Source organism: Phyllobates terribilis, unplaced genomic scaffold (assembly GCF_046119375.1).
Source record: "Phyllobates terribilis strain yellow unplaced genomic scaffold, ASM4611937v1 Scaffold_2__4_contigs__length_985480577, whole genome shotgun sequence".
Taxonomy (NCBI): domain Eukaryota; kingdom Metazoa; phylum Chordata; class Amphibia; order Anura; family Dendrobatidae; genus Phyllobates; species Phyllobates terribilis.
The window spans coordinates 190,094,821-190,383,178 of NW_027362762.1; the positions used below are offsets into that span (position 1 = coordinate 190,094,821).

The window sequence follows — 288,358 nt, forward strand, 5'->3', positions numbered from 1 at the left end:
AGAAGAAAAAATAATGACATGGGCCCCTTGTTCACCGGATCTGAACCCCATAGAGAACCTGTGGTCCATCATAAAATGTGAGATCTACAGGGAGGGAAAACAGTACACCTCTTGGAACAGTGTCTGGGAGGCTGTGGTGGCTGCTGCACGCAATGTTGATCGAAAACAGATCAAGCAACTGACAGAATCTATGGATGGAAGGCTGTTGAGTGTCATCATAAAGAAAGGTGGCTATATTGATCACTAATTGTTTTGGTTTTTGCTTTTGCATGTCAGAAATGTTTATTTCTAAATTTTGTGCACTGATATTGGTTTACCTGGTGAAAATAAACAAGTGAGATGAGATTATATTTGGTTTTTATTAAGTTGCCTAATAATTCGGGACAGTAATAGTTACCTGCACAAACAGATATCCTCCTAAGATAGCTAAATCTAAAAAAACTCACTCCAACTTCCAAAAATATTAAGCTTGGATATTTGAGTCTTTTGGGTTGCTTGAGAACATAGTTGTTGATCAATAATAAAAATAATCCTCTAAAATACAACTTGCCTAATAATTCGGCACACAGTGTACTCCTTACCCAATACACACACAGCTCAGCCACCTCAGTACACGGGCTGCCAGATTTTTTTATTGGATAGCACACAGACTCATATGGCCCAATTCATCAAAGCTTTCACGTCAGAATTAAGGTGTAAAAGATTGGCAGTGTCACAAAACTTAGGTGCAACTCAGACTTGTGCCTAAATTGTGTATGTAAACTTTTGACTTTGCAGTAAGTAATAAAAATACATTAAAACATTCTGTCTCTCTCTCATTATTCTGCCATTTGGTAAATATTTAAAATTCTGGTAATCCTAATTGACCTAAAACGGGAAAGGTTTATTCTGATTTCATGTCAGATATTCAAAGAAACATGCATGTGTGTCTTTTTATATAGTGTGTGTAAACTTGTGTGTGATATTTGTGTGATCCGTATGAGTGATCCATGAGTGTGATCCGTATGAGTGATCCGTATGTGTGATATTTGTGTGATCTGTATGTGTGATCTATCACACACATTAGCTATCATTGCTCTTTGTTTGCAGCACTCGCTCTTTCTCTCCACTGACTGAGGACCTAGTCATTGGGACGTGATGACGTCACTGGTCACGCTGACATGTTATTACGTCAGCCCCGGAAGTGATGTTGGGCAGAGTGTGTCTTCTCGAAGCTGCCGCTCGGAGCGACCCGGGGAAACGGGCCGGCTGTTCTCGGTGACCCGTGCAGAGTGCGGCCACCAGCGGAGCCGCCCCGCCCTAACTCCGGAGCCGCAGGGCTGGGTAAGGAGCTCCGTGCACACTATCCGGGGGGCCACCCATCCAGTCACCTCATACACCGACCTGACCCTGCTCCTCACTGTGCCCCATCGTACTTGGCTACAGCGGTGTCGCTGGGGCTGAGGTGGGACGAGTGACAGACTGCTGCTGGTCATGGCGAGCTCCAGGCAGTCACGTCCATACACATCACCTTCCCCTCACTATGCAGGGCCGCACGGGGCAGAGGCAGATAATGCCCCCCATATGGAGCTGGCTGTCAGCCTATAGGGATTGAGACCCCTATGTGTGCTCCCACATAGGGGCCATATGTCACCTCCGCAGGGGGCTGATTTTAAGGTATCTAGTGTTACCCCAAATGTGCATCAGCCCTGGTCCACAGCTGCGGTTACATGGCGTCTCCAGTCTGCAGCCGCCACGGCCAGTCACAGGTGTGTCCGATGTGGACGTCTGGTGTGAAGCTACATGCGTGTGACGGCGGTGCGGTCCTTGACACGCGTGTCACAGCGGTGCATAAAGAAAAAAACGTATGTCTCACATTACACTGCAGCTAATCGTCTGTCAGCGTACGGTCACACGGGGCAGCTACCACCAGAAACATCTGCTGTGGCAAATCTGCACCACATTGTTTTTCTCTGCGCAGATCTGTCTGTGAATTTGCTGTTGCAGATAGGATAAAGTACAAATAAACCCAAGCCGCGCTTCCATGGCTCCCCGGCCGGGTCTCCTGACAGTCTCAATATATCCCCACCTACACAACTGCCAATCAGTGGTGGGTTACACAGGGTTCATGAATATGGAGGACTACATGGCAGCAGGTTTACAAGTCCTCTAGTGATAATCTCCTGCTGATAAAACTGATTTTTATCAAAACTACAACAGGCAGCCCAGTAAGAGCATCTGGCATATCACTGTGTACAGCAGCCATCGTAGAAGCTAGATCAGAGATTACTGACAGTAACATCGTGCAAAGGTTAAAACTGGTGACCATCGCAGCATGCAAGTGGTGTAGTAATCAGATGGTGTTATTCCTCGTGTACACACGACGACGTGTTCTGAGCAGTCACCTGCAATGACGAGTACGCTTTACATCGGATGTCAGAGATTTCTGCATGTAAAATTGACTTGCTACGTCAGCTTCTGTTTATCGTTTTCTGTGCCATACACTATGTATTCCTCTAATGGTGTCTGCAGGGCATTGTGGGAAGAGAAAAAACAAAAACTTCCAGTTCTTACTATCTTTAAGGTCTCGTTTTTGCTAATAGATGGCGATGAGATTTTTTTTTTTCTTTTCTGCAAATACGCTAGCTGATTTGCAAAATCCACATTCTCAGCTGTAACATTCAGATTTTGCTTTGGATTTACCCCTGCTACATTGAAAGGTCAAAATGGGGTGAATCCTCAGCAAAACTCACATACACCTGCCGCATGTGGACCCCAACTTATTGGCAAATCGATGAGGTGAATATTAACATTTTGGCTCATGAATAGTTATTAGTAATGTCAATCCCTTTTATAATAGAGTCCTGGAGCGTTGATTTTAACTTCCCCACAATCCCTTGCAAACACCATGAGCAGAACATATACTATTTCCATTGGTGATGTCTCAGCATATCCTGACATACACAGCTATGGTTACACCATCTATCTATATGGGAAGTTGCGTGTCTAGGTCGCAGCGAGTTTATATAACATGGTATAATTAATGAAATGTCTTTGTGAATGGGGTAGGACCAATTTCATATTTCCTGGAACAGATCTTTAGTTCTGTAAGACTGTCAGTAAAGTCTCTGGGCCTGGAGGAATGCTGGTTTGGCCAGACACATCAGTGAGCTAAGGCTCTGCTTCTGGTTAGGATACTGATCCAGTATATGTCATTAGAGCTGTATGAGCTAAATGTGTCAGGATCCGGAGTAACACAGCAAAAAATAAACCCCCAGTGTAAGTTGTGTGGAAACATAAATATCCATAGTCTTAAAATCCCTGGCACAGCAACCAGGGATTGGTAGACGGTGTGAAAAACGGGTCTATTTTCATCCTGTGGGCTGTGGTGCCTGTAAGCTAAGGTTCCGATCCCACTATTTATCCACACTCCATCTCATTCAAAAAGGATCCACAAGAAAAGCCCCTCTCTATATGTGAGCTGGCTATAATATCCAGCTGGGTAACACAACTGGGGGCGGAGATGGCTCAGATCACAGCTGTTTAAGGGGAGTTTATTCAGAACAAAGTGACCAGCACAAGTGCTGTGTACACAGGGGGCCAAGCAGTTCAGAGCACCTTTCCTCCTACTTTTATTGTTTTTTTTTTATATATAGATCGGTCCTTCTGGCTCCTGTAAGCCAGAAATGTCAGTCAAAGGCAAAGGGGGCGTAAATCAATGTAAAAGGTGGGAAGGTGCACTAAACTGCTCAAGCAGGTGCTCCTTGCGTGGCTGAGTGGTCACTTTGTGATGACAGACTTCCTTTAACCCCTTTAGATGTTCTGGTCACTAGCAATTGTGGCATCTAAGTGGTTGACAGGGCAAATCATGTGCATGTTAGAGCAGTGTAATATATAGGTGAGCAAGCATGATCAAATCTCCAAGTAGGACTAAGAAAATATCTTAAGCAAACGTTAGAAAATATAAGCAAAAGTTGTAGCCTTGCACAAGCCTGGCAGGCTCCAGCTCTCTACCATTCCACCTTTACCTCATTTCTTCCATCTGTCTAACCCCCACCTTTACACCTCATGATGAGTGTGGATTCGGTGGGCTCAGTACATCTATAGTGCAAGTTTCATTAGCTAGCAGCAACCTTTATCTGCAACTTGCTTCAACTATTTCTGCCTAGATCACCTTTTCTACTGTTCAAGCACTTGGCATATTGTCATGTTAGGTTTTTGTCTACGGAAAAAAAAATCCCTTTCCCATCATAAAATTCTTTGTGTAACAAAAACAAACTATGATGGTAGGTATGAAAAATAAAAAAAATGGTATTTCTGTAATCATTCTGAATTGCAAAATAAAGTTAAAGGGGTTGTCCACTACAAGGAGAACCCCTTCTTGATCTAAATGTTTGGTCCCGATAAAATAAAAAAAGCTTATACTCCCCTTCCGTGCTGGCGCCTTCCCAGCACCTTATTTTATCAGGGCCAAGTTTGGGGTATGACAAGGAATTGTCCAAGTAGTGGTTATAATGTTATTTCTGATACATAGTGAACACCATGAAAACAATGCGCCAGTAGAATGACTAACAAAATCTATCTGATTCTTGTTTGTCCTGCAGGATTAAGGGAGGACAATGAATGCAGTAACCTAGCATCTACAGTGCCCCATTGGTGGGGCAGAAGATGGAGAAGCAAATTAGTACAGAGAGTGGTAGACTGGCCACTCCAGTACACTCTTATTGCAATAACTCCCATGAAAGGAATGGCACACACCAATCTGGACCAGGAAACTACTGTGGCCTTTCTGCTTGCGGACATGTAAAACATGCATTTGAACACATTGGTGACGGATCGCCAGACACAGTATCAGAGATGTTCAGGAACCATCAGTCTTTTGTGCCTAAGCACAGTTGCTTCCATGATTCTGATGGAGCTCCTCAGCTTTCAGAAATGGCTAGTGAGGTGTGGACTAAGGAATTTCTCTCTGGTGAAGCATCTGGATACAATATTACGGAATTTCCTGAAGAACCAAAACATCTACAAGAAACTACAGCTTACGAAGGTCAAGAATCACCACAATTGGTCAACTCTGATTGTGACTGTTTTAGTGGTGGCACGTACTCTGATATTGGCCACCATACTTGTAGCCAGGACTGCCAGCATTTTTCTTGCTACCAGCAGCAGTCATTGAATGAGGATGGAGGTGAAGAGGAAATTTCTAGCAGATTTGCAGAGGATGATTCTTCCAAAGGAATAAGTGGTAGAAAAGGTCGTAGAGGAAAATCCCGGAATAGTTCCAGGGACGAGTCCAAAAAGGACGCTCGACAAGCTCCAGCTAGCGGCAAGCACAAACTTGGTCGCAAAAAAAATCACGGGGATGGGAGACACCAGCTGAGATCCCTTGTTCCTCAGCCATTGCTTCAGTTTTCTAATTATTGTATTCAGGTTCTTATCGATTTGGTGCTGTTGATCGGTGAATGTGTGGAGTCACTCGGCATGCTGTTGTATACGACGGTTTGGCTTCCTGCTCACGACTTGGGCAGTTTCAGAAGTCAAATATTGACCTTTGGATTATGGGTAAAACATTGTGCTAAAGATTTTTGGGTCCTCGTTTGCTATTGTGGATCATGGATTTTACGTGTTCTTAAGATGTTGTTTGCTTTGCTCTTCCTGCTGCTTATGCTTTCTGTGCGCTGCGCTCGACTTTGTTGGCAGTATATTAAGAAAACCGTGGACAGAGTTGGAGAAGATAGCAACTGGAGATCCTGGATTTCTACTAGACTGCATACAATCTGGGCCTTAGTAACACAAAACAGGACTTGTAAGCGTTTAGTCAGTCAGTTCAGAAGATGGACAGGGAAATTATGGCCTTCCAAATTAACTACACAAAAAGAATCTCCATGGACCTCAGCGGGATCTCCCAGCACGGGAGGCCGCTTCCCGCCCAGACATGAAGTGGAACGATTGCTGTCTATGGTTAATATTCCTGAGGAGGATTTAAATCCATTTCAAGTGTTGGGAGTAGAGATGGACGCTAGTGATGTAGAGCTTAAAAAAGCTTACAGACAGCTGGCCGTGTTGGTGAGTATTAATTTTTTTTTGTTAATGTATCAGTGGATGAGGATTTATTTTTTTTAAAAACATTTTGCTAAAGAGGTGTTTTTCGCTTAAAAAAATTGGTAATATAGCTAATATTATAAACTTGCCCATAGATGACCATATGACCTAGGGTATATCAGTGCGGCATATCTTAAGTGTGTGACTAAACGAAACCAAACCAATGCATCTAAACAGCTTGTCCACGGCTCCTGAGTACTGCATAAATGACAAAAAAAAAATCTATATTTGCCTCCTGGACCAACACTGCTCTTCGGCTCTTGGCCATGTTCCCCTGCCGGTCTCCTCACGTAAACTCACAGGACTGCTGCAGACAGTTGGTGATCACTGATCAGCAGCAGCCTGCTAAGTTCTGTCCAAGCAGAAGAACAGTTTTTCTTCCACTCGGGATGAAAATGTGAATACTTGATTGGATTGTATACAGAGTAGTGTCAGCTGGGAGTGTGAAGTGTCTTAAGATCCTCACGGCAGCCGCTTAAAAACTCTGCCTGCCTCTTGATTGATGTCTACTGCAATATGTCCCTGAAGATCACATGGGAGGGTTTAGTAAGAGCTGTCGCCGAAAGCTCACACTTTTCAGATAGAACACCTAGCGGACATTTAAAGGGGTTCTCCAGTAGAAAAAAAATAACTAAAAATATTTAGTAATATATTTATGACAGACCTTTCCTTTTAGTTATTTAGTCACACTTGTTTTGTGTAGGGAGGTAATCACTATAGAATTAAAAAAGCTATTGCCTTACAACACTGATAAAAGTTTCCTAGAATGCTATTAGTACAGGTGCCTGTGAGCATGTGCAGTAGGAAGCTTCAACCACCTCTTTGTGTAGGAAGACGTGCCGTCAGTGGATATTCTGAGCTATACTGGAGATACCAGGGGTGCTGAAGTAAGAGGCTGCTCACACTGCTGTCCACCCTGTCTATCTGATCTATACTGGAGATATCATGTGTACTAAGGTAAGAGGATGCTCACACTGCTGTCCACCCTGTCTCTCTGACCTAATACTGGATATACCAGATGTGCTGAGGCAAGAAGAGGCTGCTCACACTGCTATTTACCTTGTCTGTCTGCATTCACTATACATGATATAGATTATCTCCAATTCAAATCAGCGGAGCTTTCTTCTGCACATGCTCAGTCACCTATCCTAACATTTTAGGACCAATTTGTCAGTATAGCAAAGGGGTGGCTATTTTAATTCTATACTGATTACATCTATTGGCAAAACCAAGTGTGATTCACTTATTAAAAGTATTTAGGAATTTATTCATTATGATATTTCCATTATTTTTTTCTATTCCTAGAGAATTCCTTAGAGATTGTCTGGCCTTAAGCTACAAGTCTGCAGTCACTCTAAGTAACTGCAGACTTGTGAACTCTCACATCGTGTACGCTGTGAGGATTCTCAGGTGTCGGCAGTGGGTGATTGCCCACAACTATGTGATTTGCATACATGTGATCACGTGCAGAATAGATGGGCATGGCTTCGCTCAATACAAGTGTATTGCCCGAGGCCGGAAACACAGCCTAGTTGGAACGTGGCTAGAAGTATGCAAATCACATTTATGGTCACATGACCGCTTGCTCTTGGCGCCGGAGGATCTTTGCAGTGCTTCTGATGTGAGGATTCACCAGTTTGGGGTTTGACTGCACACCTGTAGTCTAGAATCTACAATCCTTTAATGAATTATTAGCGTATGGCGTGAATGAATGAAAGATAAATTTTCTCCAATATGCTTGGTCTATGATAGGTGCTGGGGAATAAAATGCATAAATCCCCCGTTTTTTTTAATTTTATTTAGTTGTGGTAAACGTTTATGGGGCTCCAGAGCATATTAGGAGCCTGACAATAAGATTTCCCAGGAATACATTTCTAGATGCATTGGCTGTGGGATTTGACCAGCCCTCTTGTGCAGTATTTCAACAGACTTGAAACTATTACAGACTACTGCTTCACTCCAGAGACCGCATAGGAGAAGAGGTAATATGAGACTAAGCTGCACTTGTAAATGGATATGACAACACATATATTCAAAAAGCGCATAAATATTCACTTTGGCTAGAGACATATTGATGTCAATCTCTCCATTAGTTTAAGAAAAAGTGAAGGGAGTGGGTTACTCAAATATTAGTACCTATATACTGTACAGACCAAAAGTTTGGACACACCTCATTTAAAGATTTTTCTGTATTTTCATTACTATGAAAATTGTACATTCACACTGAAGGCATCAAAACTATGAATTAACACATGTGGAATTATATACTTAACAAAAAAGTGTGAAACAACTGAAAATGTCTTATATTCTAGGTTCTTCAAAGTATCCACCTTTTGCTTTGATGACTGCTTTGCACACTCTTGGCATTCTCTTGATGAGCTTCAAGGGGTAGTCACCGGAAATGGTTTTCACTTCACAGGTGTGCCCTGTCAGGTTTAGTAAGTGGGATTTCTTGCCTTATAAATGGGGTTGGGACCATCAGTTGTGTTGTGCAGAAGTCTGGTGGAAACACAGCTGATAGTCCTACTGAATAGACTGTTAGAAATTGTATTATGGCAAGAAAAAAGCAGCTAAGTAAAGAAAAGCAAGTGGCCATCATTACTTTAAGAAATGAAGGTCAGTCAGTGCGAAAAATTGGGCAAACTTTGAAAGTGTCCCCAAGTGCAGTTGCAAAAACCATATCAAGCGCTACAAAGAAACTGGCTCACATGAGGACTGCCTCAGGAAAGGAAGACCAAGAGTCACCTCTGCTTCTGAGGATAAGTTTATCCGAGTCACCAGCCTCAGAAATCGCAGGTCAACAGCAGCTCAGATTAGAGACCAGGTCAATGCCACACAGAGTTCTAGCAGCAGACACATCTCTACAACAACTGTTAAGAGGAGACTTTGTGCAGCAGGCCTTCATGGTAAAATAGCTGCTAGGAAACAACTGCTAAGGACAGAAGAGACTTGTTTGGGCTAAAGAACACAAAGAATGGACATTAGACCAGTGGAAATCTGTGCTTTGGTCTGATGAGTCCAAATTTGAGATCTTTGGTTCCAACCACCGTGTCTTTGTGCGACGCAGAAAAGGTGAACGGATGGACTCTACATGCCTGGTTCCCACCGTGAAGCATGGAGGAGGAGGTGTGATGGTGCTTTGCTGGTGACACTGTTGGGGATTTATTCAAAATTGAAGGCATACTGAACCAGCATGGCTACCACAGCATCTTGCAGCGGCATGCTATTCCATCCGGTTTGCGTTTAGTTGGACCATCATTTATTTTTCAACAGGACAATGACCCCAAACACACCTCCAGGCTGTGTAAGGGCTATTTGACCAAGAAGGAGAGTGATGGGGTGCTACGCCAGATGACTTGGCCTCCACAGTCACCAGACCTGAACCCAATCGAGATGGTTTGGGGTGAACTGGACCGCAGAGTGAAGGCAAAAGGGCCAACAAGTGCTAAGCATCTCTGGGAACTCCTTCAAGATTGTTGGAAGACCATTTCCGGTGACTACCTCTTGAAGCTCATCAAGAGAATGCCAAGAGTGTGCAAAGCAGTCATCAAGGCAAAAGGTGGCTACTTCGAAGAACCTAGAATATAAGACATTTTCAGTTGTTTCACACTTTTTTGTTAAGTATATAATTCCACATGTGTTAATTCATAGTTTTGATGCCTTCAGTGTGAATGTACAATTTTCATAGTCACGAAAATACAGAAAAATCTTTAAATGAGAAGGTGTGTCCAAACTTTTGGTCTGTACTGTATAAATACAAAGGTATTCATTAAACCACTCAGATACTAAAATACATACTTAGTTGAAAATTTTTTAAACATACTACACAAACATGGGATTTAAAGAGGAAGAATCAAGTAAACAGGATGGTAGATCCAAGTAAAATGGTCAGTATTCACAGCTATAACATATTAAATATGGCTACCATTCACATAAACAGTATGACACAAGTAAGGAAAAGCAAAACCATACTTTGAATAGTGAAGTGTCACTGCTTACCTATGATGTGATATCAGGACCACCCTGACGCACGTTTTGCACAGGTGCTTTCTCAAGGGGAGTGTCTGAATAGTCGTAGGTGAGTATATAAATACTCTCCTGTGTTTCAGAGGAATCATACCTTAAGACAAGTTTGGCACAAGGAGAAAAGTCTGCTGGGCAGACCCTCTCTTTCTTGGCTTGATTGTGTGTAGAAAGCGACCAGTCAGATATATTGCATAATTGACAGTTTTTTTCATTTTATTCTGAAACATGGCAGCATTTCAGAATGAATGACATATCTCCAATGATGGAGCTTATCTGGATTTCATACCTGTAGTTTGAGCAGCATGTATCCCCTGGCAAGTTCCCCTTTATGCCCGTAGAACCTAGAATGACAGTTCGGTCCGTTTGTTTTTTCTGATATGATCCTGTTCCTTTTTGGCTTTTAAATCATGTAAATGAACTAGTAGAATTGGGTAGTTCGAGCTAATTTTTCTCTTTAAATCCTTTTATTATTTTTGCATGCTAGACCCGATCTTATTGGTTTTATATAGATCAGAACTTCCCTTTTTAAGCAAAGTGTTTAAATGCGCAGTGCATTGTGTGATGGGACAGCTCTAGTTTGTCGTGGCTCCTATGTACATTCCCTCAGCGATCCTAGCCATGACTACAGGAAGTGGTTGAGGAACATCCATTCTTTGTGGATAGCTCTTGATGAAAGTTGGGGCATTTTAGTCGTGGGTTTCATTTGAACATGGAGTATCATGAGTAGTGACGATGTTCTACTATTTAGAAATCTTTTCCTTCCCTCCTTTTTTAATGTGTTTTTTTTTTTTTTTTTTTTTTTTGTGTGACAGGTTCATCCTGACAAAAACAATCATCCTCGAGCAGAAGAAGCTTTTAAAGTTTTACGGGCTGCATGGGATACTGTCAGTAACCCAGATAAGAGAAAAGAGTATGAAATGTAAGTGCACAGAGCTGAGGATCTCTTACAAGACCTTGATGATAATGGGCTTCCTCTAGGAGACCAAGACTTCTTTTCTTAGTGACTTTGATGGAAATGCCTCTTGAGTGACAGCTGCCCTGAACTAGGCAAAGCATCAACATGAAAATTAAGTGTCACATAAGCCACAAAAGTAAAGGAAATCTTAGACTGACAGGTTTTTAAGTAGCATTGACACAGCTCTGTACATGTGCAGGCAACAAATTTCCAGTGTATTCCACAAATAGAGCGCTGGAGCCTTGTAAGTAATGGCCACTTTCCTACACTTGGGCCCCATGGACACAACAGAACCATGTGCATGGGGGGGGTATATGGCTCATTAGTATGGAGCTGCTCTGACACTTTGTGTGCCATATAGATATATTCTCTGTTAGAAGCTCCATGCATAGCTGATGGAAAAAACACCTCTGTATAAAATGAATGTCATGCTAGGGTACTAAACCTGAGTGGGTTGCCTATTACGGCTCCGTACGAAAGAGAGCTGTAATACAGTCGTCTGAATTATGCCTAAAACTATTTCTGTCCTAATGTTTTGCATGACTCTCATGATGCATGTTCTAATATTTTATCATTTAACTACTCGGCTTCACTACAACTTCACCTCCTTTTGCTTTTAGGATTAGTGAGTAATTTTAGCGATTAAAATGTTATAGCATGTCCCCAAAAATATTTTATACTTTTCAGAATGTGAAAATAGCAGTGTCGGTGGACATTCACTTATGTCAAATCTCAGCTGGAATATTAATGTAATGCATCTGATTGTTAAATGTCTTACTGTAGATTGATTAACTCATTCACAGGCCCATTGAAGGGCTTTTCTGCTTTGGAACTCTCCCCCCCCCCCCCCCCCTAAAATAAGCTTGGGTTGTTCAGCTAATAGGACTCCTAGTAATCTTTGTCAAGAACCGCCAGCAGTTTGGTGGATGCACAAGAAGAGAAATGAGGCTTTACATGTGCATGTTGGCATCCATGGGTTATCGATGGAATACACTGATTGCCTGTGTTCTCTTATCCTAGGTGGCTGTGATTTGCTCCAACTATAGATGAGACCCTGATCAGGGGCCATTCTTTAGCCGTGAATAAAAGAAAAACTTTTCAGTATCCTGTATGCATCACATATACTATAGGAATTCTTCTTTATTCCGTAGAGATATCCTGAAAAGCCGAAGCACAAAGGCAATAGGTTCTTGATGAAAGGACTTGATCTTTATTCCATATTAGTTAAAATCATGACCGGAAGATAATAAAGGTAACATTTCAGCCATAATTGGCTTTTCTCTAAAATACAGAGCTGGAGCTGTATTTTTTATTTTTTTTTAAGGCTTGACAGAGGCCAATTATGGCCGAAACGTTGCCTTTTTTGTCTTCCTTTCATTATTTTAAGTAATTTGGAATAAGAATCAAGTCTTTTATCAATAACCTATTGCCTTGGTGCCTCGGCTATTCGGGATTCTATATTGCTTTTGGACCCGGTGGGAGGTCCTGCCGAGCTAAGATCAGATTTGGTCAATAGTGCATATAAATCTACTACTGTCCTTCTTTATTCCAGCTGTGCCGATTCTTGTTCATCAGTATGGATGAGATGTGAGGAATGGCAGTGCTGGAGTGAAGAATCCATGTGATGATTTTATTGAAAATGTTTTATTTTACTGCTTTGGCAGCATAGAATGCCATTTATGTGTGACCTATATACTCAGTTTTATATGAAGTAGTTGCTGTAGTTCTAGTTAAGATACCAAGGTGAGCAGAGACTACATGAGTTGTTAGCTTGACATGTGTTTTTTTTTTTATACATGGGAGCGAAGAAACCTGCTGTGGACTAATAGATGGATCCAGTGTATTTGTGACAAGACCACCTGTATGGGGTGGTGATATAAAGACTGCTATGCATATGTATACATAACAGCTAGTCATTCACTGGACTGTGCAAGGGGGGCACTCTTCTCATGGATACACCAGACCTGTAGGGGTTAGACGTTCTCCAGAATCAAGAAAAAAATTACAAATGGCAGGGAAAGTGCTAAAATAAACAAAAAAAAAAAATTCATTGCCTTTTGTAACTTTTTCTTCCTTTGGAAGCCCCCATTAATGTACCTGCATTTACACTTTATGCTTCTTTTCCTTTCTTGTTAGATTGTTAACTATACCTGTATTGTAAGAAAGAAAGAGAGCCTATTTTGCTATGCTCCAAGCACAAAACATAATTTGAGTAATGGAAGCAGCAAATGTAAAGATTCCCACGGATACAAAATCTGATACCTTTCTAATATCTTCATCTGTTTGTTTCAAGGAAGCGAATGTCGGAAACTGAGCTGGCGAAGTCCATGAATGAATTTCTCACCAAGCTGCAGGACGATCTAAAGGAGGCAATGAACAGCATGATGTGCAGCAAGTGTCAGGGAAAGCACAGGTACAGTGCAGGCAGCATACAGGAATCTCACAGCATGGCCAATGTCACACAAGTGGAATAAGAGCATGTTTCTGCAGTTATACCGGGATTTGTCTGTAAAACAGGAGCAGAAATACGCTCATATCATGGTTGTATAAAATTAGTCAAATGATAAATTCCACTTGGAATGAGCTGTAAGGAGCGTTCTAACTAGGGGCAATCAGAGATTAAAGCCCTTTTTTTAAAAAAAAGTAAAAATAAATAAATACACATATAATATAATTAAATACATAAACACTATGTTTGGGGCTAGAAGAGGTGCCCAGATTTTAGTCAACAGGAATAATAATTTTGCACACACATTCTTGGTGATCTAAGTGAAGTGATTAAATGGGTATTCCGCTTTCAAGAAGTTATCCAAAGAATAACTCCTAGATCAGTGTGAGTCCGATCATTCAGACTTCCACTGTTCACCGAAGCGGTGTATTTTTCTCCATTGTCTGAATGGAGTGACAATTTGCAAGCTCAGCCACCACCCTGTTCATTCTCTATGGGACTGCCAGAGGAGGCCCAGTACATGCTCTGCTTTCCCTGTACACCAGGAAAGATTCTGCTCCTGTCTACTGCCAGATCCTGTTCACATCACTTTTGTGATGTACTTTTAGCTTGTATATTGGGAAGGCTTAATGGTCCTATGAGCCTGTCCGTTGCTTTCATGTATATGGACAATATATATTTGTCTCCGCTGCATACATGCGTGCTTATGTTATTTGCAGAGTACTGTTGCATAATGTTTTTGTGCGTATGTAAATTCTGGAAAGTAAAAATGCTTTTAAAAAAGTGTTAAAATGTAAAAAATATGTAAGTTTGTTCTAAAATATTCCCTTTAATTGATAAGAAGGTTTTTGCCACCTCATCTGAGATCAACATGATGTAGAGAAAGATGCCCTGAATCCAACGATGTATCACTTCTTTTACTTGATGCAGCCATTCTGACTTTGAGTTTTTAGATTTAGCGATGAAGCAGAGCTGAGAAAGCTAACCCCTCCCACACCACAGCTAACACCGCCGACACCAGGCTCTCTATGTACATAGTCTATAGACAATGAGCTGGTTATCACAGAAGAGGACAGAGTCTGACTTGCAAGCACAAGTTAGTGCTTGCAGGTCAGCAGCTTGCAAGGCTAGTTAGTCCAGCAATGTTGATCATAATGTGATTAAAGCTTCACTCTAAGGGCTCATACATGCAAGAAAAACAGACGAGTGCAATCCGATAAAAAATCGGATTGCACTCTGACCAATGTTATTCAGTGAGTTACATCTTATCTGCGTTTTTTTTTTTTTTTACGGATACATCACCACTCCGTAAATGATCCTGTAAATGATTTCAGAATAATAGTTGCAGAGAAAAAAATGCATTGCATACGGATGTCATACGGATGCTAGGGGTGAAAAATCGCATTGTCCTCTCCTGAAAATCGCATGACACTCTTCCGATTTTTCTGTCCAGATATCAGAACGTTATTTTTCACACATATGGGTATGAGCCCTAAGTATACAACCCCACACAGCTGAACATGTGACCCATCCTTGAGTTCAGTGTGTTAACTCCTATCTCACGGTGTCCTCAATTTACATAGCAAAAACCTGCTGACAGATTCCCTTTAACAAAGAATAAAGAAAAAATAAATCTAAATAAAATCAATATATGTTGTGATTGCCCTTTGCCTTCAAATCAGCATTAAAGGGGTATTCCCAGCTCAAAGATCTTATTTCAATATGTACTAGGTGTAAAATTAATATTCGTAATTACCTCCAATTAGATATTCTGTATAGTGAGTTTTTAGTTGTATCGCTTACCCCATGTGCAGGATATTGCAGTCACTCAGATATACATGGTTATGGCCTCTATGGCGTTCTTGGCCGCTTTTGCGCAGTTAGAAGGGAGTTCATCATTATCACTGGCCGAGTTCTCAGGAGCTCACATAGTTAGTCTGCTCAGTAGCTCCCTCCCTGTACAGAATATGTAATTGGAGGTAATTACTAATATTATTATTATTATTACACCTAGTACATATTAAAATAGGATCTTTGAGATGGGAATACCCCTTTTAATTCTTCTAGGTACATTTTCACAAAGTCAAGGACTTTGTGGAATTATAGTCAGGTGTATGAGTAATCAATTATACAGGTGATTAAGGATTATTTTCATATGTATGGTGAAAGTCATTAACAGAAACTGATGTGTAGGAGGCTTAAACTGGTTGAGGATCATCCAAACTCTTGCCACAAACGGGAGTTTGACAAAAAACGTTTGTCACTGGTCGTACACAGTGGCCTGACTGAGCACCGCAACAAGACACAAGGTAGTTATACTTCATCAGCAATTTTTCTCAGAGGCAAAGATTTCAAAAAGAACTGGGGTTTTAACAAGCTGCTGTTTATTTTTAGATCACCATTGATATTGTGGTGCTGTACATAAGTAGGGCTTACATACAGTATACAAATATCTAACACAGTTAACAAACTAACAATGACAGACTTGCACACATGGGAGAGTGCCCTGCCTTTGCGGGCTTACAGTCTATAGTATGATGGGGAAGGAGACCGTAGGTTGGGGGGTTCCAGCAGCTTCGGTGTTGGTGAGGTGGCAGCAAGATCATTGCAGGCTGTAAGCTTTATTAGAGAGATGGGTTTTCAAGTTCAGTCTGAAGTTTCTGATTGTGGCAGATAGTCTGATGTGTTGGGGCACAGAATTCCAGAGAATGCTGGACACTCGGGAGAAATCTTGGAGGTGATTGGGTGAGGACCGTATGAGTGTGGAGGACCGGAGGTTGCGTGTTGGAAGTTATCAGGAGATTAGTTCGGAGATATGCAGAGGAGATAGATTATGGACGGCTTTGTAGGTCAGGGTTGGCAGTTTGAACTGAATACGTAAGGGAATTGGGAGCCAATGAGGGGATTTGCAGAAGAGTAGTGAGGAGAGAGGTGGATTAGTCGGGAAGCTGGGTTAATGATGGACTTGAGAAGTGCGAGAGTGTTAGCAGGGAGGCCACACAGGAGGATATTGCAGTGGTCGAGGCAGGAGCTGATTAGGTCATGTACTAACATTTTAGTTGATTCAGGGTTGAGGAAAGGATTGGTTCTGGAAATATTTTTTGAGTTCAAGGAGACAGGAGGTGGCGAGAGCTTGGATATGCGGTTTGAAGGACACTACTACAGAGTTGAGGGTAACTCTGAGGCATTGGACTTCTGGTACTGCGGAAAGGGTGGTGTCTAGTGATGAGCGAGTATGTTTTGTTAACCGTTTTGCTGAGTATACTCGGCCGAGCACCAAGTATTTACAGCGTGCTCGGGCTTTAAGTTTTCGTCGCTCTGTGAACATGATTTGCAACTGTTTGACTGATTTAATACATGTGAGGAATGCTGGAAAAACAGGCATTCCTCACATGTATTAAATCTGTCAAATAGTTGCAAATCATGTTCACGGAGTGACGAAAACTTAAAGCCCGAGCACGCTGTAAATACTTGGTGCTCGGCTGAGTATACTCAGCAAAAGGGTTAACAAAACATACTCGCTCATCACTAGTGGTGTCATTAATTGTGATAGATGAATAGATCGGGTAGGGGGGTTAGGCAAGATGCAGGAAAGATGATGAGTTCTGTTTTGTCCACGTTGAATTTTAGGAAGTAGGAGGAGGATATACGCGATAGACACTCTGGGATTCTGGACAGCATAGAGGTGACATCTGGGCCAGGGAGGTAGATCTGAGTGTCATCAGCATATAAGCTGTAATGGAAGCCATACGACTTTGAGCTGTCCTAGGCCAAAAGAATAGATTGAGAAAAGTAGGGGTCCCAGAACAGAGCCTTGAGGGACATCAACAGAGAAAGGGCGGGGTGAGGTGGTATTATTGGAATAGGAGACACTAAATGTGCAGTTAGAAAGATATGAGGAGTTCTAGGAGAGAGCCAGGTCCGTGATGCCAAGGGAAGAGAGGATTTGTAGTAGCAGGGAGTGGTCGATTGTGTCAAAGGCAGAGGACCGGTCTAGAAGGAGGAGTATAGAGAATTGTCTGCTAGCTTTGGCTTTAAGTAAGTAGTTAGTAATTTTGGTCAGAGCAGTTTTGGTGAAGTGGTGGGGACAGAAGCCAGACTAGGTTGTCAAAGAGTGAGTTCGATGCGCAGTGGGAGGAATGTTCAGCATAGACATGCTGTTCAAGGAGTTTGGAGGTGAACAGGAGCAGCGATATTGGACGAAAGCGGGATATAGACGTCTGGTTGAGGGATGGTTTATTCAGGATAGGTGTGATTGTACAAGTGGTGAAGTGGGATTTGGAGAGGAGATGAGAAAGTTCTCCTTCAGTGATGGTGGGGAGGAAGGTTATGGGGAAGGGCAGTGGGCTATTATAGGTAGGGGTTGTGGTGGTTGTGCAGTAAAGACTTGTCTAGTTTGGTCAACCTTATTTTTGAAATGTGCGGCAAAGTCTTTTGCAGAGATGAGGGGGCGGAGGAGGGAGTTTAAGGTGTTGAATAGCTGTTTATGGTTGTGGGATAAAGCAAGGGTTGTGGGATACAAGGGTGGTGAAGTAGTCTTGTTTAGCAGAGGTGAGGGCTGACTTGAATGGGAGAGTTGCTTTTTTGAGTGCAGTGAAGTCTTCTTGCTATTGCGCTTTCTTCCAGCGCGGCTCCACAACCCTGGACACGCGCCAAAGCTTTTTAGTGAGGTTATTGTGCCAGGGTTGTCTTTTGACACTTCGTAATCTGTCATGCACGAGAGGGGCTGCCGGGTCAATAACTGATGCGGGTGTGGTGTTGTAGAAAACAGTGGCACGGTCTGTCATGGAGTGAAGATATGGAGGACAGTGGTAGAATAGAGGGAGAGTGTGTATCTAGATGTGGGCGGTTTCTTCAGGGGTGTTCTAGTTGCTGGACATGGGTGGCAGATGAGGAGGACCAGGATGAGAAGGTGAGTAGATGGTGGTCAGGTAGGGGGAGAGGTGAGGTTAGATGGGGAGCAGAGGCAGATGAAGATTAGGTCTAATGTATGTGCGTCACTGTGGGTGGCTGCAGAGGACCACTGTGTAAGGCCAAAGGATGAAGCAAGTGTCAGGCAATGTCATTAAGAACTGTCTTCAGTGTAAAAAAAAAAACAAGAAGTCCTAGAAGTGATATGGCCTCCACAGAGCCTGCATCTCGTCACCAAGTCATTCTGGGGATACATTAAGATACAGATGGATTTGCACAAGACTATGTCCACAGAAGATCTGTGCTTAGTTCTCCAAGATGTTTGGTACAACCTCCCTGCCGAGATCCTTCAAAATCTTTGTGCAAGTTTACCTAGAAGAATTAAAATGCAGTTTTCAAGACAAAGGGAAGTCGCACCAAATATTGTTTTGATTTAGATTGCTCTTTTTCTTCATTCACTCTGCATTTTGTTAATTGCTAAAAAATAAACGTAACACTTTTTTTTATTGTTTAAATATTATTACTTTGCAGCATTTTTTCCACACCTGCCTAAAATGTTTACACAGTACTGTATATCCAGCTGCTACACATATCTGTGCATGGGCCTCAAATGAACTGGACTAGTATAGACTCTAGTTATACAGTGTTCTAAATAAAAAAGTATTGGAAGCATGAGTGGGTATGGTGCATGAACACCAGAAGAAGCCACTTCCTTCAGAACACAGTGTAAAAAATATAGACATTAGCCAGCACATCTTTAGTATTAAGTGAATACATAGGTACAAATATGGTGTCTGCTTTGCAAACATATATATGCAACAGGCACCCGCACACTGATAACATTGTACACATGAATTCCACATGTGTAAGCAACATGTAATTTATCCTGGCTAACTTTTTACATTTTGGCATTGTTTGGCTGTTGGAGTTTCCAAAGAATTATGAATTACCTACCCATCTTTCCAAGATAGTTTTTAATTATAGCAAAGTTCCATATATCTTGGCTTGGCGTAATGTACAATAAAAAATTGATATTGTGGTACAGTGTTGGCCATAAAAATCTATGTAAATACTTTTATGCCCAAAAATAACAAAAGTATTCTAGGAGTGATACCTTTTTTACTTATTGGCTAACCAGAATAATTATCACTCCTAGAATACTTTTGTCATTTTTGGGCATAAAAGTATTTGCAGGGCTTGGCATAGAGAGTTGAGATTTTAGTATGGGGTCATAGTGCACAGTTTGATGTAAGTGTTTAGGCCCATGAGCCAGAGTGCCTGCATAGTATTTCTTTAAAACTATAGGTAGTTTTGGTATATGTATAATATAATATATCTATTTTTACATTACTGGCCAGATAGAGACCAAAAGGATGTACTTTCTCCTCCCTATGGTCAGTATATGACCGATTATGCTATTCCATACAACTTTATCCTTTACCATACATGGCCCGTTACACCGCTGGGGCTTTACTGGGCTGTGAAGAGATTATAGAAAAAGGAAAAAAAACTAAAAAAATAATCCAGCAGCAGTGAGGAAATGTAGGGGGGCTCCTGTGTTCCCAGCAAGTCAGAGCCCCGCAGCATTGGGGAAGTGTAGGGGGGGCTCCTGAGTTCCCAGCATTCCCTCCTTGGTTAAAATAAGACAAAAAAGTGAGGATAAATATTCCGTCTTTCCGGAGGACTGAGAAGATCCAGTTTCTCAATAAGGAAATTGAAAATGTATAAATTAATACTGATTTTAGTTCCTATTTTTTTTAATTCCATTTTTTCTTATTCTTTTCACTGGATGCAGGAGATTTGAGATGGACCGGGATCCTGCCAATGCTCGTTACTGTGCTGAATGTGGAAAGATGCATCCAGCGGAAGAGGGAGACTTCTGGGCAGAATCCAGTATGCTGGGTCTCAAGATCACCTATTTTGCAATGATGCAAGGGAAAGTGTTTGATATAACAGGTGATGAAATGCAGAGAAACCCAGGGCCATTGGGATAAATTATAGATTATTACCACTCACTTAGTTTGTGCCACTCTGATTATCACTTCTTTTTTTTTTTTTTTTTTTTTTTTTTCCCATTTTGTACGATTGTGACATGCAGTAATTGTAGTTACGTTCTGGAAATCTGTCCTTCTCCAGCTGTTAATATCGCTCCTTTTCACCTTCTTTAGAGTGGGCAGGATGCCAACGTGTGGGAATCTCCCCAGACACTCACCGGGTTCCGTATCACATTTCATTTGGCTCAAGAAATTCTACAAATGCAAGCCGGCAAAGGTTTGGACTATTTAATTGTTGTGGGAAATTGAGGTTGTCTCAAATTGGTAAAATTGAAAACTGCTTGAAAAAAAACAAGCCATTTTGTAAATTACCTCTTATTAAAAATCCTTTGTACTCAAAAACAGAATTGTTTTTAATTCTATAGTTTAATGCTTGTTGCCTAGGTTACCGGCCACCTCTGCAGTCTATCTGTGATGGCCAATTTCCTAGGTAAGGAGCACATTCTTGCCCTGAACATGGCAGACAGCTTCAGTGTAACTGTGCTACTCCACTGCTGCAGAGGCAAAGCATTAATTGCATGCTACAGAGCATAGTTCGGGGCCATGAGCACAGCCATGCCCCTTGTCAGAACAGTCATAAGGAGTGCATCGGGAGTCAGTAGGTAGGGGAGTGCTGCTCTCCTGAAGATGCAAGAGTAAAAAGCACTAAAACTGTCAGTGGCTGCTTCTTCCTAGAACACTATTGCTGTACTTGCTTTAAAATGAGTGAAACATTTATTTGAAGGGGTTGTCTACTATTTTTTACATTGATGCCCTATCCATAGGATAGGGCATTGATGTATGATCTTCCGGGGTCCCGCACGCGGCACCCCTGCTGATCAGCTGTTATCGGTGGTAGCGGCCACCGGCCGGAAGTGCTCACCTTCCGGGCTCCGCCAACAAGTGGTAGTGGCCTGCACATCCGCCTCCTATTCAATTCAATGGGAGGCAGATGTACAGTACACCACGGCGGCCACTACCACTTGACGGCGGAGCTAAGTCTTACATATTTGGAGTGTACTCCAGTTTTTTTCACAGACAGGGACAGGAGCACGTTACCAGGTATTCGTAAACGTAACGTCTCTCGTCTCACTCACTTCTTAATGCAAAATTGAGCGAAAAGGGACAAATCCTTTCATGCTAGTGTTAAAGGGGTGTCCTGGTCTAAGGTATTGATGGCCGATTCCTATAGTAGTTTTCTGACACCTGGCAGACTCACTGATCTGGTGGTATTTTTTTTTTCCCTCGTTTTGCATCATAGAGAAATGCAGATGTTAATGTGCTGATGACAGTGGGCACCTTCTTGTGTTGCAGCACAGCTTCATTTATTAACTTTTTATGTTCTCCTGCAGAGCACCATCAGAAAGCACCCCGACCTCTGTTGCCGATTTACAGAACCTCTTGAGCAGAATATTCCAAGGATCTCCTGGTCAGATGCCCAATGGGAACATGTTCACACCTCCCCCGCAGCCTCCACCACATGGAGCTCCGTCTCCTTCTGCTCCATCTAAACCTGACCCTGCATCCAAGAGTGAAACAAAGTCAAAGCGAAAGAAGAAAATGAGGCGCCCTGTGCCGAGATGAGCCCCCTCCATGCATCCAAACTCGAAATGTGAAGAAACAGGGGTAAAGACATAAGTTGCACAACTTTTGTTTAAACTCATAAGTGTTTAGTGGTTTCCAGTCAGACTGCTGTACACTGACCGGAGCCGAGCTGTCAAGGGCTTTACACCATTCAAATGAACAAGTATTCTTTTATTTTTTATTCTCGAAATTCTCTGATTGCAGTGGGGACCAGAAAGCTTTCCCTTTGCAAGTACCTTTAACAGATCAGATTCTTAATAAATAGAAACTTTATCTACTCATCATACCAAAGATCCCTGGTGTAGACATCTATGTGGAGAGAGGAAGACTTTACTGTGCATGTAGGCTATGGGCAAATGGACCCCAGTAGAATGTATGGGTGGGCGCATGCACAGGAACGCTTATCTCTCCCAGTTTTATACACAGGAGCTGCGACACTACATTTGGTTTTGCTTTGGTTACCATTTTCTCCATGTTTTTGAACTTGCTGTGAATTACATCAAACTCCATGAAGGCAAAGAAGTGGACAGATTCTTTTCTTCTTGCATTCATGGATGTTAATACAGGAGCAGACATGCTGCCAATATCTGCATTTATTTTTCCAATTTCTTTTTCAGTAGTCTGTCTGTTCTGCTTGTTACTGTGTAACCATTGCATTGGTCTGTGCATTACTTTAAAATTCACAATAATGACATATCGGTATAAAGGGGTAAAAGCTCTTGATAGTGATTTCTGACGAAAAGCTTTTATTGCCCCTTAGATCTATTCAATTAGAATAATTGCTGGATTTGAGGATTAAGATATTCTGTTCCCAGTTATTACTGGAGATGCCTGCACACCTTAATTGTAATCAGTGGGAATTCCAGATACCCTTGCAGTACATATATAACTTTTGGCGTGTATATATAGCTTCTCATGCGCCCCAATAATTGGAATAACAAGAGATGCCATATGAACACCCTGCTGTTCACCGAAGGCAGGGACTCTTGTTCTCAAGATGGCTGTGATCTTACCGGCCAGGCTGCCAGCACCATTCTTGTTAATGGGCAGCGTTTAGTATAGCCCAGCTCTATTACGTTCCATACTGAAACCGCATAATGACAGTACAAAAAAGGATCACTTTTTTAAAATCTTTTTTTTTTTTATGATATTGTACCATAAAATCTGTTTTAAAATGAGAATAATCAAGAATAACAACAAGGTCCTTTTAGGATTAACAGTAACCTAAACAGGTATTCCAGTAACTTAATTTCACGTATCCACCTGATAAGTGATGACCTCTAGATCTGTGAGGGTCTGTTGGCTGAGACCCTGTCCGATCACACAGAACCGGGCACTTTAGTCCACTTTTTGAATGAAGCAGCAGTGCACATGCTCGAGTGCTGTTTCATTCATTCTGTATGAGACTGTCTGATAAAGCCGACCTCAGTGCTCTGCTATTTCTGGTAGTCCCATAGTGAATGAATAGAACAATAGCCGATCATGAGCAAACAGTGGACTAACGTGCCCTGTTTTGGTGCAGACCCACACAGATCTAGAAGTTAGAATTCATCCCTTTAGGGGTTTCTTGACCAGACTTCAAGTGTACCTACACTTTCACGAGAAAATGATAATACTGCAGAGTCCTGCACTATATAATTTCTCTAAATCACTTTTTTAGCGATTTTTGCTGATAACCCGCAGTACAGACCCCCGAAGTCTGTTCTGCAGAATACACTAAAATATGCAGTGTCCTGCTTGTGACTTGGTTGCCTTCTTCAGTAAAATCTTAGGACGCTCTCTTCCGCGCTGAAAATGGTACCCGAGCAGCATAGTGTAGTGTCGTCTATAGCAGAGTTCAGGTGGTCTGTACTGCGAGTTATTGGCAGAAATGGCTAAAAGAGTGATTTAGAAAAAATGATTATACTTTATAGCGCAGCACTAATCAGTTTGTTGTGAAATTATCGGTACGCTTTAACTGAAAAGCCCTATTTTACGTATAATATGAAGGCGAAAGTGTTTGATTGGCGTCACTGCCATGACTTGTCTTCTCTATCGTTTTTGACGGTCACTATTTTTTTAAATTTACTTATCTGCTTTGTTCCGTTACTCGGGCAATACAAGTAAGAAAGCCGTCCCCAAGCTTCTTTGTAACAGTATTGAATATTAGGGATAAAGTTTGTGGCTGCTTTGTCTTTTTAATTTTACGCCTGGGATAGCCATTCATATACTGATCCCACTGTATAGTAAATTTCTGCAGGAACGGTTTATAGGACAATCAAATTTAACAGGTTTTGTTTCTGAATATTTTCTATTTTTTGATTTTACAAGTGTGATAACTCTCCGCCTGAAGGCTCATCTTCATACTGTAGATTGGGTTTGGTGACGGAAGTAATTTTTTATATGGAGGTATAGGTAACATGTTGTTCACTTGCTGCGGCTGATAAATGAGCTAACTCAGGATAATATTGTGTGACATCTAATACATAGAATACAGGAACAGAAAGTCTGAGGTATCTTGTGATGTGAATTCCATGCCTTAACAATTGCTGCAGGATACAGTGAAGATTTAGCAAAACCAGTGCATATATAAAGTGGATCACTTGTCCATAGCAACCCGATTTCAGCAGTACCCCATAAGAAGATCTGGAAACTTTTGGCAACTTCATCTTTATCTGCTCCAGATTTGATAAATCTCCCACCTTGAAATAACATACATGAATAACTATAGTCTATAAACCATATCCTAGCACATTTCTGTTGGCTGAAATTTTTAGGGATAGGGGGAGTGAACCCCAAAACCAATTAACTTAGAGATCAAGTCCAGTTGCACTTGACATTGCTACCCAACACGCAGTAGGGTTTTCAGCCTGACAAGCTGCTTTCACTCTTTGCTGTCAGCACGCCAGTCTTCCTAAAAGCGGAGTCTTGTCTGACAATCTAGATGTTGGGAAAACACCGCATAACAATTGTTTTTTTTTTAATTGGTTTGCTGGCAAATTGGTTTCAACATTTTGAGCTCCTCTCAGGTCTTCTGCTGAAGGCCAAGTTGCCATTCGCCCAAAGGCACGGAAAGGGGACAGAACCTTGATGGGTCTTTCTTTATCTTTGCACTAATTATATTCCTCTGCACAAAAAATAGACGGAGTACCTCTTTTTAAAAACGTCAGCTATGTGCTTTTTATGATATCTCTATTCACAGAACGCAGCTTGTTCACAAGGTGTTAACTTATAAGTCCAAACTGCATTACAATGAAGGAATAGCTGAAATGTGTGTGGTAGAATTACAGTATGGGCTGATCTTTGGGATTGAGGGGTTAAATGGTCTTGTATAATATTTTGTTAAATTAAAACTTTTATGCTTTGAATTGTGTTCTTTTGGCTTTGATTCTCGGGTGGTGTGACAGAGGCCTGGTGAGTGTGCGCTGGAGGACCATACATGTAGACTCTGGTACATTGTATTTCTGGTAAATCCTGGTATTATTTTCAGATGCTGGAGGCACAGTACTGTCATTAATAAAATGGCTGTACCTGGCGTGGTAGTCTGGGGCTAGTTCTGAACATGACAGGCTAGGTGACTGCTTCCCTAAACAATACTTTCTTCATTAACTTTTATGCTGCACTCATACAGCCAAGTTGTACATTTATAGCCATTATGTGTTATGATTTTTTTCATGATGGCATCTCATCAAGACATTTTTGGGAAACTCATCTGATTTTTGGCCCTAAATCCCCCACCCTTCATTAAAAACAACCCAGCTGTGTTAATGCAGCCAAAGGGCGTATTCCGACATCAATTTTTTTTTTTTTTAAATATCGATAAAAACAGTCCTACTTTCATCAGTGATTTTGCTCAGTGTCATCCAAATTTTATCAATTTTTCTCAGATGAGAAAAAAAAGTTTTTCTACCTTCTCCTAGCTAGCTGTTAGAAACAGACAGCACTCCGGTGGTACATTTGTGTTTGTGACAGATTGCATCCCGGTATCCATATTACGGTGGGAAAAACCAAACTTGGTGACCTTGTATCACTCTCGAACTATGGTACACCAAGGAGAGGTGGACTTAATCTTTAAATGAACGCAAGGATGCAGCCTCATTATGGCTGTACATGTGACCTAAGGCCTCATTGCCATCTGGGTGCCACTGTGTGGCTTTTACAGACAAATCGCCTTGCAATGACTAGGTGTCTTAAGCTAGGTATACATATTATATATGTGTATATCCTCCAAAGCCATTTAATTTTAGCAGAATTGGCTGACCAGCTAAGGCCTTCTTCACACATCAGGCTTTTTTTTTTTTCCGCGCTCTTACATGTAACCGACTTTCATTTTGTATTTATTATCCAAGAATAAAGTTGCTGAAGCTTTGCAAAATGTTTTTTTTTTTTTAAGATTCTAATTGGTAGATTCTCTAAGTGGGGAAAAAAGAGACAGTGTTGCGTGTGAGACCTCTAGCTGAGGTGCAGGGGGACCTCTGACATTTCTTGCTGGGGAGAGAGTTGACATCCAACTGGCTTTACCTGTCTGGTCCTTTTGTTCTTGAGAAAATGAGCTGCCGCTACAGGAGTCTTCTTACTGGGTACTGGAGAGACTTCTGTGCCCGCCCTGCTTACACTGAGCTTATACATTTTAAGTGTATATTTTTCAGTTTCCTGATATACCAAGTGATCGTAAGCAATTACTGCACATACAATAAATTGAAAGGTTTTTTTCGTTCATAAACTTACATGCTGCAGCTCGAATGGGTAACACAGATCATTTCTGGAGTGTATGGATGAGACTTACTAAAAACCTGCAAATCTTTGAGAAATCCAGTGTATCCACCCTGTATAAGCCTACCTGTAGTGTGCAGAAAATGATAGATCCATCGCACTTATTGTCGGTTTTGAATTTATTTGCATACGATGTCAGAATATTATTTCTGAAATATACATTATAAACACACACATCAAGCTTAAAGTGACAATCAATGAAAAAGTAAAACCTTTGGTCCCCAGGTCTGCCACCCACTGGATCTAAGGGTAACCTGTTATAAAGCGTTTCTCCTGACTTCACAAGCAGCTGCTCTATGAAGTATAATTACTATGTATATTGTGCTCTTCTCATTTTGTCCAAGTTTTGTTAAACTGAATTACAATATTTCTAGATTAGTGTTGAATTTTCAGTCTGTGATCTTTTTTTTTGTTGCAAGCAGTGATATCAGCTAACAATAGGTAAACCTGTCATTTTCAAGAGACTTTTCTATTGTAGAGGACTGTAAGCGCAGAATGACTGACTGTTGAAACAAAGTACAGGCACTCAATACTCCATGGCGGAGCCAATCATTTCTATACACCTTCCCACCTGCTTCCACCCTCACTCTATCTGCTCCCTTCTCTATGAAGCCAGAGCTGCCAATCAAAGAAAAGAGGTGTAGGGATAGAGGGAAAACAAGCAGGTGGTAAGGTGTATATAAATGATTTGGTTTTAATAGTCGTTCTCTGGTGACAGAGTCCCTTTAACTAACATCTGTTTTTTTGGGCAAGGAACATACAGAGAAAGGCTAGTATTACACTGCCTTAAGATAGCCATACCACTCAGACCCCACAATTCTACCCAATTGACTTCAGTTTGGTGGTGAATGTTGCTGTAAGGCAGCTGCAGTGTAAATCCAGTCTAATAGTGAAGTGTTAAACATTTCAAGCTTGCTGCAAACATAATTTACACTTGATATAGTTAAGATATTCTCTCTTTCAACAGCCACTTGGAAAATTCATTATTTTCTAAAGAAGCTGGCAAAGTCATAAAAAATATCCAGAACACTGTACAGTGATTTTGCATGGGCAGCTAAGTAAAGCCACATGTAGAATCTGTATTTTTTTTTTCCTACCAGGACCAAAGTTACAGCTGTGTGCATACTGCCGGATAGGGGTCAAATCGTGTCTGACTGGACCAGTGCTCCACACAACAGCTATGGGATTTCAGGATGCCAGGATTATACTCTAGAGCAAGGAAATTTGTGTTAGTAATCTCTGTGAGATCGAGCCTGCTTCTTTCTGAGATGTGCTATCATTTATACACTGTGTAGTGCCTTAGGAACTTTACTTCCTCACACATATCATACATTATTGTTATTTAAGGGGTTCTCTATTAAACTTGTTAAAGACAACATGCATTGTCCTCCATTTAGTAATAATTCTGCCTTAAGCATGTGAAGATCCTATAGACTCTTCAGGAAAAAGCCACCTGATCTCAGAACAGTGTGAACAAGAAACAAATCCAATCCTGGTTTTGTGTTAAGACACACATACAACCTAAAGAAACTAGAACGATTATGAACATCTACGTGAGGATCACTAGAGATGTATACTTAGTACTCTTCATGGGACAGCATTCAATATTCACTAACCCGCAGCCATACAAACGAAGAAGCCTTCACCGTAGCACTCAGGTATACGCCATTGGGAACACTACTAGTATTTGTATATGAAAAGGTACTGACTAGTGATGAGCAAGTATGTTTTAACCCTTTCGGCGAGTATGCTCGGGCCGAGCACTGAGTCGTTACAGCTGCTCAGTGTTATGTTTGGATCACTCACGTGTGCATGATTTGTGACTGTCAGTTTTATTACATGTAAGGAATGTGTAAGAAATTGACAGCTTTATTACATGGGAGGAATGTCTATTTCTTACACATTCCTTACATGTAATAAAACTGACAGTCACAAATCATGCACACGTGAGTGATCCAAACATAACACCGAGCAGCTGTAACTACTCGGTGCTCGGCCCGAGCATACTCGGCGAAAGGGTTAACAAAACATACTCACTCATCACTAGTACTGACATTAAAAAAAACATGCATACATATCCCATGGGTGACACCCAATGCAGTTCACTTACCTTCAACCCTATGTGCCCATTGCTTGGATATAGGTACGCTGCATTTATAACAGATATTGTCCAGATGACACCCTAATATCCAGCGCTACCGTAGCCAAAGTTGCAATCTGTCATCTTAGAATAAGGTCAGTAATAACTATAAGATATCATCCTGGTTATGGGAATGTATGTGTTCATTGCTCTCATTTTCCTGATTTATTTTTCTTTATTTCCATAAACTCTTTACATCACTGTGCAAAACAAAGCGGTCCAAACTAATTTTAATGAAAATTAAAAAAGAGAAAACATTTAATACTTAACATAAGGGACTGCTGATTTACACCTTCATTTACAGCAATGGTCTTTCCCCTGTGGGTATAGCACAGCCCATATACATTACTTTGAGCACAGCTGTGTGCGTCAGCAGATTACTATGCGCCCTTATTTTTAATTTAATTTAAACTAATTAAATGCCCCCTACACCCTCCCCCCCCACTCAAGTTAGGTCCAAAATGTCACTTCTTCCGTAATAAGTTGTGTGTATGATCGTTTGATTATCCTTCTATCTGAATCTTGAAGCATCACAGTATAAAACACAGGTAGGACGGGAAACTTCTCACACAATATTATACAGCCTGGTCTCTTCAGCTCCATAATGAGAATAATGTCCCCCTATTTGATCATGCAGAACATGACTCGTGACAGGCAGCATTCTCATCTGACCGCTTCAGTATTTATTAATCCCAAATATTCGTACTCCGTGGAATTGTGGGAGTTTGGGAAGAAGGACACTGAGAAGTGACAAGGTGTTGATAAAGAAATGGACAGCATCGTATTTGGTGTAGAAGCTGGCAAGGAGGTATCTGGCAGAAAGAAAACACAAGAATCCATTACTTAGACATTTTCTACTTCAATATCTCACATAAATTACATTCTACAAAATGAAAGTTGCAAAAAGCTTTCCTAGACTGGCCGTACATTCACCGCCCCATCTGTTTAGGATACGTTCAGATCTTTCTGTACATATGGTGTCAGAGCCTTTAGGCTGAAATTAAACTCTAAATGTTTGGTTGCAAGATTACAGCCTGTGTATACAGGCCAATAATATTTCAGGACAGCCCCTGTTCACTAAGGTGCCAGATGAGCCGACTATTGCAGCTGATGAGGGCCTAAAAATCATGTCACCCCCATGAAAAAAAAATGATTATTGTGGTGGAGAGCTGATAGAAAACGGCCATGTTCCCCTGCTTGTAAGTATCTGACAATAATACAAGTGAAAGCTTTATCCCCTAACTTACTAATCACTGGGGGTCTGACTGCTGGGACACCAAGAGATCCCAAGAACGGACTTTGGAACACCAAAGTCATATTCTTAATCAGCACCATAAACTTAATATAGAACGGTTCAGACATCATTGGTACCAAAATCACTGTATACCAGTGTTACCTTTGGGGATGCAGGAAAAAGCCGAGCAAAGTGCTGGGAAATTTCTGGCAGTCCTATAGAAAATGAATGGCGCAAAGTTCGAGCATGCACACCTCTGCGCCATTTAAGACTTCTGTAGCCTCCTTGTATCACAGCAAGTCTGGTGGCAGGGTTTTCAGCCTGTGTATCTTTCTTTAAAGCACCACTCCAGCGTTTTTATAGCAGTGCTGGAATGGTGCTACTACACTAAGTTCCCTGACCCTAGTCTTATGCTTACCAGACGCCGTCTTCAGATGTTCTCGGTGCTGCGCCGTTCCTGTGCCCACTGCTTCTTACTGACCAGAAATCAGAGGTAACGGTCACAAGCTCTCAATGTAAATCTATGAGAGCTGGAACCAGATTCTCATAGACTTGCATTAAAAATTGACCTCCAGCTCATCCAGCAAACACTGGAGCGATCTGGCAGGTCACACACTGCTGGAGACCGACCGAAGCGGCGCAGAGAACATCTGAAGACGGCAGCTGGTAAGTATAAGACTGGAGGCAGGGAACTCAGTTTAGTAGCGCCACTCCAGCGCTGCAATAAAAAAAATGCTGGAGTGATGCTTTAAGCAAACTTTGCTGATCTATGGCAAGTAGATATTTGATTTGGTCAAGAAACAATTCAGACGATCATGCAGATGATAAAGGTTACTACGCCTACCATCAGAACCTGCTCACTGGCAAATCAGACTGAGAACTCATTCAACTCAGCTGAAAGTGTCCACTAAAAGCTGTTAAAGACATGTTCTGCACAGTAACAATTACCATTGTAAAACCTGCAGAACCTGCTCCACGAAGGACGGGAAACCAGCTGTATAATCATGTCACATACTCCATTCAGTGCATCTCCAAAGGAGGATTACATCAATTACAATATTCAGGCAAGGTTTACAATTTTAATAGGTTTAACCAGCAACCATTAGTTGTTTGTGGGATTAAGCAAAGCACAAGTCTATATGAATCATATCCCTTAGGTCATGTTCATACACAGCAGGTTATTTCCGGAATCATGTGACACTCTAGCGGCAGTAATTCCCTGCTGTGGTCATTTGATGCAGTGACATTATGCCCAACATGTCCTGAAATCCAGATCTAAATCTGTAAAATACCAATTTTGGCTTGGCTGATATACAAAACCTAATAAAGAGCATTTAAAGAACTGTCAAGGGAGGAAAACAGTCAGAAAAAGAATGTGCTCTGAATACTTACAAAACAATTGGGGTTATAGTGAGAAACTTGCGGGAAGAAGTAAATTGGAGGCCATAGTCCATCTGCTCCCAATGAGTAAGGAGCCGAGCTTTACCCTGATCAGGGGTTTCAAATGGGGTGCCCTTCACTGTGTGCAGGAACAGGTACATGACCTGGGGTGTAAGTCACAGAAGGAGGTTATACTTGTGCCTTATACACGATTTATAACACAACGCTACTCCCTTATTATCCCACAATGTCTACAACGGAGTTTAAATAGTTCACCCTAAGGCTACATTCCCATGGTGAGTTTTTAACGCTGTGTAAATTCAAAAAAATGCAAGTAACTTATTTTGCTAAGGCCAAGTGCCCACGATGCAGAAATGCTGCATATTTTTTTCGGCTTCTCCCTGGCAGGAAAAATGCATGCAGATTTTACATGCGTTTTTCCCGCCAGGTAGAAGCGTTTGTCAAGCGTTTTTGCATGCATTTCTGCTTGCGGGTTATCAAGCGATTTTAGCATCACTTGGAAAAGTGCTTGAAACTTGGTCACACTATATAAATCCATGCAACCGGCATGGATTTATATAGTGTGACCAAGTAATAGTTAAAAAAAAAATAAATAAATAAGAATGGTAAAAAATAAAGATTATACTTACCTTCCGATGGCCCCCGGTATTTTCTCCGCTCCGTCTGGTCTGTTGTATGGGTCGCGGTGGTGTGAAGGACCTGCAGTGACGTCATGTGACAGGTCACGCGACCGCCGACATCAGCGGTCGCGTGACCTGTCACATGACTAAATGATGTCACGGCAGGTCCTTCACACCACCGCGACCCATACAACAGACCAGACGGAGCGGAGAAAATACCGGGGGCCGTCGGAAGGTAAGTATAATCTTTATTTTTTATTTTAAATTCTTTTTTTAACAGGTTCTATGGTACCTGGGTCTGGAGGAGAGTCTCCTCTTCTCCAGACCCGGGTACCATCCGCACATAGAATCGCATAATATCCGTGTGTGCAAATGTACTGACATGGATATTATGCGTTTCAATGCAAGTCAATGGCGCCAATTACGCTGCGTGTCCGCAAAATTAACGGACATGCTGCGTATTTTTCTGCAATGATAATCCGCAGCGGAAATTTCCGCAGCATGTGCACAGCACATGAGGATTATCATTGGGGACCATGGGGCACGCATTACCAAGCGTTTTCTCTGCGGAAATTCCACGGCAAAAACACTTGAAAAACGCATAGTGGGCTCGCAGCCTTAGTGGGTGGAGAAAATCTGCAACACCAAAAACTCAACAAAAGCTCATTGTGGGAACATAGCCTAAGATATATGGATTTCTCATAACAAATCTTTTTATTTGGGGAATTTTAATTTAAGGGATAAGGGAATATAAATATGATCAAATCATATTAGTAAACAATTATTCAAATCAGACAATTAAGTAAAATATTATAACCTATAGGGAAATAGGAAAGGAGGAAGGATTAAAGCAGAAAGGGGAATAGGAAGAGGAGAAGGAAAAAAAAAAAAGAGGGGAATAAAAGGGAAGAGTGGTGAAGGATGAACAAAAAAAAACAAAGATATGGATAGAAAAGATCATCCTTATTACAATAATAGTTTAAACAAAACAATTTTTTCAGTTAGTTTGAACAGATATACAGTTGTACTCGTGATTCCTGGCATAAAATAATACTTCTTATCTATAGAGTCATTCCTACTTGGATGACAGATACAAATTCCAAGGAGACCATGTGGTATAATATTTCTTTAAAGAACCACTTCTTAAAGCATATGAATTTTCAAAAGAATTATGAGAAAAAGTTCCTTTCATAATTTCTGAAATAGTAAGAACATCCATTGATTTCCACTTAGATGCTATCAGTATTTTTGTCACAGCGAATATATGATTTTTTTTGCATTTTGCAGTGAGAAATAAGTATTTGATCCCTCTGGCAAACAACACTTAATACTTGGTGGCAAAATGCCTGTTAGCAAGCACAGGAGTCAGATGTTTTTTGTAGTTGATTATGAGGGTTGTGCACATGTCAGGAGGAATTATGGTCCACTCCTCTTTGCAGATCATCTCTAAATCATTAAGATTTTGAGGCTTTCGCTTAGCAACTCGGAGCTTCAACTCCCTACATATGTTTTCTATGGGATTAAGGTCTGGAGACTGGCTAGGCCACTCCATGACTTTACTGTGCTTCTTTTTGAGCCACTCCTTTGTTGCCTTGGCTGTATGTTTTGGGTCATTGTCTTGCTGGAAGACCCAGCCACGACCCATCTTCAATGCTCTTACTGAGGGAAGGAGGTTGTTGGCCAAAATCTCGTGATTCATGACCCCATCCATTTTCCCTTCAGTACGGTCGTCATGTCCCCTTGCAGAAAAGCACCCCCAAAGTATAATGTTTTCCCCACCATGCTTCACGGTTGGGACGATGTTCTTAGGGTTGTACTCATCCTCCTTCTTCCTCCAAACACGGCGAGTTGAGTTAATGCCAAAGAGCTCAATTTTTGTCTCATCTGACCACAGCACCTTCTTCCAATAACTCACAGAATCATCCACGTGTTCATTGACCATCTTCAGACAGGCCTGCACATGTGCCTTCTTGAGCAGGGGGACCTTTTAAGATTTTAAACCTTTAAAGGCATAATGCGTTACCAATGGTTTTCTTGGTGACTGTGGTCCCAGCTGCCTTGAGATCATTAACAAGTTCCTCTCGTGTAGTTTTAGGCTGATCTCTCACCTTCCTCACGATCAAGGATACCCCACGAGGTGAGATTTTGCATGGTGCCCCAGATCGATGTCGATTGACAGTCATTTTTATTTCTTCCATTTTCTTACTATTGCACCAACAGTTGTCTCCTTCTCACCCAACATCTTACTTATGGTTTTGTAGCCCATTCCAGCTTTGTGCAGGTCTATGATCTTGTCCCTGACATCCTTAGAAAGCTCTTTGGTCTTGCCCATGTTGTAGATGTTAGAGTCTGACTGATTAATTAAGTCTGTGGACAGGAGTCTTTTATACAGGTGACTATGTAAGACAGCTGTCTTTAATGCAGGTAACGAGTTGATTAGGAGCATCTAACTGGTCTGTAGGAGCCAGAACTCATAATGGTTTGTGGGGCATCAAATACTTATTTCTCACTGCAAAATGCAAATAAATTTATCTAATTTATACAATGTGATTTCTTGATTTTTTTTTGGATATTCGCTCTCTCTCAATGTTAAAATTAACCTACCCTTAAAATTATAGAGACTGTTCATGTCTTTGTCAGTCGGCAAACTTACAAAACTCTGGTATAAAACGGTTTCAAATGTTGCACACTTTTGGTTCACCTTATAGCTGTGGCAAATTCTAACAACTTTTTAAAAAAGTGGAGCGTAGCACTTTCGGAGACAAGGCCAAACGCAGCCATCAAACTGAATTAGGACCTAACACCCCCCCCCTTCCCCATTCACCTTTGACCAAGATTGTCTGAACATGCCGATACTGATGGGTTTGGACAATCTGTTCATTGGGGACCCGGCCAACTGATCGTTGTGGAGATGTCGATAGGGTATGTCTGACTTTGGACTGCCAATTGCTTTGTTCCCCCGGAGATAAGATGTCATCATGTAAGTTGATGGCTTCGCCATACAGAACACAGGAGCGCTCTGCCGAATGAGCGCACCTGTATATAGTAGAGATGGCTGTCTAATAGACGACTGGCCAAAGCATCGCTTGGCTGACAGTCATCTAATGCAGGGTTCCCCAACTCCTGTCCTCAAAGACCACTAACAGATCATGTTTTCAGGATTTCCTTAGTATTGCTCAGGTGATAATTCTACCACCTATGCAATACTAAGGAAATCCTGAAAACATGACATGTTGGTGGGCCTTGAGGACTGGAGTTGGGGAACCCTGATCTAATGTATATGACCGGCTTATAAGTCCACATGATTGCACACCAGTGATATATGCTGAGTTTACATATGGTTAATGCATCACAAAATGTCATATTTGTATTCAAATAAAACTGCACCAAATATATTAGTACATTACTCCCAATAGGAATATGCTACGCAACTTACGAGATTGTGAATAACATTAGTCAGGGTCCAGACAACAGGAACGCTGAAGAAGGGAAAGCTCAAAAGGATGATGTGAAGAAATCCTACAAGAATGATGTAGGCCAGCCATATCCCTCGACTATTCAGCACCCGTGTATTGGGATTCACCTCACTATGCGCCACCCCAACATTCATCCTAGAAGACAAAAATACATTTTTTATATGTAAATGGAAAACGGGAGACATTCCTGTATTCAGAATCTTGCTGGCAAACCGCAGATTCCCAACTGTGTAATAACTGGAGAATAAAAAATGAATTTTTGTGCCGGCTCGCAGTGTTATCAGCAAATATTATTCTAAATGATTAATTATTAAACTAAGTGGGAATTCAAAATAGTCTGCAGACATAAAAGTACAAATCACTGAGCAAAAGCACCATATATTACATACAAAGCTTATAATCAGTGATTTGTAGTTTTATGCCTATAGGCTATTCCGAATTTCCACTTGGTATTATAAGTGACCAATTATTAAACTGTTTGCCGACAACACGGAAAGACGGCCCATACTTTTATTGTCTATACTATATTTTTACATGTCTGGCGTCCATAAAATCAAATGTAAGATAAGCAGTTCCGACAATCAGAGGCAATTCTTCAAAGCAAGGTTGTTAATTACCCATTGAAGGAGAATCATTACAGAGAAAGAAGCAAGAGGTGTTGAGCTGTGCCCATGTGGAACGTCTACATCAGAAAGGCTTCTACCATCAAAAATCACCCTTGACTGTGGAATCTTCCCCTTTGTGAGCCTATCATTGTGGTTTCTCCTGCTGGAGCCCCTGGTGGTCACCAGAGGAAGCAGCTGAGATGTGCATGTTTCCCTGTAAAGTCAATTATTGCTAAACCTCCAGTCACCCTCTTTTGTAGGTCTCATTTCTGACTACTAGACCCCCCTCACATTTTATTACATGTACTATGCAAAAAAAGAAACAAATTAATTAAAAATTGCTACCAGTCTTCACTTTAAAACTTGCATGTATTGCAATACATGGCAAACTGTCCAATACGGGTCAGTGTCAATCTCAACATCAGTCTCCCTGTCCTCACCTGAATCCAAATCAAAGTTGTATTTTGATTTGATCAGAATTGAGCTAAAATTCACATTTAGGTGAGAACTGGATAGACTGAAGTCTGAGCCAAAAGGAAGTTGGCTGTTGGGATTGACAGTGAAAGGCAATGAGCAGCTTGCAATGTATACATTACATGCAGCAGCAGAAGTAAAACATCACCAGGTATTACCACATATATGGTACAGCTGCTCTCTGGTGCAATAGTAAAGGGGCTATGGTGTTCTTGGAAGTCAGTGAGGGTCAGACCTAAGTTGAGGCCATTAATAAAGATTGCAAAATTCATAGGGAACCCCTTTAAAAAGGTTTGGCCATCAGAAGGACATATGGACATTGTAAGCACAAACCATCAATTTACATTCCAGGAATTTACTTTTTAATAGGAAACCAATGGGGCTACTAGCGTTCGGAATAAAGCTGTCTATACATGCAATACTGATATTTTGAGACGCTTGTTTCTATTTTTACTTGTGTAGCTCACAATAATAAAGTATCCAAACAGGTAAGGTAAGGTCCAAGGACCCACAGAACTGATTTTCACATACTTAAAATAATAATATAATAATAATAGTTTTTATTTTTATAGCGCCAGCATATTCCGCAGCACTTTACAAGTTTTAGCGGGGACATATACAGAGAATACAGAATAAGCATATCTCATATCGAAAGGAGTGAGGGCCCTGCTCGCAAGCTTACAGTCTATGAGGAAATGGGGGAGACACAAAAAGTAAAAAGTACATATATTGTATAATGCAGCCTTGATATACTAAATAGGATAAATAATAATACATGGACTGGTCGCCTGCCAGTATGTGTACAGTCCTGACAGAGGCTATTAAGTGCATGGTTGGTATGAACCTGAAGTTGAAGAAGACTTTAATATGGGGGAAAACTGGGACGGACAGAGTGTGTTTAGGCGATACGCCAGTCTAAAGAAATGTGTTTTTAGGGTTCGCTTGAAACTGTGGGTATTGGGAATTAATCGAACTGTCCTGGGTAGTGCATTCCAAAGAATTGGCGCAGCACGCGAGAAATCTTGGAGACGGGAGTGGTAAGTTCGGATTATGGAGGATTTTAGTTTTAAGTCATTTGCAGAACGGAGGGCCCGTGTAGGGTGGTAGACTGAGACAAGAGAGGCGATGTAGGGGGGTACTGAAGCATGGAGCGCTTTGTGGGTAAGCGTGATAAGTTTAAATTGAACTCTATATTGGATGGGCAACCAATGCAATGACTGGCACAGGGAAGAGGCATCGGTGTAGCGATTGGCGAGGAATATGATCCTGGCTGCTGCGTTAAGGACGGATTGGAGAGGGGAGAGTTTAGTAAGAGGGAGACCGATTAGTAGAGCGTTGCAATAGTCAAGGCGAGAATGAATAAGAGCAACAGTAAGAGTTTTTGCCGAATCAAAGGTGAGAAAAGTCCTGATTCTTGATATGTTTTTGAGGTGTAGATGACATGAACGAGCGAGTGATTTGATGTGAGGAGTGAAAGAAAGATCTGAATCAAAAATGACCCCAAGACAGCGGGCTTGTTGCTGGGGAGTAATGGTTGAGCCACAAACGGAAATGGCAATATCGGGCACAGGTAGGTTAGTGGAGGGAGGAAATACGAGTAGTTCAGTTTTTGACAGATTCAGTTTTAGGCAGAGGGAGGACATGATGTTAGACACAGCAGAAAGACAATCACTGGTCTTTTGTAGTAATGCAGGGGTGATGTCCGGAGCAGAGGTGTATAATTGGGTGTCATCAGCATAGAGATGGTACTGAAAACCGAATCTGCTGATTGTTTGTCCAATAGGAGCGGTGTATAAGGAGAAAAGAAGGGGGCCTAGAACTGATCCTTGGGGAACCCCGACAGTAAGGGGAAGGAGAGAGGAGGAGGAGCCGGCAAAAGACAGAGAGAAGGAGCGGTCAGAGAGATAGGAGGAGAACAGTGTCCTTGAGGACAATAGTGCAGAGTATAGTGAGGAGGAGCTGGTGATCCACAGTGTCGAATGCTGCAGAGAGATCCAGGAGAATCAGCAGGGAGTAGTGACCATTAGATTTAGCTGTTAGTAAATCATTAGAGACTTTAGTGAGGGCAGTTTCAGTAGAATGTAAAGAGCGGAAACCAGATTGTAAAGGGTCAAGAAGAGAGTTGTCTGAGAGATAGCGGATTAGGAATGGACCAGGCGTTCCAGGAGTTTAGAGATAAAGGGAAGATTGGAAACAGGTCTGTAGTTGGCCGTGCAGTTCTGGTCAAGGGATGTTTTTTTAAGTAATGGTTGTATGCTGGCGTGTTTAAAAGAAGAGGGAAAGATACCAGATGAGAGGGAAAGGTTGAAAATTTTAGTTAGGCGAGTGGTGACAGCTGGAGCAAGAGACTGAAGGAGATGTGAGGGAATAGGGTCACTGGTGCAGGTTGTAGGGCGAGAAGATGCAAGGAGCCTGATCACTTCATCTTCCATGACTGGTTCGAAGTCAGAAAGTGAGCAAGATACAATGTGGCGGGGGAGAGCATGCATAACATTTGGGGATTGGGAGAAAATTTCCTGTCGGATATGGTCAATTTTTTCTTTGAAATAATTGGCCAGATCGTCAGCGCTGAGGTTGGTGGTCAGGGCCTGTGTTGCTTGATTGAGGAGAGAATGAAACGTGTCAAAAAGTCGTTAAGGATTATTGGAAATTGAGATGATGAGATTGTTAAAGTAGGTTTGTTTGGAGAGGTGAAGGGCAGAGTTATATGATTTCAGCATAAATTTATAATGGAGGAAATCTTCGGGCAGATTTGATTTTCTCCTCAGCCGTTCAGCACACCTGGAGTACCTCTGGAGAAGACGTGTTTGAGGCGTGTGCCAGGGTTGTCGCCGTCTATGCTGAATTTTTCTTTGTGTAGGAGGTGCGGCTTCATCCAGGGCGCATAGAATTATTTTGCTATAATGCTTCAATGCAGAGTCGGGACATGAGAGGGAGGAGATTGGGGCCAATGATGATTGCAACCTCTTTATAAATTTCTGGGTGTTAATGGCGCGTAAATTTCTATAAGTGTGGACGGTGGGAGTGTCTTGAGTAGAGTCACAGTTCTTGACAGAGAATGAAAGAAGATTATGGTCAAAGAGTGGAAGGGGAGAGTTAGTAAAGTAATGTACTGAGCAAAGCCGGGAGAAGATCAGGTCCAATGTGTTCCCGTCTTCATGTGTAGGAGAATTAGCAAGCTGTGAAAGGCCAAAGGAGGAGGTTAGTGATAAAAGATGCGTGGCAGATGGGGAAAGAAAATCGCCAATTGGGATGTTAAAATCTCCCATGATTATCGTGGGGATGTCGCAGGATAGACAATTTGGAAGCCAGGCAGCAAAGTGATCCAGGAATTGACGGGGGGAGACCTGGCGGGCGATAGACAACCGCCACCCGCAGGGAAAAGGGCCGGTAGAATCTGACTGTGTGGGCCTCAAAAGACGGGAAGATAAGGGAGGGTAGGGGGGATAACCTGAAAAGTACGTTTTGTTGAAAGAAGCAGACCAACACCTCCCCCTGATCTGTTGTCAGGTCGCGGGGTATGAGTGAAATGTAGGCCACCATAGGAGAGAGCTGCAGCGGCGGTGGTGTCCGACTGCTGGATCCAGGTTTCAGTGAGAGCCAGAAAGTTGAGGGAATTAGAGAGGAAAAAGTCATGGATGTAAGAGAGTTTATTACAAGCTGAGCGCGCATTCCAAAGGGCACAGTTGAATGAGACAGAAGATATGCAGGGAATATTAATGAGATTAGCAGGGTTTCTGAATGTAACAGGGAAAGAGTTAGTGTTATTATTACTGGAGGGTCCTGGGTTGGGAGAAATATCACCTGCGACTAATAGAAGGAAGATACAGAGAGTGAGCCGATGGTTGAGTGATTTGTGAGAGCGTTTCCTGTGTTGTATGGTGGGAATGAATGGATCTGCGTGGTATAACATTGTGAAGAGATCATGACAGCTGTACATAGGAGGAGAGAGGGGTTAATATGGATGAAGTGTGCCGAATTTGTGGGAGAACGGTGAATGTGGATGATTGTAGCAGCCAGAATATAAATGGCACAGATACAAATGGTGAATACTGTTTGCCAAAAAGATGTCCTGGAAGCAAATTTGTTTAATTGTCTTGCAAGTCTTACCTGTCTCCTGCCCTGTCCAACTGCCATTTTCTAACTTAAAAGGGGTTGTTTGGTCACAAGATGTCGATGATATTATTTACTACTGTCACAACAGCCACAACACATGGATCAAAATCCAATCACATACTACTGCACTCCGCAACAAAATTATAGCTTTTTTTTTTTGAAGGGAAGGAAGTAAAAAGTCAATAAATCATATGTAAACCGATAAAAAGAACAACTTATACCATAGAAATCAAGCTCTGGTATAGCTATGTCAGAGGGGAAAAAAAAGAATTGGCTCTCGAAATGCCCTTTTCCCCCCATAAAACATTTTAAATGTCAAAAAGTAAAAAAATCCTACACATTCAGTATCACAGCATTCATACTGACCTATAAAGTAATGTTAACTTGATATTATATATTTTACGGTAAATGTGATAATATATACAAAAAACAGCAGAATTGTTTGAAAAAAACAACTTATTTCTAAAAAAAACAAGCCCTCATACCTCTATAGTGATGGGAATATTATTAAAAAAAAATTACTTAGGTCATTAATCAGACAGGGCTGGTAAAAACAGTGGACCTTTCACTGGATTGTTTTTTTATTTAAAGCGAGTACCTCCTCAGTTTCTTGAATGTTTTTTCTTTTTCTTCTGCGCCCTCTATTCCAAAGTTACACCCTCCACTGATAAATGATCCCTTCAATCAACCGGGCGTGTAGCACAGACTTTCTCTGCGGGAGCAGCCTTGTTTTGATTGATTATTCTCCTGATGCTGGCCACTCCTAAAGAGAAGATCTGCGGCCAGTAGGTTTCAGGAGAAAATATACAACTTTATTTCTGAAGGGCATAACTTTGGAATAGTGCGGACAGAAGAAAAACTGTTCCAGAATCCGTGGAGCAGCAGCAATTAAAGGTGCGCAGTTTAAATAAAAAAAAAAAGCTGCGCGAGGCCCTCTTTAAAGGGAATCCGTCACTAGGGCTTTGCCATCCAATCTGAGAGCGGTGTAACGCAGGGGCAGAGACCCTGATTCTGTGTCACGTATTGGGCTGCTTAGTGTAATTTTGATAAAATCACTATTATAAGCAGGAGATTATCATCAGCAGACTAGAGCCATGTAATCCTCCATACTAATGAGTTGTGTATAACCCCGCCCCCACACCACTGATTGGCAGTTTTCTGCCTATGCAGTGTACACAGAAAGCTGCCAATCAGTGATGTAGATGGGGTTATACAGAGCTCAGCAGAGAATTGCTAGATCTGCAGCAGATAACACAGGGATTTTATCAAAACTGCAGCAAGCAGTCCAGTAAGTAACACATAGCCGGAATCAGGGTCTCTATCCCTGCATCATGCTGCTCCCAGATGGGGTAGAAAAAAAACAGATTCCCTTTAAAGGGATGAACATCACTGGCCAGTGATCATAAGATGCATTATCCTGCTGTTATCAGTCAGTTTTCTCCCGGCAGCACCAGGAATGTGGAACGCTACGTGTGCACGATTACATACACACCAGTGTGCTATCAGCCTGATTGTGATGCGGTACCGCAGTGATCAGACACTGCTCAGGGCTCCCCATCTGCTCTACTGAGCACCACAGCCGCCACGAATGGCTGCTTCCAGAGAACAATAGAATGCCGGCTATCGCACAGCACATAACGCGGATCCTTGCGCACTCTGCTGATGGGAGCCCGTGCTGAGCTCCTACAATGGAGCAGGAAGCAGCCATATTGCTCACTCAACCCAACCGAGAAAACGCATTACTGTGAATGACGGTCATCAGTGACTGAGGCGACAGCCGCCGTCATACAAAGGCCCATGTAGCGGAGCACAGCTCACTCCCGCCCCGCATCACCGTCGGCAGCAGTCACCTGTAGCTGGGGCCTCCGCCTGTCACCGGTCTCCAGGAAACGCCACCACTTCCGGTAGGAATGTGACCGGGGCGGAGCCACCATGACGACTACAGCCTTAGAGATGGCGTCGCTCACGGATTAGTTCAGCGTAATGACGTAAATTTTCTGCGCATCACATCTGATTGGCTCATTCTGTAGGTGACGTAGAGTCTGATGATTGGTCAACATCGTAACGCAGTTGCCCTAGTGCAAGGCTTTGTTCCCGTCCCCCGTCCCCCGCTGCTGTGTTGTAATCACCGGCCGCTTTAGCGCTCCAAGGGCCGTTTTACAGTGTTGGAAACGTAACGCCGTAATCAAAACTTCCCGCTCTTTTCTGTCAACGTGACGTCAGGTGTGCGCCGAACCAATAGCAGCCGGCATTGCTCAGGGAAGCTCACCCAAGCGTGAGGTAAAAACATGGCGGACATCGTAGACATTCACAAGCTGAAGGTAAGAATGGAAGAGCGAGTGAAGGAGGCGACGGCGGAAGCGGCTTCTTCTAGGGGATAATGTCGTGTGCGCAGTCCGGGGCTGGCACAGGAGTGACTGCTGCACTGACTGCCGCACAGGCGCTGCTCTACTGCGGTAACGGACGTTATTCAATTCAGTGTGAAATGTGTCCTGTACAAAATATAAACGAAATGTCCCGAATCACGAGTTTCCCTCATTCCAACCCCACAGAGACACCAGGGGCCGCCTCCATGGGAAATTATGGTGGAAAGAGAAAGGTGTGAAAGCCACAAATAAAAATCTGGTTTATCAAAGGGTTAACCGGTCTGAGGGGCTCACAGACCAGGGGGATCTCACTGGATGGACGTGATGAATAGACGATTTGCAAATCATGTCACTTAAAAATGATGATGTCTGTGCTGGCCATTAGGGGGCGCCCTTATACCTGACTCGCTGCCTGTTGTCTGGTGAAATCCACTGGATGGACGTGATGAATAGACGATTTGCAAATCATGTCACTTAAAAATGATGATGTCTGTGCTGGCCATTAGGGGGCGCCCTTATACCTGACTCGCTGCCTGTTGTCTGGTGAAATCCATCTCTACCTGCAGTGACAATACAGGAAGTGAGGATGGGTCTCTGTTGGTCTTCTCATGTCTGTTACACTGCATACAACCATAACAGAGAGGCCATGGCATGAGCAATGCATGCTGGGAAGTACGTTCAAGCACTTGCAGTGCTGGAGGAATATTCATTAAGAGGAACCACTTAAAGATAGCTTGCCAGAACGATTTTGTAAAGACAAGGCTGTAATATTGACTAAATTGATACCTTTGGTGAAGAAATTCGCTTTCTCGTTCTTCTCTAATCACCATTTGAAGTTTTCAGCTAGTTGGGTTTCGGTGAACAGGGGCCGGACTGTACACGGGGTCTTCTCCTCCCTGTCTGTGATTCCCCGGCCTCTCCACCTGCCTCCGGTCACTGCTGAAATGTCTCACAGAGGAGGCTGATCATTCACAGACAGGGAGGAGAAGACCCCGTGTACAGTCCGGCCCCTGTGCACCAACATCTAATTAGCTGAAAACTTCAAATGGTGATTAAAGAACAACAAAGCGGATTTCTTCACCAAAGGTATCAATTTAGTCAGTATTGCAGCGCCATTACAGTCATGTCTTTACATTGCAACATGTTCACGCTGAACTTTCTTATCACCTCTCATCTAACTCTCTCTTCGACAAGCGGCAATCTGGCTTCCGTCCCCACCATTCCACCGAAACTGCCCTGACCAAAATTACTAATGACATTATAAAATCGTGCTAACGGGTTCTCTTTAATTGAGTGAGTGGATGTCAAGTAACAGAGTATGAGAATTGGAGCAGTTCCTGGGCATTGTAAACTGGTATGTGCGCCAAAAGCTGCACCCCAAGCGATCAGTCACTGATCACCTACAATGTCGAGGTTTTGATTGAAGGAGAAATCATTTAAAGGGGCTGTCTACTGGTCGGGCCACCCTGTCTCAGTCAGCATGTTTGCACCAGTAAAATAACGCTTACACTTCCAGCGGTGTCTGCTTTCGCTCTCACGGGGCTCACAAGAGATTGTCATGTGAGCGCTGGCTTCCCTCTCCCAACTTTCAGACATTAACCGGAAGTGACCATCCAGCCGCAGCTCTGACTTCCTCTTGATGTCTGATTCGTCTGAAGGCTGGGAGAGGGAAGCCAGCGCTGATTGGGACGGGGTTGTTGGAGTAATGAATATCCCCTTTAAAAGGCTTTATTCTCCACTGTTTTAAAAATAAAAAAATGATGGGACTGTTATGGCCGTTCTAAAACGTTATATAGTGTACAAGCAAAACAATTGCAATTAAAGAGTAACCAAATCTCTGCTGAGTTTTTAATATTCTAGAACCCTTATAAATACAAGCAAATAGGTGGCTGTCCTGGGTCTGAGACCTCCATCGATTGCTCAGACCACCCTCACCTTTTCCCCAAGAGGTGCGCATCTCAGTAGAGCGGAGCAGACAGCTGGCTACTGCCTTAACACTCACAGACTGGAGTGCTGTTTCAAGAGAAAAGCGTAAGCTATGAACTCTGTTTTTCATTGAATCTGTTCCCCGCTATGGGTGCGCGCTTTGCAGGCAAGAGCTATGCCCTCCTATCTGCTTAGCTGGACATCTCTCCAGTGGGTAAAAGAGGGGGTCATGAGCAAACAATGGGAGTCTGAAAAACGGATCACCACTGATTTGCAGGTATTTATATGGGCACTGTAATATGAAAAACAAAGGTTTAATTACTCTTTAATGAAACTATTACATCCCCATGAGACTGGTCAAACCATCCTAGTTTAGTAATCTAAGTAGAGTAATACTTTGTTCTCTTCTCACAGTTGTTTTTGTTCTTTTTGCAGTTAGCAGAGCTAAAGCAGGAATGCCTCGCCCGTGGTTTGGAGGTGAAGGGTAACAAGAGTGACCTGGTGAACAGACTTCAAGCGTATATAGACGAACACGGTTGGCTAAAGCTCAAGTTTTAACTTTTCACTGACCTTACTAAAGGTGTATTCCAATCTTTATAAATGGATATTGTTGGATAGTGCTTGTAAGTACAAGCAATTCACCTCTTATTTACATTTTCAGCCGTTCTTGAGATATTAACATTTCATCTGTTTATAGCTCATTGGCTTGGATGCTGCCAACTACTGCAAGACAGCAGAGCATACACAGTGCTTACAAGATATTCTCTATTAGGGTTGTAAGCACTGTTTTGAAGCAAGGTAGGATCCTTGGAGTGTGCTGTTACCAGCTTCAGTACAGTGCTTTCAAGCTAGACAGCAGTGTTCGGCCTTCTAGGCAATGAGATGTAAATTTATGAAGTGACAATCCCTTCTCAAATACCATGTTCCTCCCCTATTAAATTAATAACATCTATGCTCGTCTGTGGCACCATTGTTTTTACAAGCAGTATCCGACATTACCCATCTACGAGGGTCAGTCAATAAGTAATGCCTCCTATTTTTTTTCTCCTTTTAATTGGCAAGAAATTCAAATGAAATTACATAGGTTGAAAACCACAACATTAACGATTAATTTGTCACTTTTCAACATAATCTCCATCCATTTCCACAGTCTTGGTCCACCATTTAACAAGGGCATGTATTCCAGCATGGTAAAAAGCATTCTTGGGACCCACCGTGCACAAGCTTTTCTGTATCCCAGTTGTCCAATAATTTTCATCACACTGCCTTTACTGAGGCAGATAATGCCACACAATTCATCTGCAGTCACCCGGCGGTCACCACGAATGATGTCATCGACTCGCTGAATGTTGCTTGGAGTCACTGCGGTTACTGACCTGCCATTCCGCATTTTGTCAGTCAACGGTGATGGCCCTTCAGCTGTGTTACAGCAACGAACCCATCGTCTAACAGTACTGACATCCACTGTTGCATCACCGTACACATTTTTCAGTCTCTCATGAATTCGAATGGGCGTTTCACCTTCTGCTTGCAAGAATTCAATCACAGAACATTGTCTAATACGAACATTGATGTCAGCCATTTTGCAAATGGATACAGTCCTGCCACCTGTTGGTGCAGGAAGTTGCAATTGCTGTGGATTGGAGAAGAAGGTTTGAGGAATTGTGCCAAATTTGAATATTTAACATAACTACCTTATTTAAGGAGAAAAAAAATAGGAGGCATTACTTATTGACTGACCCTCGTATGAAGAAGGGAATAACCCTTTAATTATTTTATTAGGAAACTAGATGCAATTTTTACACAATACATTATAATTGTACATCTTTTTTAAACCATTATTTTATTACTTTTCTTGTATATCTGAAATGAAACATAATGCAACTTAACAAATAATCTTGACTTGAAAATGTTCCTTACTATAGTGCATGTTTTGTATGTAGTCTGTAACTATGGAGACACATAGATCTGCTTAGGCGATTGATACAGAAAATAGGTGTGACTAATTGCAAAGTAATGTTTTGGTTTTTTTTTTGCAATAATAACACAAAATGGTTTTCAAATGTCTGTATGTGCGTTTCCCATGGGTTTTATTCTGTTGCAACATGGAATTGTATACTCTTTGGAATAGACCTGTTTGTCCATGTGATTTTTATAACATAAGGTTACATAGTTATTAAAATGGTTTTCTGGGAATATAAATAACTAAAGGAAATGTCATTAGAAATAAACTCATAAATACCTTTTACTTATGAAATCACACCCATTTAGTGTAGAGAATTGACATGGCTACTGTCTTGTTACACTGACAGAAACTTGTCCTAGAATGTTAATAGGACTGGTGCCTATAAGCATGTGAGGTAAATGGCTCCCTGCCCTTTCTACATGTGTAGGAAGATGTGCTCCCATGGGATATTCTGATCTAATACTGGAGATACCAGGGGTGCTGGGGTAAGAAGAGGCTGTTCACACTGCTGTCTACCCTGTGTATCTGATCTAATACTGGAGATACCAGGGGTGTCGAGGTAAGAAGAGGCTGCTCACACTGCTGTCCACCCTGTCTTTCTGAATGCTGAGCAGATGCTGTGATGTAGAGATAGCTGGCAGTATGTGCTGTAAGTCAAAGCAGCGGAGCTCCTACTGCCCATGCTCACAGGCACAGGTCCTAGTATATTAGGACAGATTTCTGTCGACGATGTAAGGGCTCATGCAGTTGAGGGTATAAATTGGACGTTTGCTGTCTTTCATAGGATGGGGGATATTCGGGAGAAATCTTGGAGGCTATTGGGTGAGGAACGAATAAGTGTGGAGGAGAGAAGGAGGTCTTGGGAGGACCGGAGATTGCGTAAGGGAATGTAATGGGACATTAGTTCAGAGATGTGCGGAGGAGAGAGGTTATAGATGGCTTTGTAGGTCAGTGTTAGTAGTTTGAACTGGATACGCTGGGCAATTGGGAGTCAGTGAAGGGATTTACAAAGGGGGGTAGCAGAGGAGTAGCGAGGAGAGAGATGAACTAGTCGCGCAGCAGAGTTAAGGATGGACTGGAGGGGTGCGAGAGTGTTAGCAGGTAGGCCACAGAGGAGGATGTGTGCAGTAGTCGAGGCCGGAGATGATGAGGGCGTGCACAAGCAGTTTAGTAGATTGAGGGTTGAGGAAAGGACGGATTCTGGAAATATTTTTGAGCTGGAGGCGACAGGAGGTGGCGAGAGCTTGGACGTGGGGTTTGAAGGGCAGGGCAGAGTCAAGGGTTACTCCGAGCAGCGAATTGCCTGTACAGGGCATTTGCTGCGTTTCAATTAAAGCCAATGGGCGGTGAAACGCTGCAGGTGGTACCCGGGTCGGCAGAGGAGGAGTATTACTCATATCATCCGACCGCCACTCCTGCTGACAAAAGCAAGAGTGGCTCGGCTGAGGGGAGTAGTACTGTCCTCAGCCGAGCTGGGTACCACGCGGTGTTAAAATAAAAATTAAAAAAAAAAAAAAAAAACTTCTCACCTGTCCGGCGCCTTCGGGTGTCCTCCCGATGTGTTCAGGCTGGGGGTACACTGCGGGGAGTGTACTGTGCTACTAGGACCTGCGGTCACGTGACGGTCATTTGAGCTCTCAGCTGAAGAATGTTCCCACCAGTACTGTTGATGAGTCCACCAGAGCTGATCAGTTGATCTTCAGCTGATGAACCCCAGTGACCTCACTCCTGCAGCAGCAATGTACACTGACAGGGAGTGATTTTACATTCCTCCTGTCAGTATACATTGCTGTCTTCTACATCCGGGCGGCAATCGTGACGGAATTGTGGACAACGTAGTGACGACGGACAGGTGAGGGATATGGTTGTTTTTTATTTTACGTTTTTTTCGGGAGATTCGGGGACTGAGTATAATAAAAAAAAAAAAAAAAATTGAAAGTGTGTTTTTTATTTCATTAAAATACTTTTATTCTGGCTGTGTATTTATTGAAAAAGTGCCGACAACTTTACTACACGCTTATTAATGGGGGCGTCTTATAGACGCCCTCCATTACTAACCTGGGCTTCACGTCAGCTGCCAATACAAGGCTGACGTGAACCTCAACCCATTTACCCCACTTGCCACCGCTACAGGGCAGTGGGAAGAGCGGAGGCTAAACGCCAGATTTGGCGCATCTTATGGATGCGCCATTTCTGGGACTGCTGAAGGGTGATATTATTAGCTGCGGAGGGGGCTGGTATCCATGGCCCCTTCCCTGGCTATTAATATCAGCCCACAGATGTCTGTTTAGCCTTTTCTGGTTAGATTTTAGAGGGGGACCCTACGTCAATTTTTTTCTGGGGTCCCCATCTAATCTAGCCAGTAAAGGCTAAACAAACAGCTGTGGGCTGATATTAATAGCCAGGAAACCTTGTTGGCTAATGGCCCCTTCCCCAGCTACTAATATCAGCCCCCAGCGGTCGGCTTTCCCTCTGCTGGTGATAAAAATGACGCGGGAACCCACGCCATTTTTTTTAAAATAAATTTTGGGCTCTGTGCCCACTATCCGGACGTAGCAGTGCTTTGGACCCATATTTTTGCTGCGTCCAAAACGTTGCAATCTATTGAACGCAGGTAAATCCACATGTGTTCACTGACCCATGCGGATTTATCATATTCAATACATTCTAGTGGTCAAATTTATGTTGCGGAGACTAGCGACTCCACAAGAGAATTTGACATGCTACGGTCCTGAAAGACACGCTGCATGTCAGTGTTCGTGGGTGATTCGCAGCCTCAGATGCACACATAGCAGACATGGGATTTCTAGAGATCCCATCCACTATACTGTAAAATCTAGACGCTGCGGGTTTGATTCTGTATAAACACGCAGTGTCAAACCTGCAGCGGCTCCTGATCATGGCCACGTGTCCAAACTCACCCGCAGCATGTCAACTTCTGTAGCGGACACGCTAGTCTCCACTGCAGACTTTGACCAATTGAAGTGTCATTATATGCAGTGGATTCACATGTACTGACAACAAGAGTGCGGCAGTAGAACACCGCGTTTTGAATGCAGCAAAAATACACTGCTTCCAAAGAGCTGCTTGTAGATGTGTGTGGGGACGTAGCGGCTAACGAAACAGCTTTGAGCTGTTAATAATGACCAGGTACCATGTTTGCCTAATGGCACCTTCCTAGGCTAAAAATAGCAGCTCACAGCTGTCCCAGAAATTACATTAATGGAAATGCTAATGACATTGGGTGAATGGGATTAGCTGACACCTAGCTCTTTTGTTTGGTGATAAGGTGTTAATCAGACCCTTGCATCACCAAACCTAATTAAAGTAAATAGTTAAACACACAGAGCAAAGACTTTATTTGAAATACAACAGACACATTCTTTAATCATTTAAATTAACCAATATACTCACCCCAGTTCTCACGGTAATCCAAGGGTTAAAGCAATGTCCCACCAAATAACTTTATTTAGCTCCAAAAACATTCATTTATGTACAAAAATGCAGCAAAACAGCATGTTTTTTCCTGTGAAGGAGATGCAGAAATGCTGCGGAAATTTCTGCTTCAAATCCTGAATGTGCGCACATAGCCTAAAGGGATTTTCCTCTCTTAGATTAATTTTCAATGGGCCCAGTGAAGGGAAATTTAAAACAAGTTTCAATGCTTCTCTTCTCAACATGGTCTGATCCTTCACATTTGCTGCTGATACCTTAAGTCAACATTCTATGAGGGCAGCTTGTGACCTCTGCAGCCAGTTGTCGGCTACTGAATGGCTGCTGCCTTTGCATTTAGTCCACGTGGAAGAATCCAAGAGTGTGAAGGCTGCAGCTGATCAGCAGTCACTGATGTTGATGCCCTGAGCTCAGCCCGATGTGGAACACAAAGTGCGGAAGAGATGCCACCACATGATTTTTTTTTTTTTATTATTATTTTTCCATTTTGGTCCTATTGACAACTGATTTTAAGAGGGGGGTGTAACATTTTTAACCCCTTCCTGACTTGTGACGTACATGTACTTTACACATCGGGTGCCAGTGTATGGAGCAGGCTCCCTAGCTGAGTCCGCCCTACACATGGTAGATGACAGCTGTGTCATGCAGCCATCATCCACTTAAATGACAGCAACCGGAGCTAGCTCTGATTATTGTTGCCGTTTTACATATTAAATGCCACTGTCAGTATGATGGGCCATTTCTAGCTCCCATTTGCTCCCACACGAAATGATGGAAGCCACTGGGTTGCCGTGACAGCTGGTCCCTGCGAACGCTCCCATGGCTGCTAGCTTTATTTATTTGTTTTTTATCGGTCGACCATGACAGCACCACGAGAGAGGGGATCCGCCCACCAAGGACAGGAAACCTTCAGGCTTAAAAGAGGCGGCCCTTTCTTCTCGCCTCAGTTTTGGTTTCCTGTCCTTGATGGAGGGAACCTCTGACAGGCTTACCTGTGAAGATGTCTGGAAGAAGTGTGCTGTCGAGCTGCGCCCCTGTCTGGGATCAGCAGCTCCAGTACCGTCCTGTGCCCTGGGCTGTGGGAGCTGCGCCCCTGTCTGGGGTGGCAGCTCCAGCCAGATGGATCGTGATGACGGAGGCTGCGCCCCTATCTGGGGACGGCAGCCCCAACTTGAGGTGGGCACAGCATTGGGGGGCTGCGCCCCTGTCTGGGATTGGCAGCCCCAGACCTGCGATCAGGACGCTGGGGGAGCGGCACCCCGTCCGGGGTGGGGCCGCCCCTAGCAGCAGGTGAACGCTAGCTGGAGCAGGCAGCTGGAGGGAGAAAGCGCCGATTACGGGAGCAGCTCCTCTATGACCAGCACCGCAGGATGCGGCGCCCCCGTATTCTTCCGGTCTTTTACTAGGCTGGGGGCGGGGTCTGATGCCGGGCGGTCATATGACCAGACAGGAAGTCCGGTCCACATGCATGCAGACGCCGCGTGAGTGCTGCATTCTCCCCTCCAACCAGCAGATGGCAATGTAAAAAAAAAAAGAGGGGAAATTAAAGGGAAGTAGACGCTCCTATTTAAGCATCCAGATATCGCTGCTCTAAGCTTCCCATCTACTTCAGAACTCTATTGTTAATGGATTCTGAAGACGAGCAGCAGCAAATCCAGCGGCCGCTGCTTTCTCCATCTCCGCGGTCGCCTGGGGAGTCCCAGGAGACATGACCCCCCTCGAGTCACCAGCAATTCTCGGACTTCAGGTAGACGAACCCGGTCCAGCCATCGTGACTCTAACAAGATGGACGAATCTGCAGCCCCTAGGGGACGATCCCCTGGCTGAGAAAGGTCCTCCAGCTAAACCGGTACCGGCTATTTGAGCTCTGGGTAAGTGATCTTCGAGAAAGTTCACTTGGGTAATAAGGTGTCCATTCTTATCCGTTTAGGGGAAGAAGTGTACTTCCAAAACCAAACACAAGCAATGTGTTATACGAGGCCCTATTGGCGTACTCATATTCCAAAAGACTGTGCCAGTCCTGCATAAACCAAACTTTGGTGGATGAGACCCCTAGTTTTGCCTCAGGCTTAAAAACCCTAGTTAAATCAGAGGTGAGCAAACTCCTCTGTAAAAAGTGTAAGCGGAAGGAAGCTAACCATGAGGTCTCCCCAACTCCTGATTATTCCCTATCATCAGCTGAGGAGGTGGACTCTTCTTTATCCTCCTCATCCTCGGATAGTGGTTCAGGCCAGCACTGCTTTCCGTTAAATGAAGTTGACGAGTTGGTTAAAGCGGTCCGCTCAACCATGGGCATTATGGACCTCAGACCAGAGAAGTCAGTCCTAGATGTCATGTTCAGAGGACTGGGGCAGAGGAAGAGAAAATGTTTCCCGTTTAATGATAAACTTCAGGGTCTAATCAATAGAGAGTGGCAAAAGCCGGAAAGAAAGGGTTCTCTCCACCCATTCTTTAAAAGAAAGTACCCCTTTGAGGACTCGGCCTCCTCCTCCTGGGAGAAGGCTCCCAAACTAAATGCAGCCATAACTAAAGCTTCTAAAAAGTCATCTCTCCCCTTTTGATGATATGGGGCCCCTTAAAGATCCTCTGGACAGAAAAGCGGATATGTTTCTCAAAGGCACTTGGGAAACAACTGCTGGGGCTTTAAAACCGGCAATTGCTGCAACTTGCACAGCTAGATCTTTGATGATCTGGCTAGATCATCTGTAATCGCATTTAGAAAACAACACATCCAGGAAAGAGATCTGGTCTAGTATCCCACTCATGCAGGGGGCAGCAGCCTTCCTAGCGGATGCTTCCACGGACTCTGTTAAGTTAGCTGCTAGATCGGCCGCCAAGTCTAATGCAGCCCGCAGGGCCCTGTGGCTCAAGTGTTGGCCGGGTGACATCCAGGCTAGAACTAGACTCTGTGCTATACCTTGCGAAGGGGAACATCTCTTCGGTCCAGTCCTGGATGAAATCCTAGACGAAGCAAACGACAGGAAGAAAGGTTTCCCTAGCCTGTCCATGCCTGCCTATAAGCGGTCTTTTCGCAGGAGAAGATTTGTGCGTAAAAAGCCACAGAAAGGCCAGGATAAATGGGAAGACCGTAAACCAAAAGGTAGAGGTCTTCTGTTCAGTACGTCATTTTCCACTCGGGAGCCCTGGAAATCGAGTCAATGACTCGTAGCTCAGGTAAGGGGGAGGCTGACGGGTTTCTTACCTGCCTGGACAAAGATATCAGCCAGTAACTGGATCCTTAATCTGATAGGTTTGGGTCTGAGATTCCAGTTCCAAGCAGTTCCTCCTGGACGGTTTATCTTGAACCCCGGTTCGTTCCTCTATATCAGAACAACTCGCTCTTCAGGAAGAAGTACTGGACCTTGTTCATAAAGCAGTCCTGGTGGAGGTCCCGGCGTCTGAAAGGGGGTTGGGATCTTGCTCCCCTCTCTTTCCGGTCTCTAAGCCGGACGGTTCTTTCAGGTGTATTATATTTAAAAGCCCTGAATACATTCTTGATAATCCCCACCTTCAAAATGGAATCGATAAGGTCAACAATAAAATTCCTGTTTCCAGATTGTTACATGGTAGTTTTGGATTTGAAAGACGCCTATTACCATGTACCTATCCATACAGATTACCAGAAATATCTTAGAGTGGCTGTGGTTATAGGTGGGGTAATCAAGCACTTTCAATATATGGTCCTGCTGTTCGTTCGGTTTAGCCATAGCCCCCCGGGTATTTACCAAAATTGTGGCAGAGGTAATGGCTCATGTTAGAGAGCATGACATATTAATTATCCCTTATCTGGATTATTTCCTGATAGTTGGTAACTCAGCCCTTCAATGTAGTAAGCATCTAAAAATAGTGATCTCCATCTTAGAGAATCTGGGCTGGGTCCTCAATTTAAATAAATCTAGGTTAACGGCCACAAAAGTTCAGCAATTCTTAGGAGTTATGCTGGATTCAGATTCTCAGACATGTTACCTCCCTGAAGCCAAAAAACTAAGGATCAGGGATCAAGTAAGAAGGGCAGTGTCAAACCCAGTCATGTCCCTGAGAGCTGCGATGTCCCTGTTAGGTACCCTGACATCTTGCTTCCTGGGGTTCTGTGGGCTCAATATCACTCCAGGATTTTACAATGGGATGTACTGCATAATGAAGTTATGTTGAAGGGGCGCTTGGAGGGGAGGTTTTCCTTGTCTTCCCGGTCAGTTGAATCCTTACAGTGGTGGGATAATGAAGTGAACTTATCCAGAGGGGTCCCCTGGGTTTTTAGAACAACCCGAACAATTACTACCGATGCCAGTTTCAGTGGGTGGGGTCCCATCTGGGAGATATTGTAACCCAGGGGTCATGGTCTAATTTGGAAAAGAGTCTCTCCCCCCAACGCTAAAGAGTTGCTAGCGATAGACAGGGCAGTCAATTATTTTCTAGTTTTTCTTCAAAATCGTGATGTAAAAGTTTTCTCTGATAATAAAATCGCAGTAGCTTACGTGAACCACCAAGAGGGTACATGATCAAGAACTCTGAGAGTTGCGGATCATCTCTTTCAGGTCTTGGAATGCCATCTTCGTTCCCTACTAGCCCTTCATATAAAGGGAAAAGAAAATTCAAGGGCAGACTACTTAAGCCGCTATACCCTGAGACAGGGGGAATGGGAACTAAATCAGGACATTTTCTCCCAAATTGTCCAAAGATGGGGACCTCCAGTAGTGGACTTGTTTGCTACAAAGTTAAATCGGAAAACTCAGCGCTTCTGTTCCCTGGATCCCAAAGAAAAACCACTGGCAGTAGACGCTCTCCAGATACCTTGGGGGTTCAGTCTAGCCTATGCCTTTCCCCCGTTAACCCTTCTTCCTATGGTTATCAGGAAGATCAGGGAGGACAAGGCGAGAGTTCTGCTGGTCGCACCCTTTTGACCCAGGAGGCCCTGGTTCTCATGCCTCAGGAGCATGTCTGTGTCAGATCCTTGGGTTCTACCAGAAGTTCCGGATCTCCTCTTCCAGGGTCCTATAGTCCATCCTCAAGTGTCTGGCCTCCACTTGACGGTATGGAACTTGAAGGGGAGCTATTAAGAAAAAAGGGATTCTCCCAAGGCTTAGTGACAACCTTAATGCGTAGCCGTAAGCCTATTACAACCAGAATTTATGCGAGAACATGGAAGAAGTTTTTATCTTTTTCCGGTTCCAGAGTCGGTGAGGAGGCTCCAATAAGTAAAATTCTAGAATTTCTGCAAAAAGCTCTTGAGTTAGGGTTAGCCACTAGCACCCTGAAGGTTCAGGTGTCCGCCTTATGCGCCTTATATAGCTGTGATCTGGCGAGTAATTATTGGATTTCTCGTTTCATTAAAGTCCAGGCCCATTGTCAAAAGCAAATTGGTACCCTGGGATCTAAATTTGGTTCTTAAAGCCTTAACTGGTCTACCCTTTGAGCCAATAGAGTTAGCCACTCTTAAGTCCCTCTCCCTTAAAACAGCACTTCTGATAGCTTTAACGTCTGCTAGGAGAGTTAATGATATTCATGCCCTGTCTTCAGCCTTGCCCTTCACTCAGATCCTGGATGATAAAATAATTCTTAAACCTGATCCCACCTATCTTCCTAAAGTAGCTACCCGTTTTCACAGACTCCAAGCAGTAGTCTTACCCTCCTTCTGCCCTAATCCGGGTAACCGGAAAGAAGAAGAGTTTCATACACTAGACGTAAGGAGATTTATAATTAGGTACCTCTTGGTCACCAGAGAGTTTAGAAAAGATAGTTCGTTATTTATATCCTACCAAGGTGTTAGGAAAGGCTCTAAAGTCACAAAGTCCACCATAGTTAGATGGATCAGGGAGGCTATTTCCCTAGCTTATACATTCAGCGGTGAGGAAATACCACAAGAATAGAAGGCTCACTTCACCTGGGCAGTGACTACCTCCTGGGCGGAGAAGACTGGTGTCTCGATAGAAGACACATATGTAAGGCTGCTGCCTGGTCTTCTCAGTCTACCTTCTATAGGCACTATAGACTGGATTCGGGTGTTTCGTTTCATTTCACTTTTGGGAGAAGGGTGCTCCAAGCTGTAGTCCCTCCCTAAACTTCTTCATCTCTGTAATTCTCTCGTGGTGCTGTTATGGTCGACCGATAAAGTCATAAGTTACTTACCCGTAACGGGATTTTTCGGAGACCATGACAGCACCCTTTTATTCCCTCCCTTCACATTGGTGGGAGCACTCCTTGTTTATTAATTTTCACTCTTAAGTTGGTGATTTATAGAAATGTTGGTTTATCATGTTTTGCTATGTCTACTAACCTGATGGTCCTCTCAATGCTCTGTAATCCAAACTGAGGCAAGAAGAGAGGGCCGCCCCTTTTAAGCCTGTAGGTTTCCTGTCCTTGGTGGGCGGATCCCCTATCTCGTGGTGCTGTCATGTTCTCCGAAAAATCCCGTTACCGGTAAGTAACTTATGACGTTTCATCTCTCTTTTTATTTTTTACATATTAGAAATATTTATTTTATAATAAACCGAAGCAGAAAGGCTGGACTTCATAGGAGACATAACTTTCTCTGTATGCTGCAATATTAGGAAAGTTTTTAAAAACATTAAAAAAAAAATCAAGATTCGTGTCACAATCCTTTTCTCAGTTTTAAAATTAAAAAAGATGTCTGGTATCATTTACGTTCATAAAAGTCCAATCTGTAAAATTTCAAACTTATTTAACTCATAGGTCAGCTCTTGCACCCTCTTAAAAAATGCAATAACTAGCTATCATAACTTTATAACTATTCTAAAATGGTGCCAACAAAAACCTCAGTTTGTCTTGCAAACGAACAAGCCTTCACATAGCATTTTCATTTCTCCGTTGATGGAGCTATGCATCTCAGAAAAAAGGCAACACATACAATTTTTTTTATATACACTGCTCAAAAAAAATAAAGGGAACACTCAAATAACACATCCTAGATCTGAATGAATGAAATATTCTCATTGAATACATTGTTCTGTACAAAGTTGAATGTGCTGACAGCAAAATCACACACAAATCATCAATGGAAATCAAATTTATTAACCAATGGAGGCCTGGATTTGGAGTCACCCCCAAAATTAAAGTGGAAAAACACACTACAGGCTGATCCAACTTTGATGTAATGTCCTTAAAACAAGTCAAAATGAGAATTGTGTGTGGCCTCCACGTGCCTGTATGACCTCCCTACAACGCCTGGGCATGCTTCTGATGAGGTTGCGGATGGTCTCCTGTGGGATCTCCTCCCAGACCTGGACTAAAGCATCCGCCATCTCCTGGTCAGTCTGTGGTGCAACGTGACGTTGGTGGATGGAGTGAGACATGATGTCCCAGATGAGCTCAATCGGATTCAGGTCTGGGGAACGGGCGGGCCAGTCCATAGCTTCAATGCCTTCCTCTTGCAGGAACTGCTGACACACTCCAGCCACATGAGGTCTGGCATTGTCCTGCATTAGGAGGAACCCAGGGCCAACCGCACCAGCATATGGTCTCACAAGGGGTCTGAGGATCTCATCTCGGTACCTAATGGCAGTCAGGCTACCTCTGGCAAGCACATGGAGGGCTGTGCAGCCCACCAAAGAAATGCCACCCCACACCATTACTGACCCACTGCCAAACCGGTCATGCTGAAGGATGTTGCAGGCAGCAGATCGCTCTCCACGGCGTCTCCAGACTCTGTCACGTCTGTCACATGTGCTCAGTGTGAACCTGCTTTCATCTGTGAAGAGCACCGGGCACCAATGGCGACTTTGCCAATCCTGGTGTTCTGCAGCAAATGCCAAGCGTCCTGCACGGTGTTGAGCTGTGAGCACAACCCCCATCTGTGGACGTCGGGCCCTCATACCACCCTCATGGAGTCAGTTTCTAACCGTTTGTGCAGACACATGCACATTTGTGGCCTGCTGGAGGTCATTTTGCAGGGCTCTGGCAGTGCTCCTCCTGTTCCTCCTTGCCCAAAGGTGGAGGTAGTGGTCCTGCTGCTGGGTTGTTGCCCTCCTACGGCCCCCTCCACGTCTCCTGGTGTACTGGCCTGTCTCCTGGTAGCGCCTCCAGCCTCTGGACACTATGCTGACAGACACAGCAAACCTTCTTGCCACAGCTCGCATTGATGTGCCATCCTGGATGAGCTGCACTACCTGAGGAACTTCTGTGGGTTGTAAAGTCCGTCTCTTGCTACCACGAGTGTGAAAGCATAACCAATATTCAAAAGTGATCAAAACATCAGCCAGAAAGCATTGGTACTGAGAGGTGGTCTGTGGTCCCCTCCTGCAGAACCACTCCTTTATTGAGGGTGTCTTGGTAATTGCCAATAATTTCCATCTATTGTCTATTCCATTTGCACAACAGCATGTGAAATTGATTGTTCATCAGTGTTGCTTCCTAAGTGGAGAGTTTGATTTCACAGAAGTTTGATTTACTTGGAGTTATATTCTGTTGTTTGTGTTCCCTTTATTTCCTAAATTTCGAATCTTTTTTGCTAACTAAATATAAAAGAAAAAACTGTACAAGTTTGGTATTCTCATAATTGTACTGACCCGAAGAATACATTGTATGGTAAAATTGTGGTACCGCTCAAAGCTACAACTCGTCTTGCAAAATGCAAGCCCTCACATGGCTATGTCCACAGAAAAATAAAAAAGTTACGGCTCTTGGAAAAGGGGGATAAGAAGAAACAAACACCCAAAAAGAAAATTTTCCACGAGAGAGAGAGGGTTAAGCCTTATCTACCGAAAGTCAGAGCTTTTCTTTTCATATAAAATTATGTGCAGAATGATTTGTATTCTTTATCCTAGTATAAACTGGTATTTTAGTTCCATAACCATAAGACAATTTTTTTCCCCCAATGTTCAATAGAAGGGTCAGCACTCCATTGGAAGGCTGCATTCGTTAGAAATAATGAAGTCCCAGCACTCAAATCAGTTTCAATGCTTCTTTAATGAATATCCACATGGAAAGACGTTTCAGCCCATCCCGAGCTTTTGTCAAATTTTGTCATCCTGAGAATTTTGACAAAAGCTCGGGATGGGCTGAAACTTCTTTCCATGTGGATATTCATTAAAGAAGCATTGAAACTGATGTGAGTGCTGGGACTTCAACATTTTTTTCCAGGCTGTTAGATGCAATTGCATTGACAAGTTAGAAGTAGATACATGAAGGGGTTGTCCACCTTAAGTGACGTTTTTCTTAAATGTATATAATTGGGACTTATATTCAATTTTCCACTTGGGTTTCATTGAATTTTAGCACCATTTGCCTTCTATGGTCTCTGGGTTTCACTGACTCTTGGTGCTTGCAGAATGAGTTACCTGAGAATCTGTCCGTAAGCCCACTATGGTGGTCTGAAATGGGGGTTTGTATGAAAAATATTTTAAATGTCTTTTTTCTGAGCTCCTCTTAGCTGATTTTTGACCACACCACATCCAAGTTAAATATTCAGAGAAGCAAAAAGCCTTTAAAAGCCAAACGGTGCAAAATCTTTTAATGAATCACAATTGCAACCAAATGATTTTTAGCTCCAAACACATGTATTTAAAGGGAACTTATGTCCCAAAACGCTATTAACCTGCTGATATTGGGATAATCTGTAGGTAAATGGCATTGTGAAGCTGTACGGCCACCGCACTGAAAACCCAGCTGCCAACATGAAATGAACTTTATTCCTGCCAGAAGCCTCAGGCTTTCAGTCGTAGAGTCACAGGTGGCACGGCTTCAGTCACCGCTTAGTACCTAGCGAGTGGTGGCTGTAACCATGCTCCGGCACTGACTGGCAGCCATCTCTGAAGCTGCACCACTGTGACTGAAAGCCAGAAGATGCCAGGAGGAATAAAATAAATTTCCTCCCGGCAGCCGGGCTTTCAGTGTGGTGGCCACGTGGCTTTAGTACACTATTTACCTGCAGATTAACCCAATGAAATGAACTTTATTCATCCTGGCATTCTCGGATTTTCAGTCATAGAGGTGCAACTTCAGAGCCGGCTGTCAGTCAGTGCCAAAGCATGGTTACAGCCACCGCTCACAAGTTTCAAAGCGGTGACTGAAAGCCCGAGTCTTCAGGGAGGAATAAAGATAATTTCTTCCTGGCAGCCGGGCTTTCAGTGCGGTGGCTATACAGCTTCAGAATGCTGTTACCTGCAGATTTACCCCATATCTGCAGGGTAATAGCGTTTTGGGTCATGACAGGTTCCCTTTAAGTTAAAGGAAAAGAAAGTCCCCATAGAGCCCTTTAAGACTAAAAAGTTCTATATATTTTGAAAGTGTAAAGGACTTGATTCTAGGGTTCCAATGTAGCAAAGAAACAAACATCATTACCTCTATAATTTAGGTTTAATTGTCCTTTTTATATTTCTACTGCAGCTGAAGAGGAGGCCAATGAAGTAGATGTCCTAGGAGATGATACTGAGGTAATTACGTTGTGAAAATTTTTTAATGTTCATTCTAACAGGAGATTAAACCAAGCTGCCAGTCCGTTGTGGTGACGTGATTGGACTACATGGCAACAGGTTTACTAGTCTTCTAGTGATCATTTTCTGCTGATGAAACAGTAAAAAAAAACAAAACCCATTATACTCCCCTTCTGATGGCCCACGGTCTTTTCTTCGCTGCGTCCGGTCTCTTGTACAGCTTGCGGTGGTGTGAAAGGACCTTTCATGACGTCACTTAGTCATGTAACAGGTAACGCGACCGCCGACGTCAGCGGTCGCGTGACCTGTCACATGACTAAATGACGTCATGGCAGGTCCTTTTAGACCATCACGAACTGCCGGGTAGCCAGGATGCATCATACAGCAGACCGGGGGACATCATAAGGTGAGTATAATGTTTATTTTTTATTTTAAATTCTTTTTTTAACAGGTACCATGGTACCCGGGTCTGGAGGAGAGTCTCCTCTTCTCCAGACCGGGGTACTATCCGCGCATTGAATCTCTTAATATCCGCATGTGCACGTGTAGTCATGTGGATATTAAGCGATTCAATGCAAGTCAATGGCGGCAATTACGCTGCGTGTCCTCAAAATTTATGGACATGCTGCGTATTTTTCCGCAATGATAATCCGCAGCGAAAATTTCCGCAGCATGTGCACAGCACATGAGGATTATCATTGGGGACCATAGGGTACGTATTACCAACTGTTTTTTAAGCGTTTTTGCTGCGGAAATTCCACGGCAAAAACGCATAGTGGGTATGCAGCGTGAGACTACAGCGCGAGTCAGGGGCAGTAGTTCATGGATCTATCACTGCTGCACTTAGGATATCTTGGTTATATTAGGAGAACTATATCCAAGTGTACTCTAAATGGTAAACAACCCATACATGGCACAAAAAATAAAAATTAATGTTCACCTGTGTAAGAAGAACAAAGCTGAACTAAAGTGGCTGCTAAGGAGTACTACTAAGATCATTTAAGATGTTGAATAGATTGCAGCAGCTGGACAGGTTATCAAACTTGAGGTTATTTAGTTTAGGAAAAAAATACAGCTAAAGGTTGATTTAGTATAAATGTGCAAATATATGAATGGACATCACAGAGATATTTGTAATGATCCTTTTACCCCTTTACCTGTTAACATCAAAAGGGGGCATCGCATTTTAGGAGTAAGAGCATTGAGACTGTGGAGCTCTCTGATACATGTTGTGTGATGGTGCTATTCATTAACCCCTTCATGACCAGAGCAATTTCCATTTTTGTTTTTTGCTCCCCTTCTTCCCAGAGCCATAACTTTTTTATTTTTCATTCAGTCTGGCCGTGTGAGGGCTTATTTTTTGCGGGACGGGTTGTACTTTTAAACACCATCACTGGTTTTACCATATCGTGTACTTGAAAATGGGAAAAAATTCCAAGTGCGGTGAAATTGCAAAAAAAATGCAATTCCACAGTTGTTTTTGGTGGTTTTTTTTTATTTTTTTTTTTAAATCAAATATTTTTTATTGTTTAAAACTTTTTTTGTAACACAACAGTAAAACAACCCAACCAAAGAAGGGACCCAGTCCCTATTCTATCCCTCCCCCCACAACACATCGCCCTTTCAAACAAAACATTTTGAGTTAAATGTTCCACAGTTCTGTCCACAGCAAATTAACAATCTTACAGTATGAATAGTCACAATTGTATTAAGGGGTATCTAACTCTTGCTTTGGAGCAGTTATATACATGTCTAAAGCAGTCCAATGTAGGATTTTGCACCTGTCAAGTAATCTATACATCAATCATAGCAGACCAAGTCGAAATCTATGCAGGTCTCTGGATGCTAGGCCGGAGCCGTCAATCCATGGAGCCCATATTTTTTCAAATTTAGAGATGGCCTTCCTTTTCAGATATATACTTTTTTCCAGATTTAATAACCAATTAATCTTATTTATAAATTCTGTCACCGTGGGCACCTGCTCTGATAACCAATGTTGGGCTATTAGTTTCCTAGCCATGTATAACATGCGTGCCACCGCTATTTTGCCATGTTCGTCAGTGCTCAGATCTTCTATATATCCCAGTATACATACTCATGGTGAGGGATCTGAATCGACTGAGTATGTTCTATCAATGATCGCTATTACATCCCTCCAGAAGTTTTCCAGAGCAGGGCAGGTCCACATCATATGAAGCATGTTAGCCGGGGATGTTTTACATCTAGCACATAGGGAGTCTGGTCGAAGCCCTATATTGTGGAGAAATTGGGGTGTTCTATATGACTGGTGCAGCACCTGTAAGTGGGAGAATCTATGGGACTCACTCAGAGATAACCGGGGAACTCTTTCCAGTATTTCAAATTCAGACCACAGCCCCTCTTCAATAGGGCCTATCAAGCCCTCCCATTTTTCTTTTGATCTTATGGGATGTTTTGCTAATACCAGGTCCAGCAGACCCCTATAAAGCAATGAGATTAGCCCCCAGAATTATGTGAGCTAGCCATTCTCTGTATTATAGCATTTTGAGGAACTCCATTATTTAGGACAAGACCCTCTGCCTGATATGCATGTCGTAACTGAAGGTACTTATAAAATTCGGTGTTGGGCAGTCCATATTCATTTTGTATCATGTGCCCGGTTCAGTGCGGGCTTGGCGCCGGAGCCCCCGCTGAGCCAGCCTTTCCGACGTGGTGCGTACTATTACTGACCACATCGGAAAGTGGTTAAAGGGGCTGTTCAGGTTTGTGATGAAAGTCTGCAGTCATTCTTTGTGATTGAAGCCGCACCTCTATGACTGAAAGCTGGAGTCTTCCAGGAGGAATGAAGGTCATTTCCTCCCGGTAGTTAGGCTTCCAGTTCTGCAGCCGCACAGCTTTAGAACTATATTAACCTGCAGATTAACCCCACATCTGCAGATTAATGGCATTTTTGGACATGACTTGTTCCCTTTAAGGAGCACTCCGTATTAACGCATTTTCGAACATCAGGTAATGACAGCTGCTTAAAAAGATCATCAGGTCAAGAGTGGCTGTTTTTTGCTCTTATTTTATTCCCACTGCTCAGCGGAGTATACCACTTTTGGTTTCATTTAAATCCACTATATGTTTCCAGAGATTTGGTGCCTTTTTATTTAGTGCTGTTTTTTTATCGTGTCACAAGATTCTCTCGATTCGTGTCTTTTGGCTGCTCAGCATAATTACTAATTTCTGTGTGAGCCATGCCCCCTTAGTAAAGACTGTAAAAAATAGCATTACAACATATAAAGGTCCATTTCTCTGTAACTGTATGGCAGGTTTAATTAAAAAAAAAAACAAAAAACACAGGTAGCTGCTGTGGTAAAATAAGAAAAAAAAAACTGGTGGCTTGGTCCATTTTTGGGGGGATTTTATATCAGTAAACAGTCAAACCATATTCTTGTGATTTCCTTGTTTGCAGGAAGAAGATCAGAAGCCAATTGAAGTTCCACTTAAAGAGGATGAACCTTCTGACAAACCAGAGGAAAAGTAAGTTATGCCAGAAAGACTCCTTACAGGAAACGTTGCCCAAACCTTCTCTGTTTGATGCTAAAATGTCAGATGATCTGTGTATTGGAGGTAATGATGCAAATGTGCTTTTTACCTGACATCCGTGCAGCATTTTGTCAAGGATTCCTTTTAGCCCCATGCAGATGAGCGTTAAGGCTCATATATAACAGGAACTTTAGCTCCATATTCTTATTTATTCTGCCGGAAGTTTAGATCTCCGTAGCGGAGTCCAACTCTATATTTAGTAAAAATGTAAATGCATAGTAGAATATTGGGGTAAACTCTGCCCAGGTAAGTGAGCTCTTGAATATGAGAGCTAATCAGGCTTGCAGTTTGATTTCGGTCCTTTGCTGAATTGATCGTTGTCCCATATTAGGGTTTAATTATATTGTGACTAATGAATGTTGGTGAAACATTGCCTTTATGCAAGTGAATTGCATTAGTTCTCAAGGTCTCTTTAAATTATGTAACAACAACCATGTCCAATAACCTATTTCTGTTAACTGAGGACAGGCCACATAAGCTGTGACTTTATTCTGCTATGTGAGCCAGCAGACTGGCATGATGGCCCAGTCTCTCTACACCCTATGTATATTACTATACAGATACCATAGGGATTTATCACTGCATAAATTCGACAAACATAATTTTTTTTTCTTGTACTCCCACAAGTTATGTATTTTTATGTATTTGCTTGCCTGGAGCCAATCTGTTGTAAAATACCATATAAGTGATGTGTTTAATTTTACAACCCCCGGAGACTTTTTTTTTTTCCTCCAGGGAATATCCATCCCTCCTCAATGGGGGTGTGGACATTTAGCCCACATTGCTGCATATCAAAGCATGCCATAATCCCACCACCACCTGGTTGGTATATTGAGGAGACTGCAGTAATTGGTTTTGGATGTACTGAGGTCTTACCCTCTGGTGGAAAATGGGGACCACTAAGGTCAGTGGAATTATTATAGTGTTCATTGTATATGGCGACATGCCTTATAATTTCATATCTAAGGAAATGGGTGAATTCACCTTGAAGAGATAGAACATTCATAAAAACCCACAATCTTAAAACTCCCTGTAAAGAGACGGCACTTGTGAGGTGGAACACTTACTGTAGATATTAATAACAAACTTTGCTGTGTTCTTGCAGTTAATTTCTGTAGTTTTTAACCAATGCCACAGGTGGATCTAACAGAAAGAGGTAAAAGTCCTTTCTATTTCCCACATTTTTTGAATCCACTGTTGGCTTTGGCTTAAAGAAACTGCACTTGTAATTACAGCATTATCATGTATTGTGCAGTAGTTCTGAAACTCAGCAGGTTATGCTTCTTAGGCCATGGCCCCACTATCAGTATTTGGTCAGTATTCGATCAGTATTTTTTCTCAGGCGTGAGAGCCAAAATCAGGTGGGGAACAATCAGAGAAAAGGTATAATAGAAACAAGACACCAATTCAAAATTTATCACCCACTCCTGGTTTTGTCTCCCACTGCTGAGAGAAAATACTGACCGAATAGTAATAGTGGGGTCGTGGCCTAAAAGTGTCTATTTTGTGGTATATCCTTGGGAACTGACAATTTCTGATACATAGGGCCCTTCTGCTGCTTGTCCCCCATAATGACTTGAAAGACAGTTGCTCTTAAGCTTAGGCTAGGGGTCACCAATGGATGGCTGCCATTTGCTAGCTCGATGCATTAGCGCCAAGTGTAGCAGACATCCATGAAAAGCAGTTCTTCAGAAATGACGTTTGCATGTAGCCCTACTGCAATGGTCTCCCCCTTTTTTTTTTTTTTTAAATAAACCCTCTGCAACATCCAGAAGAAGTGCAGCGTGTGAATTAAAGCTGTTAGAAGACCCACTCAGCGTGACTCTGCACAGCACAGAAAAGCCTGCCTGCCAAATTCATCAAAAATTTCTCCACTTAAGTGGTGTAACTTACAACAGAAATGTTACTCTAGTCCCTGACTAGAGTAACATTTCTGGTGAGGTGCACAACACTGAGAAGATGCACTGAATTCATTTTGTGCATCTTCTCTCAAAGAGAATCTGTCAAGCGGGATTTCACCTGCAAACTATTTGAAAGAACTACACACACAGATAAAGACAAGTCCAGCACGTTACATAGCCAGTCTGTTCCTCTGTTATTGAATTGTTATGCAAATGAGACTGAAGGACTATGGTAGATCTGAAGCCTCTGTCACTCCAGCTCTATTCCCTGCTCTCTGACTTCATTCAAAGGATCTATGAGTCAAGCAGGAGGCGGCGGCGCTGGGTGAGGAATAGAGTTGTAGTGACTGAGGACGGAGAAGTGCTTCCACACTCCAAAGCAGTTGCAGATCAATTCAAATGCAGATTTCTCTGTAATGGAGGAACGTACTGCACAGCTAAAGGTATTGCTTGTCTTTGCAAGATCTGGGAATATACAGTTTGGCGGATGACATCCTGCTGAGAGATTGCATTTGACGCATATGGTGAAAAAAGCTCTTTGTGTACTTCAAACATATTCATAAGCCCATATTCTCCAGATGGAGGACAAAAGAGCACCCCTTTAACCTTCAACAGGGTAGTATCCCTCTCATACCTTTTATTTTAACTTTTATTTAGCTGTATAGAAAAGATTCACACAGGGCCATTGAGGAAACATTTGTACTGTGCGGTATATGATTTTTTTGGCCACGGCCCCACTATTCGTATTTGGTCAGTATTTTTTCTCAGGAGTGGATGATAAATGCAGAATTGGTGACTTGTTTCTATTATACTCTTCTGATTGTTCCCCACCTGGCTTTGGCTCCCACTCCTGAGAAAAAATACTGACCGAATACTGATCGTGGGGCCGTGGCCTTTTAGTTGCTGTGGGAACCTATGAGCAGCATGCGCCTTTAATCAGACTCATTTGTCTGCAGTGTTCTCCGCTAGTAAAAGGCTCGAAGTCCATGTACACAATTGCCACCTGCTTTAGATGGTCCGATTGCCTCGTTCATATGGTCGTATTGGAAATTTGGTCAGACCATTGCTAATGGGTGCAGGGACTGTCTTTTAAATTGGATTCATTATTTTGGTCGATAAAATGGACCAAGGGAGTGCATGCTGCAAAGTTTTTATTTATTTTTTATTTTTTTCTCACCCCCATTAGTCTGTGTGGAAAATCAACTATATGCACTGACTATAATGGGTCTGTGTGCATCTGATTATGCGCTTGTCTGAACAGACCCTTACACATATATATTTATCAATACTGAAACTGAATCTGAATGTAATCTATTTTTCTAGAATGAATTTCTCCATTAACAGAAAGCGTGCACTAAATATTAAGAGCTGGTAATGTCAAGGAGAAATCTCTTCTATCTAATCCTCATCAGTCCATGTACGATAGTGTATAAAAACATAACTCTAAGGGGATAATACATTTTTTGTAATTCTAGAACTGATTATGTTTGGAAGTTGTTTTTTTCGATTTGTCCTCAGATAAACTTGTGGCTTAAGCTATAGATCTTTGGCCTGTCTTTCTATGTTTTATTTGTATGGAAAGGCTTAGCTCCTGCTGCAGGGTACCTACCTAACAATTCTTTTTACCCTTTATTCTTCCTCTTTCATTAAGCCGTTTCCCATGCGGATCACAAAGAATCTTTTCAGATAAACTTTCATCGTAATCTTCTCTAATGTGTATTCTGATGTCACTAAGAGAGGATTAGCTGACATGTAAATTCAGGTTTTGTTCTTTTTTTTTTATATCTAGCAGTGAAATACTGCTTTATAATGCACTTTTTATACAGATAAATGAAGACGTGCATCACGCTATGCATTATTATGAAGAAATCTGTTAAATAAATATTTCACTGGAGGGGGCCGTGAATCTTCCAGGATTTTGCTATAGAATTTGAGCAAAATGAGAGTGAATACAAACCAGCTGAAGGGGCCGATTTACCACACAAGATGGCAATCTACACAGATGTGACCAGATGCTTCCAGCTGTGGGCCGGCATCTGTGCTGTCACCACTGGGGCTTAGGTGGCCGGTCAGTGCAGAAGAGCCTACCACTTCTTGCCATTGTTTCTTTAATCCCACTGTTTTCTATCAATTGGTAAATCCCTCTTTTCCAATGGAAAACTTCAATTTGAAGTATTTTTTTTATGGATGTAGCTTGTACATTAGAACAGTTTGCAGCTATTATCTCAGTATTAGCTCATTTTCCTACATTAGGCAATGACAGCAGCTAAATACAGAGCAGCTTAAAGGAGATCTGTTACGAGGGCAAAAGTGGCCAGTGTTTGCTCTTAATTTACTCCCATTTTTATTTTAACCTGCCATACTGTTCCAGAGATATGGGTCTTTTTTTATTCTCTTTTCTAATGGGTTGGTGCTCACCAGGCCTGTGGAGTTGGTAAGCCAAACCTCCGACTCCTCATTTTCCATGACACCGACTCAACGACTCAGACTCCCTCATACATGGCTGATGTTTAAGTGATAAATTTACTGTAGCACAGATTCATCTCAGCTAAAAGTCTAGACCCTTAGATCAGCAATAGGACATTTCATAACTTTCCCAAATTCTTATGAAAAAATATTCCCCACAAACTGGAACGGTTCTGGCACCGGAGGCGAGTATAAGAGTTATTTGAAAAGGGGGAAATATACAGATTGAGAAGTGTTGTCTGAGTAGTGGATAACTCCTTTAAAAATTAGCACAAAATAGAAAGGATTGTATCTCTGGAATCATATGACAGATTTTGAAAAAAAAATAATAGAGTAGTGGGCATAAAATAAGAGCAAAAACTGGTCTCTCTTGACCTTAACAGGTCAACTTTACACAGGTTGGTCTTGCATAACAACCTGCCATGCAATAGGTTATTAATCACTGGAGGGCCCAGCCGGCAGAGCATCAGCAATAAACAACTTGGGTCAGCTTCTGTAACTAGGATCTGTCACCAAATTTCACATTATCTCTGACCTGTGGAGGGTGTTGGACGAACTCTGGAAATCTGTGTCCGATTGCCTGTATAATCCTTTCTGGAATGTTTTCTCCCTTATATTGGGATAACCACTTACAAAGCACTACAGTAAGCCATGGGAAGAGTTACAGCACATAACTGCCCAGAAGTTTAGTAAAGCAGGGGAACAGCCAGTTCATTTAGGTTGCAGGTGCCTGGAACTGCATCGCTCACAGCAGGACAAATGGAAGAAATCTGGCACTCTCACGTGGATGGAAAATAAGTAAAAACACATTTTATTTCAGAAATAAAGTTAAAATCATCCAGCGCATGGCAAGAAAAGCAATTCTGACCCATTTCGAGCGCAATATGCGCTCTTAGTGGTAGCATAGCTTGTTTCTCAAGTAACGCATACGTATATACATGTAACAAACCAATTAAAAATCCCCATAAAGCCTCAGTAAGAGAAAGGGGGGAAAGAAAATCAGGTGAGAAATTTACTCTTGCAGGCACAGGGCAAATTAAAAAAAAAAACAAAAAACACATCCTATTAGTGCAGAAACATGTTTTTTTTCTATTTAACCCTAAAAGAACTTTAGTATCTATTTTAAAAATCCAGTATGCTTTGCTACTGAACAGTTGCGGCGATGATCACCGCCTCGAATTGGAGGGTTCACTCTTTCAATCGCTTGCATGGAAAATCCCGAGGGATCAGTCATATGAATCGATGTAAAATGAAGTGGCAAATACATTACGTGCTTTGCTGCCAATGTCCGAAAAATGACGTCTAGTTCTGATTTTAAGGGGTCCAGTAGTACACCCCATATATTGTAACCTGCAAATATTGCAGGATGCCAAATATATAATGAAAGTTGTAATACAATGGATGCATCGATTTTATAATATCATTTTTTATTAGAAAAAGAAAATGATTTGCAATTCTGCATTACTGCACAATAGGTGCTAATTAGTGTTGAGCGAGTATGTTCTGTCCAAGTATACTCGGGCCGAGCACAGTAGTTACAGCTGCTCGGTGATATGTTTGAATCACTCCCGCCGTGCATGATTTGCGACTGTTTGACAGCTTTATTACATGTGAGGAATGTCTATTTCTTACACATTCCTCACATGTAATAAAGCTGTCAAACAGTTGCAAATCATGCACACGGGAGCGATTCAAACACATCACCGAGCAGCTGTAAATACTCGGAGCTTGGCCCGAGCATACTCGGACAGAACACACTCGCTCAACACTAGTGCTAATCTTATGCCCACTTTTGTAGGAACCTTCTGCTGTTAACCTTTATGCGTTAACAGGTAATGTATTAGCAATGAGTTTTCGTCTATATTGATTATAATACATACATTTTTGCCTGTTGTGTATCAGGGTCCTATATTTGCCAAAGTTGTAAAACCAGGTATTACATGTGTTTCACATAGGGCTAGAACAAGGCAATGGCAATGGTTTATCCCTTAGCTTCTTTTTAGAAAGTCCCTTGAGAACTTCAACATGAATGCAGCAGAAGGTTCCTACAAACATGGGCATAAGATTAGCTCATTTTGTTCAGTAATGAAGAATTCCAAAAGATTTTCTTCTTTTTCTAATCATAAAAATTATATTATAAATCAATACCTAAATTGTAATACAACTTTCATTATATATTTGGCATCCTGCAATATTTGCAGGTTACAATATATGGAGTGTACTACTGGTCCCCTTAAAATTAGAGCTAGATGTCATTTATCGGACATTGGCAGCAAAAAACGTAATGTATCTGCCACTACATTTTACATCGATTCACAAGTCTGATCCCTCGGGATTTTTCATTCAAGGGATTAAAAGAGTGAACCCTCCAATTCAAGGCGGTGATCATCGCCGCAGTTGTTCAGTAGGGAGGAGTACTGGATTTTTAAAATGGATACCAGAGTTCCTTTAGGGTTAAATAGAAAACAAGATCTATTTCTGCACTATTAGATAGGATGTTTTTTTTCCCGTTATATTCTTTATTTTTAATTGTTTCCATAGCCCTTGTGGGTTATATATAAACTCTCAGGATTCTCTAATGATCTTATTTTACATTAGAATTTTTCTATATTATTATTATTGCATTGTGAATAACATATGTTATAATGTGCCCTGTGCCTGCAAGAGTTAATTTCTCGCCTGATTTTCTTTCCCCCTTTCTCTTCCCGAGGCTTCATGGTCGTTTTTAATTGGTTTGTTACATGTGTATATGTGTTACTTGGGAAACACTAGCTATGCTACGACTAAAGGCCCCGTCACACTTAGCGACGCTACAGCGATCCCGACAACGATACGACCTGTCAGGGATCGTTGCTGCGTCGCTATGTGGTCGCTGGTGAGCTGTCAAACTGGCAGGCTCACCAACGATCAGGGGAGCAGCGACATCGTGGAAAGAATCTTTCCACGATGTCCCGCTCCTGGTTACCAGCCTGCTGAAGCAGGAGCAGGCTGGTAACCATGATAAACAGCAGGTTACTAGGGGCTCACGCGCACCTAGTAACCCGCTGTTTATCATGGTTACCAGCCTGATCGCTGGTCCCACTGGTCACACACAGCGATGTGTGCTGACCAGCGGGAGGGCAAAGACCAAAAAATGGTCCAGGACTTTCTGCAGCGATCAGCGACCTCACAGCAGGGGCCTGATCGCTGCAAAGTGTCACACATAGCGACATCGCTGGTGAGGTCACTGTTGCGTCACCAAAACCATGACTCAGCGGCGATCTCGCTATGTGAGACGGGGGCTTAAGGCCATGGCCTCACTATCAGTATTCGGTCAGTATTTTTTCTCAGCAGTGGGAACCAAAACCAGGTGAGGAACAATAAGAGAAAAGGTATAATAGAAACAAATCACCAGTTCTGCCTTTATCACCCACTCCTGGTTTTGGCTCCCACTCCTGAGAAAAAATACTGACCAAATACTGATAGTGGGGCCGTGGCCTAAGGGTGCATATTGTGCTCGAAACGCGTCAATTGCTTTCCTTTCCATGTGCTCGATGATTTTCATTTTACTTCTGAAGTAAAAGGTGGTTTGCTTATTTTCTAACCACACGAGAGTGCTGGATTTCTTATATTTTTTTCTACACAGAAGTTTAGGTATACGTTTGTACTGCAGAGAACACATTTTGCACCTTGCAGAGAGAGCCACCAAATATATCTAGAAGTATATAAAGGTAAACTGTCATCATGTTTTTGACCCCTGAGAACAGCATTATGTGGAAATGAAGACCCCGATTCCAGTAATTTGTCACTTACTGGGCTGCTTGCTATTGTTTTGATAAAATTGCTGTTTTCTCAGCAGGAGATTATTACTAGATGAGTAGTAAACCTACTGCCAGGTAGTCCTCTATATTCATGAGCTCTGTATATCTCCGCCCCCAACGCTGATTGGCAGCTTTCTGTGTACACAGTACATAGGCAGAAAGATGCCAATCAGTGGTGTGGATAGGGTTATACAGAGCTCAGCATTCAGAAACTGCTAGATATGCAGATGATAAAACAGGGATTTTGTCAAAACTGCAGCAAGAAGCCCAGTAAGTGATACATTGCTGGAATCAGGGTCTCTGCTCTGAATCACACTGATCTCAGATGGTGTAGCAGATACCTGATGACTGGTTCCCTCCAATGATCAAATGCTCATTTTAATTTACGATTATATAAGCTTTTTGACATGGATCTTTTTTAGAGCCAGTGCCTCAGACTAATCAGGTTTAAAGGCCGCCAAACAAATTAGATCGCTGTCAGACAAACAATGGTTCGGCCTTTCCTTTGGTTGACAGCCACCTCGGCCGTCCCCATACACATGAGTCTGGTTGGGCAGAGAACTCTTGTGTTCTCTATGAGAAAGCCGCTGGCTGACATGTCTGGCGACAGGATATTCCTGGGAAACAATGCGGTCGCTGGTATGAAGTGCAACAACCAATTTATTTGAGGAATCGGCGTAGGATAAACAATTACTCTATTTACAAATTGCCAAAGGCAAATAATTCCTATCTAAAGATTCCTAAAGTAAAATATATCCTTTATTAATTTTTAAATAATATGAAGTATGTGCCTAATAAATGTAAAATTACATACATTGTGTGAGGTCAATGTATTGTCAATCTTTTTATTATGACCTGGAGATTTACATATAGCAATAATTAGTGATCCTTATCAAGATCTTATAAATAGAGGTATTAAGTGGATTTAACTGTAAACCACTAGGTCATATGGACTATGTGGTACTAAGGCAGTATATATATATATTTTCCAGTGATTTGCGAGTGACTATTATTAAGTGCTTGTTACACAAACTGCCTCATATACTCTGAGGTCTAAAGAGTAATATTCACTGGATTAGTATAAAGGCACCACTAGTGTCCTCCCTGTGATTCGCAGAGATGATATACTTGCTGCAAACGTATTTTTTAGTCACCTCCATTATTTTTCTATCTTTTAACTGGATTCAGCTAATTTAATCTTACTGTTGTGAAATTCATAAGTATTATTGCATTATGTGGCTGCGGACCACACTTGTGGTATATGCTCAAGTGTGGTCCGCGGCCACATAATGCAATAATACTTATGAATTTCACAGTGAGTTAAATTAGGTGAATAATAGATCAAAAAATTGTGGATTGTACATATGACCTTGTGGTTTACAATTATATCCAACATAAAACTAGCCGGACACTCTCCTTCTCCCACCTACTCTCCCTCTCTCTGCTTCTCCTCACTGCTGGAGACATATCTCCCAATCCTGGACCCCCACAGCTTGCACCCTCCACCAATTCCCCCACCTATCGCATCAAACCAACTGCAAACTACCACAACCTCTCTTATGCAAAATCGGTCCCCCTGACTCCCACCCCGCTGCTCCCTCTCTCTGGAGCACTGTGGAATGCACGCTCTGTCTGCAACAAGCTCCATTTTGTCCACGACCTCTTTACCTCTCGTCATCTCTCCTTCCTGGGCATCACAGAGACATGGCTAACACCCTCTGACACTGCCTCCCCTGCTGCGCTGTGTTACGGTGGCCTCCACTTCACCCACACTCCTCGCCCTGGAAACAGACGTGGTGGAGGAGTGGGTCTTCTCCTCTCTAACAACTGCACCTTTAGCCCTACTCCTCCTCTTACCTCCCTTATTCTCCCTTCTTTTGAAGTCCACTCTGTCCGCATTTACTCTCCCTCCAACCTCCAAGTGGCTGTGATATACCGACCTCCGGGCCCGATCACTGCCTTTATTGACCAATTCTCCACCTGGCTTCTTTACTTTCTCTCTGCTGACATTCCCACAATCATCATGGGCGATTTCAACATCCCTACTGACACTCGCCAGTCACCAGCATCCAAACTCCTGTCGCTTACTTCATCCTTTGGACTTACTTCAGTGGTCCTCCTCAGCCACCCACACAGATGGACACACACTAGACCTTATCTTCACCTGACTCTGCTCCCTATCTAACCTCACTACCTCCCCCCTACCCCTATCTGACCACCATCTACTCACATTCTCATCCCTGTCCTCCCCACCTGTCACCCATGTCAGGCAACTAGCCCACCCCCGCAGAAACCTTGCACATCTAGACACTCACACACTCTCTGACTCTATTCTACCACTGACATCCATATCCTCACTCCATGATACAGACAGCGCCACCGCTTTCTACAATGCCACTCTCGCATCAGCTATTGACTCGGTTGTCCCTCTTGTGCATGGCAGAGCGCGACGAGTCAACAGGCAACCCTGGCACAACAACCTCACCAAGCTACTTCGGCAAGTGTCCAGGGTTGCAGAGCGGCGTTGGAAGAAAACACATATGCAAGATGACTTCACTGCATTCAAACAAGCAACATTTGCATTCAAATCAGCACTCACCTCTGCTAAACAGGCCTACTTCACAACCCTCATATCCTCCCTATCCTACAACCCCAAACAGCTATTCAACACTTTTAACGCTCTCCTCCGCCCTCCACTGCCCCCTCCGACCTCCGTCATCTCTGCTGAGGAGTTTGCCACACACTTGGCCCTATCCTGGATCTCCTCATGCCTAACAGACCGGACATTCAGTGTCTCCCACTCACACACCACCTCCTCATCTCGCCCCCTATCTGTCGGTGTCCCCCAAGGTTCAGTTCTAGGACCCCTGCTCTTCTCCATCTACACCTTCGGCCTGGGACAGCTCATAGTCTCACGGCTTTCATTATCACCTCTATGCTGATGACACACAGATCTACCTCTCTGGACCCGATATCACCTCCTTATTAACCAAAATCCCACAATGTCTGTCTGCTATTTCATCCTTCTTCTCTGCCAGATTTCTAAAACTTAACATGGACAAAACAGAATTCATCGTCTTTCCGCCATCTCATTCATCCCCCCCCCAACTGACCTATCCATCAATGCCAATGGCTGCCCACTCTCCCCAGGCCCTCAGGCTCGCTGCCTTGGGGTAACCCTGGACTCTGATCTCTCCTTCAAACCACATATCCAAGCCCTTTCCACTTCCTGCCGACTCCAACTCAAAAATATCTCCCGGATCCGCACATTCCTCAACCATGAATCTGCAAAAACACTAGTGCACGCCCTTATCATCTCCAGCCTTGACTACTGCAACCTCCTGCTCTGTGGCCTCCCCTCTAACACTCTCTCACCCCTCCAATCTATCCTAAACTCTGCTGCCCGACTAATCAACCTGTCCCCCCCGCTATTCCCCGGCCTCTCCTCTCTGTCAATCTCTTCACTGGCTCCCCATTGCCCAGAGACTCCAGTTCAAAACCCTAACCATGACATACAAAGCCATTCACAACCTGTCGCCTCCATATATCTCTGACCTAGTCTCCCGCTACATACCAGCACGCAACCTCCGATCCTCACAAGATCTCCTTCTCTACTCCCCTCTTATCTCCTCCTCCCACAATCACATACAAGATTTCTCTCGTGCTTCCCCCCTACTCTGGAACTCTCTACCCCAACGTATCAGACTCTCGCCTACCGTGGAAACTTTCAAAAGGAACCTGAAGACCCACCTCTTCCGAAAAGCCTACAACCTGCAGTAACCCTCGCTCCACCATACCGCTGCACGACCAGCTCTACCCTCACCTACTGTATCCTCACCCATCCCTTGTAGACTGTGAGCCCTCGCGGGCAGGGTCCTCTCTCCTCCTGTACCAGTCGCTGTCACATTGTGTTCAAGATTATTGTAATTGTTCTTGTATTATACCCCTTTTTCACATGTAAAGCGCCATGGAATATATGGCGCTATAATAATAATAATAATACCTCAATTCCCATAGTCCTACATGTATTTTCTTTAGATTAGGCTACCTATTAGTATGTGAGAAAATCTTTTAAAGCGACAGCTAGACATATTCTCCAATCTTACTAAAATAGATGCTCATTCATTGTTAAATGAATCTTGTCATTTAGAAACAAAATTTATAGCAATTTTCCAACAGTTCTTTGTATGCAGAACATATATTTCCATCGTGGCTGCTATATCTACAGCAGGGACATGCTTTACTTTCGGCTGTAATTGGGTTCACTTGTTTTTTTATTTTTGAATGTTTGAGATGAAATATATTATCATATTACGAAGTTACAACTGCTCTTATTTTCTAACAGAGCAGTAGATTTATGCATAAGTTTCTGTGGATTGCCAGTACAATTCCTGGCACAGAGCCTGGGTACTGTATTTCTTTCCTATCTCCAGCAGGTGGCAGTATTTGCTCATGCTTTGTAAAGAGCAGTCCTCGATAAACCCCATACCTCTTTATCTGTGCGTTCTTCATTTCAGCCCTTCAGATACTTGGCACTTTAATGCAGCTGTGTGTGGATAATATGGTTGGAGTAGAGTGATCTGAAATGAAAATCAATAGCCCAGAACCCTGTAAAAGAGAATATGAGAAGTGTATATGATTTGGTTACTATGTGAGTGTAAGTAAAACCTGAGGTCGGTACATTTTAGCATTAGACACCTGACTTTTGTTCTTCTCCAGAGCAGACTAGTTTTGATTAGGCTAAAGTTCTGAATAAAGTCTTGCTTTTCACAAATGGCCATAGGTGTCCACATAATCAAATGTGTAACTATCCTCCGTGGAGCAGAGATGGTCTCTGTACCCACGTTATCATGGACCATTTGCTTCCACAGAAAGGTAAAATGTTGTTGCTTCATAAGTTCAGCATTTTTGGGGTTTGTCCATAACCGTGCCGCCACCTTGCTTTCCCGTCAACTATCCAACTTCACTTTACCAATGTCCCATTTCTGGTGCGTTTCTTATTATTCCCATTAGGTTGATGTTGGAAAATAATTATTCTAAAAAACAGCATGCTGTAGATATTATTGAATATCTTAATCAAGTTTTTAGATTTTTCAGATACTAATCTTGTATCTAGGAGCGATGGGAGCTGTCGTAACCCTAGCATGAACGTTAATGCTGCTTTCATTCTCTGGCATTTTCACTCTACAGACAATGACCTTTCCCGCTTTCTGCAGGTGATATGAAGCTCAGAAGGTGATGGACAACACATCTTTTTGTATAAGCAGATCTTAAAAGGGGCATACATGGTGGCCTCATTGTCAAGTTGTTTGGAGTGGACTAATGTTACATAAACCTGGTATATAATAAAATTGCATGTTTACGCCATTTGATGAGCCCTAAAACATGCAGCAAGTATTGACTTCTCTGGGGTGTGTGGAATGGCACGTCCTGTCCTCTGACCCCACTGTGCTTCCTGTGAAAGCTGTTAAACCTTTTACTGCCCCATGGGAAAACCTCTTCCAGGATTTGGGAACAAAAGCATTGCATCGTTCCCCCTGAGCGAGCACCTCTGTCTTTATGGGGCTCTTAAGATCCACACTTTATGGGAGAAGGCTTTTTTTTAAGGGCTGACACCACTTGACTTTCTTTTCCCTTTAAAGCCTGGGAACTTCCTAGAAGGAAAAAACGATCTTGTGCCATCACCATTGGGGCAAGTGTGACGCTTTCATCCCTGGACTATAAATAGAGTTATTGCCCATTAAACACGTTTCCTCTGGGAAACACAATGCAGCGTCTCTATGAAAACTAGTAAAGAGAAAAGGATGGTTCTCCACAACGAACAAATCAGATCACTGCTTTCAATTTCTAAATAACAGGTGCAATCTAAATGCTGATACAGCACCCCCACAAAACTTATCCATGATTGGATTCCTTAGGAGAAGGATGATTATTATTAATCACATGTATGTGCATAAATAACGGCTTCATAGTCCTTTATGGAGTCTATGTCTTGATAAGAGGGGGTACATCAGATAAGCCGGAAGCTGTTTGCTTTTGAGGACATTATCGTGTATGAGATGAATATTAGAATCAGTAATGTCACTACGACATATATGTACAATCTGCATCCTGAGTCATGCTAGTCTTATGGTAATGACTACCTTAGGAGCTACTGCACTGATCTTGTATTTCTGTTCATGTTCTTACATCTTCTACTAATGTAAAAACCATGTGATCTATAAATCGTAATGTTAATGTTCCTTCTTTTTTTCACAGAATAGAAACAGAGAAGAAGTTGGTGAAGATTACTAGTTCAGTTTCTCAGGCTGATGTAAGAAATCTAGTTAATCATTCCTACACTGTCCAGAACATTATTTCTCACTTTGTGATATTAGAGGGCTTTATGGTTTAGTAATTGTATATCCCTGCATGTCTTTATTGTAATGATTAATATACTCCTGATACATTGAGCAATTTGTATTTCTATTTTACTTTAATTGTTTGCTCTGTGATCGGAGTTACCATTTTATTCCTGACAGTGGGTCATTGACTTCTTGTTCATTTAGTCATAAAGGATAAAACTTACAGGTGTTTTCCAGTGGGATAAGAACCTTAGGCTTCATTGTATATATGTTATATAATGGCAATTATGAATATATACCGATGCACTGGTTTCTGCCCCCCCCCTCTTACTGCTGTCATGGCCTCTCTGCGTCAGCATTGTTCTTTACACCGGAGAGTGATTCCTGCGCCGGCATATAACCAGTGATGCACATGAAGATGGCTTATGAAATAAGACAGTCTGCCATCCCTGTTCATGTACTTTGCTGCTCATGTGCTGACACGGGAAGTGCTCTCCTGTGTGCAACCCCTAAGTGGAAGGGGTGTGGAAACCAGGACGTCAAAGTACTGTAAAGTTGGTGCCATAATATCAGTTTTCAAATATAATAGAACATATTTTTGTTCAGATGGACATACATAAGGATTGGTGATTTTTCAGCAGCCTCTGGTTTGTTGGCTCTGTATTAAAGAAAATAATATTGCTAGATGCTAGCAGAGGCCACCATCCAAGCTGTGGTTAAACCCTGTCCAGCTTTATTTTTTCAGATTAAAAGAAAATCACAAATCTGTTCGACAAGCAGTAAAAAGGTAGCAAATTTTCATCGCTCTTTGAGCTAATTGTGGCATATGAAAGATTTAAAAACAGTATCTTTAAGAAAACAGAGTAAGGGCCACAATTGGCCCGCACACAAGTGATAAAGCTACCTGTTAACCAACTGTTGATTATGCTGTTAAAGGGAACCGGTCACCATGAAAATGCAGTCCGATCTACAGGCAGCATGTTATAGAGCAGGGGGAGTGGAGTAGATTGATATAGAGTTATGTGAGAAAATATTCAGTATAATCTGTGTTTTAATCTTTTAATCCTCTGCTCTTTCTTGGCTTTTCAGGCCCACTCACTGGACTATCAGTGAATGACAGCTGTCTTTATGCAAATTTATAAAAAAAATCATGCCTGTCAGTCACTGATAGGCCCGCCCACTGGACCATAAATCCTAGAAAGAGCGGAGGATTAAATGATTAAAACACAGATTATACTGGATCTTTTCTTGCAAAACGATATCAATCCACTCTGCTCCCCTGCTCTATAACATGGTGCCTGCAGATTGGACGGCATTTGCATGGTGACAGACTCTCTTTAATCTGATGAAATAAAGTTGGAACGGTGTTAACCATACCTTGCTCGCTGATCTCATTCCCTGTCTTGCACTATTTCTGGCTCTGAAAGCTGCAGTGCCTCCATCGAAAACCTGATGAGGTGACCAATTTCCATATTTTCTTTTGGGTTTTAATGGGGTAATGTTTCTCGCTGTGGAGAGAGACATGACAGGGGTAAGGAGACTTACAGGCCATGCCATGCTCCTCTGAGAAATTAAATATGCGGATTGCCTCTGCCCAAGTCATGTGACAAGGCTCGTTAAAGGGTCGATCTTGACTTTTAGGATTGCTACCTCCAATAGGTGGCACTAGAGTTCTAGCCCTCTTCCTCTCTGAGGGGAAAATTGCATATTTTGCTTTTAAAGAAAGTATTTATTTTTGATTAATCATGGTCATGCTTTTTCTTTTATCGATTCACATTATACTATGACTTTGTTTCATTTCCCCTGTGAGGGGTAATAGGTAGATGCCATACTGTGTTTATAATGCAATAAATACAGTTTGAAACATAAAAAAACAATATTGTATTATTTCTCTTACAGAAACTTCAAAAAAGAGCGGAGCGGTTCAGTGTTCCCGCCAGTCCAGACAGTAAGAAGGCAGCCCGGGCCATGCGGTAAATAGTTTTATCTTTTGGAATTTCTCTTTCTATAAGTGGAAGTATATTAAGCTGAAGACTCAATATTGCAGGACTTTCATGTTAACACTTTCCTCATGTTTTTTTATTCTATTTTAAGGTTTGGCCTTTCAGCTACTGAGCAAACAGGTGGGTGATTTACAACAGGCTTTTAGTACCATGGTCATAAGTAATGAAGAACTTGTATAAGACTATACACTAATAGAAATTTTCCAGATATTTGTGCCAATTTTGCTAACCTTATACATGGTTCTTTTTAGGTCAGATCACAGGAGCGAAAACCACGGTAAGCTTTAGTTTCCAAAATGTGTTTTTTTTTTTTTTGTTTGTTTTTTTTATAGTAGAGAAAAATGTGGTAACATGGCTAGGAGTCAATTTCTTTATCTAGATGTAGTGATTTTAGTGTTAGTCCTTTCTGCTGATGTCATTTCAAATGTCTGTCAGAAGATGAAATAATAGAATGTAAAGCGTACAAATACTACATGCCTTATGCTCACATTAATGTGGGAATCCAAGTATTTACTGGAAGGTTTTAATTTCCAAGTGCCTTTTTTTACTGTACTTTATCTGAAAAAAACAAACACTGCATTATATCTGGCATAATGTATAGGTCATTTCATCTAGGTAAACCTGAATAAGCTGAAAGAAAGAGCTCAGAGATTTGGACTTAGTGTTTCACCTGTCACAAAGAAGGTAAGCCCTCTAAAGGAGCTGTAAAGGGTTTGGCTCCCACTAATCAACTATGCAGGCTCTAATGAAATATGATGTAACTGAGAATATGGTATTAGTGTAGCAAGATGCTACTTGGCAACTGTACATGACTGTAACAAAAACTTTTCATCTACTTTACTTTTTTATTCCTGCCTTTACTGTAAGGGTTTTTTGTGACCTGAACACAGCCTATTGATGCACTTCTTGTCCCTCTGCCGTGCGATGGTATAGCACATTGTTACATAGAATGGAAGGGGAACCTGCTCCAGGGCATTTACAACATAATAGCACCATGGTATTCCAATTTTATGTAGCATAAAATAACTTCATGTAAGCATTTTGGATACTTTCTTTAGTGAAGGGTTTCTTTTTTATTTAATCGAACAGTCCTTGGCTTTGAGCAATCACTTGTGATGGGTGTGTGGATATCTGACCCTCGCAGGTGTGCGCGCATCTGTCACGCATTCATCCAACCACCAACTCAAACAATTCCACCTCAAGCAAAGTAAACTTCGCACTCAAGTGTTAGCCTGCAATAAGCCGCATTTATGAGGGGCCTTAACTGCTTTTGTCCTGCAGTGTGTATGGCATATTCACACCTCCCTGTTGGAAAGGCTATTGCTGCTTTTTAATAAATGTAAGAAAGCCTTCCCCCTTTTATTTATGGCTGTTTTCGGCGACCTTCTATTTACTTACAAATTTACTTAGAGTATTTTGAATAGTCTACTTTTTCAGTGGGTCCTGCTGAAATGTATTTATATGTACTTGATTGTTCATATACATATTTTTGGCAAAAAACAGACCAACATAATACATGTGACATATAATGCAAATTTTCATGTAGCTATCCGCACTAGACTGTTTTGGCTGTGTTTTCCTATTATACAGGTAGCTACATTGAGAATAGGATAATAATGGTTTTAAGGATTTTAAAAGAATACACCCCGTGCACCAACTAAGGTCCCCAAACACATTATTGGAAAGTCAACCAAAACCCCAGATTTCAGCGGGACCAACGGACCATCTGATGTGTATAGAGGGCCTCTTCTGACCACAAGAAATTATGTTGATGGAAAAAAGAATTTTACGTTTGGCATTTCAAAGCCTGATCTTTTTGGCTTCAGGGGAGATAAACCACTGCCAAAGGCATCTGGTAGCGGCTTTCTCCTCTCTCCCCATTGAAAACACATGAACGCTCAGCCAAGCTCTCATGTGTATATACACTGCTCAAAAAATAAAGGGAACACTCAAATAACACATCCTAGATCTGAATGAATGAAATATTCTCATTGAATACTTTGTTCTGTACAAAGTTGAATGTGCTGACAACAAAATCACACAAAAATCATCAATGGAAATCAAATTTATTAACCAATTGAGGCCTGGATTTGGAGTCACCCCCAAAATTAAAGTAGAAAAACGCACTACAGGCTGATCCAACTTTGATGTAATGTCCTTAAAAAAAGTCAAAATGAGGCTCAGTATTGTGTGTGGCCTCCACATGCCTGTGTGACCTCCCTGCAACGCCTGGGCATGCTCCTGATGAGGTTGTGGATGGTCTCCTGTGGGATCTTCTCCCAGACGTGGATGGACTAAAGCATCCGCCAACTCCTCGACAGTCTGTGTTGCAACGTGACGTTGGTGGATGGAGCGAGACATGATGTCCCAGATGTGCTCAATCGGATTCAGGTCTGGGGAACGGGCGGGCCAGTCCATAGCTTCAATGCCTTCCTCTTGCAGGAACTGCTGACACTCTCCAGCCACATGAGATCTGGCATTGTTCTGCATTAGGAGGAACCCAGGGCCAACCGCACCAGCATATGGTCTCACAAGGGGTCTGAGGATCTCATCTCGGTACCTAATGGCAGTCAGGCTACCTCTGGTGAGCACATGGAGGGCTGTGCAGCCCTCCAAATAAATGCCACCCCACACCATTACTGACCCACTGCCAAACCAGTCTTGCTGAAGGATGCAGGCAGCAGATCGCTCTCCACGGCGTCTCCAGACTCTGTCACGTCTGTCACATGTGCTCAGTGTGAACCTACTTTCATCTTTGAAGAGCACAGGGCACCAGTGGCGACTTTGCCAATCCTGGTGTTCTGTGGCAAATGCCAAGCGTCCTGCATGGTGTTGGGCTGTGAGCACAACCCCCATCTATGGACGTCGGGCGATCATACCACCCTCATGGAGACGGTTTCTAACCGTTTGTGCAGACACATGCGCATTTGTGACCTGCTGGAGGTCATTTTGCAGGGCTCTGGCAGTGCTCCTCCTGTTCCTCCTTGCACAAAGGCGGAGGTATCAGTCCTGCTGCTGGGTTGTTGCCCTCCTATGGCTCCCTCCACATCTCCTGGTATCTGCTCCACGCTCTGGACACTACGCTGACAGACACAGCTACCCTTCTTGCCACAGCTCGCACTGATGTGCCATCCTGGATGAACTGCACTACCTGAGCAACTTCTGTGGGTTGAACTGTAGACACCGCCTCATGCTACTGTACCTCTAGGGGTGAGAGCAATGGCAAAATGAAAAAGTGACCAAAACAACAGCCGAAAAGGATGAGAACAGAGAAACGGTCTGTCACCACCTACAGAACCACTCCTTTATAGGGGGTATCTTGCTAATTGCCTATAATTTCTACCAGTTGTCTATTCCATTTGCACAACAGCAGGAGAAATTGATTCACAATCAGTGTTGCTTCATAACTGGACAGGTAGATTTCACAGAAGAGTTACTGACTTGGAGTTACATTGTGTTGTTTAAGTGTTCCCTTTATTTTTTTGAGCAGTGTAGGAGTTGGGAGAAATGGCTTTCTACCATGCGATGCATGGCTGGCAGCTGTTTCGTGTATGGCCGCCAGCTCAACACTTGCATCGTGTTTGGCTTTGCCCTCCTTTCTGTTAACAAACTTTTCCTTTCTTATTTGGGCCTATATTGTTCCATTGTATATTTTTTATGTAAAATAATCTGTGTCTATTCTAGTGTTTCCAAGCTGTAATAAAAAAAAGATTGTAGCTTCTTATGTAATAACATAACAAAAAAGCCATTTAAATCCCTAACCACTTTTAACACCACCATTCTAGTAGATCCTGTTGGTCTGTGATTACAGTACAGAAGTGATAATGTGCTAAACTGGAACCTGATTGCTTCCTTAAATGATTGGGTGGAACGGTCACATGCCAGATATATGACTGCTAGGGGCGTCAACAGGGAAATATTGTAAGAAAGCCAAAGCATTGTGGGAATGTTCAGGATTGCGGACACAGTTTCTAAAGTCTAAGAAATCAAGTATGCCATTCCTGCTTTTACTAACCAAACAAAATAAAAACTACTAAGTACTATGAAAACTAATGGAGTAAAAACCTACATATAGCCGGCGTAATGCTCAATAAGGTAAGTAGTAAGACCCCTCTAAAGTGTATACACAAGTCACCTAGCACTGAAGATAGAGTAATGATAGCCAAACAATCAGAAATATGAAATAGGAGTCAGAATACCCATACAGATCTTGTGGTGTTGAAACACCCTGACGCACGTTTCACTTGAATGATCACAGGAAAAAAATACTGCCAAGTGTAGAATTCTGCTGAAAATTGTTAAAGTGGTAGTGTTCCCCAACAGCCAATAAAGTGATGGTATTAATTATATAAATCTCTCCTATTTATATTATTAATGCCATCACTCTGTTGGATGTTGGGGAACACTACCACTTTAAGAACCACCAGGCTACACAATTGGCCACATATTTTTTCCGTGATCATTCAAGGAGAAATGTGCTTTGGGATGTTTTACCACCATAGATAGGTTCTGTATGACTATTCTGACTCCTATTTACCGTATTTTTCTTACCATAGCATTACTTTCCTGGTGGTGGTGGAGCGGGGATCGCAGGGTCCTCCGGCGGCGGCAGAGGTGAGATGCGGCTGGAGCCGGGGCCTGTACCTATGCTGGAGTGGCTGGTGTCGGGTGGTGAACCAGAGGGACCAGGGACCTGCCTGGGGACCTGCACACCTGCTGGGGCCTGGACCTGTGAGCCGGGCTGTGAGTGGTGTCCGGCGGTGAGGCAGAGGAGCGTGTGCGGCCACCGGAAGCCGCACACGCTGCTCTGCCACATCGCCGGACGCCGCTCACGGCCCGCTCACAGGTCCAGGCCCCAGTAGGTGTGCAGGTCCCCGGTCCCTAGGCAGGTGCACAGGCCCCAGCAAGTCCACAGGCCCCAGCCAGACACCGGCATCTCACCTCTTCTGCTGCCGCCGGGTTCCTGAGGCAGGGAACGGAGGGACCTGCGATCCTGCTCCACCATCACCGCAACTCACAGCTGCTGGAGCATCGGCTTCATGTATCCAGGGTCTGCAGCATGCCTCCACTTCCGCCGGGCCGGTTTCCTGAAGGACCCTGCCTCCTGCTCCACTACCCCCCAGGTAAGATACCTAATCAGACTATAAGATGGACCCTATCTTATAAAAAATATTTTTTTTTCCTATTTTCCCACCCCAAAATTTGGGGTGTGTCTTATGGTCCGGTGCGTCTTATAGTCCGAAAAATACGGTATATTTCTGATTGTTTGGCTATCATTATCCTATCTTCAGTGCTAGGTGACTTGTGTGTACGGTTTAGTATCTGACAGAAGGTGCTTACTACTTACAAATAGCCGGCCTGCTGTTCTATAAGGTAAGTTTCACCCCACTAGTTTTAATAGCAGGGCTGTGGAGTCTGTGTCCATTTTGGTGGAGTCGGTATAAAATGGACCAACTCCTAAAATATATAATAAATTGGGTATAGTAGTACAATGCAGGTTGTGTTGTAAATTTTTTCATAAGAATTTGGGAAAGTTATGAAATATCTTATAAATGTCTGTTCTGTTCCTGACCTAAGGGTCTGGGCTTTTAGTTGAGATGAATCTGTGCTGCACTTTATGTACACGCTCAGTAGTGACCAGTGCTGAGGAGTCAGGAGTCAGGGAATTTGAGGAGTCGGAGTCGGTGGTTTGGCTTACTGACTCCACAGCATTTCATAGTGCCATTCTGCAGTGCAGATTTATGCACATAAAACATACCCCAGGTGGTCAGAAGGAGTTAGCATTGTAATTTAATCTTTTGTACGTGCATTATTAATCCTATAGTAACACTTAACTGGTTTACTTTGTGTAACTCTACTAATTTTATGTAATATTATTTTTCATTAATAAGATCAATTGGGATATATTTTTGTTGTACGGATTGTTATTTTTTTATAGTATAGTAGTCCTGAATTGGACATGGTAGCCATTAGCTATCTCTCCCATAGATGCTTGGCTACTTAGAGGTTTAAAAAGAAAAGTTCAACTCCCCAATAGTGCCAGAGTCCAGTCTGGTCCAGAGCACGCAAAGTGTTTCTGCCAAAACACCAGTAGTATTGAAGCTAGGAGAAGCGATCCAATTGCACGGACATAAAATCTTCTTAATTAGTACATATCTAAAATCCAGGTAACATCCACATGGGCTTGAAAAATGCGAAACACTGACACGTCATGACTAAAGGTGATTGATGCACCAGAAATGCGTCCGTGTTTCCCATTTTCCAAGTCACTATGGATGTTATCTGGATTTCAGCTATGTACTAATTAAGAAGATTTTATGTCTGTGCAGCTGGCCTTTGCTGTTTCTTCAATACCTATAGGTTGTCGTATCCCTTGCCTGCTTTTAGGTAAGCAATTGTCTATCAGGGGATACTGAGCACACAGATGATCAGCTGTAAGGTTGTATCTGCTATTTATTACCTCCATCTTCATGACTCAGCCCCACTTGTTACAACTGATCACGACTTTTGCTTTTTCTATATCTCTTCCATAGACATAAGTAGCGTGCGTCCATAATTCATTGTAATGTAGAAAATGAATACGTTAGTATTTTAATGAGACTTAATACACACATGCAATGTTGGATTTATAAACAATTGTCATACAATTATTAAACCAAAATGCATCAGCCATACCTCCTGCAATATGGTTTCTCAGAGCATTGTGCTTATTCCTTATCATTGCAGTGCACAGCTGCAAACCTAGAAATCTGGTTTAGAGCAGCCCCTTCCAACCTCATCACCCCTCCATCTCTCCCCCTTTTTAATTCTTCTAATGAGGGCATATTTTAAATGTGGTCCCTGCGGAATTGTGGTCACTCATTGCAGAAGATTAGCTGCCCCAAGCTGGCAGGCAAAATATTTGATGACGTTTTTTTGTGGCAGGCGAGAGGCAGAGGTCAGCAGTCCTGCGGGGATAATGTGTGTGTACAAAATATCTACAGAAGCGGGTGGGGGATAGAGAAGAATGGGTGTGATTGTTTCAGGTTCACATACGTGCTTCATTCTCATTTTTATGATTATTTTTTTTACCGGCTTCATTTCTGCAGCACTTGGAAATTGATTTTTAGATCTGTTGGCTTGTTACTCTATGCCGCTTAGATAATAATTCTTACTACCAGCTGTTATAGGCACATAATGTACTTTTGTAATATTTCCGTTTAGCTTTACAAACCTTTTGGTAGCAACTGTAATATCCAGAATGCACAGAAAATCTGTTCTTCACGTTGTACATAATGATTTTATGGTTATATCTACCATGTATATATGTATCTATTTAATAAATCAAAGATATATATTTTTTTGTACTTCTTTAAAGTACCGTATTTTTCGAACTATAAGATGCACCTAGGTTTTAGAGGAGGAAAATAGAAAAAAAATGTGGGCATGATGCCCTGTTAAGGGGGAGGGGGTCTGCTGCTGACACTGTTATAGGGGTAATGTCCCCCCCATCCTGTTATACATGGCCCTCATCCTCATCCTGATATGCATGGCACTCCAATCCCCCTTTCTGGTATGTATGGCACCTTAATTCCTCTTCCTGGTATGTATGGCACCTTAATTCCTCTTCCTGGTATGTATGGCACCTTCATTCCTCTTCCTGGTATGTATGGCCCTCCTCACACCCATCCTGGTATGTATGGCACCATCATTCCTCAACACGGTATGTATGGCCCCCCTCACACCCATCCTGGTATGTATGGCACCCTTCATCCCTGTATGTATGGCACCCCTGATCCCCGTCATGCTGCACAGAAAAATAAAATAAACCATCATACTCACTTTCGCTCTCTTCCAGCGCTGTGTCCAGCTCTGTTGCCGACAGGGATCTCGCTGTGTGAGCTCTTACACAGCGAGACGCTGTGCCGGAATAGTCACTGCTCCCCATGCCGGGACTGTGTTTTTGGGGAGCAGTGACCATTCATTCTCCCTAATAGCGCACACACTGTACCCACAGCGCGTCTTCTGCTGCGCTCGGCTGTGAGCTTGCCCGCTATTAAAGACCATGAAGTCCCGGCGTGGAGAGCAGTGACTATTCCGGCACAGAGCGGGACACCGCTCTGGAGGAGAGAGGAGGGGAGTATAATTGTTTATTTTTGTTCTGTGCAGTGTGACAGGGATCAGGGGGTGCCATACATACAGGGATGAATGGTGCCATACATACCAGGAAGAGGGATGAAGGGGGCCATACATACCAGGAGCCGCGCTGCAGGCACAATGTGCTGGCTTTTAAGGAAAATGAATGGGCTCGGGGCGCAGTGAATATTCATTTTCTTTAGTAGCGGGCACAGTGTAGGCTCCAGGAAGCGGCTGCTGCCTCCTGTGCCCTGCTACTCCGCCACTGTCGCTTCCCCCACATCACCCACAGCCACAGTATTTATGTATATAGGACTGTAAGACTCACCCCCCACTTTCCTCCAAAATTTTAAAGGAAAAAAGTGCTTCTTATAGTCCAAAAAATACGGTACATGAACACTATCAAATGGAAAACATTATAGAATAAGAAATTAAGATAAACAAAAAAAAAAAAAAGAGTAGAACATTTTTAATTCCAAGGCTGAAATAAAGCAGAAAAGTTTTACCTCTGAGCCTATAACTGCCTCCATACCCTATATTATAATGACTCCTGCACTGAGGATATACAGGGAAAACATCCACCCTGAGGAAACCTCCTGAAGAATACCACATAGAAACTATGTCGACTAGGGTGAAGTTACCGAACAAAAGCATATCATTGTAACCAATGGATGGTTAACAGCAAAAAATGTGTGTATCCATATATTTATGTATACGTATGTATGTCCCCACATCACATCCTCCAAAGTGTTTTAAGACCCTGTAGGGGAAATCGTGTGTATTTATATAAGTGTGTGTGTGACACGGGGAACGGTCGGTGTCGGAGGCAAAATGGAGGTATGAAGAATAAAACTTGAAGAAAGGTAAAAAAGTTAGGAAGAACTGAAGAGACAAAAAGTGTGTGTGGGGGTGGAGGGGAACTGTAGTCAAATCACCAAGCACTTGGGATTTATGCGAAAAGTGTTAATCAGTAGAGTTTTCCAATGTCTTGGAATGACCAGTCATGCTGCAGTTGGACAGAGTCAGTGGAGACTCTTGTTTTGTGTCCCTGTAGGGCCATGAAGAATTGATGATAAAGCAATTTGAGGTGAGCTGTGTATCTCTTCCCCATTATTGGCCTTATAGCTCTGTAAAACAGAATCCTAAAAAGTCTTTATGCCATCACAATCCCACTATATATGCAACGTGGCGCTACTTTCCCTTTCACATTACCAGTATCTATCAGACACAGAGGGGAGCATAGAATTTACATTTGAGGGTAGCAATAAAATAAAAACTTCTGCTGCCATGTACAAGTGCTTCTCAATAAATTAGAATATCATCAAAAAGTTAATTTATTTCAGTTGTTCAATACAAAAATGAAACTCATATATTATATAGAGTCATTACAGAGTGATCTATTTCAAGTGTTTATTTCTGTTAATGTTGATGACTATGGCTTACAACCAATGAAAACACAAAAGTCATTATCTCAGGAAATTAGAATACTTTATAGCAACAGCTTGAAAAATGTTTTTAAAATCCGAAATGTTGGCCTACTGAAATGTATGTTCAGTGTCTGCACTCAATACTTGGTCAGGGCTCCTTTTGCATCAGTTACTGCATCAATACGGCGTGGCATGGAGGCGATCAGCCTGTGGCACTGCTGAGGTGTTATGGAAGCCCAGGTTGCTTTGATAGCAGCCTTCAGCTCGTCTGCATTGTTGGGTCTGGTGTCTCATTTTCCGCTTCACAATACTCCATAGATTCTCTATGGGGTTAAGGTCAGGCGAGTTTGCTGGCCAATCAAGCACAGTGATACTGTTGTTTTTAAACCAGATATTGGTACTTTTGGCAGTGTGGACAGGTGCCAAGTCCTGCTGGAGAATGAAATTTCCATCTCCAAAAAGTTTGTCGGCAGAGGGAAGCATGAAGTGCTCTAAAATTTCCTGGTAGATGACTGCGCGGACTTTGGTCTTGATAAAACACAGTGGACCTACACCAGCAGATGACATGGCTCCCCAAACCATCACTGATTGTGGAAACTTCACACTAGACCTCAAGCAGCTTGGATTGTGGCCTCTCTACTCTTTCTACAGACTCTGGGACCTTGATTTCCAAATGAAATGAAAATTTTACTTTCATCTGAAAACAACACCTTGGGCCACTGAGCAACAGTCCAGGTCTTTTTCTCCTTGGCCCAGGTAAGACGCTTCTGGTGCTTTCTATTGGTCATGAGTGGCTTGACACAAGGAATGCGACACTTGTATCCCATGTCCTGCATACGTCTGTGTGTTGTGGCTCTTGAAGCAATGACTCCAGCTGCAGTCCACTCCTTGTGAATCTCCCCCAAATTGTTGAATGGACTTTTCTTAACAATCCTTTCAAGGCTGCGGTTATCCCGGTTGCTTGTGCACCTTTTTCTACCACACTTTTTCCTTCTACTCAACTTTCCATTAATATGCTTGGATACAGCACTCTGGTAACAGCCAGCTTCTTTAGCAATAACCTTTTGTGGCTCAATGACTGCCTTCTGGACGTCTGTCAAGTCAGCAGTCTTCCCCATGATTGTGGAGCCTACTGAAACAGACTAAGGGACCTTTATAAACGCTTAGGAAGCCTTTGCAGGTGTTTTTTGTTAATTATTCTAATTTACTGAGATAATCACTTTTGTGTTTTCATTGGCTGTAAGCCATAAACATCAACATTAACAGAAATAATAATGTAGAATGTAAGCCTGCAAGGGCAGGGTCCTCTTCCCTCCGTACCAATCGATCATTGTTAGTTTACTGTAAGTGATATCTGTATTTGGTATGTAACCCCTTCTTATGTACAAGCACCATGGAATCAATGGCGCTATATAAATAAATAATAAACACTTGAAATAGATCACTCTGTTTGTAATGACTCTATATAATGAGTTTTACTTTTTGTATTGAAGAACTGAAATTAACTTTTTGATTATTTTCTAATTTAGTTAGAAGCACTTGTATGTATCCTTACCAATGTAAGCTAGAATATTGATGAGCATGGTTCTTGTCACACTGCCTTCAGAGGTAGATTTGATGGAAGGTAAACTGCTTAATTTCTCTGGATTCTTCCAGCCAACACAGACCCTATTATGAGCCAATAGGGGCTGTTATACACCCGTGGTGCTGGTGATATGTAGATTCGGGAGAGTATGGTGGCTTCCATTGTAAACCGAAGCCACAAGCAAACTCCCTTTTGGTTCAAAAAATCTCCAGCAGCAGTTAAATAAATGTCTTTTAGTTCTGTGGTATTGAATGAAATGACATAAATCACATATCCTGTAAATAATCATTGTTCTTTAGGCTAAGTGCCCACGATGCAGAAATGCAGCATATTTTTTCCACTTCTCCCTGGCAGGAAAAACGCATGCGGACTTTACATGCGTTTTTCCCGCCAGGTAGAAGCGTTTGTCAAGCTTTTTTGCATGCATTTCTGCATGCGGGTTATCAAGCGCTTTTTCCAAGCGATTTTAGCATCACTTGGAAAGTGCTTGACAACTTGGTCACACTATATAAATCCATGCAACCAGCATGGATTTATATAGTGTGACCAAGTAATAGTTAAAAAAAAAAAAGAATAAGAATGGTAAAAAATAAAGATTATACTTACCTTCCGATGGCCCCCATCCGTGTCTGCAAAATTAATGGACATGCTGCGTGTTTTTCCGTAATGATAATCCCCAGCTGAAATTTCCGCAGCATGTGCACAGCACATGCGGATTATCATTGGGGACCATGGGGCACGTATTACCAAGTGTTTTTTAAGCGTTTTCGCTGCGGAAATTCCGCGGCAAAAACACTTGAAAAACACATAGTGGGCACGCAGCCTTAAAACGGTCTTAAAAATCAGGGCCAAATTCTACCATGAAATACACATGTATTTCATAATTATTTCATTGCTGATTTTGGTGTGAAATTTAGAAAACAAATTCATTCATGTGGATTTCATTAATTGCAATGAAAGTCAGTGACATTTCCACAACAGATAGGGGAGATGGATTTGAAAATCTGCAGCATGTCTTGACTGTTTGATGGGAAAAGCTTGAGAAACCACTTTTTCTTAGTGATTTCATTGGGGGGCACAGGATATACCATAGGCGTACGTTGCTGCTGCCAGGAGGCTAACACGAAGAATTACAACTAAAAAATAGTTGGCCTATCCTCAGCAGGCTACACCCGCCTTTCGACAACCAAGCTATTCAGTTTAGCTTAGTGTCAGTAGGAGGTAGACACAGGTCTGGAGGTCAAGACCAGTTTCTGCCAAAATTATGTATTTTATTTTTCATTTTTATCCTTTAATTTTTATTTTATTAAGCTTCTTCTCTTTTCTCCAGAAAAGGCTAAAGAGGTCTTGGACCACTCTGGTTTCCTTACCAGAGGGTCTGTATCCTTTTTTGTCCGGGATGGCAGGATCTTTTCTTCTTCCAACACAGTCGGCGTTATTCTACTGGTGCTGACAGTACTTGCCCCTTTTTCTCCTGCCAATCTCACAGCCCCCAGCAAAACTCATCCTCTCTTTGCACCCATTTCTATCTCTCTTTTAACCATGTCTAGCCCCATAGAAAGTTGGACATGCCAGTCTTCACAGCTCTTGCTGGTTGTGTACGTGGCTTGTGTATCCTGTTGCAAAAATTCCCATCGAGCCAACCCACGGCAACCTGCGCTTCCTGCACGCCGCGACCTTTTACACCGGCCCAGGAGCTACCTGTATCCTACGAAAATCCCCCCTCCCCCCCCAGCCTGGGCCATTAACCACTCTGTCTGTTAGAGATTTGACCAAGGGTGAATGACACCCACCAACCACTCTGCACCAACATGGCAGCAAAATCAGCACTGCATGCGTCCTAGTTTTGAGTTCTTCTTCCCAGTCTCATTCTCCCTCGACAGCTCCGTGACAGCAATCCTCATCACGCTCTCCTCCTTCCCCCAGAGTCTTGGTCATCTCAGGCGTCGCATCACTCTTCTGATTCAGATTCACTCCTGGGTTCCTCTCAGGCTTCTAACTCTAGAGACATGGTCTGCAGTCTTGTTTGCGCTGTAAACCAAACCCTCAATGTGAAAGAAGCAAACTCTTAACCCCCTGCAGACTCTGTATCCTTCAGGACGGTCATACTTTCCTCCAACTGTTTCACTAACCACTCCGAATTTACTGAAGTACTAGACAAAGAGTGGGCTTAAACTGAAAAAACGTTTCTCCATACGTAAACGTATGGAGAAAGATTTTGTTTCCCCATGATCCTACCAATCTCCTATGCCCTATCTCTGTTCTGACTCTTTTGAAGCAGCTGGCTGCTCAGCACACTCTTCAAGCAATATGGTGGTTATCCGCCGTATCCTTTGGCTCAAGACGTGGAACGCTGACCACGCATCCAAGAAATCCCTCACGATCCTACTCTTTTCCCGATCTTGTCTCTTTAGGGATAAGCTGGACAAAATAATTTTGGACACCACATGCTGAATGATCAACCTGCTTCTGCAGAAGAGACCCCCCCCCCCCCCCCAATTCTTTGTCCATTCAAAGGCCTCCACAGTCTTTTTGTCGGTTGATGTCTATTTGCCAAGGGAGACTTACTGTACCTGAAGAAAAGAGACCATCTTTCAAGACTACACTTTCCTGGCATCCACACGTTCAGCCCTCCAACACCATAGCCTAAATTAACCATGAAGGTGGAACTCTGAGTCGTTGAGCAATGTCGGAGGTCTCTTGGATTCTCGACTGGGTGGAACAAAGAATCTGCTATTTCAGTGATTCACATCTGGAGTGGGTAACTTTACCACAGACTTCCTAATTCGCAAAGGTCTAAGTGCGGCAAAGGTCGCTGCATCTGACCATCTTCAATCAAATCTGTCTTCAGTGGGGCACTCCAGACGTCACCCTGAAAGCATCCAGATACAATCACAAGGTGCCACAGTTTTTATCCAAAGCTCGAGATACTCTAGCAGTCACATCCGATGCTCTGGCGATTTCTTGGTCTCAATTTTTCCTAATCTGTTTCCACCTCTACTTCTGCTACACAAGCTCCTCAAGAAGATGAATTCAGAAGTCCTCCTCGTGGCCCTGGACTGGCCAGAAGATAATGGTACATGGATGTAGTCAACTTCGCAGATGTTCCATGGAGACTTCCAGACTGGCCAGACCTTTTTTCCTAAGGTCCCCTATTTCTTTCGAATTCTTGGTTGCTTAATTTAATGGCATGGCTGTTGAAACCGCAGTTCTAAGATCCTCAGGTTTTTCCGATTAGGTTGTGCACGCCATAATCAAGGCTTGGAAGCCATCCTCGTCTTGGATCTACCATTTTACCTGGAAGACCTTCTTCCGGTGCTGCGAATCCCATGATCTTTCGCATATGGATTTTTCCCTTCTTGCTCTTCCTGCTGTCTGGTTTAACCATCAGCTCCCTCAAGGGCCAGATCTCTGCCCTGGCCATGCTCTTTCAGAAGGATTTGGCTTAAAAACTGCAAGTCAAGACTTTCCTTTAGTGTGTGACCTACTCTTCTTTATTATTGGTCTTCATTGGATCCCTGGGACCTTTAACTGTTCCTTAGCGCTCTACAGTTTCCTCCTTTTGAACCATTCCTCAACATTTCCCTACTCTGGCTTTCCTGGAAAGTGGCTTTTCCGATCGCTATCACTTCCATAAGGCAAATATCTGAACTAGCAGCTCTGTCCTACTGCTCTGCTTTTCTTGTCCTTCACCTGGACAAGGTGGTGTTGCGTGCCTTCATTCCTTCTTTTCCCAAGGTGGTTTCTTTCATACACCTTAACAAAGAGATCATTCTTCCTTCACTCTGTCCTCGTAATCCTGCGGAGAAATCCTTACACTGTTTGGATCTGGTCAGCGCATTGCATCACTACCTGAAGATGACAGCTTGTTTCAGACGTTACAATTCCCTGTTCATCGTCCCAGAAGGAACTCTGAGTTATCTCTGATTCCAAGGCGACCATTGCCCACTGGATACGTTCTGCCATCCTGGAAGTTTATGAAGCCAGGAACAAAGTGCCCCCCTCAGGGTGTGAAGCCTTATTCCACTCTGGCAGTGGGGGCTTCCTGGGCTCTTCACCATCATGCATTAACTTTAAACATTGTTTAGCTGACACTTAGTCCTCTGTTCACACCTTCTCTAAATTTTACAAGGTTCACACCCTTGCCTTAGCAGATGTGAGTCTGAGGGACATGCCATACACATTTATACCTTCTTACACATTTATACATCTTTCCCCCCTTAGAAGCTGTTTGGGCACCCCATGGTTTCCGGTGTCCCTAATGAAGCCAATGAGAAAAAAGAAAAGGATTTTTGTATTTACTGTAAAAAAAAATTTTTTTTCATAGTCTTCATTGGAGGATACAACACCCACCCTTTTTTTTATGTTGCCTCGTTGGGTGCATGTGTTCATTAATAAAGAATTTTTTTTCTACATCTCCTACTTCTTTGTCACTAACTGAATAGCTTGGTTGCTAATGGGCGGGTTTAGCCTGCTGGGGAGGAGCCAGTTTTTTTTTTTTTTTTTTTTTAAAGTTGTAATTTTTAGTGTCAGCCTTTTGGCGGCAGCAGCGTATACCCATAGTTTCCTGTGTCCTCCAATGAAGGCTGCAAGAAAGAGATTTTACAGTAAGTACAAAAAATCTTTTTTTTTTTTTTTTTTTTTTAAATATACGAGGGAAGCTGATATAACTCATATGGTGTAAACTGACCCATGTCCAAACTCTGAGAAAAATCACTGATATTTGAAGGATCCCTCAATGTGATAGGTTGGCATTTTAGGGGTGTATCATAGCTGAGAAGGACGGGGTTAAATCCCAGCTCTGCAGTGTTTTGATTAGAAGCACCTGAAGTGTTTCTCTAAGGCTGAGTTCACACGATGCGTATTTAAAGCGTTTCCGCGGCGTTTTTGCAGTTGCGTAAACGCCGCGGAAACGCATTAAAAACGCATGGTAGAAGGGCAGCAATGTTCCCCAATTGAAATCCGCATGTGCTGTGCCCATGATGCGGATTTTTCCGCAGCGTAAACGCTGCGCTCAAAAATCCGCAGCATGTCAATTAATTTTGCGTAAACGCGGCGTTTTCGCCGCCATTGACTTGCTTTAGAATGCGCCAATTCCGCAAGACTGCATTTGTACTTGCGTTATTGGCGCGTTCTAATGTGCGGATGGTACCCGGGTATGGAGGAGAGGAGAGTCTCATCCACACCCAGGTACCATTAAAAAAGCTGTAAAAAAAGAATAAAATAAAAAATATATATATATACTTACCTTCTGTCGGCCCGCGCAGCGCTCCTGCTTGGTTCCCGGCACTTTGCATTGAGTTGTAGGACCTGCGCTGACATCAGAGTCATGTGACGGGTCACGTGACGCTGACGTCGGCAGGTCTTTCAATTCAAAGTTGCCGGGAGAACGGATTGAGCAGGACAGCGCGGGCCATCGGAGGTAAGTATATACACTCTCTCGGGTCACACTATATAAATCCATGCCGGTTGCATGGATTTATACAGTGTGACCTAGTTGTCAAGCACTTTCCAGGTGATGCTAAAATCGCCTGGAAAGCGCTTGTCAATCTGCATGCGGAAACGCATGTGGATCCGCATGTATTCTGCAGGAAAAACGCATGCACAATCTGCATGCGTTTTTTCTGCCAGGGAGATGCAGAAATGATGCAGAAATTTTCTGCTTCATTTCTGCATCGTGTGCACATACCCTAAGGCTATGTGCCCACGTTGCATTTATGAAGCAGAAAATTTCTGCTGCATAAATGCAAGTCCTCTCCCGGAAAAACGCATGCGGAATTCCGCACGCGTTTATGGCGCATTTTTCGCGCGTTTATCACGCGTTTTCCACATGCGGAATTGCCTTGCGTTTTTTATGCATTGGACAAAGGCAATTCCGCTTGCGGAAACGCAAAATTAAATGACATGCTGTGGATTTTTGAACGCGGCATAAACGCTGCGGAAAAATCCGCAGCATGTGCATAGAACTTGCGGAATCCCATTGGGGACCATGGGGTGCGCATATACATGCGTTTTTCAAGCGTTTACGCTGCGGAAATTCCGCAGCATATACGCTTGAAAAATGCTACGTGGGCACACAGCCTAAGAAGCAGTTCAGTGTTCTGCTGAGTTGTCCAACCAAAATGTGATCTGTAGCTTGGAGAGAGACATGCCAGGGTCTCTCTCTGAATGGAGTGACTTGGAAGTCCGTCTGTAGCAGAGGCAAGAATTCCTCTCTGAGAGGAGTCTGCACAGGCCGTGTGCAGAGAACCGCTAGTATTTGATGGACCTGGGGCTAGCACAGCCGTGTATGAGTAGCCAGGGTCTGTTCTGATTAGTTAGCACCTGGTCAAGGCTAGGGATTTACGTTTTGAGTTTTTTTTTGTGCTGGGCAACCTGGGGAAAGGAATAATAAAAACTGCACATTTGGATCAAAATTGCATTGCCTGTGTGAACCCTACCTAAGGCCTAATGCCTATCTCTGAGAGTAAATCCATACAGGGGTTAAAGCCATTTCTTTAGATTTTAAACTTCTATCTCAAAATCTGGGAATGGGGGTCTGACCTTATTCTAAAAGGTCACCTGGTTCTTCTTTATCTATCCCTGCTGTGAGACAAAACTTGCCTTTGTGGCTGGCATACATACATCTTATCTCCCCAACCTCCTCCCTCTATTCTGGTTCAATGAGTGTTTTGATGAGCCATTCAGTCTATTCTCTAGCCACCAACCCCGCTTGTCAGAGCACAGTGGTGTAAATAAAACATAGAGGTGCAGAGCATTACATGTAGCTAGCCATTCACTTCAATCCTTTTTTACAACCACCATGGAAACGATCCAGAGCTTGCTTCCTATAAAGTTACTCCCCCTAAGATCAGTCATTGCTGTCATCTAGTGACATGTGTCTAGCATATGCTGCGCGGTATGTGAACAATGCTTTGCAAGAGCAGTCATGCACGCTGCATATCAAATGGAAAGAGCAACTAAGGTGAACTGTGCCACCCCTGCCATCAGTGGCTATATTACTTCACAGTTTACAGAGGCATAGAACTAAATCTCTGTTCCCACTATGAGACCATTGCTGGTTATTAGCAGTGTGGCAATATTTTCTGCAATTGCAAAAGATAGGCGGTGAAATGTCAGAAAACAATGAATTTTTCCTGTTCTTAGCATATTTACGTGTTAATTCGCCATATCCATATAGGTGGTCAATATTGGGTGTATTGTTTGTGCATAGAGGTAATATGTGTTCTTGGCATCATGTTCATACCCAAATTTGGCACAAAATGTTACCACAATGTGTTTTCTTAATTGATAAGTTGGCATTGTTATACTTATGAATGTACCTTCCAGATTCTATTAAGACTATGGCAACATGGTGACTTTGGTTGTATGATGCGACGATGAGTGCATTTCAGTATCTAATAATTATCAATATAGCTTGGTTGCTGACACAATAAACGCAAAAAATTCCAAGTCTATATTTTGACCACAAGTTGTATCACTGCATTGACTTCATTTTCATCCGGAATTACTGCAATATATCTTTGAATTTGTGGGATTTTATTACAAGTAGATTACATATTTACTCTGACATCAACAAGTTGCAGATAAATTGCACTTGTTTTTTTGGTTGTGTTTAATTCTACGTAGTTTTTTGTTCCATAACTGAAGTCATTATATAGCCCCAGGCTTGGTTTCCATTGTCCGCCAGTCTGTTTTCTTAGACCTCTGATGTGTAGTTTGCATATTTACTAATGAATCATCTTAAGTTTAGCATATTCAAAAACTGCCTGTAGCGCACCTGTGTCTGTTCCATTGGCTGTTGTGATTCCGATGTATTTAATAACAAAATACCCTTGCCAGTCCTGTTAGGGCGAAAGTAATTTATATAAATGCTAATTTTCCACCTCACTCTACCAACAAAAGCAGATATCTTTCGGTCGACTAGACATCTCTGCTGCTCTAATCGCAGGGTCTAATGTGTCTTTCAAATGGCTCTCAGTCCACGCTCCGTTGCGTCTTTTCTCCTACATGCAGAAGCCTAATCCAGAATCCGTTCCCCTCCTTTCCCTTCAGCACCCTTACTACCTAAAAGTTCAGGACAGCTCTTCGCATTACAAGCAAACTATGCTTTTGTTATTTCAAATAAATTACTTGTCATTATATGTTTTTGACTGGAACACTCTCCGTATTCTGCTGTAAAATCTCCATTTAAAAAGGTTTTTTTTGGTCCGAACTGGACTTTGTTCTGCTTTCCTATGGGCAACCAAAAAGGAGTTATTGTCTTCATTATGACAATTTATTCTGTCATCTTTGACATCTCATACTGACATCTCAACTACATCTTTCTCACATATTCTTTCTATATATTTTTTTTTATAGACCATTCTTTCAGGTTACTTTTTTATAAAGTTGTACTTTACACTTTTAGGTAATGGCCATACAGATATTATCTTACACATCATGCTCTACTTATTTTGAAAAATATGGCAGCATTTTCAGGTATTAAGACTCCCTCAGTTTGTCAGAATTTTCTTAGAGGTTTAGGAAGATCAGATTAACGGTGCAGTCATTATAGGTTTTCTCTCACTGCACTTACCTGGGACATAGTGGACAAAAATGTAACCTGTGGGTTTCTCATATTCCTATTAAAGGAGTTGTCAAGGTTTAATATTTTTTAAGGCATGGCTTGTTAAAAATAACAGTGAGGCATGTTCTCCTCTTGTGTCAACCATGTGGATTGAGCACAGGCTGATCCAATGGAAGGCTTCTGCTCCTAAAGCAATGACTGGGCTGTCTAGATGATATAGACCACTGCAGATAATCATAGGCTTCAGCAATCCTGTGACATCCAGAAAGAGCAGACATCACTTTTGGAGCTGAAGTGGCCTACATTGTTTGAATAAAGGAAAGGGACAAAAAGGGGAGGATGCCTCCATTTGGTATTTTTAAATTAATGGCTAGAAAAAAAAAAGTGTGTGTATGACAGTTTATGTTCTCCTTGCTCTTCAGTTAAGAATAGGGACTGCATAAGTAAGAGAGGTCTTTGTGGAAACCCCGCGCTGCTTTTTAGGTGTCGTAAATCCAGGTACACATAAGTGGGTTTGCATTTTTTTTTTTATTTGTCTACGCGTTCTGAAGTACAATCACTTCTTCTAATTATGGTCGACTGGCCACTTCTGGGAAGGTTCCCCACTGTTCCACGTTTTGCCATTTGTGGATAATGTCTCTCACTGTCGTTTGCTGGAGTCCCAAAGCTTTAGAAATGGTTTTATACTCTTTTCCAGACTGATAGATCTGTTACTTCGTTTCAGCAGCAGAAGGGAAGGAAGGGAGACACAGATCCATTACTAGTGGGTAGGCGGAGCCCCACAGGATAGTTCACCTCAGATTAGAAAAAGTGACGACCGGCCCCTCCAGCTTAGGCTCCTCCTACTCCCATGTCCTTCTGTCTAAAATTTGAGCTCGCAGAGGATAGTCGCTGCCTTTGCAGCGCCTCAGAAAAATTTTTTATTTTATCATTTTCGGACCTGGACCCCCCGTGGTCTAGAGGTCTCAGGGGGTCTCGGCGCTGCTGGGACCCCTGACCCTCCCCTGGCAGATCTGCGTACCCCCTAAGGAGGTCCCCGCAGAAACCTGCCGGCCCCGGGGGATACAGGGCTCTCCCTGGCTGAGACGCACGCCGCTTCTGTGGGGTCCCTGCGCGCTCCGCCATGGGGGGGAGCAAAGGACCACGGCGCCACACATCCCTGGGGGTCCCTGTGGCGCTCAGCTGGGTAAGTGCTCTCAAGGTCTGAGTGCTTCAGCGGCTGCGGCGGCAGCCGCTGTTACTGTTACAAGTGGTGACTGCTGTTTTGTCCTTGCAGGAAGGATATCACCGCTACATACGGCGTTTGTGTAAATCTCTGCTAGCAGGGGAGCAGGGACGGAGGAGCCGCAGGCTCCGTTAGTATGCTGCAGGGGGCGGGACTTTGCGCCTCTCTGCTGCCTGTCATCTTAGCCTCAGGCAGGAAGCGCCCGGAAAGCGCGCGCTGGAGCTGACCCAGCCCCTTCTTCTTCCGGGTTCTTCTGCCGGCGTCCATTACCTCGTACAGCGCCTCCTGCTCCCTGCTCCCCGCTGTCTACACCACCAGACACCGGGAAGAGCAGTCACCGCGGCCAGCTGGTGAGTCACTTCTGCCTTTTAAGGCAGAAGATTCCTTTTTCTCACTATTGCAGCGCAGAGCACCTTACTGCTGGCCTGTTAAGGCAGACAGGGTGTGCTATATCCGGCGCTGCTACCTCTCTGCTGAGGAGGCTCTGGGACTCGCACACCTCTGTCCTTTTAAGGCAAAGGTGTATTGCGTGGTCAGCTGCATTAACCCCTTCTGAACGGGGTCTGGCCTCATCAGGGCAGTTAACCCTTTCTGGATGTGCATGCTTCTGGGATCAGAGGGTGCATCACCCTAGTCTGTTAGGTTAACTTTTGCTCTGCAGGCAGCTGGGGTAGCTCTTCTCCCTCTAAGGAGGAGCTTTAAACCTTCAGTGCTTGGTGATTTTTTGTGTAGGAACAGGCTGTGGTAGCAGAATCACACATCCTCGGTTACTGTACCCATTGTAAGGGGTTATTACCGCCTTATCCGCGACGCTCGCAACTGTGTGGGGGCATGTCGGATCAGGGACCAGGGGGCGCGGACCTCTCTCCCGGTCCGCTTCAGGATCGGTCACGCGTATCTGATACGCCGGGGTCTTCGACGGCGTCAGGTTCGACACTGGTCGGGGGTCTCAGTGATGTTAAAGTGGAGGCCCTCACACGCTCCATTGACAGTCTGTCTGACCTCCTGGGTCATTGGGTATCAGCTAAGTCCCAACCGATGTCACGAGGCAAGAAGCGCCACAGGCCTGTGGTGTTTCTGTCTCCTCCGCGCAGTGCGTCGGAGGCTTCGGAATCACCGACAGACTCTGCTGGTAAGATCTCCGATTCTGATGAAGAGGATTGGCAGGGTCGCTCTGCTTCGCTTTCGGGCCGCGTGGACGCTTTTATTGGGCTATGCGGGAAGCGTTACAGCTGTCTGAAGAGGTGACGAGGCGCCCTGGCAAGTCGGCCCGGCTGTATCAGGAGTCGCGTCGGGCTCGTTCGACGCTGCCGGCGCACTATGAACTTAACGAGGCGGTGGAGAAGGAACGCCTGTGTCCGGATAAACGCTTCCAGGGGATGCGGTTTTTTGATGCCCTGTATCCCTGCTCCACGGAGACGATCGCTAATTGGATCCCCTCTCCTGAAGTGGACATGCCATTGTCTCAGCTGAGCAAATCTTCTTTGCTTCCTGTTAAAGGGAAGGCGAGTCTACAGGAACCGCTGGACAGAAGGACGGAGTTAGCGGCGAAGTCCATCTACGAGGCCGCGGGTCATGGATTCCGAGCGGCCTTGGGGGCCATGTGGGCTGGTGAGGCTTCTCTGCGGTGGTTGGATCAGCTGCGGACGGCATGGCAAGATGGGACTCCTCTGTCTGAGGTGGAAAGGCTCTTCCAGCTGTTGGAAGAGGCGGCCCGATATGGCAGGGACGCAGTGCTGGATACTACTTCGGTTCTGTCCAGGGCTCAATCCTCGGCCGTCAGTCAGGAGAGCACTGTGGCTTAAACAGTGGACTGGAGACGCAGTATCCAAACAAGGTTTGCTGAGTCTGGCGTACAAGGGCGGTCTGCTTTTTGGTTCGGACCTCACGGAGCTGATTGCCAAGGCCAAGGCCAAGGATACGGCTTTGCCGCAGCGGAAAGCAGCGGCTTCTACGTCTGGCAAGTCCAAGTTCCGGTAGTGGTCGTCGGTCCTTTCGGCCCAGGGGACTGTTCGGTCAGCCCTTTTGGCGATCGGGTCGTCCCTAGTCTTCCGGAAAGAAGACCACCCAGAAATCCCGTACACCCTGGAAACAACATTTCCATCAGGAAAAACGGGAGGTTGACAAAAAGCCCGCTAAGGCGGACTGACGCCAGGAACCCACTCGAGGGCTCTCGGGTGGGAGGTCGTCTGCTACAATTCGGGTCGATTTGGGCGTCCCACGTATCGGACGCCTGGGTGACGCGGGTTATGTCGGCAGGCTATTTCATAGTTTCATTCTCGACCCTGGACAGGTTTCGTCAGTCACGCATCCCGTCCAAGCCCAAGCTGGCTGCCGCACTGCTGCGGGAGGTCGACTCTCTTCTGCAGCAGGGTGTGGTGGTTCCGGTTCCGCTGGAGGACCGGGGAAGGGGGTTTTACTCCAACCTTTTTGTGGTCCCCAAAAAGGAGGACAAGTTTCATCCCATTCTGGACCACAAAGAATTGAATTTTCATGTCCGGACCCGGAAATTCCTTATGGAATCTCTTCGCTCTGTCGTGGCTTCCCTGTCGCAGTACGATTTCTTGGTGTCGATCGACATCCGCGACGCCTATTTGCATGTCCCTATCGGCAGGGCTCACCAGCGCTTCCTGCGTTTCGCCATAGGTCAGGCCCATTACCAGTTTGTGGCCCTACCATTCGGGTTGGCCTCGGCGCCCAGGGTTTTTACAAAGATTCTGGCGCCGCTCATGGCGCTCCTTCGAAAGCAAGGAGTTATGATTCTCCCCTACCTGGACGACCTGTTAATTGTGTCGCCCACAGCGGAGGAGGCGGTGACAGCTCGCGATCTCTCCCTTCAGCACCTGGAGGACTTCGGGTGGCTGGTCAATTGGAAGAAGTCGTCATTGGAGACGTCGCAGTCAATCCTGTTCTTGGGGATGCATTTCGACACGGTACGGGCAGTGATGTCCCTGCCTCCGGACAAACAAGCGAACCTTCGTCACCATGTCCAGGCTATGAGGTCGGCGATGGCGATGTCCCTTCGGAAGTGTATGCGCCTTCTGGGTCTGATGGTGGCGGCAATGGAAGCAGTACCGTTTGCACAATTTCATTCCCGGGGTCTCCAAGATCTTATTCTGACCCGTTGGGATCGCTCGCCGGCTTCGCTGGATCGCTGTGTCGGTATCTCCCGCAGGGTTCGAGAGTCTCTTGGATGGTGGTTACGTCCGGAGGCTTTATCCCTGGGGAAATCCTTCCTCCTCTCACGGTGGTCTGTCATTACCACCGATGCCAGCCTGACTGGCTGGGGGGGGTGGGGGTTGGAACGATCTCTGGGTTCAGGGGGTCTGGTCGTCAGAGGAGTCGTCTCTGCCGATCAACATCCTGGAGTTGAGAACAATATTTCTCTGCCTCCGACATTGGACGGTCCCTTTGAGCGGTCTGCTGGTCCGGATTCAGACGGACAATGCGACAGCTGTCGCGTATATCAACCATCAGGGCGGGACGAGGAGTTCCAGACTTATGATGGAGGTCTCACGGATCCTGGTATGGGCCAAGTCCAGGGTTCCAGCCATCTCCGGGATTCACATCCCAGGAGTGCTGAATATCACGGCGGACTTCCTCAGTCGCGAGCAGGTGGATCCCGGAGAATGGAGTCTTCATCCGGAAGTTTTTGCACTGCTGTGCTCCCGTTGGGGGACTCCCCAAGTGGACTTGATGGCATCCAGGCTGAACGCCAGGATTCCGACGTTCATGTCCAGGTACAGGGACCCGGACGCTGTGGCGGTAGATGCTCTAGTGGCCCCGTGGGACCAGTTTGAGCTGATCTATGTGTTTCCGCCGGTATCCTTACTTCCTCTGGTGATCCGGCGGATCAAACTCGAACGAATTTCGGCGATTTTGGTGGCGCCGGATTGGCCGCTGAGGGCGTGGTATTCAACGCTGGCGCCTCCGTTTCCACTGCCTCTTCGCCCGGACCTGTTAACCCAAGGGCCCATTCGCCATCCGGGCCTGAAGTCGCTTCGTTTGACGGCGTGGCACTTGAGACCGAGATCTTGACCCGTCGTGGGTTTTCGGCCGAGGTCATTGCCACCTTACGGGTGGCCAGAGGTCCAGCTACGACCAGGATTTATCACAGAACTTGGGAGGCCTTCTATTCATGGTGTTCTGGATCGTCAAGGAACTCGAGGGTTTTTTCCATTCCCAACTTCTTGGCTTTTCTGCAATGTGGTTTGGCCAAGGGTCTGGCGGTTGGTACCTTGCGGGGTCAGGTATCTGCACTATCCGTGCTTTTTCGAAAGGCTATTGCCTCGCGCAGGGATGTGCGTTCGTTTTTTCGCGGGGTTGCATGTCAGTTTCCGCCTCGGAGGGCGTTTGTGGCTCCTTGGCGGCTCAATCTAGTCTTGGAGGCTCTTCAGCATGGGCCGTTTGAGCCTATGGATTCAGCTACGCTTTACTTGCTTTCTTGGAAGGTGGCCTTCCTGGTGGCGGTCACCTCTTTGAGAAGGGTTTCTGAGTTGGCGGCACTGTCTTGCTTGCCCCCTTTTCTGGAGTTCCACTCGGATCACGTGGTGCTTCGTACCCGTTGCGATTTTCTGCCTAAAGTGGTGTCGCGTTTCCACGTCAATCAGGACATCGTGTTGCCCTCCCTCTGTCCGAAACCGAAGAGTCCAAAGGAGCGGGCCTTGCTCTCGTTGGATTTGGTGCGAGCATTGAAGTTCTATCTTACAATCACGCAAGGGTTTCGGAAGTCGGACTCTCTTTTTGTGATTCCTGCTGGTCGTCGGCGTGGTCAGCGGGCTTCCAAGGACACTATAGCTCGGTGGATACGTTCGGCTATCCTGGAGGCGTACCGGCTCAAGGGCGAGCCTTGTCCGGTTAAGGTTCGAGCTCATTCCACGAGAGCTGTTGGTTCGTCGTGGGCTTTTCGTCAGGGGACCTCGGCAGCGCAGCTCTGCCGGGCGGCTACATGCCGCTCCGTTCACACTTTTACTAAATTTTATAAAGTGGACGTGCGTGCTTCCGCCGATGCGGCCTTGGGACGCAGGGTCCTGCAGGCGGCGGTGGTTTAGGATATCTCGTTTTTGGCGCTTGTTGCGCGCTTGCCTAAGTTGTTGGGGTGTTGGCGATTCTGCCACTGTTTCCCACCCTTGAGTTCTGGACTGCTTTGGGACGTCCCACTAGTAATGGATCTGTGTCTCCCTTCCTTCCCTTCTGCTGCTGAAAGACAGATTTTGGTAAGACCTTACCTGTAAAATCCTTTTCAGCGAAGGAAGGAAGGGAGACACAGCACCCTCCCATGGCAGAAGTGTGTTATTGTTTTCCAGATGCGGCGCGACTCCTCTCTGATGGCGGTCGTCTGGGCTGGGGTCGGCGTGCTAGGGCTCTGTTCCAGCATTGCCAGCTCATCGCAGTTGTCAGGTCCAGTGAGTAGTGCCTGGGACTGTGTGTTTTTTCTGTTATATGCATAACCTGTTCTCTCGCATTTCTGAATTTTCGGAAGGGGTTGTGTTGTTCCGCTGGTGTTGTCTGCTCTTCCTTAGCTTGTGTACGGACTGAAGGACATGGGAGTAGGAGGAGCCTAAGCTGGAGGGGCCGGTCGTCACTTTTTTCTAATCTGAGGTGAACTATCCTGTGGGGCCCCGCCTACACACTAGTAATGGATCTGTGTCTCCCTTCCTTCCTTCGCTGAAAAGGATTTTACAGGTAAGGTCTTACCAAAATCCGTCTTTCTCATTTGTTTCTGAATTTCTTTGGATCGCAGCATGATGTCTAGCTTTTGAGGATCTTTTGGTCTACTAAAGTGATTTCATGATTGAGAACAGGTGTGGCAGTAATCAGGCCTGTGTGTGGAAATTGAACTCTGCTTCCCAAAGATATGATAAACCACAGTTAATTTATGTTTTAACGTGGGGGCGGGGGATCTTTTTATTTTTCTCTTAATAATAGACCTTCATTTAAAAACTGCATTTTGTGTTTACTTGTGTTCTCTTTGAAATATTTTAAAAAAAAAATTATGATCTGAAACATTTAAGTGTGACAAACATGCAAAAGTATAAGGAAGCAGGACGGGGGCAAACACTTTTTCACATGACTGTATGTGTGCCTAGATTTACTGCTACACCTAAACAGCAGCGCAGTATTTCCACAAACACCTCTATTACTTATGCAGAATCTTTGGTCTGATGACCCGTAGACCTGCAGCAGCTGGGATCTCATGCTTTAATATCATTGTTTGAACACAACCTTATCAGGTTAGCATAACCTTTATTTTTATTCTTTTGTCTAACTAGATAAGGCCCTATTGCGTTTTTCTCTGCTCCATAGATATTTCTTCTCAAAGAATAGGGACTAGGGGTGGGGGGATTCATTCTTGGCAAAACTGGGCTCCAAAATGTCGGAGCTCCAAAAGATTTATTTATTTATTTATTTATTTTTTTAAGATCAGATTATTTTTATTAACCACAAAAAAATTTTTTTTTTCCAGTTTTCATACATGGATACAGAAAAACATTTAAATACTTTGTACATAGAAATACATTAGAAGGAACAAATATACTGTATGTATACCCGAACTGTGACCACACCCACCCTTTTATCTCTACGGAATATCTTTATACGGAATATCCTTAGTTTCACTGTCCTTTAATCCTTTATCTCAGGTTCTAGAAGATCGTGCATTATTGATTTAACATCCAATACCTTATTTTATACTTGGATTATACTGCTAGGTCCATCATTCTATCCCTAATTAAATGTGCAGAGGGTAAGCCAGGAGTGTCTAACCGTGGGCCCATACTTTTTCATATTTACGTATAGCCTTTCTTTTTATACATGTACCATTCTGATTATAGAGTTCATTTTATTTTTAAATTCTTACAACAAACGAGGTGAGTTTTGAATCCATCGGGCAGTGATACATTTTCTGGCTTGGAACAGTATTCTGGACTGGATCAAAGTCCATTTAGTCTTCTAGCAAATGTTATGGGATTTATCTATAATTTGATATTGTAAATTTTATGAAATATATTAAGTATCACCTTTGAATAATTGCACAGGGCAGGACATTCCCATAGCATGTGTATTAAATATGCATTCTCAATTTTGCACCTTGGGCACCTATCGTCTGATCTTATCCCTATTTTATGCTAAAAGCTTGGAGTTCTACACTTTCTGTGTGTAAGGTATAACTATAACTGCGACAGCCTTTGTGCTTCGCATAATGATAATTGTGGTGTGAGTTCCATGATTGTGCTCCATTGACCTCATCCAGATTGCCTGCATCCTCTACCCATTTATTTTGGAGTTTCATAGGAAATTGTTTCGGGTATTCTGTTAATAATCTCTGATGATCCCCTCTGATGATCATCAAATGGAAAGAACATGGTACCACAACAAACCTGCCAAAACTCTCATCCTGGGCAAGGAAGGTATTAATCAGAGAGGCATCACAGAGACCAAAGGTAGCCCTGAAGGAGCTGCCGTGTTCCCAAGCAGAAACTGGAGTATCTGTTGATATGACCACCATAAGCCGAATGCTCCATAGAAGTGGCCTTCATGGAAGAGTGGGCAGAAAATAGCTTTTACTTACACACTAAAATTGTAAGGCTCCTTTTTTAGTTTGCCAAAAGACATGTGGGAGACTCCCCAAATGTATGGATGAACGTGCTATGGTCAGATGAGACCAAAATTGAACTTTTGGCCACCAAGGTAAATGCTATGTCTGGTGCCAAACCAACACAGCTTATCACCCTAAAAACACCATCCCCACAGTGAGTCAAGTAGAAGACGGGTGGTGCGAAATACAGGGATATTCTTGAGCAAAATCTGCTTCAGTCTGTCAGTGATTTGAGACTGGGATGGATGTTCTCCTTACAACAATACAATGACCCATAGCATACTGTTAAAGCAACACTTTGGTGGTTTAAGGGGAAATGTGTAAATGTTTTGGGAGTGGCCTAGTCAAAGCCCAGACCTTATCCAATAGAGAATCTGTGGTCAGACTTGAAGATTGCTCTTCACTAGAGGAAACAATCTAACTAGAAGGAACTGGAGCAGTTTTGACTTGAGGAATGGGCAAAAATTCCAGTGACAAAATTTGGAAAGCTCATAGAGACTTATCCAAAGCGACTTGCATCTGTAATTGCTGCAAAATGAGACTCTACAAAGTACTGACCTTAGGGGGGTGAATAGTTATACACAGTTTTCAGTAATTTTGTCCTATTTGTTGTTTGCTTCACAATAAAAAAGAAAACCAAATGTTCACAGTTGTAGGCATGTTCTTTACATGAACTGATGCAAACACTCAAAAAAAACCTGTGAAATTCCAGGTTGTGAGGTAGCAAATAACAAATAATGCCAAGGGGAGTTAATACTTTCGCAAGCCACTGTAAGGGATATCCATCCTTTTGGAGGAATTTACTTCAATGGTGACCACAATAAAAATAATTATCTATAAATCATAGGTTGTGTTTTTACTTGTAGTATTGGATATTTAGACACGCCTATAACACACAAGTATTTGTAGTGTGCCAAATTAAAGTCTAGTTGCAGTTTATCAAAGCTTTTAAGGATGCCTTATTTTAGAACATGGTCTATTGTATTAATGCCTTTTTTCTCCCAGTCTACAAAATTATAGGGGAGTAAGTTTATTATGTCCGCTAATCCCTAGTATTTCCTTTCCACATCCGTATTTCCAGATATCCCAAACTTTGAATATCTTAGCCAGTGTTGGACAGATAGGCCCATTTACATTCTGAATCCTAGCCTCAGGGTCATAGGAATTTTCCATGGTGTATTTTCAGTAAGTAGCCTTTCGGCTATATCAATATTTGTTCCATCACCAACCCCTTAATTGTTGGAGTTGAGAAGCCAGGAAGTTGATCCATGCATCGGGAATTGCAAAACCTCCAGAGTTTTTTTTTTTTTTTCATTTCGTAGATGTTTGAGCTTTATTCTCGCTTGTTTCTTTTTCCATAAAAGCAAACAGGCCATGAACCTTATGAAAACATCTCATTGGTATCCAGATAGGAGCATTTTGAATTATGCCCAATAGTTGTGGCATTAGTATCTTCTTAATTAAGTTGCCCCTGCCAATGACTGACTTGGGTAGTTTGCACCACAAGTTAATTTTAGTTGGAAATGTATCCATTAAAGTGTTGAGATTACTTGTGATAAAGGCCAGTGGCCTAGCCATTATATGAATACCCAAGTATTTGAATTCCTGACCTCTTTTATTTTGCATAATTACCATAAAGGACATGTCCGATATCCTGTCCACAGGCATTAACACTTATTTATTCAAGTTAATAAGTAGATCAGACCATTTCCCATGCTGTGATAATATTCATTACAGGAAGCATGGATTTCTGGGTATTTCCAAGGTAAATTAGCATATCGTCAGCGTACAGGGAGACTGTCTTCTCTATCCCACCTCATCTAAGCTCAGTCATATTTGGAGAGGACCTTAGCAGACAAGCCAGTGATTCAATTGCAATGTCGAAAAGGAGGGGAAACAAGGGGCAGCCCTGCTGTGTGCCCTTCCCCAACCCTACTACTCCTGGCAGGTATCCATTAGCCCTCACTTTAGCACTCTGGTTTATAATAGTTTCACATATGACCGGAATTGGGGTCCCACTTCCATTCTATGCATTTTCCTCCAAAGAAAATCCCATTCCACACTGTTGATTGCCTTAGTGGCATCCAAATACAGTATTGCTGTCTCCCCAGTCTTTCCAGAAGACAACAAAAGATTCTAAAATAGTTAACTTTAGATTTGTTGCAGTGGACCTATTTGGCATGAAGCCAGATTGGTAAGTGTGAATTATAGATGTAATGACCCTTAAAAGTCTATTTGACAGGACTTTAGCAATAATTTTGACATCCACCGGAAGGAGTGAGATCAGTCTATATGACTCTAGTTTGGATGGGTCTTGCCATGGTTAGGGCCTCACTCATAGATCCCTGTACATCACTCTTTAACGGCAGATTCAAAAACTAATAACTGTGGTAGGAGCAATTCAGAGTATATTTTGTAGAATTCCCCATGTAAACCATCCTGGTGCTTTTTCATTGGGATAGATTATAGGGCAATCTCTAGCTCCTCAAGAGATAGAGGGGCTTTGATAGTCACCCCATTCTCTTCTGACAAACTGGGTAAACTAATATCCAAATACAGTGGCATGTAAAAGTTTGGGCACCCGTATTTAAAATTCCTTTTATTGTGCACAGTTAAGCAAGTTGAAGATGAAATGATCTCTAAAAGGGCTCAAATTAAACATGACACATTTCCTTTATATTTTAGGCAAAATATACATATATAATATTGTAGTTTTTGTTTTTTTTTGCATTTTAAACATTACAAAAAGGGAGATGGGCCGATGAAAATGTTTGGCACCCTAGGAGATTTTTGTGCTCAGATAACTTTGACCAAGGTTTCAGACCATAATTAGCCTGTTAGAGTTATAGCTTGTTCACGATCATTGTTAGGAAAGGCCAGGTGATGCAACTTTCCCAGCTTTATAAAAACCCAGCCTCCTCTAACCTTGTGCCAAAAAAACAGCAACTGTAGGTTTTTTAAACAGGTGCCCAGAACTCTAAAAATGAAAATCGTGAAGGCCCACAAAGCAGGAGAAGGCTATAAGAAGATAACTGCAATTTCCTATTACACTTCAAACTGAGGAAAGGGTAACTTGAAAATGTTTTGCTAACAGGAACAGTGGAGATCAAGATAAGGTCTGAAAGATAAATCAAAATTTCTGTCAGAGCTGCTCGTAGGATTGCTAGAGAGGCAAATCAGAACCCCCACTTGACTGCAAATGACCTTCAGAAAATTTAGCAGACTCTGGAGTTGTGGTACATTGTTCTACTGTTCAGAGACTTCTGCACAAATATGTACTTTGTGAAAAAGTCTTCTGAAGAAAACCTCTCCTGCATCCTCACCATAAAATTCAGCCTCAGAAGTATACAAAATTACATCTAAACAAGCCTGATGCATTTTGGAAGCAAGCCCTGTGGACCGATGAGGTTAAAATAGAACTCTTTGGCCACAATGATCAAAGGTATGTGTGGAGACAAAAGGGCACAGAATTTCAGGAAAAGAACATCTCACCAACCATTAAGCATGAGGGTGGATCAATCATGCTTTGGGGTTGTGTTACAGCCCATGGCACGGGGAACATTTCACGGGTAGAGGGAAAAATGGATTCAATGAAATTTCAACAAATTCTTGATGCAAACATAACACCACCTGTAAAAAAAGCTGAAGTTGAAAAGAGGATGATTTCTACTAATGGATAATGACCCTAAACACACGTCAAGATCCACAATAAACTACCTCAAAAGGCACTTCGAAGTATTGTTTTTTAATAAGAGTTTGTTTGTCATCTGCAGTTGACAGAAGATGATCATTATATATTTTCTGGGAGACCTCCAAATTACCCACATTTATTTAATTATTAGTTGTTATATAGAGTTGTTAAGCATCTCTAACATTATTTTGAACATTCAATTTTAGAGCTCTTGACTTGGACTTATGTCCTCTTTTATCCCTAATAAGCAAACCTCTTGCATACGCTTTCAATATATTCCAGATTATAAGTTTAGACGCCGAATCATCATTTAATCTAAAATATTCTGGGATTTCATTTTTGAGTCAATCATCAATTAACTGTAACCAGAAGGGGTTGAGGCGCCAGGGGGGGGGGGGGTTTCCTCACATTTTGGGTCCGTCATTGATTTAGACTTTTAGGGAGGCATGATCGGATACACTGCTAGTTAGGTATTCCACCTCTTGTACTAATGGTATCAAAGCATCATACCCAATTGCTTGATCGATTCATGATAAGGAATGGTGAGCTGCAGAATAACAAGAGAATTGTTTCACATTAAAGTTACCCATTCTACATAAATCCATATAACCATTTTCAGTTATAACTCTGGCTAGTATTGTGGGAGGAGCGTCCATTGGGATTGTACCAGTGTGGAACTTGTCCCTATAGGGTTACAGATAGTTAGTTATTAAAATCCCCTATTCTCAAAACCGATGTAGGAGGGGAGTTAAAGATAAAGGATAGAAGTTTTTTGAGAAGTTCACCCGAGTATTGGGGTAGGACATTTATAGCCACTAGCTACATGGTGCATACTAAACACATATCGCCCATCTTTGTCAATTAGTGATTTTAAACAGCTAAAAGGTATTTGCTTGTGTACGAGGACACTGACCCCTCTAGCTTGTGACTAATACGTGGAATGATATTAGTGCCCAATCCAAGATCTATGAGCAGATCGGGTTGTATCTTTTATGAGGCCTGTTTCTAATAAACATAATAGCAGGACCATATTGTTTCAGCCAAGAAACCCCTTACATTCCATGCAATTATACAGTATTAATGTATGTAGCCATTTTATAATATACAGTGGGGGAAAAAAAAGTATTTAGTCAGCCACCAATTGTGCAAGTTCTCCCACTTAAAAAGATGAGAGAGGCGTGTAATTGACATCATAGGTAGACCTCAACTATGAGAGACAAAATGAGAAAACAAATCCTGAAAATCACATTGTCTGATCTGGAAAGAATTTTTTTTACAATTTTGGTGGAAAATAAGTATTTGGTCAATTACAAAAGTTCATCTCAATACTTTGTTATATATCCTTTGTTGGCAATGACAGAGGTCAAACGTTTTCTGTAAGTCTTCACAAGGTTGGCACACACTGTTGCTGGTATGTTGGCCCATTCCTCCATGCAGATCTCCTCTAGAGCAGTGATGTTTTGGGGCTGTCGCTGGGCAACATGGACTTTCAGCTCCCTCCAAAGGTTTTCAGTGCATAGGTTTAGAGTGCATAGGGAATAACTGGTCTTCCACAGTACTTATTCTCCACTCAGACTCTCATTTTTTTTTCAAATACTTTTTGCTTTCCTTATCCGGGATATGTACTCTTCTAGTGGTCCCATATGTGAGTTCATACGGTGTTGCATTTAGACACTTCAGAGAATACATCACCTTCCACTGTTGGCTGACTGTTATTTGTCAGGACTGCAGGGGGGATATTACTTTGCTGACCTGGCCTCCATTTTCCCTTTATTTGTTAATGAGTCACTACAACCCAAACCCTCATTATTTAACCCATCATCTGCCAGTGTCCCCTCTACCAGAGTTTGTTTCTGGCTCACTTGCCGTTGCTGCCCTGTTTTTATTCAATCATGCAAATCAATCCAGCCTTGCAGCTATTTCCTCTGCCTTTTCTCGCGCCGAGTCTTCCAATGTTGGCGCCATAATGGATTGTCCTCCTTCCTTGCCAGTGTGGCTTTTCTGTCTCTTCATGGCTACTTCTCTTGCTCAGAAAGGTGGTCACCGGGAACCGGATTATGCTGCACACATTCCAGGACCATGGTATGTTCAAAGAACAGAGTTTTTTTGCAGGATTTTAAAAGTCAGATCTAAAAACATGTAATAATATTGTAGCTGTGAGATAAATGCCATAAAACAAAAAATAATCTAAATGCCAGAATTTCAGTTTTTCAGTTGCCGTTACTCTGAAGTGATCAAAAACATCATATACACACCCCAAACTAGTATCAATAAAAACATCCATTCACCGTGCAAACAAAACAAAGCCCTTAGTCAGCTCATTCAATGGAAATATAAATAACTTACAAGTCTCAGAAAATGGGACCAATTTCAGATTTTTTTTTCACCACTAAAATAAAAAAAAAAAACAACTAAAGGTGATAATTATACTGACCTGGAGAATCATACTGTCAGGCCATTACCACAGAATGAATGGTTTACAAAACAAAACTTTTAAACAATGGTGGAATTTCAGTTTGTTCATTTTCACCACACTTAGAATTACTTTTTCTCGTTTTCCATTACATTATGTGGTAAAAATGGTGGTGATTCAAAACTAAAACTCGTCTTACAAAAAAACCAAACTATTATATGGCTATAGCCATAGAAAGATACAAAGGTTAAATGCTCTTGCAAAAATGTTCTGCCATGCTGAATGCACCTGGGTATGTGAATCCGAGATATGCTGCTTGCATCTCCTTTTTTCAATTTCTAACCAATCACCTCCCAGATGTGCTCGATGAAAGACAAGTCCAGAGACCATGCAGGCTATAGCAGCCTGCGTGGCCTAAACAAGCTACTCACAGTAGCCCCAGCCACATCCACCCTGGCGTTATTGTATTGAAAAACAGCTCCTGGGACACTTTGTAGAAATTCCCGTAGAATTGGCTTCACAATTGATCTATTCTGTATTGCAAGTGAAATTGTTCGTCACATACGAAGTGTAAGGTGTTAACCCCTTCACACCGCAGCCATTTTCCATTTTGGCACTTTCGTTTTTTTGTTCCCCTTCTTCCCAGAGCCATAACTTTTTTATTTTTCGATCAATATGGCCATGTGAGGGCTCTTGTTTTGTGGGAAGAGTTGTACTTTTGAACGACAACATTGGTTTTGCCATATCTTGTACTGGAAAATGGGGGGAAAAAACTCAGTGCGGTGAAATTGCAAAAAAAAAAAGTTTTATTTTGAATGGTGCAAAAGGGGGGTGATTTGAACTTTTTTTTTTACTTCAATAGTCTCTATCGGAGACTAGAAGCTGCGATCATCTGATCGCCTCTGCAACACACAGCAGGGCTTCAGCCCTGCCATGTGTAACAAAAGTGCTCATCTGCCATGAACGCTGACCGCTGGGCGCCGCTCATAGCAGATCTCCTATTGCATCCACAGGAGTCTCCTGCCAACCCTTGGGCAGCCCACGATAATATGACGAGCACGCCGATGGGCGTGGTTAGTGACGCGCTTCCGGGGAGGCCATGTTAAATGCCACTGTCGGAGATTGACAGTGGCATTTAGCATGTTAACAACCATGGGTGGATCGCGATTCCACTCACGGCTGTTAGGAGTCTCTTTTCTGACCTGAAGCGCTGTGGTTGCTGCCAGATATTGATTAGCTTGCTTCTTATACTTTTATCCTGGTCATGACATTTCACAATCCTTTGAATTTTTACTGTTTTAGGAGCTCATTGTGCCCTGCTTTATTTATTGACTACAAAGTGGGAAGTGCATGAATTTAGGACTGTTTTTCTATTGGATTGTTGTCCTATATCAATTCTCTATCAGTTTTATATTTTAATATTTCAATGAAGAATTCAATTTTATATGAACAGTACTTGGACGCATTTCTCTGCTTCCTTTTCTTTTCTAGAATTCATGAGTCTCATCCGGCGCATGGAAGGAACTAATGCATGCTCTGATTTCTTTTCACACACATATTCAGTCTGTGGAAAAAAAAATCACTCATCTGCACTGGCCCATTGAATTACATTGCACTGTGGGCTGCCTGTTTTTTTACAGAGAGCAATCGGACAAGATACATTTGTGTTAACTTGGCCTATATGTATATAAAGGGAGAGACCTGTCAGTTTAGGACAACAGGCAGGGAGAAGCTGCCGAGGACCTTCTCTGGACTAGTCATCTGACACGCACAGTCCCCAGCCGGTTTGTTCATTTTTTTTTTATTATTTTTTTTTTGGCCCGAAACACCACAGAGTTTAAGTAAAACATACATATCTGCAATAGCGCCGTCAGGCTCTGATTTTATGTTGCCTGGGTTTCAGTCAGCATGAATCTCCTCAGTTTCCCTTTAAAATATGGTATCTGGAAATACTGAGCTACAACGCTAGTTTAAATCTCCAAATTTCTTTCTCTGAAATGACTTGCAGCCCTACATAATGCGAAGATTTCATGTATTTGTAGTAATGTATTGCAGCTTGGGTACCAGTTTTCTTTTTGTTGAGCTTAGCTATTTTTCTCTGCCAGTATCTTCATTCATTAAACAGGAATGTGACTATAACCCCCATTGATATGTTTTCTTTTTTTTGTGATGGGGAAACTGATGCATTTCCTTAATTTTATTTTTTCATAAACATCCTCAGCAAAACATGTTTCTCTGCAAGATCCTTATGGGCAAGTAATTGTTTCGGGAAAAAAAATGAATCCCTCCTGTTTAGCCACTTCATTTCTGTAAGTCATGTGGTAAAAAGGCCACCTTACAGGAAGGGCAATGCTTAACCCTCAGTGTCTTGGTGATGTATTATATACTAAATCAATGATGAGTTTATACAATGCTGATGACTAATGATAAGTAAAGATTTTGAATTTAAAGAGGACCTAATTTTTTGAACCTGTTTTTTCATATTTAGTAAGCACTTTAATTGCCTGCAGATCAGTGAGGTTCTGGGTTCTGAGACCCCCATTAATCGCTCAGTAGACTCACAAACAGCGGGCAGGTCAGCAGACATAAGTGCACATAAATAGTAGGCTACAAAGCCTATGCTTTCAATTGGATCCGAGCCCCACTTGTGGGGGAGCTCCAATGTTTAGACACACACGGGCTCTCCAAACGCAACATGGTGTCCGCTAACTTATCTAGATGGGTGGTGAGAATTTTGAACCCCCAGGTGCTTCACAAATTAATCCGTAAAAATGAAAAAAGAAAATTTTTGTGAAAAAAAAAATACTTTTTCATTTTTATGAATCAAGTGCTCACTATGCATGTAGATAGGTTCCTTGGGGGGGGTCTAGTTTCCAAAATGGGGTCACTTGTGGGGGAGCTCCAATGTTTAGGCACACAGGGGCTCTCCAAACACGACATGGTGTCCGCTAACAAATTGGAACCATGTCGCGTTTGGAGAGCCCGTGTGCCTAAACATTGGAGCTCCCCCACAAGTGACCCCATTTTGGAAACTAGACCCCCCCCCACGGAACTTATCTAGATGCATAGTCAGCACTTTAAACCCTCAGGTGCTTCACAAATTGATCTGTGAAAACGAAAAAGTACTTTTTTTTTTTCACACAAATTTTCTTTTAGCCTAAATTTTTTAATTTTCACATGGGTAACAGGATAAAATGCATCCTAAAATTTGTTGGGCAATTTCTCCTGAGTACACAGATACCTCATATGTGGTCATAAACCACTGTTTGGGCGCATGGCAGGGCTCAGAAGGGAAGGAGCGCAATTTGACTTTTGGAGCTAATTTTCCATTCAAAAAGTGAAATGGCGCTCCTTGCCTTCTGAGCCCTGCCGTGCGCCCAAACAGTGGTTTATGACCACATATGAGGTATCGGTGTACTCAGGAGCAATTGCCCAACAAATTTTAGGATGCATTTTATCCTGTTACCCATGTGAAAATTAAAAATTTAGGCTAAAAGAACATTTTTGTTACAAAAATTAAAATGTCCATTTTTTTTTCTTCCATGTTGCTTTAGTTCCTGTGATGCACCTGAAGGGTTAATAATCTTCTTGAATGTAGTTTTGAGTAGCTTGAGGGGTGCAGTTTTTGGAATGGTGTCACTTTTGGGTGTTTTCTGTCATGTACACCGCTCAAAGGGACTTCAAATGTGATGTGGTCGCTAAAAAAAAAAATGGTTTTGTGAATTTTGCTGGAAAAAAGATAAATTGCTGATGAACTTTGAACCATTCAAACTTCCTACCAAAATTTTTTTTTTTCCAAAATTGTGTTGATGTAAAGTAGACATGTGGGAAATGTTATTTATTAAATATTTTGTGTCACATCACTCTCTGGTTTAGCAGAATAAAAATTAAAAATTTGAAAGTTGCTAAATTTTCAAAATTTTTGCCATATTTTTGATTTTTTACGCAAATATTATTGACCTAAATTTAATACTAACATGAAGCCCAATATGTCACGAAAAAACAATCTCTGAATCGCTAGGATCCGTTGAAGTGTTCCAGAGTTTTTACTTCGTAAAGGGACACTGGTCAGAATTGACAAAAATGCCAAGGTCTTTAGGGTCAAAATAGGCTGGGTCCTGAAGGGGTTAACCCCTTAAGGCCCGAGGGTGGTTTGCACTTTAATGACCAGGCCAATTTTTACAATTCTGACCACTGTCACTTTATGAGGTAATTACTCTGGAACGCTTCAACGGATCCCCCTGATTCTGAGATTGTTTTTTCGTGACATATTGTACGTCATGATTGTGGTAAAATTTCTTCGATATCACTTGTGACCCCATTTTGGAAACTAGACCCCCCAAGGCAGCTATCTAGATGCATAGTGAGCACTTGGAACCCCCAGGTGTTTCACAAATTGATTCATAAATATGAAAAAGTGTTTTTTTTTTCATTTTTACGAATCAATTTGTGAAGCACCTGGGGGTTCCAAGTGCTCACTAAGCATCTAGATAGGTGCCTTGGGGGGTCTAGTTTCCAAAATGGGGTCACTTGTGGGGGAGCTCCAATATTTGTGCACGCAGTAGCTCTCCAAACGCAACATGGCGTCCGCTAACAATTTGAGCCGATTTTCCATTCAATTTGTTAGCAGACACCATGTCGCGTTTGGAGAGCCCGTGATGTGCCTAAACAGTGGAGCTCCCCCACAAGTGACCCCATTTTGGAAACTATACCCCTCAAGGATTTTATTAAGGTGTATAGTGAACATTTTGAACCCAGAGGTACGACACAGAATTTGTTTACATTAGGTCATCATATTGAATAAGTTGTCATTAGTCTTGAGCGCAAGTGCTCGCTACTTGAGTTTGCATCAGGTACTCAGGTATGCACCATGTACTGCGTGTGCTCGAGTGACATGCTCGAGTCCCTGCTCCGCATGTTTCACGGTTATTAGACTCCCAAAAAAAACATGCGGGGATCGCTCGTGCATGGCAGGCAATCCCCGTAAAGTTTTTTTGGCCGCGAAGCATATGGGGCAGAGACTCGAGCATGTCACTCAAATACCCACGATACTCCAATGCATACCAGAGCACCCGATGCAAACTCAAGTAGCGAGCACTTGCGCTCAACACTAGTTGCCATATCGTCATCTTTTTTCTTACTTTTGAAAAAAATCCCAACCCCATCACAACCCTAACCCCATCCCCAGCCCTAACCGTAGCACAACCCTAACCGTAGCACAACCCTAACCGTAGCACAACCCTAACCGTAGCACAACCCTAACCGTAGCACAACCCTAACCGTAGCACAACCCTAACCGTAGCACAACCCTAACCGTAGCACAACCCTAACCGTAGCACAACCCTAACCGTAGCACAACCCTAACCGTAGCACAACCCTAACCGTAGCACAACCCTAACCGTAGCACAACCCTAACCGTAGCACAACCCTAACCGTAGCACAACCCTAACCGTAGCACAACCCTAACCGTAGCACAACCCTAACCGTAGCACAACCCTAACCGTAGCACAACCCTAACCGTAGCACAACCCTAACCGTAGCACAACCCTAACCCTAGCCCAATCCTAACCCAAGAGTTTATTTTTGACGCCATTCCTCGTGCGGTATAAGTGATTAGACGACTTTATTCTTCGGGTCAGTGTGATTACAGCAATACCAGAATCATATGGGGTTTTTATGACTGACAGCTGTCACACACAAAAAGACGCATTTTTTGTAAAATCTAGTTTTTGCAAGGCCATATTTTGAGAGCTATAATTTTTCCAGATTTTGGCAGACAGTCATGTGACGGCTCGTTTTTTGCGGGATGAGTTGACGTTGTTATTGGTGCCATTTTCAGGCACGTGACATTTTTTGATCACTTTCTATTCCGATTTTTGGGAGGCAGAATAAACAAAAACCAACAATTCAGGAATTGTTTTTTTTTTTTTTTTATTCTGTTCTGCGTGTGGTAAAAGTGATAAGGCAGCTTTATTCTTCGGGTCAGTACGTTTACAGCGGTACAACATTTATATCGTTTTTCTATGTTTTGCACTTTTACATAATAAAAGCAATTTTATAGAAAAAAATATTTTTTAGCATAGCTTTATTCTGAGAGCTATAACTTTTTTATTTTTCGGCTGATGGAGCTGTATGTCAGCTTGTTTTTTGCGGGACGAGATGACGTTTTCAGCGGTACCATTTTTATTTATATTCGTCTTTTTGATCGCGTGTTATTCCATTTTTTATTTGGCGGTATGGTGATAAAGCATTGTTTTTTGCTTCGTTTTCTTTTTTTTTTTTTTTTACCGTGTTCACTGAAGAGGTTAACTAGTGGGACAGTTCTATAGGTCAGGTTGTTCCGGACGCGGCGATACCAAATATGTGTACTTTTATTGTTTTTTTTGTTTTTTTTTATAATAATATTTATTGATGGGTGCATTATATTTTTATTTTTGGTGGATTATTTTATTTATTTATTTTTTTATATTTTTGCAATTTTATTTATTTTTTTTTTTTTCACTTACTGACCGTTTTTATACTTTATTACTTTGTCCCACTATGGGACTTTCACTTTTTTTTCTCTGATCGCCTGCATGGCACAGGAATGCAGCACCATCCCTGTGTCATACAGGCTATCAGCGCTGCACAGTGAGAAGATTGTTTGGAGATGCACTGCGCATGTCCAAACAATCTTCCTGCTGTCTGGTGACCCGGATGTTGTCATGACGACATCGGGTCGTCATGGCAACACCCGGGAAGCCTTTGCAGACAGTGCTGGAAGCCGGAAGTGGAGGTGAGTATCTGCGATCACCTCCCCTTGCCCCCGCAATGCTGTGATCGGCTGCGATCGACTTCGATCGCAGCATCGCAGGGGTTAATGTGCTGGGAGCGGTGCAATCAGCTGACACCCGGCGGCGATCGCGCCCGCACAGCCTGTGTGTGCGCGCGCGATCGCGATGACGTACTAATACGGGTCTGGCTCTTAAGTCCCAGGGCACAGACGCGTATTAGTACGTCAGATGTTATTAAGGGGTTAAAAAAGGAAAAAAAATAATTTTAGGCAAGATTCGACTACCCATGACAAAATATGCAAAACATTTGGCCCAGCAAATGTTGAAAACTAACACACAAAGTGATAAAAAAAAAATGTCAAATACAATTTTCGTCCTTATATCTGACAACCATTTGCTTCCAGTTTACTAAAGTCACCAGGAAAATGGCATCACAACAACCAGACAGAAGTAATCACACTTTTTTAAAAAATGCAAAACCTTTGGTCTCCACTGTATGCCCTAAGGTTTACCTCCTACCTCTTCAACTGCTTTTTAGTTTCTCTTGCTTGTTCTGTTGTCTTTTAGGGCTTCTGTTGTTTTAGGCCATGTGCCCACGAAGCAGAAATGCTCCGGATTTTTACTGAGCGTTTCTGCATCTCCCTGGCAGAAAAAAACGCATGCGGATTGTACATGCGTTTTCCTGCCAGGTAGAAGCGTTTGTGAAGCGGTCGCGTGACCTGTCACATGACTAAATGACGTTATGGAAGGTCCTTTTACCACCGTGAGCAGCCGAAGAGCCAGCAGCACCACTGGGAGCGGACAGGGGGCCATCACTATGTAGGTAAGTTAAGTATATCTTTATTTTTTATTTAAATTCTTTTTTTTAACTACAGGTACTATGGTACCCAGGTCTGGAGGAGAGTCTCCTCTTCTCCAGACCCGGGTACCATCCGCGCATTGAATCGCTTAATATCCGCATGTGCACATGTAGTCATGCGGATGTTATGCGTTCCAATGCAAGTCAATGGCGGCTAAAACGCCGCTATTCATCAAAATAATTGGTAGTGCTGCGGATTTTTCCGCAATGATAATCCGCAGCGGAAATTTCCTCAGCATGTGCACAGCACATGCGGATTATCATTGGGGACTATTGCAGACCTATTAACAAGCGATTTTTAAGAGTTTCCACGGGGGAAATTGCGCTGCGGAAACGCTTAAAAAAACGCTTAGTGGGCACACAGCCTTAGGGTCTGTTTTATCTTTACACTATATCCCATTTGGAGACATTGGTTTTTATGCTGATAAATGCCAGTTATATTTTGCGTCCTTTTTTCATGATGTTACTTTTACTGTCAGCAAGAAACTAGTGGGTGACCTTTGGTGTGGTTTCTGTCATGTCCTATTTATTTCTGAAACCTGATTGTCGTTTAGCTGCACTCCTTTTTTTTTTGTCTGTTGTATTCTCCCAAGACTGAGGTTTTCATTTCTTTCTGTAGAGCCTGTTTTACATCAGGTTTTGTCCATTCAGTATAAGTGTCTAGAGGTTTTCCAAGTATTAACCCCTTAACGACCAGCTATGAATGGTCACAATTAACAAAGCTAGTGAATGGGATTTAAAAAAAACCTATTCACTTGCAGCATTAAAGACCAAAAAAACAAACAGATTTTCAAATCAGCAGTATGATATCACTACCTGTAGTAACGAGGCCAGAGGTGTCACATTTGCCGATACATGTCAGGTCACGTTCAGGTGGACTACCAGACAAGTTCACTTTCTGATGCAGAAGTGCGTGAAACTGGAATACGCTTTGTTTGTTGCAGTGGATAGAAGGAGATTTGTGGTTAAGTCCTGCACCAAAACCTGCATGTAACAGACACAGATTCCACTGTGGATTTTGGTGCAAATATTTAGGCATTTTTTTACATTTTGATGTGCATGAAGAGAGAATATTAGCACATCTGGTCTGATCCCACAAAAGAGCTACAGCAGCACACAAAGCTGAAAAAAAAATAATGCTGGATATAATAGAAATGTGTCCTGTGGTGCTGGTTGTAAATATCATTATTGTTTTATTTTTAGAGCACCATTGATTCCATGGTGCTGTACATGAGAAGGGGTTACATACAAAACACAAGTTGAAATTGCAATAAACAAACGAATAGTGACAGACAGGTACATAGGGGAGAGGGGTCATTGCAGGCTGTAGGCTGTTCTGAACAGATTGCTTTTTAAGTTCCTTTTGAAAGTTCTGAATGTAGGGGATAATCGGACTTGTTGGGGCACAGAATTCCAGAGGATGGGGGATACTCGGGAGAAGTCTTACAGGTGATTGGGTGAGGAACGTACAAGTGTGGAGGAAAGAGAAGAAGGTCTTGGGAGGACCATTATGTGTGGGAAGACATTTGTAGATTAGTTTAGAAATATATGGGGGAGACAGATTATGGACGACTTTGTAGGTAAACGTTGCCAGTTTTGAAGTGGATAAGTTGGGGAATTGGGAGCCAGTGAAGGGATTTGCAGAGGGGAGAAGCAGAGACTAGTGTGTATGGGGACTTGTACGCAAAAGACGTGTCAAAACACACCATGTCACTGCTTTTGGGACTGCATAACCACAAACCAGTGATAGTGCCCATGCTGGTTCAAGTTCATCACCAAAACACCTACAGTTGGCTCGTGGCCATCAGCACTGGGCCATGGAGTAATGAAAGAACATGGCCTAGGCTGACTCACATTTTCTGTTAAATTATGTGGCTGTTAGGTACTTGAGTGTCGCTTTTCTAGTTAAGAAATGGCATCAGAATGCATTATGAGAAGTGAAGATGGTAGAGGCATTGTAATGTTCTGTTGGCAAACCTTGAGTCCTGACATTCGTGTGGGTGTTACTTTGACCTACCTAAATATGGTTACAGTAAGTACAGAGCTTCATGGTGGCCTCTTTAAGCACTATGATGCGCCCTTGCCGGACTGCAAAAACAAATTAAGTAACATGGGGTCTACTGAAAAAAAAAATAAGTCCCATTTATGAATGTCCCACTTTGCAACTTGAGATCAGTTCACATCTGCGTTTTAGAATTCAGTTTTGTCTAGTTTTAGGAACAGACAAACTGAATTCATGTCCAGGACACATCCGTTGTATAAATGATGCAAATGGAAGTAAAAGGATCTCATTGATTATTATGGGTTCCTTTATGTGTCTGCCTTTGGAACAGAAGAAAGAGGAAAAGAAAAACATCATGCAGAACTTTTTCTTTTTGTGGAACCAAACCGGACTCCATAATAATAAATGCGGCAATTTTGCTTCCTTTTGGATTGGTTATGCAAAGGAGATTAATTCCTTTTTAAAGTTTCTAAAATGAACGGAATTCCTGAATGCAGGTGTGAACATAGTCTTAGAGGACTTGGTGCATGATACCACTGGAAACCTTCAAGCTCTTGATGAGTTAAAGGGGTTGTCCGGTCAAAAGTGGGAAGTCAGCAGTCACTCTATGTGACTGCAGACTTGTGAATCCCTCCAGCGCAGACACTGTGCGCTGCGGGGATTCGCCGGTATGAGACCCGGGACCGGAGGCTATGTATACGTTACACATACCCCCGCCCATTCAACGCCACCTCGCTCCATACACTTGTATACTCAATACAAGTGTATGGAGAGCGAGGTTAAGCATAACACATGCATACCCTCCATTACCGGGTCTCATACCGGTGAATCCCCGCAGCGCACAGTGCCTGCGCTTGGGGAATTCAGAAGTCTGCAGTCACACAGAGTGACTGCAGACTTATCACTTTTGACCTGACAACCCCTTTAATGCCTCGACTGGTTCTGAGGTGTTTTGATGATACAAGGGCTGCGGTTTCAGCCTTTCTTGAGACTTGCAGCTCTAAGAGAAGGTTGTGACCTGAGCCACATCCAGAGCAATGACATCCCGCTCTTGCCTACCCCTCACAATAATGACATCCAGAGCTCCCATTACTATTATATTGATAGCCCAGGTCGTATATTTACAACCAGGGGTTCCCACCTAACTATTTGGTATTATCTCATCATGCACTCTCCCTACACTATTATATTCTGATTCATGCAATCCTCTCATGGGCATTCAGTTGCAAACCTAACATACAGTGGCATGTAAAAGTTTGGGCACCCCTGGTCAAAATTACTGTTATTGTGAACAGTTAAGCAAGTTGAAGATGAAATGATCTCTAAAAGGCCTGACGTTAAAGATGACACATTTCCTTTTGTATTTTAGGCCAAAATATTTATATTGTCATCTTTTACATTTTAGAAGTTACAAAAAGGAAACTGGGCCGATGCAAAAGTTTGGGCACTCCTTGGAGATTTGTGTGCTCAGATAACTTTGACCAAGGTTTGAGACCTTAATTAGCCTGTTAGGGTTATGGCTTGTTCACCATAATCATTAAGAAAGGTCAGGTGATGCAAATTTCCCAACTTTATAAAAACCCAGCCTCCTCTAACCTTGTGGCAAAAAACAGCAGCCATGGGTTCTCCTAAGCAGCTGCCTAACACTCTGAAAATGGTGGAAGCCCACAAAATAGGAGAAAGCTATAAGAAGCTAGCAAAGCGTTTTCAAGTTGTCCTTTCCTCAGTTCGAAATGTAATTAAGAAATGGCAGTTATCAGGAACAGTGGAGGTCAAGATAAGGTCTGGAAGACCAAGCAAAATTTCAGTGAGCTGCTCGTAGGCTTGCTAGAGAGGCAAATCAGAACCCTCACTTGACTGCAAAAGACCTTCAGAAAGATTTAGCAGACTCTGGAGTTCTGGTACATTGTTCTACTGTTGATACCTGCACAAATAAGGCCTTCAACGAAGAGTCTTCAGAAGAAAACCTCTCCTGCATCCTCACCATAAAATTCAGTGTCAGAAGTATGCAAAAGAACATTTGAAACAAATCCTGTGGATGGATGAGGTTAAAATAGAACTCTTTGGCCACAATGATCAAAGGTATGTGTGGAGAAAAATGGGCACAACATTTCAGGAAAATAGCATCTCGCCAAACGTTAAGCATTGGGGTGGACCAATCATGCTTTGGGGTTGTGTTGCAGCCAATGGCACGGGGAATATTTCACGGGTAGAGGGAAGAATGGGTTCAATGAAATTTCAACAAATTCTTGATGCAAACATAACACCACCTGTAAAAAACCTCCAGTTGAAAAGAGGATGGCTTCTACAAATGGATGATAAAATCCACAACAGACTACCTCAAAAGGCACAAGCTGAAGGTTTTACAATGGCCCTCACAGTCCCCTGATCAGAGCATCATTGGAAATCTGTTGGTAGACCTGAGCAGTGCATGCAAGACGACCCAGGAATCTCACAGAACTCAAAGAATTTTCCAAGAAAGAATGGATGAAAATCCCGCAAACAAGAATAGAAAGACTCTTTGGCTGCAAAAAGTGTTTACAAGCTGTGATACTTTCAAAAGGGAGTGCTACTAGGTACTAACCATGCAGGGTGCCCAAACTTTTGCATTGACCCATTTTCCTTTTTGTAATTTTTGAAATGAAAAAGATGAAAAAATATATATATTTTTACCTAAAATACAAAGGAAATGTGTCATCTTTAACTTTAGTCCGTTTTAGAGATCATTTCATCTTCAACTTGCTTAGCTGTTCAAATAACAGTAAATTTGACCAGGGGTGCCCAAACTTTTACATGCCAGTGTATCTTTTACCACACAGCCAGTATATGATATATGCAACACTACTCAGAAAAGTCACCATTTGGAGATCTGTTCTTCACATCTGTTTTCTAGACCTGGTGCAAATTCACCAAGCTGGCAAACAAGCACATCATTGGCCTGTAAACTACATGTGGTTCCTAAGCCACAGGTTTGGGGACTCCTGTACGAGGGGAATCTACCCAAAAATGGCAGGTGGCTTTGTTTGCGCTGATTGGTTTATGTTAAAAAGAGCAGACACTTCAATTGGATGGACAAAGACTTCAGGCCTTTCTAATTCATAATTTCTTTTTTTTTTATTTAAATCTTTTAACATGAAAATGGTTCCAATGTACGCAGAGTCTTCATCCTGGCAGCCAGGTTAATCTTTTTGCCAAATGGTTATACTGTTAACTGCTTACATGTCTCTCTTCCAATGGCTGTCTTGTCTCTCAACCCTGTTGGGCTTTTTACTCCGCGAATAGCCTATGTCTCTCATCCACACTCATTATATCCAAACACCAAATTCTTTTTTTTCTTTATTCTTCAATTTTATACAAAAGATAATGGTGGCTTCCAAGTGGAACCCGCCTGAAGAATGGCGAGATCACACTTAGCCGCTTGACGGCTTTTGATGCCTAAACAAGTTAAAAAAGTTACAAAAGACGGAACGTATATACAGCAAGCCATTTTGATATTGTTGTGGAAATGTTCATTGTTTTTAATATTTGAGTGCTTTTTCTGCCTGAAAAAGATGTCATTTGGACATGCCCTTAAATTGTAATAGATTTTCTCTCAACATATAAAGCATTATGGATGCTTATAAAACCATTTTTTCAATGATCTGTCACATGTCTAAGGCCCAGATACAACCGGGTTATCCAAAGATCACTTTTAGTCCAAATCTGCTGCTGTTAATTTGCTGCCTTCATTGCATCAGAATGCACTTTATCGGAGTTAGCACAGAAATTGCTTGGGTGATCAATTCTTGTGACAGTATTTAAATTCCCCATTATAAGTACAGGTAGCTGGTCCACTTGACAAAATTTGCACTTCAGAATGCGTTCCTGTCATCAATAAACTTTTTATACAATTAAGTGACAAAAAATAGTATTAAATATCTATTTGTCACGGAGCTCTGTATATTTTATGAGCAGGGCAAATGTAACACAGGATTTGTAGACTTTTATCTTAATTGCGCACTAAATTATTTTGTGACTCATTTAGCTATTCCTGTCGCTGCCATCTTTTTGGGATGTAACTGTCTGAAACATCCCTGTGAGTGTAGAAAAGGGCTGGTGTGTACTTGTTCTGCTTTTCAGCCAAGAATGGGTTTTGGGGCTCCATTGTCCTCAGCAACAGTGTAGGTCTTCAGGATAAAAAAAAAATGGGTTTATTGCGGGACAACCACTTTAAAAGTGATCTATTTAAAATAGATCGCAGACCTGATGAGGCTGAAATACTGATTCTAAAATCCATGTCAGAATGGCTATATAATAATTTTTGAAAACTATCTAGTATGATCAATTACCTGGTAATGCTACAGTGAATACAACTAGGAAAATAAAACCCACCAGAAAGCACAATATGGTGCTAGTAATCTGAACACTCTTTTCACACCAAGCTTCGTCAAGCTTGACGAAGCTTGGAGTGAAACGCTAGTTGGGTGCGGTTCTCTTATGGTCTGGTGAGAACCCCTTTTTTCTTTTGCCACTGTGCTTATATTGTATTGTATATTTTTCCACCTGTTTATATACTCACTGCATTGTGTCTTGTCTATTGATTTACTTTAAAATTTTGTATCAGATTATCCTTTCTCATCAGCTATGATTGTCTTGTGTCTTACATGCTTTTTAACCTTTTTTTAATCTGTGTTTACGAATAAAAAATTTTTTTACTTTTACTATTGTGCCTTGCACTTATTCCGATCTGCTTTGTTCCGTTTCTATATGCATTCTGGCCTACCTACTTTATGCTCCTTACATATACATGTAGGTTTATTTATCTTTTTCTAGGAAGGGAAGCACTAGAATATTACATTGATTATTGGGGTATTTTTGAAAGATGTCAAGGCTGATATTGAAATGAGCATGGATTCATAAGATGCTTATTTTTATTTCAGGAGTATACAGCCATTCTGACAGCTTCATCAAGTGTCAGATCTATTTACTGTATGCAGATGGTATTGAGAAATCTAGTGACGGGTCGGCTTTAAACCCATGTGTCCCTAATGAAATGTGACCTATTTCACCATAACTACCTTTTTCTTATAAAAGGAATTGCTGCTTATCTAATGTTTTCCTATTTCTTTAGATTTTATTTGAAAGAGGTTAACCACTTTTATTTTTTTGGACTGGAAAGCATGGTGAGGCGCGAGTGTGTAAGTGTAAACAGAGCAACCCAGATGAGTGTAATGTGACCGCAGCCAGACTTCCTTAATTCGACAAGGCTCATGACTGGTGGCACAGAGGTACTGACTTGGTATACACCTCGGCAGGGAAAGAAAAGCGACAGGAATTTGAACTTCTGCCATTCTTCATATTACTTGGGCCAAGATGACCTCGCTACCCGTTGAGCAGGTCAGAAAGATGGTTCAGCTGTCTGTGAAGTCCTTCCTGTGACTAATGATCTGTTCTGCAATACAATGTTACATATTATAGCCCAGCTCTATTAGGCAAAATAGTTGTACGTCCCAGGATACATTGTAGGAATTTTATTATTTTTGGATTTTGTAGTATGCATGCAATTGGCACAAGATTCATCTGTAAGACTTTTGAAAAGAACGGACACAGCCTTTCTCCCCTATAAAGTGCTGCAAAATAACATGAGCCTAAAATCAATGATTCTTTAATTATTAAACGGAATCTGTAACTAGGATTATGCTGCCCAATCAGAGTGCTGAATCACTTAAAAAGCTTCTTAAAGGCAGGCCTGTGGAGTTGGTAAGCCAAACCTCCGGCTCCTCAGTTTCCATGACTCTCGACTCCACGACTCCGACTCCCTCATATATGGCTCATGTTTAAGTGATAAATTTATTGTAGCACAGATTCATCTCATCTAAAAGTCTAGACCCTTAGATCAGGAATAGGGCAGACATTTATAGGACATTTCATAGCTTTCCCAAATTCTTGTGAAAAAATATTCCCCACAAACTGCATTGAATTACTGTACCCAATTTATTATATATTTTCGGAGTCTGTCCATTTTATACCGACTCCACCAAAATGGGCTCCGACTCCACAACCCTGCTTAGAGGGCACCTGTCTGGTCAAAATTCCCTATGTAAAATCAACGCATGGTAGAAGTTGTAATTGGCATACAAACCATGTGTCTGTAACAGGTAGCCGCCCTTGCTGACAGGAGAAAACAGTCTTAATAATCACACTGCGCCCTGTTCTTTCCAGTCATCATGGCAGGTCACTGTTTTTATTTTCGGCTGCTCTAATAGTCCTCTTGGGTTCTATTCACATGTCCAGTTGTCATGCATCTATAATGGATACAGTAGTTATGAATACTTGGTGGATGACCACCTGTTCCCATATTCTTTAATATCTCAATAAATACTTTTAAAGAAAGGTCCAGTTGATAACCGTTTTTTACTTTTTGGCCAGACAAACACGTTGTGCAGACATCAGAACTAAAAACGTAAACAGAGGGAGGCAAATGAAAGACCTTTTATGACACTACTTTTCGAATTAATGGTGTTGTACTGGAACATAGTATTTCTATTATTGTAATCCCAAAACAGATCTGAAAATGGGCATTAGTTAGCCTTGCCTTCTGACATTGATTCAGCTTTTTACTTGTGCTGAGTGTAGGCAGAAAGCTGGCAGTCGGCGACGGGAGGCAGATTCTGCCTGAGCTAGTCCCATCACTGATTGACAGCTTTCTCGCTATGCAACGTGTAGGCAGAAAGTTCTCAATGGCAGGAGACGGAGTCAACTCGTGAATATCAAGGTCTTGCAAAGGTGCAGCATATAAAACAGTGGAGAAAATTTATTAAAGTGTAAAAAAAACAAAACCTAAACTTTTCATACAGCAATTTATAAAAGTGCATGTCTCTTTTTAAAACACTACTATATGAAACTAAAGCTACAGTGTTTGTCAGCTGTCGGAACAAACTTGTTTTGTTTTTTTAGATCATCTTATGACCTCTACAAACAGTTGCTGACCTCAGCATTGGCGCCTGCACATAGTGTATGAAACTGTCGAGCCCTAGTGATTGGCTGCAGCGGTCACATAGACGTAAGGGCCTGACTTCAATGCAGCAAAGTAAACAGAAGCCTAGGCCTCTTTCAGACATCAGTGATTTTTATTCTATGTAAAAACATGGACCAAATTTCTTTGTGTTTTTGATCCGCATTTCATCAGTATGTGATCAGTGTGTCAGCAGCCACCGCGGGGACCCCAGCGCTGAGTCACGCCTCACTTGTCGTGACGTCAGCGTGGGGTCACGTGTTGCCGGTGAGCGGCCACCGAGAGCCATTATCTGCAACACAAGGTATTTACAAATATACTTATGCCCACATGCTGAATACATTGGGCAATATAAAAAAAAGTACCGGACATCTTCTTTAAAGGGATGCATTTCCAATTTAATCTGTTCCATGTTTGCATACTATAGCGTTAAAGCGTGCAGCTTTAATTTGTTAGTTTATTTAAAACATGACATGACAAAAAGAGACAGAAAAACGCAGCATCAAAAATGTGATAAAAACGTAAGGAACTTAATTTGGCTAATAGGAGCAGAAATGTTGCAGAAAATCTGCAACATTAAAAACCCAACAAATGCTCATGGAGGGAATGTATCCTAACATTTTTTTTGGGCCGTTCTGTTAGAAAACTTTTTGCTATGTGATACTAAAAGATTCATCATCTATACAAAATAACACATGAAACTGAATCCGCTCAATGTTAAGAGCTTGGTGCCAGTTCAACCTCTATTAAATTTTGAGACCCCTGGATCATGAAAACCGTTGTGACGTTGCCGAAACAATGGAAAGAAGCCATCTGTCTTTTTCTTCTTTTTTCTTATGGACAAACCCTGATCACTGAAACGATGGAGTTCTGGGAACTGAGTATTACAATGTAGTATTTTTGATGAGCCGATGAAGAACAGTAATGTGAAATGTAGTTATTATTGGTACCATTTCGATAATTTTTTATTTCATTTTAAGTGAGGTGGGGATTGGCTTTATAGTTCAATTTTTGTTTATTTTTTTGTTTAAACACTTTTTTTTTTTTCCATTTTTGGGGGGCTTGTTTTTTTCATGGCAAGCGACATTTTTATTGATACCATTTTGGAGTGCATACAACGGGTTTGATTTCTTTTTATTGCATTTTTCTATATACAGTACAGACCAAAAGTTTGGATACACCTTCTCATTTTAAGATTTTTCTGTATTTTCATGACTATGAAAATTGTACATTCACACTGAAGGCATCAAAACTATGAATTAACACATGTGGAATTATATACTTAACAAAAAAGTGTGAAACAACTGAAAATATGTCTTATATTCTAGGTTCTTCAAAGTAGCCACCTTTTGCTTTGATGACTGCTTTGCACACTCTTGGCATTCTCTTGATGAGCTTCAAGAGGTAGTCACCGGAAATGGTTTTCACTTCACAGGTGTGCCCCGTCAGGTTTAATAAGTGGGATTTCTTGCCTTATAAATGGGGTTGGGACCATCAGTTGTGTTGTGCAGAAGTCTGGTGGATACACAGCTGATAGTCCTACTGAATAGACTGTTAGAATTTGTATTATGGCAAGAAAAAAGCAGCTAAGTAAAGAAAAACGAGGGGCCATCATTACTTTAAGAAATGAAGGTCAGTCAGTCCGAAAAATTGGGAAAACTTTGAAAGTATCCCCAAGTGCAGTTGCAAAAACCATCAAGCACTACAAAGAAACTGGCTCACATGAGGACCGCCCCAGGAAAGGAAGACCAAGAGTGACCTCTGCTTCTGAGGATAAGTTTATCCGAGTCATCAGCCTCAGAAATCGCAGGTTAACAGCAGCTCAGATTAGAGACCAGGTCAATGCCACACAGAGTTCTAGCAGCAGACAAATCTCTTCAACAACTGTTTAGAGGAGACTTTGTGCAGCAGGCCTTCATAGTAAAATAGCTGCTAGGAAACCACTGCTAAGGACAGGCAACAAGCAGAAGAGACTTGTTTGGGCTAAAGAACACAAGGAATGGACATTAGACCAGTGGTAATCTGTGCTTTGGTCTGATGAGTCCAAATTTGAGATCTTTGGTTCTAACCACCTTGTCTTTGTGCGACGCAGAAAAGGTGAACAGATGGACTCTACATGCCTGGTTCCCACCGTGAAGCATGGAGGAGGAGGTGTGATGGTGTGGGGGTGCTTTGCTGGTGACACTGTTGGGGATTTATTCAAAATTGAAGGCATACTGAACCAGCATGGCTACCACAGCATCTTGCAGCGGCATGCTATTCCATCCGGTTTGCGTTTAGTTGGACCATCATTTATTTTTTAACAGAACAATGACCCCAAACACACCTCCAGGCTGTGTAAGGGCTATTTGACCAAGAAGGAGAGTGATGGGGTGCTACGCCGGATGACCTGGCCTCCACAGTCACCAGACCTGAAGCCAATCGAGATGGTTTGGGGTGAGCTGGACCGCAGAGTGAAGGCAAAAGGGCCAACAAGTGCTAAGCATCTCTGGGAACTCCTTCATGATTGTTGGAAGACAATTTCCGGTGACTACCTCTTCAAGAGAATGCCAAGAGTGTGCAAAGCAGTCATCAAAGCAAAAGGTGGGTACTTTGAAGAACCTAGAATATAAGACATATTTTCAGTTGTTTCACACTTTTTTGTTAAGTATATAATTCCACATGTGTTAATTCATAGTTTTGATGCCTTCAGTGTGAATGTACAATTTTCATACTCATGAAAATACAGAAAAATCTTTAAATGAGAAGGTGTGTCCAAACTTTTGGTCTGTACTGTATATATAGGTGTGGTAACCATAAAACCGCAGCTCTAATTAAAATTTCATTTTTCTCCTCTTTAGGTAGTGTACTGCAGCAGTAAATTAGTCTAATATATTGATGGATCTGGCTTTTACAGATGCAATGACACCAAATATGTGGTTTTTTTTTGTTTTTTTTATTTCAAACTGAAAAAAACTGAGGTAATTAGAATTTTGTTATGTGTTTTTTTTTTTTTTTTTTTTTTTGTTTTTACCTTATTTTTTTTAGTCCCCGTAGGTGACTTGACAATACAAGCTATCGGTGGCTCAGTGGTTAGCACTGGGTTCAAATCATCTGCAAGGAGTTTGAATGTTCTCCCCGCGTTTGCGTGGGTTTCCTCTGGGTTCTCCGGTTTCCTCCCACACTCTAGAGACATACTGATAGGGAATTTAGAGTGTGAGCCCCGATGGGGACAGTGCCAATATTGTCTGTGAAGCGCTGTGTAATTAATGGCGCTATATAAGTAAGTAAAATAAATAAAAAATGTAACTGACAATAACAAGCAGTATCAAATACTTAACATCTACCAGATTGCCCCCTATTACGATCAAAAACCCTTCAGTTGATCAGGGAGGAGAAATTGGACCCCACGCGTATCGACACAATGCGTCTTCCTCAGGGGTAAGTATACTTATACTCCCCATACATGGGGACCCAACATAGAACTTACTATTACATCCTTCTTTGGGAAGGGGTTAACGACTGTAGACCATTGACATGGAAAAATTAATCTTCTATCTGCTGGTGCCTAACTTTAGTGAATAAAATTTCACAAAGTTTGAATATGCAAATTTGAATCATTTACTCATTCATTGATTTCAGACCACCTAATAAAATGTATTTTGTAGTCTGATCAAAATTTCTTTTTTCTCCTGTGGGAGTGTCCCTTCCAGTAATATAGGATGGATTTGAGGTCTGTGTGTACCCAGACTGCTGCAGTCTTCACTAGTTCCTATATTGGCAGAGCTTCTATCCTGTACTTATTTCCTCTTCATGTAATTTCCTTTTTTTCTGCAACCTGTTTTCTCTGACATCACTGAGATACTTTTCACCTTCTGTAAAGGACTTGTGCTTTACAAGAGCAAAATGCTAGAATATTTTGTGAGAAGATTAATTATAAAGTTGTTTGACTTTGCATTTAGGAAGCAGATGAACAAAAAAAAATATTCTGGTGTACATAGCCTGTAAGGAGCCATACTGTGACACATAGCTTCATGGCTACTTTTGCTTGTCTTGCCGACATGTGCACCTTGCTATCACTTTTCAAAACAGTAAAAGGGTTTCCTGACTATACATGTACCTAACAACAAGAAAATTAAACCAAAATTCACACAAAAGTGTATGCTACTAGCCAGGCAAATAGAGACACTAAAAACAAAAAGCCATCTGACACTTCAGTGGAGGAGGTCACTGTCCCCAGCAGCTGCTTGGTGCCCATGGGTGCACTTGAGCATGGCCTGGGGCAGAAACAAGCATCGGGAGAAATATAAGAGGGGAAAGGTTTGATAAATGCCTGTCCCGCTGGCTTTGGTTAGGGGTAATTTGGCTCAGATGGGCTCCTGCAGCCCATGAATCAAAAGCTGTCAATATAGGTCTAAAGATGGAATGAAGAGCATTGTAAGTGTGTCTCTTTGTGACCCCAGCTGGCCTAGAGGTCAAGTGGCTTGATTCAGAATAGTAGCATTAGCAAAATATTCAGCAGTGCATGCTAGAAGGTGGGGCGAAGTCTTACAAGACTTGTGTTCATACACATATAGAAGTGGTGAGCATGGCCTCATCTGTTAACCCCTGCATTTGAGGCGATTCCTGTCTTTACAGACTGTAAATGAGTGATTTTCTTTTTGCTCTGATGCTACTTTAACTTGTTTAACATAATAATTAAAAGACCTCTTTTATGTGTCGTCCTAGACCTAGACACTTGTTAAATACAACAGAAAATTAGGTATTTGGTGATTTTTATCATTTATGTGACTTAAAATATCTGTAATAGTTTGCGTTACAAAAACATGCAAACCCTAGTAGTGGTATAAAGTTACATTCCATACAGAAATCATATTCGGTTTTATGCTATGATTCCAGTTATCACAGGACTCCCAAGAGGTCATGTTTTGAGATTTTTATTTTGTGCTGGTAAGTTAGAGTAACTCTGTATTGTCTCTCAAAGCAAAACTTGTTAAAAACACAAATGGAGTGTACTGTACTGAGTTTAGTGAACTCAAGTGTTTTGTAGCGTCATTTTCTCCAAGTGGTTTTGGTGATTATTTTTTTCACATTATTTTGTATCATTTTAACATGCAGATGCTGCTAAAGCCTGCAACTCCCTTCTCATATAATCTTAAAACTGTACTGTAACCAGATTTAACCGCTATAACCCATTACCACCACACTGTTGCACATATAGGTTATGGTGCATGGGTGTTGGTAATAGTTTATAAAGGTTATTATTATTGCGCCATTTATTCCATGGCGCTTTACATGTGAAAGGGATATACATAGCCCAAACAATTGCAATAAATTTTGAACAATACAAGTCGGCAACTGGTACAGGAGGAGAGAAGACCCTGCCCGCGAGGGCTCACAAACTACAGGGGATGGGTGAGGAAACAGTAGGTGAGGGTAGAGCTGGTCGTGCAGCATAATGGTGGAGCGAGGGTTACTGCAGGTTGTAGGCTTGGCGGAAGAGATGGGTCTTCAAGTTCCTTTTGAAGGTTTCCATGGTAGACAGGAGTCTGATGTGTTGGGGTAGAGAGTTCCAGAGTAGGAGGGAGAAATCTTGTATACGATTGTGGGAAGAGGAGATAAGAGGGGAGTAGAGAATGAGATCTTGTAAGGATCGGAGGTTGCATGTAGGTAAGTTTCGGGAGGCTAGGTCACAGATATATGGAGGAGACAGGTTGTGGGTGGCTTTGTATGCCATTGTTAAGGTTTTGAACTGGAGTGCCTGGGCAATGGGGAACCTGTGAAGGGATTGACAGAGAGGAGAGGCTGGGGAATAGCGGGGGGGACAGGTGGATTAGTCAGGCAGCAGGGTTTAGGATAGATTGGAGGGGTGCAAGAGTGTTAGAAGGGAGGCCACAGAGCAGGAGGTTGCAGTAGTTGAGGCGGGAGATGATGAGGGCATGCACTAGTGTTTTTGCATATTCGTAGTTGGGGCATGTGCTGATACGAGACATACGAGTATTTTTGATTTGGAGTCTGCAGGAAGTGGAAAGGGCTTAGTTATGAGGATTGAAGGAGAGATCAGAGTCCAGGGTTACCCCAAGGCAGCGAGCTTGCAGGACTGGGGAGAGTGCCATTGACTTTGATAGATAGGTCAGGTGGGGGGGTTGAGTGAGATGGTGGAAAGATGATGAATTCAGTTTTATCCATGTTAAGTTTTAAGAATCTGTCTGAGAAGAAGGATGAAATAGTGGACAGACATTGTGGGATTCTGGTTAGTAGGGAGGAGATATTGGGTCCAGAGAGGTAGATCTGTGTGTCATTAGCAAAGAGGTGATACTGAAAGCCATGGGACTCTGAGCTCTGCCAGGCCAAAGGTGTAGCTGGAGAAGAGCAGGGGTCCTAGGACTGAACCTTGGGGGACACCGACCGATAGGGGGCGAGACGCTGAATGTCTGATCTGTTAAATATGAGGAGATCCAAGATATGGCCAAGTCTTTGATACTAAGAGATGAGTCTGTAGTAAGAGGGAATGGTCCACTGTGTCAGAGGCAGATGACAGGTCCAGGAGGAGGAGGATAGAGTAGTGTCGCTTGGATTTGGCGGTTAGTAGGTCGTTGGTGACTTCAGTCAGGGAGGTTTCAGTGTAGTGGTGTGGTCGGAAGCCAGATTGTAAGCGTTCCAAAAGGAAGCAGGAGGAGAGGTGGGAGGACAGCTCAGAATGGACATGTTGTTCCAGTAGTTTTGAGGCATAAGGGAGAAGTGATATGGGGCGATAGCTAGACTGAGAGGATGGGTCAAGGGATGGCTTTTTGAGGATGGGTGTGATCGAGGCATGTTTGAAGCATGAGGGGAAGACACCAGTTGTTAGTGACAGGTTGAAGAGGTGTGTTGGGGTTGGGATGAAGACTGTGGTGAGGTTAGGGATGAGGTGGGACGGGATTGGGTCAAGTTCGCAGGTGGTGAGCTGTGATTTGGAGAGTAAAGAGGAAAGTTGATCGTTCGTAATGGTGGAGAAGCTGGTTTTAGAGGAGGAGGGTTGAGTAGATATGAGGAGGGGCTGTGGGGATGCAAAACGCAATCACGAGTTTCCTTTAAACTTTATTGTGGAGATAGTTCCTGACTGTGTTCTGTGGCAATTTTTTATTAGACTTAACCCTGCATAGCTGCATTTTGGTAGCGCAATGTATATTTTTTGAAACGCGTATGGTGTTTCTGAAAATTTTCACAATTGTTTAATACTTTACAACTGTCATGTCTTTACTAAGATAAACATTTCATTTTACGAATTACTTCATTTAGAGTTTGTGTATTTTCCTATTTATTTATTTCCTTCTATCTAACAGACAGAAGACGAAGAGAAACTCAAGAAGAGAAAAGAGCGTTTTGGCATAGTAACTAGCTCTTCTTCTGTAACTGAAGATGTTGAGGTAAGCCTCGGTTAGGGATGACTTTGATTTTTTTTTACAATATATTTTATGCCTACATTACTATACCACGCACCAGACCATAAGACGCAACACTAATTAAAACTGTAAGAAAAAATATATTTTTGCTTTGTTTAAACTTTAGTAATGTTTAGGTAAGATACAGACACTAATAGATAATCAATACCTATCACAATGTCCAATCACATTGACAGCCATAGTGCCCAACTACCAGCCGAGATACCCGATCATCAGGGGTAAGCTTACCTGCTTCCTAGAGATCACTCATGTCAGCCCTTTCTATTTTCCTTTTCTGGCTCTCACTGTGGAACTACTGATGGTGATATTCTGACTCTGTACATATAAAAAACTATTAAAGTTTATAGGTGTCTACTTAGGTTTCTTACTGTCATCTCTCCTGTAGTGTGATTGGCTTGACATTGACTTTACCTCTCCAAATAGTTGTGTTCCTATACTATTATGTGAGATGTGCTATTTATGCAAATAACTTCTTTAGGAAAAACTAACTACATTCAGTATTGCTTGTACTAGTCAGTACTCATTTCTCCTCCAATGTCTTGGAACAATTTGGATTCTTGGTTTGACACTTCTAGGGCTGATGAACCTGCTGCAGTGTCTCTCCCGAGAACAGGACCCAATCACACAGTGCTGTCAGTGGATCGGTGGTTGAAGTTCCCTAATGAGTAGAAATTCTGACCACATCTGACTGCACTAAATAAGGAGTTTAAAGGGGTTATCCAGGCTTTGGGTTCAAGTCTGCAGTCACTCTATGTGACTGAAGACTTGTGAATCCTCACAGCCTTCGCCATCAGGATTCTCTGGTGGCCGGAGCGGGTGTTCATGTGACCTCAAGAATGCAATCTGCGTATGTTTGGCCACATTCCAACTTAACGTGTCTGGGCACGTTCAATTCACTTGTATTGAGTGAGACTGCACACATCTAGTCAGCACGTGATTAAATACTTGCAGTCATGTGCCCGTTCGCTTCTGCCACCAGAGAATCCTGACGGGGTGCTCTACACGCTGTGAGGATTCTCCGGTCTGCAGTCACGCAGACTTGTGTCCCAAACGTGGACAATCCGTTTAAACTGTCTGGATCTGAGTTTTCTCCGATTCTGGCAAGTGTCAGCTAGCACCCGCCATGGGTTTACTTTGCAAAGAGTGCAAGAGAAATGTGTATTTTTTAGGAAACTTTGTATCTGCATGTGTAAATACTTCTGAAATATTTTTCACACTTATTGTAAGTTCATTATTTTCCTTATTGATTTTGTAGATTTTCTTGAACAGCACAACACAGCTGGAAATAGTGTGTGGTGGCAATGTACCTCATGCATTGGCTTGTAAAACTTGGAATGTGGGGTCAAATATGCACATTTGATGGTTCCTGGTTACCTTACACAAAAATGTGAGGGCTTCTGTCAGAAGTGTGAACTCTGTGCCACAGAGCCCATGTGCCTCCAAACAGCCTCAGGTGGAAGGCTGGCCAATTAGCCCCTATCGTGGGTCAAAGGGCACCGTAGTGGGAGCTGCTAAAGAGGGGGATGTTTGAACAGGAAGCAGTGTCCATAAAGCGCCCTATTCCAGCTGTGTATTACCTCCTTCAACTTCTTTACTGCTGCTTTCAAATGTTCCATTTGGGTTAATGAAGACGAGCAGCCACTATTTTTCTATGAACGCAGATAACCAGCACACACTCTGCAAAATCCAAGTTAAGAGCAAGGTGAACATGCAACTTGCTGTTAGGTTTTTGTTCAGATGTCACATTTTTACTACTTTTTGCTTATCATTCCAGGCAAAGAAGAGGAAAAGATCAGAACGGTTTGGCATTGTCTAGCACTCCTACTTCAGCTTAACAATTGATTTGTTTGTTTGTTTGTGCATCAAAAAAAGTATTGTAAAGAATTACTTTCCTTTTTTTTTTTTTTAACTTTTTAGAATGGGGGGACATGGAAAATTTAATAAACAAAATACAAGATGATTTGTAATCTGGTGTGTCTCATTAAATGCCTGCGTGTGTATTTAATATGTATGTGTACCATATAAATAGTTCTATATCAGACTCTTCTAATACATTAACAGTTTAGTGGGGCAGTCTTTGCTAGAACAAGTCATCTTGAATACTATTAATTTACTTCTATGTTTGGCCGTACAATGACTATTTCTGTACCAAGTGATTAAGGTATTTTGTTGCTTTTTCTTCTTGAATGTATGATGGAATTCAAGAGGAGGATGTTAACAATACTTTTCTATTTGTGTTGGAAGTAGGCTGGCACTAATTACAAATGGACTTTTTATACATCTGGGAATTCATTGCTTTACAACACTGACCTCATTCAAGCTTTATCCTGCATTCTTCCCCTTCATCCACACACACACCCCTAGGCTTAATACTGAATGCTTTATTGCTTCAACTCTCATTTGTCACAACTACAGGTTTCTTTCTCCCCGAAAGACTCTGCCATTTTATTCTTAAAAAAAAAACGAAACCTAGAAGTTCAATTATGAACTTAATCCACTTACGAATATTTTTTCATATAAAAATACAGTACTCTCTAACAGTTTGATTCTGCTGCATTTTTGTAGAGAATAATGTATTTAGAAATAAAAAAAATACCTGCCATCGCAAAAATGTTTATAGTGGAAAGTTGCCGCCATGACATATATTACCTTTAACATAACCCTGTATGCCCAGTTAATTGCCAAGGGCAATAATAATTTATTCTACAGCTTAAAACAAGAATGACTGATATGCGGAGGATGTAGGTTATGGTGCGCTCACCATCTATGCCGTAGATGGGGAATGAAGTAAGAGAAGGTGAGCACACGATAACAGTCTATGATGGCGACATTGGAGAAGCGCACCATAACCTATAACCTGTATCTGCCGTTCTTGTTAGAAGCCGTAGCGTAATATTGTATTGCAAGTCCAGTTAACATCCTAAGGCACGGTTGTGTGCTGTATACCATGGTCCAAACTGTACCATTATAACAGTATGGTCTGTACCAAGGGGTATAACCCCATATCCACAGTAAGTACGCTCACCCTGTAATGTTGTGTGCAGGACAAGAGGCCTGAGTCCATAAACCAGCTCCTGCCGATTGTGGAAGGGCAATGTATATGCATTGTAAAGTGCGATCAGAAGTCAAGAGGTGTACAGGATAAATTGGCTGTACTACGTGGTAGAAAATGATCCAATACAACAGAGGTAGTAGGTATAGGTACGGTGTGAATATCTCAATGCATTTAGTGATACTTACCAATAACACTATATCAACTGTCCCACTAACCTGATCACTGTACATGCAAAGGCATATATAAGGCTGTTAGTTCGAGTCGAGAGATCCCTGTTCTAGCTTTGACCGGTGGCTAAATATGGAAGAGAAATAAGTTTGCTATGCAGTCATGTGAATTGATTATAAAGTGAGATGCACAAGAAAAAATAAATACAGTGCTGTGCAAAAGTGTTTGCCCCCTCCTGATTTCTTATTCTTTTGCATTTTTGTCACAATTAAATGTTTCAGATCAAAAAACAAATTTTAAATATTAGACAAAGATAGCACAAGTAAACACAAAATGCAGTTATTAAATGAAGGTCTTTGTTATTAAGGGAAACAGAAATCCAAACCTACAGGGCTCTGTGTGAAAAAGTGATTGCCCCCTAAACCTAATCTCACTGGTTGGCCCACCCTTAGCAACAACTGCAATCAAGCGTTTGCGATAACTGGCAATGAGTCTTTTACAAAGCTCTGGAGGAATTTTGGCACGCTCATCTTTACAAAATTGTTGTAATTCTGCCACATTGGAGGGTTTCCAAGCATGAACCGCCTTTTTAAGGTCATGCCACAGCATCTCAATCAGATTAAGGTCAGGACTTTGACTAGGCCACTCCAAAGTCTTAATTTTGTTTTTATTAAGCCATTCAGAGGTGGACTTGCTGGTGTGTTTTGGATCATTGTCCTGCTGCATAACCAAGCTTTAGGTCACGAACAGATGGCCGGACATTCTCCTTCAGGACTTTTTGGTACACAGCAGAATTTATGGTTCCATTTACCACAACAAGTCTTCCAGGTCCTGAAGCAGCAAAACAGCCCCAGACCATCACACTGCCACCTCCATGATTTACTGTTATTATTTATTATTATAGCACCATTTAATCCATGGCGCTTTACATGTGAAAAAGGGGGTATACATAGCAAAAACAATTACAAAAATCTTGAACAAAAACGCAACAGCAAACTGGTACAGGAGGAAAGAGGACCCTGCCCGTGAGCGCTCACAGTTAGTATGATGTTCCTTTTTTGAAATGCTGTGTTACTTGTACTTCAGATGTAATGGGACATATACCTTCTAAAAGTTCAACTTTTGTCTCGTCAGTCCACAGAGTATTCTCCCAAGAGTCTTTGCAATCATCAAGATGTTTTCTGGCAAAACCGAGACAAGCCTTTGTTCTTTTTGCTCAGCAGTGGTTTTCGTCTTGAAACTCTGCCATGCATGCCATTTTTGCCCAGTCTCTTTCTTATGGTGGAGTCATGAACACTGACCTTAACTGAGACAAGTGAGACCTGCAGTTCTTTGGATGTTGTTGTGGGGTCTTTTATGACCTCTTGGATGAGTCTTCGCTGCGCTCTTGGAGTAATTTTGGTCGGCCGGCCACTCCTGGGAAGGTTCACTACTGTTCCATGTTTTCGCCACTTGTAGATAATGGCTCTTACTCTGGTTCACTGGAGTCCCAAAGCTTTAGAAAAAGGCTTTATAACCTTGTCCAGACTGATGGATAGATCTCAATTACTTTGTTTCTCATTTGTTCCTAAATTTTTTTGGATCGCAGCATGATGTCTAGCTTTTGAGGATCTTTTGGTCTGCTTCACTTTGTCAGGCAGGTCCTATTTAAGTGATTTCTTGATTGAGAACAGGTGTGGCAGTAATCAGGCCTGTGTGTGCTAGGGAAATTGAACTTAGCTTCCCAAAGATATGATAAACCACCGTTAATTTATATTTTAAAGGGGATGGAGGGGTTAAGATGACTTTTTCACACAGGGTCTTGTAGGTTTGGATTTTCTTTGTCCCTTCATAATAAAGATCTTAATTTAATAACTGCACTTTGTGTTTAATTGTGTTATCTTTGTCTAATATTTAAATTTGTTTTGTGATCTGAAACATTTAAGTGTGACCAACATGCAAAAGAATAAGAAATCAGGAAGGGGCAAACACTTTTTCACACCACTGTATTGTGAAACTAGGCAAGCCAGACAAATCTATGCAGATACTTTTATGTAAAAAAAAATACTAAACAAAAAAAAAAGGTATTGAGTGAAGCTATCACTCAGAGCATGTTTCTTTGTTTTTTGTTTACATAAAAGTTTGTAAATAGATCCCTTAACAACCACCGTAACGCATTTTTACAGCGGCAGGTAAGGGTACTTATTCCTCGGCGCCGTTAAAATGCGTCACTGAGGAATAAGGCTGTAGCGCCCCCCAGATTCGGAAATTCTCCGTTGTCTCAGCTACCCGGGGTAGTTGAGACCCTGGAGAATATGATCAGGGTCGGTTTTTTCGGTCCCCGATCACGTGATCGCTGTTATTCACCGAATAACAGCGATCACAAAAGAAAAAAGTGTGCCCACAGTTACAATCATTTCTCTCTCCTCTGACATGATATACATGATAGAAATGAAGCCAACCCCCCCACCCACCAAGTCCACTCGGTACCTCCGCCGTCCCCGGATCTTCCCCCGGCCCTCCAGCATCTTGCTGCAGTGCGCCCGCCAAGATCTGCCAGCCAGTACTCTGCAACAACAGGAATTTTCCCTATTGGTTCCTTTTGATCACTGTGATAAACTCTATCACAGTGATCAAAATAAAAAAATAATAAATCAAACCCCTTTTGTCCCCCTCTTAGTTAGATAAAAATGATAAAATTAAAATTTTTTTTTTTCCATTCTTTGCAGTTAGGGTTGTGTTAGGGTTAGAATTAGGGTTAACGTTGTGTTAGGGTTAGGGTTGTGTTAGGGTTAGGATTAGGGTTGTGTTAGGATTAGGGCTAAGGTTGTGTTAGGGTTAGGCTTGTATTAGGATTAGGGTTGTGTTAGGGTTATGGTTAGGATTAGAGTTGGGATTTCTTCAAAAGTAAAGAAAAAAAAAAATGACGATATGGTGACTAGTACTACTTGAGTTTGCTCGGGTATGCACCGAGTATCACGAGTGCTTGAGTGACATGCTTGAGTCCGCCCCATATGATTCGCGGCCAAAAATACCTCGCGGGGATTGCCTGCCATGCACGAGCGATCCCCGCATGTTTTGTTTTTTTGGGTATCTAACAACCGTGAAACATGCGGGGCTTGGACCCGCGATATTTGGTGCATACCGGAGTACCCAATGCAAACTCAAGTAGCGAGCACTTGCACTCAAAACTAATGACAATTATTCAATATGATGACCTAATGTTATCAAATTCTGTCGTACCTCTGGGTTCAAAATGTTCACTGTACCCCTTCATAAAATCCTTGAGGGGTCTAGTGGGGTCACTTGTGGGGGGTTTCCACTATTTAAGCGCATCAGGGGCTCTCCAAACAACACAACATAGCGTCTGCCCTCGATTCCAGCCAATTTTGCGTTCACAAAGTCACACCGTGCTCCTTCCCTTCTGAACCCTGCCGTGCGCCCAAACACTGTATTTTCCCCACATATGGGGTATCTGCATATTCAGGAGAAACTACACAACAGGTTTTGGGGCCCATTTCTCCTCTTACCCTTGTGAAAATAAAAAATTTGGGCTAAAATCATTTTTGTGGAAAAAGTTAGATTTTTTTATTTTCACAGCTCTGTTATAAACTTCTGTGAAGCACTTGGGGGTTCAGGTTGCTCACCACACATCTAGATAACTTCCCTGAGGGGTCTAGTTTACAAAATGGTGTAACTTGGGGGGTGTTTCCACTGTTTAGACACATCAGGGGCTCCCCAAATGCGACATGGCGTCCGCTAATTATTCAAGCAAATTTTACAATCAAAGTGTCAAATGGCACTCCTTCACTTCCGAACCCTGCTGTGCGCCCAAACAGTGGTTTTCCCCCACATATGGGATATCGGCTTACTCAGGAGAGATTGCACAACAAGTTACATGGTGCAATTTCTCCTGTTACCCTTATGAAAATGCAAAATTGGAGGCTGAAAAACACTTTTGTGGGAAAAATGTGAAGATTTAATTTTTACGACTCAATGTTATAAACTTCTGTGAAGCACCTGGGAGTTCAAGGTGCTCACAACACATCTAGATAAGTTCCCTGAGGGGTCTAGTTTCCAAAATGGTGTCACTTGTGGGGGGTTTCCACTGTTTAGGCACATCAGGGGCTCCCCAAACGCGACATGGCATCCAATAATTATTTAAGCAAATTTTACATTCAAAAAGTCAAATGGCGCTCCTTCCTTTCCGAACCCTGCCGTGCGCCCAAACAGTGGTTTTCCCCCACATATGGGGTATTGGCATGCTCAGGAGAAATTGCATAACAAATTTTGGGGTCCATTTTTTCTGTTACCCTTGTGGGAAAAAAAAAAATTGAGTCTAAAGTAACATTTTTGTGAAAAAAGTTAAATGTTCATTTTTTTTTCTTCCACTTTCCTAAAATTCCTGTGAAGCACTTGAAGGGTTAATGAACTTCTTGAATGAGCACCTTTTGTAAATTTTGTTGGAAAAATGAGAAATCGCTGGTCAACTTTTAACCCTTATAACTTCCTAACAAAAAAAAAAAAACATTTTTGAGACATATCTCTCTGATTTAAGGGCATGAAAATTGCGAAATTTTCACCAAATTTCCGTTTTTTTACACAAATAAATGCAAGTCATAGAATAAATGTTACCACAATCATGAAGTACAATATGTCACGAAAAAAACAATCTTAGAATCAGTGGGATCCGTTGAAGCGTTCCAGAGTAATTACCTCATAAAGTGACAGTGGTCAGAATTGTAAAATTTGGCCCGGTCATTAAAGACATAATTGGCTTCGTAACTTGTTAGCAAAGCAATTCCAATATGCTGTTCATTTTTTTTTGGGCAGAAGCACTGAACTTTTTATTATTTCCACCCACAATGTATAGTCATCTTTTAGGTCCCCGTACACATTTGATCAGCCATCCATTTGTACTACAGGTGGATTTCATCAGCAACATTACAGATGAATTATGGTAGTTGTTGCAAAGTTTCACAAAAGAGAAAAGATGTTTGAGCGGTAGTATATTTTTTCAGTCATCTTGAAATGATCAGTCGCTCATTCTTCACACAGTTTTGGCTGATTAGCAATCACCTAATCTGTCATTTCTTCAAATGAATACGACCGAGTAATGCCTTGGTAATGGTTGAAATAGGTTGTTTTGGCTAGATATATATTTTCAGTATGTGTTTAAGCCTCCTACTGACTTTAATTGTACATGTACGGTACAAGTCAGGTGGGGTTGTATGGAGTGTAGACACAGCCATGTCCTGCCTCTAACAGGCGCGGGTGGAACTTCAAAAGAGACAATGATTTTAACTGTATGCAGCAATATTGAGCCGTTGCTGTATATAGCACAAGCAATCAGAAAGTCGCAAGTTCAAGTCTCTAAGGTGACCAACATACAGTAAAAAGTGAAAAAATATAAGTTCAATTCACCCCTTCTCCCCACCATTAAATATATACATATATACAAAAAAATACAAATATGTGGTATCATCACGTCCCGGTAAGTCCAATCTATCAACATAGAATTAACCCGTTTGGTAAACATAAAAAAAATTAAATTGCCAGAATCGTGGGTTTTTTTTGGTCGTTGCAACACCGCAAAAAAAATGCTGTAAGAAGCTATCAAAATGTCATATGTATCCCAAAATGATCACAATAAAACTGTTCTTTCACCCTGCAAAAAATGAGCCATCACACCGCTCCATCGAACGAAGAATGTAAATGTTCTGAGAAAATTGTGACAATCAAATTTTTTTTTTCTTTTTACAAATTTTCCAACTTTATTATTTTAGTAGTGAAAAAAAAGACAAGTCTGGTATCTTAATTTTACGGATGAGGAGAATTTCTAGGACATTTTTTACTACACACTGTACGCCGTAAAAACAATTCCAAAAAACAATGTCAGAATTGCAGGGGGGGGGGGGGGATTCCGCAATTTCACAGCACTTTTTACCTTTTTTTTTTCCCATTTTCCAGTACACAATCTGGTAAAATGAATGTTATCATTGAAAAGTACAACTTGTCCCATAAAAAAACAAACCCATGTTAATGTGGACAGAAAAATCTAAAAGTTATGGCTCCTTGAAAATGGGAGTAAAAAAGCAAAAACACAAAACCAAAAATTGGCCTTGTTGGTAAAGGATTGAAAAGAAAAAAAACAAAACTTAGTTTCTAGTTTTTTGTTTTCATCTACCAACACTATGCGTTCCATTAGTTATGGCCGATTTTTTACATATAATCTAATTCTGAAACACAAGTTAACATTTACCATTTACAGCAATTTCCTATTAGATTGTGGATTCTTGGGGCAATTGTAAAATATCTTTGGGTTGTGTGGGTTATATCTGAGGTCCACATGAAAGCATAAAGACAAATGACAGAGCACCAAAAAATATATAATGAAATGAAGGAAAAAGCCTCACCGTGTGGAAAATAGTATGGCAGCTCCTGGATTAAGTTTGCTTAGATTCTAAGCCTATGACCACCGGCAGAACCACATGAAAAGAAAGAAAAAAAATGATCCATGCAGTCCAATATGCTAAAAATTCCTGGTCTTTATTCCATCACATTAAAAAATTAGGGATATCCATACACTTTGAAAAAGTAAATCCATTCTGACGCGTTTCAGGCCGAAGCCCTTAGTCGTATGATGACTATGACTACTTTTTTAAAGTGTATGGATATCCCTATTTTTTAATGTGATGGAATAAAGACAAGGGATTTTTAGCATATTGGACTGCACAACAGCGCACCAAAATGCCATTAAAAGGTCAGTGACCCATATTTATCAAGATAGAATATTACCATTTAAATACTGTCAACTTTTTTAATGTGCTTACGCTTTGCTAAAACCAGTACAAAAAAATGTTTCCATTCCATGTTGTACACATACCTTTTCCAAGAAATGGAGATTTTTTTCATGGGTTCTGCATCCTATTTCTGGTCATTTTTACATATTTCTATTATTTGTTGAGCTTTACTTGTCTCATTTAATAGAAATCCAGTATATTCTGATAGCACATCCTTATTGGACTAAATGAACCGTAAATAAACCAATATCATTTTAGATTAATACATCCGATTATGTTTCTATCATCAAGTAGGAAGTCTGTGCACGAATGTGCGTATGACCTCTAATTTTACCATGCTTTTTCTTATTTTCAAGTATTACCTTTGGATTCTTAATGGAGATGTATGAGATTAAAAACAAAAGTCTGTTTTATTGAAATGAAGCCGCTCTTTTCTATCTACATGAATGAGGCTTGCCTGCTACAATCGGTAGTAGGGCACTATATTCCAATCTCTAAAATCCCTTTAAAGGGAATCTGTCGCCAAGCTTTTGCTACCTAATCTGGGAGCAGCATTCTGTAGGGGCAGAGACCCTGCTTCCAACAATGTATCACTTACTGGTCTGCTTAGGCTATGTGCCCACGTTGCAGAAATGAAGCAGAAAATTTCTGCTTCATTTCTGCAAGTCCTCTCCCGGAAAAACGCATGCGGAATTCCGCACGCGTTTATCGCGCGTTTTCCACATGCGGAATTGCCTTGCGTTTTTTATTGCATTGCAATAAGGCAATTCCGCTTGCGGAAACGCAAAATTAATGAACATGCTGCGGATTTTTCCGCGCATCAAAAACGCTGCGGAAAAATCCATAGCATGGGCATAGAACTTGAGGAATCCTGTTGGGGACCATGGGGGGCGTATTACCTAGCGTTTCACAAGCGTTTACGCTGCGGAAATTCCGCAGCATATACGCTTGAAAAACGCTACGTGGGCACGCAGCCTTAGGCTATGTGCCCACAATGCAGAAATGAAGCAGAAAATTTCTGCAGCATTTCTGCATCTCCCTGGCAGAAAAAACGCATGCAGATTGTGCATGCGTTTTTCCTGTAGAATACATGCGGAATACATGCGTATTCACATACGTATCCACATGCGTTAACGCATGTGTTTCCGCATGCGGACTGACAAGCACTTTCCAGGCGATAGCATCACTTGGAAAGTGCTTGACCACTAGGTCACACTATATAAATCCATGCAAACGGCATGGATTTATACAGTGTGACCGTAAAAATAAAAAAATAAAGCTATACTTACCCCCGATCCCCCGCCGCGTGTGCTGTCGCGCTCGTCCTGGCTTCTTCCTGGTTGCCGGGCTCTTGCGAGACAGCCTGCGGTCACATGACCGCAACGTCATCTCAGGTCCTGGAAGATAAGCGCTGCCGGCAAGCAGAGAGAAGCCGCCGGACAGGTGAATATAAACTTTATTTATTCTTTTATTCTTTTTTTTTACAGGTACAATGGTACCCAGGTCTGGAGGAGAGTCTTCTCTCCTCCAGAACTGGGTACTATCCGCACATTGAAACGCATATAATCCGCGTGTACAAATGTACAGACACGGATTCTATGTGTCTCAATGCAAAGTCAATGGCGGCGATTCCACTGCGCTTCCGCAAAATTAATGAACATGCTGCGGATTTATGAGCGCTGCAGAAACGCTGCAGAAAAATCCGCAGCATGTGCATTGACATTGCGGAATGCCATTGGGGACCATGGGGTGCGGATTACCAAGCGTTTTGATGCGTTTCCGCTGTGGAAATTCCGCAGCGGAAACGCATGAAAAACGCATCGTCGGCATGCAGCCCTAAGACTTCTTTTTATAAAATCAATGTTTTATCAGCAGGATGTTATCAGAGGACTAGTAAAACTGCTGCCATGTCCCACCACTGATTGGCAGCTTTCTGCCTACACACAGTGAATGCATAAAGCTGCCAATCAGTGGTATGGGCGGGGTTATACACAGCTCAGCATTTAGAGAACTGATATATCTGCAGCAAATAAAACTGTTTTTAATAGAAAGAAAAACTTCACTCCATAATTAAAGTGAAACATCGCTATGGTGGGTAGGAAAAAGCTTGCGACAGATTATTTTTCATATCATAGAGACATACCATTGCTTTAGTAATGAGTACTAGATTTGGATTCCTTCCCACAGGTATGTTAAGTGTATTCTTCTTTTTCTTCTATAAACCATTTTAATGCCTTTATCGCTGGGCCATAAAAGGCCTTCAAGGAGAAGTTGTATTTTTCACATTCACACCCGAATGCCTTTCACACGGCACTCCTCTTACACATGATGTACTTAGATCATGGGGTACTGCTTCCTCTTTGCTTCTCTTCAGTTCTCATCTTTATTCCCAGATTTCACCCTACATTGTATTCCTCTATGCTCTGCTATGAATGATACACCAACACAGCACCACGTAAGCAGCTAGAGCCATTACCATCTCTGCCTGTTGTGGCATCCGATTATCATACTAAGAAGAAAATCATGCTAGCATTATAATACATTTTGGGTGACCAGTGACAGGATGATTTAAAAATCACTGAATTGCTACATGTAAGACTATTCTTGATATTTCTTTATACTGTTTTGAACTAAATAACCTGTTAAAAAGTAAGGACCGCACGCACCAGGGCAATCAGGAAGAGCCGGGCAAAGCGCTAGAATTGGTGAATCTAACATGATGATTCGCTACTACTTTTTTTATACAACCATAAAAAAACTGCTCGAAACAATACTATAAACAACTGAAATGATTGAATATAATTGAATTATTTTTAAGGACACCACAAAGACAAGACTAGTTAAAAAAACATAAAACAAAGACATGACCTAAACAACGATTTTTAAAAAGATGAGCAGGACAGTAAACACAGCACAATGGTGTTATAGAAGATATGGCATATCAATAATGCACACCTATAATGAAATACACTGCTCAAAAAAATAAAGGGGACACTTCAACAACAGAATATAACTCCAAGTAAATCAAACTTCTGTGAAATCAAACTGTCCACTTAGGAAGCAACACTGATTGACAATCAATTTCACATGCTGTTGTGCAAATGGAATAGACAATAGATGAAAATTATTGGCAATTATCAAGACACCCTCAATAAGGAAGTGGTTCTACAGGTGGGGACCACAGACCACATCTCAGTACCAATGCTTTCTAGCTGATGTTTTGGTCACTTTTGAATGTTGGTTGTGCTTTCACACTAGCATGAGACGGACTCTACAACCCACAGAAGTTGCTCAGGTAGTGCAGCTTATCCAGGATGGCACATCAATGCGAGCTGTGGCAAGAAGGTTTGCTGTGTCTGTCAGCATAGTGTCCAGAGGCTGGAGGGGCTACCAGGAGACAGGCCAGTACACCAGGAGATGTGGAGGGGGCCGTAGGAGGGCAACAACCCAGCAGCAGGACCGCTACCTCCGCCTTTGTGCAAGTAGGAACAGGAGGAGCACTGCCAGAGCCCTGCAAAATGACCTCCAGCAGGCCACAAATGTGCATGTGTCTGCACAAATGGTTAGAATCCGACTCCTTGAGGGTGGTATAAGGGCCCGACATCCACAGATGAGGGTTGTGCTCACAGCCCAACACCGTGCAGGACGCTTGGCATTTGCCATAGAACACCAGTATTGGCAAAGTCGCCACTGGTGCCCTGTGCTCTTCACAGATGAAAGGTTCGCACTGAGCACATGTGACAGAGTCTGGAGACGCCATGGATAGCGATCTGCTGCCTGCAACATCCTTCAGCATGACCGGTTTGGCAGTGGGTCAGTAATGGTGTGGGGTGGCATTTCTTTGGAGGGCCGCACAGCTCTCCATGTGCTCGCCAGAGGTAGCCTGACTGCCATTAGGTACCGAGATGAGATCCTCAGACCCCTTGTGAGACCATATGCTGGTGCGGTTGGCCCTGGGTTCCTCCTAATGCAGGACAATGCCAGACCTCATGTGGCTGGAGTGTGTCAGCAGTTCCTGCAAGATGAAGGCATTGAAGCTATGGACTGGCCCGCCCGTTCCCCAGATGTGAATCCGATTGAGCACATCTGGAACATCATGTCTCGCTCCATCCACCAGACTGTCCAGGAGTTGGTGGATGCTTTAGTCCAGGTCTGGGAGGAGATCCCACAGGGGACCATCCGCAACCTCTTCAGGAGCATGCGCGTGGAGGCCAAACACAAAACTGAGCCTCATTTTGACTTGTTTTAACCCCTTTACCCTCGAGGGTGGTTTGCACATTAATGACCGGGCCAATTTTTACAATTCTGACCACTGTCACTTTATGACATAATTACTCTGGAACGCTTCAATGGATCCCCCTGATTCTGAGAATGTTTTTTCTTGATATATTGTACTTCATGATTGTGGTAAAATTTCTTCGATATCACTTGTGTTTATTTGTGAAAAAAATGAAAATTTGGCAAAAATTTAGAAAATTTTGCAATTTTCAAAATTTGAATTTTTATGCCCTTAATTCAGAGAGATATGTCACACAAAATAGTTAATAAATAACATTTCCCACATGTCTACTTTACATCAGCACAATTTTTGAACCCAAATTTTTTTTTAATAGGGAGCTAAAAGGGTTAAAAGGTGACCAGCGATTTCTCATTTTTCCAACAATATTTACAAAACCATTTTTTTTGGGACCACATCACATTTGAAGTCACTTTGAGGGGTCTTTATGACAGAAAATACCAAAAAGTGACACTATTCTAAAAACTGCACCCCTCAAGGTGCTCAAAACCACATTCAAAAACTTTAGTAACCCTTCAGGTGCTTCACAGGAATTTTTGGAATGTGGAAGAAAAAAATTAACATTTAACTTTTTTCACAAAAATGTTAATTTAGACCAATTTTTTTTATTTTCGCAGGGGTAACAGGAAAAAATGGACCCCAAAATTTGTTGTGCAATTTCCTCTGAGCACGCAGATACCCCATACGTGGGGAAAAAACACTGTTTGGGCGCACGTCAGGGATCAGAAAGGAAGGAGCGCCATTTGACTTCTTGAATGGAAAATTTTCTTGAATAATTAGCGGACGTCATGTTGCGTTGGAGAGCCCCTGATGTGCCTAAACAGTGGAAACCCCCCACAAGTGACACCATTTTGGAAACTAGACCCCTCAGGGAACTTATCTAGATGTGTGGTGAGCACTTTGAACCCCCAGGTGCTTCACAGAAGTTTAGAACATTGAGCCGTAAAAATAAAATTTCAGCAGCAGAAGGGAAGGAAGGGAGACACAGATCCATTACTAGTGGGGTAGGCGGAGCCCCATAGGATAGTTCACCTCAGATTTATAAAAAGTGACGACCGGCCCCTCCTGCTTAGGCTCCTCCTACTCCCATGTTCTTCAGTTTTAAATTTGAGGTCGCAGAGGATAGTCGCTGCCTTTGCAGCTCCTCAGAAGATTTTATTATTTTTATCCGGAGACCTGGACCCCCCGTGGTCTAGAGGTCTCAGGGGGTCTCAGCGCTGCTGGGACCCCTGACCCTCCCATGGCGGATCTGCGTACCCCCTAAGGAGGACCCCGCAGAACCCTGCTGGCCCCGGGGGATACAGGGCGCTCCCTGGCAGAGACGCACACCGCTCTTGTGGGGTCCCTGAGCGCTCCGCCGTGGGGGGAGCAAGGGCCACGGCGCCACACATCCCTGGGGGTCCCTGTGGCGCTCAGCTGGGTAAGTGCTCTTATGGAGTGCTTTCAGCGGAAGCTGCGGCAGCCGCTGTCACTGTATATGTGTTTTTGTGGTGACTGCTGTTTTTTTCTGCTTGCAGGGATCTCTCCTCTGCATGCAGCACTTGATCCTCGGCGGGCAGGATTTGCGCGCTCTGTTCATATCGGCGGGGGGCGTGGCTTAACGTCTCTCTGCTGCCAGTTTGTGACAGGAAGTGCCGGGAAAGCGCGCGCTGGAGATGCCCCAGCCCCTTCTTCTTCCGGCCAGCGTCCATCCTCGTGCTGCGGCTCCTACTCCCTGCTCCCCGCTCTCAACACACCGAGAAGAGCAGTTTTCTACGCCAGCTGGTGAGTCTCTCCTGCTTTACAGGCAGAAAGTTCCTTCTAAAGCGCAGAGCACTTTCCTTATGTCCTAGCTGACAGGGTGTGCTGTATACGGCGCTGCTTCTTCACATGCTGAGATGGCTCTGACACACACCTCACAAAAAGGGTAGTGTGAATCAGTAGCGTTAACCCCTTCTGAACGGGGTCTGGTCCATCAGGCTGTTAACCCTCTCTGGAGGTGCACCCTTCTGGGATCAGAGGGTGCTTCTCTCTAGTGTGTCAGGTTAACTTTTGCTCTGCAGGCCACTGGGGTAGCTTTTCTCCTTCTAGGAGGAGCTTTAACCCTTCAGTGCCGGGTGATTTTTTGTGCAAGAACAGGCTGTGGTAGTGGAATTTACACATCCTTGGTCACTGCACCCATTGTAAGGTTATTACCGCCTTATCCGCGACGCTCGCAACTGTGTGGGGGCATGTCGGATCAGGGACCAGGGGGCGCGGACCTCTCTCCCGGTCCGCTTCAGGATCGGTCACGCGTATCTGATACGCCGGGCTCTTCAACGTCGTCAGGTTCGACGCTAGTTGGGAGTCTCAGTGATGTTAAGGTGGAGGCGCTCACTCGCTCCATTGACAGTCTGTCTGACCTCCTGGGTCATTGGGTCTCTACTAAGTCCCAACCGACGTCTAGAAGCAAGAAGCGTTTCAGGCCTGTGGCGGCGCCGTCTCCTCCGCACAGTGCGTCGGAGGCTTCAGAATCACCGACAGACTCTTCTGGTGAGATCTCCGATTCTGATGAAGAGAATCGGCGGGGTCGCTCTGCTTCGCTTTCGGGCCGCGTTGACGCTTTTGTTGAAGCTATGCAGGAAGCGTTACAACTGTCTGAAGAGGTGACGGAGCGCCCTGGCAAATCGGCCCGGCTGTATCAGGAGTCGCGTCGGGCTCGCTCGACGCTGCCGATGCACGAGGAACTTAACAAGGCGGTGGAGAAAGAACGCCTGTGTCCGGATAAACTTTTCCAAGGGGCGCGGTTGTTTGATGCCCTGTATCCCTGTTCCACGGAAACGATCACTAATTGGGTCCCCTCTCCTGAAGTGGATGTGCCATTGTCTCAGCTGAGCAAATCCTCTTTGCTTCCTGTTAAAGGGAAGGCGAGTCTCCAGGACCCGCTGGACAGAAGGACGGAGTCAGCGGCAAAGTCCATCTATGAGGCTGCGGGTCACGGATTCCGAGCGGCCTTGGGGGCCATGTGGGCTGGTGAGGCTTCACTGCGGTGGTTGGATCAGCTGCGGACGGCATGGCAAGATGGAACTCTGGTATATATTTTTCACTGCTTGTGTGACCTCTCCTGAATTGTATCTCCATGCAATGCTCTGCAGCCTATCAATCTCTGGTATATATTTTTCACTCCTCTACGTTTTTTAATCCATGATACTTAAAGGTCATCACACTTACTTTAAGAGTTTATGATCCATGCCGAGTTTGCTTGTCTGTTTTTTTTTTTCCCTGCACTTTATGGTCTCCTGTTGTCTTTTAAGCTAGTGATTGATTGTTAACGAGTTAAATCTGTGTAGATCTAAGCAGATACGTCCCTATATATTGAGACTTAGTTAAGGGGCAGCATTTATGCGGGGGCATTTATGCATATAGCATTTATGCATACTTAATCGAAGTGCCATAATTTATCAAAGTGCCCTGGCAGTTAGAAAATGGCAGTTGGACAGGGCAGGAGACAGGTAAGACTTGCAAGACAATTAAACAAACTTGGTTCCAGGTCATCTTTTGGGCAAACACTATTCACCCTTTGTATCTGTGCCATTTATAATCTGGTTGCTACAATCATCCACATTCACCGTTCTCCCACAAATGCGGCACACTTCATCCATATTAATCCCTCACTCCTCTCTTCTCCTCTGTACAGTTGTCATGCTCTCTTCACAATGTTATACCACGCAGATCCATTCATTCCCACCATACAATGCAGGAAACGCTCTCACAAATCACTCAATCATCTGCTCACTCTCTGTATCTTCCTTCTATTAGTCGCAGGTGATATTTCTCCCAACCCAGGACCCTACAGTAATAATAACACTAACTCTTTCCCTGTTACATTCAGAAACCCTGCTAATCTCATTAATATTCCCTGCATATCTTCTGTCTCATTCAACTGTGCCCTTTGGAATGCACGCTCAGCATGTAATAAACTCTCTTACATCCATGACTTTTTCCTCTCTAATTCCCTCAACCTTCTGGCTCTCACTGAAACCTGGATCCAGCAGTCGGACACCACCGCCGCTGCAGCTCTCTCCTATGGTGGCCTACATTTCTCTCATACTCCGCGACCTGACAACAGATCAGGTGGAGGTGTTGGTCTGCTTCTTTCAACAAAATGTACTTTTCAGGTTATCCCCCCTGTACCTTCCCTTATCTTCCCGTCTTTTGAGGCCCACACAGTCAGACTCTACCGGCCCTTCGCCCTGCGAGTGGCGGTTGTCTATCGCCCTCCAGGTCCCCCCCGTCAATTCCTGGATCACTTTGCTGCCTGGCTTCCAAATTTTCTATCCTGCGACATCCCCACGATAATCATGGGAGACTTTAACATCCCAATTGGCGATCCTCTTTCCCCATCTGCCACGCATCTTTTATCACTAACCTCCTCCTTCAGCCTTTCACAGCTTGTTAATTCTCCTACACATGAGGACGGGAACACATTGGACCTGATCTTCTCCCAGCTTTGCTCAGTACATGACTTTACTAACTCTCCCCTTCCACTCTCTGACCATAATCTTCTTTCATTCTCTGTCAAGAACTGTGACTCTACTCAAGACACTCCCACCGTCCACACTTATAGAAATTTACGCACCATTAACACCCAGAAATTTATAAAAAGGTTGCAATCATCATTGGCCCCAATCTCCTCCCTCTCATGTCCCGACTCTGCATTGAAGCATTATAACAAAATAATGCTATGCGCCCTGGATGAAGCCGCACCTCCTACACAAAGAAAAATTCGGCATAGACGGCGACAACCCTGGCACACGCCTCAAACACGTCTTCTCCAGAGGTACTCCAGGTGCGCTGAACGGCTGTGGAGAAAATCAAATCTGCCTGAAGATTTCCTCCACTATAAATTTATGCTGAAAACATATAACTCTGCCCTTCACCTCTCCAAACAAACCTACTTTAACAACCTCATAATCTCACTTTCCAATAATCCTAAACGACTCTTTGACACGTTTCATTCTCTCCTCAATCAAACAACACAGGCCCCGACCACCGACTTCAGCGCTGACGATCTGGCCAATTAGTTCAAAGAAAAAATTTCTCCCAATCCCCAAATGTTATGCATGCTCTCCCCCGCCACATTGTATCTTGCTCATTTTCTGACTTCGAACCAGTCACGGAAGATGAAGTGATCAGGCTCCTTGCATCTTCTCGTCCTACCACCTGCACCAGTGACCCTATTCCCTCACATCTCCTTCAGTCCCTTGCTCCAGCTGTTACCACTCACCTAACTAAAATTTTCAACCTTTCCCTCTCATCTGGTATCTTTCCCTCTTCTTTTAAACACGCCAGCATACAACCATTACTTAAAAAAACATCCCTTGACCAGAACTGCACGGCCAACTACAGACCTGTTTCCAATCTTCCCTTTATCTCTAAACTCCTGGAACGCCTGGTCCAATCCTAATCCGCTATCTCTCAGACAACTCTCTTCTTGACCCTTTACAATCTGGTTTCCGCTCTTTACATTCTACTGAAACTGCCCTCACTAAAGTCTCTAATGATTTACTAACAGCTAAATCTAATGGTCACTACTCCCTGCTGATTCTCCTGGATCTCTCTGCAGCATTCGACACTGTGGATCACCAGCTCCTCCTCACTATACTCTGCACTATTGGCCTCAAGGACACTGTTCTCTCCTGGTTCTCCTCCTATCTCTCTGACCGCTCCTTCTCTGTGTCTTTTGCCGGCTCCTCCTCCTCCCTACTTCCTCTTACTGTCAGGGTTCCTCAAGCATCAGTCCTAGGCCCCCTTCTTTTCTCCTTATACACCGCTCCTATTGGACAAACAATCAGTAGATTCGGTTTTCAGTACCATCTCTATGCTGATGACACCCAATTATACACCTCTGCTCCGGACATCACCCCTGCATTACTACAAAAGACCAGTGATTGTCTTTCTGCTGTGTCTAACATCATGTCCTCCCTCTGCCTAAAACTGAACCTGTCAAAAACTGAACTACTCGTCGTTCCTCCCTCCACTAACCTACCTGTGCCCAATATTGCCATTTCCGTTTGTGGCTCAACCATTACTCCCTAGCAACAAGCCCGCTGTCTTGGGGTCATTTTTGATTCAGATCTTTCTTTCACTCCTCACATCAAATCACTCGCTCGTTCATGTCATCTACACCTCAAAAACATCTCAAGAATCAGGACTTTTCTCACCTTTGACTCAGCAAAAACTCTTACTGTAGCTCTTATTCATTCTCGTCTTGACTATTGCAACGCTCTACTAATCGGTCTCCCTCTTACTAAACTCTCCCCTCTCCAATCCGTCCTGAACGCAGCAGCCAGGATCATATTCCTCGGCAACCGCTACTCTGATGCCTCTTCCCTGTGCCAGTCATTGCATTGGTTACCCATCCAATATAGAATTCAATTTAAACTTATCACGCTTACCCACAAAGCGCTCCATGCTTCAGTACCCCCCTACATCTCCTCCCTTGTCTCAGTCTACCACCCTACACGTGCCCTCCGTTCTGCAAATGACTTAAAACTAAAATCCTCCATAATCCGAACTTACCACTCCCGTCTCCAAGATTTCTCGCGTGCTGCGCCAATTCTTTGGAATGCACTACCCAGGACAGTTCGATTAATTCCCAATACCCACAGTTTCAAGCGAACCCTAAAAACACATTTCTTTAGACTGGCGTATCACCTAAACACACTCTGTCCGTCCCAGTTTTCCCCCATATTAAAATCTAACTCAACTTCGGGTTCATACCAACCATGCACATAATAGCCTCTGTCAGGACTGCACACATACTGGCTGGCGAGCAGTCCATATATTATTATTTATCCTATTCAGTATATCAAGGCTGCATTATACAATATATGTACTTTTTACCTTTTGTGTCTCCCCCACTTCCTCATAGACTGTAAGCTCGCGAGCAGGGCCCTCACTTCTTTCGATATGAGATATGCTTATTCTGTATTGTCTGTATATGTCCCCCCTAAAATTTGTAAAGTGCTGCGGAATATGTTGGCGCTATAAAAATAAAAAAACTATTATTATTATTATTATAACTCCACTGTCTGAAGTGGAAAGGCTCTTCCAGCTCTTGGAAGAAGCGGCCCGATATGGCAGGGACGCAGTGCTGGATACTACTGCGGTGATGTCCAGGGCTCAATCCTCGGCCGTCTCTGTCAGGAGAGCACTGTGACTTAAACAGTGGACCGGTGACGCAGTATCCAAACAGGGTTTGCTGAGTCTGGTGTACAAGGGAGGTCAGCTGTTTGGTTCGGACCTCACAGAGCTGATTGCTAAAGCCAAGGCCAAAGATACGGCCTTGCCGCAGCGAAAGGCAGCGGTTACTACGTCCAGCAGGTCAAGTGCCGGTAGTGGTCGTCGGTCCTTTCGGCCTCGGGGTCGGTTCGGTCAGCCTTCTTGGAGATCGGATCGTCCCTCGCCTTCCGGAAAGAAGTCCTCCCAGAAATCCCGTACTCCCTGGAAACAACATTTCCGTCAGGACAAGCGGGAGGTTGACAAAAAGCCCGCTAAGGCGGACTGACACCAGGAACCCTCTCGAGGGCTCTCGGGTGGGAGGTCGTCTTCTACAATTCGGGTCTATTTGGGCGTCACACGTGTCGGACGCCTGGGTGACGCGGGTTATGTCGGAAGGTTATTTCATAGAGTTTCATTCTCGACCCCCGGACAGGTTTCGTCAGTCGCGCATCCCGTCCGAGCCCAAGCTAGCTGCCGCTCTGCTGCAGGAGGTCAACTCTCTTCTGCAGCAGGGTGTGGTGATTCCGGTTCCGCCGGAGGACCAGGGAAGGAGGTTTTACTCCAACCTTTTTGTGGTTCCCAAAAAGGAGGACAAGTTTCGCCCTATTCTGGACCTCAAAGATTTGAATTTGCATGTCCGGACCCGAAAATTCCATATGGAGTCTCTTCGCTCCGTCGTGGCGGTCCTGTCGCAGCACGATTTTTTGGTGTCGATCGACATCCGTGACGCCTATTTACATGTCCCTATCGGCAGGGCTCTCCAGCGCTTCCTGCTGTTCGCCATAGGTCAGGCCCATTACCAGTTTGTGGCCCTACCATTCGGGTTGGCCTCGGCGCCCAGGGTTTTTACAAAGATTCTGGCGCCGCTCATGGCGCTCCTTCGAAAGCAAGGAGTTATGATTCTCCCCTACCTGGACGACCTGTTGATTGTGTCATCCACAGCGGAGGAGGCGGTAACAGCTCGTGATCTCTCCCTTCAGCACCTGGAGGTCTTCGGGTGGCTGGTCATTTGGAAGAAGTCATCTTTGGAGCCGTCGCAGTCAATCCTGTTCTTGGGGATGCATTTCAACACGATCCGAGCGGTGGGGTCCCTGCCTCCGGACAAACAAGCGAACCTTCGACACCATGTACAGGTTATGAGGTCGGCGATGGCAATGCCCCTTCGGAAGTGTATGTGCCTTCTGGGTCTGATGGTGGCAGCAATGGAAGCGGTACATTTTGCACAATTTCATTCCCGGGGTCTCCAAAATCTTATTCTGACCTGTTGGGACTAATCACCGGCTTCGCTAGATCGCTGTGTCGGTATCTCCCGCAGGGTGCGAGAGTCTCTTGGATGGTGGTTATGTCCGGAGGCTTTATCCCTGGGGAAATCCTTCCTCCTCCCACGGTGGTCTGTCATTACCACCGATGCCAGCCTGACTGGCTGGGGGGGTTTGGAACGATCTCTGGGTTCAGGGGGTCTGGTCGTCAGAGGAGTCGTCTCTGCCGATCAACATCCTGGAGTTGAGGACAATTTTTCTCTGCCTCCGACATTGGAAGATCCCCTTGAGTGGTCTGCCGGTCCGGATTCAAACGGACAATGCGACAGCGGTCGCGTATATCAACCATCAGGGCGGGACGAGGAGTTCCAGACCCATGATGGAGGTCTCTCGGATCCTGGTATGGGCCGAGTCCAGGGTCCCAGCCATCTCCGCGATTCACATCCCAGGAGTGCTGAATATCACAGCGGACTTCCTCAGTCGCGAGCAGGTGGATCCCGGAGAATGGAGTCTTCATCCGGAAGTTTTTACACTGCTGTGCTCCCGTTGGGGGACTCCCCAGGTGGACTTGATGGCATCCAGGCTGAACGCCAGGATTCCGACGTTTATGTCCAGGTACAGGGACCCAGAGGCTGTGGCGGTAGATGCTCTGGTGGCCCCGTGGGACCAGTTCGAGCTGATCTACAGTACAGACCAAAAGTTTGGACACACCTTCTCATTTAAAGATTTTTCTGTATTTTCATGACTTTGAAAATTGTACATTCACACTGAAGGCATCAAAACTATGAATTAACACATGTGGAATTATATACTTAACAAAAAAGTGTGAAACAACTGAAAATATGTCTTATGTTCTAGGCTCTTCAAAGTAGCCACCTTTTGCTTTGATGACTGCTTTGCACACTCTTGGCATTCTCTTGATGAGCTTCAAGAGGTAGTCACCGGAAATGGTTTTCACTTCACAGGTGTGCCCTGTCGGGTTTAATAAGGGGGATTTTCTTGCCTTATAAATGGGGTTGGGACCATCAGTTGTGTTGCGCAGAAATCAGGTGGATACACAGCTGATAGTCCTACTGAATAGACTGTTAGAATTTGCATTATGGCAAGAAAAAAGCAGCTAAGTAAAGAAAAACGAGTGGCCATCATTACTTTAAGAAATGAAGGTCAGTCAATCCGAAAAATTGGGCAAACTTTGAAAGTGTCCCCAAGTGCAGTTGCAAAAACCATCAAGCGCTACAAAGAAACTGGCTCACATGAGGACCGCCCCAGGAAAGGAAGACCAAGAGTCGCCTCTGCTTCTGAGGATAAGTTTATCCGAGTCCCCAGCCTCAGAAATCGCAGGTTAACAGCAGCTCAGATTAGAGACCAGGTCAATGCCACACAGAGTTTTAGCAGCAGACACATCTCTTCAACAACTGTTAAGAGGAGGCTTTGTGCAGCAGGCCTTCATGGTAAAATAGCTGCTAGGAAACCACTGCTAAGGACAGGCAACAAGCAGAAGAGACTTGTTTGGGCTAAAGAACACAAGGAATGGACATTAGACCAGTTGAAATCTGTGCTTTGGTCTAATGAATCCAAATTTGAGATCTTTGGTTCCAACCACCGTGTCTTTGTGTGATGCAGAAAAGGTGAACGAATGGACTCTACATGCCTGGTTCCCACCGTGAAGCATGGAGGAGGAGGTGTGATGGTGATGGACTCCCACTTGAAGCTCATCAAGAGAATGCCAAGAGTGTGCAAAGCAGTCATAAAAGCAAAAGGTGGCTACTTTGAAGAACCTAGAATATAAGACATATTTTGAGTTGTTTCACACTTTTTTGTTAAGTATATAATTCCACATGTGTTAATTCATAGTTTTGATGCCTTCAGTGTGAATGTACAATTTTCATAGTCATGAAAATACAGAAAAATCTTTAAATGAGGTGTGTCCAAACTTTTGGTCTGTACTGTACGTGTTTCCGCCGGTATCCTTGCTTCCTCTGGTCATCCGGCGGATCAAACTCAAATGGATTCCGGCAATTTTGGTGGCGCTGGATTGGCCGCGGAGGGCGTGGTATTCAACGCTGGTGTCTCTTCTGGCGGCGCCTCCGTTTCCACTGCCTCTTCGCCCGGACCTGTTATCCCAAGGGCCCATTCGTCATCCGGACCTGAAGTCGCTTCGTTTGACGACGTGGCACTTGAGACCGAGATCTTGACCCGTCGTGGGTTTTCGGCCGAGGTCATTGCCACCTTACGGGCGGCCAGAGGTCCAGCTACGACCAGGATTTATCACAGAACTTGGGAGGCCTTCTATTCATGGTGTTCTGGATCGTCAAGGAACCCGAGGGTTTTTTCCATTCCCAACTTCTTGGCTTTTCTGCAATGTGGTTTGTCCAAGGGTCTGGCGGTTGGTACCTTGCGGGGTCAGGTATCTGCACTATCTGTGCTTTTTCAGAAGGCTATTGCCTCGCGCAGGGATGTGCGCTAGTTTTTTCGCAGGGTTGCACGTCAGTTTCCGCCTCGGTGGGCGTTTGTGGCTCCTTGGCGGCTCAATCTAGTCGTGGAGGCTCTTCAGCATGGACCGTTTGAGCCTATGGATTCAACTACGCTTTACTTACTTTCTTGGAAGGTGGCCTTCCTGGTGGCGGTCACCTCCTTGAGAAGGGTTTCTGAGTTGGCGGCACTGTCTTGCTCGCCCCATTTTCTGGAGTTCCACCCGGATCGAGTGGTGCTTCGTACCCGTGGCGATTTTTTGCCTAAAGTGGTGTCGCGTTTCCACGTCAATCAGGACATCGTGTTGCCCTCCCTCTGTCCGAATCCGAAAAGTCCAAAGGAGCGAGCCTTGCACTCGTTGGATTTGGTGCGGGCTTTGAAGTTCTATCTGTCAATCACGCAAGGGTTTCGGAAGTCGGACTCTCTTTTTGTGATTCCTGCTGGTCGTCGGCGTGGTCAGCGGGCCTCCAAGGACACTATAGCTCGGTGGATACGATCGGCTATCCTGGAAGCGTACCGGCTCAGGGGCGAGCCTTGTCCGGTTAAGGTTCGAGCTCATTCCACGAGAGCTGTTGGTTCGTCGTGGGCTTTCGATCAGGGGGCCTCGGCAGCGCAGCTCTGCCGGGCGGCTACCTGGCGCTCCGTTCACACTTTTACTAAATTTAATAAAGTGGATGTGAGTGCTTCCGCCGATGCGGCCTTGGGACGCAGGGTCCTGCAGGCGGCGGTGGTTTAGGTTATCTCTTTATCTAGTTTCGGCGCTTGTTGCGCGCTTGACTAAGTTGTTGGGGTATTGGCGATTCTGCCACTGTTTCCCCCCCTTGAGTTCTGGACTGCTTTGGGACGTCCCACTAGTAATGGATCTGTGTCTCCCTTCCCTTCTGCTGCTGAAAGACTGATTTTGGTAAGACCTTACCTGTAAAATCCTTTTCAGCGAAGGAAGGAAGGGAGACACAGCACCCTCGCAGGGCAGAAGTGCATTATTGTTTTTCCAGATGCGGCACGACTCCTCTCTGATTGCGGTCATTGGGACTGGGGTCGGCGCGCTAGGGCTCTGTTCCAGCATTGCCAGCTCATCGCAGTTGTCAGGTCCAGTGAGTAGTGCCTGGGACTGTGTGTTCTTTCTGTTATATGCATAACCTGTTCTCTCACATTTCTGATTTTTCAGAAAGGGTTTGTGTTGTTCCGCTGGTGTTATCTGCTCTTCCTTAGCTTGTGTACGAACTGAGGAACATGGGAGTAGGAGGAGCCTAAGCTGGAGGGGCCGGTCGTCACTTTTTATAAATCTGAGGTGAACTATCCTATGGGGCTCTGCCTACCCACTAGTAATGGATCTGTGTCTCCCTTCCTTCGCTGAAAAGGATTTTACAGGTAAGGTCTTACCAAAATCCGTCTTTTCACATTTTTCCCACAAAAATGTTTTTCAGCCCCCAATTTTGCATTTTCATAAGGGTAAAAGAAGAAATTGCACCATGCAGTTTGTTGTGCAATTTCTCCTGAGTAAGCAGATACCCCATATGTGGGGGAAAACCACTGTTTGGGCACACGGCAGGGTTCGGAAGGGAAGGAGCGCCATTTCACTTTTTGAATGTAAAATTTGCTTGAATACTTAGCAGATGTGCCCCTGATGTGCCTAAACAGTGGAAAAAACCCACAAGTGACACCATTTTGGAAACTAGACCCCTCAGGGAACTTATCTACAGAAGTTTATAACATGGAGTTGTGAAAATAAAAATATCAAACTTTTTCCACAAAAATGATGTTTTAGCCCCAATTTTTTTATTTTCATAAGGGTAAGAGGAGAAAATGGACCCCAAAAACTTTTGTGCAATTTCTCCTGAGTACGCTAATACCCCATATGTGGAGAAAATACAGTGTTTGGGTGCACGGCAGAGTTCAGAAGGGAAGGAGCACTGTGTGACTTTTTGAACGCAAAATTGGCTGGAATTGAGAGCGGACGCCATGTCGCGTTTGGAGAGCCCCTGATATGCCTAAGTAGTGGAAACCCCCCACAAGTGACCCCATTTTGGAAACTACACCCCTCAAGGATTTTATCAAGTGGTATAGTGAACATTTTGAACCCAGAGGTACGACACAGAATTTGATAACATTAGGTCATCATATTGAATAAGTTGTCATTAGTCTTGAGCGAAAGTGCTCGCTACTTGAATTTGCATCAGGTACATGGGTATGCACCATGTATCGAGCGTGCTCGAGTGACATGCTCCAGTCCCCGCTCGCATGTTTCATGGTTATTAGACACCCCAAAAAAAACATGCGGGGATCGCTCGTGCATGGCAGGCAATCCCCACAAGGTTTTTTTGGCCACAAAGCATATAGGGCGGAGACTCGAGCATTTCACTTGAGCACCCGCGATACTCAGTGGATACCCAAGCACCCGATGCAAACTCAAGTAGTGAGTGTGGCGCCCCTGAGGGTTCGACCGCCACAGGAATGCTGCACTTCTTTAATGGAGAGTAGTGTTCCTCCTCTGAGGTAAGGCCAGTGTGATAGTCGTGACCCAGCCCTTACATCCAACACACTTCTCCACCAGAGGGAGCTGTTATGCACTAAGTGCTGCTCCCCTGGTTACAGGGAGACTGGGAACCAAGAGAGAGGGGAACCAGTTAGTGGGTGAGGGTGGAGGACTTACAAGTTAGTTACACTTAAAATTTCATATTTAATCAAAAAGCCATCTTTGATCTTGGTCTTGGTTGCTGTCAACTACTGTGTAATGTGACCTCCCTCCGGGAGCGCAGATCCTGTGTGGGCCTGCGCCGGCAAGGGACACAGCCCTCGTACCCTGGCCTTGGGACGAGAGGTAGGTTGCAGACAAAGAATGTCTCAACCCGGCCAAGGACCAGGATCAAGAAGGCCCGGAGCTTAAGAGTGTGGCTCCACAGCAAATGGATCCCAGGCAGGATGCAGACGGAGCGGTGTACGCCACCTGTCCTCGCCGACCTGATATATTCAGAGGGACTCCGGCTGCAAAAGGGGTACCGGCTCCCGACACCCGACCTTGCTACTCTACGTCCTGGACGGGAAAGCCCGGTTAGTCCCAGAGGATCCCACCGGGTATCGGACGGAGCGGAGCTGCCCCCGTGCCCTTGTTCTGAGAGGAGCTCAGAGGGAGACCCGGCCTATTTGCACACACACGGACAAGAAGGGAATTGGTCTGTAGTTCAGGAACACTCTGCTGTGGGGTCGCGACTGAAAGCTGGACTTACTCGGAGGTTGTCGGACCCCCGTCTCTGGTGAGCACAGGACTCCGCGGGGAGCAGGGAGTCGCCTTCCTTTGCCAACTATGTGAGTAAAGCCTTGGAAGTTCACCCCTATGGCCTCCGGACTGTTATTTCTGCGCCACACCACGGGATGCGGGATCCCTTCTCCTTAACTACTACCCCCTCCATCCTGTCCCTCTGCCCTGAGGCCTTACTACTCCCCACAGGCGGATCAAGAACCCTAGCCGCCATAAAATTCATGCCTCAGCGGACTGCAGCGGCGCTGGTGGCCCTTCACCAGGCACCATAGATGGCGTAGTCGTTAATTAGCTACTCAACCCGGACAAGCCCGCACCATCTCTTTTTTAACTGTGACGGCCCTGAGCACGGGTCGGGCCCGGGCCACGGCTGCATCCCATCTCTCCATCGCGGGGCCAGACACCGAGTCCCCCAACACCCAGGGTAAAACACGGGCTTCACGAGTAGAGGCGTCACACGAGCACTTGCACTCAACACTAGTCGCCATATCGTCATCTTTTTTTTTTACTTTTGAAAAAAATCCTTAGCCCAACCCTAACCCCAACCCCAACCCTAGCCCAAGCCTAACCCTAGCCCAAGCCTAACCCTAGCCCAAGCCTAACCCCAACTCTAACCCTAGCCCAACCCTAATCCCAACCCCAACCCTAACCCTAGCCCAACCCTAAACCCAACCCTAACCCCAACCCTAGCCCAACCCTAACACAACACTAACCCTAGCACAACCCTAACCCTAGAGTTTATTTTTTACGTCGTTCATCGTGCGGTATAAGTAATTAGACGACTTTATTCTTCGAGTCGGTGCGATTACAGCGATACCAGAATCATATCGGGTTTTTATGAATGACCGCTGTCACACACTAAAAGAAGCTTTTTTTTTTGTAAAATCTAGTTTTTGCATCGCCATATTTTGAGAGCTATAATTTTTCCATATTTTGGCCGACAGAGTCATGTATTGGCTTGTTTTTTTGCAGGATGACTTGACGTTTTTATTGGTACCATTTTCAGGCACTTGACATTTTTTGATCACTTTCTATTCCGATTTTTGGGAAGCAGAATAAACAAAAACCAGCAATTCCAGAATTGTTTTTATGTTTTTTTTTATGCTGTTCCACGAGTGGTAAAATTGATAAGGCAGCGTTATTCTTCGGGTCAGTACGTTTACAGTGGTACCACATTTATATCGTTTTTCTATGTTTTGGCGCTTTTACACAATAAATGCTATTTTATAGAAAAAAATATTTTTTTGCATCGCTTTATTCTGAGAGCTATAACTTTTTTATTTTTCGGCTGATGGAGCTGTGTGGTGGCTTGTTTTTTGCGGGACAAGATGACGTTTTCAGCGGTACAATTTTTGTTGATATTCGTCTTTTTTATCGCGTGTTATTCCATTTTTTGTTTGGCGGTATGATGATAAAGCATTGTTTTTTGCTTCGTTTTTTATATTTTTTTTTTACCATGTTCACTAAAAGGGGTTAACTAGTGGGGCAGTTTTTTATAAGTCAGGTCGTTCCGGATGCGGCGATACCAAATATGTGTACTTTTATTGATTTTTGGTGGTTTTTTTCATAATAATATTTATTGATGGGTACATTATATTTTTATTTTTGGTGGATTATTTTTTTTATTTTTATTTTTTTTTAATATTTTTACTAATTTTATTTTTTAACACTTTTTGGACTTTTATTCTGTGTCCCACTCTGGGACTTTCACTTTTTTTTATTCTGATCGCCTGTATTGCACAGGAATGCAGCACCATCCCTGTGCTATACAGGCTGTCAGTGCTGCAGATGCAGAAGACCAAAATATCTTCCTGCTGTCTGGTGACTCGGATGTTGTCATGACGACATCGAGTCGTCATGGCAACATCCGGGAAGCCGCGGCAGACAGCACTGGAGGCCGGGAGAGGAGGTGAGTATTGCCATCACCTCCCCTTGCCCCCGCAATGCTGCAATCGACTTCGGTCGCAACATTAACCCTAGAACGCATACCTGGGGCCTCGCAGGCCCGCCCTGTTAATTGTTTTCTATTTTCTGCAAGATTACTTTAGTTAGAATTTTGAAACTCTAGGTATTCCTCAGGTATATAGTTGTTTGTCATTTTTGTTTGAGTTATTCCATGTTATTTGCACACGGGCCTAAAAGGCCCCAGGTATATGAAAATGTAGATTTTTATGGTCATGCGTTCTAGGGTTAAGAGGGTTAATGTGCCAGGAGAGGTGCGGGACCGCTCCCTGCACATAGCACCGGGTGTCAGCTGTGACTATCAGCTGATACCCTGCGGCGATCGCCCCGCACTGCTTGTGTGCGGGCGTGATCGCCATATGACCTAATAATACGTCATTGGTCCAATCGGCCCAGGTCACCATGACGTACTATTAGGTCATAAAGGGGTTAAGGACATTACATCAAAGTTGGAAACAACGGACACTGGAAGCCTGTGCTAGCATTTCTTCTGCGGTGTTGCTATCAGTGTGTGAAGAGTGGGAGAAGAGGGTTGCATTGACAATCCAACACAATGGGCAGCACTTTGAACACATTTTATAAGTGGTCATAAACTTGTAAAAAACTCATGAAAGAATAAAGTTACGTTAAAACCAATCACACCCTTGTTTTTCTTATGAAATTCTCAATAAGTTTGATGTGTCACATGACCCTCTTCCCATTGAAAAAAATAAAGTTGGATCCAAAATGGCCAACTTCAAAATGGCCACCATGGTCACCACCCATCTGGAAAAGTTTTCCCTCTCCTATATACTAATGTGCCATAAACAGGAAGTTGATATCACCAACCATTCCCATTTAATTTAGGTGTATCCATATAAATCCCATCATGTGATAAACTACACTTAGCCCTGTATCTAATCCCAGCGTGTGTTATTCTAAGTTTATCTAATTGTGCACATGATACACTCCACGTATCTAACCCCAGCTTATGATACAGCGAGCAGCACTAACAGATTCAGCGCTGCTGGCTGTCCTCGGTGACATTGTACTTGTCAGTATTACTTTGCAGTCACCAGCAAAATGGCTCCGCACTGTGATCCTAGACAGGTAAGGTGCATAAGATATTCATACAAACATGCTGCTTCTTGATCAGTTGTATTGCATTATGCATTGGTCATAGCAATCTGCTTCTTACTTGTTTTAACCTCTGCTTTTTCACATCTCGCCCGCCTTTTAACACATTCTGTGCACTCTCTCCATATCAACCCCTCCTCTCTCCCCTCTCCCATATATAACTCTGGGGCTCTACTGACCTTTCTCACCCACTCCAAACCATCCACTACCTCCATACAGCACTCAAAACGTTCATACAAATCATTGCACCACCTGCTCTTTCTCTTTTTACTTCTTCTACTAGTCGCTGGCGACATCTCCCCCAATACTGGGTGTAACGGGTCTGGGAGGCGGAACCTCAGAGCTACTATACAAGGAGGCGGTCCTTGTAAGGGAGCGGGTGGCGACCAGGGAAGACGGGCTGGAAGTCTCAGCAGGTGAACGGGACAGTCTCTGAGTGAACGGGACAGTCTCTGAGTGAACGGGACAGTCTCTAGGTATAGGGTTGGTACGACCTGTGGCGGCTGAAGATAGACGTGAGCTCCCAGGTGAGCAGGCGAGAGTCTCTGGATGAACGGGTGGTCACAGCAAGTGACGGCGGAGCCTCCAGGAAGACCAGCGGACAGGCGACAGATGAGCGCTCCCAGGTGAGCGGGCAGAAGTCTCTGGACAGGCGGGTGGTCACAGCACGTGACGGCAGAGCCTCCGGGTAGGCAAACAGACAGGTAGCAGAAGAGCGCTCCCAGGTGAGCGGGCAGGAGTCACTGGACAGGCAGGTGGTCACAGCACGTGACGGCGGAGCCTCCAGGTAGGCTAGCAGGCAGATAGCAGATGTGCGCTCCCAGGTGAGCGGGCAAGCTGGTCCATAGACAGACTGACAGGAGTTGGAAGGCAGACCGTCGGACCTCAGGCAGGCAGGCAGGTAGCTGATGTGCGCTCCCAGGTGAGCGGGCAGGCTGGTCCTTAGACAGACTGACCGGATTAGTAAGGCAGACCGTCGGACCTCAGACTAGCAGGCAAGTAGCAAGTAATCAGGCAGGAATCTGGCAGGTAACTGGCAGGTAACTGGCAACGGGACCTGAGGGCTGCAGCACAGGTGAGACACAGGTGCAAACAACATTGCTCGGGCACCTCCATTTTGGAGGAGGTGCCTTATATACGGTAAAGTCCTCCGGCCATTGGCCGGGGACTCCTTAGGACGGCGCGCGCGGCCCCTTTAAGAGGGAGGGAGGGCGCGCGCGCGCGCCCTAAGCACAGTGGCCGGGAAGGAGCGCGCGCTGCCAGCAGAGCGGGAGAGGGACGCCGGGCACGGAGCAGAGCGGTGAGGGGAACAGCGTCCCTGCCTAGCAGAGGGCAGGGACGCCGGCACTACACTGGGCCTCCCTCCACTAGCATACACCACTTTTCTCCAGCTGCCTATAGAAACCCTGCTAATTTTATTAACATTCAGTGCATGCCCTCTCCTATTGCTTTCCACTGTGCTCTCTGGAATGCACGGTCTGTGTGTAACAAACTAACTTACACTCACGATTTTTTCCTCTCTAATTCCCTTAACCTTCTGGCTATTACTGAAACCTGGATCCAGCATTCAGACACCACAGCAGCTGCTGCTCTCTCATTTGGTGGGCTGAAATTTTCACATACTGCCAGACCTGAGAATAGACAGGGTGGAGGTGTTGGTCTGCTCCTTTCACCACAATGTGCTTTCCAGGTCATCCCCCAGTTCCCTCACTTATGTTTCCTTCCTTTAAAGTGCACACCATCAGACTTTTCAAACCCTTCTCCCTGCGAATGGCGGTTGTGTATCGCCCTCCAGGCTCCTGCCACCAGTTTCTGGATCATTTTGCCACCTGGCTTCCTCACTTTCTATCCTGTGACATCCCCACCATCATCATGGGAGACTTTAATATCCCCATCAATGATCCCCTCTCCCAATCTGCCTCTCATCTACTTTCTCTAACCTCCTCATTCGGCCTCTCACAATTTACTAATTCTCCTACGCACGAAGACAGGAATACTCTGGACCTGGTCTTCTCCCGTCTCTGCTCACTGCATGACTTTACTAACTCCCCTCTCCCGCTCTTGGACCACAACCTTCTTTCCTTCTCTGTCAAGAACTGTCTCCTCACCCAGGACACCCCCACTTACCACACTTCTAGGAATACGCGTATCATTAATACCCAGCAGCTTATGGACAATCTCCACACATCTTTAGCCCCCATCTCCTCCCTCTCCTGTCCGGACTTAGCATTGTCACACTACAATAATACACTGAAGAGCGCCCTAGATGAAGCAGCACCTTCTACACGCAGAAAGACCCGACACTGACAACGGCAGCCCTGGCACACAATGCAAACACGCTTTCTTCAGAGTTGCTCAAGGTGTGCTAAGCGTCAGTGGAGAAAATCTCTTTTAGCAGAGGACTTCATCCACTATAAATTCATGCTCAAAACCTATAACTCGGCACTTCATTTGGCCAAACAATCCTACTTCACCACTCTCATCACTTCACTGTCCAACAATCCAAAACGACTTTTTGAAACCTTATACTCCCTGCTGAAACCTAAAGCACAGGCCCCCACCACCAACCTCAGCGGGGAGGATCTGGCCACTTATTTCCTAGAAAAAATCAACCACATCCATCAGGACATCTTAGCCCAATCTCCTCAGTGCCTGGTTCCCCTTTCCTGCCGCACTTAAAGCTCACTAGCCATCTTTGAGCCTGTTACAGAAGAAGAAGTTACCCAGCTCCTCATTTCTTCTCAACCTACAACCTGCAACAGTGACCCCATTCCTTCATATCTCATGCAGTCTCTCTCACTGGTGATCACCACTCACCTGACTAAAATATTTAACCTTTCTCTTTCTTCAGGTATCTTTCCCTCCTCATTTAAACATGCTATCATAACCCCTTTACTTAAAAAAGCCATCCCTGGACCAGAGCTGCACTGCTAACTACAGACCTGTCTCTAACCTTCCTTTCATCTCTAAACTTCTGGAACGCTTGGTCCACTCCCATCTAATCCGCTAACTCTCAGATAACGCTCTCCTCGACCCTCTACAATCTGGTTTCCGCTCATTACACTCCACTGAAACTGCCCTCACTAAAGTCTCTAATGATCTACTAACAGCTAAATCCAAAGATCACTGCTCCCTGCTGATTCAAGGACACCGTTCTCTCCTGGTTCTCCTCCTACCTCTCTGACCGCTCCTTCATGGTATCTTTTGCCGGCTCCTCTTCCTCCCCTCGTCCCCTTACTATCGGGGTCCCGCAGGGCTCAGTCCTAGGCCCCCTCCTCTTCTCTCTATACACTGCCCCTATTGGACAAACAATCAGCAGATTTGGGTTCCTGTATCATCTCTATGCTGACGACACCCAACTATACACCTCTTCACCTGACATCACCCCTACCCTAATTCAAAATACCAAGGATTGTCTGTCCGCTGTCTCTAACATCATGTCCTCCCTCTATCTTAAACTGAATTTCTCTAAAACTAAACTTCTTGTGTTTCTCCCCTCTACTAACCCAACTCTACCTAACATTGAAATTACCTTGGAGGGTTCAACCATAACTCCTAAGCAGCATGCCCGCTGCTTTGGGGTCATATTCGACACTAACCTTTCCTTTACTCCCCATATCCGATCACTCACTCGCTATTGTCACCTGCATCTTAAAAACATCTCCAGAATCCGACCTTTTCTCACCTTTGAAACTGCTAAAACTCTGACTGTGGCTCTTATTCACTCTCGTCTGGACTACTGCAACTCTCTTCTGATCGGTCTCCCTCTTACCAAACTTTCTCCTCTCCAATCCGTCCTGAATGCGGCAGCCAGGGTTGTATTTCTGTCCAGCCGTTTCACCGATGCCTCCATCTTGTGCCAGTCTTTACACTGGTTGCCCATCCGCTACAGGGTCCAATATAAACTCATTGCTCTCACCCACAAAGCTCTCCACAGTTCTGCACCGCCTTATATCGCCTCTCTCATCTCTGCCTATCGCCCTACACGTGCCCTCCGTTCTACAAATTACCTAAGACTAACATCCCCCATAATCCGAACCTCGCTCCTTCGTCTCCAAGACTTCCCTCGTGCTGCGCCAATTCTCTGGAATGCACTACCCCAGGCGATCCGACTGATGCCTAGCCCCCATGTCTTCAAGCGCGCTTTAAAAACCCATCTCTTTAAACAAGCCTACCACCTTAGCTACTTAGTAAATTAACTTTCCCCTGTTCCCTCCTTCTAAATACTATTCAGAATCTGCTCCCTACTGTTCATCTGTTTCTACACCCTCCATGCACACGATAACTGCACTTGGTACTCGAGTATTGCACTTAAACATACAGGCTGATGACCGGATCATACAGCTTTATATGAAAATCCCTATTTATTATAATTGCCAGACCTGAAATAACAAGCACTTTTCACCTATTGTGTCCCCCCATTTCCTTGTAGATTATAAGCTTGCGAGCAGGGACCTCACTCCTAATGTAACTGTTTAAACTGTCTTAAATTGTATTGAATTTATTGTCTGTATAGGCCCCCGCTTAATTGTAAAGTGCTGCGGAATATGTTGGCGCTATATAAATACAAATTATTATTATTATCCGAAACTTCATCCTTTCTTATCTTTTTACAAACACCCAGAAGGGGAGGAGATGTCCCACACATGTGAGCAGACCACGCCCACATTTACTGCAATGTGAGCTAGTTGTACACTTGGTTTTCATGGCAAATTTCAGCTGCTGCTTCACCTAGTGTTTAAAAGTGGAAATACCAAAGCTTTTTAAATTATTTTTCAGATTTTACTTAATTAAAAACACAGGATAATATTTTTTTTTAAATCAAAACATTAGTACTTTACATTTTTTTAATTGTTGGCCCCTTCCTCCTTCATTTGTGGCTGCGCTGCATGCTGATAGTGTGCATTGGGCGATGTGCACTTTATTCTATAGCCAGCAGTGGCGGGCAGGCTGCACAAGAGATGTGAAGTGCAGCAGCACTGACTTCACATCACCCGCCGCCGCTGCCAGTCTTCTATTGACGAGCGGTGCGTGCATGCCCACTCTCACTGCAGCCGGCACAGCCACCGCAACGGCTGATGGCAAAGAGCAGTCAACTGCTTCCTGCTGGGCTGCTATTCCACAAAACTCTGCACAGCAGTGCTCTAACGCTGATTGGCTACAAGGCAGCCAATCACTGTTAGTTTTCTTTGTGTGACCTCACAGCACAGCTCTGGCAGAGAGCTGTGCTGTGATTGGTCAAGACCCTGCCCAAGCAGCACAGCAGTAGTGATGGGTAAAATGCGATTTTTTGGTGAGCCGGCTCTTTTGGATCGGCTCACCAAAAAGAGCCGGCTCTTTTGGCTCCGAAAATGGCTCTTCATTTCCTATTACCTTTGGCTTTAAATTTGAAGCCAAATTCTGGTATGTTTTAACCCATGATTGTATACCTTTTAGTAAAAATCTACACATGTGCCAATTTATGACATAAAACAGAATAGTTTCCAGAATAACCAGATTTTATATTATTTGCTTAAAAACTTTAACAAACACAAAATGAACATGCAAAATACCAACAAGATACTAATTATCAGTGCCACATTTTAAAGCTACCTTCACACTTGGCGAGTTCGCTGTGGGCTGTCTGCTGCAAACAGTCTGCAGCAAAACTGCAGTGTCAAATGTCGCATCTGCATCCAGGCGGATTTAGATAAGGAATTTGCTGCGGAATTCACCCGTCCATTGACTGCAATGAATTTCGCATATCGGATATTCTGTACATACTGACATGCTGCTGCTGAAGCCAATTTCACACCTCATGTCAGATTCTGAATTTTTCCACGAAGTGAGAATGTGTTTTGGATAAAAACCATTGCCACTGTTGGCTTCTGTAAATGCCATGGAATTTCCACGCTGATGATCTGCATGGAAACTCCGCTGCAAATCCACAAAGTGTGAAGGCAGCCTAAAATTGTCTTTAGGGCCCATTGGATAGATAAACTAAGTGTCATAGCTTGGATGGACTGATTCAGTTTATTTCTTCTGTTATTATCTGTTTTGGAAAAGACTGTTTTTTTGGTGTCCCATCAAGGACCAATGTCTTTTGCCATCACTAATATAATGTCATTAAAGGGGTTGGATCACATGGGCATTAGTGGCATTAATTGAAGAGAACTTTTTAAAATAGGTATATTCGCCATATACTTATTTTAAAAATTCTGCTTCAATCCTGCTGGTATTCCATAAAAACCTATGTAACTGTTTACATGGGTTTCCATGGAAGTTGTCCTGTGCCGGAGCCCTATTCAGCAAAAGACACACAGGATGCGACCATGTTGTCGGCCAGCGCTCGCTGACTGACCGCATGGACCATGCAGCACCCGAGCCTGCGATCCAGTGATGCTCAATCCAGCGATGGTATGTTTGCAGAGGAGATCCTTATCTGCCCTGCCCATATGCATCGCTGGATCATTTGTTCTCTTCCATTCAAGTGAATGGGAGAGAACAAGGGACGCACATTTACATCCGCTGTTTCTCCCTCGCTCAGCGAGGATTTACAAGCTGGCGGTAAATAACTATAATCAGGCTAAATCCAGATGTCAGTGTTCCTTTAATAAAGTGCCTGACTGCCTGACTGCTGCTTGCTTGTCACAGATTGGAGGGGGGCGGGGCTGTGAGTCAGTGCTATGTGCAGCAGCAGGAGGAGCAGGCATTCTCAGTCTCCTGGATAAGATCAGAGTGACTACTGCCGGGAGGGAGGGGCCAGAGGGGGGAGGGAGGGGCCAGAGGGGCGGGGGAGGGGCGGGGCGCAGCCAGAGGGGGTGGGAGGGGCGGGGCGGGGCCAGAGGTGAGGGAGGGGCGGGGCCAGAGGTGAGGGAGGGGCGGGGCCAGAAGGGACTGACTGTGGAACGTGAACTGGCAAAGAGCCGTTTAAATTTCAATTGGCTCCCTGCCAGGAGCCGACTCATATGATTCACTATAAAGAGCCGGCTCTTAGAGCCGGCTCGTTCAGGAGCTACCCATCACTACACAGCAGTATTGATAGAGGAGTAGAGGGAGTTTGACGGCTGCAGTGTGAGTCTGACTGTAAGTAAATAAATATATCATGCCTGCAGCCTGACTAGTGCTCCAGCCAGTGAGGCAGTTAGGGGAGGGGGCCCTCATCTAATATACAGGTGCCCCGGGGAAGGGGGCCCACAGTAAATATCTAATTTCCTGTGGGCCCCCTCCCCATTGTGTCAATCACCTCTATTTTACTATGGGTCCCCTCAGGGCCGGCTCCAGGTTTTTCTGGGCCCCGGGCGAAAGAGTCTCAGTGGGCCCCTTTAACACATACCACGATTCATGATGCACACATACCACAGAGAAATATATATATATAGTACAATGCAAAGATTTCATTTCTTACATTACATGAGCGATATCTATTGTAAATTCCACAATAGCTCAGAAACCGGTGAATCGCTCCACACAGAATAGTGGCCCCCATATAAGGCTCCATACGGAATACTGGCCCCCATATAACGCTTCATATGGAATACTGGCCCCCATATAAGGCTCCATACGGAATACTGGCCCCCATATAAGGCTCCATACGGAATACTGGCCCCCATATAACGCTTCATACGGAATACTGGCCCCCATATAAGGCCCCATAAGGAATACTGGCCCCCATATAAGGCCCCATACGGAATACTGGCCCCCATATAAGGCTCCATGCCGAATACTGACCCCCATATAAGGTTCCATGCAGAATACTGACCCCCATATAAGGCTCCATGCGGAATACTGGCCCCCATATAAGGCTCCATACGGAATACTGGCCCCCATATAAGGCTCCATACGGAATACTGGCCCCCATATAAGGCTCCATACGGAATACTGGCCTCCATATAAGGCTCCATATGGAATACTGGCCCCCATATAAGGCTCCATATGGAATACTGGCCCCCATATAAGGCTCCATGCGGAATACTGACCCCCATATAAGGCTCCATGCGGAATACTGGCCCCCATATAAGGCTCCATACGGAATACTGGCCCCCATATAAGGCTCCATACGGAATACTGGCCCCCATACGGAATACTGGCCCCCATATAAGGCTCCATACGGAATACTGGCCCCCTATAAGGCTCCATACGGAATACTGGCCCCCATATAAGGCTCCATACGGAATACTGGCCCCCATATAAGGCTCCATACGGAATACTGGCCCCCATACGGAATACTGGCCCCCATATAATAATAATAATAATAATAATAGTTTATTTTTTATAGCGCCAACATATTCCGCAGCACTTTACAAATTTTAGGGGGGACTTATACAGACAATACAGAATAAGCATATCTCATATCGAACGGAGTGAGGGCCCTGCTCGCGAGCTTACAGTCTATGAGGAAGTGGGGGAGACACAAAAGGTAAAAAGTACATATATTGTATAATGCAGCCTTGATATACTGAATAGGATAAATAATAATACATGGACTGGTCGCCAGCCAGTATGTGTGCAGTCCTGACAGAGGCTTTTATGTGCATGGATGGTATGAACCCGAAGTTGAAGAAGATTTTAATATGGGGGAAAGCTGGGATGGACAGAGTGTGTTTAGGTGATACGCCAGTCTAAAGAAATGTGTTTTTAGGGTTCGCTTGAAACTGTGGGTATTGGGAATTAATCGAACTGTCCTGGGTAGTGCATTCCAGAGAATTGGCGCAGCACGCGAGAAATCTTGGAGACGGGAGTGGGAAGTTCGGATTATGGAGGATTTTAGTTTCAAGTCATTTGCAGAACGGAGGGCACGTGTAGGGTGGTAGACTGAGACAAGGGAGGAGATGTAGGGGGGTACTGAAGCATGGAGCGCTTTGTGGGTAAGCGTGATAAGTTTAAAACGAACTCTATATTGGATGGGCAACCAATGCAATGACTGGCACAGGGAAGAGGCATCTGAGTAGCGGTTGGCGAGGAATATGATCCTGGCTGCTGCGTTCAGGACGGATTGGAGAGGGGAGAGTTTAGTAAGAGGGAGACCGATTAGTAGAGCGTTGCAATAGTCAAGACGAGAATGAATAAGAGCGACAGTAAGAGTTTTTGCCGAGTCAAAGGTGAGAAAAGTCCTGATTCTTGAGATGTTTTTGAGGTGTAGATGACATGAACGAGCGAGTGATTTGATGTGAGGAGTGAAAGAAAGATCTGAATCAAAAATGACCCCAAGACAGCGGGCTTGTAGCTGGGGAGTAATGGTTGAGCCACAAACGGAGATGGCAATATCGGGCACAGGTAGATTAATGGAGGGAGGAAAGACGAGTAGTTCAGTTTTTGACAGATTCAGTTTTAGGTAGAGGGAGGACATAATGTTAGACACAGCAGAAAGACAATCACTGGTCTTTTGTAGTAATGCAGGGGTGATGTCCGGAGCAGAGGTGTATAATTGGATGCTCCATACAGGATACCGGTCCCCATATAATGCCCCATACAGGCTGTCCCCCCCTTATAATGCTCCATGCAGGCTGTTACCCCCCACATAATGCCCCATACAGGCTGTTACCCCCCACATAATGCCCCATACAGGCTGCCCCCCCCCTTTATAATGCCCCATGCAGGCTGTTCCCCACCTTATAATGCCCCATGCAGGCTGTCACCCCTCCTCTTTATAATGCCCCATGCAGGATGTCACCCCTCCTCTTTATAATGCCCCATGCAGGATGTCCCTCCCCCTTTTTATAATGCCCCATGCAGGCTGTTCCCCACCTTATAATGCCCCATGCAGGCTGTTCCCCACCTTATAATGCCCCATGCAGGCTGTCACCCCTCCTCTTTATAATGCCCCATGCAGGATGTCCCCCCCTCTCTTTATAATGCCCCATGCAGGATGTCCCCCCCCTCTCTTTATAATGCCCCATGCAGGATGCCCCCCGCCCTTCTCTTTATACTGCCCCATGCCTCCATACATTAAAAAAAAAAAATCAAATACTCACCTCCCTTCTCCTCACCTGCTGCCTGCTGCCCGCTGCCTGCTGCCCGCTGCTCGGGTCCGAACTCCAGCGTTGTCGGCGTCTTCCCGCTCAGCGCTCCCTGTGACGGCTCAGGGGAGGGCGCGGTGTAAAGACGTCACCGCGCCCTCTGACCTGAGACGTCACAGGGAGCGCAGAGCAGGAAGACAGCTGATCTGCGGAGGCACGGGGAGAGGTAAGTATCCGCCTGCCGGGGCCCTGAGCAAGCGGCGGAGAAGGGCGGGCGCTGACACCGCTCTCCTCCGCCCATAGCCCAGCGGGGTGCGCGACCGCCAGTGGGCCCCTCTGCCTGCTCAGGGCCCCGGCATTTGCCCGGGTACGCCGGGTGCTGACGCCGGCCCTGGGTCCCCTTACCCCCTCTGAGTAGGCCCACAGGAAATTAGGTGACACAGTGGGGGAGGGGGCCCACAGGAAATTAGGTGACACAGTGGGGGAGGGGGCCCACAGGAAATTAGGTGACACAGTGGGGGAGGGGGCCCTTAAGTATTTCACCCAAAATTGTGCTAATAAAAGCATCATCTAGCCTCGCAAAAAATACACCGTCACACAGCTCCAGTATATAGAGGATGTGTCCCGTGGGGTGTAGTATATAGAGGATGTGTCCCGTGCGGTGTAGTATATAGAGGATGTGTCCCGTGCGGTGTAGTATATAGAGGATGTGTCCCGTGGGGTGTAGTATATAGAGGATGTGTCCCCTGCGGTGTAGTATATAGAGGAACTGTCAGCTCTCCTGTGTGGTGTATATAGAGGATCTGTCAGCTCTCCTGTGTAGTGTATAGAGAGGATCTGTCAGCTCTCCTGTGTAGTGTATATAGAGGATCTGTCAGCTCTCCTGTGTAGTGTATATAGAGGATCTGTCAGCTCTCCTGTGTAGTGTATATAGAGGATCTGTCAGCTCTCCTGTGTGGTGTATATAGAGGATCTGTCAGCTCTCCTGTGTGGTGTATATAGAGGATCTGTCAGCTCTCCTGTGTAGTGTATATAGAGGATCTGTCAGCTCTCCTGTGTGGTGTATATAGAGGATCTGTCGGCTCTCCTGTGTGGTGTATATAGAGGATCTGTCAGCTCTCCTGTGTGGTGTAGTATATAGAGGATCTGTCGGCTCTCCTGTGTAGTGTATATAGAGGATCTGTCAGCTCTCCTGTGTTGTGTATATAGAGGATCTGTCGGCTCTCCTGTGTGGTGTATATAGAGGATCTGTCAGCTCTCCTGTGAGGTGTAGTATATAGAGGATCTGTCGGCTCTCCTGTGTGGTGTAGTATATAGAGGGTCTGTCAGCTCTCCTGTGTGGTGTAGTATATAGAGGATCTGTCAGCTCTGCTGTGTGGTGTAGTATATAGAGGATCTGTCAGCTCTCCTATGTGGTATAGTATATAGAGGATCTGTAAGTTCTCCTATGTGGTGTAGTATATAGAGGATCTGTCAGCTCTCCTGAGTGGTGTAGTATATAGAGGATCTGTCGGCTCTCCTGTGTGGTGTTGTATATAGAGGATATGTCAGCACTCCTGTGTGGTGTAGTATATAGAGGATCTGTCAGCTCTGCTGTGTGGTGTAGTATATAGAGGATCTGTCAGCTATCCTGAGTGGTGTAGTATATAGAGGATCTGTCAGCTCTCCTGTGTGGTGTAGTATATAGAGGATCTGTCAGCTCTCCTGTGTGGTGTAGTATATAGAGGATCTGTCAGCTCTGCTGTGTGGTGTAGTATATAGAGGATCTGTCAGCTCTCCTGAGTGGTGTAGTATATAGAGGATCTGTCAGCTCTCCTGTGTGGTGTAGTATATAGAGGATCTGTCAGCTCTCCTGTGTGGTGTAGTATATAGAGGATCTGTCAGCTCTGCTGTGTGGTGTAGTATATAGAGGATCTGTCAGCTCTCCTGAGTGGTGTAGTATATAGAGGATCTGTCAGCTCTCCTGTGTGGTGTAGTGTATAGAGGATATATCAGCTCTCCTGTGTGGTGTAGTATATAGAGGATGTGTCAGCTCTCCTGTGTGGTGTAGTATATAGAGGATCTGTCAGCTCTCCTGAGTGGTGTAGTATATAGAGGACCTGTCAGCTCTCCTGTGTGGTGTAGTATATAGAGGATCTGTCAGCTCTCCTGAGTGGTGTAGTATATAGAGTATCTGTCAGCTCTCCTGTGTGGTGTAGTATATAGAGGATGTGTCAGCTCTCCTGTGTGGTGTAATATATAGAGGATCTGTCAGCTCTCCTGAGTGGTGTAGTATATAGAGGATCTGTCAGCTCTCCTGTGTGGTGTAGTATATAGTGGATCTGTCAGCTCTCCTGTGTGGTGTAGTATATAGAGGATCTGTCAGCTCTCCTGTGTGGTGTAGTGTATAGAGTATCTGTCAGCTCTCCTGTGTGGTGTAGTATATAGAGGATGTGTCAGCTCTCCTGTGTGGTGTAGTATATAGAGGATGTGTCAGCTCTCCTGTGTGGTGTAGTATATAGAGGATCTGTCAGCTCTCCTGTGTGGTGTAGTGTATAGAGTATCTGTCAGCTCTCCTGTGTGGTGTAGTATATAGAGGATGTGTCAGCTCTCCTGAGTGGTGTAGTATATAGAGGATCTGTCAGCTCTCCTGTGTGGTGTAGTGTATAGAGTATCTGTCAGCTCTCCTGTGTGGTGTAGTATATAGAGGATCTGTCAGCTCTCCTGTGTGGTGTAGTATATAGAGGACCTGTCAGCTCTCCTGTGTGGTGTAGTATATAGAGGATCTGTCAGCTCTCCTGAGTGGTGTAGTATATAGAGGACCTGTCAGCTCTCCTGTGTGGTGTAGTATATAGAGGACCTGTCAGCTCTCCTGTGTGGTGTAGTATATAGAGGATCTGTCAGCTCTCCTGTGTGGTGTAGTATATAGAGGATGTGTCATCTCTCCTGTGTGGTGTAGTATATAGAGGAGCTGTCAGCTCTCCTGTGTGGTGTAGTATATAGAGGACCTGTCAGCTCTCCTGTGTGGTGTAGTATATAGAGGATGTGTCAGCTCTCCTGTGTGGTGTAGTATATAGAGGATCTGTCAGCTCTCCTGTGTGGTGTAATATATAGAGGATCTGTCAGCTCTCCTGAGTGGTGTAGTATATAGAGGATCTGTCAGCTCTCCTGTGTGGTGTAGTATATAGTGGATCTGTCAGCTCTCCTGTGTGGTGTAGTATATAGAGGATCTGTCAGCTCTTCTGTGTGGTGTAGTGTATAGAGTATCTGTCAGCTCTCCTGTGTGGTGTAGTATATAGAGGATGTGTCAGCTCTCCTGAGTGGTGTAGTATATAGAGGATCTGTCAGCTCTCCTGTGTGGTGTAGTGTATAGAGTATCTGTCAGCTCTCCTGTGTGGTGTAGTATATAGAGGATGTGTCAGCTCTCCTGTGTGGTGTAATATATAGAGGATCTGTCAGCTCTCCTGAGTGGTGTAGTATATAGAGGATCTGTCAGCTCTCCTGTGTGGTGTAGTATATAGTGGATCTGTCAGCTCTCCTGTGTGGTGTAGTATATAGAGGATCTGTCAGCTCTCCTGTGTGGTGTAGTGTATAGAGTATCTGTCAGCTCTCCTGTGTGGTGTAGTATATAGAGGATGTGTCAGCTCTCCTGTGTGGTGTAGTATATAGAGGATGTGTCAGCTCTCCTGTGTGGTGTAGTATATAGAGGATCTGTCCGCTCTCCTTTGTGGTGTAGTATACAGAGGATCTGTCAGCTCTCCTGTGTGGGGTAGTATATAGAGGATCTGTCGGCTCTCCTGTGTGGTGTTGTATATAGAGGATATGTAAGCTCTCCTGTGTGGTGTAGTATATAGAGGATCTGTCAGCTCTCCTGTGTGGTGTAGTATTGTATATAGAGGATCTGTCTGCTCTCCTGTGTGGTGTAGTATATAGAGGATCTGTCGGCTCTCCTGTGTGGTGTAGTGTATAGAGGATCTGTCAGCTCTCCTATGAGGTCTAGTATATAGAGGATCTGTAAGCTCTCCTATGTGGTGTAGTATATAGAGGATCTGTCAGCTCTCCTGTGTGGTGTAGTATATAGAGGATCTGTCGGCTCTCCTGTGTTGTGTTGTATATAGAGGATGTGTCACCTCTCCTGTATTGTGTAGTATATAGAGGATGTGTCAGCTCTCCTGTGTGGTGTAGTATATAGAGGATCTGTCCTGTGTGGTGTAGTATATAGAGGATCTGTCGGCTCTCCTGGGTGGTGTATTATATAGAGGATCTGTCAGCTCTCCTATGAGGTCTAGTATATAGAGGATCTGTAAGCTCTCCTATGTGGTGTAGTATATAGAGGATCTGTCAGCTCTCCTGTGTGGTGTAGTATATAGAGGATCTGTCGGCTCTCCTGTGTTGTGTTGTATATAGAGGATATGTAAGCTCTACTGAGTGGTGTAGTATATAGAGGATCTGTCGGCTCTCCTGTGTGGTGTTGTATATAGAGGATCTGTCCCGTGTGGTGTAGTATATAGAGGATGTGTCTCTTGTTGTGTAGTATATAGAGGATGTGTCCTGTGTGGTGTAGTATATAGAGGATCTGTCCCGTGTGGTGTAGTATATAGAGGATCTGTCCCCTGTGGTGTAGTGTATAGAGGATCTGTCAGCTCTCCTGTGTGGTGTAGTATATAGAGGATCTGTCCCGTGTGGTGTAGTGTATAGAGGATCTGTCAGCTCTCCTGTGTGGTGTAGTATATAGAGGAGCTGTCAGCTCTCCTGTGTGGTGTAGTATATAGAGGATCTGTCAGCTCTCCTGTGTGGTGTAGTATTTAGAGGATGTGTCAGCTCTCCTGTGTGGTGTAGTATATAGAGGATCTGTCAGCTCTCCTGTGTGGTGTAGTATATAGAGGATGTGTCAGCTCTCCTGTGTGGTGTAGTATATAGAGGATCTGTCGGCTCTCCTGTGTGGTGTAGTATACAGGCTCTATCCTGCGTGGTATTTTTACAGAACTGCATGGTGGGCCCAAGAATGATTTTCTCTGGTGGGCCCAAGGTAGTCCAGTCTGACGCTGATCACCTGAACCACCATCAGTACTTGAATACCTCATCAAGCTTACTACAGCAATCAATTGCAATGCCAGGTCAGTCCCATATGCAATTGTGTCTCAAGAACCTACAATCCCAATATGTCCATAACAATGGTAAGGCGATGCTGGGAGTTATGAGGCATTATCAGACTGCGGACCATACAAGATCCACAGTACTGATGAGACACAGGCAGTATCACAAATAAACATTTAAATCTCGGTACCTTACAGGTGACATCTTCTCTGAATGGAGGTGTTCTCTTTCTTTTCATCTCCTTTTCGTCCAGACGCCATCTTGACTTTTCACATCTACAGCTCGTCTCTGCAGAGTTCCATCTTCTGCAGCACATCCTGACAGGGTGCCCTTAGTGCCCGTAAGAATAACAGTGTGAATTAAAATATGTGCCCTACGATGTGCCCCAGAGAAAAATATTGCTCCTTGCACAAAATTTACTCCCACACTATTTCACTTATGTTACATTGTCTCCACACTGTCTTTTCCTTCCATACTGGGCTCTCTCTTTACACTGTCCTCTCACACTGTGTCCCCTATATACTGCCAAGTCTCTATACTGTTCCCCCTCCTCACACTCCTCATATTTGGCATACTGTCCCCTCCTTGCTGTGACTTCACACTGTCCCCCCCCATACATTTCACACCCCCAGCTCCCCATACTGTCTCTTCACACATTCCCCCTCACTCCCCATACTTTCTCCTCACACATCCCCACCCTTCTCCCCCACTCCGCATGTTCTTTCCTCACACATTTCCTCCTCCCCATACTGTCTTCAAAACTTTTCCCCCCACACTATATTGTCCCATCACAAGATTCCACATTACAAAAAGTCTTCAGTTTCCTCAACTCCATGTACAGACGTACATACGCCTATGCTGCACAGGAAAGTAACGTCAGCAAGACATCAGAAAGTGCCAGCAATCAGGGTTTCAATTGTACTTGCGCCTAAAAGGATTGAATTGAATGCTGGGAGAAGGCATGCTACACCTTCTCTCAGCCCAGCTGTTAGCTTGACAGCCGGTTCAGAGAACATGCAAATCCCACTCCAGAGGGCGGCAAAATGTAGCAGCCTTAGATAAACCTTAGACCGCCACATTACATGGCCCAGCGGTGAATGCCTGCCAGTTGTGCTTGGGGCAAATGTCTTACCTGTGCCTCCTCCAAGATACATTCATGCTCGGGGGCTCTGCAAGTGGTGCCCATAAACTATCCCAGACAAATTTACACTCATAAAGCCAAATACCATTTTTTCTCTTCCGAGCACTGCCGTGTATCCAAATCACATACGGGCGACTGTCATGCTTCAGAGAATTTATTTTAGATACTGAGGGGTCCATTTTCTTCTATAACCCATTGAGAAAAAGAAAAATTTGTTTCTAAAGCATCATTTTACTGGAAAAATAAATTGTTTTATTTTAGCGTCCCAATGTTTTAAACTTTCACGTAGCACCTACAGTCCTGCTCATCGTTATTAGCACCCATGGAGTTTAAGGACATAATGTGGAATATCTCCTGAAACAAAATGAATCAAGTAAAACAGTTTTTTTGTATAGAGCACTCGTGTTAAATACAAAAGAGCAAATGATAAACAATAATTTAAAACATAAAACAATGGGAGGGAAAAATAGAAAAACTTAAAGCTTCCTGTGACACTGGTATTGGCACTCTTTACATTAATTTAGTATGGAAACACATTTTGACTCGCCTGTGGTAAATCACAAAAGAGATTCACCTGTGATTGTCGGTGCCCATGAATTAGCCAATGAATGATGACTTCAGTGTTTTAAAAAGCCAAATGGTAGGCCCTGTTTCTTTGTCACAATGGTGAAGACAAAGGAGTTGTCTGAGGACATCAGAAGTGCTATTATTAGCAAACACAAGACTTCCAAAGGGTATAAAGCCATCTCCAAAGACCTTGGTATCCCAGTTTCAACAGTTCGCAATGTTATTAAGAAGTTTGCCAAGCATGGAACCTTCAAGAACCTACCTGGACGTGGGGGAAAAAGAAAAATTTACAAGAAATGTCTTCAAAGGTTGGTGCGAATGGTAGAAAAAACACCACGTCAAATATCCAAAGACCTCAAGGCCAAACTGGAACAGTCTGGGGTCATGGCTTCAATAAGTACTATACGCCGCACACTAAACCAAGCAAAGCTTTATGAGCGAAGGCCAAGGAAGAAACCATTGCTGAAGAAAAGACATAAAAAGGAACAACTGATCTTTGCCAAAGAGTACCTTGACAAACCACAATCTTTCTGGGAAAATGTTGTGTGGACAGATAAAAAAATAGAGCTTTTTGGCCATGCAAAGTAACAGATTATTTACAGACGGCGCAATGAAGCTTATAAGGATGAGAACACCTTACCAACAGTTAAGCATGGTGGAGGATCCATAATGCTGTGGGGTTGTTTAGCTACATCTGGAGGCCTTGACCGTATCACGGGAATCCTGAAATCAGAGAATTATCAAGAGATTTTAGAGCTAAATGTTCTATCCAGTGTAAGAAAACTTGGTTTGAGTCACACATCATGAGTCCTCCAGCAATTCAATGACCCAAAGCACACATCCAAAAGTACATTGGATTGGCTGAAAAAGAAAAAATGGATTGTTTTAAAATGGCCAGCAATGAGTCTTGACCTCAATCACATTGAAAATCTTTGGGGTGAACTCAAATCTGCCATTGTGAAAAAGTACCCTGCAAACATTCAAGAGCTTGAACAAACTGCAAAGGAAGAGTGGGAGAAAATTCCAGCTGAGAATGAGAAATGCAAGAAGATTATAGATGGCTACTACAAGAAACGTTTGGTGGCTGTCAGCAATGCCAAAGGGCGTACAACCAAGTATTAATTAGGGGTGCCTTTATTGCTGCACATGCTGTTTATTCTGTTACTTCTTTGAAATTGCAACATAAAAGTTGAAAAACAATGTTTTATTGTTGTATTACTTTGGACCACTAATTAAAAAATCCTGAGGATATAACTTTGGTACATTTTCATTTATTTCTGAAGATATTGTATAGCCTATGAAAAAAATGAAGGTGTGCCAATAATGGTGAGCAGCACGGTACGGTTACACAAAGGTCACTACACTCCTAGATAAATTTCTTGAGGTGTGAAGTTTCCAAAATGGGGTCACATGCGGGTGAATTTCTATGATTTTGGCACCTTGAGGGCTATGGAAATGCGACTTGGGTCTACAATCTATTCCAGCCAAAATTGCACTTCAAAAGTCAAATATCACAACTTCCTTTCGGTGCCCAGCTGTGTGCCCATACAATAGCTTCTGACCGAAAATGAGGTATCGGCGTACTCATGAGAGATTACTTTACAAATTTTGTGGTCCACTTTATCTTACTACTTCTGTGATAGGGAAAAATTTGAGGCTAAAGAAACATTTTCATAGAAAAAACATAATTCTTTGAGTAATTTTTCAAATGTAGTCACTTATCATGGTGTTCTTCTGTATTGGCACCTTGGGGGCTCTGAAAATGTGACATGGTGTTCGAAAGCAATTGCAGCCAAAATTGCGCTCAAAAAATCAAACAGCGCACCTTCCCTTCTGTGCCATGCCATGCGCCCAAACAGTAGATTCTGGCCACATATGGGGTATCGGCACATTCAGTAAAAATTGCTTTACAAATTTTTGGCCGTATTCATATTACAGATTGTGAGAATCAAAAATTTCAGGCTAAAATATAATTTTAGATTAAAGAATGAAGTTTAATATTTTCTCATTCCATTTTGCATTAATTCTCCTAAAGAACTTGAAACTTGCTGAATGCAGTTTAGAATACCTAGAAGGGTGCGGTTTTTAAAATTGTATCACTTTTGGGTTTTTATGACATTAGGCCCCTCAAAATCAATTCAAACCCTAAATTAGTCTGTAAAAAAATAGAGTTTGTAAATGTTATTGAAACAATTAAAATTGTAGCTAAATGTTTAACCCTTCTACCATCCTAACAAAATAAAATGGTGTTTCAAAAATGATGCTGATACATATGGGAAACATTATTTATTAACTATTTTGTGTGGTATCACTTTCTGTTATAAGGACATAAAAACCTAATTTCACCACTAGCATGAAGTACAATGTGTCATAAAAAAAAAAGTCTTAGAATAACTGGGATATGTAGAAGTATTCCAAAGTTATTACTATATAAACACATGTCAGATTTGAAAAATGAGGCTGTCAGGAAGGTGAAAACAGACTTCAGCGGTAAGGGGTGAATAATAATGATCTTAAAAAATGCACATATTTTGTATCTCTTCTTCCATAAAAGTCTGTTCTATCAAGATGTAAAATTAATAAACCGAATTGGTAAAAACTGTAGAGAAGACAAAATGCCGGATTTGCAGTTTTTTGGTCACCTCACCTACAACAAAAAAAATCAGTCAGAAGAGATCAAAAGGTCATGTCTAGTGATGGGCGAGCACTAAAATGCTTGGGTGCTCGATGCTCGGGTCCTACAAATTGGAATGCTTGGGTGCTCGACCCAAGCAATGAGCCCAATGTAAGTCTATGGGAAACTCGAGCATTTTTCAGACAGCTCCCCCCGGCGGTCTGCAAACGGCCTAAAAATTGCCCAAATAGATGGGAACAGTGCTCAAATTACATGGGAACAGCATGGGGAAGACCCCTGGAAGCATTTTTGACTCCCAGTTCACTGCTGTTAACAATGTTGTCAGAGCTATTACGCCACTTTTACGGACTCACAATAAAACATACAAAAATGAAACCAAAATGTATTTTCCTGGGAAATATGTTAAGGAACATCCTTTCCAGGGTAATGACTTGTATATAATCAAAATAAATATACACCAAAACAAAAATGCTCCTCCACACCTTGGGCTATGTTCACACGTAGCGTTTATGATGCGTTTTTTCACTTTTGCATTGCTTTCAACTAAGACAAATGCATTCACTGGTAAATGTAATTTTAACATTTTACCACCTTATCTGGCCATGTGGTGTGTGACACATCATCAGACAGATCGTGTTTAATGATGAGCAAGAATGTTCCGTTAACCCTTTTGCGGAGTATGCTCGGACGAGCACCGATTACAGCATGCTCAATGTTTGAATCACTCCCGTGTGCATGATTTGCGACGGTTTGACAGCTTTAATACATGTGAGGAATGTGTAAGAAGCAGACATTCCTCACATGTATGAAACCTGTCAAACAGTCTCAAATCATTCACACAGGTGTCAGTCAAACATATCACCGAGCACGCTGTAAATACTCGGTGCTCGCCCGAGTATACTTGGTGAAAGGGTTAACAAAACATACTCGCTCATCACTAATCCTGTTTCATTTATGATGGAGGGACTCTGAAAGTCACAAAGCCTATTTTTATAGGGCCATCAGGCTGCCCTTACTATTCTTAAAGGGCCATCAGCCTGCTATGCATTGTTGTTCCCATTATTAACGAGTGAATCCCCTAGCCAGATTTTCTTCGATGTACTCCGATATGGCCCGGGTTTCGGCCAACGACAATGGGTAAATACGTCCACGGGGTGGAGTGGCACCGGGTATCAGGTCGATAGGGCAGTCATATGGCCTATGAGGTGGCAGCGTCTCTGCCTCCTTCTTGTCGAAGACATCAGCATAGGACCAGTAAGGAGCCGGTAGACCGGGTAAATTAGTCGGAGTAGATGGAGGTCGAGCCAGTCGAACCGGAACCAGGCAGGTCTTATGGCAATCCTGCCCCCAACGGAGCACCTCACCGGATTGCCAGTTCAGAACGGGTTCATGTCTCTGTACCCAGGGTAGACCTAGCAAAATAGGGTGAGAGAGTTCGGCAAGCACATGGAAGGAGATCCTCTCTGAGTGCAGCATTCCCACCTGCAGGGTTACGGGCTCTGTGTCGAGCAAGATGGTCACTGGAAGGAGTCTTCCATCCACGGAAGAGACTGCCAATGGTTCAGCCAGAGATTTGGTAGGAATCTGATATTTCTGTACAAGGGACTGGGAAATGAGATTCCCAGTGGCTCCGGAGTCCAGATGGGCGGTCTCAAAGAAGCAGTTCTCTACACAGGAGATAGGGACGGACAAAGTCAAGAATGGAGAGGATTTACTCTTGCCTAGGATGACCTCTCCGAGCGGTCCTAGACACTGCAGTTTCCTGGCTTCAACGGGCAGGACGGCTCAGGTGCTCCTTACTACCACAGTAGAAGCAGCTCCCCCTGGCTCGGCGTGTTTCTTGGCGAGACTTGACCATCTTGGTCTGGTCGATCTGCATAGGTTCGGGCGAGCGTGCCCGGGGAGTTGCTGATTGGGAAGCCGGTTTCTGGAAAACAGGAGCAAGATGAGGAAATCTTCTCTCCCAGGTAGTCTCCTTAGCACATTCTAGGAAACGGATGTCAATCCGGGTTGCTAGTGACACCAGGTCATCTAGGGTGGTAGGAATGTCCCGGTCAGCTAACTCGTCCTTAATCCGACCGGAAAGGCCCTCACAGAAGGTGGACACCAGGGCCTCGTCCCAGGCAAGCTCAGAAGCGAGGGTATGGAACCGTATGGCATACTGGGCCACGGTGAGACTCCCTTGGCGGAGACAGAGCAGTGAGGAGGCAGTAGAAATCCTTCGTCCGGGCTCATCGAAGACCTTACGGAAGGCAGTGAGGAAAGCCGGAAGATCGGACACCAGGTAATCCCCTCTCTCCCATAGAGGGTTTAGCCATGCAAATGCTTCCCCGGTGAGGTGAGACATGATGAATTCCACCTTGGCCCAGTCGGAGGGAAACTGATGTGGCAGAAGTTCAAAGTGCAGCGTGCACTGGTTCAGAAAGCCCCGACATAGGACGGGGTCACCTCCAAAACGAGGCGCAGAGAGCCGGGGTCCTAGACTGGATGCCGTGGAATTGGTAGGCAGCGGCTCTGCCGGGGCGGGTGTCGCTCGACTTGAAGCGGACACAGGTGGGACAGACGTGTCCAGGCGAGAGTTGACAGACCGCAGGTAGGTCAGGATGGTTTCCTGTTGGGATCTCTGACGAGAAACCTCCTGGTACAGGTCAGCAAGCAAAGGGGCCTGGGGGTCACCGGGTTCCGTGGCCCGTGCAAACTGTTACAGATCCGGGTGGTGGAACCTCTGTGCTGCGGTGCAAGGAGGGACCAGAGGGGCGTAACTAGGTATCAACTCGGACCGACCAAGATCGTACGGCGGCTCAATTGACTCCGTGACCAGGGAAGGACCGAGCAGAGGGACCAGGTGCTACTCTCGGACCGACCTTGTATGAGAGCAGGTGACTCCCACGGGTCAGAAGGCAGGGACTGACCGGTACAGCAGATGAGCACGGCAGGCAGGCTGACGGGTGATCCAGGCAGATGGACTGGCAGGCACGGCAGGTAACAAGCAGGAGCCTCCAGGTAGGCTGGCTGGTAGGCACGGCAGGTAACAGGCAGGTGCTTCTAGGTAAGCGGGCTGGCAGGCACGGCAGGTAACAGGCAGGTGCTTCTAGGGAAGCGGGCTGGCAGGCACGGCAGGTAACAGGCAGGTGCTTCCAGGTAAGGGGGCTGGCAGGCACGGTAGGTAACGGGCAGGTGCTTCCAGGTAAGCAGGCGGGCTGAGCCCATAGACAGACTGGCGGACTGGACCATAGACAGACTGTCGGGCTGGAGATTAGACAAGCTGGCGGACTGGACTTGTAGTCAGGCTGGCGGACTGGACTTGTAGTCATGCTGGCGGACTGGACTAGTAGTCAGGCTGGCGGACTGGACTTGTAGTCAGGCTGGCGGCCTGGACTTGTAGGAAGGCCGGCGGACTGGACTTGTAGGCAGGCTGGCGGGCTGGACTTGTAGTCAGGCTGGCGGACTGGACTTGTAGGCAGGCCGGCGGACTGGACTTGTAGTCAGGCTGGCGGGCTGGACTTGTAGTCAGGCTGGCGGACTGGACTTGTAGGCAGGCCGGCGGACTGGACTTGTAGGCAGGCTTGCGGGCTGGACTTGTAGTCAGGCTGGCGGACTGGACTTGTAGGCAGGCCGGCGGACTGGACTTGTAGTCAGGCCGGCGGGCTGGACTTGTAGTCAGGCTGGCGGGCTGGACTGGTAGTCAGGCTGGCGCGCTGGACTGGTAGACAGGCCAGCAGGGGGACCTGAGGGCTGAAGCAGAGTATAACACACAAAGCTACAACCTTGCACGGGCACCTCCATTTTGGAGGAGGTGCCTTTTATATGAGAGGTCCTCCGGCCATTGGCCGGGGACTCCATAGGATGGCGCACGCGGCCCCCTCAAGAGGGAGGGAGCGCGCGCGCCCTAAGCACATTGCCCGGGAAGCTCCACGTGCCGGCAGCAACAGAGGCAGGAGCGCCGGAGGACGCCGGGCAGGGAGCGCGACGGTAAGTGGGACGGCGTCTCTGCCTGTCAGGGGGAAGAGACGCCGATACTACACTGTTATTGCGTATGCAGAGACTGGAAGGGCTGCCAAAAATTTGGAGGCACTCCAATGCCCCTTGGAAGAGACGTAGAGATCGGAGAGCCTCCTAAAAACAATGTTCTCATTATTAGGAAGCGGGTCTCCCATAGTGTTTGCCTATGCAGTGAATGCAAAAGCTGCCAAAAATTTGGAGGCACTCCAATGCCCCTTGGAAGAGACGTAGAGGTCGGAGAGCCTCCTAAAAACAATGTTCCCATTATTAGGAAGTGGGTCTCCCATAGTGTTTGCCTATGAAGTGAATGCAAAAGCTGCCAAAAATTTGGAGGCACTCCAATGCCCCTTGGAAGAAACATAGAGGTCAGAGAGCCTCCTAAAAACAATGTTCCCATTATTAGGAAGTGGGTCTCCCATAGCATTTGCCTATGCAGTGAATGCAAAAGCTGCCAAAAATTTGGAGGCACTCCAATGCCCCTTGCAAGAGATGTAGAGGTCAGAGAGCCTCCTAAAAACAATGTTCCCATTATTAGGAAGTGGGTCTCCCATAGAGTTTGCCTATGCAGTGAATGCAAAAGTTGCCAAAAATTTGGAGGCACTCCAATGCCCCTTGGAAGAGACGTAGAGGTCGGAGAGCCTCCTAAAAACAATGTTCCCATTATTAGGAAGTGGGTCTCCCATAGTGTTTGCCTATGCAGTGAATTCAAAAGCTGCCAAAAATTTGGAGGAACTCCAATGCCCCTTGCAAGACACATAGAGGAGGGGATATGGTAGATATGGTGGTGAATGATGTGGTGATGGAGGATGAGGCGAAGGAGGAAGGCAAGAGCAAATAGACAAAATCAGGAAGCGTATACCCATGTCTGGGTGTGAAGACAGAGGTGCATGGGAATAGAATTAGACCTCCAAAAAAAGACACTATTTTTGAGTTTAGGTTAAGCTGCTATCATTCGGTGGTGTTGAGAAGTCTGGCCCAATCCAGCCCTTGTTCATTTTCAACAATCCAGCCTGTCAGCATTTTCAGTTGAAAGGTGGATGCGCCTATCGGTTATAATTCCACCGGCGGCACTAAAAACCCGCTCTGATAAAACGCTAGCGGCAGGGAAGGCCAGGACCTCCAAGGCGTAGAGAGCCAGTTCATTCAACATGTCCAGCTTGGATACCCAGTAATTATAAGGCACAGAGGAATCACGGAGGACGTTGGTACGATCGGCAAGGTACTCCCTCAGCATCTTCCCAAACTTTGCACTCCTTGTGAGAGTACCCCGCGCCTCAGGGCCTGTAAGGTGGGAGGGTCTGAGAAAACTGTCCCAGAACTTTGACAGTGTTCTCCTGCCTCTGCTGGATTGAAGTTGTGTCTCTCTCGCCTGTACTCCTTGGTTGTACAATGAACTGTGACCTCTGCCGCCAGCGTTTTCAGATGGAAATTTTTTTAACAATTCTGCAACAAGGGCCTTCTGGTACTGCCCCATTTTAGTAGACCTGTCTGCCTCGAGAATAAAAGATAGAAAGTTCTCCTTGTAGCATGGGTCTAGAAGTGTCACCAACCAGTAATGAAGGTGACCCAAAATTTGGAGAACGCGAGGGTCATGGTAAAGGCAGCGTAGCATAAACTCTGCCATGCGTGCTAGACTGCTAACAGGCAAGACTTCAGTGTCCTGTCCAAGAGGACGACTGACCATGCTCTCCTCCTCCATGTCATCAGGCCATCCACGCTGAACATACAGTATGACAGTTGTGCAGGTAGTACCGTCTATAGCGCATGAAAGTAGCTCCTCCTCCTCTTTCTCATTGTCACCCAATCCACATTGGGATGAGATGAGGCTGGGCTGTGTGTAATTTCCCTGGTGGTTCCTTGCTCCATCTCATCGTGCTCCGCCTGCAATGCATCCTCTTTGATTGTGAGCAGAGAGCATTTCAGAAGACAGAGAAGCAGGATGGTGACGCTAATTATGGCGTCATCACCGCTCACCATCTTGGTGGAGTCCTCAAAGTTTTGGAGAATGGTACATATGTCTGACATCCATGTCCACTCCTGATGTGTGGAGTCTGAACTGAATACCGACGGCCTTGTTGATGCTGTTAGTCAACAACTGCCCTCTTCTGCTCACAAATACTTCCCAACATCTTCAATGTAGAGTTCCAACGCGTCGGGACATCACACACCAGTCGGTAAGCAAGGAGCTGCAAACGCTGCTGAAACACGGCAAGGGCGACGGAAGCTGTAAGTGACTTTCTAAAATGGGCACACAGGCGGTGTACCCTGACAAGCAGATCTGGCAGATTTGGGTAGGTTTTGAGAAACCGCTGAACCGCATGGGTCAGGCATGGTATTTGTGTGAGCTCGCCTCGCCTCAGAGTCACTACCAGGTTCCAGCCACTGTCACACACGACCATGGATGGCTGTAGGTTCAGCGGAGTCAGCCACAGATCTGCCTGCTCTTTCAGAGCTGTCCACAACTCTTCAGCATTATGTGGTTTGTCACCTAAGCATATTAGCTTCAGCATAGCCTGTTGCTGCTTGGCCAAGGCAGTGCTGCAGTGCTTCCAGCTTGCAATTGATGTGGTCATTTCGGAGATGGAGGCTGAAGAGGAGGAGGTGCAGGAGCTCTAGAATGTGGGGGCAACCCTGATTGACCCAGGGCCCGCAATACTCGGCGTCGGGAGGACGTGTTCCGTCCCAAGGTCTGACTGGGTCCCAGCTTCCACTATGTTAACCCAGTGTGCCATCAGCGAGATGTACTGTCCCTGCCCACAAGCACTTGTCCACGTGTCCGTGGTAAGGTGGACTTTCCCAGTAACTGCATTGTTGAGGGCACGGCTAATGTGGGACACGTGCTCGTGTAATGCGGGGACGGCACACCGGGAGAAATAGCGGTGGCTGGGGACTGAGTACCGAGGGACGGCCGCCGCCTACAGGTTGCGGAAAGCTTCAAGCAGTTGCGAAATATATGAACTTACTAGTGTGGCCTGTGGGGCATTGTCTGTGTATTTGTGCTTGCGTTCCAAGCACTGGGGTAGGGACAGCTGAACGCTGCGCTGGGACAAGGACGTGGATGTGCTTGCTGAGGGTGCTAGTTGAGAGTGTGCAACGACAGATGCAGGGCAGGAGGCATCTTCGCATGCGCCATGGACAGAGGATTGGCTTGCACGCACAACAGCGGAAGAAGCAGTGGTGCCACCCGCAGACACTGTTCCTGGACCCTGGGGTTCGGGCCACTTAGTTGGGTGCTTTGCTGCCTTGTGCCTGATCATGCTGGTGGTGGTCAGGCTGGTAGTTTTGCTACCCCTGCTGATGCTGGCTTGGCAGGGGGTGCAAATGGCTTTTTTGGGGTTATTGGCAGAATCTTTAAAAAACAACCAGACAGGGAGGCCTAACAGTTGTACTGGCAACTTCCGTTGTGTTGATGTTACAGGGAACGGTTGCCTGCCTTCTGTCTGCGGCCACCACACTGCTTCTTCCTGCCTGTTGTGGTGCTATGCCTCCCTCTCCCTGTGTGCTGCTGTCCTCGCTCTGTATGTCCCCCTACCAGGTTGGGTCAGTTACTGTATCATCCACCAAATCGTCTTCCACTTCCGCACCCTGGTCCTCCTCCTGACTTTCTGGCAATTGTGTCCCATCATTGTCCACCTCTTTTGACAGTTTCCCACCGTTGCCTTCGTGTGGGCATCGCTACATGCGATCTCCTCTTGCCCCGCTTCAAGTGGACCGGGCGAGAGGCCCGAATCTATAAATGCAAAAGTGAACAGCTCTTTGGAGTGTCCAAGTGTGGGAGCAGTTGTCTCCGGGCACTCTCCATGGTGGGAGGAAGGAGGATCAGGGTGAGGAATATGCAGTTCAGACTCACAGCTACTGAGACTTGACCGTGTGGAAGACAGGGTGGTGGTGGTGGTGGCTAAGCGACTGGAAGCATTATCTGCTGTATAACCATTAACTTTTTCACAATGCTCTGTGTTCAATATTGGTGTTCTGCGGTCCCCTATTAATTGGGACAGGAAGGTCGAGCGAGAAAATGTGGGTGTTTGGTGTGGCACAATTTCAGCTAGCCTACGGCCCCGGCCTCGTCCTCTGCATGCACCATCATTACCATCACGTCCACTTCCCCATCCCTTGCCCATTTTAAATGGAGGACAATATTTTCCACGTTCACTACAAATGGCTGTATTTGATCCACAGTGATATGTGATACGTGTGACAGAAAACCACAGTTTTAATAGCTGGCCAGTAGTTAACCATTTTTAACAGCGAACTGGTGTCAATAACTTCGCTAACACACTGCAACAAAATTTCAATGGAGGCCAGAAATGGCAGAATTTTCAGCACACTTACAGTATATGTGACCTGTGTGACGGACAAACCACCGTTTTAAATAAATGGATTTTTAGTGCTGTAATATGGAAAGGATCTGGTTGTGTTCTGCAGTGCCAACAAGCAAATGGAGCAGAAAAACGGTGTTCTCTGGATTGCTTTTTAAGCAAATAATCAGGATTAAGATCCCCCAAAAAAGTATTCTTGACCCCTGATACTTGGAGCTATTTCTAGAGATATCTGTAAAAGCACCAGCAGCAGATGGAACTGTAATGGACCCTCTTGCTATGTGCACTGCAGTCTGCCACATACACTGCCCGCCTGCCTAGCACTGAAATCTATGCAGCTGGATTAGCCCTCAGAAGCACTGTTAGTTGAGATGGATATGTGAATAATATATGCTGGCATATCTACACTAACTAAGAAACAAGCAAATCTCTCCCTAGCTCAGCAGCACTTCTCCCTACACTGCCTGATTCCGGAGTAGACTGTGACGAGCATGGCGATGCCAGGTCTGATATAGATCACTGTAATGCCACAACCAACATGGCTGTGGCATTACAGTGTGTGGCAGACAATCCCTGCATGTTCATTGGCGCTCTAAAGAATGCCAAACATGCAGGGAGGGGACCCCAGCTCCCGCCGAGCAACCCCAGAAATACTCGGCGAGGGCCAAGCATCTCGAACAGTGAAATGTGCGGGCAAGCACCGAGCAGTAGCGAGCATGCTCGCTCATCACTAGTCATGTCTACTCCAAAATGTTATCAATAGTAATGTGCAAGTACTAAATTGCTCGAGTGCTCGTTACTTGAATCGAGCAAATCTTATTGCTCGTTTTGAGTAACAAGCATAATGGAAGTCAAGGGGAAATGTGGCACCCCAGGGGTCTGGCTGCCACAGTGATAGAAATATCACGTCTGAGAGCAAGTGGGAGTTTCCTGGTCAGGAGCACTTAACATGCAACACCTCCTGTCCCAGACCAGATAGGGGAGGAACCTGCCCTATATAAACTGGGTCTGGGGCGGGGTTAGTGAGACTAGAGACTGAGACAGAGCTGAGTTGAGTTCTGAGTGAAGTTTCAGATACAGGGAAAGCAACAGCTAGGAGCTCTGTAGGAGCAGGAGCTGAGTGCCAGGGACTGGAAGCAGATATTGCTCGTCCTGGCTGAAGACACTATCACCAGACAACGGAGTCCGAGGCTGTGAGGATCTCTAAGTCCAGCAGCAGAAACCAGCCGGCAGGGGATTCCAGGTCCTCTGGCCATAGAAGCCCGGAGGCTCAGTCACGAGCAAGGGACCAGCACCGCCATCGAGGAGCGGAGGCTATCAGAAGGCCCCAAGTCACCAGCCATACGGGTGAGCACCACACGGTATACTCAGGGACGTGGGCTACTTCCACTCGCTTACAGCAAGGTAGCCAGGAAGAGTGCAGACAGACGGGGAGGCCTACAACTCCATCTGGCCAGGGGAACTCCTGTTTGTTCACAGACTGACCAGGCCTCTTATGCTAGCCAGTACTCCCGGGAGGGTCTGCCTTATCATCAGTAAAGGCCCTGAACTGCACTGCAAAGACTCTGAGTCGTTCCTGCTTCACCCGTGCACCATCACTCCCATCATCCACACTCACTGCCCTGAGGCTATACTCCTCCCGTGGGGAGTTGTCCCATCCTCTGCTGCGCACACAACACCAGCCTCAGCGGTCTGCCTCACAGCGGCGGTACACCCTGACCGCAATCCACGGGTGGCGTAGTCGGACATTAGCCTAAAACATATAAAAGACTGCCACTGGTTTGACCACCCTGAGCCACGGGACCGGGTCGCCGCCACGGAGACTATAACCCCCAGAGACCCGGCTCCGGGTAACCCACACGCGTGCACACACGGCCCAGGGGGCGCGTCAGAAACTCATGCATTTTTCTGGCAGACCCTACCAGGAGGTCTGAGGAGAGGGGGGCGGAAAATCGCTGAAATGGATAGACACACCGCTGGAATGGAATGGGAACAGCATGGGGAAGACCCCTAGATGCATCTCTGACTCCCAGGTCGCTGCTGGGAACAATGTTGTCAGAGTATTACGCCTCTTTTATGGACTGACAATAAAACATACAAAACTGAAGATAAAATGGATTTTAAAGGAAAAAAGGTTAGGAAACTCACAGGGATACCGTGACAGAGTGGGGTCAGACGATCACAGCTTCTGGTAACACATACACCTGCGGTAGTTAGAACGGCTTCACTGTTTTATTAGCAGTTCTGGCTTTCTTTGTTCTGGTTTTGTAAGGGTTACACTGCTTAGGGTTGTATCAGCTGTTATGAGCTCATTACCCCCTGCAGGTATAAGAACCTTCCTCCTTGCTGCTGACCTTGCCAGTGATAGTTTTACCACTTACTGTTTGGAGTTGTAGGAGTGTTCAGAGTTTGTAGCAGGCATTTGAAGGTGTATTCAGGAAATTTCTGTGTGGATTTGGTTTGTGCATTTCCTCCCAATCGTCTTCTCATTTTTTTTTCTACCTATTCCTTCCTTGTTTCCCACTCAGTTGTTTGGTGAGTGTTTTTGTGTGATTGTAGTTTTCTTTTATCTCTGTCTGTATACCCCTGTCTGTCTGGTTTGTGTTATCCTATACACTTCTGTCTCATACCTCCCTGGGGTAAGTGTTATTATAGGAGCATAGCAAGGTATGAGACCCCGGTGTCTCCACCATCAGGAGTAATCCGGGGAACAAAGATAGCCTAGGGTTCACTTAGCTCAAGGGACATGGTAGGTTCCCATTGTCCCTGGCAATAACGTGACAGAAACATTCTTTCCTGTATAATGACTTGTATATAAGGCAGAAGAAAAAAAAACGCCATCTCTCACCATATTTCCCTGTCATTTTTAACAATAAATAATACTAAAAAATTGTGTCTATTACTAACCGTGTAAGTAAAAATCAATAAACACACATGCACGCACACACAGAAAAGTCCTTTATTTTTACAAAAACTCAGACACCCTCTTTCACAAATTTATTCCCCTCAAAAAATCCCACGCTGGTCCGCCGTAGTCCAATGGATCCGGTGTAATCCACATCGATGTCCCACTACAAACCCGGTCCAAAATTCCAGCATATGGAGCCTCATTCTCTCGGGACTTCATAAACTGTCACATCTTGCAGCGCTTTATGATAACTGGCAGTGTCTGTGACCGGCGGTGACTACAGATTACCATTGGTCACAAATGCTGTCACACAGCATCTGTGACCGGCGGTAACCTTTGTGACATCATCGCTCGTCACAGCAGCTGGCCGCTACGCTCAGCATGAGAAGCCAGCAGCGGCTGCTACTGCATATCAAGCTTCGTTCTGTTAACAAGGCTTCATGTGCTGTGGACGTCGGAAAGGTGATTGTGGTGCCGTGGACTATGTCAGACCTGTGCTGGACCTTTACTTTCTAATAAATGGGTTTTTAAATAAAGGATTTTTGTGTGTGTTTGTTTTTAAATAACTCATCTGCCAGTTAAGCAGATGTAAATGCTTAATTAATATTCACTGCTTTCCCCACCCATCTCTCGGCGGGGGAAGCAGCGAATATTCATTTTATCCTCTGATTTTAGAGGTCAGTAGGCCAAGCATTGGGTGCTTGAGTCTTAGATAGATCTGATGACGCGATGCTGCCAGCCAATCACAGTAATGCAAGTCGCCAACATGGCGACTGCATTACTGTGTATGGCAGGCAATCCCTGCATGTTGATTGGCTGTCTAAGAGCCGCGAAACATGCGGGACAGGGACTCAAGCATTGCGTTTGAGCACCCTCGAAACTCGGCTGAGTAACGTGCTTGCCCGAGCACCGCAATGCTTGATCAAGTATCCCTCAAAAAATGATTGCTGAATTGATTTTTTTTTTGCAATTTCACCTGCTTTGGTATTTTTTTTTCGCATTACGTGAAACGCACTACAGGGCAGCATGGTGGGCTCATCAATCATCATGGGTAAGCAATACATATTTTATTGAACAGCATGTTTCACTTTAGGTCACTGTCACTTTAATGTTATATGTCTGAAAGACTTTATATACAGTGGGGGAATAAGTATTTGATCCCTTGCTGTTTTTGTAAGTTTGCCCACTGAACAAAGACATGAACAGTCTATAATTTTAAAGGTATGTTAATTTTAACATTGAGAGATATAATATCCCAAAAAAAATCAAGAAAATCACATTGTATAAATTACATAAATTTTTTACATTTTGCAGTGAGAAATAAGTATTTAATCCCCTACAAACCATTATGATTTCTGGCTCCTACAGACCAGTTAGACGCTCCTAATCTACTCGTTACCTGCATTAAAGACAGCTGTCTTACATAGTCACCTGTATAAAAGACTCCTGTCCACAGACTCAATTAATCAGTTCGACTCTAACCACTACAACATGGGCAAGGCCAAAGCGCTTTCTATGGATGTCAGGGACAAGATCATAGACCTGCACAAAGCTGGAATGGGCTACAAAACCATAAGTAAGACGCTGGGTGAGAAGGAGACAACTGTTGGTGCAATAGTAAGAAAATGGAAGAAATACAAAATGACTGTCAATCGACATTGATCTGGGACACCATGCAAAATCTCACCTGGTGGGGTATCCTAGATCATGAGGAAGGTGAGAGATCAGCCTAAAACTACACAGGGGGAACTTGTTAATGATCTCCAGGCAGCTGGGACCACAGTTACCAAGAAAATCATTGGTAACACATTACGCCTTAAAGGTGTTATGATCTGCAACAAGTACTAAGGAAAGAAAGGGGAAAACTATCCCTACAGTAAGACTAAGCTGAATCCCTACGATGTAGCGGGCTGCCTGTTCCTTGCGAACAGACCCGCCTTAGTCCTCGGCTAGTCTAAACGAAGACCTATAGCATAAAGGAAGGGGTCCCTAAAAGAACTAAGGACTGGAACAAAAATGGGACACCTCCTGAACAGAGAAGGTTGTTGCAGAACACAATAAACTGACAAAAGGTACTAGAGGTCCCAGAAGCACCAAGCAAACTGACAGAGATAGGCACAGAAGAACCTGGCTAGCAAAACAGTCAAACAACACTGAAGTCCAGCACAGCCAAAAGGATGGAGCTGGAATATATAGGCAGATGGTCACGTGACCGCAAAACACAAGATGGAAGAAACAAACAGGAGGGTTCTAACAAAAGGTTTAAATTCCTGCAGTGCCCGCAAGGTCCCCCTGCTCAAGAAGGCACATGTGCAGGGCCATCTGAAGTTTGCTAATGAACACCTGGATGATTCTGTGAGTTATTGGGAGAAAGTGCTGTGGTCAGATGAGACAAAAATTGAGCTCTTTGGCATTAACTCAACTCGCCGTGTTTGGAGGAAGAAGAAGGATGAGTACAACCCTAAGAACATCGTCCCAACCGTGAAGCATGGTGGGGGAAACATTATACTTTGGGAGTGTTTTTCTGCAAAGGGGACATGACAACCGTACTGAAGGGAAGAAGGATGGGGTCATGTATCGTGAGATTTTGGCCAACAACCTCCTTCCCTCAGTAAGAGCATTGAAGATGGGTCATGGCTGGGTCTTCCAGCAAGACAATGACCCAAAACATACAGCCAAGGCAATAAAGGAGTGGCTCAAAAAGAAGCACAGTAAGATCATGGAGTAGCCTAGTCAGTCTCCAGACCTTAATGAGATAGAAAACTTATGGAGGGAGTTGAAGCTCCGAATTGCCAAGCGATAGCCTCAAAATCTTAATTATTTAGAGATGATCTGCAAAGAGGAGTGGACCATAATTCCTCCTGACATGTGCGCAAACCTCATCATCAACTACAAAATACATCTGACTGCTGTGCTTGCCAACAAGGGTTTTGCCACAAAGTATTAAGTGTTGTTTGCCAGAGGGATCAAATACTTATTTCTCACTGCAAAATGCAAAAAAAAAATTATCTAATTCATACAATGTGATTTTCTTGAAATTTTTTTTTGATATTCTATCTCTCAATGTTAAAATTAACCTACCCTTAAAATTATAGACTGTTCATGTCTTTGTCAGTGGGCAAACTTACAAAAACAAGGGATCAAATACTTATTTCCCCCACTGTATGAACTGGTTACATGATCCATGCTGGTAGCTGCTATGTGATATTTTGGGGGATTTTGATGCTATCCCTACCATTTCCTCCTTATTAGACCTGTTTGTATACTCTTGACAGTAATTTTTAATATCAATAAATCAAAGGTGATTTTATTTATTTAGTTGGTGGTTCATGTTTACGCTATTTGGTTCGGGTTTTTTTTGGGTTGCATATGTGTTTTATGTGGAGTTTCTATATCTAATGCAATTTTAGGGGGGTATCTGCATAGAAAACTCAGTGTACTCGCAAGAGATATTCACACGTTGCAGATTGCAAACATGCACTGCAGGTGCAGTTTACACTGCATTAAAAAAAAGCAGAGCGGGCATGAGATTTCTATAAATTCCATCCATTTTCTTGGAACTGTAAGACACTGCAGTTTTTGCACATCGAAGATGTGTCAAAAAAACATCATGGGATGTATCCATAATTATAATAACAAATCTAAAATAATATGGTTGCATAAGTGTGAATTGGGAATGTGGTTGTATTCAGAATTAGCCAATCACATTTAAACTCATATTAAATAGTAGTCAGTGCAGAGCTGCCATTGTTTAAAGTGATTCTGATTAACTATAATTTTTAGCTGTTCTAGTAGGATTTTCCTAACATTTTCTTACTTGCATTTTATACCAAACACCATGGTATGTAAACAGCTTACAACACAGCGAAGGGATCTCATTGTTGAAAGTTATCAGTAAAGAGAAGGGTACAAATCATTTCCAAGGCATCAGATATACCATAGAACACCATGAAGATGGTCATCAAGAAGTGGCTTAAATTTCATACAACAATAGAATTACTCAGAACAGGACATCCCTCAAAGATTGATGAAAAGACGAGAAGAAAATTGGTCTGGGAGGCTGTCCGAAAGTCTACAGTAAATTTAAAGGAGCTTCCGGAATTTCTGGCAAACACTGATTGTGTACTCCCGTATCTCCTGTATTCTTTATATGTCTGTATTGAGGGGTAGCATGGCAAGGTGAAAGCATTTTCTTCCAAAGAAAAAAAGTTAAAGCCAAGCTATGTTTTGTCAAAACCTACATCAAGTCTGCCAAAAGCATGTGGGGAAATGTGTTATAGTCTGATGAGACCAAGGTTGAACTTTTTTAACCACAATTCCAAAAGGCATATTTGGTGCAAAGCCAATACTACACATCACCAAAAGAATACATATCCACAATGAAGCATGGTGGGGGCAGCATAATGCTTTGTCGTTTTTTTACAGCTGAAATTGGTGCTTTAGTCAAGTTGGAGGGAATTATGAACAGTTAAAAATATCAGTCAATTTTGCAACAAAACTTTCACGTCTCTGCTAAAAAGCTTAAGATGAATAATTTTACCTTTCAGCACGACAACGATATTAAGCAAATCTCCAAATCAACAAAAGAATAGCTTAACAAGAATTCAGAGTTTTAGAATGGCCCAGATAGAGCCCAGACCTGAATTCAGTCCAAAATCTGTGGGTGACCTGAAGACGGCTGAGGTGATACCTTCGCAATCTGACAGATTTCAAGTTCTATTGCAAGGCAGAGTGGGCAAACATTGACAATTCTAGAAGTGCCATGCTCAGACTCCTACCCAAAAAGACAATGTTATAAATTCATAAGGTACTTCAACGAAGTTTAAGGGTGTGCATATTTGTGCAACCTCTTTATTTTAGTTCCTCATTTTTCTTTTTCTACCCAAAAAGATTTGTTAGTTATTTTTGTTGTTCTTTTTCAATTGATTTGTACAGATTATGGGTGACATTAAAGGTGGAAGAAGTTCTGAAATGATCCTTCTTAGTATGATTTTTTACATGATAAAAGCCTGGCATTTTAGCAGGGGTGTATAGATTTTTTATATCCAGTGTACATACAGACAAAACCGCAATATTAAAATTTCAAGATCAAGAAGTAAAAGTAATGGAAGTATGGAACTCACAGGATCGATAGACATGTTAATAATAAAAAGAAGTCAAAACAAAATGTTTAAAATATTTCAATTTATTCAGTATCGACTGAGTATCATGTGCAAAAATCCCCGCACTTACACGTCTTGCCAAGCTAACATTGAGGTTATTAATGGTAGTCTGCTATACTGAAGGCACTTGGGCACACAAATCATCAAGATCCTCTGCTGGCAACTTGCTTTGCAATTATTCATCAATGATATCCCAGTTCTACTTGACTGGAGACAAGCACAGAGATTCTGCAGACTATAGAAGCATGTTTGATGAAGACAATTGAATTAAATATAAAAATACTAATGCTTATTATTATATGCATGATAAATACAAAATATTAAAAAAGTTGTTAAATACAATATAGTAGAAGGGAGAGAGAGGTAGAATAGGAGGATCTAAGCCTCCTTAACTCATAAATACATATCCCACATAGGGTGCCCCCTAAATGGCAGCGTGACAAAACAGTAGCGACGATTACCATTAAGAAATTAACGGTATGGTTCTGTGGGGGTCACATCATTACTTCCAGTACTCTTTGTTCTTTACGCTGAAGACAAGTACTTTTTAAGAACTATCATGAAAAATTACCCCACCCGTTTTGTTTTTATATACAGTTGAAATCAGAAGTTTACATACACTATATAAAAAGACACATATGCTTGTTTTTCTCAATATCTGACATGAAATCAGAATAAGCGTTTCCCATTTTAGGTCAATTAGGATTACCAGAATTTTTAATATTTGCCAAATGGCAGAATAATGAGAGAGAGAGAGAGAGAATGTTTTAAGGCATTTTTATTACTTACTGCGAAGTCAAAAGTTTACATACACTAAGATTACTATGCCTTTAAACAATTCTGGACTGCCCATATAATGATGTCATATATTTGGAAGCTTCTGAAGGAAGACTACCTCTCAGGAAGGAGACTGGTTCTGTGCCCCAGAGATGAACGTGCTTTGGTCCGACATGTGCATATCAACCCAAGGACAAAAGCAAAAGACCTTGTGAAGATGATGGCAGAAGCTGGTAAGATTGTGTCAATATTCACAGACAAACAAGTACTGTATCAACATGGGCTGAAAGGCCACTCTACCAGGAAGAACCATTACTCCAAAAGAAACATAAAAAAGCCAGATTAATGTTTGCAAATGCACACAGGAACAAATACCTTAATTTTTGGAGACATTTCCTGTGGTCTGATGAAACTAAAATTTAACTTTTTGGGCATAATGACCATTGTTACATTTGGAGGAAAAAGGAAAAAGCTTGGAAGCCTAAGAACACCATCCCAACTGTGAAACACGGGGTGGCAGCATCATGTTGTGGGGTTGTTTTGCTGCAGGTTGGACTGGTGCACTTCACAAAATAGATGGCATCATGAGAAAAGAAGATTATGTGGCAATACTGAAGCAATATCTCAAGACATCAGCCAGGAAGTTAAAGCTTTGGCGGAAATGGGTCTTCCAAATGGACAATGACCCAAAGCATACTGCCAAAATGGTAACAAAATGGCTTAAGGATAACAAAGTCAATGTGTTAGAGTGGCCATCACAAAGCCCTGATCTCAATATTATTGAAAATTTATAGGCAAAGCTGAAAAGGCAGGTGCGAGCAAAGCGACCTACAAACTGGGGTCAGTTGCACCAGTCAAGAGGAATGGGCCCAAATTCCGACCAACTATTGTGAGAAGCTTGGTGAAGGATATCCCAAACGTTTGACCCAAGTCATTCAGTTTAAGGGCAATGGTACCAAATACTAATGAAATGTATGTAAACTTTTGACTTTGCAGTAAGTAATAAAAATGCCTTAAAACATTCTCTCTCTTTCATTATTCTGGCATTTGCCAAATATTAAAAATGATGGTAATCCTAATTGACCTAAAACGGGAAAGGTTTATTCTGATTTCATGTCAGATATTGAGAAAACATGCATATGTGTCTTTTTATATAGTGTATGTGTTATGCACACGCCCGGGCTAGAGCGGCGTGTGCATGTGATTGGTAGTGATTCCACTGGACCGTGCCGGAGAGTGAATACCTGGAGGGGCGTAACTAAGTATCTGCCCGATCCGACCAAGGTGGCACGACGGCATACGACGCCAGAGCACCAAGGAGGAACCGAGCAGAGGGACCAGGTGCTACTCCAGGACAGACCCCGGACACGGATGTTGACCCACACAGGGGAATACAGGAACTGACTGGTAGACTGGCAGGCAGGCGGGTATGCAGGCAGGCGGGTATGCAGGCAGGCGGGTATGCAGGCAGGCGGGTAAAGGTAAGCACAGATAGAGTACAGACAGGGAGGCACTAGCAAGAAGGAATACAGGCGGGATAGGACCCAGTACACACCGGGGTTCAGGAACAATACAGGCAGAGGGGTACAGGCAAGCACAACTAGAGTGCAGAAGACGGAGCAGGGAGGAAAGGGCTCTGTTCACACTGAACAGACAGGAAGGGAACGGGCATAAAGGCAAAACAGGTAAAGGATAGGAGAGAGTTCAGACTGGAACTGAGTGTACGGAGGAGACCGACACTGCAGCAGGATACAGGAGCGGGTCTGGGAATACTGCCCCCAGAGAGGCGGAACGAACAGGCAAGGAGCGTGTTCAGACAGGGCAGACTAGAGAACACAGAAAGGACTCAGTTCAGACTCGGGAACTAATACCGTAAAGCAGGAGACATACAGGACACAGTTCAGACACGGGAGCTGACACCGCAAGGCAGGAGAAATACAGGACTTAGTTCAGACACGGGAACTAATACCGAAAAGCAGGAGACATACAGGACACAGTTCAGACACGGGAGCTGACACCGCAAGGCAGGAAACATACAGGACACAGTTCAGACACGGGAGCTGACACCGCAAGGCAGGAGACATACAGGACTTAGTTCAGACAGGCCTGGAAATACAGCCTCCAGGAAGGGCGGACAGGGAAACAGGACGGGACCTGGCACCTTCAGAGTGCAAGCACACACTGAAAGAAACACATATGCACAGGCCGGGATAGAAGGGAGCTGCTGAGCTATATACCAAGTGTCAGACAGCAATAGGCTGAGGACGCACAAGGGGTGTGACCCACAGCAGGTACAAAAGACAGGAAGTGATCGGGCGCCGCCCTTAAGCAGCAGAGACAGACACAAACAGACAGCATGGAGGGAAGCCAGAGAGACATTCTGGACAGGAGATCAAGTGCGCCCTCTTGCACAGTGGGAGATGGACCACCATGCAAGGACGCCGCCAGGTATGTTACAGTACCTCCCCCCTTACGCCCCCTCTTCTTCAGGCCTGCCAGAATCTTCCGCAGGGAATTCGAGGACCAGTCGTTCACTGGGTTGGAGGGGAACAGAGACTTGAGGGTAATCTCTGCTTCGAGGTACATCTTGTCAAACTCACAGGAAGAAATAGACGGGTTATCAGGTACATAATGAGGAAAAGTCACTGTCTCTTTGTTATCTGGTGGTACCCCGGAGGATTCAGGAAACAACTGGAGGTCCTCCGCCGGGTCAGAAGAGTACTGAGGCTCAGAGAAAACATCTGCTTCAGAGTACACTAGGTCGGACTCACTGGAGGAAGCAGGCGAGGTATCAGGTACAGGAAATAGGAAAGTCTCTGTCCATTCACCACCAGGTGGCACCCCGAAGGGTTCAAAACACAACTGGAGGTCCTCCGCCTGATCGGAGGGGTGTAGAGACTCGGGAGTAACCTCTGCTTCGGAGTACACTAGGTCGGACTCACTGGAGGAAGCAGGCGAGGTATCGGGTACCGAGTATAGGAAAGTCTCTGTCCATTCACCACCAGGTGGCACCCCGAAGGGTTCTGAACACAACTGGAGGTCTTCCGCCTGGTCGGAGGGGTGTAGAGACTCGGGAGTAACCTCTGCTTCGGAGTACACTAGGTTGGACTCACGGGAGGAAGCAGGCGAGGTATCGGGTACCGAGTATAGGAAAGTCTCTGTCCATTCACCACCAGGTGGCACCCCGAAGGGTTCTGAACACAACTGGAGGTCTTCCGCCTGGTCGGAGGGGTGTAGAGACTCGGGAGTAACCTCTGCTTCGGAGTACACTAGGTTGGACTCACTGGAGGAAGCAGGCGAGGTATCGGGTACCGAGTATAGGAAAGTCTCTGTCCATTCACCACCAGGTGGCACCCCGAAGGGTTCTGAACACAACTGGAGGTCCTCCGCCTGGTCGGAGGGGTGTAGAGACTCGGGAGTAACCTCTGCTTCGGAGTACACTAGGTTGGACTCACTGGACGAAGCGAGCGAGGTATCAGGTCCAGGATATAGGAAAGTCTCTGTCCATTCACCACCAGGTGGCACCCCGAAGGGTTCTGAACACAACTGGAGGTCCTCCGCCTGGTCGGAGGGGTGTAGAGACTCGGGAGTAACCTCTGCTTCGGAGTACACTAGGTTGGACTCACTGGACGAAGCGAGTGAGGTATCAGGTACAGAGTATAGGAGAGTCTCTGTCCTTTCGCTACCAGGTAGCACCCCGAAGGGTTCAGGAGGTCTCAGGGAGGACAGACCCAGGCGTGACTGCTTGCCTCTAAGTCTAGCACGTCTGGACTGCCTCTTGAGGTTGGGAGAAGTATTCCGGAAAGCGTAGTCACCCTGTGAGGATTCTGGGTGGGCAGTAGTCTCATTGGGCTGGAGAACTATTGCGCTACCCACACACATTACCTGACGGGGCTGCTCCGGGATATTGGGAAGTGAAGCTTCAGCAGGGGCTTCAGAGTTAGGGTCCTCGAAGACCATACGAAAGGCCACCAGGAAGGCCTGCAGGTCAAGGATGACAGGATCCCATGCTTCCCATAGGGGGGTGACCCATTTCAAGGCATCACCCGCTAGGTAGTCAATCATAAAGGCCACTTTAGCCCAATCGGAAGGAAAATAGAGAGGGTAGGCCTTAAAGTGTAGCATGCATTGCTCCACAAATGCACGACACTGTCTTGGATCCCCATAGTAACGTGGCGGATCCGCAGGAACGAGAGCTGATAGATCCATCTGGACGGGTGCGTAATTCGCCTGGAACTCAGCTAAAGGGAAAAAAAAAATTTATTTATTTATTTTAATGCATGTATTTGCTGGAAAAACTTCTCAGAGAGCGAAGGCCGTGGGGCTCAACGGGAACCATGGCCTGAGCATGCTGTTATGCACACGCCCGGGCTAGAGCGGCGTGTGCATGTGATTGGTAGTGATTCCACTGGACCGTGCCGGAGAGTGAATACCTGGAGGGGCGTAACTAAGTATCTGCCCGATCCGACCAAGGTGGCACGACGGCATACGACGCCAGAGCACCAAGGAGGAACCGAGCAGAGGGACCAGGTGCTACTCCAGGACAGACCCCGGACACGGATGTTGACCCACACAGGGGAATACAGGAACTGACTGGTAGACTGGCAGGCAGGCGGGTATGCAGGCAGGCGGGTATGCAGGCAGGCGGGTATGCAGGCAGGCGGGTAAAGGTAAGCACAGATAGAGTACAGACAGGGAGGCACTAGCAAGAAGGAATACAGGCGGGATAGGACCCAGTACACACCGGGGTTCAGGAACAATACAGGCAGAGGGGTACAGGCAAGCACAACTAGAGTGCAGAAGACGGAGCAGGGAGGAAAGGGCTCTGTTCACACTGAACAGACAGGAAGGGAACGGGCATAAAGGCAAAACAGGTAAAGGATAGGAGAGAGTTCAGACTGGAACTGAGTGTACGGAGGAGACCGACACTGCAGCAGGATACAGGAGCGGGTCTGGGAATACTGCCCCCAGAGAGGCGGAACGAACAGGCAAGGAGCGTGTTCAGACAGGGCAGACTAGAGAACACAGAAAGGACTCAGTTCAGACTCGGGAACTAATACCGTAAAGCAGGAGACATACAGGACACAGTTCAGACACGGGAGCTGACACCGCAAGGCAGGAGAAATACAGGACTTAGTTCAGACACGGGAACTAATACCGAAAAGCAGGAGACATACAGGACACAGTTCAGACACGGGAGCTGACACCGCAAGGCAGGAAACATACAGGACACAGTTCAGACACGGGAGCTGACACCGCAAGGCAGGAGACATACAGGACTTAGTTCAGACAGGCCTGGAAATACAGCCTCCAGGAAGGGCGGACAGGGAAACAGGACGGGACCTGGCACCTTCAGAGTGCAAGCACACACTGAAAGAAACACATATGCACAGGCCGGGATAGAAGGGAGCTGCTGAGCTATATACCAAGTGTCAGACAGCAATAGGCTGAGGACGCACAAGGGGTGTGACCCACAGCAGGTACAAAAGACAGGAAGTGATCGGGCGCCGCCCTTAAGCAGCAGAGACAGACACAAACAGACAGCATGGAGGGAAGCCAGAGAGACATTCTGGACAGGAGATCAAGTGCGCCCTCTTGCACAGTGGGAGATGGACCACCATGCAAGGACGCCGCCAGGTATGTTACAGTATGTAAACTTCTGGTTTCAACTGTATATTAAAAATAAACTAAATTCTTAATATTAGTAATTAAAAAAAATAATAAAGAAAGCACTTTTAATATTATGGGAAAATACATGCTAATATGACTATCAGTAAAAAGTCACCACTATAGCCCGACATATGAAGCAGCACGGAAGTGATGTATCTCCTCTGAGCAATGTGGTCTCGCTGCTTAGAGCAGATGACATGTTCAGTGTTGTGGAGCAAGTGTGCTTGCTTTTCCCAGAGACATATTGCTACTTTATTAGAAGATTTCTCGCTGCCACTCCTCAGCTTCCATGTGTATCACTGTTAGGGTGCGGTCAAACGACCGTATAGCTCATACAACGATTTCATTGCAATGCTCGGACTGGCCGGCAGCTCTCCTGACCCAAGCGTGACAGCATGTATTTCTATGCAGCTATCATGCTCGGGTTAGAGAGCCGCCGGCCATTTCGAGCATTGCACTGCGATCGTCGTCCATCTTATACAGTCGTACGACTGTGCCCTTACAGATAGAAATAAAAACGTTCCAGTCAAAGCATAGACCAGTGTGGTACACATGGAAGCTGCAGAGTGACAGGGAACACTAATATACTCATCGCTGGTGGAGTGGTAATGAATGGTATACTAATGAAGTGCAGCGATATCCCTGGGAGCTGTGGGTATGGTAACACTTGTTGATCTCTCTCCTGAATAAGCAGAGTGATCACAGGATAACTTGCAAGATCTCACTGTTATATGAGGAGAGAGACCAGGAAGTGTTACCACCATACATCGATGAACTTCATTAGGAGACCTTTTACCGCCATTCCACCAGCAGTAAGTATATTACTTTTACCACTTACCACTCTGCACTTTCTATGTCTTTCACTATAACTGCTCTTTGCTCTGATCATAGCATTTTCTCTATGATTAAAGCACAGACCTGTGTGACAATGATAGTGAAGCTGAGGAGTGGCAATGAAAAATCTTTGAATAAAGTAGCAGTATATCTTTGGGGGCAGAGCATTTCTGGCCTCTCTGCCTGCGCACGTGCGTTAGAAGCATGTGTGGTGCAGAGTGGTCAGTGAGAAGTCATGCCATCCACAAGATGGTAGTGTGCTTCCATAGAAAAGTAGGTACATAAAACAAAGGTTTTTAGATAGCTACTGACTGTCTTAAATGTCAGTATCTATCTAAAATGAGTAAACACATATAATTACATGTTTTTATTGTTTTAATAAAAGTAGATTTTTTGGTGAAGGGTACTGTTTAATTACTTTTGCCTGTATGTTTGGAGTCATTGCCCTGCATTAGAATAGACTTGGAGCCAGTTAGACACCTCCATGGCATTTTTTGATGGATAAGTACAGTAGTGTTCAAAATAATAGCAGTCCAATATACCTAACCAGATTAATCACTGTTTTTGGTATAAATTATATTACCATATGTCAAACAATTTACCAGTTGGTGCAGTAGATTCTAAGAAAACCTACAGACGCAGCATTCATGATCTGCATGTTTTTGAGTCTGTGTATTTAAATAATTAATTGAATGGGGGTGTGTTCAAATTAATAGCAGTGTGGAGTTTAATTAGTGAGGTCAATCATTCTGTGAACAAACAGATATGAGTCAAGTGGCCCTTATTTAAGGGTGAACACTGCACATGTTGTACATACATGTCTCCTTGAAAGTCTGAGAAATATGGGTCGTTCGAGACATTGTTCAGAAGAAAAGCGTACTTTGATTAAAAAGTTGATTGGAGAGGGTAAAACTTGTAAAGAAGTGCAGACAATGATAGGCTGTTCAGCTAAATTGATCCCCAATGCTTTAAAATGGAAAGCAAACCAAGAGAGACGTGGAATAAAATGGAAGGCTACCATTCAAATGGATCGAAGAATAGCCAGAATGGCAAAGGCTCAGCCAATGATCAGCTCCAGGATAATCAAAGACAATCTCAAGTTACCTGTGAGTACTGTGACAGTTAGAAGACGCCTGTGTGAAGCTAATCTCTTAGCAACAAGTCCCCGCAAAGTCCCACTGTTAAAAAAAACAAACGTACTGAAGCGGATACAATTTGCCAAAGAACACATCAACTGGCCTAAAGAGAAATGGAGAAATTGTGGACTGATGAAAGTAAAGTTATTCTTTTTGGGTCCAAGGGCCGCAGACAGTTCGTCAGATGACCCCCAAACTCTGCATTCAAACCACAGTACACTCTGAAAACAGTGAAGCATGGTGGTGCAAGCATCATGATATGGGCATATTTCTCTTACTATGGTGCCAGACCTATTTACCGCAAACCAGGGATCATGGAGGAGTTTGCATATATTAAAATACTTGAAGAGGTCATGCTGACTTACGCTGAAGAAGATATGCCCTTGAAATGGGTGTTTCAACAAGACAATGATCTTGAACACTCCAGTAAGCGAGCAAAATGTTGGTTGTAGTCCAACAAAATTGAGGTTATGGAGTGGCCAGCCCAATCCCCAGACCTTAACCCCTTTACGACCCTGTCAGTAATAGTACGTAGCTGCGCCCTGGGCCTTATGGACCAGCTACGTGCTATTACGCGTGCTGTGATCGCGCCCGCACACAAGCAGTGCGGGGCAATCGCCGCCGGGTGTCAGCTGATTGTCACAGCTGACACCCGGTGCTATGCGCCAGGAGCGCTCCTGCACCGCTGCTGGCACATTAACCCCCAAAATGCTGCAATCGAAGCCAATCGCACGGCATTATGGGAGCAAGGTGAGGTAAGCGCCGATACTTACCTCCTCTGCCGGTGTCCCGCGCTGTCTGTAACGGCTCCCGGATGTTGTTATGGTGACCCGATGTCATAACAACATCCGGGTCACCAGACAGCAGGAAGTTACTTTGGTCATGTGCAGTGCAAAAACTGTCCCACTAGTTCACCCCTTTAGTGAACATGGTAAAAAAAAAAAAAACCGAAGCAAAAAACAATGCTTTATCATCATACCGCCAAACAAAAAATGGAATAACACGCGATCAAAAAGACGAATGTAAATAAAAATGGTAACCCTGAAAACGTCATCTTGCCCTGCAAAAAACAAGCATACAGTTCCATCATCCGAAAAATAAAAAAATTATAGCTCTCAGAATAAAGCGATACAAAAAATTTATTTTTTCTATAAAATAGTTTTTATTGTGTAAAAGCGCCAAAACATAAAAAAACAATGTAAATGTGGTAACGCTGTAAATGTACTGACCCTAAGAATAAAGCTGCCTTTTCAATTTTACCACACGCAGAACGGCATAAAAAACAAAAAACAATTCCTGAATTGTTGTTTTTTGTTTATTCTGCTTCCCAAAAATCAGAATAGAAAGCGATCAGAAAATGTCACGTGCCCAAAAATGGTACCAATAAAAACGTCAACTTGTCCCGCAAAAATCAAGCCGTCATATGACTCTGTTAGCCAAAATATGGAAAAATTATAGCTCTCAAAATATGGCGATGCAAAAACTAGTCTTTGCAAAAAAAAGCGCCTTTTAGTGTATGACAGCTGTCAATCATAAAAACCTGATATGAATCTGGTATCGCTGTAATCGCACCGACCCGAAGAATAAAGTCATCTAATCACTTATACCGCACGAGGAACGGAGTAAAAAATAATCTCTAGAGTTAGGTTTATGCTAGGGTTAAGGTTGTGCTAGGGTTAGTGTTAGGGTTGTGGTGGGGTTAGGGTTGTGCTAGGGATAGGGTTAGGGTTGTGCTAGGGTTAAGGTTGTGCTAGGGTTAGGGTTGTGCTACAGTTACGGTTAGGATTGTGCTAGGGTTAGGGTTGTGCTAGGGTTAGGGCTGTGTTAGGTTTAGGGTTGTGCTAGGGTTAGGGTTGTGCTAGGGTTAGGGTTGTTCTAGGGTTAGGGTTGTGACGCGCCCCTGGGCCTGTGTCGCGCTGCGTTGCGCACGCGGGAGCTTACCCGGAGCCGGATCTGTTGAGGGTTGTAGTCTCGTGGCGGTGATCCGGTCCGTGCCCAGGGAGTCAGACTAAGTGGCGCTGTTTTAGCGGTAGATGTTGGACGACTACGCCACCCGTTGAGTGCAGCCAGGGAGCTGCTGCTGCAGGGCAGACCGCTGAGGCCGGTGGTAGGATTGTGCAGCGTGATAGTATAACCCCCAACGGGAGGGGTATGGCCTCAGGGCAGCCGACGTGGATGATGGGGGTAGCAGGAACCACTCGGAGACGGTACTGTGTAGTTCAGGGTCTTTACTGGTGACAAAGATAGACCCTCCCGGAGTACTGGCTAGCGATTGGGGCCTGGTCAGTCCTTGAGCAGATGGGATCTCCCCTGGCCAGGCGGAGTTGTAGGCCTCCCGAACTAACGATACTCTTCTGGCTACCTTGCTAGAGGCGGGTATAAGTAGCCCACGTCCCTGAGTGTACCGTGTGGTGCTCACCCGTATGGCCGGTGACTCGGGGCCTTCGGGTTTCTGGGCCAGAGGACCTGCAATCCCCTGCCGGTCGGTTTCTGCTGCTGGATAGGAGTTAGTCCCCACAGCCTCGGACTCCGGGTCCGGTGATAACTTCTCAGTCAGGGCGAGCTCTGCAGCTGCCAGCCCCTGACTCCTTGTAACACTGCTCCCACAGAGCTCCTGTTGTTTCTTCCTATATTTGCTTCTTTTCTCTGCTTCTTCTCTACTCACTCACCCTGCCTCAGCCCTAGGTTTATATAGGGGAAGTTCTTCCCCTCCCAGGACTGGGCAGGAGGTGTGGCATGCATAGGATCCCTGACCAAGAGACCTCCCACCTGCTCTCAGACATAACATTGCTGTTACTGTGGAAAACCAGACCCCTGGGGTGCCACATTCCCCCCTAGTGAAATTTAGTACTCCGGGACTAAACATATTTTAGAAAAACATAACAAGATATAACAATAACAATAAAGAAACACATAAAGGTGGTCACGGCATGTCCGTAACCGGGTGCAGTCTTTGAAGAAAGCAAGGTGTCCATTTCACCAAAACAGGGAGACGTAACCAGGTAGGGGTCTGTCCTGCCCCGAGTCCTCAACAGTCTTTAGTCCGTCCTGGGTTACGCTCCAACTATGTACAAAGGATTCCCGGTAAATCCACCAAGGACTCCTAAAAATAACTAGAAACACATAATTATACACAAGCAACAATAAACAGGTAACCACAAATAAAACAATTTATACACTTCAAATCCTCCAACGTGCGGGTAACTGGCCCCTAGTGGCCCTAGTGGACCTACGGAGCTGACTGTCTGGCCCTGAACTACAGGGTGTAGGAGCTGTTAAGGGTAAACTGGGCAGCGGCCTACGGGCCCTTTGGCTCACTAGGGATATGGCAGGCTCACTGCAAGCAGAGGGTTGATCCTCCTGGTCTGCTGGTGTGGGGTCTTCTGCCTCCTGGACCGGCTGTTCTTCCAGCTCTACCTGTTGCTCCGTAGGTGCTTGGGATGCTGGTTGGAGGAAGGTGAGTACGGGTACCACAACTGCACCATTGACTTGAGTCCAAGACCGAGGGAAGTCTCCGAGCACAGTATTAACCATGTCTTCCCTTTCCTCTACGGGTCGAGGGTCTTCTTGTTCCTCTTCAGGGTTCCGTAGCTGTTCGGGACACTTCTTCAGGTGATCCCGGGATACAATGGTTGTGGTTTCCCCTCCGTCTTTACTGATGGTACAGACCTTTGGGTTGTCGTGGCTTGAGGGCAGTACGGTGTACGGGTCCTTCTCCCACTGGTCATCCAACTTGTGGAGCCGTCTTTTTCTCTTCAAGACCTGCTCTCCGGGTACCAGGGGAACAGCGGGAGCATACTGGTTGTAAGTTTTCTCTTGTCTTTCCCTAGCCTGACAGAGACTTCGCTCCACGCTCTCCTGTACTCTCCGGTACTGCTGCTGCCTCTCTGTGTCCCAGTCTGCTTCTGGTGAAGTGTCCTCAGGTGTCAGGACTCCCATTTCCAGGTCAACAGGTAACTTACCAGGTCTCGCCCTCATTAGGTAAGCCGGGGTACAGTTGGTGGAACCTACCGGGATGTGGTTGTATAGGTCCACCAGATCGGGCAGCTTCTCAGGCCACAGACTGCGTTCTTCCAGGGGCAACGTTTTCAGAAGATCCATTACCACCTGGTTCATTTTCTCACAAAGTCCATTAGTTTGCGGATGATAGGGTGTCGTCCTTATCTTCCGGCAGCCATACAGAGTGCAGAATTCTTGGAAGACCTCCGCTTCAAAGGCAGGTCCCTGGTCTGTCAACACTTGGTCCGGGTACCCGTGTGGACGGCAGAAATGCTGCTGGAAGGCTCTCGCTGCTGTTCGAGCTGTTAAGTCCTTGACGGGGACGACAACCAAGAACCGGGAGTAGTGATCCACGATGGTTAGTGCGTAGACGTAGCCACTTCTGCTTGGGGTCAGTTTTACATGATCCAAGGCTACCAGTTCCAACGGCTGCCGGGTGACGATGGACTGCAGGGGAGTCTTCTGGCTGGCACGGTCCTTCCTTCTTAGGTTGCACGGGCCACAGTCTCTGCACCACCTCTCGATGGTTCCCCTCATGCCTACCCAGTGGAACCGCTCGCGCAGCAGGAACTCCAGCTTCTTCCATCCGAAGTGTCCAGCCCCGTCGTGGTATGCCTCCATCACCATGGCTGCGTCTCTTCGTGGCACCACTACTTGCCAGATTAGTTCATGCGTCCGGGAGTTAACCATTCTGCGGCACAACTTCCCCTTATAAAGGAACAGTCGACTCTTCTCAGCCCACAGTTGCTTGGCTTCCTCCGGAGCGTCTGGGTCAAGGCGAGCCTCTGGCCGAGTCAGCATCTCCTTCACCAGTCGGACGGCAGGGTCACTGTCTTGCGTTTCCTCCCAGTTGTAGTGAGGCAAGGGGTTAAACGTAGCGGCTTGCTTACTCCTTACCCGGTGGGAATACTGGATAGTCCCATGCCGGTGGAACGCAGGGAGTTCGACTTCTTCCAGTCCCTCTGGATCTTCTCCTACGTCCGGTAGGTTTGGCATCCTGGACAGGGCGTCCGCGTTGGTATTGGAGCGTCCTGCCCGGTATTTGATTGTGAACTCGTAGTTGGACAGACGGGCCATCCATCTCTGCTCTAGGGCACCGAGTCTTGCTGTGTCCAGGTGTGTCAACGGGTTGTTATCCGTGTACACGACGAACCGGGAAGAAGCGAGGTAGTGCTTAAAGCGTTCGGTGACTGCCCACACCACTGCCAGGAACTCTAGCTTAAATGAGCTGTAATTCTCAGGGTTTCTCTCGGTGGGTCGCAGTTTTCGGCTGGCGTAAGCGATTACTCGTTCTTTCCCCTGCTGGATCTGGGACAGCACGGCTCCTAGCCCGATGTTACTTGCGTCGGTGTAGAGGATAAAGGGCTGGCTGTAATCCGGGTACGCCAGGATTTCATCTCCCGTGAGGGCCATCTTCAGCTGGCGGAAGGACTCCTCTTCCAACTTCTCCCATCTGAAGGGCGGCTTCTGGTTCTTGGCCTTCCGGGACTGGCCTATCAGGAGGTCCTGCATAGGAGCTGCCTTTTTGGTGAAACCGGGGATGAACCTGCGGTAGTAGCCTACCAACCCGAGGAACTGCCGCACTTCCTTTACACTGGAGGGACTTGGCCATTCCTTAATTGCGGTGATCTTATCAGGGTCGGGAGCCACTCCGTCAGCGCTCACCACGTGTCCCAGGTACTGCACCTTTGGTTTCAGGAGGTGACACTTGGAGGGTTTCACCTTTAGGCCGTAGCTTGCCAGAGCTTCGAACACTTCCGCCAGGTGTTTCAGGTGGTCCTCATAAGTCTTAGAATATACGATGACATCGTCCAGGTACAACAGGACCGTCTCGAAGTTTCTATGGCCCAGACAGCACTCCATTAATCGTTGGAAGGTTCCTGGTGCGTTGCAGAGTCCGAACGGCATGCAGGTAAACTCGCTAAGTCCCATCGGGGTGGTGAATGCGGTCTTCTCCCGGTCCGCCTCTGCTACAGGAACCTGCCAGTACCCACTAGTGAGATCCAAGGTAGAGAAGAAGTTAGCAGATCTTAAAGCAGCCAAAGACTCCTCTATCCTTGGTAAGGGGTACGCATCCTTGTGTGTGATACGGTTGATTTTCCGGTAATCTACACACATCCTCATGGTGTTGTCTTTCTTTTTGACTAAGACTAGTGGAGCTGCCCAGGGGCTACAGCTATCCCTGATCACCCCAGCCTCCTTCATGTCTCTAAGCATCCCCTTGGCGTGTTGGTAGTGTGCAGGGGGTACGGGTCGATACCTCTCTTTTATGGGAGGATGGTCTCCCGTGGGGATGTGGTGTTCTACCCCCTTGACTCGCCCGAAGTCTAACGGGTGTTTACTAAACACTCTCTCGTACTCTTGAACCACCCGATAGACTCCCTGTTTCTGATGTGAGGGAGTGGAGTCAGTACCCAAATGTAGTTGCTGACACCAGTCATCCATTGTTTTCTTAGAGCCGTTACCTTCCTCCGGGTGAGATGGAGGCAAGGGTTCCACAGATTGTATAGCATTTTGGTTAATGGTATATAATTTGGCTAGCGTGGCATACCGGGGCAGGTACACTTCCCTCTTCCCGATATTGATTATGCGAACGGGCACCCTCCCATGGCGTACATTAACCACCCCCCGTGCTGTCAAGATGGTGGGCCTACTGTCTGAGTAAACTGGTTCTACCATTGCCTGGTAATCTCTACCTCTCAGACCAATAGCTGCCCGGCACCAAATCATCATTTCACTTTTTGGGGGCATGGCAATAGGGAAAGAGTCACACATTCTCACGCTACCAATCTCACCGCCGGAGAGTTCCACCTGTTGCCGTCGCATCAGTGCCCGGATCTCTTTTTGGAGCACTCGCTGCTCGCCGGAGCTGGCGTTCTTGGCAACCTGCTGTAAAAGGAAAATCACCTCTGCAAGACAATTTTCAATTACATTAGTTCCTAGAGTTATCTTTGGGTGACTCTCGTGTTTGTCAATGTCTACAATGATCAGTCCCTGTGCTGCCAGTTCAACTCTACCAATTTTAATGGTCACCTCTTTAAATCCGATCTGTGGCACGGGCTGACCATTGCTGGCGATGATACTCAAGTCGTCGTCAGGGTAGCGGGTAATATCCGAGTCATTCCAGTACTGCTTGAAGAGCACGTACGGGATGGTGGTGACCTGTGACCCGGTGTCCAGTAGGGCACTCATAGGAATGCCATCCAGTACCACAGGCAAGACTGGACGTCCTCCCACATATTTGTCGCGCCAGTTTGATGGGCCTGATGATCTTTTTCCTAGGGGTTGGCCCTCTACCCTAGGTTGTGCCAGTTTAAAGGACAGTACCTTGCCATATGTCCGGGTTGATTACAGCGGCGGCAGATGGGTCGTCCGTCCTCGTTGTATCGGTCGCTGGGTCTTCCTCTGGCCGGTGGGGTCCTCCTTGGTCGACGCCACGGGATGTCCTCCGGTCCGGATGCCAGCTGGATCTTCCCTGGAGTGGAAACCTGTAAAGACTGCACAGTTTGGGTTAGCGCAGCAACGCTTTTAGCTAGCTCTTGGACCTGATGGTGCAGGTCTGGAGCCGAGTCATTGTTCAAAGCCTGCGCATCAGCTCCCACAGGCCCTGCCGACAAGGGCGCCGCCTCCTGGTGGTAGGTGGTAGTGGGGCGTCTGTGGGTCACAACGCCACCTGGTGCCGGTTCTCGGAGCACCCGGATGGCTCTGTCCTTGAACTGTGCAAATCCCAGATGAGGGTCCTGTAAGGCCATTGCCCGCAACTGGGTTCGGTGGGCATTGCAATATAAACCCTCTATAAATTGTTCAGTTAACAGCCTGTCCTCGTCTCCCACGCCGTCAGGGTCGGTCTGCTTAATGGCTCTCAGGGCTTCTTGTAGGTTTAATGCATAGTCCCTTATACTCTCATGTGCCCGCTGTTTGCACCCGTAGAATCTGAGCTTGATCTCGGCTGAGGTGCGGGTATCAAAGGTGTCCCTCAGCCGGGTTAGTATCCCTGCGACAGTCCTCCCCCCAGGTGGCCAGGACTTTACCTCCCTTTGGGCTGCCCCGGTTAATTGGGCCACGAGGATGCTTACTTTTTGCTCTTCTGTGAGGGGGTACACCTGGAAGAGGCTATCCAGTTTTTCTCTAAAGTCCTGCAGGGTATGTGACTCCCCTGAGTACTGGGGTAGCCAGGCTGCCCCCGGGATATAGGGCATGGTGAAAGGCATGACCGCAACAGCGGTGGCGCTGGCGGGGGTTGGAGCGGTGAAGCTCTCCTCCGTATCCGACATCCTTCTCCCCCCTAGTGGACCGTGGCCTACCTTGCGATGATCCTCTTCCGTAGGCCGCGGCTCCGCAGTGGATCGTCAGGGTTGAGGACCTTCCGTCGCGCTCCTGTGACGTCGGCGTCTGCTGGGCTCCTTCCAGGACCTTACGCAACGTCCAGACGTGAGGCGGGGCTTCAGTTCTCGCGCGCTTTCGGAGTCCACGCCCCTCTTCTTCCCGCGCGGCGTCTTCAAGATGGCGGCCAACGGCGGGAAAACTCCACGGATGGCGGGAAGAAGGCTGAAGATGGCGCCGGATGGCGGGAAAACCTCACGGATGGCGGGAAGAAGGCTGAAGATGGCGCCGGACGGCGGGAATCTTCACGGATGGCGGGAAGAAGGCTGAAGATGGCGCCGGATGGCGGGAAAACTTCACGGATGGTAAGTTTTAAAAGTCTCTTTTTCAGGCACGCAGTACCCGGTGGTTGCGGGCACGAAATCCTGCCGACTACGCCAAAAGTTGACGCGCCCCTGGGCCTGTGTCGCGCTGCGTTGCGCACGCGGGAGCTTACCCGGAGCCGGATCTGTTGAGGGTTGTAGTCTCGTGGCGGTGATCCGGTCCGTGCCCAGGGAGTCAGACTAAGTGGCGCTGTTTTAGCGGTAGATGTTGGACGACTACGCCACCCGTTGAGTGCAGCCAGGGAGCTGCTGCTGCAGGGCAGACCGCTGAGGCCGGTGGTAGGATTGTGCAGCGTGATAGTATAACCCCCAACGGGAGGGGTATGGCCTCAGGGCAGCCGACGTAGATGATGGGGGTATCAGGAACCACTCGGAGACGGTACTGTGTAGTTCAGGGTCTTTACTGGTGACAAAGATAGACCCTCCCGGAGTACTGGCTAGCGATTGGGGCCTGGTCAGTCCTTGAGCAGATGGGATCTCCCCTGGCCAGGCGGAGTTGTAGGCCTCCCGAACTAACGATACTCTTCTGGCTACCTTGCTAGAGGCGGGTATAAGTAGCCCACGTCCCTGAGTGTACCGTGTGGTGCTCACCCGTATGGCCTGTGACTCGGGGCCTTCGGGTTTCTGGGCCAGAGGACCTGCAATCCCCTGCCGGTCGGTTTCTGCTGCTGGATAGGAGTTAGTCCCCACAGCCTCGGACTCCGGGTCCGGTGATAACTTCTCAGTCAGGGTGAGCTCTGCAGCTGCCAGCCCCTGACTCCTTGTAACACTGCTCCCACAGAGCTCCTGTTGTTTCTTCCTATATTTGCTTCTTTTCTCTGCTTCTTCTCTACTTCTTCTCTACTCACTCACCCTGCCTCAGCCCTAGGTTTATATAGGGGAAGTTCTTCCCCTCCCAGGACTGGGCAGAGGGTGTGGCATGCATAGGATCCCTGACCAAGAGACCTCCCACCTGCTCTCAGACATAACATTGCTGTTACTGTGGAAAACCAGACCCCTGGGGTGCCACAGTTGTGCTAGGGTTAGGGTTGTGCTAGGGTTAGGGTTAGAGTTGTGCTAGGGTTAGGGTTGTGCTAGGGTTAGGGTTGTTCTAGGGTTAGGGTTGTGCTAGGGTTAGAGTTAGAGTTGTGCTAGGGTTAGGGTTTTGCCAGGATTAGGGTTGTTCTAGGGTTAGGGTTGTGTTAGGGTTGGGGTTGGGATTTTTTCAAAAGTAAAGGAAAAAAAAATGATGACGATATGGCGACCAGTGTTGAGCACATGTGCTCACTACTTTAGTTTGCATCAGGGGCTCCGGTATGCACCGAGTATCGCGGGTGCTCGAGTGACATGCTCGAGTCTCCACCCCATATGCTTCGTGGCCAAAAAAAGTTGCATGGATTGCCGGCCATGCACAAGCGATCCCCGCATGTTTTTTTTTGGGGTGTCTGATAACTCTGAAACATGCGGGGTGGGGACTTGAGCATGTCACTCGAGCACCCACGATACTTGGTGCATACCCGAGTACCCGATGCAAACTCAAGTAGTGAGCACTTGCGCTCAAGACTAATTACAACTTATTCAATATGATGACCTATTGTTATCAAATTCTGTGTCATACCTCTGGTTTCAAAATGTTCACTATCCCCCTTGATAAAACCCTTGAGGGGTCTAGTTTCCAAAATGGGGTCACTTGTGGGGGGTTTCCACTATTTACGCGCATCAGGGGCTCTCCAAACACGACATGGTGTCCGCTCTCAATTCAAGCCAATTTTGCGTTCAAAAAGTCACACAGTGCTCCTTCCCTTCTGAACCCTGCCGTGCGCCCAAACAGTGTATTTTCCCCACATATTGGGTATCGGCGTACTCAGGAGAAATTGCACAAAAGTTTTTGGGGTCCATTTTCTCGTCTTACCATTGTGAAAATAAAAAAATTGGGGCTAAAACATAATTTTTGTGGAAAAAGTTTGATTTTTTTATTTTCACGGCTCCATGTTATAAACTTCTGTGAAGCACCTCGGGGTTCAAGGTGCTCACCACACATCTAGATAAGTTCCCTGAGGGGTCTAGTTTCCAAAATGGTGTCATTTGTGGGGGGTTTCCACTGTTTAGGTACATCAGGGTCTCTCCAAACGAAACATGGCGTCCGCTAATTATTCAAGCAAATTTTACATTCAAAAAATCAAATGGCGCTCCTTCCCTTCCCAACCCTGCCGTGCGCCCAAACAGTGGTTTTCCCCCACATATTGGGTATCGACATGCTCAGGAGAAATTGCACAACAAATTTAAGGGGCCATTTTTTCTGGTTACCCTTGCAAAATTAAAAAAATTGGGGTCTAAATTAACATTTTTGTGAAAAAAGTTAAATGTTCATTTTTTTCTTCCACATTCCAAAAATTCCTGTGAAGCATGTGAAGGGTTAATAAACTTCTTGAATGTGGTTTTGAGCACCTTGAGGGATGCAGTTTCTAGAATGGTATCACTTTTGGGTATTTTCTGTCATGAAGGCCCCTCAAAGTCACTTCAAATGTGATGTGGTCCCTACAAAAATGGTTTTGTAAATTTTGTTAGAAAAATGAGAAATGGCTGGTCAACTTTTAACCCTTATAACTTCCGAACAAAAAAAAAATTTGGGTTCCAAAATTGTGCTGATGTAAAGTAGACATGTGGGAAATGTTATTTATTAACTGTTTTATGTGACATGTCTCTCTGATTTAAGGGCATGAAAATTCAAAATTTGAAAATTGCAAAATTTTTAAATTTTTTGCCAAATTTCCATTTTTTCACAAATAAACGCAAGTGATATCAAAGAAATGTTACCACTATCATGAAGTACAGTATGTCATGAAAAAATAATCTCAGAATCAGGGGGATCCAGTGAAGCGTTCCAGAGTTCTTACCTAATAAAGTGACAGTGGTCAGAATTGTAAAAATTGGCCTGGTCAATAACGTGCAAACCATCTTGGGGGGTAAAGGGGTTAATCCAATAGAACACTTGTGGAGCGACATCAAAAATGCAGTTTCTGAGGCAAAGCCAACAAATGCCAAAAAATTGTGGGATGTAGTCAAAGCATCCTGGGCTGGAATAACAGTTGACAGGTGCTAGAAGTTGGCTGACTCTATGCAACATAGATGTGAAGCAGATCTAAAAAACTGTGGGTATACAACTAAATATTAGGATAGTGATTCTCAGGAATACTAAATCCTCAAAAAACAGTACATATTGTAAGTTTGTAAAGACAAATGCAGACACTGCTATTTTTTAGAACAGCCCAATGTTAATTTTTTGTTATTCTCTGTAAAGTAGTTAAAATTCTATACATTTCTCTTCATGTTTTGAATTAGAAAACAGTGTGCAATATTCCCAATGCATGGAAATAAAAACTAGTATAAAGATTCTGTACTTAACCCATGTTTTTGAACACACTGCTATTAATTTGAACACTACTGTATCTGTCATTATATTTGTCAGCAGTGAGGACACCATTAATTGTGACCAAATCCCAAACTCCATTTGCTGAAATGGAGCCCTCAATCTTTCAACGAACCTCCTCCAAGCTTCACTGTTGCTTGCACATATTCATAGGAGAACTGCGATTTTGCTTTATACTGCAATGCTGTGGTATTGCAGTATAGATGTATAAGCAATTGCAGATTTAAGTCTGTGAGACTAAAAAATAAAGCGCAAAAAAAACCTAAATATTTTTAAAAATATGTAACCGTTAAACAGAACCCAGCCAAACCCTGTGAGAGATCAGTAAGGCCCTTCTGCTTCCGTTTGTATCAATAATACAGTTGATTCTTTTGGAGATGGTTTATATAGTGGTGGTGGATGACAATGATGGTGACATCACCCAGATTCTACTTAAGGGTGGGGCATGGCTGAAAAAAATACGAGAGCTATAAGAAGAGGGGGGAGGACAAATTGAGTCTTGCTCTGATTGCTGGTGTTGTGCCCACCGGTAGCGCATGTGGATTTGTGCACCCACTGTGCCACGGACCGGGCCTACCCTGGAGCGGTGTGACTAACCAGCTACCTTGGTGTTCACTGGAGCCTCTAGTGGTGAGGTCAGGCTTGTGCAGCAATTAGCTGCCAGGTACCATTTCAGGGTGGTGTCTGGCAGTAGCTGCTGACCCCAGGTGTCAGGTGAGCTGCCACTGATTAGGGCTCCGTTAAGACTCAGTAGATACGGTCCAAGATCACTGACACGGAGACTTGGATAGGAGAATGTCCAGATGCTGGCCACTCTGGGACCAGGGATCTTCGGGAACAGGACTGGTCACCAGGACCAGGGGACAGGAACTTTTGGGACAGGGATGGCAGCACCAGGACAAGGGGATGCTTGGCACTGGCCGCTCTGGTACCAGGGGATGGGGGTTCAGGCACTGGCCGCTCCAAGACCAGGGGACGAGGGTTCAGGCTCTGGCTGCTCCGGGACCAGGGGATGAGGGTTCAGGCATTTGCCACTCTGGGACCAGGGGATGAGGGTTCAGGAACTGGTCGCTCCGGGACCAGGGGATGAGGGTTCAGGCATTGGCCACTCCGGGACTAGGGGAATGTTCAGGGCACTGGCCACACTGGGACTAGGGGACTTCGGACTCAGGACCCTGGCCATTCAAGGACCAGGGGACTACGGACTCAGGACTCTGGCCACACCAGGACCAGGGGACTTCACAACTCACTAGCAGTACACCTTACTAACTAATGATTTAACATGCTGCTTGGCGACTCACTAGGGGAGAGGGAGTCTTTTATGCAAGATGCCTCCCAGCTATTGGCAGGGAGCCATCTTGCAGGTGTACTGCTTATGCTAAATGCCGTTGATGTGCCCCCAGGGCAGTGGGGTACTCGGTGTCCGGGCCTATGGATGCTGGGGGGGGGATATGTCACAGTGGCTGGCCTGGTCTGTGGCCCAGGGCGGTCAACAAAAAGGGGATAGTTTATATGGGATTTGTAGTTTGATCGTGACGCCACCTGTGGTTTCTGGTAATTTGTACCAGCGCTGCTGCAGACCTCTGAGGCAGTTGATAGGCAGCTAGGATGGAACAGCTCCCCACAGGTGGAGCGGGCCTCGGGGCAGTGTAGAGTTTGATGGTGGGTGGTGCTAGGACTTGTGGTGCAGGAGAGATGGCGCAGCAGAAATAACTGACAGAGGCAGTGCAGTGCAGTCATCCGAGTTTTACTCACAGTTCTTGTTCAAGGTTCTCAGGTACACTGTACGGGTGTCAGCCTCCCGCGTCGCACTGCGTCCACCAGACCAGGGGTTCAGCTCTTCCTCAGATATGTCAGGAGCGCTTGACGGAACCCCTCTTTCTTTATGTTCCTAACTAGACCGACTTCCCGCGCTGGGTCTTCTCCCTCCTGCCCTGCACTTCCCACACACAGTCCCGATCGGCTGCTCTGCAGTCCTTCTGGGTAACATGGAGTTCCCGAACCTACTTGATGCCCTTCACAGTGACTAGGGTGAGACTGGCAACTGCACCATGGAAGTGCAGAAGCCTCCGGTTTTTCCAGCCGAGATCTGGAGTAACATGGCTGGTCCAGGGGCCGGTCCCCTTCTTGCGGCCTGATCCCTCTGACACCTGGCAGATTTGGGGCGTACGGGTTCTGTCCTGCACTCACCGTACCCCCTGGGATCCCTTCTGTAAAACGGAGCCTTTCTCCTCTGCTCCCCTCCTGGGCCTCTATCACTAGGCCCCACTTGTGGAGCAGAGCTCCTGAAGAGACTCTGCTCCCCTCCTCTCCTTACTACTCACTGACTGACTAGCCTCACTGTCCTGCCACCCTAAGATGGCTTCCCTTTATATACCTCCTATAATGGTGCTTCCCTACTCTACATCCTCCACCCACACCCACTACTGGTTCCCCCTCTCTTTGGTTCCCCCCACTCCAGCCAGGGACAGGGCTCAGCAGGAGACACAGTGCATCTTGCCCTTCCAGCCGGCCTGGAGTAGTGTAGTGTTGAATGTGGGTGTTGGGGTTCCGGGCAGCACTCCCTCCTTACCTGAGAGAAGGAGACACCACTCCTCTGGGTGAGGTGCAGTACCTCTGTGGCGACTGAACCCTCAGGGGTGCCACAGTCCCCCCCTGGTAAAACACAGCACGTCCGCGGGCTGGAACTGAGCAAAAACACGGTATTTTAGACATACAAAAATTTTTAGATGCATCACTTAGAAGATTATGAAACTTTTTCTTCCCTTTATGGGAGGCACATACTTGAACGTTACAGGTTAACATTATTACAAACAGTATAAAACTTTTCACTTGCATATATACATTTTCTCAAGCATCTTGCAGTAAGATCCCAAACAGGGTGTCCATCTCACTGGTAAAGGTGCAAATCAAGCAGCATGAGGGACCCGTCCGAAAACCCCCAACATAGGCCCTGGGCGTGGCTGCAGGGCTTAAGTGATCCTGGTGCTGGACCACGTCTTCGGACACGCCAAACGAGTTTTTGTTCTGAGGTCTCTTGGTTGCAAGTATAAAACCAATAGAGGGCACTTTAAGAAGTGCAAACTATATACAAGATCAGTTCTTGGCTGCTCACAGTCCTCAGCCTGAAGTCAGTATACCCTGATGGGTAGCCAAATGCACACAACAAATTTTCTGTTTGTACCCTTACGGGTAACTTATTTACAATGTTCAGTCCCACCTACTGGTACCTAGTAGTGGGGTCCCCGCCGGTGGTATTTCTGATTCTTGCTGGCTGACCCAGCAGGGTCATCAGCCATGAACTGCGGGGTCATGTCCATTTCCTCCTCGACGATGCGGTATACCTGGAGGGCATACCACCCGCGTTCCCCGTGGTTTCTGGTATAGGTGACACGGTCACCGGGGTACAAATTCCGGTTGGGATGGCCCTGCTCCAGTTGGGGCTCAACATCCCGCGGGTTGACAAAGATGTCCCTGCTGAAGTGGCGGTCGCGGATGAAGCCCCACCCAGCCTTCAAGTTGAATTTCACGACCAGTCCCTCTTCACGGGGACTAGGATGGGCAGATTCCACCTGCCGGACTTGGGCCTTTGCGGCTTTGTTCCGGGCCTTCAACCGCTCGCAGCGCGCCCGCCAGGTGCGCCGCTCCTTCTCCAGTTGTAGGAGCTCCCGTCGGCAGAACTCCTTTCTTGCCAGCGCCTGGGCTTGGGTCTCCTGCGGGAACCCCATCAGGTCCCCTTCCCGGTTGTCCCAACTAAACTCTTATCCTCCGGGGCAGGCAGCCGGGGGCGCTGGTGTCGGGAGTAGCGGGTACTGTTGCTGGTCCTCACACCTGGCGGACCAGTCGAAGGAGGGCGCGCTATACACCCACTCAGGTGCCGGAGGTGGCGGTTCCAGAAGGGAGCCGAGCAAGAGGTCTGCGGAGTCATCGCCCTGGGGTTGAGGCTCCAGGAGGGAGCCGAGCAGGAGGTCCTCGGAGTCAGCGCCCGGGGGTGGAGGTTCCGGGCTTAGCAGCTGCTCCAGGGGGTACATGCCTGGGTACGGGGGGTGCTGCTGTAGGAGGCCCAGGAGCAGGTTGGCGCTTGCAGCGCCCGGGACAGGGAAGCTCTTCCTACCTGCTCCTGTGCTGCACATGGCCTCCTGGCGCTCATCTGGCCCCGCCGGGGCTGGGGCGCCACTGATGGTACCCAGGGCTGGCTGCCGCCGAGCTGCTAACTTCTCCAGCAGCTCCTTCTTCCACCAGGCGACCGCTGCTTGCTGGGCCCATTCCACCTGCTGGCTCAGCTCCTGGATCTCGCTCTGGAGGAACTCAGCATCCTCCGGGGAAAGTTTGCTTGTTGCTCCCTCCAAGGTGAGGGGGGGGCACTTGCTGCTGCAGGCCAGAGGCTGAGGCTTAATCCTGGCTTCCGTCCATGCCGGCTGCCGGGTGCGGTCTGTCTAGACTGGTTAAGACCACACCCTGTCTCCATTCCTTCTCTCCTCCTCCCCTCCCTTTTCGGGGGCGGTTCCATGGCAGCCTGCTGTCGGTCACTCCCTGGGACGTCCTACCCGCCTTGACGGACACATCTATGCGGACGGTCACAGTTGCAAGGGACGGGTTGTGCTTTTGGCGCCATTCTGGGACCCGGCCCACGATGGGAGGTTCCATATTGTTGTCTTTGATCACGCACATAATGGCGCCCGTTGTTCTGGGGCTGGTGCCACATTCAATGTGGAAAAACAGTTCTTTAGGTACACAATACCCGCTGATAACGGGCTGGTCACGTATCCTGTTCGTGACGCCAGAGAATGACGCGCCCCCAGGGCAGTGGGGTACTCGGTGTCCGGGCCTATGGATGCTGGGGGGGGAATATGTCACAGTGGCTGGCCCGGTCTGTGGCCCAGGGCGGTCAACAAAAAGGGGATAGTTTATATGGGATTTGTAGTTTGATCGTGACGCCACCTGTGGTTTCTGGTAATTTGTACCAGCGCTGCTGCAGACCTCTGAGGCAGTTCATAGGCAGCTAGGATGGAACAGCTCCCCACAGGTGGAGCGGGCCTCAGGGTAGTGTAGAGTTTGATGGTGGGTGGTGCTGGGACTTGTGGTGCAGGAGAGATGGCGCAGCGGAAATAACTGACAGAGGCAGTGCAGTGCAGTCACCCGAGTTTTACTCACAGTTCTTGTTCAAGGTTCTCAGGTACACTGTATGGGTGTCAGCCTCCCGCATTGCACTGCGTCCACCAGACCAGGGGTTCAGCTCTTCCTCAGATATGTCAGGAGCGCTTGACGGAACCCCGCTTTCTTTATGTTCCTAACTAGACCTACTTCCCACGCTGGGTCTTCTCCCTCCTGCCCTGCGCTTCCCACACACAGTCCCGATCGGGTGCTCTGCAGTCCCTCTGGGCAACCTGGAGTTCCCGGACCTACTTGATGCCCTTCACGGTGACTAGGGTGAGACTGTGGCAACTGCACCATAGAAGTGCAGAAGCCTCCGGTTTTTCCAGCCGAGACTTGTAGTAAAACGGCTGGTCCAGGGGCCAGTCCCCTTCTTGCGGCCTGATCCCTCTGACACCTGGCAGATTCGGGGGGCGTACGGGTGCCGTCCTGCACTCACCGTACCCCCTGGGATCCCTTCTGTAAAACGGAGGCTTTCTCCTCGGCTCCCCTCCTGGGCCTCTATCACTAGGCCCCACTTGTGGAGCAGAGCTCCTGAAGAGACTCTACTCCTCTCCTCTCCTTACTACTCACTGACTGGCTAGCCTCACTGTCCTGCGATCCTAAGATGGCTTCCCTTTATATACCTCCTATAATGGTGCTCCCCTACTCTACATCCTCCACCCACACCCCCTACTGGTTCCCCCTCTCTTTGGTTCCCTCCACTCCAACCAGGGACAGGGCTCAGCAGGAGACACAGTGCATCTTGCCCTTCCAGCCGGCCTGGAGTAGTGTAGTGTTGAATGTGGGTGTTGGGGTTCCGGGCAGCACTCCCTCCTTACCTGAGAGAAGGAGACACCACACCTCTGGGTGAGGTGCAGTACCTCTGTGGCGACTGAACCCTCAGGGGCGCCACACCTTTCAGCAAGCAGCTGAGAGCATGTAGCATATGTGCGCTGCCCCTTTAAGAATGGGGAAGCTCGTGCTCACGCCGGGAACTGCGGCACACAGACAGGACATAGGCGCCAGGGACCGCACCGAGAGCCGGGGCGGTGAGTAAACCGGCGTCCCTGCATGGAGCAAGAAGGGGACAGCGTACAGTGGCACTGAACATGGTGTAACAGCTGGCCAGCTTCATTTTTGCACATGAGCAGGTGATGTTGTTCCATGAGCTGGAGAGTTCCTAGTCTACACAAGCCGGGATGTCCACAGCTTATTTTCCTCTTGCAGACTGCCAAAGAATCATTTGGTGTCAATGTGCAAAAGAACACCCAACTATGAGATGCCTGAATGTACGACTCGCCATTACCTTAACCAAACCTTTCCGTGCTGTTGAGCCTCTTTTAACAATAGCACTTGTTCCAGAGCTGGCTGCAGAACAAGAACATTTTTGTCCCAGAGAATCTTTTAGCTGCACGTCATCTCTGCTGTGTATTGCTGAGATCAACACCTTCTTCTGCTGATATCTCCTCCTTGGCACCATCTGGTTCCTCCTAGGGCTTTTCCACACAATCATCATTGTCATACCTGATTCAGCTGACAGTTGCCTCTCTGTGGGGAATGACATGATCTGCATGCCCACCCCATGCCAGATCCACAACTTGAGATTTACCTTGGCTCGGAGTGCTACTACCACTGCCTGTACCACCACAGTGTTACAATCATGTCCTCCATTTTATTTGGCTCAATGTCATCCGAGTAGAAAGGCTGACTGTTCATCTCTTCTATTCAATAAACCGGAAGAGGTTGTTCTAGTGTAGCTTGTTCCTAAGCCCTAGGGATGCTGTGGGTTAGAGTATTGTGGGGAAGAACAGAAATAAGTGTCACATGGAATTAAAATTCTGTTATGTGCAACATAAAAGGGGTTGTCCCACAAACAGAGTGCATGTTAACTTGGAATAATAATAAGTTCCACAATTGGATGTGTTTGAAAAAAATGTTCCCGTGCTGAGATAATTTTATAAATGTGCCCATGCTGTGTACTGTGTAATGGCTGTGTCTGACCATACAGGAACATGGTCTGATCATACCACATCTCCTGGGCAGATGCATCATCTGAGATCCCATGCTGTCCTGTCTGTATGCTCTCTTTTGCTTCCATCCCTGCCCAAGAGCTGACACATATTCCATGATACCTTCTGCTTCCTCTTCACTGATATGTTAAAACAAAGGCAAAGGAGGCCAATTGTTTCCTGTATTTGGTACTACTACTATAGCAGGGACAGGTGCTTCCAGTAATGCTGTTGCTAGCAGCTCCCATATTTTTAACTTCAGTATGGGATTTTTTTATTCTCTCTCATGCTACCAAATCTGTTGTCAGTGTCTCATTTTGGTTTAACATACATTTTGGACACAAATATATTTAATTTGTTTCCAAAAATGTGTTACCATATACATGTTAGCCAATCCTGGAAAAATATGGAATCAATGAGAAATGCAAGGAAAAGTTCGCATGACTGCCAAAAAGGCTAATGCCACAATAGCGTGGCCTTAACACTGGTGTGGCGTGACACTGCACACTTAATTGTCTTAATTTACTGCAATAATTTGTTTGCAGATTTTTTGTTATAGCAGATTAATTTCCCCTACCCAAAAGGACCACAAAAGAACACATTCCATGAGTTAGGGACATGTCAAAAAATGCTCCAACATCCACAGTATAGTTGTGAGGTGTACGGTTGCAAATTGGAATATTAAAATTGGTATGAAACATTTGTAATGTTTTAGAATTTTTTATTTTTTATATTCCCCAACAAAAAATATAACCCAGAATTAGTGATGAGCGAGCATACTCGCAAGCACTCTGTACTCACCCGAGCATCTCAGTACTTGAGATGCTCGGAGCTCGCCGAATACTTGTGAGATGCTCGGGCAGATGCTCGGGTCTCCTCCTTGCATGTTTGGTGCTCTTTACAGAGCGAATGAACATGCAGGGATTGCCTGCCATTCACTGTAATGCCGCAGCCATGTTGGTTGTGGCATTACAGTGATTGGCTGGCAGCACAACGTTAGACATTTCTAGACAAAGGCCCAGGTCTCAGGGGCCAGGAATAATTTTTTTTGAGATCTTAATCCTCATTATTTGCTTAAAAAGCAATCCAGAGAACACCGTTTTTCTGCGCATTTTGCAAGTTGGCAGTGCAGAATATAGCCAGGTCCTTCCCATATTACAGTGCTAAAAATCCAGTTATTTAAAACTATGGTTTCTCTGTCACACAGATCACATATACGTTTTCAGAAAATACTGCCATTTCTGGCCTCCATTAAAAAATTTTTTCAGTGTGTCAGCAAAGTTTTTGACACCGGTTTGCTGTTCAAAATAGTTACCTACAGGCCAGGTATTTAAAACTATGGTCTGTCCGTCACACGGATCAAATATACGTTTTCAGAAAATACTGCCATTTCTGGCCTCCACTAAAAAAATGTTTCATTGTGTCAGCGAAGTTTTTGACACCGGTTTGCTGTTCAAAAGAGTTACCTACAAGCCAGGTATTTAAAACTCTGGTTTCTCCATCACATGGATCACACATAACTTCCCTCTAAATTCAGCCATTTGTAGTGAACGTGGAAGATATTGTCCTCCATTTAAAATGGGCAAGGTGCATGGCAAGGGATGGGAAACTGGACGTGATGGTGATGGTGCATGCAGAGGCCGAGGCCGTGGGCAAGCTGAAATTGTGCCACAACAAACACCCACATCTTCTTGCCCGACCTTCCTGTCCCAATTCCTAGGGGACCGCAGCACACCACTATTGAACCCAGAGCAGTGTCAAAAGGTTGTTGGTTGGATAGCAGATAATGCTTCCAGTCACCTGGCCACCACCACCACCCTGTCTTCCACATGGTCAAGTCTCAGTAGCCGTGAGTCTGGACTGCATATTCCTCACCCTGATCCTCCTTCTTCCCACCATGCCGAGTGCCCGGAGACAACGGATCCCACACTTGGACACTCCGAAGAGCTGTTCACTTTTCCATTTATAGATTCGGGTCTCTCCACCGGTCACAAGAGGTGGACGATGATGAGACACAATTGCCAGAAAGTCAGGAGGAGGACCAGGGTGCGGAAATGGAAGATGAGGTGGTGGATGATATAGTAACTGACCCAACCTGGCAGGAGGACATGCAGATCGAAGACAGCAGCACACAGAGGGAGGGAGGCAGAGCACCCCAACAGGCAGGAAGAAAGAGTGTGGTGGCCACAGACAGAAGGTGGGCAACCATTGCCCGTCACACCAAAACGAAGGAAGTTGCCAGTACAACTGTTATGTCTTCCCGAGTCTGGTTGTTTTTTAAAGATTCTGCTGATAGCCCCAAAAAGGCCATTTATACCACCTGCCAGGCCAGCATCAGCAGGGGTGGCAAAACTACCAGCCTGATCACCACCAGCATGATCAGGCACATGGCAGCAAAGCACCCGACTTTGTGGGCTGAACCCCAAGGTCCAGGAACAGTGTCTGCGGGTGTTGTGCATGCAAGCCAATCCTCTGTCTATGGTGCATGCGAAGATGCCTCCTGCCCTGCACCTGTCATTGCATACTCTCAAGTAGCAGCATCAGGAAGCACGTCCATGTCCTTGTCCCAGCGCAACATTCAGTTGTCCATACCCCAGTCCTTGGAACGCAAGCGCAAATACGCAGCCACGCTACTAAATTCCCACATTTCGCAACTGCTTGCGCTCGAAATGTTGCCTTTTAGGCTCGTGGAGACGGAAGATTTCCGCAACCTGATGGCGGCGGCCATCCCTCGGTACTCGGTCCCCAGCCGCCACTATTTCTCCCTGCGTGCCGTCCCCGCATTACACAAGCACGTGTCCCAAAACATTAGCCGTGCCCTCAACAACGCAGTTACCGGGAAAGTCCACCTAACCATGGACACGTGGAAAAGTGTGTTACGGGTCAGGGAGGTGGAACCTCTGTGCTACGGTGCAAGGAGGGACCCAGAGGGGTGTTACTAAGTATCAACCCGGACCGACCCTGGTCGTACGGCGGCTAACGACTCCGTGACCAGGGAGGGACCGAGCCGAGGGACCAGGTGCTACTCTGGGGACGACCTTGTAAGGGAGCAGGTGACTCCCACGGTACAGATGGCAGGGACTGACCGGAATAGCAGGTAGGCACAGCAGGCAGGCTGGCGAGCAGAAGCCTCCAGGTAGGCTATCAGGTAGACATGGCAAGTGACGGCAGAAGTCTCTAGGTGGGCTGGCAGGTGGTCACGGTAAGTGACGGCAGGAGTCTCTAGGTGGTCACGGCAAGTGACGGCAGGAGTCTCTAGGTGGTCACGGCAAGTGACGGCAGGAGCCTCCGGGAAGGCACGGCAGGTAACAAGCAGGTAACAGGCAGGTCACAGGCAAGTGCTCCCAGGTGTGTGGGCTGGCAAGCACGGCAGGTAACAGGCAGGCAACAGGCAAGTGCTCCCAGGTGAGCGGACTGGCAGGCACGGCAGGTAACAGGCAGGGAACAGGCAATTGCTCCCAGGTGAGCGGGCTGGCAGGCAAGAGTGGTAGTCAGGCTAGCAGCGGGACCTGAGGGCTGAAGCAGAGGTCAGAAACACTGTGCAACAACTTTTGCTCGGGCCCCTCCATTTTGGAGGAGGTGCCTTATATATGGGAGGACCCTCGGCTATTAGCCGGGGACTCCTTAGGACGGTGCGTGCGGCCCCTTTAAGAGGGAGGGAGTGCGCGCGCGCCCTAAGCACAGTGCCCGGGGAGCTGTGCGCGCCGGCAGCAGGAAGAGGATCGCTGGTGAACGCAGAGCGGGGAGCGAGGAGGTGAGTGGGACGGCGTCTCTGCCTGGCAGGGGGCAGAGACGCCGATGCAACAAAGTGCTTGTGGGCAGGGATGGTACACCTCGCTGACGGCACACTGGGTTAACATAGTGGAAGCCGGGACCCAGTCGGACCTTGGGACGGAACACGTCCTCCCAACGCCGAGGATTGCAGGCCCTAGGTCAATCAGGGTTGACCCCACAGTCTACAGCTCCTGCACCTCATCCACTTCCTCCTCCTCTTCAGCCTCCATCTCCAAAATGACCACATCAGTCACAAGCTGGAAGCACTGCAGCAATGCCTCGGCCAAGCGGCAACAGGCTATGCTGAAGCTAATATGCTTAGGTGACAAACCGCACAATGCTGAAGAGTTGTGGACAGCTCTGAAAGAGCAGGCAGATCTGTGGCTCACAGCGCTGAACCTACAGCCAGGCATGGTCGTGTGTGACAATGGCCGGAACCTGGTGGCGGCTCTGAGGCGAGGTGCGCTCACACACGTACCATGCCTGGCCCATGTGCTTAACCTTGTGGTTCAGCGGTTTCTCAAATCCTACCCAGAGCTGCCGGATCTGCTTGTTAAAGTACGCCGCCTGTGTGCCCATTTTAGAAAGTTAACTACATCTTCCGCTGCCTTTGCCGTGTTTCAGGAGCGTTTGCAGCTTCTGGCTCACAGACTGGTGTGTGATGTCCCCACACTTTGGAACTCTACACTGTAAATGTTGGGAAGGATTTGTGATCAGAAGACGGCAGTTGTTGAGTACCAGTGTCAAGGTAAAATATATATATATTATAGAAAACCAATTAGTTTCTTTTAATAGATTACCTAATCAGTGTGAATTAATATAGCGATGATGGAATAATCTATGTGTATGTATGCAAATGTGTATATGCACATGGATTATGTTAATAGTTAATGAATATATAACTAACAGTTTCTATTCTTATTGTATAAATGATTTCCTGGGAATGACGTATGCATATGCATGGCTGATAACAGAGAGATTCATGTCAAGTTGGCAAAGATGGCGCTGAGAGACGAACTCACCCCTTCCATCGGAATTCCTAAGGCGTTACTCAGACTAAGAGATACATGGACGAACAAATTACGGTGTGCCGAGTTATCAGAAAAGAGCAATAAATTTTACTAATCCCACCTGGAAGGAGAATACTATTTAACCCCATGTCTACGTAATAAAGTATGCCATTTGCGTGATTAAGTCTCTGAGTGAAGTTTTTCAACCAGTTAGCAGATTTGGTTAATTAGCTTCTTTGCATGCACTCGGACATCTTTAATTTGGAAGAGAGCAGTTACATAGTGTATCTTAAATTGGTGAAACCTACACAAATGGTACCGTGACTCGGATCACACTCGAGGGGGGACTCTAAGTCTCGGGGTGCCCATCACCGGACCACCTACGGACGAGCCGGGACTGCTCAAAGCGAGAGCCTGATCAACTCATCACTGAATATGGATTTAATGAATCCGTAGTGCTTATTCATATTTTGAGCGGTCTCTGGTGAGTTTGTGGTGTCTAGATTGGCCCTTAGGGACAGCCCTGTGCGACTGGGCGGGTCCCCACTGTGTGATTCCAAGAACTCTGGTGTGTAGTCGCTCCTGGCTAACTGCTGCTCTGTGGTATCTCAGGTGTCCCGTCCCATTAGAACGATCTTTGTACGCAGGGGCATACACGTATACACTTGAGAATTTAGGAAAATGTCTTTGTTTATAACGTGGGCACGTGGGGAGTGACGTTGCTGATAAGTCGTGTATTAAGACGTCATTAGGACGTGGGCGCGTAGGGCAAACCAATCCTCTATTAAGTCATGTATTAAGTCGTGGGACACGCGGGGAGGGAAGTTACTGATAAGTCATGTATTAAGACGCTATTAGGGCGCGGGCACGCGGGGTTAACTTATCCTCTATTAAGACGTGGAATACGCGGGGAGCCGACTGCATCGTTAAGCCGTATATTAAGACGTCACTAGGACGCGGGTGCGCGGGATGTTCAGTAGTTCATTAAGTCGTAAAAGAATCAATTCAGTACTTGGTAGGGAGTGTAGGGACCTGTTACAATTCTACTTGTGTATCAGCTGCCTGGTCTGATCAAGTCTAAGGGGACGGAACGCCTGGAGCCAAAATCATGAAAAAACGAAAGACATTGTTTGTGTCGCAGGGGTCGCTCGATTAGGAGCGACAGGACCCCAAAGATATAGTTGCTAGAAGAGAAGGAAGGAAATATATAGAGAAAACCAAAAAAGTAATGTCATTGTGTGGGTTGTACCCGGGGGATAGATTACAGTACGAGATGTTGAATGCAGCAATTTGGGAAAACGGGAAAACTGGAAGATAATGGGTTGTTGCAAAGTGCATACATGTGGAAAAAGGTTGCGCTGAGTTTATCGAAAGAAGGGTTTGTGGAGATTGAGGATAGGGATAACAAATGGAACTGGTTATTTCCATGTGAGAGAGATGCCTCCGCCACCGCCCTATAATGGCGGCGCAATGAATTGTTGGGTGTGTTCTAATTGTGGCCAAAAGAATCCATTGTCAGCAGATTATTGTGTTGCATGTCACGCGCCCCATCCAGGAGGCCCACCCCTCGCTACCCAAGCCACTCCTAGTGCCCGATCCTCATCCGTTATACCTTTGTCCGCCCAAAGTTCCAACCCTTCCTGCAGCAGCCCTGTTACTACACGCATTGCATCACCTCCAGCCTCTGACCAGATGTCAGTGGGTGTGTTCCTTCCCAGTGGCACACACCCTTCCTGTAGTGTGCTTCCTTCCAGTGGCAGCCATCTTGGCACACCCGGAATACAGGCCACAAACAGTGAAGCACACCCTTCCTGTAGTGTGCTTCCTTCCGGTGGCGGCCATCTTGGCGCACCTGGAATACAGGCCGCAATACACACTACACCTGGAGCATCAACAGCAACATTTACTCCTAATCCAGTGTGTCCGGTTGTCACTCCAGATGGTGAGTACTATGTCCCAAAAGTCTATGTCCCTCTCTATCCTCATTTGCCTAGTGCCGAAACTCTATTTGGATGGTGGATGCTATAGTTAATGCAGCAAACCCTAGATTACAACATAGGGGAGGAGTGGCTAAGACTATTGTGCAAGCCGGAGGTAATGCTATTCAGGAAGAATGTAACAGCATTGTACATTCTTCAGGACCGGTCTAGGCAACAGACCTGGTAGCCACCAGACCAGGGAGATTACCATGCAGGCTTATCATTCATGCAGTAGGTCCAGTGTATGATGAAGATCATCATGATCAGTGTGTGTCACAACTTAGAGCTACAATCAACAATATTCTGAAATATGCTGGAACAAGGAACCTTACTTCTATTGCTCTTCCTGCTATAAGTCCTGGAATGTATGGATTTCCTATGCAAGCCTGTGCCCAAGCAATAGTCCAAGCTATACGGGAGTATAGAGGACTAACTACGTTGGAGGAGATAAGACTAATCAGCAATGACTATCATAAATCTCAAATTCTCACCCGAGCTATGGAAAGTGTCACAGCTAGATCAGACCCACTCAGCCGCCAGATGACCTCAGAAGATAACCCAAATGAACTATTTCCTAGACAAACAAGCCCAACTCCTGTTGCTGTGTTGCCGGTATCTCCCTCAACATCTTCTCAGTCAGAATCTCCAGTGCCAGATCACCATAATAGATATGTGGCATTCACACCCTCGCAAGTTAATCAAGTGATTAGTCAACTACCTGACCCAGACAGACACCCTATGGCGTTCTACAGAAGAATCAGGCAAATTCAACAAACTTATTCAGCCACTTGGAAAGATCTTCATGAAATCTCTAGCATTAGAGCGGGAGATGCCTTCTGGCCAATAATTCAAGTAGCTCTGAATGACAGCCAAGTGACAGACAAGGAGACTTACCAATCAGGAGGAGCTTTTTGTCAACAACTTTAGCAATGGGCCAAGGAGAGGCTCACAGACTCATCTACCAGTGTATTGGACTGTACTCAAGAATCAGGGAAGAATGTCGAAAAATTTTACACCAGAATCTATACTCTGTTCAAGGATCAAGGGTTCGATGAAGGTCAGAGGATCCAACAGAATCTGCTAGTCACTTCATTTGTTAGGGGACTCAGAGAGGAAATCTCAGCGAAGCTTACAGACTCCAGGCCAGAATACATGGACATGTCCCTGCGAAAAGCATTCCTCATTGCTAAAGCTATAGAGAAACAATTGAATGCTGTACCAAGGCCTGCTCCAGAGCCTACTCCAGCACCTACACCGACTCCTGTTCCTGCTTCTGCTCCAGCTGCTGTAGCAGTCTATCAATCTGCAGATAATCAACAAGAACAGTTGCCATATCCCGCAGGATACCCACAACAACTATACCGCTCAACCCCACAATGGATGGGTCCTCCACAAATGTACAGAGGACCGAGTTTAAGACTAAGGGAACCAATCTGTCAATGTTGTAACCAAGCAGGTAATTTCAGAAGAGGATGTCCGGAGAATAGAGGGGATCTTTTCTATGGCTCTATGCCACTCTCCTACAACCCGCAATTTGAAAGAAGAGATTCTCCACGCTACCAAGGGAATCCACGGTACTCCCACCAAGAGTATAGACAGTTATCGCGGCGGCCACCACAGCGAGAGTATGAGACAATGCCAAGAGAACCTGTGCAGAATTACAGAGACCAGCCACCGCAACAGATGTACCAAAATAACAGGGACCCACCACGCCGGTTTGCGGGGGACGACCAGAATTTCCCCGCATAGGACAGTGGCAAACCCGTGCTCACCTTGACTTCAGTTGAAAACATCCCCACTAAATCTGGACTGATTTCTACTGTCAAAATAGATGTAGGGGACAGAACTTTACCTTTTCTAGTAGACACGGGTGCAGCCAGATCAGTAATATGGTCAAGAGATTTACCCTATGAATCGCTTATATCTGATGATTTCCTTTCATGTGTGGGAGTGGATGGAAAACCACACTCATCCCGACTAACATTTCCATTGCCTATTGGGAAAGAACAGAAGCTGCTGGCCAGATTGCTCGTTTCAGACACCTGCCTGCTTAATTTGTTGGGAGCAGATCTACTCCAGAAGTTAAATGCTCAGATATCATATGATGAGAATGGAATGCATCTAGATGTCTCTACTCCGTTATCATTAGAGGAACAAACAAAGGTACATGCCCTCCCATTGTGTGTCATCCAATTTGCAACAACCGCCATACCACAGCATTATCTTGACGGCATACCACCTGAACTCTGGTTTCAAGGTCCTGATGATATAGGCCGGCTGCCTGTCCCGCCAGTCCAAGTTTTCCTGAAAGAAGGTGCACGGATTCCCAGACTCCCACAGTACCCACTGAAAGCAGCCCAAGAAGTGTCATTAGATGCCCAGATCCAAGAATTAGTCAAGAAAGGAGCATTAATTCCCTGTGTTTCTCCTGCTAACACTCCATTGTTTCCAGTGAAGAAGAAGACTGCAAGAGGAGAACTGGATAAATTTAGGATGGTGCAAGATCTGAGAGCTGTGAATGCAGTTACAATCCTGCAGATCCCAGTGGTGCCAAATCCACATACATTACTCAGTGAAATTCCCCCTGAGGTAAAGCATTTTACAGTAATCGACTTGGCATACGCCTTCTTCAGTGTGCCTCTGCATCCAGACTGTCAGTATCTTTTTGCTTTTACGCACAGAAGAGTACAGTACACCTGGACCGTTATGCCTCAAGGAGCTCAGAACTCTCCTCATAACTTCACACTGGCCTTAACTACCTGTCTCCAACCCTGGAAGAGTGAGAACCCTGAAGTCACATTGATACAATATGTTCATGATCTACTCCTCTGTTGTCCAGATGACCAAACTTGCCACAGGTTCAGCTATTCTTTGCTCCAATTTCTGGCCACCATCGGATGCAAAGCTACTCTGCGAAAGCTACAATGGTGTTGCACCAAAGTTGTGTTTTTGGGTCATTGCATATCCCAAGGTACCAAGCATCTCACTGAAGAGCGGAAAACTGCCATCCGTGACATCCCGTACCTGAGAACTGTCAAACAACTCCAAGCTTTCCTGGGAATGGTCACATACTGCAGGCAGTGGATCCCTAATGCATCAGCTCTCATGCAACCTCTATATGATCGGGTCCACTCTTCTGAGCTTGACCTGCATTTTGACCAAGAAGCTGAAGATGCAATGGACCAGTTGAAAGAACTCATCATTTCAGCCCCTGCACTGGGGATTCCCAGCTATGGATTTCCATTCTTTCTATTTGTCTCTGAAGCGTGTGGCCATGCCTCAGGAGTTCTGGCACAAAAACATGGAGGCCACATGAGATATTATTCCAGTAAATTGGATCCAGTGGCGCAAACAGCTCCAACATGTCTCAAAGCAGTGCTGGCAGCTACAGAACTCCTCCACAGAACAGCAGATGTTGTACTTGGCCATCCTACAACTATACTAGCCCCTCATGATTTGAAAGCTATTCTTGCACAAACCCAGCACAACCATCTATCTATGCAATGTCGTGTCAGAATCCAATGTGAGCTCCTTTTACCAGAAAATATAGCTCTTTGGCGATGTACTGTCTTGAACCCCTCCACTCTGCTTCCTCTGTCAAGGGGGGACTGCTCTGAAGACTTAGGGGGGTCCTCAGAAGACCATGAATACCCTGATTCGAGTGACAATGATTGCCTTGAGGTCATGAAGGCAGAAACCTCTCACCTACCTACTGTCTCTGAGCAGCCGCTGCCTGAAGCGGATCTGATACTGTATACTGACGGGTCCAGATACGCAGATGAATATGGAACGTACCATACCATTATGCGGTGGTGTCCCCACCAACGATTATTTCTTCTGGACCACTGCCATCTTATATGTCAGCTCAAGAGGCCGAACTGTATGCTCTGACCGAAGCCTGCAAGTGCGCAGAGAGTCAAGTGGCCAATATCTACACAGACTCGAGGTACGGATTCGGGATTGCCCACAACTTTGGCCTGATATGGGCCCTGAGGGGCTACAGGACAGCCAGTGGAGCTCCAATCCGGAATGTAGCGGTAGTGAGAAGTCTGCTAGAAGCTCTTAAGTTACCTAGACAGTGGCTGTGATCAAAATTAAGGCTCATGGGAAACTGAATTCGGAGGAAGCCAAGGGGAATCATCTGGCTGACATTACAGCAAAAGCAGCAGTTATGGAACCAATATTTCCAGAGGAAGCAGAGGTGTCGGGGGTACGGATGTGTTTGTGCTCACCAGAAGTCAGAGACAACGAGGGGATGAGGAAGAAACGGGAATGAGAAATTTGGGGTTGGAAGAAGAAGAGGAGGAAGATGAAGAGGAGCAAAGACTGGAAGAGAATCCGGTACACAGGACTTTAGTGGACCGGCACAGTGCGGTAACAGAAGAAGAAAAACTAAGATGAATCGGACGGGGAGGAACGTTTTGTAAGGACGGAATCTGGAGAGTGGGAAGAAGAATATGTCTGCCAAGAGCATTGTATCCTGCAGTAGTTCAGTGGGCTCATGGAAAGGTACAAAGAGGGAAGAATCAGATGATTTCAGCTATCAATAAACTCTATATTGCACCCGAGATCTCAGCTCTTGCTACAAGCTATATTAGGAGCTGTGAGATTTGTAACACTTGTAATCACGGAAGAACAGAACATGAGCCAAAGAAGAAACTGGCAAAGTCACAGTATCCTTTCCATAGAATCCAAATTGATCATATGCAATTACCCAAGAGTGGAAGATATGAATATGTTCTGGTGGTGTTAGATATGTTTTCCGGCTGGACAGAAGTATACCCAGTGGCCAACATGACTGCTAGAACTACAGTGAAAAGGCTTCTGGCAGAACTTATCTGCAGATTCGGGATTCCAGAAGTGATTGAAAGTGATCAAGGACCCGCCTTCACTGCAGAAGTTACCAAATCAATCTGGGAGATGATTGGGGCGGATTTGGGCCTGCATACTCCTTATCATACTCAAAGTAGCGGCAAAGTTGAAAGGATGAATGGCACTTTGAAAAAACAAAATTCTTAAAGCCAGTAAAGAATTGTCACTTTCATGGCCGGAGGTGCTGCCTATTGCCCTATACTCAGTCCGAAATACCCAGAGACAACCCACAGGGCTCACACCATATGAGATCTTGTTTGGCGTGCCACCTAGAATGGGTCGATATTACCCACAGCAGCTTAGTTCAGGGACTGTTATGCTTGTGAATTTTGTTGCCAGACTTGCTAAAGAGTTAAAAATAACACATGCTACAGTGTACTCTTCTATTCCAGACTCAGATCTGGAACCAGGTACTCACAGCATTCAGCCTGGAGATTTTGTCTGGATAAAGAATCACGTGCGAGGCACACTGGATGCCAGATTTGAAGGACCCTACCAAGTGCTGCTTACATCACCTACGGCTGTGAAGGTCAAAGGCCGAACATCATGGGTCCACGCATCCCGTTGCAAGAAGGTGGTCTCAGACCCACAACCCTGATGTTCCTTTTTCTGATGATGGTAGCTAGGGGGGAAGCCTTTGTTATGGTAACACACGCATTCCAAGCAATTATTACTAAAGAGAATGATATTCCAGTTTTCTGGTATAACACTTCCTTGAGTGTGGTGACTTTCCAATTTGATTGCTGTGGGATAGTATCTTGTAAGGAGTATGAGAGATTGAGTAGTGACTGGTTAAGAACTTTGTGGGTGGACACTGACCAATATATCTGTGTCACTGACAATTACTGGGGACAAAAATGTGATTACTGGGGTGCTGTTGGGTGGAACACAGGTGACCACGACTGGGGATACAAACCACAATCTGCTAAGGACAAAAAGGATAATAACGGGAAATCTTTGCTTGACCGTTTCAAACTACTAAAAAGACCATTTAAACCTGGGTGTAGGGCTATAGGTACATGTAATGGGTTGCCCATCACCATAGAGAACCCTACAGAGCAAGATGGAGGAATGTATATATTAGGATCCTGGAGTGAAGGAAGGATGGGAGGTATGGGAAAGTTCAAATTGGCCAGTATTCCTAATAAAGTGGGTTCAAAGATAAACCCATTAGCCCCTTGGCACCACAGGATGAAAGGTATGGTAGCCATAGCCAATCTCACTTATGAGGATACCCTAACCATAGAAATGGGATTTTCAGATCATAACTGGTGGTTAGAATGGATGAAGTATACAGCAACCCAACATAACTTTAGTGATTGTTATGTGTGTTCAAAGGCCAGGCCACATTTAGGTACAGTCCCTCTAATTTTCCTAGAGGAGGTGCAAAGGTGTCTCTTGGATATGTATACCAACAGGACTTCAAATTCCAGTGTCTGCATCCCCTGGAGAAGTAAATATTTAATTACCGCCGGAATATCAAGCCCCGGACAGGGAATAATCATCTACCCAGGAAATTACACTTGTTTCCAAAATACCCAGGGTAGTGGGAATTTCTTAGAGAATTTTACACAAGGTTACTGTGGGAATTACAGTACTATAGAGGGTACAGAGGCCCAGGACCAGAAATAATCTCTGAGTGACATGTACTGGATTTGTGGTGACATGAAGATTATGACTAGATTGGAGGGCAAATGGACTGGGGAATGTGCCTTAACTAAAGCAATAATGTCTGTTTACCTTATATCTGAGTCCCAGGCCCTAGGTCAATCAGGGTTGCCCCCACAGTCTACAGCTCCTGCACCTCATCCACTTCCTCCTCCTCTTCAGCCTCCATCTCCGAAATGACCACATCAGTCACAAGCTGGAAGCACTGCAGCACTGCCTTGGCCAAGCGGCAACAGGCTATGCTGAAGCTAATATGCTTAGGTGACAAACCGCACAATGCTGAAGAGTTGTGGACAGCTCTGAAAGAGCAGGCAGATCTGTGGCTCACAGCGCTGAACCTACAGCCAGGCATGGTCGTGTGTGACAATGGCCGGAACCTGGTGGCGGCTCTGAGGCGAGGTGCGCTCACACACGTACCATGCCTGGCCCATGTGCTTAACCTCATGGTTCAGCGGTTTCTCAAATCCTACCCAGAGCTGCCGGATCTGCTTGTTAAAGTACGCCGCCTGTGTGCCCATTTTAGAAAGTTAACTACATCTTCCGCTGCCTTTGCGTGTTTCAGCAGCGTTTGCAGCTTCTGGCTCACAGACTGGTGTGTGATGTCCCCACACTTTGGAACTCTACACTGCAAATGTTGGGAAGGATTTGTGATCAGAAGACGGCAGTTGTTGAGTACCAGTGTCAAGGTAAAATATATATATAATATAGAAAACCAATTAGTTTCTTTTAATAGATTACCTAATCAGTGTGAATTAATATAGCGATGATGGAATAATCTATGTGTATGTATGCAAATGTGTATATGCACATGGATTATGTTAATAGTTAATGAATATATAACTAACAGTTTCTATTCTTATTGTATAAATGATTTCCTGGGAATGACGTATGCATATGCATGGCTGATAACAGAGAGATTCATGTCAAGTTGGCAAAGATGGCGCTGAGAGATGAACTCACCCCTTCCATCGGAATTCCTAAGGTGTTACTCAGACTAAGAGATACATGAACGAACAAATTACGGTGTGCCGAGTTATCAGAAAAGAGCAATAAATTTTACTAATCCCACCTAGAAGGAGAATACTATTTAACCCCATGTCTACGTAATAAAGTATGCCATTTGCGTGATTAAGTCTCTGAGTGAAGTTTTTCAACCAGTTAGCAGATTTGGTTAATTAGCTTCTTTGCATGCACTCGGACATCTTTAATTTGGAAGAGAGCAGTTACATAGTGTATCTTAAATTGGTGAAACCTACACAAATGGTACCGTGACTCGGATCACACTCGAGGGGGGACTCTAAGTCTCGGGGTGCCCATCACCGGACCACCTACGGACGAGCCGGGACTGCTCAAAGCGAGAGCCTGATCAACTCATCACTGAATATGGATTTAATGAATCCGTAGTGCTTATTCATATTTTGAGCGGTCTCTGGTGAGTTTGTGGTGTCTAGATTGGCCCTTAGGGACAGCCCTGTGCGACTGGGCGGGTCCCCACTGTGTGATTCCAAGAACTCTGGTGTGTAGTCGCTCCTGGCTAACTGCTGCTCTGTGGTATCTCAGGTGTCCCGTCCCATTAGATCGATCTTTGTACGCAGGGGCATACACGTATACACTTGAGAATTTAGGAAAATGTCTTTGTTTATAACGTGGGCACGTGGGGAGTGACGTTGTTGCTGATAAGTCGTGTATTAAGACGTCATTAGGACGTGGGCGCGTGGGGCAAACCAATCCTCTATTAAGTCATGTATTAAGTCGTGGGACACGCGGGGAGGGAAGTTACTGATAAGTCATGTATTAAGACGCTATTAGGGCGCGGGCACGCGGGGTTAACTTATCCTCTATTAAGACGTGGAATACGCGGGGAGCCGACTGCATCGTTAAGCCGTATATTAAGACGTCACTAGGACGCGGGTGCGCGGGATGTTCAGTAGTTCATTAAGTCATAAAAGAATCAATTCAGTACTTGGTAGGGAGTGTAGGGACCTGTTACAATTCTACTTGTGTATCAGCTGCCTGGTCTGATCAAGTCTAAGGGGACGGAACGCCTGGAGCCAAAATCATGAAAAAACGAAAGACATTGTTTGTGTCGCAGGGGTCGCTCGATTAGGAGCAACAGGACCCAAAGATATAGTTGCTAGAAGAGAAGGAAGGAAATATGTAGAGAAAACCAAAAAAGTAATGTCATTGTGTGGATTGTACCCGGGGGATAGATTACAGTACGAGATGTTAAATGCAGCAATTTGGGAAAACTGGAAGATAATGGGTTGTTGCAAAGTGCATACATGTGGAAAAAGGTTGCGCTGAGTTTATCGAAAGAAGGGTTTGTGGAGATTGAGGATAGGGATAACAAATGGAACATAACTGGTTATTTCCATGTGAGAGAGATGCCTCCGCCACCGCCCTATAATGGCGGCGCAATGAATTGTTGGGTGTGTTCTAATTGTGGCCAAAAGAATCCATTGTCAGCAGATTATTGTGTTGCATGTCACGCGCCCCATCCAGGAGGCCCACCCCTCGCTACCCAAGCCACTCCTAGTGCCCCATCCTCATCCGTTATATCTTTGTCCGCCCAAAGTTCCAACCCTTCCTGCAGCAGCCCTGTTACTACACACATTGCATCACCTCCAGCCTCTGACCAGATGTCAGTGGGTGTGTTCCTTCCCAGTGGCACACACCCTTCCTGTAGTGTGCTTCCTTCCAGTGGCAGCCATCTTGGCACACCCGGAATACAGGCCACAAACAGTGAAGCACACCCTTCCTGTAGTGTGCTTCCTTCCGGTGGCGGCCATCTTGGCGCACCTGGAATACAGGCCGCAATACACACTACACCTGGAGCATCAACAGCAACATTTACTCCTAATCCAGTGTGTCCGGTTGTCACTCCAGATGGTGAGTACTATGTCCCAAAAGTCTATGTCCCTCTCTATCCTCATTTGCCTAGTGCCGAAACTCTATTTGGATGGTGGATGCTATAGTTAATGCAGCAAACCCTAGATTACAACATAGGGGAGGAGTGGCTAAGACTATTGTGCAAGCCGGAGGTAATGCTATTCAGGAAGAATGTAACAGCATTGTACATTCTTCAGGACCGGTCTAGGCAACAGACCTGGTAGCCACCAGACCAGGGAGATTACCATGCAGGCTTATCATTCATGCAGTAGGTCCAGTGTATGATGAAGATCATCATGATCAGTGTGTGTCACAACTTAGAGCTACAATCAACAATATTCTGAAATATGCTGGAACAAGGAACCTTACTTCTATTGCTCTTCCTGCTATAAGTCCTGGAATGTATGGATTTCCTATGCAAGCCTGTGCCCAAGCAATAGTCCAAGCTATACGGGAGTATAGAGGACTAACTACGTTGGAGGAGATAAGACTAATCAGCAATGACTATCATAAATCTCAAATTCTCACCCGAGCTATGGAAAGTGTCACAGCTAGATCAGACCCACTCAGCCGCCAGATGACCTCAGAAGATAACCCAAATGAACTATTTCCTAGACAAACAAGCCCAACTCCTGTTGCTGTGTTGCCGGTATCTCCCTCAACATCTTCTCAGTCAGAATCTCCAGTGCCAGATCACCATAATAGATATGTGGCATTCACACCCTCGCAAGTTAATCAAGTGATTAGTCAACTACCTGACCCAGACAGACACCCTATGGCGTTCTACAGAAGAATCAGGCAAATTCAACAAACTTATTCAGCCACTTGGAAAGATCTTCATGAAATCTCTAGCATTAGAGCGGGAGATGCCTTCTGGCCAATAATTCAAGTAGCTCTGAATGACAGCCAAGTGACAGACAAGGAGACTTACCAATCAGGAGGAGCTTTTTGTCAACAACTTTAGCAATGGGCCAAGGAGAGGCTCACAGACTCATCTACCAGTGTATTGGACTGTACTCAAGAATCAGGGAAGAATGTCGAAAAATTTTACACCAGAATCTATACTCTGTTCAAGGATCAAGGGTTCGATGAAGGTCAGAGGATCCAACAGAATCTGCTAGTCACTTCATTTGTTAGGGGACTCAGAGAGGAAATCTCAGCGAAGCTTACAGACTCCAGGCCAGAATACATGGACATGTCCCTGCGAAAAGCATTCCTCATTGCTAAAGCTATAGAGAAACAATTGAATGCTGTACCAAGGCCTGCTCCAGAGCCTACTCCAGCACCTACACCGACTCCTGTTCCTGCTTCTGCTCCAGCTGCTGTAGCAGTCTATCAATCTGCAGATAATCAACAAGAACAGTTGCCATATCCCGCAGGATACCCACAACAACTATACCGCTCAACCCCACAATGGATGGGTCCTCCACAAATGTACAGAGGACCGAGTTTAAGACTAAGGGAACCAATCTGTCAATGTTGTAACCAAGCAGGTAATTTCAGAAGAGGATGTCCGGAGAATAGAGGGGATCTTTTCTATGGCTCTATGCCACTCTCCTACAACCCGCAATTTGAAAGAAGAGATTCTCCACGCTACCAAGGGAATCCACGGTACTCCCACCAAGAGTATAGACAGTTATCGCGGCGGCCACCACAGCGAGAGTATGAGACAATGCCAAGAGAACCTGTGCAGAATTACAGAGACCAGCCACCGCAACAGATGTACCAAAATAACAGGGACCCACCACGCCAGTTTGCGGGGGACGACCAGAATTTCCCCGCATAGGACAGTGGCAAACCCGTGCTCACCTTGACTTCAGTTGAAAACATCCCCACTAAATCTGGACTGATTTCTACTGTCAAAATAGATGTAGGGGACAGAACTTTACCTTTTCTAGTAGACACGGGTGCAGCCAGATCAGTAATATGGTCAAGAGATTTACCCTATGAATCGCTTATATCTGATGATTTCCTTTCATGTGTGGGAGTGGATGGAAAACCACACTCATCCCGACTAACATTTCCATTGCCTATTGGGAAAGAACAGAAGCTGCTGGCCAGATTGCTCGTTTCAGACACCTGCCTGCTTAATTTGTTGGGAGCAGATCTACTCCAGAAGTTAAATGCTCAGATATCATATGATGAGAATGGAATGCATCTAGATGTCTCTACTCCGTTATCATTAGAGGAACAAACAAAGGTACATGCCCTCCCATTGTGTGTCATCCAATTTGCAACAACCGCCATACCACAGCATTATCTTGACGGCATACCACCTGAACTCTGGTTTCAAGGTCCTGATGATATAGGCCGGCTGCCTGTCCCGCCAGTCCAAGTTTTCCTGAAAGAAGGTGCACGGATTCCCAGACTCCCACAGTACCCACTGAAAGCAGCCCAAGAAGCGTCATTAGATGCCCAGATCCAAGAATTACTCAAGAAAGGAGCATTAATTCCCTGTGTTTCTCCTGCTAACACTCCATTGTTTCCAGTGAAGAAGAAGACTGCAAGAGGAGAACTGGATAAATTTAGGATGGTGCAAGATCTGAGAGCTGTGAATGCAGTTACAATCCTGCAGATCCCAGTGGTGCCAAATCCACATACATTACTCAGTGAAATTCCCCCTGAGGTAAAGCATTTTACAGTAATCGACTTGGCATACGCCTTCTTCAGTGTGCCTCTGCATCCAGACTGTCAGTATCTTTTTGCTTTTACGCACAGAAGAGTACAGTACACCTGGACCGTTATGCCTCAAGGAGCTCAGAACTCTCCTCATAACTTCACACTAGCCTTAACTACCTGTCTCCAACCCTGGAAGAGTGAGAACCCTGAAGTCACATTGATACAATATGTTCATGATCTACTCCTCTGTTGTCCAGATGACCAAACTTGCCACAGGTTCAGCTATTCTTTGCTCCAATTTCTGGCCACCATCGGATGCAAAGCTACTCTGCGAAAGCTACAATGGTGTTGCACCAAAGTTGTGTTTTTGGGTCATTGCATATCCCAAGGTACCAAGCATCTCACTGAAGAGCGGAAAACTGCCATCCGTGACATCCCGTACCTGAGAACTGTCAAACAACTCCAAGCTTTCCTGGGAATGGTCACATACTGCAGGCAGTGGATCCCTAATGCGTCAGCTCTCATGCAACCTCTATATGATCGGGTCCACTCTTCTGAGCTTGACCTGCATTTTGACCAAGAAGCTGAAGATGCAATGGACCAGTTGAAAGAACTCATCATTTCAGCCCCTGCACTGGGGATTCCCAGCTATGGATTTCCATTCTTTCTATTTGTCTCTGAAGCGTGTGGCCATGCCTCAGGAGTTCTGGCACAAAAACATGGAGGCCACATGAGATATTATTCCAGTAAATTGGATCCAGTGGCGCAAACAGCTCCAACATGTCTCAAAGCAGTGCTGGCAGCTACAGAACTCCTCCACAGAACAGCAGATGTTGTACTTGGCCATCCTACAACTATACTAGCCCCTCATGATTTGAAAGCTATTCTTGCACAAACCCAGCACAACCATCTATCTATGCAATGTCGTGTCAGAATCCAATGTGAGCTCCTTTTACCAGAAAATATAGCTCTTCGGCGATGTACTGTCTTGAACCCCTCCACTCTGCTTCCTCTATCAAGGGGGGACTGCTCTGAAGACTTAGGGGGGTCCTCAGAAGACCATGAATACCCTGATTCGAGTGACAATGATTGCCTTGAGGTCATGAAGGCAGAAACCTCTCACCTACCTACTGTCTCTGAGCAGCCGCTGCCTGAAGCGGATCTGATACTGTATACTGACGGGTCCAGATACGCAGATGAATATGGAACGTACCATACCATTATGCGGTGGTGTCCCCACCAACGATTATTTCTGCTGGACCACTGCCATCTTATATGTCAGCTCAAGAGGCCGAACTGTATGCTCTGACCGAAGCCTGCAAGTGCGCAGAGAGTCAAGTGGCCAATATCTACACAGACTCGAGGTACGGATTCGGGATTGCCCACAACTTTGGCCTGATATGGGCCCTGAGGGGCTACAAGACAGCCAGTGGAGCTCCAATCCGGAATGTAGCGGTAGTGAGAAGTTAGCTAGAAGCTCTTAAGTTACCTAGACAGTGGCTGTGATCAAAATTAAGGCTCATGGGAAACTGAATTCTGAGGAAGCCAAGGGGAATCATCTGGCTGACATTACAGCAAAAGCAGCAGTTATGGAACCAATATTTCCAGAGGAAGCAGAGGTGTCGGGGGTACGGATGTGTTTGTGCTCACCAGAAGTCAGAGACAACGAGGGGATGAGGAAGAAACGGGAATGAGAAATTTGGGGTTGGAAGAAGAAGAGGAGGAAGATGAAGAGGAGCAAAGACTGGAAGAGAATCCGGTACACAGGACTTTAGTAGACCGGCACAGTGCGGTAACAGAAGAAGAAAAACTAAGATGGATCGGACGGGGAGGAACGTTTTGTAAGGACGGAATCTGGAGAGTGGGAAGAAGAATATGTCTGCCAAGAGCATTGTATCCTGCAGTAGTTCAGTGGGCTCATGGAAAGGTACATAGAGGGAAGAATCAGATGATTTCAGCTATCAATAAACTCTATATTGCACCCGAGATCTCAGCTCTTGCTACAAGCTATATTAGGAGCTGTGAGATTTGTAACACTTGTAATCACGGAAGAACAGAACATGAGCCAAAGAAGAAACTGGCAAAGTCACAGTATCCTTTCCATAGAATCCAAATTGATCATATGCAATTACCCAAGAGTGGAAGATATGAATATGTTCTGGTGGTGTTAGATATGTTTTCCGGCTGGACAGAAGTATACCCAGTGGCCAACATGACTGCTAGAACTACAGTGAAAAGGCTTCTTGCAGAACTTATCTGCAGATTCGGGATTCCAGAAGTGATTGAAAGTGATCAAGGACCCGCCTTCACTGCAGAAGTTACCAAATCAATCTGGGAGATGATTGGGGCGGATTTGGGCCTGCATACTCCTTATCATACTCAAAGTAGCGGCAAAGTTGAAAGGATGAATGGCACTTTGAAAAACAAAATTCTTAAAGCCAGTAAAGAATTGTCACTTCCATGGCCGGAGGTGCTGCCTATTGCCCTATACTCAGTCCGAAATACCCAGAGACAACCCACAGGGCTCACACCATATGAGATCTTGTTTGGCGTGCCACCTAGAATGGGTCGATATTACCCACAGCAGCTTAGTTCAGGGACTGTTATGCTTGTGAATTTTGTTGCCAGACTTGCTAAAGAGTTAAAAATAACACATGCTACAGTGTACTCTTCTATTCCAGACTCAGATCTGGAACCAGGTACTCACAGCATTCAGCCTGGAGATTTTGTCTGGATAAAGAATCACGTGCGAGGCACACTGGATGCCAGATTTGAAGGACCCTACCAAGTGCTGCTTACATCACCTACGGCTGTGAAGGTCAAAGGCCGAACATCATGGGTCCACGCATCCCGTTGCAAGAAGGTGGTCTCAGACCACAACCCTGATGTTCCTTTTTCTGATGATGGTAGCTAGGGGGGAAGCCTTTGTTATGGTGAGACACGCATTCCAAGCAATTATTACTAAAGAGAATGATATTCCAGTTTTCTGGTATAACACTTCCTTGAGTGTGGTGACTTTCCAATTTGATTGCTGTGGGATAGTATCTTGTAAGGAGTATGAGAGATTGAGTAGTGACTGGTTAAGAACTTTGTGGGTGGACACTGACCAATATATCTGTGTCACTGACAATTACTGGGGACAAAAATGTGATTACTGGGGTGCTGTTGGGTGGAACACAGGTGACCACGACTGGGGATACAAACCACAATCTGCTAAGGACAAAAAGGATAATAACGGGAAATCTTTGCTTGACCGTTTCAAACTACTAAAAAGACCATTTAAACCTGGGTGTAGGGCTATAGGTACATGTAATAGGTTGCCCATCACCATAGAGAACCCTACAGAGCAAGATGGAGGAATGTATATATTAGGATCCTGGAGTGAAGGAAGCATGGGAGGTATGGGAAAGTTCAAATTGGCCAGTATTCTTAATAAAGTGGGTTCAAAGATAAACCCATTAGCCCCTTGGCACCACAGGATGGAAGGTATGGTAGCCATAGCCAGTCTCACTTATGAGGATACCCTAACCATAGAAATGGGATTTTCAGATCATAACTGGTGGTTAGAATGGATGAAGTATACAGCAACCCAACATAACTTTAGTGATTGTTTTGTGTGTTCAAAGGCCAGGCCACATTTAGGTACAGTCCCTCTAATTTTCCTAGAGGAGGTGCAAAGGTGTCTCTTGGATATGTATACCAACAGGACTTCAAATTCCAGTGTCTGCATCCCCTGGAGAACTAAATATTTCATTACCGCCGGAATATCAAGCCCCGGACAGGGAATAATCATCTACCCAGGAAATTACACTTGTTTCCAAAATACCCAGGGTAGTGGGAATTTCTTAGAGAATTTTACACAAGGTTACTGTGGGAATTACAGTACTATAGAGGGTACAGAGGCCCAGGACCAGAAATAATCTCTGAGTGACATGTACTGGATTTGTGGTGACATGAAGATTATGACTAGATTGGAGGGCAAACTAAAGCAATAATGTCTGTTTACCTTATATCTGAGTCCCAGGAATAAAAGAGGAAATAAAGGCTGCGTTTGCAGGTACATACAGGGCCAAGAGAGAAGTTAACCCCAAAGGCAGTTTTGACCCACATATATATATTGATGTTCTCGGAGTGCCTAGGGGGGTGCCAGACGAATTCAAGGCCCAAGACCAAGTGAAGGCGTGATTTGAGTCCATAATACCCATAATAACCGTTAACAAGAACGTAGATTGGATAAATTACATATATTATAACCAACAAAGATTTGTCAATTACACCAAAGATGCCTTACAAGGGATAGCTGACCAACTAGCACCCACATCTACCATGGCCTTCCAAAACAGAATAGCTTTGGATATGTTACTTGCAGAAAAAGGAGGGGTATGCAAAATGATAGGTGAGCATTGTTGTACGCATATCCCAGACAATACCGGCCCCACAGGGAAAGTTACTAAGGCTCTCAAAAAATTGACAGATTTAAGTGAAGAACTGAAAAGGAATTCAGGTGTGACTGATTCCTGGGATAAATATTTTTTTTGGATGAGAGATTGGAAGAGTTTGTTAATCCAAGCGGGAATTATTTTACTAAGTGTGATAATTCTAATTAGTGTATTGCTGATCGGTGTGATTCCCTGTGTCAAGAGGTTAACTGCCAAAACAGTAGATGCAGCAGTACCTGTCAGCGTCTTATCCAAAAAATCTAATGAAGAGGCCTATGAACAAACAGTTCCCCTTAGAACAAAGGTGTTGTACCAGAGAGATTACCGGAAGTAAATGAGTTTCTAAAGTTAATATCCATATTTCTGTGTTAGGGGTGGCCCTCGATTACCCAATCACTAGATCTTTTAGGGTCTCCACCCCTTTCCTGTAGGTCTTCGTATGAGTTAGATTTAGGAACGTCGGTGGGTCCGTCTAAATGGGATGGGGCGCCCGTCACATCGTAGGGTTCCAGAATAGCCTTAACATAGGGTCAATTCTTTCTCCCCCTCTGATTTTTAGCATATGGATATTAAAAGCAAATAATTGATTTAAGGGGGGTCTGTCAAGGAAAAATATGTATATATTATGGAAAATCAATTAGTTTCTTTTAATAGACTACGTAATCAGTGTAAATTAATATAGCGATGTTGGAATAATCTATGTGTATGTATGCAAATTTGTATATGCACATGGATTATGTTAATAGTTAATGAATATATAACTAACAGTTTCTATTCTTATTGTATAAATGATTTCCTGGGAATGACGTATGCATATGCATGGCTGATAACAGAGAGATTCATGTTGAGTTGGCAAAGATGGCGCTGAGTATTCTGTCCTCACACGATAGCACGGTGTGCAGTGAGACATATAGCTAAACCCCCTGTCTTCTTTAAGAAAAAAGAGAGGCTGTGAACTTGTAACCTTCTTTTATTGATTGTAGATTTGACAGGAAAGGGTGAAACTATAGGATGTAATAACAAGGTATTCAGAACATATACTGTACAATACATAGATACAGGTAATCTGCAATACAGTGTAACATGAGGTAATACAAACTGATGACACCTATTTAATACATCAACATACTTCTAATGTGCATTGTACCTCTTACACTGCATACTAACACATAGATAGTAACTTACCAACTATGCTCAGGACAGGCTGTTTGAGGAGCATAAGAGAGCAGATGAGTGGTCTGATACCTCTTCAAGAGAATGCAGGAAATGGCTGCTGGTATTTCTGCAGTGTCATAATATCAAGTCCACAATGCATTGCAATATTCCCAGAATGCCTCAGAAACTCCCAAAATACATTGCAAACTGAAACTAAAACGTTTACATTAAATGGTCAGCAGATGGTGCTGTTACCAAACAAACAAAGTTCAATACATAAGAATGTGTAATGAACATAGACATGTATTTCAATAGCCTGGCTTTATTGTCAGGACAGGACACTCCCCGTTTGACGTCAACCGACGTCACTATTGAGTTTATCAGACGAGAACAACAGGACGAGTTCCCCTACTGGCCTGAGGAACAATTTTGCCTCGCCTTGTTTCCCTGTTTTAACTTCAACTTTACGTACAACTCCGTCTTTACTCGGGAACGTTTGGGTAATGAGACCTAACGGCCATTCGTTTCTTCGAGACTGACAGTCCTTCATTAGTACTACATCGCTGGGCTGGAGGTTAGGCTTGCTGGTTTGCCACTTTCTCCTCGGTTGCAGAGTAGGAAGGTACTGTTTCCTCCACTTGTCCCAAAAGGCGTTGGAGAGATTCTGTACTTGTCTCCATTGACTCTTGTAACGGTCTTTAACATTAAATTCTCCGGGTGGAGAGCAATTAGGTTCTGTCTTTTGGGTAAGCAACATGGCTGGGGTGAGAACAGTTGGGTCATCAGGAGCATTGGACATCAGAGTTAATGGTCTGGCATTTATGATGGCCGACACTTCTGCCATGAAAGTTGTCAAGTTTTCGTGCGTCAGTCTTGTAGATCCCTCTTGTAAGAAGATCGAGTCAAGGATTCTCCTTGCGACACCTATCATTCTCTCCCACACACCTCCCATGTGTGAAGAATGCGGTGGGTTGAAAGTCCAAGTACACCCTTGTACACTTAGGTATCTTTCCACGTCATTCACATCCAAGTTGGAAGAGAGTTGCAGTTCTCTTACTGCTCCGACAAAGTTTGTGCCTCGGTCAGAACGAATATGTTTGACAGGTCCTCTGATGGCAATGAAACGCCGGAGAGCGTTTATGAAGCATGAAGTATCCATAGATTTGATTACCTCTATGTGGACGGCTCTAATGGATAGACAAGTGAACATAATCGCCCATTGTTTCCCGCTGGCGTGGCTTCCTCTGGTTTGTCTGACAACCACAGACCAAGGACCAAACACATCTAGGCCGACGTTGGTGAAAGGCGGATCCGTACTAAGTCGGTTGTACGGAAGATCTGCCATCTTTGGAACTTGTGCCATTCCACGAAGTTTCTTGCAAGTAACACAGTTAAAGATGAATCAGCACACACATCTCTTGGCTCCAACTATCCACAATCCAGCTACTCGTATGGCTCCCTCTGTGAACGTACGACCTTGGTGCTTCGCCGCTCATGGTAATGTTGAACAAGCAGAGTAGCTATGTGGTGTTGTCCAGGAACGATCACGGGAATCTACTTTTGCTTCTTTAAGCCGTCCTCCTATTCTCAAGAGACCATTGCAGTCAATGACTGGGTTGAGTTTCCTCAGAACGCTATCCTTTGGCATTGGTCTTTGGTTGTTTACACAGTCAATTTCTTTGGCGTAGTTTTCATGTTGTACTGCTCGGATAATTACATTTTTTGACTGCTCTAGATCAAGAGCTGTGTGAACGAGTTTACAATGGTGCCAACCTGATCAGTTTCTCCTTTTTGCTGATGAGGTTTTCTTGTATGACTGAGCTATGTGGGTCAGGCAGGCAATGGCACGAATGAGTGAACTCCAAGTAGAGAACCTACTGAATCGCTGGGATTCCAGGTGGCGGTTCAAAGTCTCCGTATGCAAGGCAGACACTTGAGGGCGTATTTCTATATCAGCATGTGGATCTACTAGTTCAAACAAGGCTGTTTCTGACATGCTGGCCAATGGTCTATACAAAAGGTCGGGGCCTGTAAACCAAATTGTGTCTTTGAGGCGATTAGCAGCAATGAATCTGGTTGCCTGGTCCGCAGGGTTGAGATGTGTAGGTACGTATTTCCATTGTTCGGGTGAAGTAGACCTCCTGATCCTGAGCACTCGGTTGTTGACGTAGACATAGAAGCGTCTCACTTCATTATGGATGTACCCTAACACTATCTTGCTATCAGTGTAGAACTCGACATTTTTAATCTCCAAGTTCATTTCCATGGTGACGAGTTCGGCCAACTCGACGGCTAACACTGCAGCACAAAGTTCTAGGCGTGGTACTGTGTGTTCACGGAGCGGTGTTAGTTTTGCTCTGCTCATGACGAACCCTACAAAGCATTGTCCACTGGTGTCTATCGTCTTTAAATAAGCTACCGCAGCAATTGCTTTGATCGAAGCATCGGAGTACACACAAAGTGTTTATGTCTTTATCTTGGTAGTAGGTACAGATACATATGAGCGTGCTATGCGAAGACTTGATAAGGCTGTGAGGGAGTTCCTCCAAGCTATCCACTTGGTTTTCTCTTTCGTGGGAAGAGGAGTATCCCAGTTTGACACCTCTTTGGTGAGGTCTCTTAACATGGCCTTGCCCTCGATGGTTACAGGAGCCGCAAACCCCAGTGGGTCATATAAACTGCTTATGGTCGATAGCACTCCTCTGCGAGTAAAGGGTTTATCTTCTCTGCTAACCTGGAAGGTGAGAGTATCCGCTTTTATGTCCCATAATAGGCCGAGGCTTCGTTGCATTGGTGGGGAGTCTATGCCTAGATCTAAATTTTTCAAGTCATTTGAGCGATCTTCAGGAGGAAAGGCTTCCATCAATTCTTTGCTGTTAGAAGCGATCTTGTGTAACCTCAGGTTAGATAGAGCGAGCATGTCCTGAGCTCTTTTAAGAAGACTAATCGCGGTCTCATTTGTGGGCATCGATTTCAAGCAATCATCCACATAGAAATCCTTCTCTACAAAGAGTCTGGCATCTGTCCCGTACTTTGCTTCTACCTCTTGAGCGGCGCATCTCAAACCGTAGATGGCCACTGCAGGAGAAGGACTGTTACCGAAAATATGTACTTTAATACGATATTCTGTAACCTCTTTGGAAGGATCATTATCTTTGAACCACAGGAACCTCAAGAAATTTCTGTGTTCTTCTTTTACAAAGAAGCAATTGAACATCTGTTGAATGTCTGCTGTGAACGCGATAGAGTCTCTACGGAAACGGAGAAGCACTCCCAGGAGCTTGTTGTTTAGGTCCGGGCCTGATAGCAAGACATCATTCAATGAGACACCTTCATGCTTGGCACTCGAATCAAATACTACCCGGATCTGACCTGGCTTCTTCGGGTGATACACTCCAAACAAAGGCAGGTACCAGCGCTCTTCGGAGTCTTGAAGTGTAGGTGCTAATTCAGCATGACCGTTCTTAAATATCTTCTCCATGAAGGTAAAGAAATGGTCCTTCATCTCTGGTTTATTACGGAATCTGTGCCTGAGGGAGATAAATCGTTTATAAACTTGTTCTCTGTTGTTAGGCATGCGTTGTCTTCGAGGCTTGAAGGGTAGGGGTGCAATCCAACACTTATTTTCGTCCTGCACCATTCCTTGCTCCATCATCTCTAGGAACAGTCTATCTTCAAACGACATTGCTGTACGATTGTCTTCTCTCGTTTTGCGGAACACTGTACACCCAAGGTGATCTTGGTCGCCATCCCAAATGCAATCATCATAGGCACGACTTGCTAGGATACTAGGTGCTGAAGTGCCTTGCGGTAGTTCTTTTATGAAGAAGTCATTTTCACACGGTTGAAGGAGAGATGGACGTCCATTCCCAAGCGTACTGGTAAGCATGCTGTTGACCGTTGTTGGTTTGTGTGCACCTCCTAAACAGACTTTTCCTACGATGACCCATCCAAGGTCAAGTCTCTGGGCATATGGAGCGTTGTGAGGGCCATTGATCTGCTGTCTAACCTTGTGAATTTGTAGGATATCTCTCCCAAGGAGTAAGACTATCTGAGCCTCTGAATCAAGGTTGGGGATCAGGCGTTCTATACGCTTCAGATGAGGATGATGCGATGCTACTTGAGGCGAAGGTATTTCAGACCTGTTGTTGGGAATCTGATTACATTCCAGTATGGTTGGCAAGAGCAGACACATTTTGCCATCTAAAGACTCGACTACGTAACCTGTTGCTCTTCTACCAGCTGTCTCTACAATACCGGCACAAGTCTTCAGAGAGTAGGGGGCACTGGGTCCTCTGACGTTAAAGCTATCAAAGAAGGCAGACTTTGCTAACGACTTGTTACTCTGATCGTCTAAAATCGCGTATACTTTGACGGCTTTGTCTTTTCTGTTTGCTGGGTAAACTCTCACTAAGGAAATTTTAGAGCAGGACTTGCCTCCTATAAGGTTTCCGCAAACTTCTGTACACTTAGAAGCAATTGCTGGAGCATCGGTATTCGTTTCCTTTAGCTCCCCGCTATGCTCTTGGACTTGGGGCAGAGTCCCCGTTGGTAGTCCAGGGTGTAGAGCTGTGTTATGTCCAGCGCTGTCACATTCGACACACTTTGCACTAACCTCACAGTCCCTGGCGAAGTGGAATGTTGAAGAACAGCATTTGTAGCAGATGTGGTTCTACTTCAGGAAGGCCTTCCATTCTTCCAATGGCTTTTCTCTGAATGGCTTTTTTCTAGATCGGTTGGCGTTGATACCAGTTGATGGTGTGTTGTCAGAGTGCATGTGTGCTGTGCGGTCATACCTGTTAGACATCTCTGGTTTAGTCCAACTGGTGTAGTACCTTTCTGAGACAAAGGGAGTCTCTCTAAGTTGGGGCCGATTCTGGATCCTCTGCTCTGGAGAAAGATTATTGTATTCAGTCTTACCCCTATATGTACTCTCTTGTCCATAGCAGGGCAACTGATAGCTGGCTTTCTGGCGGTCCGGATAATCGGGCTGGCTTGTCTTTTTGACAAAATGTACTCTCTCCGGCTTTAGGTCTGGGTGGCTGTCTGCTTTGGAATGTTGCTGGACGTACTCTGAAGTGCGCTGCAATGAATCGTGAGGGTCTTGCTGTGGACCTAATACACTGCTGCGTCCGCTGTGTTCGCTGTCAAAAGATATGGCATCCTCTAACGCTTCAGCTTCTGCTATAGCAGCTGCTGTTTCTTTCTTGATAGCAAGCCTCTCTAACGTTGCTTCTAAGCATGCCTTTTCTATTGCTCTTTGTGCATCCAGGGAAGCTTGTTGGCGTGCTCTTTCTGCCTCCAGGGATGCTCGTTCTGCCTCCAGGGAAGCTTGTTGGCGTGCTCGTTCTGCCTCCAGGGAAGCTTGTTGGCGTGCTCTTTCTGCCTCCAGGGAAGCTTGTTGGCATGCTCTTTCTGCATCCAGGGATGCTCGCTGTAGTTTCCGTTGGATCTCTTCCTCAGCAAAGGCGGTTCGTGCTTTCGCTGCTTTTGCTTTTGCGCGGGTGATGGCGGCGGCATTGCTGACGGATGATGCCTTTGAGGAACCAACTCGTGATCTCGTCTTGGTAGAGGATGCTCGTCCTTCAGACATGATGTGACCGTTAGTAGACAGCTGCGATATCTGTTGCGGGCTCCACGTGGATAATGGCGGGCTTCATATAGTCAGATCATCTGAGCTTATTCTTAGCAGTTGTTTCACTATTCTGTCCTCACACGATAGCACGGTGTGCAGTGAGACATATAGCTAAACCCCCTGTCTTCTTTAAGAAAAAAGAGAGGCTGTGAACTTGTAACCTTCTTTTATTGATTGTAGATTTGACAGGAAAGGGTGAAACTATAGGATGTAATAACAAGGTATTCAGAACATATACTGTACAATACATAGATACAGGTAATCTGCAATACAGTGTAACATGAGGTAATACAAACTGATGACACCTATTTAATACATCAACATACTTCTAATGTGCATTGTACCTCTTACACTGCATACTAACACATAGATAGTAACTTACCAACTATGCTTAGGACAGGCTGTTTGAGGAGCATAAGGCAGCAGATGAGTGGTCTGATACCTCTTCAAGAGAATGCAGGAAATGGCTGCTGGTATTTCTGCAGTGTTATAATATCAAGTCCACAATGCATTGCAATATTCCCAGAATGCCTCAGAAACTCCCAAAATACATTGCAAACTGAAACTAAAACGTTTACATTAAATGGTCAGCAGATGGTGCTGTTACCAAACAAACAAAGTTCAATACATAAGAATGTGTAATGAACATAGACATGTATTTCAATAGCCTGGCTTTATTGTCAGGACAGGACACTGAGAGACAAACTCACCCCTCCCATCGGAATTGCTAAGGCGTTACTCAGACCAAGAGATACATGGACAAACAAATTGCGGTGTTTCTTTTTATCAGAAAAAGAGCAATAAATGTTACTAATCCCACCTAGAAGGAGAATACTATTTAACCCCATGTCTAAGTAATAAAGTATGCCATTTGCATGGTTTAGACTCTGAGTGAAGTTTTTCAACCAGATTAGCCGATTTGGTTAATTATCTTCTTTGCATGCACTCGGACATCTTTAATTTGGAGGAGAGCAATTACCTAGTGTATCTTAAATTGATGAAACCTCCACACCAGCATCAACAAGGCCGTCAGTATTCAGTTCAGACTCCACACATAAGACCTCAGGAGTGGACATGGATGTCAGACATATGTACCATCCTCCAAAACTTTGAGGACTCCACAGAGATGGTGAGTGGCGATGACGCCATAATTAGCGTCACCATCCCGCTTCTCTGTCTTCTGTAACGTTCTCTGCTCACAATCAAAGAGGATGCAATGCAGGCGGAGCACGATGAGAAGGAGCAAGGAACCATACAGGGTGATTACACATAGCCCAGCCTCATCTCATCCCAACGTGGAATGGGTGACAATGAGGAAGAGGAGGAGGAAGAACAGGAGCTAGTTTCATGCGCTGTAGACGGTACTACCTGCACAACTGTCAAACTGTCTGTTCAGCATGGATGGCCTGAGGACGGAGAGTAAGAAAAGTAGGAGGAGAGCATGGTCAGTCGTCCTCTTGGAGAGGACCTGGAAGTCTTGCATGTTAGCAGAGTGGCACGCATAGCTGAGTTTATGCCTTTCCCATGACCCTCGCGTTCTCAAAATTTTGGGTGACAGTCATTACTGGTTGGTGACACTTCTAGACCCACGCTACAAGGAGAAGTTTCTATCTCTTATTCCTGAGGTGGACAGGTCTACAAAAATGGGGCAGTACCAGAAGGCCCTTGTTGCGGAACTGTTAAAAAAATTGCCATCTGAAAATGCTGGCGGCAGAGGTCACAGTTCGTTGGACAACCAAGGACTACAGGAGAGAGACACAACTCCAATCCAGCAGAGGCAGGGGAACACTGTCCAAGTTCTGGGAGAATTTTCTCAGCCCCTCCCATCGCACAGGCCCTGAGATGCGGGGTACTCTCACAAAGAGTGCAAAGTTTGGGAAGATGCTGAGGGAGTACCTTGCAGACTGTACCAATGTCCTCCGTGATTCCCCTGTGCCTTATAATTATTGGGTATCCAAGCTGGATATGTGGAATGAACTGACTCTCTACGCCTTGGAGGTCCTGGCTTGCCCTGCTGCCAGCGTTTTATCAGAGCAGGTTTTTAGTGCCGCTGGTGGAATTATAACTGATAAGCGCATCCGCCTGTCAACTGAAAATGCTGACAGGCTGACTCTTATAAAAATGAACAAGGGTTGGATTGGGCCAGACTTCTCAACACCACCGAATGATAGCAGCGTAACATAAACTCAAATCCAGTGTCTTTTTTTGGGAGGTGTATTCCCATGCACCTTTTCACACCCACACATGGGTATACGCTTCCTGATTTTGGCTATTTGCTCTTGTCCTCCTCCTTCTCCTCATCCTCCACCACCATATCACAAGGGTGACCGTGGTCCGTGATGCAACAACCACATAATTTTTTTAAAGGGTGTTTATGATGCCCGTAAAATTTTTTTTTTAGACAGTATGTTCATGTATACCTCCCAGGGGTAAATGTTTGCCAGCCCATACACTTAGTGCATGGGCCTTACCAGTATAGGAGACCTGCTCCTTTCTAATGGGAACATTTTTTATGAGGCCCTCCTTCACATCTCTTCCAAGGGGCATTGGAGTGCCTCCCAATTTTTGGCAGCCCTTGCATTCACTGCATAGGCCAACACTATGGGAGACCCACTTCCTAATAATGGGAACATTTTTTCATGAGGCCCTCTACGTCTCTTCCAAGGGGCATTGGAGCGCCTCCCAATTTTTGGCAGCCCTTTCATTCACTGCATAGGCCAACACAATGGGAGACCCACTTCCTAATAATGGGAACATTGTTTTCAGGAGGCCCTCTGACCTCCACGTCTCTTCCAAGGGAGATTAGAGTGCCTCCAAATTTTTGGCAACCCTTGCATTCACTGCATAGGCAAACACAATGGGAGACCCACTTCCTAATAATGGGAACATTTTTTTTCAGGAGGCCCTCCTGTACGTCTCTTCAAAGGGGAATTGGGGTGCGTCCAAATTTTCAAAGGGGTATTGGGGTGCGTCCAAATTTTGGGCAGCACTGCCACTCACTGCATACGCAATAACAGTATAGGAGACCCACTCTTTAGAGCTGATGGCTCTCTAAGAATAGTGAGGGCCGACTGCTGGCCCTTTAAGAATAGGAAAGGTCGCCTGATGGCCCTATAAAAATAGGCTTTGTGACTTTCAGAGTCCCTCCTTCATAAATTAAACAGGATTTGTCTGATCATGTGTCACACACCACATGGCCAGATAAGGTTGTAAAATGTTAAAATGAAATTTCCTGGTGAATGCATTTGTCACTGTTGAAAGCAATACAAAAGTGCAAAAACGCATCAAAAACGCTATGTGGGAACATAGCCTAAGGTGTGGAGGAGTATTTTTGTTTTTGGTTATTTATTTTGCCTTCTATACAAGTCATTACCCTGGAAAGGATGTTCCTTAACATATTTCCCAGGAAAATCCATTTTGTTTTTGTTTTTGTATGTTTTATTGTGAGTCCGTAAAAGTGGTGTAATACCTGTGACAACATTATTGACAGCAGTGACCTGGGAGTCAGAAATGCTTCCAGGGGTCTTCCCCATGCTGTTCCCATGCCATTTGAGCACTGTTCCCATCGATTTGGGCAATTTTTAGGCCCTCTGCAGACCGCCGGAGGGAGCTGCCTGAAAAATGCTCAAGTTTCCCATAGACTTACATTGGGCTCGTTGCTCGGGTTGAGCACCAGAGTATTCCAATGTGCTCGACCCGAGCATCGAGCACCCGAGCCTTTTAGTGCTTGTCCATCACTACCCGGAATGCTATATTGTTTAGTAGGTTTACACATGGAAAAGAACTTGTGGCAACAACAGCAACTTAGGGGTGAAATGTGTGTCGAGATTTGTGCTTACCCCACATACGGAGCAGAATGTCTTAAGGTCTATTTGGGATGTTATCAATGTTTTTTACTCTGCCATTTGTTTGACTGAAGCATGGATATATCAAATTTCATCCTACTATATATAGCATGATACATGGACATCTACTTTATTTTAGATCTTCTATTTGCATTTAGAAAGGTTATAGTTTAATACAATTATATACAAGTCATGGCCAAAAGTGTTGGCACCCTTGAAATTGTCCCAGAAAATGAAGTATTTCTCCCAGAAAATTATTTAAATTACACATGTTTTGTTATACACATGTTTATTTCCTTTGTGTGTATTGGAACAGCACAAAAAAGAGAAAAAAAGGCAAATTGGACAACATCTTACACTACAGTAAATCTCAAAAATGGGCAGGACAAAATTGTTGTCACCTTTCCAAAAATTGTATGTTAACAACTTTGTTTCAAGCATGTGATGCTCGTTGAAACTCACCTATAGCAAGTAACAGGTGTGGGCAACATGAAAATAAAACCTTTAACCAGATAAAAAGAGGAGAAGTTGACTCATTCTTTGTATTGTGTGAGCCACAGTAAGCATGGAGAACAGAAAGAGGAGAAAAGGACTGTCTGAAGACTTGAGAACCGAAACTACTGAACAATATCAACAACCTCAAGGTTACAAGTCCATCTTCTGAGATATTGATGTTCCTTTGTCCAAGGTACGCAACATAATCAAGAAGTTTACAACCCATGACACTGTAGCTAATCTCCCTAGACGTGGATGGCAGAGAAAAATTGCTGAAAGGTTGCAATGGTGGATAAGCAGACCCAGTCAAGTTCCAAAGAAATTCAAGCTGTCCTGCAGGCCCAACATGCATCAGTGTCAGTGAAAACTATTTGTCAACATTTGAATGAAATTAAATGCTATGCAGGAGACCAAGTAGGACCCCACTGCTGATACAGAGACTGCAGTTTGCCAAAATGTACTTGAGTAAGCCAAAATCCTTCTGGGAAAGTGTCTTGTGGACAGATGAGACCAAGACAGTGCTTTTTGGTAAAGCACATCATTCTACCATTATACTGTTTAGTGAAAATGGAATGAGGCCTACAAATAAAAGAACACAGTACCTAAAGTCAAATAAGGTGGAGGTTCAAAGATGTCTTGGGGTTGTTTTGCTGCCTCTGGCACTGGTTGCCATGACTGTGTGCAAGGCATCATGAAATCTGAAGATTACCAAGGTGTGAAGACCCAGGGTCTTCAGTGGGCTTAACGCTACTCAGACAACATAAAGTGAGGATAAAACAGTGTGGCAATACTTTCCAATACTTTATTGAACCACAAAGTGGACAATAAACACTTAGAACAGTCCCAGCAAGTACCCAAGATGGTACAACATTAAAAAGTCTCACTCTTCCTTCTCCGCCCACCTGGGATAGAACACCTGCGACTTTGGAGACTTCTGAGAATGACTATCTCAACCAGTGGCACTCCGCTTCTGGTGGGCCCCCACAGAGAGGAGGTAGTAGCAAGCTTAGGAAGCTAGCAGTCCATCGAGGTACAGGGCCAGGAGACCTGAGGGTCACACCCTTGCCTCTTCGAGAGTTTCCATGGGGCCAGATGACCAGTGGATCCCTCCTGGCAACCCCAAACAACATATCCATGGGGCTAGGTGACTTCCTCTTCACACCCTGGTCTCCTCAAAATGTAACCATGTCTCTCTGATGGTCAATGGAGCAGATCCGAATCTTTCCAGTCAGAGCCAATACCCTTAGAGTAGAATCATATAGAATACAAATCTGTGTCTCTTTGGATGCCATGCAATCCATCTGCTGTCCTGAAGGATGTCTCTCATTCTCCTTGTAAAGTCTTTCTGATACTCCTTGATTCTCTGTGCCAAGTCTGACTGCTACAAAATCACATGTCCCTTCTGCTTCACTGGGCTTAGCCCCCTTAATGGCAGGACTGCTGTCACCCTCCCCCCCAAAGCTCAGTGTCCATTAGTGGAGGTATATCTTTCTCAGGTCGACGGCATCACCTGGGTCTACATGTGAGAATCCCTGTGGTGAAGGCTCCGCTGGATCTTCTTTCAACACTTAGCAAGGGGCCTGGATATTTTTTGAACAATGGTTAGAGGCTCCTGAGATACTAATGAGATTAGTGGAATGCTGGACACTTTACAAGTTAAATTAGTGTACATAAACTGATGAGCAAGCAGACATTAATAAAACACAGCCAACAATCTTTAATAAAACACAATAAGGTATTTCTCTTGGATTAACAAATCTAATCATCTGGCTAATTAAGATTATAGGCTGTAACGTCACATTGCTCCCCCAATCTTAATTAGCCAGGCATGATAGGATCCCAATCATCCTTCTCCACTCATTGGAGACAGTCAATCAGCATGTCTTTAAGCACAGACACAAATGTAAGAGGTCTCACCTTCATGAGAACAAAACTTTGCATCATCCAGTTTCCTCAGAGCATATTCCATTTCTTTCTTGCGAATAAACTCCACACGTAATTGACAAAAACACTTTACTAGTTAAATTAGTGTACATAAACTGACGAGCAAGCAGAACATTAATAAAACACAGCCAGCAATCTCTAATAAAACACAATAAGGTATTTCTCTTGGATTAACAAATCTAATCATCTGGCTAATTAAGATTATAAGTTGTATCGTCACACAAGGAATTTTGGATCACAAGGTAGAAAGCTGGGTCAGAAAGCTGGGTTTGCGCACTAGGTCATGGGTCTTCCAGCAGGACAACGACCCCAAACATACTTCAAGAAGCACCCAGAAATGGATGGAAACAAAGTGCTGGAGAGTTCTGAAGTGGCCAGCAATGAGTTAGAATCTTAATCCCATTGAACACATGTGGGGAGATCTTAAAATTGCTGTTGGGTGGAGGCACACTTCAAATATGAGAGACCTGGAGCAGTTTGCAAAAGAATTTGAGAGGTGTAAGAAGCTTGTTGATGGTTATGGGAAGCGATTGATAGCAGTTATTTATTCCAAAGTGTGTGCGTGCCAACAATTTTGTCCATCCCATTTTTGGAGTTTTGTGTGAAATTATGTCCACTTTGCCTTTTTTTCAGTTTTTTTTGTGTTGTTCCAATACATACAAAAGAAATAAACGTGTATAACAAAACCCATTTTCTGGGAGAAATTCTTCATTTGCAATTTTAAGGGTGCCAACACTTTCAGCCATGACTGTATATATATATATATATATATATATATATATATATATATATATATATATATATATATATATACATATATGTACAGTACAGATCAAAAGTTTGGACACACCTTCTCATTTAAAGATTTTTCTGTATTTTCATGACTTTGAAAATTGTACATTCACACTGAAGGCATCAAAGCTATGAATTAACACATGTGGAATTATATACTTTAAAAAAAGTGTGCAACAACTGAAAATATGTCTCATATTCTAGGTTTTTCAAAGTAGTCACCTTTTCCTTTGATGACTGCTTTGCACACTCTTGGCATTCTCTTGATGAGCTTCAAGAGGTAGTCACCGGAAATGGTTTTCACTTCACAGGTGTGCCCTGTCCGGTTTAATAAGTGGGATTTCTTGCCTTATAAATGAGGATGGGACCATCAGTTGTGTTGTGCAGAAGTCTGGTGGAAACACAGATGATAGTCCTACTGAACAGACTGTTAGAATTTGTATTATGGCAAGACAAAAGCAGCTAAGTAAAGAAAAATGAGTGGCCATCATTACTTTAAGAAATGAAGGTCAGTCAGTCCGAAAAATTGGGAAAACTTTGAATGTGTCCCCAAGTGCAGTTGCAAAAACCATCAAGCGCTACAAAGAAACTGGCTCACATGAGGACCGCCCCAGGAAAGGAAGACCAAGAGTCACCTCTGCTTCTGAGGATAAGTTTATCCGAGTCACCAGCCTCAGAAATCACAGGTTAACAGCAGCTCAGATTAGAGACCAGGTCAATGCCACACAGAGTTCTAGCTGCAGACACATCTCTACAACAACTGTTAAGAGGATACTTTGTGCAGCAGGCCTTCATGGTAAAATAGCTGCTAGGAAACCACTTCTAAGGACAGGCAACAAGCAGAAGAGACTTGTTTGGGCTAAAGAACACAAGGAATGGACATTAGACCAGTGGAAATCTGTGCTTTAGTCTGATGAGTCTAAATTTGAGATCTTTGGTTCCAACCACCGTGTCTTTGTGCGACACAGAAAAGGCGAATGGATGGACTCTACATGCCTGGTTCCCACCGTGAAGCATGGAGGTTGAGGTGTGATGGTGTGGGGGTGCTTTGCTGGTGACACTGTTGGGGATTTATTCAAAATTGAAGGCATACTGAACCAGCATGGCTACCACAGCATCTTGCAGCGGCATGCTATTCCATCCGGTTTGCCTTTAGTTGGACTATCATTTATTTTTCAACAGGACAATGACCCCAAACACACCCCCAGGCTGTGTAAGGGCTATTTGACCAAGAAGGAGAGTGATGGGGTGCTACGCCAGATGACCTGGCCTGTCACCAGACCTGAACCCAATCGAGATGGTTTGGGGTGAGCTGGCAAAAGGCCAACAAGTGCTAAGCATCTCTGGGAACTCCTTCAAGTTTGTGCTGCCCTGCCGCTAGCATCTTGTCTGAGCGAGTTTTTAGTACTGCAATGGGGGTCATAACAGACAGGCGCTTTCGCCTCTCAACAGAAAATGTTGAAAACCTACCCAGATTTGCCTGAGTTACTTGTGAAGATATGCCGCATGTGCGTCCATTTCCGCAATCAGCTACAGCTGCCGCCGGTCTGGCAGTGCTGCAGCAGACCAACTGGTGTGTGACGTTACCACACATTGGAACTCCACATTATACATGTTGGAAAGACTTTTTGAGCAGCAGAGGGCAGTAGATGAATATCAGCTACAACATGCCCGTCGGTATTCCGGTCAGCCTCTGCACATAACAACCAACTAGTGGGCATGGGATGTCTGACATCTGTGAGGTTCTACAAAACTTTGAGGAATCAGCCAAGATTATGAGTGGTGATGATGCCTTAATCAGCGTAATCATCCCAATTCTGTGTCTACTCAAACAGTCGCTGCTCACAATTAAAGAGGAGTCTTTGCATGTGGACCAGGTGGAGATAGAGGAAGAAAGTACACAGGGTGATACTACCCAGCCCAGACTCATCTCATCTTCTCAGCGCGGATTGGGTGATAATGAGGAGAAGGAGGAACAGGAGATGGTTGCCTGCACTAAAGAGGACACTATCCATGCCAGTGACGCGCCCCCTGGGACATATTCCTTTTTGAGGGGAATACCCGGCACCGGATCAGATGGGGGGTTGTAGTCTCCGAGCGGCTGTGACCCGGTCCCGTGCCCAGGGCGTCAAGCTCAGTGTTATGTGGCAGTCCTACAGATGTTATTAAAGTTCTTTTGTGTCGACTACGCCACCCGTTGTGATGCGGTCACTGTGGCCGCCGCTGCTGCAGGGTCCGCTGAGGCTGATGGTGGATGCGCAGCTTGGTGGGATAACCCCCAACGGGAGGGGTATAGCCTCAGAGGGGACAGGCGCAGAGGATGGGGGTTGTGGTGGTGCGGTGCAGCCGGCAATGAAGACAGACTCGGGTTGTGCAGTTAAGGGTGTTTACTTACTGCAGATGTTGTACTGGTCACTCCAGCTGCTAGTGACCACCCGAGCCGTGCTGCGTCCACCAGGTCCTGGATCCAGCCAACCCCCAAACAAGTCCGGAGCGTGGCCCTGAGCTCTCCCTCTGTCCTTTCTTCAGCCGTCCCCACCAGGGATTCACCTAGGTCCAGCTCCCTCGGGCCTTCTTTTGGGACACCCTTGGCCTTGGGTTCCCTGACCCTCCACGTGGTGTGCCTTCGGGGTGAATGTGGTGGGTGACCGTGACAGACACTGCCCACGGTCTCCGGTCTCTGGCTGGGGAATGTCTTTGCCCCCACCAGCTTGGGTTCCGGTACCCTCTTGCTGACTCCTCACCCGGTGCTCTAATTTGGGTTCTTGGGTCCCTTCAGTCTTCCCCCTCTGGGTCTTTCTCTGCTCCACTCTCTCTCTCTCCAGGGCTGCTGTTTCCTTCTCTCTCCTCTCCAACTGACTTGTTCTCAGCGTCTGACCCTGATCTAAGTTGGTGCCCTCCTTATATATCCCTCTATGTGTGAGCTCAGGTGACCAGCACCCAATGAGCTCCTATCACTACCCAGACTGCTCCCCCTATCTGCCCCTACACTACATGGGATGTACCACCCCCCTCCCACTCCAGCCAGGAACAGGCTCGGTTGTACCTGCACATTTCTAAGTGGGAGTACCGTCGGCCTGCTCCTCTGGAATGGGATGTATGTAGTGCATGCAGTCTATCTGAGCTCAGTTCCACACTCCTTCCTTACCCGGGAGTGGAATATCACACCTCTGGGTTGAGGTGCAATACCCCTGTAGCAGCCGAATCCTCAGGGTGCTACACCAGCTTCATCCCGTCTGTTCAGCGTGAATGGGATGAAGAGGAAGAGGAGGAGATGGAGAGTTGTCCTCCTGGTGGGGACAGGGAAGTCTTGCGTGTTGGGAGTCTGGCACACATGACTGACTTTATGTCCCACTGCCCTTTCCCGTGATCCTCACATTATGCGCATTTTGGCCAACACTGATTACTGGTTGTACACCCTTCTCGACTCATGCTAAGAGAAGAACTTTACATCTCTCCTTCCTGTGGTAGAGAGGGCTAGTAAAATGGTGCAATACCAGATGGCCCTAGTCGAACAATTAGTACAAAAATTCCCATCTGACAATGCTGGCAGCCGAGGTCATAGTTCCTTGGGCAACCAAGGAGGAGAGATGAGGGAGACACACACCAGGTCCAACATAGGCAGGGGAACACTATCAAAGGTCTGGGACAGTTTCATTAGACCCTCACAGCACCGAGGCCCTGATGATGGGTAGTCCGACAAGGAAGGAAAAGTTTTGGAAGATGTTGAACGAGTATCTAGCTGACCGTACCAGCGTCCTCCGTGATTCCTCTGTGCCATACAACTATTGGGCATCCAAGTTGAACACGTGGCATGAACTGTCTCTCTACGCCTTGGAGGTGCTTGCCTGCCCTGCCGCTAGTGTTTATCAGAGGTTTTTTTTAGTGCCGCTGGGAGCATAATAACCGATAGGCTCATCCACCTATTAACTGGAAATGCTGACAGGTTGACTCTTATCAAAATGAACAAGGCCTGGGTTGGCCCAGACTTCTCAACGGCACCGGATGACGGCTGCAGAATATAAAGCCAATTCCAATGTTCCTTTTTTTCTGGTGTATTCCCGTGCACTCTTTCCCACCAAAAAAAGAGTATATGGTTCTTGGTTTCTTCTTTTTCTTGTCGTCCTCCTCCACCATATCAACAGGGTCATCATGTGGACCTCACCCCAAATGTTTAGAGGGTCATCATGTGGCCCTTGCTCCGAATTTTTGAGAGGGTCATCAAGCGGCATTCACTTCAAATTATTAGAGGGTCATCATGCGGCCCTTGTCCCAAATTTTTAGAGGGTCATCATGCGACCCTCACTCCAAATTTTTGGAGGGTCATCATGTGGCCCTTGCTCCAAATTTTAGAGGGTCATCATGTGGCCCTTGCTCCAAATTTTTAGAGGGTCATCAGGCTGCCCTCGCTCCAAATTTCTAAAGGGCCATCGGGTGGCCCTTGCTCCAAATATTTAGAGAGTCATAATGCAGCCCTCGCTCAAAAGTTTTACAGGGTCATCATGCGACCGTTGCTTATAACTTTTAGAGGGTAAACAGGTTGCCCTTGCTCATAATTTTTAGAGGGTCATCAGGCGGCCATCACTCATAATTTTTAGAGGGTCATCGGGCGGCCATCACTCATAATTTTTAGAGAGTAAGCAAGCGGCCCACTCTCATAATTTTTAGAGAGTCATAATGCGAATGACGTGCCCCCAGGGCCATGGGGTACTCAGCAGCCGGGCCTCTAGTTGCCGGGGGATATCACGGTGGCTGGCCCGGTCCGTGGCCCAGGGCGGTCAACAAAAGGGGGAATTTACTCTTATATGGGGTTTTTCGTGACGCCACCTGTGGCAGTCCTCTAAGGCAGATGTTAGGGCAGCAAGTGATGGGACGGCTCCCCACAGGTGGAGCAGGCCTCAGGGCAGTGTAAGATGGAGTGGTGGTTGCGCTGGGCGTTGTAGTGCAGGGGGAACAATGGTGCCTCTGAAAGAATGGACGGAGGCAGTGCGGTGCAGTCATCCAAGATTTTACTCACAGTTCTTTAGGCACTTCACAGGTGCATGGTGCAGGTAAAGGCCTCCCACGTCGCGCTGCGTTCACCGGGCAGCGGTTCAATCCTTCCTCAGGCAACTTGGGAATACCTGGCAGAACCCCACTTTCTCGTGTTCCTATTTTGACCGTCTTTACTCTGGTCCTTCTCCCTCCTGCTCTGCGCTGCCCACTTTCAATCCCGATCAGGTGCTCTAGAGTCCTTCCTGTACATCGGATCCGGGACCTACTTGACCCTCCTGGGGAATTAGAATGCCGCAGCAATCCCTCTGTCTTCTGACAGATGCGGGGCATACGTGTGCCGTCCTGCACGCGCCGTACCCCCTGGGATTCTTTCTGTAGAACGGAGCCTACTCCCTGCTCCCCTCCGGGGCCTTCACACCTGGCCCTAACTGCGGAGCAGATCTCCTAATGAGACTCTGCTCCCGGACTGTTCCTCCGAACAGTCCCGAGCTGTTCTTCTGAACAGCTCCCTAGAACTGACACAACTACTCCACCACTCAACTGAACTGCCACCCTAAGATCGCTTCCCTATTTATACTCCTATAAAAAGTGCTTCCTCTATCTACTTCCTCCACCCACACCCACTACTGGTTCCCCTTACCTTTGGGTTCCCCCCACTCCAGCCAGGGTCAGGGCTCAGCAGAAACATACATTGCGTCTTGCCCCTCCAGCCGGCCTGGAGTAGTGTAGTGTTGGATGCAGGTGTTTTGGGGTTCCGTGCAGCACTCCCTCCTTACCTGAGAGAAAGGAGACACCACACCTCTGGGTGAGGTGCAGTACCTCTGTGGCGACTGAACCCTCAGTGGCGCCACACGAATGTCGCTCTTAATTTTTCCAGGGTGTGGATGATGCCCTTTTTCACAATTTTTACAGTGTATGAGGCCTACCTGTACAATTCTCTTGCATATAAATATGTATACACCCCAGGGGTAAATGTTTTTCAGATCTTGCACTTAGTGCATAGGCTTTACCATTCTAGGAATCTTTCCCTCCTCTATGTGTCTTCCAGGGTGTATTGTAGTCCATCTTTCTTATTTTTGGCAGCCCTTGCACTTAGTGCATAGGCTTTATGAGTCTAGGAGTTCCACTACCTAATAATTTTAACAGAATGTGCATGAGGCCCTCTTTATGTGTAATACAGGGTGTATCGGAGTCCCTCATCCTTCTATTTTTTGGCAGTTCTTGCATTGTCCACATAAGCTTTTTGAGTTTGTCCTTCATAAATTAAACAGGATGTGTCCAACCCTGTCACACACCACATGCCCAGATAAAGTAGTAAAATGTTAAAATTACATTTACCAGTGACTACTCCCGCTACTATCTCATCTACTGTATTCATAGGCGACGGGGAAATATGGTGGGAGATGGCCAGGCTATTAAGGGGTGGAGCAGGCATTTTTTTCTTTACTTTTTAATTTAGCCTTATATACACAAGTCATTATCCAGGAAAGAATGTTTCCTAATATTTTTTTGTATGTTTTATTGTCAGTCCGTAAAAGTGGAGTAATACTCTGACAGCATTGTTCCCAGCAGCGACCTGGGAGTCAGAGATGTGTCCATGTGGCGTCTTCCCCATGCTGTTTCGATTCCATTTGAGCGCTGTTTCCATCCATTTCAGTGATGTTCCTGATACCCAGCTCTCCTGTTAGGGTCTTCCAGAAAAATACTTGAGTTTCCCATTGACTTTCCTTATACTCATTACTCGAATCAAGTCCATCCAACCTGCTTGATTCAAGTACCGAGCACTCGAGCATTTTAGTGCTCGCTCATCACTAGTAATTAAACTATGAAATCAAGAAAAGTATTCCACATTTAGTTGTTTTTTTCTTGCTCATTGCATTCACACAGTAGACAAATAATCTACTGAAAATGTGACTTTATGGATTAGTAATTAGACTTCATGTAATTAGTCCTTATGGATTAGTCACTGCCTTCCTGGATTGGAATTATGATAATCCTGCTTTTGATGAACATTTGTACTGTCATCGAGTACCACTTTTACATCTGATGGCAGATTTCCATTTTAACAAGAGATAAGCAGCTCAAACTCTGCAGAGGATCGAGTTCAAGTCAAATTTCCTGAAATTCTTGGTTTCACGAGAATGCAAACATTTTGAGATTGGATTTGCGTTTCGCAAAAAAAACCCTTCCCTAGCACCATTTATCACACTGCTGAAGCATCAGAGAGCAGTCTAAAGTCATTATGTGTTGCTGTGTGAACAGCTATGATTCCGTGTGGGCAGCTAATAATCCGTAAAATGCAGCTATGACATTTTACAGGTTATCATAACTTGTACAGTGGTGGTCAGTACCTGGTGCATCACAGTTCAGTGTTTCCCAGTGGAGCACAGTCTGTATGGCAGTTATTTTCCATCTCCAGACTCAATTGCTAAGTGTCTCACTTCTGTAGAGTGTAAGCTCTTATGCTCAGCAGGGTCATTTCTCTCTCCCCTGTAGAGTGTAAGCTCTTATTGTCAGCAGGGTCCTCTCTCTCATTTGTAGAGTGTAAGCACTTTTGGTCAGCAGGGTCCTCTCCCTTTCTCTCTCTTCTGTAGAGTCTAAGCTCTTTAGGTCAGCGAGGTTCTCTCTCTTTACAGTAGAGTGTAAGCGCTTATCGACAGTGGGATTCTCTCTCGTCTCTAGAGTGTAAGCTCTTATGATCAGTTGGGTTTTCTATCTCTCCTGTAGAATGTAAGCTCTTATGGTCAACGAGTCCTTTCTTCTGTAGAGTATGAGCTGTTATGGTAAGCAGGGTCCTCTCTTTCTCCTGTAGAGTGTAAACTCTTATGGTCAGCGATGTCCTCTCACTCCTGGACAGTGTAAGCTCTTATCCTAGCTCCCTCTCTTTGTTCTGTAGAGTATAGTGAAAGCACTTATGGTCAGTGAGGTTCCCTCTCTATCTCTCTTCTCCCCCGCATGTGTTTTCCAAACAATTACAAGCTTTCCAGTATTGAAATATGTGCAAATTTATTTACCACAGTCCAAATTTAGGGGGACAATTAAGAGAATTTGAATTTCAAAAGATCTACTCATCTCTAATCTTAACGTCTATGAGCTAGCTTTACAAATCTACACTTGTCGTTATCGCTAATAGAGGTGTTTCACTGCTAATAAAAGAAGGGAGGAATGAACAATATTGCTATACAATTTTATCAGAATTATAATAACAATATAGTCAGATCTGAAAAAGGTATTTATTAGTGGGAGTCAATTCCTATTAACAAGGAGACAAAAGCCTTTTAGATGTATAACTTCAGCACGGGGCAAATAACATTATAAAAGGACAGGAATCCAAATGTTCTCAAGATCCAAATTTTTGTGCCATTATTATAAGCTAATCCCAGATCTACATTGATCAACCATTTCAGAAACGATTGCAATCAATTTTGATAGCTATGACATGCAAAGAATGGAAGGTTGCCTTGGGTCAAATGAGGTCACCTCCTTTTTTTGTACAGCCCAGTGTCTCTACCTCAAGTACAGTCCCCTATTAGGGGTTAACCACAGCTATCCTTCACTATGGGGGCAAAGGGGGAGGTGAAGGAAGGGTACGTAATGGTAACAAGGGTAAACGGGATTTAGAGAAAAGAAAAAACTCCACCTAATTTATTTTTGTCTCTAGGATGGGGCCATTCGTGACTAATTTGGACTGAATAGAAGCAGAAAAAAAATCTAAGGGCTGACAAAGAGCATAGGAAAGTGTGGGAAAGGGCCAGGGAGAAAAGGCAAGCTGTGCCCTGCGGTGTGTGAGAGTTGGTTCCACCGCGGAGAGCACAAATTTGGCATGACTTGACTTCTCGGGGACGCATTGCAAAGGGCCGGCATAGGGTCAGAGAGCTGGGAGAGAGAGAGAACAAGACAAGAATCACAGAGAATAGCCAGCGACACAATGTGAGAGAAGGGGGCGTGTGCCTTGTGTGACAAAGAAATACCCACACATGTTCAGCAAAATTACAGCCCCCCTCTTTTCCACTTCTTTCTCTCGTTCTCCTTCCTTCTCTGTTTCTCTCTCTCCCCACTTGGCACTTTATCACTCGGAATGGAGGGCGGTAGCTGAGACCTTTTATTTCTTTTCACTGAATTTCTCAATGTAATTTTAATTTCATACAGTGTCTTTCAGGAGGAATACACGTCCTGCTTTACTGTAAGCATGAACGCTGAAAGGACAAAGGGAGGCTGGCAGAGGCAGCACTGTATAGTTCTGCTGCAATATTCAGGTTCTAAAGAGCCTAAGTAACTCCTTCTGTGCCAAGAAGATCTCATGTTTCCTATTGTGTCTCATCACTGGCTTCTAAATTTGCTGATGGTTACCGTTTTATTCTTTAGTTCTTGATAAACAGAACATCTTTTAAGTACATTTTTAGAATAACATTATTTACTAGACATTTAAGGTGCTTTCTTTATAGCTGCGCAGAATCCATTTACTTATAAGTTTAGGTGATTAGTTTTATATTATTATTTCTAGTTTAGCATTTTGTTACCTTTGCTTGTAAATTGTGATTTATACGCAATTAATATACTAAACAAGTACGACTTTGTTGACTTTAGAGATTAAAAAAAATCTAAATATTTAAATCTAATGTACAAGCCATGGGATTATGGAATACCGCAGTCACTCCCTCCTCCAGGTCCGTGTCTGTATCAGCTGACATTTTGGTTCTAAAGGTAATCCATACATTTTAATACTCCCTCCCCTAAAACCCTGTACGGATATTCCTTAAAAAGGATCTTTCACAAATGTTGACTTTGTAAACAGCAGGTATGTAGACAAAACGTCTTTTTGTTTCAATTTTTTTTATCTCCACTCCATTGTGGCGCTACAGGGCGCCGAGAGAGAAGGCGGCATCACAGTGTCAGAGCAGCAGGAAGATAAGGAGCATCGCGGGAGCAGTGGACGACGGGTAAGTATTACACTGCCACAGTTCTGATCTTCTCTATAGGCATTTATAAATGTCAGAACTGTGGGTGTCCGCTTTTTCCTACATATGGATGTTGCCTTTTCATGATTGGAAAGCGTCATAGTGGGTTGACAGTACATGCTTACAGAGCTGAAAAAAATGAAACGCCCACTTGAACAATAAGTAAATTAACATAGTGGGCATCAGTAATTTTGTTCCCCTGTATCTCCACAATGGAGAAGAGGAAAAAAAAGAAGAAAGCATTTTTAGCCATATTCCTGCTACTATGTGTAAGAATGTAGTTTATAAAGTCAAAATTTGAGAAAGGTCCTCTTTAACTCTACATTTTAACTTACGATCTGCAAATAATAATTATGACATCACATTATAGAATAATTGCTTACCAAGCATAAAAATCATCAGCAACCAATCTGAATCATATGATTCCTATGGATGAGGCTATAATGTCCTGTACAAAAATCTTTAACAATCATTCAAATCAGATTTATTAATTATCTTAACATTTGAAAACTTTCAACTGTAAGCCATAATCATCAACATTAACAGAAATAAACACTTGAAATAGATGACTCTGTTTGTAATGACGCTATATAATATATGAGTTTCACTTTTTGTATTGAAGAACTGAAATAAATTAACTTTTTGATGATATTCTAATTTTGTGAGATGCACCTGTATCTGTCGTTTAAGGTAACTTTTCAGAATAAACTGATGTGCGTGTACATGAGAATAACACCATTTCTGATTTTTTTTTACTTGTGTTCTGCATTTTTTTAATAGTTTTCCTTTCTTCTGGTTTTATCTCTAATTTTCAGTTCCCTCTGACTTGATAGGTGGAGACTAGTTATTATTATGTTTCCTATATAAAGCACACACAGAAAGATGTTCTTCTTTCTTTGTGGCCTACAGACAGAAGCAGTAGCAACGAAGATTATGCAGCAGTACTGAGCTGTGTGGCTGTGACTCCAACACTGGAGTGAGGTAAAACAGCTTGAAGCTGCATTTTAATATGCTTGGTTTTGCTGGTGTCTGCCTGTTTCTCACTGTGCTGAATGCTCTTCACTCCTCCTCCACCTCCCCTCTTCATAGAATATAACTGAGGTGTGACCTGACACATCATTGTGCTGGCAGTCTGTCTTGCTTTGACCAAGACGGATTTGAGCTGTTTGTTTTCCAAGTCGATGGTAAGTTCAGGCGTCAGAGAGAGGTGAAAATTTTGCACATAAGTGAATATTCAAAATACCTTTTCAGAGTGAAAAAGAACTAGAACTCTAGTGCCACCTATTGGAACTAGCAATCCTAAAAGTCAAGGCATGTTACTCTCTACAAGGAGAAATGTTACCCCTTAGATTCACATAAGTGAATATATTTACCTGATTAGAGGCTGATGGGTTGGCATGGCAGCCTGGTAGATCACAGCCATCTTGTGAAGGAGACCTTTATACAGTCATATGAAAAAGTTTGGGCACCCCTATTAATCTTAAGCTTAATGTTTTATAAAAATTGGTGTTTTTGCAACAGCTATTTCAGTTTGATATATGTAATAACTGTTGGACACAGTAATGTTTCTGCCTTGAAATGAGGTTTATTGTACTAACAGAAAATGTGCAATCTGCATTCAAACTAAATTTGACAGGTGCATAAGTATGGGCACCTCACCAGAAAAGTGACATTAATATTTAGTAGATCCTCCTTTTGCAAAAATAACAGCCTCTAGTCGCTTCCTGTAGCTTTTAATGAGTTCCTGGATCCTGGATGAAGGTATTTTTGACCATTCCTCTTTACAAAACAATTCCAGTTCAGTTAAGTTTGATGATCGCCGAGCATGGACAGCCCTCTTCAAATGAATCCCACAGATGTTCAATGATATTCAGGTCTGGGGACTGGGATGGCCATTCCAGAACATTGTAATTGTTCCTCTGCATGAATGCCTGAGTAGATTTGGAGCGGTGTTTTGGATCATTGTCTTACTGAAAGATCCATCCCCTGCGTAACTTCAACTTTATCATTGATTCTTGAACATTATTGTCAAGAATCTGCTGATACTGAGTGGAATCCATGCGTCCCTCAACTTTAACAAGATTCCCAGTGCCGGCATTGGCCACACAGCCCCAAAGCATGATGGAACCTCCACCAAATTTTACTGTGGGTAGCAAGTGTTTTTCTTGGAATGCTGTGTTTTTTTGCCACCATGCATAACGCCTTTTTGTATGACCAAACAACTCAATCTTGGTTTCATCAGTCCACAGGACCTTCTTCCAAAAAGAAATTGGCTTCTCCAAATGTGCTTTTGCATACCTCAGCCGATTCTTTTTGTGGCGTGCTTGCAGAAACGGCTACTTTCGCATCACTCTCCCATACAGCTTCTCCTTGTGCAAAGTGCGTTGTATAGTTGACCGATGCACAGTGACACCATCTGCAGCAAGTTGATGCTGCAGCTCTCTGGAGGTGGTCTGAGGATTGTCCTTGACTGATCTCACCATTCTTCTTCTCTGCCTTTCTGATGTTTTTCTTGGCCTGCCATTTCTGGCCTTAACAAGAACTGTCCCTGTGTTCTTCCATTTCCTTACTATGTTCCTCACAGTTGAAACTGACAGGTTAAATCTCTGAGACAGCTTTTTGTATCCTTCCCCTGAACAACTATGTTGAATAATCTTTGTTTTCAGATAATTTGACAGTTGTTTTGAGGAGCCCATGATGCCACTCTTCAGAGGAGATTCAAACAGGAGAACAACTTGCAAGTGGCCACTTTAAGTAGCTTTTCTCATGATTGCATACACCTGGCTATGAAGTTCAAAGCTCAATGAGTTTACAAAACCAAAAAAAGTGCTTTAGTAAGTTAGTAAAAAGTAGGTAGGAGTATTTAAAACAAGAAAATGATAAGGGTGCCCATATTTATGCACCTGACAAATTTTGTTTGAATGCAGATTGCACATTTTCTGTTAGTACAATAAACCTCATTTCAAGGCAGAAACATTACTGTGTCCAACAGTTATTACATATATCAAACTGAAATAGCTGTTGCCAAAACACAAATTTTTATAAAACATTAAGCTTAAGATTAATAGGGGTGCCCAAACTTTTACATATGACTGTATGTACTATAATACTCTAACGTTCCCCATGGAAATGAAAAAGTGAAGAGAAAAGTAATACATTTTTTTAAATGTTAAATATTAAAAAATAACATAAGTTTTAAACCATCCCTCCTTCTACAAACTCTGAGATTCAGTTCCTACCATAATTTTTTTATTGGATTAAGGTCAGTTGGTTGGCAGGACTATTCTAGCAGCTTTATTTTCTTTCTCTGAAACAATTGAGAGTTTACTTGACTGTGTGTTTGGGATTATTGTCTCGTTGAAATGTCCACTCTTGTTTTATCTTCATCATTCTAGTAGATGGCAGCAGATTTTTTTTATCAAGAATGTCTCGGTACATTTGTCCATTTATCCTTCCTTCAATTATATGGAATTGGCAAGTGCCGTATGCTGAAAAACAGCCCCACACTATGATGTTCCCACCTCCACACTTCACTGTTGATATGGTGTTTTTGGGGTGATATACAGTGCCTTTTGGCCTCCAAACATGATGTGTATTATGGCATTGAAAGAGATAAATTTTGGTCTCATCTGACCAGACTATATTTTCCCAGTATTTCACAGGCTTGTCTAAATGTTGTTGAGCAAACTTTAAACACACTTGAACATGCTTTTTGTTTAGCAAAGTAGTCTTGCGTGTTGAGCATGCATACAGGCCATGGAGATTGAATGCATTACTTATAGTAATTATAGTAATTGTTTCAAAGTATTTCTTTGAAACAAACCTGATGATTCCAGGTCTTTCTGTAGCTCTCTACAGGTGGTCCTTGGACTACTCTTAGGATAATTATTTTTACTCCACTGTCTGAAATCTTGCAGGGAGCACCTGGTCATGGCTGGTTTATGGTGAAATTATTTTCTTTCCACTTCCGAATTATGGCCCCAACAGTGCTCACTGGAACCTTCAGTAGTTTAACAATTGTTCTGTAACCAATGTCATCAGTATATTTTGCAACAATAAGGTTGCAAAGATCTTGAGACAGCTCACTCTTTTTACAAATAATGAGATGTTTCTTGTGTAGCACCTTGGTAATGAGACACATTTTTAAAGGCCATCAGTTGAACCAGCTGATATTTTTACAAAGTGGCAGGATTGCTTTCTAATTACTGATAGATTTCAGCTGGTGTCATAGATTTCAGTTGGTGTCATGACTTTCCATGGCTCTTTCTTCATGTGTTCAATACTTTTTCCCTGTGTCATTTCCTCATTTCTCATTATTACACACAACTTAATTTATAGACATGTATAGTTTGATTTCTTTTCCTGTGTGGATTGGATGGGTTGTTACCGACATCTGGTGAGAATTTCATGTCAATAGCACCTTTAAAAACATATTTACTTGGAAAATTGGTGACGTGTTCAAGACTTATTTCACCCACCATATAAAGGAGGTCAGAATACACAGACACATAGAAAAAATTGGCAGGTGAGCCAGAAATACATAAAAAAATTAAATGTATAGCAAAGGAATCACCTCAAACATGTGAGAACAAAAGTAAAGACAACAAATGGCAAAAATAACAGTAAGAAACAAGGTAAATGTAAACAGTACGAGTCACAGCAGACAAAAAGTTATCCTGATAAGGAAACAGATTCCATAGATACCAGTGTTACAAACTATTGGTGACTTATTAGAAACAGCATTAGAAAATAATGGCTTATTTATTATCTACCGTATATACTTGTGTATAAGTCGACTTTTTCAGCACATTTTTTAGGCTGAAAAAGCCCCCCTCGGCTTATACTCGAGTTTATACGTACTGTACAATGTGTGCAGAATTATTAGGCAAATGAGTATTTTGATCACATGATACTTTTTATGCATGTTGTCCTACTCCAAGCTGCATAGGCTTGAGAGCCAACTACCAATTAAGTAAATCTGGTGACGTGCATCTCTGTAATGAGGAGGGGTGTTGAATAATGACATCAACACCCTATATAAGGTGTGCTTAATTATTAGGCAACTTCCTTTCCTTTGGCAAAATGGGTCAGAAGGGAGATTTGATGGGCTCTGAAAAGTCCAAAATTGTGAGATGTCTTGCAGAGGGATGCAGCAGTCTTGTCATTTCCAAACTTTTGAAGCGTGATCACCTAACAATCAAGCGTTTCATGGAAAATAGCCAACAGGGTCGCAAGAAACGTGTTGGCCAAAAAAGGCGCAAAATAACTGCCCATGAATTGAGGAAATTGAAGCGTGAAGCTGCCAAGATGCCACTCGCCACCAGTTTTGCCATATTTCAGAGCTGCAACGTTACTGGAGTATCAAAAAGCACAAGGTGTGTGATATTCAGGGACATGGCCAAGGTAAGGAAGGCTGAAAAACGGCCACCTTTGAGCAAGAAACATAAGATAAAACGTCAAGAATGGGCCAAGAAATATCTTAAGACAGATTTTTCAAAGGTTTTATGGACTGATGAAATGAGAGTGACTCTTGATGGTCCAGATGGATGGGCCAGAGGCTGGATCAATAAAGAGCAGAGAGCTCCACTCTGACTCAGACGACAGCAAGGTGGAGGTGGGGTACTGGTATGGGCTGGTATCATCAAATATGAACTTGTGGGACCTTTTCGGGTTGAGGATGGAGTGAAGCTCAACTCCCAGACCTTCTTCCAGTTTCTGGAAGACAACTTCTTCAAGCAGTGGTACAGGAAGAAGTCGGTATCGTTCAAGAAAAACATGATTTTCATGCAGGACAATGCTCCCTCACATGCATCCAACTACTCCACAGCGTGGCTGGCCAGTAAAGGTCTAAAAGATGAAAAAAGAATGACATGGCCCCCTTGTTCACCTGATCTGAACCCCATAGAGAACCTGTGGTCCATCATAAAATGTGAGCTCTACAGGGAGGGAAAACAGTACACCTCTCGGAACAGTGTCTGGGAGGCTGTGGTGGCTGCTGCACGCAATGTTGATCGAAAACAGATCAAGCAACTGACAGAATCTATGGATGGAAGGCTGTTGAGTGTCATCATAAAGAAAGGTGGCTATATTGATCACTAATTTTTTTGTTTTTTGTTTTTGCATGTCAGAAATGTTTATTTCTAAATTTTGTGCACTGATATTGGTTTACCTGGTGAAAATAAACAAGTGAGATGGGATTATATTTGGTTTTTATTAAGTTGCCTAATAATTCTGCACAGTAATAGTTACCTGCACAAACAGATATCCTCCTAAGATAGCCAAATCTAAAAAAAACCCACCCCAACTTCCATAAATATTAAGCTTGGATATTTATGAGTCTTTTGGGTTGATTGAGAACATAGTTGTTGATCAATAATAAAAATAATCCTCTAAAATACAACTTGCCTAATAATTCTGCACACAGTATATATATATATATATATATATATATATATATATATATACCGTATATTCCGGCGTATAAGACGACCTGGTGTATAAGACGACCCCCCTACTTTCCTGTTAAAATATAGAGTTTA

The 288,358-nt window shown here is 44.6% G+C and overlaps 3 protein-coding genes across 4 annotated transcripts; 2 read left to right on the forward strand and 1 right to left on the reverse strand.

Moving 5' to 3' along the window:
• Positions 1-1,151: 1,151 nt before the first annotated feature.
• DNAJC14 (DnaJ heat shock protein family (Hsp40) member C14) lies at positions 1,152-28,549 on the forward strand. The gene is made up of 7 exons (XM_073663693.1): positions 1,152-1,323; positions 4,584-6,045; positions 10,920-11,026; positions 13,356-13,475; positions 20,218-20,378; positions 20,591-20,693; positions 21,808-28,549. Exons 2-7 carry the CDS (start codon positions 4,648-4,650, stop codon positions 22,037-22,039), a joined length of 2,121 nt encoding a protein of 706 aa, XP_073519794.1. The 5' UTR covers positions 1,152-1,323; positions 4,584-4,647; the 3' UTR covers positions 22,040-28,549.
• A 667-nt stretch (positions 28,550-29,216) lies between these two features.
• Positions 29,217-42,861, reverse strand: ORMDL2 (ORMDL sphingolipid biosynthesis regulator 2). 2 transcript variants are annotated; one of them, XM_073663696.1, is made up of 4 exons: positions 42,708-42,861; positions 35,623-35,797; positions 31,558-31,709; positions 29,217-29,743 (listed from the first exon to the last, which is right to left on the reverse strand). In XM_073663696.1, the coding sequence occupies exons 2-4, from the start codon at positions 35,794-35,796 to the stop codon at positions 29,608-29,610; spliced, it is 462 nt and encodes a 153-aa protein (XP_073519797.1). In that variant the 5' UTR covers position 35,797; positions 42,708-42,861; the 3' UTR covers positions 29,217-29,607. The 2 variants fall into 2 exon arrangements, with proteins under 2 accessions (XP_073519797.1, XP_073519796.1); XM_073663695.1 differs by having other exon boundaries at positions 42,601-42,733.
• A 37-nt stretch (positions 42,862-42,898) lies between these two features.
• On the forward strand, positions 42,899-141,674 carry SARNP (SAP domain containing ribonucleoprotein). Its single transcript, XM_073663694.1, has 11 exons — positions 42,899-43,178; positions 45,585-45,684; positions 60,910-60,956; positions 64,393-64,460; positions 78,952-79,006; positions 80,937-81,010; positions 81,132-81,160; positions 81,292-81,317; positions 81,656-81,724; positions 139,595-139,678; positions 141,489-141,674. The coding sequence occupies exons 1-11, from the start codon at positions 43,146-43,148 to the stop codon at positions 141,528-141,530; spliced, it is 627 nt and encodes a 208-aa protein (XP_073519795.1). The 5' UTR covers positions 42,899-43,145; the 3' UTR covers positions 141,531-141,674.
• Positions 141,675-288,358: the final 146,684 nt, after the last annotated feature.

What these genes read in the sequence shown, in the direction of transcription:
- DNAJC14 (XM_073663693.1), top strand. Translation starts at nt 4,648, where the DNA reads ATGGAGAAGCAAATTAGTACAGAGAGTGGTAGACTGGCCACTCCAGTA. An exon ending in AAGTGTCAGGGAAAGCACAG is followed by an intron (nt 13,476 to 20,217) that starts GTACAGTGCAGG and finishes CACTGGATGCAG; the next exon opens with GAGATTTGAGATGGACCGGG. An exon ending in ACAAATGCAAGCCGGCAAAG is followed by an intron (nt 20,694 to 21,807) that starts GTTTGGACTATT and finishes GTTCTCCTGCAG; the next exon opens with AGCACCATCAGAAAGCACCC.
- ORMDL2 (XM_073663695.1), bottom strand. Translation starts at nt 42,656, where the DNA reads ATGGGCCTTTGTATGACGGCGGCTGTCGCCTCAGTCACTGATGACCGT. An exon ending in ACTGATGACCGTCATTCACA is followed by an intron (nt 35,798 to 42,600) that starts GTAATGCGTTTT and finishes TTTGTCTTCTAG; the next exon opens with GATGAATGTTGGGGTGGCGC. An exon ending in CTAATGTTATTCACAATCTC is followed by an intron (nt 31,710 to 35,622) that starts GTAAGTTGCGTA and finishes CTTACACCCCAG; the next exon opens with GTCATGTACCTGTTCCTGCA.
- SARNP (XM_073663694.1), top strand. Translation starts at nt 43,146, where the DNA reads ATGGCGGACATCGTAGACATTCACAAGCTGAAG. An exon ending in TAGACATTCACAAGCTGAAG is followed by an intron (nt 43,179 to 45,584) that starts GTAAGAATGGAA and finishes TTCTTTTTGCAG; the next exon opens with TTAGCAGAGCTAAAGCAGGA. An exon ending in GTTCAGTTTCTCAGGCTGAT is followed by an intron (nt 79,007 to 80,936) that starts GTAAGAAATCTA and finishes TTTCTCTTACAG; the next exon opens with AAACTTCAAAAAAGAGCGGA.